The 239757-nt window shown below is 44.1% G+C and overlaps 9 protein-coding genes and 1 long non-coding RNA gene across 26 annotated transcripts; 5 read left to right on the top strand and 5 right to left on the bottom strand.

The window, feature by feature from the left end:
- Positions 1-2966: 2966 nt before the first annotated feature.
- Positions 2967-30583, bottom strand: PAFAH1B1 (platelet activating factor acetylhydrolase 1b regulatory subunit 1). 3 transcript variants are annotated; one of them, XM_031591411.2, is made up of 11 exons: positions 30440-30583; positions 15661-15860; positions 13575-13659; positions 11143-11217; positions 9901-10107; positions 8029-8197; positions 6866-6968; positions 5977-6205; positions 4522-4623; positions 3750-3906; positions 2967-3140 (listed from the first exon to the last, which is right to left on the bottom strand). In XM_031591411.2, the coding sequence occupies exons 2-11, from the start codon at positions 15690-15692 to the stop codon at positions 3067-3069; spliced, it is 1233 nt and encodes a 410-aa protein (XP_031447271.1). In that variant the 5' UTR covers positions 15693-15860; positions 30440-30583; the 3' UTR covers positions 2967-3066. The 3 variants fall into 3 exon arrangements, with proteins under 3 accessions (XP_031447271.1, XP_031447272.1, XP_089978770.1); XM_031591412.2 differs by lacking the exon at positions 30440-30583 and adding an exon at positions 30247-30344; XM_090122644.1 differs by lacking the exon at positions 30440-30583 and adding an exon at positions 29904-30011.
- Positions 30584-30684: 101 nt separating this feature from the next.
- LOC116227900 (uncharacterized) lies at positions 30685-66663 on the top strand. 3 transcript variants are annotated; one of them, XR_016459265.1, is made up of 3 exons: positions 30685-31209; positions 35893-36002; positions 66577-66663. It is a non-coding gene; the product is annotated as an uncharacterized LOC116227900 (long non-coding RNA). The 3 variants fall into 3 exon arrangements; XR_016459264.1 differs by lacking the exon at positions 66577-66663 and adding an exon at positions 36434-47021; XR_004166673.2 differs by lacking the exon at positions 66577-66663 and adding an exon at positions 46743-47021 and having other exon boundaries at positions 30689-31209.
- A 1413-nt stretch (positions 66664-68076) lies between these two features.
- Positions 68077-95448, top strand: MNT (MAX network transcriptional repressor). Its single transcript, XM_031591419.2, has 6 exons — positions 68077-68232; positions 74322-74874; positions 76961-77002; positions 77698-77809; positions 89669-89861; positions 91354-95448. Exons 1-6 carry the CDS (start codon positions 68160-68162, stop codon positions 92067-92069), a joined length of 1689 nt encoding a protein of 562 aa, XP_031447279.1. The 5' UTR covers positions 68077-68159; the 3' UTR covers positions 92070-95448.
- A 6745-nt stretch (positions 95449-102193) lies between these two features.
- SGSM2 (small G protein signaling modulator 2) lies at positions 102194-143803 on the bottom strand. 8 transcript variants are annotated; one of them, XM_090122655.1, is made up of 24 exons: positions 143646-143803; positions 138823-138898; positions 127800-127962; positions 125888-126049; positions 123912-123979; positions 123281-123426; positions 122739-122873; positions 121390-121514; positions 119978-120045; positions 118067-118230; positions 117395-117524; positions 115809-115943; positions 112351-112501; positions 111726-111790; positions 111132-111277; positions 110636-110764; positions 108889-109086; positions 107364-107768; positions 106411-106535; positions 104738-104820; positions 104133-104242; positions 103594-103690; positions 102987-103154; positions 102194-102394 (listed from the first exon to the last, which is right to left on the bottom strand). In XM_090122655.1, exons 1-24 carry the CDS (start codon positions 143700-143702, stop codon positions 102306-102308), a joined length of 3195 nt encoding a protein of 1064 aa, XP_089978781.1. In that variant the 5' UTR covers positions 143703-143803; the 3' UTR covers positions 102194-102305. The 8 variants fall into 8 exon arrangements, with proteins under 8 accessions (XP_089978781.1, XP_089978784.1, XP_089978782.1 ...); XM_090122658.1 differs by having other exon boundaries at positions 102987-103061; XM_090122656.1 differs by having other exon boundaries at positions 118067-118227.
- Positions 143701-144948, top strand: LOC116227855 (uncharacterized). Its single transcript, XM_090122779.1, has 4 exons — positions 143701-143793; positions 143880-144163; positions 144344-144515; positions 144612-144948. Exons 1-4 carry the CDS (start codon positions 143701-143703, stop codon positions 144825-144827), a joined length of 765 nt encoding a protein of 254 aa, XP_089978905.1. The 3' UTR covers positions 144828-144948.
- Positions 144948-157943, bottom strand: TNFAIP1 (TNF alpha induced protein 1). Of its 4 annotated transcripts, none has more exons than XM_031591433.2 (8): positions 157821-157943; positions 156270-156472; positions 155772-156068; positions 154270-154439; positions 152994-153083; positions 152845-152897; positions 149712-149907; positions 144948-149142 (listed from the first exon to the last, which is right to left on the bottom strand). In XM_031591433.2, exons 3-8 carry the CDS (start codon positions 155986-155988, stop codon positions 148924-148926), a joined length of 945 nt encoding a protein of 314 aa, XP_031447293.1. In that variant the 5' UTR covers positions 155989-156068; positions 156270-156472; positions 157821-157943; the 3' UTR covers positions 144948-148923. The 4 variants fall into 4 exon arrangements, with proteins under 4 accessions (XP_031447293.1, XP_031447294.1, XP_031447295.1 ...); XM_031591434.2 differs by lacking the exon at positions 157821-157943 and adding an exon at positions 157657-157795; XM_031591435.2 differs by lacking the exon at positions 156270-156472 and having other exon boundaries at positions 157821-157935.
- Positions 157906-159855, top strand: IFT20 (intraflagellar transport 20). Its single transcript, XM_031591438.2, has 4 exons — positions 157906-158113; positions 158288-158373; positions 159166-159269; positions 159596-159855. The coding sequence occupies exons 1-4, from the start codon at positions 157987-157989 to the stop codon at positions 159675-159677; spliced, it is 399 nt and encodes a 132-aa protein (XP_031447298.1). The 5' UTR covers positions 157906-157986; the 3' UTR covers positions 159678-159855.
- A 271-nt stretch (positions 159856-160126) lies between these two features.
- Positions 160127-162887, bottom strand: TMEM97 (transmembrane protein 97). The gene is made up of 3 exons (XM_031591436.2): positions 162705-162887; positions 161942-162086; positions 160127-161442 (listed from the first exon to the last, which is right to left on the bottom strand). The coding sequence occupies exons 1-3, from the start codon at positions 162822-162824 to the stop codon at positions 161192-161194; spliced, it is 516 nt and encodes a 171-aa protein (XP_031447296.2). The 5' UTR covers positions 162825-162887; the 3' UTR covers positions 160127-161191.
- Positions 162888-162997: 110 nt separating this feature from the next.
- Positions 162998-203053, bottom strand: NLK (nemo like kinase). Of its 3 annotated transcripts, none has more exons than XM_090122274.1 (12): positions 202639-203053; positions 200949-201886; positions 182398-182527; positions 180811-180866; positions 173038-173144; positions 172178-172263; positions 171112-171321; positions 170197-170298; positions 167659-167745; positions 166464-166662; positions 165259-165352; positions 162998-164688 (listed from the first exon to the last, which is right to left on the bottom strand). In XM_090122274.1, exons 2-12 carry the CDS (start codon positions 201404-201406, stop codon positions 164634-164636), a joined length of 1584 nt encoding a protein of 527 aa, XP_089978400.1. In that variant the 5' UTR covers positions 201407-201886; positions 202639-203053; the 3' UTR covers positions 162998-164633. The 3 variants fall into 3 exon arrangements, with proteins under 3 accessions (XP_089978400.1, XP_031447292.1, XP_031447290.1); XM_031591432.2 differs by lacking the exon at positions 202639-203053 and adding an exon at positions 202314-202409 and having other exon boundaries at positions 165253-165352; XM_031591430.2 differs by lacking the exon at positions 202639-203053 and adding an exon at positions 202314-202409.
- Positions 203053-233516, top strand: LYRM9 (LYR motif containing 9). The gene is made up of 7 exons (XM_090122276.1): positions 203053-203164; positions 212923-213081; positions 213850-213920; positions 230425-230565; positions 231356-231448; positions 232632-232677; positions 233421-233516. Exons 2-6 carry the CDS (start codon positions 213003-213005, stop codon positions 232647-232649), a joined length of 402 nt encoding a protein of 133 aa, XP_089978402.1. The 5' UTR covers positions 203053-203164; positions 212923-213002; the 3' UTR covers positions 232650-232677; positions 233421-233516.
- Positions 233517-239757: the final 6241 nt, after the last annotated feature.

Here is a 239757-nt window from a genome sequence, read left to right as displayed (position 1 = left end):
GCAAATAACTCATTCTAAGTGCGTTTTTCCTTCACTCAACTTAGTATCTGTTCTTTATATTCAAATCATTAAAAGGATTATCAAGCCACCACTGTCTACAGAAAAGGAAAAAAAACGAACAAAGTCTCTTTCTCTTTTAAATAGCTTTCATGCGAGCCAAAAGCTATTTAAGAGTGCTAGTGTCAGGCAGCTCACGTAAAGACAGGAGGAGCGCAGAGGAGCAGCAGTGCTGATGGAAGGGGACGCGCGGTGTGACGGCAGCCCCAGCTCCCACCCAGCACCACGCAGCCAGCACAGCTCACTGCAGCTCCGGCTCTCTCTTTACTCGGTGCCCGGGCACACCATTGGTCACACCACACACAAAAGCAGGACGGTTTTCTTAAGTCTTCTAAAGTGCAAGATGCGATAAAACATCACCTCCAGATTACGTCTGAACCACAATAAATGTTGCACTTTCAAGAATACATCTAAGACTTCCTGGGCACATTACACGAGTGTGGCACTGGAATGTCTGTCTGTTAAGCCAAGCAGCAGTCTGTATGGTCTGTGTGTAGCATGGTTTAGATGCAGGCATTTTTTAAGCAATGCCGATTTTAGTACGAAAAGTGACAAAGCAGCAGTGAACCTCTTCAACCCCCAACAGTTTGCAAACCAAACCAGTAGCCTCGGCGTATCACAGGAAAGGCACAGCATCAGGCAGCTGACAGAACATTGCAAACAGTGAAAAAGTTCAACACAGTGTAACACCACAGAGCAACACTGCAGAAGAGCCTCACAACTCCACCTCCTGCCTTGTGGGTTCAGGTTTTGTCTTTTGTCTAAACAGGGCTTTCGCTTTTGATCCGTTCAGGACCATCCCTGAGATTATTCACTGCTCATTAAAGAAGGCTGCAAATTGCATTGCAGAAGTACTCGGCAGGGCGCTTCGCACAAGCAATTAAATGCTGCTTACGTTTGTTAGCTGTTTCCTCCTGCAAACAGCCCTATGCTACAGCGAAAAACGCAGCAGACAGTTTCCACTTAATAGGTACCTTTAGTTTCTCATCATGTTTATGAACTATGTACACAAGTGTGGTTTTCATACTTAAATCAAGTTTCTGGGCTCTATCGGGAGCTGAACTGACCGCCTCCTTTACCACTGCAGTGCACTGAGGAACTTTAAGATGCGCTATTGTGTATCTGAGTTCCTGAATAGCACAGAGCAGCAAATTCTTCCAGTCCACGCAGCTAATGAAGATAAAAATACTTTATTTCTGCGTGCCTAAGTGCAGAAACACACACTGGAAATGACATAAGCCACTGGATTTGAGAGGACTGCCTGAACCTTGCACTGGCTCCAAACCCCACACCCCAGAACCCCATTTCCTCACCGCTTCCAGGGGCAGCTCTGCACAGCAGCAAACTGAGCTCTGCCTGCACACAACGGGTCCTCCTGGGGCAACTGTAGGAAATCAGCACCGCATCCCGCACACCTCGCAGCGTTACTTTTAAAAGGGACAGTTTTAAAAGCCATGTATTAAACAAAATGAGTAAAAAAGCACAACTTCACCTGTTAAAATGTCAGACCAGTATTTCATCATAGTGGAAATTTTAAAGGGGATTTTTTAAAAGACATGGTTAGTTCAGTAAGTACGGGAATTCTTAGTTCTCTATAATGGAATTTGTCACAAAATGCTAATTAAAATATTAACTTATTTTCTTCCACTTCAGACCAAAGTATGTAACTCCAGGGATATGCAAATTAAAAACTGACTCTACCAGACAAGGCAAAACACCAATAACCAAAAGCTGGGCTGCTTTTGTGGATAGGATTTGGTTTGTAGTTGTTCACTTGACAGTATAATTCCCCCAGCTGGGTTCTTTTTGCTGATGGCATTTTGCTTTTCTTTTAGAAGCCTGTATCAATTTGTACCTGCCATTATAATCCAATGCTCAAGGTATTTAGTGCTTTCTTTAAAGCATTTAAATACTATATCCAGAGATATTTCTTCATACGCAAGCCACAGAAAGTTTTTATTTAAGCCACGCTGCCTTGTCAAGTTGAATATAACCTCATATTCAAAAGGGTTCCCAAGGAGGCATTAAAGAAACCGGGACAGCTTCGTATAACCCAACCTCCTGCATGTGAACGTAAGGGAAGTGTACTTTGATACTGTTGTGTAATAGGAATTGCACATCTCTAACAAACATTGAAAGCAAACAGCAAGTTGTACCATGGCAGTCATTTGGGAGATTAAGCTCTACTGGAAATCAGATCACTAAATTCTAGTGGGATGGACAACTCCTCCTGGAAGTTCGTCTAGCATTAAAAAAAAAAACTGAAAAAAACCCCACATTTAAACTTAGTTTAACAGCACAGTTTAACCACTGAATGACCAAATAAAAAATAAATACATTTATCACATCAGCTGCTACTAGGATTTGTTGTCTTATTTCAGGTTTACAGTTAGTCATATAAATATACCAACCCTTGCGTGATAGGAGGCCAAAACAAAGTGTATTCTGTTGATTTGGCAAATGTTTCATGACAAATATTCCAAAGTTTAATTAATTTCCATTAATTACATATAAGGTTCAGAAGATTCTGACTTGCAGCCTTATTATCTAGTACTCTTAGAGAAGATTTATTAAGCACACTTAAGTGATGTTACATAGATACACATTTCTGAAAGAGCCCTACAAAACCTTTCCCAAATGAGGTCACCAATTCAGGCACCAACAGACAGCAGAAAGAAAAACAGGTATAATTATCCGACACAGAACGACACTGTCAACTATTCAGTTAAGTGCCCTATTTCAATCATCAAACTTCTGCCTTCTTAGGTCTGATGTGACCAATGCCAGCCCATGTTCTTAAACCTATGGTACTTCTAGACAACGTATGTAAATTTACAGTATACAATTTGGATTCACCATGCATGAATACTTTGTGTGTAACATTTAATAAGCTCAATCTACATCCAGAATAATTTACATGAAAGGACAATATTTATTTAAACAGAGCTCAATGGGTAACCATGGTATCTGAGTGCATCCAGAGGAGAAAGGGGTCAAATGTGAAATCAATCAACGGCACTCCCACACTTTTACTGTTTGATCTACACTTCCAGTAACCACATATGGTGCCGTCTTGTGGAAATCTGCGAGGAAAGAAAAGGGTACATTAAGAATGAGTGGAACAGTCTCACACTCTCTCAGTGAATGCCATTACTTCTTCCCCAAAAGCAATACCAGCTCAAAGATTAAATCTCAAAGCTCTGCAAGTTTGTTGTTCTGAAGGCAAATTCGCTGATGTGTATAAAAAAACTCTTTAGTTTGGATATAAAAAGTTTTGTAGAAAGGGGGGAGCTAACAGCTATCACAATCTGGTAATGCCAACCTACAATGCCCAGGAATTCAAGTTAAACACTTTTTCCTGGCTTTTACTTTTCCCCCCCTTTCTCACAACCCTCCTCCTTTTGACTAACAAGTGTTTGTAATGCAACACTCCCTAAATCCCTGCAACTCAAGCAGTGAAAGCTTCCAGAACACTCTGACAGTTAGCATCTTTATCTCATACAACAGTGGCAACAGAAAATTCCAGAACGCCTGAAATTCTTATCTATCCCTATTTGATTAAAATACAGCACAAAACATCATGGGAATCCCAGAACGTGAATGCCCAGCTTGGTCCTCAGCTGGTAAAGATGCAGAAGAACTTGTCTCTCTGGTTCTGTATTTTGAATCTAGTACTGGGGAACAATACATACCCAAAGAGGTAACAAAGTGTTCGTGCGCATTGAGGGTTTTCATGCATCGTTTGTTCTTGAAGTCCCAGACACGTAGAGTCTTGTCATCAGCACAGCTCAAAATAAACTTTCCCCCAGAATGGAACAGAACGCCACGTACCCAGTTATCGTGGCCCACCTTGTGCACAAGGAGACATCAGTGAGCAGATGCATGTTTTAAGGTCAAACAGACTACAGTTTATGCTATGGCAAGCCGAGTAACTCTGTGCCCTTTGCCTGTAGTGACAGCATTTAGCATTCCAAAACTACTGGAATTCAACGTTTATCTTCAGTTTCTATTATTACATGTTTATCAACACCACCAACAATGTGAGTTCCTGTCCTTGAAGGCAAGCAAACAGGAGTTCCCATGTGATCTGCACTGATTCTCTTTCTCACCCCCTGCAATAACAGCTAGTTCAGTCTGAGCACAGGCTGTAGGACAACCACACTGAAAGAACAACATTTTACTGAAGACAATATTCAGCTGATTATCAGCAATTCCATGGGAAAGGCAAGTTCCTTTCCAAGAAGTACACCACTGTACTCCTGCATTTATACTACATATTTTGAGACTTATTATTTCTTAGCAACAAAAGCTGAAATACAGAAGCCATTAAAACTGTATTTCCAGCGCATGTCTCATTTCAACAACTCTAACTTCTCTTGAAAACAAACATGTAAGATGGTTCACTCCATGAAAGCTGGTGTTATACATGCAGCTATCACCAAAGAAAAACACCACCACACTTACAAGTGTCATAAGGCACATGCCAGTGCTGATGTCCCACATCTTTATGGTCTTGTCTCTGGATCCAGACAGCAGAAAAGGCCCAGGCTTACCACTCTTCTTAGTCTACAGAAAATTATGTTTTCATTATGGCACATAAAGGAAGGGGAGAAAGCAGATCTTAAGTGCTGCTATTACTTAGATTGTATGATAATTAACAGCACATAAACACACAATACCAAAGCTGGGATTCACAGGCATTCTGTTACTAGTAGTATGGAAAAAAAAAAAGAAAGGAATTAAAATTATGTACACAGATTATTTATGTCCCGCTGATATACCAAGACAAATGAAATACTCTTAATCCAAGCTTTCCACCTGCAAGACATCTGCTTCAAATATACCAGTAGATACAGTCCAAGTAGAGTCTAACACCTCAGAACAAAAGCATATGAAGTTCAGACATACCTTTGGGTTGTCATCCTTTACATAAAGTAATGAAGTTCAACAGTTTCGGTAAGTCCCTACTCTGAAATTATTTCCATTTGTAACCATGCCAAGTAGGAACGAGAGACTCAGTTCCCAGAACCTGAAATCTTTCAACTGTGACGTTAACTTTAGCTTGCTCCTTCCCTTAAGCTAAGAATTACAGTGTGATGTATACAGCCATCAGACCAGCAGAGGGCAGGAGACACACCACTCCAGGTAATTACCACTGCATGAGGAAGGAAACATTTCGAATTTACATGTCATTGTTTTTAATAAAAAGACTGTAAGGATCTTTTAAGGATGCAAGCAAAATTTAACTGAAATAATCTGGTCAGTCCATGAACAGACAAGTTCCTGCCTCTTTGTTATGGTTTTTATAAGCTTGACATTACTTTCTTCTACACAGTCATCCTTAAAAGGAAACCCATGTGAACCTCTGGTAAGCCTTTCTTCAGGATTTGGTAACCAAGCCAAAGAATGTACATCCATGACCATACACATGGAGACTTTTAAGAATGCTTCCTCATATCATTCACTTTGTACACTACGAAGCTGAGGTCAAAGCTTAATTTAATTTCAACAGCAGTTTGAATTACACCCAAGGTAGCTTCATTTCTGCATTTTTAACTTGCTATTCCCCTCCCCACGTCTTTCATTGCCAGGTAACATGAACATTATGAGGATACATTAGCTAAGCTGCCTTTCACATTGCTTCATGGAAGTATGTAGTGCGGTTCAACTCTCAACCTTCTCAGAAACAGAGCCTCTCTCTAAATGTCCCTTTAGACATACCCCTGCATAGGTAGGGCCTTACTGTTAAAACACAAAAGCACACAGTGCCTACAAAGCCAAGCTAGGGATTAATGGTACAACAAGTATAAGCAGCAAAAAGGAAAAAACCACCACCAACTCAAAACACCTGCTATGCCTGCCAAGTGCTTTGAGAACAAAACTTAGAAGTTATATATTTATTAGCACTAGAAACATTACCTCTGATCCTGTAGCTTCTGATATGGTGGAGTATGAGCTCTCAGGAGCCCAGGAAATGCATTCTACCACATGCTCATGTTCTCGGAGCTCAGCTTTGCATTCCTTTGTTGCTACCACCCAAACACGCACTGTCTGGTCATTAGAACAACTGGCAATTAAGGTGCCATCCTGGTTAGGCCGCACCATGCGCACCCATTCTCTGTGACCCGTGAAAGTCTTCACACAGTAACTATTCAAAACAGAGAAATACAGAATGATACATAAGCACTGCAATAAAGCCACTACACACACCTCTGATATTTAAGGACACTTGATCTCCCCTCAGAAGCTTTAGCAGGCATATCAGTCCTGACTGATGTACAAGGCCATAAAGCAGTTCATGGGGAGGAAGCTTGTATGAAAAAAGAACAGTTAAGAGCCACCAAATACTTTTTAAGGGAGAAAATAGGAGGCTGCTGACATTCCAACTTGTGTTAAATAGGTATTTTAAGAACATAGAGATTTACAAATCATTCAGATAACGTTTACACTCAACCTGGAGTAAATGGATGCATCAGAGAGACTACTGAATAATGAAACAGACAAAACAAGTCTTCCCAGGTCAAGAAAGATAGCAGATTCCCCCTTCCACTTGTCACAATCCCTTCAAATTTGCAATTAGTCACTAAATTCCTACCTGGTCTTGAGTTACAGTGTTATACCTCCATAACTCCCAGAAAGATAAAATCAGATACTTTTAACGGGTGGCTACTAAAACCCTGCACTTAATAACTTAATGCAGAACCCTGCCATTGACAACTGTGTCAAGGTGCACGTGGTACATTTCCTATTACAAGTATTTTTTGCAGGTTTTCTTTAGGCAGTGATGTTTGCCCAGAACTGCACTCACCCTGTCTGGACTTCCCACATTTTGATAGTTCTATCCCTTGAGGCAGAAACTATATGATCTCCATTGGGCATGATGGCTACCGAAGAAACATTATGATCATGACCTAAAAAGAAAAGCAAACTTTTATTAAGTGGTATTGTAATACTGTAATACTGCATACAGGATCTGCTATTCATTCTTCTTGATCAAGTAGCTACAGCAGAAGCCTTCAGCGTGCTTTATGGAATAATCACTGAATATAAGCATGAAGTTTTACATAAGTCATTTATATTTTTAGAAACCATGCAGTCCAGCCATTGAGCAGCTTCTAGGATTGTTTCAAAAAACATCTTTCAGGTGTTTTAAAAACAGACAATCAGCTCTGCAAGCACCGCTTTGTAACAGTTGCCAAACCCAGCAGCTACTATGACTGTATTTGAAATTACCAGGTAAGTCTGATTACAGTGTTATGATGCACCACTCAGATGTTTCAAAGGAAAAGAGGTCTTTTTCTTTGGTCTGTGTGTGTGCTTGTTCTTACAAAAATTCTCAAACATTATTACTGCTCATCACTTCTACAAGATGATATTAAAGTGAGATAAGCAGTATAAAAACGTTCTTATATCAAGACCATAAAACAAGTTGCTGTCGATAACTGAATCCATGTGGTGGTTGTTTTACTTCCCCATTTTTTCCCCCATGGCTTTTGATTCTAATGCAATGGGTACACTCATTTGATATCAGACAAGTCTGAAGCAAAAGATTGTACAGAATACAAAGAACACTTTCCATACTGCTTCATTCCTGAGTCAGCACATTCTGGAAACAGAGCGGTGCAGATGAAGACAGCTTTCTAGTGATTTGACAGTACAGTTTTTGTTATCTAGTAAGCATTTAATTTTTTAGTGCTCCTCTATATTTACCATTTCATTTCAGTATCATCATGGGGTGCTTCTCCACAGCATTGTGTATAGCAGATCTGAGATGCTATTTCATTCCAGAGACACAGAACATTCACTCCATTTTACAGAACACTTTAAGCATTAAAAATAACCCCTTTCGAGTAGAACTCTGATTTATTTCCCTTTCCACATCTGCAGTTTTTCTCATTCATAAAAACCAAAACACCACAAAACAAAGCCACACCTCTACTTTACAGACTGTTAATTTCCTTTAAACCTTACCATGCATAGTTCGGATGCACTCAAAGCCCTGGAAATCCCATAGCTTAATGGTCATATCAGCAGAACAGGAGGCCAACAGTTTGCCAGTGTGGTCAAAAGAAATATCTTGCACGGAGTCTGTATGCCCCTTAAGGGTTCGTTCGAAGTCTCCTGTCTCATAATCCCACACCTGACAAGCAAACAGAAAACCCATTAACAGTAACATATTATTACTCCCTGTATTCTCCAGCCTTACATTTGCACTCTAAAAACCAGTCTGGCATCTTATTCAATAATTAAACGAGCAAGAAACAAAGACAGACAGACCTAAAAAAGCCTAATGTTGTAAAAAAAAGCACTGTTTTAAGATGATCATTAACTATATATCCTACACATCTTTCTATATTGTTCCCTCAACTGTGGTACATAGCCTGTTTTCAGTTAGTGGGAGAAGCTCCTTCAATAACTCCCCCTGCTCCTTTTTTGTGGTTTCAGAAACTACTCACTGCTTCAGAATCAAACAGCAAACACTTGGTCTGCTGCAGGGCAATAACCAGAATATATTGGTTTAGGGATGAGACCCCAAATCACAACTAGGAGTCTGACATACACATATTAGCAAGATTACAGAATTTGGAAAAGGTTAAACAACTGTCTGCAGTTAATAGCTGCAAGATAGCATGAAGTCCCATTCCCACCTCCTAATTAAGTTAGTCTTCTACCATCTAACCATAAACAAAAGCCTTTGAAACAAAACAAACTTCTACAGATTGTATTGTGGGTCTCCAAACACAAAATTAGGCATTTCATTTTTAATTATATCCTGAATAAAACAAAAAAGCCCATCATCAACAGTGAAAGAATTCATAATCCCCAGCAGATTTCAATCTCTGGGAATGGAACAGTCAAATTATGCTATGCAGCTATATTTCAATACTACAGATATTCATTCACAGTATCCATAAAAGTTAAGAAACAACCAGGCTAGTCAAGCTCCTCTGAACCATCCAACAAGCAGAGAGCTGTCACTGCTGCAGAGGACTCAGTCTGCTTGAGGAAGAAGATAAGATTATGCTTCCTATCTGCCACAGAAACAATGGCATGAGGGTTTCTCCTTAACTGTGTCTGACTGCCACTTTCTAAACCTTCTCCAGCAGGTAGTTACTGTCAGAACAACTCACATTTCTAAGCATGTTACTTTCAATACTTTTCAACCTTTGTCAGGACAACATTTTTCCAAAACGTTTTCAAAGAAGCACAGATGGCAATTTCCCTTAAACAGTGACATTCAGAGAGCAAAAAAGTGCACAATTACATCTTTACTTGGTGCTAAAATGAGAAACCACTTGCCTACCACAATAAATCTGTTCTTGTCATTTGTACACTGTAATAAAGGTGCATGAAGATCATTTAGAATAACTGAAAGTCTCTCCTAAAACTCACAGCAATTTCACAAGACCTGCATGTGCCACTTAAAAAAAATGGGAAGAACCACTCTTCAGTTAAGGATACAGCTGCACAACCTCTCTACCTAAGCCTTAGATGACTTCAGGAAACTCTTCCTCCCTCTCATCTCTGTATGCTCTCTATGCCACTTTCTCTTACTGAGCAGTCAAAATGCATTCCCCCCACCATTCATTGTTTCAGTCCCTAATCCACAGTAGCTCAAGTATTTCTTTTCAAGTCTAGTAAAACATACTTCCAGATAGTAACTGAACCACCATAAAACCAAAATTCATATATCACACCAGGAATCATATTTGAAATAACTGTCCCTAATGAAGCTAAAGCAGAATCCGAAGCAATCTTTCATCAGTACAACACATATTCACCATGAAATAGTGGTGCTACATACTGATCTGCTTCATTTAATTTTCTCCAGCAAGCACATACCTTTATTGTGGCATCCTCTGAAGCAGAAACCATTACACTGAAAACCGGATGGAAAATTACTCGAGTGACAGGACTCCTATGTCCACTCAAAGCATACTTCTCTGGAGGACGAGGGATCCACTCCTTAGGGTCTCGTTTCTGACCAAGAGGTCCACCTGATGTAAATTCTTCCTTAGCTTCATTCAGCTTCGATTCTAATTCCATTACCTAAGTTTATGGATTTTAAAGAGACCATTTATGTATAGCCTTATAGCAAGACATAAGCCATCTATAGTCATTAGTACCCCAAACACTAACAGGCTTCCAAATTCACAATTTAGCCCAGACTGCACAGATCCAAAACAACTAACAACAAGCTATAGAGCTGATATTTCTGAATTAAAAAAAAACCCATACCTAAATTAAGCACTTATTCTCCTCCAACTTCCCAAACACATCTGGCAAGAAAATAAAGTTCCACCAAAACATATCACCTAAATACTGTGCAAAGATGTACGAGCAACTGACTCAAAAGGGACAGGGCTTTTGTGTACGTTGTGTACGTTGTGTAAGTTTTCTCACTTATTTGGTACTTCTGACGAACTACTGAGGGAATTTTTGTTAACAAAAACATATCCTACTACTGCAATTTGCTTTTTGTATGTGTATGAGATGGTGTGTGTGTGTTAACAGCAGACAAACTGAACGTGTGATACAATCTTATGTATACTGACCTCTATAATAGACAGGCCATTACTGTTGGTACACTTTGATTTTTAAGGCTTTTAATGCCCTCCAGACCCACTGAAGCATTACTAAAAAGAGTTTTGTACCATCCATTCGCAGAAGAATCACATGCTGTAGTGCACTGGAGTTAATGGTTTCTTCCCTTTAATGTAATGGCCAAAAACATCATCCCGGGTTACTTCTAACTGAGTTAAGCCTTCTGGAGACAGTTATTCAGTCTTTCCATTCACAGACTGCCTTAGGGCACATCTTTCCTTTTCCGCCTCAAATTGTACATACAACCCATAAACTGAAGTAAATAAATGTTCTTAAAGAAATTGAGAGGATGTTTCTGCTAGCGCTAAGATGGACAAAGACTTTCTACAACAGGGACATAGCTATTTTCCCCTGCTCAAGTCATGCAAATTAATCTTCTCCTGCCTCAGAAGGAAAAAAATGTAACACTCTGTTCACTGATGAATGTTCACTCTTGGTTATAACTTTTGATACAAGTGAATCTATCAGATCTCTACATACCTTCTTTTGTAGTCTTATAACCGATGTCCATTTTTTCTCCAGAAGTCCGGCATACTTCTTATCTAACTCTTCATTCTGGGCAGGAGGGTTTAAAGAAGTCAGTAAGTTATACATCCAAAGCCTCTACAGGTTTCTCCAAAAACAACATAGACAGCTCATTTCACAGAAAAATCAAACAGAAGATTATGATCAGTTTTACTAACAAAAGGGAACAATTGTACTTAAATTTTAATAAACCACAGTTTGTACACAGGGAAAAGAAGAAACATTAAAATATATATATTTTAATTAAAGATACTGCAGTAATACAGATTAACGATGAAAGATTCTGCAAAGACAATCCCAAAAACTAGAACTAGCCATCAGTGTCTGAAAGCTTTTAATTCTTATGTGCTCTGCATATCTGAGAAAATTGTGTCCCATTTTACTTTTTTTTCCTCCTGCACACATTGACAGCAAGGACTGAGGCTTTCAGGACTGGGTATCAGTTTCTCCAATAGTCGTCTTTTCCACACCCACCAACTAGAGCATTAGGAACTAGTGAACAACCTACACAGCCCAGACTGAGCTCACACAGTACTGTTCGCAAAGCACCCTTTTTTCCTCGGAGAAACGCATCCTGCTTGAGAGCAGCAGCCAACATCCAGAGGACAATTCAGCCTAAACTAATTTAGAACTATTTTTGAAAACATGATCATAGTTAACTTCAAATAACAGCCGTGACATTGCACAGTTTTGTGCAAAACCCTCAGCCAATCCTGAAGTTTGCTCCGCAGCATCTCTACACCCCAGGAGCCACAGCAGCCACACTGACCCAGCCCAGGACCAGCCTACATCTTGGGAAGATCAACGCTACTTTTCTATCTCTAATGAACCACTAACGATGCATAATTTTCATCCTCTGAATATATTTTTCTCCTTTGGGCTTCAGGCAGAGACTGAAGAGCAAAGCGAGCAACCAATGTTCCAGCACAAGCCTGCTTCTCTTTGCTTCTTGCCATTTTAGTATCATCTCATCTAATTCAGATTTTTCTTCTGAAAATGTCACACAGAACTTTAAGCAACTGCATTATTTTTTTTTTTTTAATCAAAATAGGACAACCTAGCCTATTTAGATTGCCTTTTTAACCACTGGGAAGAGAAGATTTAATTAGGTTGATAGATATGAGCAAATATGGGAATGGTATTAGGAATTTCGATGTTAAGTATCCCAATTTGTAATCTCTACTTATTTATTACATACTTAGAAGCAGATTTTGCTGCTATAAGATGTTATACTTCAACAAAGGATTTTGGGAAAAGTACTCCACAGTAATTCTCCACAGTAATTCCAACAAAGAGAAGGCTCTATTAAGGATCATCTCATCAAGCTTACTACTCAACCCAACTATCTCCAGAGAAGCTACAATGAAATACAAGCCTCTAGTAAATGACAAGTTTAAAAATTAAACTGTAAGAAGTGACTGGTCCATGTCACCAGCATCTCTTTGGCCTGACAGAGAACTGCTTAACAGAAACTGGTCAGCTCCGCTAACTGTTTAGCCACATCCTCCTACTACATCGTTAACCAACCAGTATGCATGCAGCACTCACAGGTAATGGTTTAACTACTGACCCAAATGCAGTCACAAAACAGACAACGTCTTTTCCACCTTCAATGAAGTACAAACCCTCTCACTCAAAGCAAGATCAGCTGGAACTGCTCAGGACACATCCACACACTTACTGAATATTTCTATGGACTGGCTCCACAACATCTGAGCCTGTTCCAGTGTTCAGTCAAAAGGTTTCGTTTTTAAAGTTTCATGCTAAATTCAGATGGAACTGCTATATTTCAATTTCTGCCCATTGGCTCTTGTTCTGTCACTGAGCAGAGGCAGAGCCTAGTTCTGTTTTCTTTACACCCTCTTATCAGGTATTTACAAACATAAGATATCCCTTGAGCCTCCTCTTCTCTAGGCTAAACAGCCCCAGCTCTTACAGCCAGCATCTTCCTTGTCTTTTACTGGACTCACTTCAGTAACTCCAGATCTTTTTTTTTTTTTTTTTTTAAATACAGTCTCTATCATCTTCCTTATACCTTCACATTGCCTTTCATTAACTTTGCTTTCCAGCAGCTTTTATCTTGAAAGATCCAGGCCCTCCCAGGATCACTGTACAAACCAGTGGTAGCTAGGGAGAAAGTAAGATTAAGTCTATGCCTCAGTCACAAGTAGAAGATAAAGAGTTTTACTCAAAACTCATTAAGCCATCTGATAATTGCATTTTAATTGTATTGTAAGACAATAAGCTATGCAGGTGTACCACCTCCAGTACTAACTGCATGTGCTAATAGGTAGATAACAGGCATACATATTCACAACAAATGCAAATACTATAAAATTATGAACTCTTTACTTAAAATATACACATAGAATTTTGTTTGAACTCACCACATCTAACTCAGCTTCCTTTTTAAAAACTGAATATGCCTCTTCATAGCCATTAGAGCGAAGGTAATCTGCTATTGCTCGATTTCTAAAAAAAACACAGAACCAAAAACACAATCTTTAGCCTGTTAGCTCTGAATAAGAGTACAGGGATCTGTTCAGGGCTTCTCCTTGAATTGTACCACCTTGTATCAACACCCAGGATGATCAGGCTTGTTATAAGCCCAGGCAAACTCTAAGAATACATTTGGTAAACATTTTGTATCAAGACACAAATAGCAACATGCTCACTTCTTAGAATACATACTCCTTATTTTAGATTTGAGAAAGTAAAAGGAAAAGATTATTTCTTTTGTTACCAAACATTGGAGTAGCATGAATATACTTATCAATCTGTATGGCATAAAAACCAACAGGAGACACAAAAAATGATAACTACATGCACATATTAGATTGGGGCTTTATCTCTGAAAGACGACTACATTGAGAAGAACAGTCTGCAGTACTTAAAAGCATTCACTGAGTTCTACACTTCAGAGAAATGTGAACGCTCTGCTTAAGAGAACAAGCCTTAGCTTTGTTTATCAGAATGATGCAGTAATTTTAGTTAGATTACAGGGAAGGATACTCCATGTGACCAAAACATACAGTGCTTCCAATTTTACGTTTTTGTTCAAAACACTCTTCTGTGACAAAAGATTACTACTGAACTGATCTGTCTTGGACCTTTCCTTCGAGATAACATGCATTTGGTTTAAAACTACTCATAACATGAAAGAACAGCTTCAATACTGCTTGTTGAAGTCTTAGAGTAGTCATCTTCCAGTTTGTTTTTTTACAGTAAGACTGAAGGAAAGGCTGCAGGCATTGAGCAGACGGACGAGGTCCCATCCACTCTCAGCTATTCTGTGCGTGGGTACATACATGTACAGTCAGCACATGCAGTGACTACAGGATTTACATAAACCAAAAAACAAACTTCTTAAATACAAAAATCAGGATGTCATCTATGTAAGGCATTCAATAAAAAAAAAAAATAAACCTCTTTGGTAGCTTAAGTAAAAAGTAATAATGGCAGTGCTTCTACAGGAATAAAAAGGCTACTTCTAATTCCAAATCAAGATGTATTCCATTTCATGCAACTATGCCATCTGCTTCTGAATTACAGAAAGCAATCAAGCTATGGTGAAAGAGACAGGCCAGGTCCTCAGTGACTGAAATGCAACATCCCTTCACAGCTTCCCAGCAACCCCACCACCGCTCAGCCCTTCACATGACGACTTGTCACTTGCACTTTATTAACAGTGTGGGACATGTTTCAGAGGCACTGCTCTGCTCCTGGTTCTCAGCACTACACTCCCCATAACACATCACATGGGGAGGAAGGCCCTTGCACAGCAGGCAGACGAGGGCACAGGTGCTGGCAGACATCTAAAAATAGGTATTTTACATCTATGTTGAAGCACACAGCAAAGAGCATCTGGAAAAGTAGAACATGTTAAATATTTGGTACACATTGTGGTCAATGCTGCATTGCAATTGATTTTATTCTGAGAAGAATTGCTTTTCACTGGAAAACTCTTTCCATAGCTTTAATCACATTCTTCTTTCTTATCTCCTACACAAATCCAGCCTCCCCTCAGACATTCAGCCCTGTGACCTCAAGTAAAAGTTTCCCATATATTTATTCCCATATACAAAATACATGAAAACAACGTTGCCTTCTTCTACAGAAGCAATCACAGTCTCTATCATTCCCCATTTCTATTTACAAAGGGGACAACCTCCCCATTTATGTTTGTACTCTTTGAAGTGTTGCACAAGAACTTCAGGTAATTGATAAATAATTGTAATCATGAATGTGTTTAAATCCCAGGGCTTATTCAAATAAAAAATTTTGAAGATAACTTGTAACTAACTTAAGAAGCTGTATTCAGACACCACAGGAGACACCAAAGCTAAATGATACAGGTCCATATGTTTATGAATAAAGTCAAACCACAATCTCTAAGTGAATACAGTTGAAAATGAAAACTATTAGTTCAAGCTTAATGAAAATAAGATAAACATAGAAATAACTCTTCCTTACAGTTCATCTCGTTGCCTTTGCGAGAGCACCATTGTGGCTGTGATGTCAGATTAAAGTGTGTCAGGTTAATGTCTCCCCAAGATCTGAAGCCTTAGGATCCACAATTCAGTCTGCCACAGTGGCTCAGAGCACAACTGTTTCTCCAGATGGGAAATCCAACAGAAAATCTGGAGGCATTCAACACAGAAGATTCAATCCATCTAGAAGAAAGAAAAAGAGATACTGTTAATTTATTTTAAATAAGCATTCAGTCACTCCGAGCTGATGAGCAGATTTATGTACCCAGATCACACCACCACTCTGGACAGAATAGAACAACTTTATCTGCAATCACAATTTTACTTTGGAAGCCTGGATTCTGCCCTCACAGCACATTTCCAGTCTGGAGACACTTGTACACATTCTCTATTCCTCCTCTTTCTCCCACTGCTGCTTCAAGAAACAGGGAGCTAAAGGAGTTACTTTCACACACAGCCCAGTCCCAGGTGTCTACCTTAAATAACAGGCTTGTTGATCTCACTAGTCCTATCGAAGAGCTACCACCACAAATCCTCTATCCTCGCGCAAGATTTTTATTGTTTGAAGATCTATAGCTTCACCAAAATGTGCTCAGCAAGGTTTATTTCAGTTAAGTTTCAACACGCTCTCATATCTTCCAGCTTAGTGGTAGAGTTTAAGCAGAAAGGAGCATGTTCCCACAAGGGACGAAGGGAAGCACTACGGCACACTTAGCTCACAACCAGCACTGTCAGCACGCCCTGCTCACTGCTGCATCTCAGCTGTGGCATTATGTTAGGCACTTCTCTGGACTCACCCAAACAGTGCCCTTAAAGAATACACATACAATTCAGCACCTGAACTTTCCAGGGAGACTATTACACTTATTAAACAAATTACTTTTTCTGTCCTATCAGCACCACCTGAATAAATTCCAAATAATACCATTCTGAAGAAACAATACCTGCCTTCTTCTCAGTCATGCGCTGACAGAGTTTAACTCTACACGTTAAATCTAACCCTTATTTGGGGTACATCACATCTGTAAACGGATCTTCAGCGTTAACAGAGCAGTGCAATTTTTACAACACCAAGTTCAGAACCAGTCAAAAATCAGCCTCTTTAATTACCTATTTCTCCCCCACACTACATACTATCTTATTCAGTAATAAACATAATCTTAACAAGAGCTATTACTAAGGACATTAACTATTCTCAGTGTGCAAATGGCCTCCGTTGGACAGCTGTACCTTAGTCCAGAAGACAGCAATAAAAGCACTCGAGCAGCTCTGCCTCCTGGCTGCTGCACTGCAGGTACTCTTTCGTAAGAAGCACCATTATGAAAAATGCTGAAGCGGGCACTTCCTGCACACTGGACAAGAAGCTGCATATAACATTTACCAAAGCTGCTAAGCAAGTTTCACCAACCAACTTCTAGCAACGAGACAGAGTGAAAGCAACAGCATACAAAGACTTCAGGAAGAAGTTGGTGGGTCTGTAACCTTCCTGCCAAAAAACACATTCCCACTTTCTCTCCCTTGCTGTTTCCCATACAGGTAAGAGGCCTACTTTAAACTTCAAACTCTTAAATAATACACAAAATACTCAGCTTATTCATGTCTACTTATCCACTGCAGCAGATCAGCAGTTGCTTTCTAAACCTATCCGGGCTCCATGGTCTGTTTCAAAAGCGCAGTGTAGGTGCTGCACCTTGCTGCTGGATTCCCCACACCAGGTGCTGTCCATCACAGAAATGCACCAGGAGCTGTTAGGGCAGCAGCACTCCCTAATTAGCTTTACACCTTCCCTAATAGCTACTTCAGAAACAATTCACCTGAAAGCCAATAGCACACATTCCATCCTTTCAGACAAGGGAAGCAAACAGTTCTCATTTTCCTATCCCACCTCCTGATAGGTAAGAGACAACTGCTCTTCACAGATGCATCAAGGCAGGAGTGCAGAATATGAAGTAAGGGAAATTTAGTTTATATATATGAAATAATATATTGACATGATCAGAAAAAGTGCCCTCTAGAGGGCAATGCTGCAATAAATTTAAGTGCTAGGAAAAAAAAAGGCTCATAATGGCTGATCTCTGCACTTCAGTACAAACATAGCAACGCTGTGACAAACACTGCCAGGGAGAGCAGCGCAGGCAACCGCCTCCCCAGAAGCACACAGATCACAAGCTGTGAACTTCCAGAAACTGCTCGTAATATTCAACTGCAGTAAAATCACAGCATTAAAAACAAAGGGTTTTTGTATCGTTAACTGTCTCAGCGTCAAATGTAGTAACAGTGGCACAATAACTCTGGTAAAAATAATACACCAGTATTCCGTCAGTGCCTCGAGGAGACACACCTATAGCTTACACCTAGCAATGCCAACTAGGCTAAACAGTGGTCCTTGATCCACCATCCAGCTAACAAATGTGTTTCTGTCCTTCAGTAAAGGAACCCTAAACTCTCCCTCCTACATCCCCTACCGCTGTCCCACTCCTACTCCTTCTGACAGCAGTCCCCATGTGCTCCCAACACGTGCTGTGCTGCAGCTTTATGGGCTGCTGACAGTGACAGCTCTGCCCACCTTCCTCTGCTCACTGTCACTCTGGATGCTGAGTGAGAAGCAGCTTCCTAAGACCCGGGCACACTTTCCTCTGCCCACAGCTGCTACAATTGCACAAGAACTGCAGTGATCACACACATTCCCGCAGCAGCAAAGTGAAGGTATGCTAACATCATCCCACATTTCAGCAGTCAGTCCAGACATAGACTGGCAACCACATTCCCATGCCTGTTCAAAATAATTCAAACACAGGCTGAGGAATTAATGGCAGTATGTAGAGGTTGGATCCTTGCTCCTCAACTTGCACCCTGCCCCATTCACTCATGGGGCCACTTGAAACCCCCAACTCCCCACATACACACACTTTGCTGCCCCCCCAAGAAAAAGGCAAAGTTTGAGTGCTTCACCAACACCTGCACTTCTACGGGCCTTGTGGAGCGGTGGAGAAGCATTACCAAAAGCTTCCAGAAGCAGGATCCTCTCATTCTATCTGAGCTACAGATAGCCAATACTTGCAGGAAAACCACCATGAGGTGGCTGCTGTTTTTATTCCATCAGTGGCACTGTAAGGTCACAGCACTCAAGGTTTGAGTCCTATAAAATGCCAATGGACCACTGTGCACATCTTTTACCATTTGAAGCAGACAAGGAATTCAAAGGAGGAAACTTTCTGCAATGTAAGAAAAGCTGCTTTTATTCCCCACTAGTGAACAACATGAACTACCAGCCATGGGAAACCAAGCTGACACCTGGCTTTCTTTGGAAGCTGAACTGCAGCGACAGCACTTCAACTCTTCATAGCAGCTGCCTTGTGAAGGGCTTGTCCTCTGGGGAGTACTGGAACTGACCCTCACACTGAAAGGGAAATCATCTGGCAATCAATGCAGCTGAATATTAATACATGCAAAATCCTTTCATGAAAAGTAAGTTCCAATCTCCAGCATGATGTGAAATGCAGCAACATGGCCTAGTCACAAGTTTGCCAAAGTAACAGAGGTAAAAATCACAGCTTGTTTACCTCCAGGTGAGTTTTATTACCAGCTGGGGCAAACACTTGAAGAGTTCCTGTCCTCCACCCCCAGGTTCAGCCCCCTACAGCTTCCAAGTGATGGCTGCTTCATCTGCTCAATCTCATAATCCAGAAGATATCTTGAATGCAGCATTAATTCACTTTGTTCACACCAATGCTGCTCAATCACAGCATTTCTCTGTAAATTCAAGAGCCTAGAGAAAAAGCAAACTGCAAGTCTGTTGAACACAATGACTATTCAGAATGCAATGAATCCTCAGACTTTTTCATCGGAAGGCAAGCAGCACATCAAGCAACCTTTATGTGGATGCACTTCTTACTTGCCTCAGCTGAGCCCTCAGCATGACACGGCTCTGTAGCAGTGTGATGATGCAGTCTTCATATAAAAATAGATGATGGTGCAGGCATCTGCAAGTACCAGGAGTACACCACACAAGGAAAGAGGTCATACTTATTTGTTCAGAAGTTACCACCTTGATGGAAATGCACTTCTTTTGGAAACAGCAGAGGATGGACAAATGTTGTCCACATGCACTGCCTCTTCACTCGGCCAGCGAGGGCTCTGTGACACACACAGTTCGGTGGAGCAAGACTAACCAGTCCTCCCCCACCTATCGAGGTTTGCAGTCACTGCTGCATCACACACATGCCTGCAAACAGCCCTGGTAATGAGAAACAAATGCTCAGAGAAGTCTTGGGAAAAACCTATTCCTTGCATCTCACCTGACATCACCAATCTGTGGTACCAATAATTTGCTGTGAATGAGGTGGTGTCAAGACAGAGCCAGATCTTTCTCAAAAGAAAAGCTTTCTTTTTAATTTGTTCTGTATTATTCAGTACAGGAAAAAGAAGCCTGAGCCTAATATAGCGATCCATGGAGTAATAACTACTAATTAAATGCAAAACAGGATGTGCCTCATATTAATAACCCCACCTATACTGCAAAAAAGTTTTAATTCCTAACTTAAGAACCTTCTGATTCCATATTGACAGTCTGCATATAAAAAAAAAAGCACTGAGAAAAAAAATCACTTTCAGGCAAAGGATTGTCACAAAGCCCTCACTTTGTGATAAATCCTGTCATTAAATAACAAATCATGGCCTGTGATATGATCTACTTCAAAAAGCCACAAAGACTAAACAAAACTGTTGAAGCACGCTTGAATACTTTGTTTTTTAAATGAAAACCAGTCTGTTCTCTTATATCCAATTACTGAAACAGTGTTTCTAGACTTTTATTGACCCCTGCCATTAAATACTGCATAGATTAGTTACTTCCCAAGCTTTGTTATTTTCCCTGTTTCACCTAAATGATTGGTTTTATTGTTGTTACACATCTTTGCTTAGCTATCCTAATAACTCAGCACTCCATCTTTTATCTGAAGGTTCTCTCAGTGTGGCAGGGCACCATTCAGCCTCCCAAAGTAACACACGTGTTTTGTACTATGACAAAACTGGAGTTGCAGACACAGAGGTCAAGGAAGTCACAGACAGGAGCTTCTCTGCTGCTGTGTGCAGGGGGAGGGCTCAGGAAGCCTTTCCAATGCATGCAATTCAGGAATGCATCGCAAGACATTTATGTACAGATATCAAACTGAAACTACAACCAACCTTATCATCCTCCTCTGTTATTGCATCAGCAAGGTCAGTTCAAAGCTCTCCACTGCCTTTCCTTCCAGTAAGCACAACAAAGCAGTGCAATGCCTCAACTGACTAACAATACCCATTTCTGCTCTTCAGAACAGTTTATAGTAAAAGTTACTCCAGATTGAGATATGATCCACCTACGCTACAGGTTAGCAATAAGGAAAAACAAATGTTTAACTTAGAAGCAACATATATAGCCATATAAATAAGAAATACACAAATAGCAAATAACTGCTCTCCAACTCATCTTCTACTCTGGGCATACGCTTGCTTTGCTACACACAGTGGAGCCTCTGAGGTACAAGCAAGACCCAAACCCCCAGGGCAGGCCCAGCCATCCCAGCAGGCAGCGCAGCTCCCGCACAGCACCCAGCTCTGTGAGCTCCAACACAGACCTTAACTGGTGCAGGCGGGCAGGCAGCAGGAAAGTTAACCCAAGTTCATCCCAAACCAGTATTCCTTGCATACATTTGCAGGATGTAACCAGGTTTGTTAAGACTCCTCAGCACAGCAGCAAAGAGTAACACAGAGAGAAACCTATTACAAGGCGTTTTAGACATGCAGAAGGGCAATTTCATAGGCTTCTGCCACAGCCCAAGTCCCTCTGAGCCACCCAGTTCCCATCGTCAGAGTCCCACTCCCACAACAGCAGCCAGCCGCAACCCCTGAACTCCAGGCTCAATGTCCTTACCAGGCTGGTAATTTAACTGCTGGAGCCCACAGAAACATTGCTTATTAGCTACAAAAAACAATCAGCCTTAACACGTTCATGAACACTTCCATTTCCTGTAATTCCCACGTGCACATTCATCCCTCCTGTATTTTATGGATTCTCTCCCATCCACTTCTGATCCTGTCCAAGTCAAACCACACTGCTGCTCTCTGCTCTAGCAGCGTGCCCCAGCTGCCCTTACTGCGTTCTGCACCACACCAACAGCTGCCGCTGCCCGCCTGGGACTGCACTGCACAGCCTGGGACGTGCCCGGGGCTCCCCAGGAAACTTCAAAATAAATGAAGTTTTTGTGGTTTTAATGACCATTGCTTAGGCTCTGTGAACAGACTCCCCCACAAAAACACAAGCTATATATACCAAACACATAACTGTAGCTCATTATCTGAAATTAAAAGAGCAAGATGACAAATCATAGACAGAACGTAACATCAGATACAAAGCAGGCCAACACTTTTCCAACTCACAGAAGTGGCACTGGGCCTCAGAAACAGGATTTCATTTTCCCTGCAGTTTGCAGAACCCAAACATCCTAACAAACTTAAAGACTTTTATATATATATCAATATTTAAGTAATCTACACAGATTTCCTTGAGGAAGACAGATCTGCAGTCACGCTCTCTGTGCCAGGCTAAGCATGCCACACGGTAAGCAGGGCTGGGCAGCGAGGGCACACAAGTCACTGTGAACAACCATGTGGGATCATGGTTACACTATGAAATCAATTACAGAGTTTCAGATTATTCCTATTTAAATGATTGCACATTACAACTTAAACATGAAGCAGAAGTTCCAACACTGTAAAACTTCGACCAGCCCTGATGCCCAGCTCTCATGCTGTCCTCAGAAGGTCTTCTACTCTGCCTGGGAGGAAACGCCTCTCCTTTTCTCCTCAGTTTCTTACCGTATCTGAACTCTGCTTTGTGCGGTTCGCTTCCTCTTTTTGGGTAATCCTTCAACCCCAGTGAAAGGCAAATCCCTTACGGAGGAGTAGTGGAGATCAGAACCACCAGAAGACTAATTTACTTGGTATCATCCGATACAAGTTTGATTATTCTTCCAAGCTGGGACCACTCCTCTGTCCATGAATGCAGCAGCCACTCTCCTTGCAGTGTCACTTGTTATAGGTGCCACATCAGATCCCAGTAAACTTTTTCAACAGTGTATCTTGTTTCAAAACATATTAACAAGGGGTGTTAAGTAGTTATTTGTATTTGCTGGCCATTAGTTACAATCCTTCCAGGGAGAACTAGATTAACAGTAGTTGGTTGCCTCTGAACTACACTGCTGGACTCCATGAAGCACACAGCACTTTTTTAATCTAGATTAATTCTGACTAATTTTTTCTTCTAAAACCAAAAAGCTGCTTTATGAACTCCAGCCAGAGAATACTTCTCATGATAAACTCTAGAAACAGATTCCACAGAAGCTGCCATTTAAAGCTGATATAACTAAAAGTGAAGTAATATCCATACTTCTTGGGCACAATAATTATGACCTAAAAAAGGTTGCTTAGAAGTCTGTCCCCATCTCTTGATAGGAAAGGAAAACATAACGTAACATACCAAGCATCCTGTTCCCTCTTCGCCCGTAACTCTCATTCCACCAGCTAGAGCAGAACAGCACACACGCAGTGCTATCACAACAGCCACAGAGCTGCTCTTCCAGTGTGGCAAACACACCTTACTGTACGAAACGTTAGAAGCCAGCAGGGATGAGCACAGGAATACAAAAAAGCAGCTCAGTTATGAACTGGCCTCATCTTTTCTCTACTTTTCACCCTACATCTGCATAGCCAGCTCAGCATGCCATGACAGTAATTGCAAGGAATTATTTCACAAAGTGAGATTTAAACCCATATTATCCCTCCAATGCAAACCTGGCAGGCTGGGAGGTCGGACAGGGTGGTGACATCGCAGTATGGGGGGGGGTGAGGGCACAAAGTATTCCAACGGGCATTTCAAGCTGCTATCCTATCCCAAACTTTTTTGGAGAAACTCACAGCTGCTATTATGGCTTATCTGGATGACTCCAGCAAAAAGTATTTTTCAAAATGATTTTTGTTTGGTCAAGTGATGCAGACACTCTTTGGGTAACAGTACCAGAACGCTCTACTTAAGCTATTCTGTCTTAGCTGCTGAGAGAAGGCTCTACGTGCTTTGTACCATTTTCAAAGCTGGCCAATCGTGCACTGGATATGAATTCTGTTCTTTTCAGTTCTCTCCCTCCCATTTCCCTGAGTTACAGAATGAAGTGGCAAACAGATAGTTCACAAGACCATTCCCACATTTATCAGCCCACTGGTAACCTGCCTCTGATGCTGTAAATCATTAATAAACATCAAATAAATTTAATCAGTTTACAAGATGAAGAACAACTGGAAGGAAACCTGAAGACATACTTATGTTGAAGCTTCAGAAACAGCAAGCCACAAAATGACAAAAAAATCCAAACGCTCCACAAATCACAACAATGCTCATCCTTCAGCTGTGCTGGACAAGAGAAACAAGGCTCAAACATCACCGTCATACGTACATCTTATCTATTACATGGAAGAGCTCAATCTGTCACGATGCTGGTGCCAAACACGATGAAAGCAGGGTTCTTCTGGGAAGCGCCCAATCCATCTCAGGGCCCATCTCCACCACGTGCTGCTGCCTCCCCCCACCGGCCACAGCTGCACACTGGGAGCCCCCATCACCACGGCCAGGAGCCCCCTGGGGCGGTGCTGCCCCACATCGGCCACCACAGCCAGGCTCTGCACAGCTCTTTTCCTGCTGCGGCTGATCCCTGTCACCACACTGAAGCAAGGGCAGATGGGCCACAACTGGGCAGCAGACCACAGGCACTCGCACCCATCCCAGCTGCCATTTTGTTCATGTATTCTTCCATAATTGTGATACGCTGTGGTACTGGCAAATTATCCATCATTACTGCTCAAAGTCTTATTAGTGAAACAAAATAGAAGAACAATTCCAAGGTTACAAACATGGCCTGCACGATGTCAGAGCTCTGACCCCAGCCCCACAGCTGAGGTGGATCCCAGGCTCACAGCCCCTCTCCACAGCTCTACTGCTCCAGGTTCTGCTTGCTGCCTACAAACCCAGTGCGTGAGAGCCCAGAACTTCCACCACTGCTGATTTAATAGACGCCATCTGCTTCAAAACACATGCACTCATGCTAATGACATCATCCTCTTAATACAGTGCAAAGAGGTTAGCATTTAAATAAACAAATAGTTTATCAGATAATTTCTTCAGCCCCCCAAAAACCCCATAGGTGGATTAGGAACAAGACCAACTGCCAACACTTTCTGTAAGGAAGAAACATTCATTTATCTATGAACAGCCTTTATCATGTGAACAGCCTAGATGTTTCCAGCCAACCTTTCTCTAGACCTGAAGAGGCATACACCTCTGTTTTAGCATTAAACTACTTCCATGCAGAAAAACGAGGCGTCCGATGAAAGCAGAAGCATCCAGGTGGTGGGGGAGGTTAGATTTGTCTAATTAAGCCAAGAGAACCACCTTCCAGAGGGAAGGTGTCAGAGACTTCAGTCACGAAGGCCACGGCTATCTCAGATGTGAACCAGCACAGCATCACACCATAAAACCTGTTACCTTTAGCCCTGCCTCGAAGCAGGCATGCCAGCTGACTCACCAAGCAATGGAGAAGAGGTGCTTCGGAAAAGCCTACCTACAAACTCACTGAACAGGGACCTACTTAACAACAGATCTGAGAAAATTACAGGACAGACTTTGCTGCAGCACCACCTACAAACCACAAGCACAATGGGCTGTCCTGTAACTGAAAATATCTTCTCAACACTGCAGCAGCTAGTTACTGGTAACAAATACCAGGTGGCTCTTCCAAAACCATTGGAATCACAACCCCAAAGAGGTATTTATCATGCCTATTTTAACACAGTTCTAACCCAGAGGTCCATAAGCAGTCAAATTGAACTACTGAGCTTTCTAAGAAGCACTATTAATAAGAAGTGGCTAAAATACTTCTCAATCTATTCACAAGTATCTTGAAATCATAACATTATATATATATATATATATATATATGCCTATATATACACATATATATATCTAACTGTGCATCATAAGTGCACTCACTACTGCTTAGCATGACCATGCTGAGCATATGCTTCACTTTGAAGAGGGCTGTACCCTCACAGCCCTGATGAAAAGGACAAGAGCTCCATACCAACACACTTTGTAGAGAAATGTTTCCTTGAAATTTCTGACACAGTCCATGGCAGCACTACGTGATACCACAGTCCACCCTCAGGGAAAACAGCTGGAAGCAAGACTAAGTCACATCTATTTAATTCCCCAAAGAGAGTACATGAGGTGAAGCTGTACAGGCTCAGAGCCTGCCTCAATGAGCATTAAGAGAAAGCCCTTTTTTGAACAGCTAAACTAGATGTACACACCTGCAGGAGGTAAGCTTGCAGTATTTAGCAAGTACCAGAATAAAACTAGATCTAAGTTATTCCTTTCACACTGAAAGCAAGTGGTTTTGTTTGTTTGTTTTTGCAGGCTTTTTAGCCTTGTTCAGATAAACAGATGAAATAACACAATCTGCCTATAGCAGAAGGCCAAGAAATTCCACGTCTTTCAAATGCTTCTGGTGCATGATACTCATCAATGGGTCACTCCACATTGCAGGAACGAAGGAGAACAGGGTTCTAAGATAGTTATAACACTTGTAAAACAGACACATAACTTAAGCTATGGGCACCACAGTAAAGCTGACACAACACAGCTACAGTTCCAGTTGGGCCACTGCATTTTCAGTAACGGCACAAACCTTCCAGGGACACCTGCTGGTTCACACAGCAACTACTGTAAGAATTTCAAAGAAATAACTTGATGCACTTGAATCTAGTCAAGTTCCTACTAGCCAACTAGTCAAGACTACCTGTTAGTGTAAATGCCCGTTTTTAGAAGCATGAACTGAGGCATAACCTACTCTGCCAAGCACAGCTCAAAAGTAACATCAGTCCTTAATAAATGTCTCTGCTCGTAACACCCAGAAGCCACTAGGTAAGTTCTTCTGTGAGTTACAATTTTTTTTTTTTTTAAATGAGAAACAGGAGAATTAAGAGAATAAATCTGCCTTTTTAGATAGGACAGAACTCACCATGTCTCTATAATAAACACGAGAGAAGAAATCCAGGAGCATTTTGACTAATACACATGGCTCTGACACATGGAAAGACCTTCAGTTGCCATCACAAGTTACGTACTAGGCTGAGAAGCAAAAAAAAACACCAAACCACTTTATGTGAAATCCAAAATTATTATTTGTTACTAATAACAACTGGCTGTTATTGTCTCTTGGTTTCACGTATTTAGGCATAAGCAGCTTTTATTTGCAGGCTAACAACCACTCCAGTGTTCACTTAGAAGAAATTCTAACAGCCCTCCCACAGCCTCTGCCATCCATTTGGGAGGCTGCCCAGGGGGCCACAAGAGCAGGGGAACCCGAATGAAGCAGAACTGTTTGAGAGGGGCTCTCTATTTGTGCTACCAAGGAAGTTCCAACCTTCCTTGGTCATTGACCACCGGAATGAGCCTCAGAGGGCTGTGTACAAACTTTGTAATATATACATACAGCATTGCTCAGAGCTACAGTGAAGCAGGGGTTCTCCAGCTGTTTTCCCATAATACTTTACAAGAGGATACCCATTACAATTAACCGCAGTGGGAGCTGGCTACAGAGGTCTTGAACAAAGACAGTTTGGGTAAAGACAGTCAGCAGAATAACCCAATAGTAGCCCCACTGCTGGCAAGGTGGATAGGTAAAGAACACAACCCAAGCACACAAGGTTGGGTGGAGCATAGGAAGCAGCACGGGGAATAGACTCAGGCATCCAAGACAGACCTTGGTATGCATTAATGTCTTTTTCTTTTGTAGAAGAGAAATTAACACGTTACTGCCATACAAGAAAGTAGCTTCAATCATTTCAAGGACAAAAATCAGCCAAAGTTATAAGAAGGTAAGAGTTCTATTGGATTCTTTATTATTCTTACCTTGGCTTCATTCGTAGGCACAGGCATTTAATGAATACAGCCATTAACTCCTGTAACATCTACTCCTCTAAGTAAATGAACTTTAAAAAGCCACTATCCTTTAATTTAATTTCGGGCAAATTAACGCCAAGGAGCAGTCTCATCTGTAGCCACCTACCATCAAGAACTGGACTCCAGAACTGAGAGACCCAAGAAAAACAAACCGTCAACTTGCTTCATAATTGTTTGTTTTCAGTGCTGTACTTGCTCCAAACAGCACTGAATTCAGGAGCAAACACCATTAGCTACATCTCGAATAGCAGGGCACTCAGAAAGCAGGCCTTTCTAGGTGCTTCATCTGATCCCTTTTGTATTCCCCAAATCCTTTGTTCTAATGCCTTTCCTACACAACTTTAAGTCTCGGCATTAGCTCTGCCCTCATGATGCAGAAGTATGCACACACTAAGGCTCTTATAGAGCCATCCCACTGAAAAGGGCTTCCAAAATCTTGAGACGTTATTTTGTATGAACTTGGAACATGACAAAGGGGAGGGCAGCATAATTAAATCTGCATGCTAATGGGAGTTGCCTGCCCTACTACGGGCACCAAAGCAAGCAGGGATGCTTCATCTCTGCATCCACCCAAAACCCAACCCAACCAAGAAGTTATATGAACAAATAATAACGCTAAGCAACAATACAGGGGTTCTCCATAACTCCTGGAATCTTGTGTGTAAAACACCCATACCAAACATATAACTCTTATTTAAAGTGAAATGAAATAAATTCAACAAGTGAATATCTAAATTGATATATTGAAATGGGTAACAGACAAAACAACTGGCTTTGCAACGGTGACTGGTCACTTCTCACTACCACGTACATCAAGATCCACCCTGCAGAAAAATCAGCCTCAAAACAGTGAGGTTTGTGTTGCTGCATCCTTAGCTTCTTCCCTAAAGAAGAGACCTCATTGTTACATCAATTAGTATTCCTCCACCCCAGCAAAACGCAAGAAAAGGGGGGAAAAAAAAAAGCCATGAAAGGGTAATCTAGCCATTTCGCAGCTCTGCCTCCTTACTCCACCCAGTCTCTCCTCTGCTCAATGGCTGCACACAGCATCCATAAACACACTCAAATCAAAAGAAACACACAAAAACGAGAACCCTGAGAACAAGAAAGATTTGCAATACATCTATTAGAAATATTTTCTTTGTTTAGTTCCCTAACATGATTTCTCTCTTTAATAAAACGACTCGAAGGACAGACAGCGTTGTGATAGCAGACCCTCCCTCTTCCAAAAACCAGCTGAATGCTGCACAGTCATTTATGAAACGATTATCACTGAACATAGGCTCTTTAGCCCCCCACCTCCTAATACCGTATAAACAATATTGTCACGCAAATACATCCGTAAAGAGGTCTCCACATAAAAACAGAATTCAGCCAGGTCCACACACACAAACATTTACTCAGAATAAAACAGTGCTTATTCAAGATTTTTTATATAGCTTCAGTAACCTTCCCCCATCCCTGCTTGGGGATTCATTGTGAATTGACCTGCAAGGACCAAGCCCTCTGCTGCAGCACTACCGGCAGGGAAACGTTACCGGCGAGACTATGGCAAAGAAAGGGGAGGCAAGGCACCGCTACCGCTATTAAAGGTCAAGCCAAAATGCACCCACCTTAAAAAAAAAAAAACCGTCAGAATTAAAAATCTCACCCCTCCACCCCAGAACGGAGTAACCCCGAACTTCGTAAGGGAGGCACCACTCCCACCCAGAGCCAGCAGCAGCCTGCCGCGTAACCTCCTGCCCAACAAAAACTGGAAAGCAGCGATAAACGGAGCGACGGAGCAGAGCCGACCGCCAGCAAAAGGCTTCGGAGGAACCGCGCGCCTGCGGGCAGCGGAGCGACCCCAGGAAGGAGCGACCGGCCCTCCCTGCCCCCGCGCCGCTGCGGCTGCCACCGAAGGGCCGCGCCTCCTCCCGCCCGCTCCGCGCTCCGCCGCCGCAGGGAAACGGTGCGAGCGAAGGATCCTACGGCAGCGCTCCGGCCCTGTTTTGTCCCCGTGCCGCAGCGGGCCCCGGCCGCCTCCCGGGCAGCGCCCGCTTCGCCCTCCGCAGGGCCGGCGGCCAGAACGGGACGAAAGCCGCCGGGAGCGGCGGAGAGAGCGCTCCGCATCCCCCCGGCAGGCGCGGACACGCCGGGCACACGGACACACGCACACAGACGCGCACACGCACCGGGCTCCTCGCCCCGCAGCGGCCACCCGCAATCCCGCCGCCCGCGGATCCTGCCAAGTCACCGAGCGCAGCGGAGCGGCCTGCAGGCGGACACAGCGCCGGGCCCGCCGCCCCGCTCCGCTCCGCTCCCCCGCCCCACCCGCGCCGCGGTGCGGCCCTCCCGCCCCTCCCCGCGTTCCTGCTAAGTCACCGGCGGAGGGGAGCGCCGGGCCGGGCGGCGGAGGGCGGCGGGGCGGGAGGCGGCGAACAAGCGGACGAGCCGCGCCCGGCCCCGGCACCCAACGCGGGGAGCGGCCGCCGCCCGCCGCCCCCCGGCCCGCCGCCTCCCCCGGTCCCTCCTCACCAACGGGCGCGGCCGCCATTTTGAGAGCGAGCTGGAGAGAAGGAGGGAGGGGGCGGCGAGGGAGCGGAGGGCGGGGAGGAGGGGAGCGGCCGCCGGGCCTGCACCGCTAGGGACGGCCTCCGCGGGGCGGCAGCGACGGGCGGGCGGGGGTTGGGAGGGGGAGAAGGGAGAAGAGCCGCGGCCCCGGCCTTACCCGAGCCGCCGCCGCTTCGCTGCGCACTGCGAGGCCGGCGCCGCCCGCCTCTCCCGTCCACGGGCGCGGCGGGGTGCGGGGGGTCCCGGAGGCGCTGGGCGCTGCTCCGCTCCGCGCTCTGTCAGCGGCGCCCCGGCCGCCAGGAGGGAGGGAGGGAGCGGCGCGGCCCGCCGGACCACTGCGCATGTGCGGGGCGGGGGCGGGGACAGCCGCCCGCCGCCATCTTGGAAAGCTGAGGTGCGGGGCGCGATTCCCGGCGTGCCCCGCGCGTACCGGCTCCCGGCGTGCCCCGCGCCCGGAATGGCCTCCGGTAGCGCCGGCCCGGCCCCATCCTATCCCGGCCTCATCCCGTCCCGGTCCCCGCAGGCGCTGCGGTTCCTCTGAGCGCTCGCTGTCGCGCCTCCCGCGCTCTGGCTGCCCGTCAGCCCGCCGTCCCCTCACACCTCTCGCCACTGATACCGCAGATCTTCGTCTGTATCTGAACGAAGGGTGAAAACATGTTAACGTTCAAAGCAGCGCCACAGATGTCAGTGAAGAGAGTGAGGTGCTGGCAGGGCCAGGAGGGGAAGGGCCTCGTGGAGAAGATTGCACGTCGGCTGTCGTGCGATGGCACAGCAGGGCCGTGCTGACCTCCCTGTGAGGCTGCTGAGGAGAGGCCTGCGCTGAGCCCGCCGCTGCTTTCTGTGGGCTGTGTTACCGCGCTGGCAGGAGCACGGCCATGGCGTGTCCTGGCCTGTGTGGAATCTGCTCCTGAGACAGCGATATTTTCAGTGAGTAACCCTGCCCTGCAGGCCTGGAGTTCCATGCTGGAAGGAAGCGTGTTGTTGGTGGCCTTCACCGCACTGTGAGCGCAGATCTAGCTGCGTGCCGTGCAGCTGGCTGCTGTACATTCAAACAATTGGTTCAAAAAAGTGCTTTGCGCTTGGAACAGGAGGTTTTTATAATCTTCTACAAAAATAGGGGTTTGTAATCTCAAAATATCCTTGGTTAAATTTGTCAGTGTTCACAACAGTAAACTGAGGCCCAGACCACGGATGATTTAACCCGTGTGCTCCCAAGAAATGACCAACAGAAGAGGGTGCAGAACCCCAGAGGAATTGCCTGCCGCCTCCCTCAATTGCCACTTAACAGTACGCAGTTAAGCAGCTGTGTGTATCAGAAGCCAAATTCTACCCCCAGTTTCTGATTATGTGGTCCTTATGTTCTTCAGTGATTTGTCTTTGTGACAGTGAGAACTGTCCTTCACCAGGTGCTTTGCAAAATGTTCTGTGTTTGGCAAATGAGAGATGAGCTGGCAATAGACCCAACCAGTATAACTGCTTAATCGCAGTAAATCCAGGTGCAAAACAAAAAGAGCTCTGCTGTTGCAGGAAACAGTTACACGTGTGTCACTATCACAGGTCAGTGACCAAAGTCACCTCTAACATGGTTCAGCCATTTTTCCCCTCCAGTCTGCCAGCAGTTTGGCTATCATAACATGCTGGGAGGCCACGCAGAAGCCTTGCTGCAGTCAAAGGAAGCATCATGCAGGGCTCTTGCCATGTCCATAGAGCTGGTTGTCCTGCTGCAAAGCACTGGGCTGTGCGTTAAGCACACTGTGCCCGAGGTAAAGCATGCTGGCTGCTCCCAGCCATCTCCTTGTTCTGTGTGCCTGAGTGTGGCCTCCAGGAGTCTTTGTTCCACAGCCTTCCAGGAACTGAGATCAGCCCAGCCAGTTTGTAGCTCTCTAGAAGCAGCCATCAACTGCAGCCAGTGAGCAGGATATCTGCAAAAACAGCCTGACATTTAGGATAAGACTTTGAAATAGTATGCCAAAATTATATTTTCATTATTTCAGTCTGTTTGCAAAGCAGGCTAAACTGCCTTGAAATTTCTCAAAATTATAACGTATCAAGTATTTTGGGATGCATATTCTAAGTGATAATTAGTATTTACTCATGAAATTCAATTAATTTTACAGAGACTGAATTTTCCCAGTGCTTTTATGAAATAGATATTTTATTCTCCTTCTACAGCTGCCCTTCCTTGTACTACCATCACTTGATACTGGGATGAAAAAAAATCCCAGCTCTCAAGACAGCTAAAATATACAGTCTCAGAGCAGAAATGTTCTTGACAATTTCCTTGATTTCCTTGAGTGTCTTGGTGATGGAAAGAATGCACTCCCAGATCCCTCATCAGGGATGTGTAGATCCGAATTGTGTAGCTCATTCTGATGCCTGCTTCAAATTTTCCTGCACGATGTTCCTAAAATAAATCTTGTGCAGAGACACTTTGGAGCAAGCCTGCTTTCTGCAGTAGATGTTTTGCTGTGAGGACTGTGGTGATTACATATTTCAAAAAGGTACATCAAACCTCAGAGAGGCATTATTTTACTAACCACAGAATCATTCATTGATAATCCACGTTGTCTATGAGTGAAAGCTGTGATTAACATTCCACCTGGGTAGGTACTCGTGTAGCAAAACATCTGTAGTGATTATATTGCTGTAATGAACTAATTTACACGTTGCAAGTTCTTCTCTGTGCCTGACCTACAAAAGATGTGATCTGTTACAGCTACAGAGCTTTGGAAAAAAGTTGGCCAAAATGTCTGCACAGATTTGAACAGAAAGTTGGTCTCAGTTTTAGGTTGGGAACAAAATCTGGTGACACGAATCTGGTCGTGACTGTGTGTGTAAGCATACACCAAAGGAAAATTAACTTTGAGTTATGTCTTGCCATTCCACTTAATGATTCAGCAGGCATGTCTACCCGTGTAGTTAACCCCATACAAGAAGTGAGTATTTTTTCATCTTTTTGTTCATTAGTAAACAGTGACTTTTTTGTGGCTCAAATTTTTCCACTTTCTTATTTCTATAGGTAGAACAATGTGCAGAAGTTCGAGGCATTGTATTATTTAAATATAACACTTCTTGGGAAACAAGAGAAGATACTGAGAAAAATTGTTATTTTTGCAACTATTTTTTAATTTTATTTTGCAAATAGAGAGAAAATACCTACGTATGGGAAAGTGTTTATGTTCCCAATGTAAAGCATCGTATAGAAGCATTCAGATTCATTTCTAATGTATATCCAGATTTTAGGAAACATTTTTCCAGCACTCCTGTTACCTTATCTATATATTATTAACATAAAGAAGAGGGCAGTCTATAATGGCGTTCCTCTCTACCTGACCTTATGATAGCATTAAAAACAAGATAAGCAAATCCAGGCTCTAACGTGTTTCAGTACTGAGAACCTTGGTCTGTTGCAAAGTCTGCACCCATCATAGCAGATTTTTTTTGCTGAAGCTGAGCCTCTTTTCACATTTATTCCAAAGAGTGTAAAGTGATGAATTTTCTGTTTCTTCGGCTAGATGTTTACATGTCTGTATTTATTCTGTTTTGCTTATTAACTGGTCATCACACACAGGTTATACAGCATTCATGCTACTATCCATGACAGTGTTATCTTTCTGCACTTCGATTCATGAATCTCTATTTCTGTGGATATTATTTTCATGCTTACTTTTTGTATACTCACACGTTAGTTCACCATCTCCTTTGCCTAGAGCCTAGGGGTGAAGGTCCAAGCACAAGCAGGACGTCATCAGCATATCGGTTTTATTTTCCCTGCTGTGCCACAGCAGAGGACCTTGCATAAACTTTATTGTTTACCTTTGAAGTGTGGCTTTATCTAACATGTAAGCCTGGCTCATTTGTTAAGTCACAATTTATTTGTGGCTCTTTGGTTTTAATGACTGTGTGATCCATTTCTGCTGTGCCCAACATTTCAACCACATCCACTGCGACACAGCGTGGTATCATTTTGTGAGAACAAGTACTGTATAGAATAACCCTGACAAAGTTTTTATCATTATAGCAATAATTGAATGTATTTCTTGTCATACATAGAGATGTTTTCTGTTTCCAATTTTTTAAATAAATATATAGAAATTACACTTATTCAAAGGATAAATATACTTAATTTTTATACTTTTATTTAATACTTTTTAGCAAATGATTCCTTATCTCTTCAAAATATTTTCTGAATTAAAGTGAAGGCTTTATCAATAACTTGTAAATTCCAATTAAAAGTATTGTAAAGCAATGCAGGATAATAACAGATCTGCTTCTCAGTCTAGTTGGGTGTGCACTTTTTATGCAAAAGATGTGCACAGTTACCATGCAGATGCAGAGGTGCACTGCAGCTGAATGTGTAGATCAGGCCATCGTAGGTTCCTGTAGCTAACTAGAATAATTTGGGTGCATAAGTACCTGATTTGCATAGGAAACTGCTGCAAAAGCACACAAAGATATTTTAAATCAGATAAATCATTTGTTAATCTTACAGATATGTTTCTAAGCAAATTGCAGATGGAAGTAAGCTAAATTTGACATTCTCTTTGCAAGCCTTTGTTGTACTCCAGCATCCCTTTTTTATTCATACCTACAGCCTTCACAAATTACACTTTAAAATAAAATGAAAGAAAGAAAGTTGAGAAAAACAGTCCCAGGCTTATTAGTGTGAGGTAGCAGTATTAAAGGAGGGGAGCACAAACTAACATTGATGTATTCTTAATCCATAGTTATCCAAGATTTGGATTAAACTGCCTTCTGGAGGTTTTTAAGGCCCTTTTTATATTTGAGAATTTACCTTTGGTCACGGTGATTCTACTTTTAATGAGTTCATATTTGAAAAGAGACCAAGACAACCTTTCTGGTGAGGATATCAGTGGAACTGCTGCTGAGTCAAAAACACAGTTAAAGCAAAGCAAATTGTTGGTTTTATAATTCTTTAAATTCCTTTGCTAATTATAGTAATGTGTAAACATGCATGCTATTACTGCTGACACTATCCAATACCCCTTCTAAGTTCTCTTCACTTTGTTTCTTTTCACTTAAAATAATAAAGAACTGCTAACAACACTGTGTGACATTGCTTGCATTTTTTGTGATCATATCCAGTGAAGGCTGGTTTCACTGCATTCAGCCTAATATTAACGGATGTCCTTGTTATTTCTCATGCTTTTGTAATTTTAGTGTTAATATATAGCCCACAGAAACCTAGCATTTGCTTCTAAGTTAAGAGTTTCTTTCCTCTAAATCACCTTCTTCCATACGTATTTGTTGTCTATTGTAGAATCACCAAAAGTTCTTTAAAGTTCAGTGTTTACAGCAGAAATCTGTTGCTCAAGATATGTAAAACACTAGGGAAATATTCCCTCTGTCCTGTCTATGCTGCAGCATTCTAAACAGCTTGAATGTTAAATAAGATACGAGTACCTTCATGTTCCGTTTTCATGGTTCCATGAAAATTCAAGTCCCTGCATAGTTTTCATTAGAGATAAAGGAAAAGAAAATCATGTACAAAGTATGGCTTGTGGCTCTAACAAGGAAAACTTATCAGCAGTTACTGATTCTGTAATCATTGCATATACTGTTGATATAACATGTTTTTGTTCCCGACAGGTGCAGCAGTAAGCTGTCAAAGACTGCCTTGCTTCTTCTCCAGAACGATCGTAAACTTTACAACTGAAATTACTGGGAAGCTGATGGGGATTTGTAATGCATATGCTAAGGTATGTGAGAATCCTGGCTACGTGAAAGACGATTTTTAGTGTTTTCTAAGCAAAAATATCTTCCCAAACAAATATTTATCTCTTAACAAGAAAATGAATGCCCCTGTCCTGACTGTCTATTTAACTAACAGATCTGCTCCAGTCTTTAATAAACTGACCATCTATTACCCTATTAAAATCAGCTATTGCTTTGGCAAAACATAATTGTAAATGCCACAGAGATGCCATATTTTTTTAAGTTTAGAATATTTATTATTACTGGAAAATTCCAATTCTATTTTAGATTAGGAAAGTTTTAACTATTATTCTTCAGTAACATCATTAATGTTACTGGTCTAACTAGAGGGCTTAGGAATTAAAATGGATGTGCGCTGGGATTGCTGGCAGCTTATCAGAAAGTGGTCCAGATGGACAATTTTTCTTTCTCATAGGAAGGAATATGGAAGCTTCCCAATGGGCAGGAGGTAGGTCATTCATAATGCCTTATGACTCACGTGCAAAAGAATGTGCCATAATCAATCCATGCACAGATACTCACACACCCTAATGAAATTATATGTTTGACGTATTCTTAAAATGAAACTTTCTGAATACAATTATACTTATTAGTTGTGCTGTGATTCAGTTTTATGCTACTTAGTAATGAAATGCTTCAGTGGAATTTGACTATTCTTCATAGCTTATCTCATGAGGAAACAGTGACCTTAGCTTGCCTTTTTACCACCTTTTTTCCTCTGGAAAAAATCAGCCATAATTAATACAATGTTACATAGAAGGGATGGTAAAGAAAGACCAGTTAGAGACATTGCCTATCATAGTAAGTATTTTCCAGTAAATGCACTGAAAATTATAAGTGGAAAGGAAAAAAAATAAATTTCAGTGAAGAGCAAACAGAGAGAGAGAAGACAGTGTGGTGGGATGCTGTTAGTGCTGGGATGGTACACTACTTAGATGAGAAAGAAGATGCTTAGCAAAAAAATAAAGGGCTGCAGAGGCAAATAAAGTTGGCTGCCTGGGAGAAGGTGGGATAAAGATAGAGCAATACTTCAGCGTATTGGAGAGGGGAAATTCTTAGCTTATGTTTACTGTAATTCCATTGTCTTCCAGAAATATTTCCCAGCATTCTTCTCAAAGAACAAACTAGGGTAGAAGAACAACAAAAAAGGTTTTGTGATTGCATTCATGTGAATTTGAAAATCTAGATAAAGGAGAAACATTTTTCTAATAGTGTAAATTGTCTGAAATGTTATTGAAAATGGGACCGTAATTTGATAGCACTGTGAAGAAAGTGAGGTTTATTCCCTCAGTGCATGACTGCATTTTTATAGTTAACATAATTTTACTAGACTATTTAGAGATAATTACATGGAGTGTAAAACAACACATACTGTGCCCATGTGGACATTCAACACTGAAATCTCCAAATGACAGAGGCGGTAAAACATTTCATTCTGTAGTATTTCATTCTGAAATTCTTTAGTTAATCTTTTCTAGTCAGACCGGTAATTATCAACAGTGAAGAAAATAGCAGAAAGAGAGAACGTCTATTCATTTTTGGAAAAGTCACAAATGGTTAACACTGAGCTGCAGTGATGTGTCCTATGCTGTGTTCTGTCAGTAATGCATCTTCTTATGGGCAAACCATTTACCCTCTTCTGGAAATTTTTTCAAACATTTACAGCAGCTGCATTATTAACTCCCATTTTTGAAGTTTGTTTATATTTATTCTTTAGTAGATGTCACAACAAAAATAATAACAAATACTGGAAAAATTAGAAAATCAGTAGTGAAGTTCTAGGTGACTGTGACAGAATAATCTAATTGGTCTGTAATTTTTATGAAGTTAATGTTCACTCATACTCTACTGGCTCAAGTGCTTTCTCAGACCTTGGTTTTAGTCCTGTTGTTTGTTCAGAGAATTTAGTGCCCTCAGAAACTGTATTGTGTTCATATATATCACTAGAAAAAGGTAGATTTCAGCTTGTGGCATTTCTTGGCCAGATTAGGGAAAAAAAATGTTTTGGAAAGTGAGCATTTTCTGCATCTCTCTGCTGTATTTTCTGCATCCATTCTGAATAGGAAATTAAGCAAATTTTGTTAAATTAATGTATGTTACCTAAAAATGTATGAGGACTGAGTCTGATTGTTTTCAGAGCTGTCTTTGAAAAAAGGAGGTAGAATTTTACCAACGACAAAAAAGTAGCATTTAGCACTGATATATTTCATGCAGGGAAAACTTATTTTGGCTTCAGGTAGAGCTGCTCTACAGTAAGGTTCCAGTTAGGTAGTAGCATGCTTTATTTTGCATGATTGAAGGAACATGGAGCATAGTGGTCTCAGGAGGTGACAAATCATTATTTCCATAGTCTTTGCCCTTTATTTTACATAAGTGCTCACCTTGGCTCATCCAGTAATGACATGCAAGTTGAATTGGGAACAAAGTGTGAGACTAGTTACAAAAATTGTGAGATTCCATTTTTTACTATTGTAATGTATGATAAGAAATTGATAATCCTTATCTGGGATTGGGAAGAATTTCTAATTGAGTCTGATTTACTAAATCTTAAAAAATGGGAATGAACATCTCTTTGATTCATTTACAGAAGCCCAGTAGATTTCCATTTGGCCTGGAGAGTTTTCTGTCCCCGTTTTCAGCCTTCATTGTGTTATCTGTATTCACTTCTTTATCTTATATGGCAGCCTTTTCATTATTAAGCAGGCTCAGTGAAGGATACACTAAATTAGAATATTTCTGTCCTTGTACAGCGTAAGACAGCACAAAGTCTCTCCTAAGCTTTCTGGTGTACCGATACAGCAGAAGAGTTATGTGAGCTGTATCTAACATCTAATCTGTAGTTATCTTTTGAAATTCTACATTTTCAGGAACAAACAAGACTTAGAATTTGTCAGGCTAGTGGTATGCAGCACAGATAAAAGAAACACCTATTTTTGGTACTAATTTGGCAATGTAACCTTAATTAAAAAAAAAAAAAAAAAATCAAAAATGGGGAGAGTAGAGGGATGGGCAACTGACTGGCATGTTATGCCGGAGTAATTAACTTAGATACGGCTGCTAAAAATTGAATCATGGTAAGGCAGAAATAACTAGTATGGGAGTCTGGACTTTCCAACAGCTGTAGCAGATCAATACTTTTTTCTGTAAAACTTACCTTTCTGTAGGCAACTGCATATCTGCATGAACAGGCATTTGCAGCTGATAAATACCCGACTAAGAGCTCAATTCTGAAGCTCAAATAAATATAGTTGGCATCAAGCACTTGTCACAGAGGCCATTGCAACAGCAAACAGGAAAAAGTTAAGCACCGCAGAGACTACCAAGAATTACTTCAGTGAGTTGGGAAGTAAAATTAAGAACGAGGAAAAACATGAATCAGTTGGGAGAAGTGATTTGATTTTTGGAGGGCCTGATGTCCTTGCACAGACTTCTACTCTCTCCATCTCTACTTTCTCTGTCACCTGATGCAGTGGATATTTTCACCTTTTATTTTAATGTGTACAGAACTGGGCTTTATGTACTAGCATAGCTTTCAGAAACATTCTTTGAATGTAGAGAAAGATCCTTAGGCAATTCCAGCAACATAGATTTTATTTTCATTTTCTGGAGAGAAAAAGAGAAAGCACTGAAAGCAACGATGATAACATTTCATATTAAAAAAAGAAAGAAAGTAAAAAAAAGTCATGTAATATATTTTAAATGGCTAAGAACAAATATTCAAGGAAAACCAAAAATCTTTTCACCTTGAATCTCAGACACCACTCTTTGGATCTGTGACCTGCCAGTTTCTTTTGTGTTCAGAAGCAGGTGCCTTTTCCAAACTGCCATTTTTAGTTTGGGTTGTTTTTCTCACTAGGGAATCCTTCCACGCTCCAGGTTAATTATGTTTCTCTCCTCTCAAGTTTCTTTACTACCTAGAAATTTAAGCTAATGCAGTCTATTTTAGGTTTTTGGAAGTGCTCAGTGCTATGATATCTGTGCACTAATCTACACAGATTATACAAATCAGGGGAGACAAGAGGACAGCCAGGGATCATCCTAGAACATAGTATCTTTTGGCTGGCTTGAACAGTTGTCTTGAAGTAGTACTGCATTGTGTTATGCAGAATGTGTACATTTTAATGAGATGAGTTAATCCCTATATTCTTGGAAAATACCTTGATAGTATTATCTGACTATATTTACAATACTGTTTGTATTAGAGTGCACAGAACTATTCCTGGTCTGCCAGATCAGTTAAAGAAAAGCAGCCTCTTACAGACAACTAAAATTTAATTCTTTACAAGCTACTAATCAGTCACTGCAGTGAGTGTCAGAAACAAGAAATGACTGCTGCATTTGCTGAAGGCACTGAAGCAAAGAGCAATGGTAACATTGGTGAGGTCCTAAGAAAGAACTCGCTGGCGTTTTCAAGTTGCAGAGTCTCAGTAGCACTCAGCTCCAGCTTGGGTCAGTATTAGCAATGACAGCCAAGAAACTGAGCTGCACTGATTATTAAGATAATGCCAAATGTCAGAGTTTTCTAAAGAATCCCTTGCCCTGCAGTTGCTATCATCCTTGTCCATAGTGCAGGTCTTCAAAGTTCTTTAGCTGACAGCAACAAGTATTTCACTGACTCCTAGGAAAACAACTCCTCGTTGTAGTTGTTCAGCAGCCCTTTTTCCAGTTGAACTCCCTCAGATTTCATTTTCAAAATAATTAACTGGGATTCACAGGGAAAGTCTGTAGCCTGGATTTGTACTTGGGAGCAACAGGAACTCCTGCCTGAATCTAGACATATAGTAACTGCAGGTTATCAGTATTCCTGCTGGAAGACAGACAGAGATTTGGACATTAGAAGAGCACTATAGCTAGCTTTGTCACCAGAGGAATCATCAAGCACTTGCTAGATTTTATTTATTTGTATTTTCAGTATAAAGTTTAAAAAGGAACCACAAAAGTAACTTTCATTGCCCTGTAGAACATTTCCCAGTATTTGGAATAGGAGAGCATTTACCTACACATCTTTGGTAAGAAAGCTGGAAAGTATGAGCAGAATGTATCTAAGGAGCTTAACATTTCAGTACTTGTATGCTTTTAAGATTTTGAAATAATTAGTTTTCATGGCTTAGCTTGCAGTGCTTTGCTGTTTGACACTGACAGTACTTAGAACCCTGTATTGATGTATTTTTGTTCACTTCAGATTTCTTTTCCATTACTGCTTGTGGAGTAATTTACATACATGCAAAATGAATGGAAAAAAGTCAAAATTGTGGCCTTTCTCACTGAAGTTTTGCAAGTGCTAATAATAACACAGAACGCATGGCAACTGTGGAATCTAGCCTTCAGGCAAGAATCCAATTTCACACAATTCTTGTCCTGTCCTTGTTTTGATAGTATCCTTAAATTATATCAGAACTTTTTTCACGAATTAAAAATTAGGCAGCAAGCTACCATTCAAAAATCATTGTGAAAGTCACTGACTAATATAACTATTTATCCATAGTATTGATAATGGTAGTGAGAAGCAAGACAGGATGGAATGGGAGTAAGGAGCTTGGAATATCGTAAAGGAATTGGAGGAGGAGGATAGAAGCTCATTTCCATTTAGCAATTAAGGAAGGGGTCTGTCTTTATCTGTTGCATCAGACGGAGGAAAGAAAAGAGAGAAGGGGCCGTGAGCTGGGTGTTTCTTTGTGAGCATCCAAGTTGTGGGGAGAAGGATCAGTGGAGGAATAGTGAGAAATAACTGTTGATATCCACAATAAAAAATGTCTTAGCAGGCTGGCAATCGGCTCGTCAGAGATTCTGTAGCCCTCGTATTAGCCAGGTGGCCAGTTCCCCACTTAGCCTGCCAAGTGAGTTGATCATCATCTAGGAGCCAGACAGTGCCAGGTGGCCAGATCCATCACTCAGCATCCAATTAACAATGACACTGGTTCCAAGCCAAATGGAAAGGCAGCTCTGAGACGGATAGGGAGCATCGCTGCACCACCAGTGCAGACCCTATGTCAGGTCCAGCTGCCTTGAATTTTTACAGAAAGCTTTTTTTTTTCTTTTTCTTTTTTTGATTCTTTAAGGGTTTTGTGGTTGTTTTTTGTTGGTGGAGGTTGTTTGGGCTTTTTTGCTTGTCTTTGAGCAATAAAGCTGTCTAAATCTTCTCAATTTCACCACTATTTTCTTTTAAGGCATATCCGTGTCTAATAGCAGATGTGCCACACTATACATGATCTGTCCATACTAGAAAGAAACTACCAGGTCATTTACCTTCTGAGCAACGTTGGAGTTCTAACTCCATTAAGCGAATGCTAACGCATGTCTGATGCTGGATGTCATGGCACAGGTGGATCTTGCCTGATTTATTTCTAATTACTTAGCAAGAAAGGATCCTTCACTCTTATTTCACCACGAACCTTAGATATAGGGGTAGTTTTTGAACTCTGTCTTTCATACTGTTCGAACCTTTGATAAAGGCAAGTGTATTTCAAAGGCTTTTTCATTTCATTAGATTTTCTAAGAGAGATCCCTTCCATATGTTTAAATGGAAATATGGAATTTATTTTTATTTTATGATGATGTGGGTACAATCAGAGCTTACTAGAAAGCTCTGGAGAAGAGTCAGAATTTGGGAGATAGCCCAATGAATGTGACAGTTTAAATAATCCTGTGTTTATTAGGATTCGTTGTTATCCACACTGGTGACCGTCCTGCTTGAAGCAGTCTTCTATTAGGCCTTTGCCACCAGAGTGAAGCAAAAACTGAAGATGTTTCCAGTGTTCTCCACTCCCTAGAAATCAGATTGAGGCATGTGAATTGAGAACATTTTGGCAGTTTTGTGAGCATGTTGTGAATAAATAGAGGTCTTCAGTTTGTAATACCTTGCATGATGTGTAAAAAACGGAGGAAGGAGAATACTCAAAAATGCAGCTCTGTTTAGGCCCCTCTCACGGTCTGAAAATAGTGTTCCACCTTTGGGCTGGCAGTTAGGGCAAGATAAACAGTTATGAATGAAGCGTGCCGAGTGGTGAGAAGTGAGATAATAGTTCATAGGAATAGAGCCATATATGGCTTGAAGGAAGCAGCGATTTCAGCTGCAGCATCCAGTGACTCATGAGCCACTCAGGGAAGGTGCACTCAGCCTTGTGTGAAATCTCTGTGCTGCCACTGTACCTAGCATCAACATAAAACTCTGATGGAGAACACATATTGGGAGTTTGTGATTGTACCTGGGCAGCTACAGTTAATAACATTTCAAACAGTTTAACAGGCCAGGGAGTGGGTTTGTCATATCTGACTGCTTCGTTGTGTATTAGTACAAGAGTCTGTGTGTAAGAACAATTGGCTGCATGGAATGGAGATACCACCTTGTTTAAAGAGTGGGTGGTTACCTCACCTGGCGATGAAATAGAAACGATCAGCATTCGCTGAAAGCTCTCCAAGACTCCATTCAGTTAAATCGTGTAATACTTCTCTGCAGCAGATCTCTCAGTGATAAGTCAGGAGTTGTGGTTTTGATGCATAACTCCTTGAAATTAACAAAACCTCCCAACATTTTGGGGTGAAAGAGTCCATGACTGGCACGTTGCTATCTGGAGTTGGCTCAGAGTAGGGGATGCATTAGTCTCTCACCAGTTTCCATAGATGCAAAATGGAGCTAACAATGCTTAATTATCCACTTTATCTACTAAGTAGGGTTAAGGCTGGGGACATGGTGGCCATTTAATTACTCTTTGTAATGAGCTCTGAAAATAAGTGACTTACAGCCAGTATCGGCATGAATCGGGCTGCAGCCGGGCGCTGGGCCGAAGGGCGCAGCCCTGCCGTGCTGCGGTGCCAAACGCCTTGCATCATCCGCTCGCCGCCCCCTTGCCGCACACAGCTGTGACAGTAACAATTATGCTGGGAGGAGCGCGTCTATCTGTGGCATTTCCACCCATTTGATCCCTTTCAGACAATCACAAGGAGGTGGGGTTTCCGTCTTGCTTACGTGTCTGTGTTTTCAAATGAGCCTCTCGTGTTGCCGCTCTGCAGTCAGCATACCGCCAGGCTGCTCTGTGCTGCGTACAGCCCGTGTCTCCACCAGCTGACAGCAACCTGTGGCTTGCCAGCTGCAGGCAGCTCCGTGCCAACACCGCCCACCAGGATGGGACGAGGCACCCTGCTCACCCCCTGCTCACCCCAGGGCACCCCACTGCCCTCCGGCTGTGCACAGCAAGGGAAGCGTGCTTTCTATGTGAGGAGAGAGATGAGGCTTCACTGGATCAAGCTGTTGCTGATCAGGGGTGGGATGCAGCCTCTTCGAGGGCTTGATAATTACTGCACCGATGCTACTTGCCTCCGCCACCAAAAGTGCAGAGCCCACAGTGTGCGTCAGATTTGCCCCTGCCCAGTGCGTCCTTACACAGCCTGGTCAGCAGACCGCCGGCAGCTCTTATTATAGTTCCTGAAATGTATTTATTTCGAAAAACAGAATAACAAGCATTTCATGCTGTCTAGGTCCAGAAATCCCTCGCTGTCTTTGCCTTTTCTTCATTTTTTTTTTTAAATTTTATTTTTTGTGAAACATAAAGAAATGAGCATTCTGACCCTTTATATCGCATTTTGATGTAACTGCTTTTAGACTGCTTCCATCAGAAGGTGTTTTCCTGACAGCTTCCTAAGGGCAGTTAATGCAGCAGTGTGCATTGATGAAGGCAGAGAAAGGAGTGGTCAACTTTATGATCTCAAGTGAAAAGCCCAGGAGAGGTTCTCCCCCAGAGATTTTTTTTTGCCATTTTAGTTAAGCATTGAATCTCTACTGATGGCTTATACCAGCATGTCACATTGTTTATCCAGGCAGCATTTACATTCTAGAGTGTTGATGAGCAACACAGGAAAGACCAGGAAATGAGTTCAAAGATACTATTGCTTTGACATTAACTTAGTTTGAGGCTTTTTTATCAACAATCTCACATTCTGAAATGCCAGTAGCAAAGCTGTTGAGGGAACGAACATGCAATGGGAATGGGCCATCTGTACTGGAGCCCAGTCAGCTGCCATCACAGGGGAGCACCTAGCCCTGTTCCTCAACGTCTGTAACGCCCTAGGTTTGTTTTGTTCTGTTAGCAGAAGATGATAGTTTTCTCCAGGTTGGAAAAGCCTCACCCAAACCTCTCTCATCCGGTTGTCAGAAACGCTGACTGCAGACAGGTAACTCCTGCATGGGCAGTAGGGAGTGTTTTTCAAGACATTGAAGGGCAAAGCTATTTGTTTCAATTAGAGTGGCTTTCACTGGCAGCAGTACTAAATTCATGTTAATTTCAGTGTATGTCACATGCCGTGCCCTGTATCTTTCTCAACATGTAGGCAGCGATTTCGTCAGTCCCTCCGCTTCCCCCTTGGAGCACCCATCCGTTATCTGCCGGCACGGCCGTACTGGAGCATGTGTGATCAGCAGTGCAATGAGTGCAGCTCTGCTGGGCTGGCAGCGCTCGTAAAGGCCTGATGAAATGCAGAAAGCCTCTGCCAGTCACCATAAACAGTGCTGCCCCAAGGAAATGAAAAATTGCCTGCCTGTTTTACACCCATGTGCTTTACAGATTAGAAGGTGGCTTTAGGTATTTAGGTGCTGTAAGCTTGAATGTAAAATTTCTTTTGCCCATAATGATGAAGTGGAACTAAATGATCTATTTCCCAGTATGCCACAAGGCTGATTAAATAGGAGACTGGAAAAGGAGTTTTAGAGACAACATTTAGCTTTAGGTCTTCTTTTGTTTGTTATTTTTTAACAACGAATTGGAGGAGATTACAAAGCCTGAAATTAATATAAACAGTTTTCTGATTTAAAAAAATAAAGAAATATAAAACAGAAGAGGTCTTAATTCAAACCTTGCCCCAAGGAGCAGGTGGCTCAGAGGTGCACTGTGGACCCATGTAGGAGAACTGCAATGAGTATTCCTTACCAAAAGAAAATGAAACTCTGGCTTTGTTTCAAGATGTTCTTCTAGCCCAGCTGTTTGTTATGCTGTTACTAACATATTCATCTTAGGAATTAGGAAACTATTATTTACAATAGTAGTGCCTTCATGGCTCGTCTCAGCTTCGGAACACTTTGTTAGCATCAGGTAAATTATTTTAGCAGCACTCCTGAAATGGAAGAGTAATCCTTATAATCCTAGCAGCCTTCTGGGAAATGTGAGCAAATGCTTCAGCCCATCACACCTGGGACATGGCAGCCTCACTGCCCAGTCAAGAGCATCGTGCAGCAGCACACAGCAGTGTGTAGACTGCTCTCATCTCCAGGTCCTTGCGGCACAGAGCCTTGGTCCTGTGACAGTTCTTCAGCACTCCCACATCCTCCAGGATTCCCATTGGCTTTGCTTAGGTCTCCACTGAGTTGCATGACAGGAGTCAACTATGAAATTGTGTGCCAGGAAGTTACATAGAGAATGCATTAGGAGAGAGAAAAAAATAAAAAAAAAAAAGAAAAATGAAGGTATGTGAGAATACAGCTGCTAGCAGGGTAAGCCAGCCTGCTGCTGCCCAGCTCCCACGGCGTAACCTCTGGGAAGTGCTTTCCATTCTTTCTAACTCACAGTTTTTTTCTGAAGAAATCTGACAAGGGATCAGGCAAAGCATAATGGAAAAGCTGTTGCATGCTGCAAGTGACAAACCCCAAAGCAGTTTGCATTTATTTTTGCTGCATTTGAAGGCATAGGCTGCATAATCTAATATGTCTTTTATGTCTTATCTTGTATTGTTTCTAGATTGTTTAGCGAGCGTGTCAGCTTTAGGCATTACTAATGAAAAACATTTGAAAATGGAACCTCAGCAGGCTGCTTCTTAGAAACAGAGAAGCCCAAACAATGCTCACGGGGAACGCAGAGCTCCGTTCCCAGCTCACACCATGGCTGGGCCGTGCTGCCTGCTGAGCAACGCGCGCTGAGGGCGCAGCCCACTGAAGGTGTGCTGTGTGTCAACTGCCTTCATGTGAGGTTTCACGCTGGAACACAGATGGTGTGAAATACAATAAAGCTGTTTGGAAATACGGATGGAAAGTAGTATACCTTTGCTTATCTCTATTTGGTTATTTGGTTTTATTTACATCTGCATTGCATCTGACATTTGTTAACACGAAGCAAGAAATATTCCATGTTTCTGCCTAATGCATTAGGAATTATTGAGGTTTTCTGGAACCACTAATTAATATAGATTCTTTATCTATTGAGAACGAGGATGAAAGTGGTCTTAACAAAAAATGCCCTGAGGTTAGTGGTTTTGCTTCGGCTCTGTAGTGACTGCCACACAAAAAGCTTTCAACTCTTACTCTTTGCCAACTCTGCTAAGAAGAATATGAAATTATATATGAGTGTATATTAATTTAAATATATATACACTTAAATCTAGTTTTAGAGCACTTAGGGGAAGATGGGGATAACTCTGACCTAATTTCTCACTGAATTGATTAGTAGTTCTGTACGCCTCAAAGTGAAACACATTAAAAGGTGCCATCTTGTTAAAGTTTCATCTCTGGTGGTCAAGTTTCCTTGAGAAGGCTGTAGTTAACCACTCAAAAATAGACGTGGTAGCAGTCACTAAGTAATTTCTGAATATTTAGGTCAGTCATTCTCTTTTCCAGTTTTCACTGTTGAGACAGGACCTGGTGCAGGTAGTTATCTTGTTTGAAGTCACCTCAGCTTCCACTAAAGTGTGAACTTTGCCATGAAACTCCATGGACAGAACTTTTCTTAAAGGCTTTCTCTATGGTTATTGTACAAAACAGTCAGCTTCCCCCGGCCTGGGGGCAGTGTCTGCAGGACGGGGAGTTTGCTGTGTGGAGGCATTCTGAGCTGCAGCTCGCACTCGGGTTGGTGTCCAGGCTCACAGCCTCGCTGTGCCCACAGGTACCTGTGAGAGCGGAGTGTCAGCAAGGGGCAGCTGAGTGAAGCGTGCTGTGATTCCTACAGAGAGGTCAGTGCAGGATTTTGAGCACCTAGCTGTCCCGTGAAGCTCTTGCATTGCCATGGCGTACCGTGCAAGCACTAGTTTGCTTTTTGTTTTTCACTTGCACTAGGACATAGAGAGGAGCAAATACAGACACTGGATTGACAGGCTAGAGGTGACTGTAGGTTTCCTTTCTGAAGTGAAATATCCCTATTGGTTTTACAAGCTGCTGCTACCCACTGTTCAGTGGGAGAACCCCGCAGCAGGGCTGGGAACCCCACGGTGGGGCTGGAAATGGTTATGATTTCGTTTGTCCAGAATAACCACGTCCACGTAAACCCAGCATCTTCCTACTGTAATTCCTACTGTAACTTCTCTCCCTCCCTTTTTTGCTATGTTAACTGTGCTTGAGTTGGGGATTTGCTCAGCTTCAACTACCCCATTATAATTAAAGCAATACAATTTGCCTGAGACAAGCTCTTAATGTCATTTGCAGTGATTATACCTGTATTAAAATTACAGCACTTGTTTCAAAATAATTGTGAAACAAATGAGTCGTCCTTTTTAAGAATACTGTTTCAAATATCTTTTCTTCAGATACTTTCCTTCTTCTCTCGGTTGTACTGATATTACAGGACCTCTGTTCTGCCTCACTGATGGTCAGGGCTGGGATTCCAAGGCTGTGCTCTGAGCATGCTTCACCTGGGCGTGAGGAGCACCCCGAGGGGCAGCACGCCGGCTGCTGTGGGTGTAAGCCCAGTCTGTCACTGCAATGAGGTCTGAAAGGTGACCTTGTGGGCACCCTGCTCTGGAGTCCCTTTTAGGAATGCTACTCTTAAAGGATCTCGTTATTTGAGATAAAGAGTTTCTAATGAAAGGCAATTGGATAATTAAACCGTTTTGTATTTTAGGATGAAGAAGCACTGAAAAATCGTTCTATTACTTTTACAGTAGGAAGTCCCACAAGTACAGACTGTTGGGACAGTCAGTCTGATCTTCATGTTATTTATTCTAAGTGTGTACCACTGACTTAAAGGCAGTGACCACAAATTATTAATTGTTGTTAATATTTAGTTATGATGGCCAGTGAGAGTCAGGTTTGGTGTTCTCAAGTGCGAAGTATTTTTCTAATGTTCATGTTCATTTCCAAAGCAAACTCTAATTTATGTGTTGAAAAGCTTTGTTTAGATTGTTTTTGCGTTCAGTAGGAAGAGAACATTCCAAAAGAGTTGTTGTACTGACCATCAATACAGAATGTTTTGGTATTTCCAAACAGCAGATTTCCACCCCATGCAAAATGAATTACTGTCTGTCCCTTTCAGGAAGGCTGAGGGGCTGCCAGTTCAGGTTTCTGTTTGGTTTCTGTTTGGTTTCTGTCTGGCCTTGCCTGAGACGGGCCATCTTTGAGTGATAGTGAGGACTCCAAAATGGAGTTCTGTAAAAGTCAGATTCCAATCATCTAACCAGGAGAGCTGGAGGATGGAGTTGCAGCCGCTGGTGGAAGTGCTGGGAGCTCAGCAGCGCTTTGCAGGATGCCAGATTCTGCGTGCTGGTTCTCCATAGAAATGACACAGCACAGGACATGAACTCATTGTCAGGAGAGCAGTGAAATCCGAGTCGCTATCAGATTTGTATGTGAATAACCCCAAATAGGAATATTGAATCAGGCACTTATACCATATGCTTGCACAAGCGCAAGATGTGAGCAAATGCTTTCAGCATCTTATGAGTATTGTTGCTATTTATTGTGCTCAGATTCATCCTGTCCTTAAACATTTTCTAATGACAAACAAATGCTATTTGAGTTTATGTATTTAGACTGATAGTGACATCCAGTGGTTGATCAATCCAACCACAGGAGTAATAACAGTCATATCAAATGGAGCATCTAAAAATGATGAGGCGATGTTGATTTAGACCAGGTGGAGTCTGTAGCAGATATTTGTCACGTGCAGCCTTCTAGACTTCTGTGACCAGGAGAAATTTGGCAGCTTTGTGCTTGTTCTTCGAGGATTATGGCAATGAAATTGCACAGTATTGGGGGAGGAACTGCTTTATATTCACATGTGGTGGTGGGCAGCTTTTGGCACAAATCAACAGCTGGTTTAAAATCTTATTGTGTTTTCTGTTAAGTTACTTGAGAGCTGAATGGTATTTTCTGCTAGTTAAAGGAGATTTTAATGATGTACCATTCACAGGGACAATAATTCTAATAGCAGTACTGCATTCCAGGACCTAATCAGGATATTGCAGAGAAACCTCTCACAAACAGCGCAGTGTCTCCCAGAAGTCTTCTGATTTTGAGCGTACAAAGAGTGCAATAGAATAAATGGTTGCTTCCAGCATGAACAGAACTAATTTTAGACGGCAGTGCTTAATGTGCCTGTCAGTACTTCAGAATGAATGATTAAAGATAAAAATAGATTTATTATATTGTCGCTTGTGTCCAGCCTCAGATCTGCAGGAAATACAGTATCTACCGCTGAAAACAGCCATGCAGGACTGCCCTAATGTATTCTGTTTAGCACGGCTAATTGCATTGTCACAGCTGTGAATGTTCCCAGTCCTCGTTACAATTACAAGAAGCACTGGGTAAATTTATTTTGACTTCAGTGTCTCCGGGTTAACTTAGCAGTGCCTGCTGATGTAAGTCACGCTTTGTGGCGTGACTTCTTTTCTTCTAAGAGACTGCAGCAGGCTGCGCGCACAGTGGGAAATCTGTGTCGTAGGGCGCGGATGTGGGTTCTCCCCTTGCTGGATGCAGTGTGCCCACACTGACAGCCCCACATCCGCCCCAGCTCTGAGCCCCTGCTGCCCTCAGCTCGCTGTAGTAATTCCGCAGCGCTGGCGGCGTGTCGTGGAATCCCACGCGGGGAGGTGGCACGAGGCCGCAGTGTGCGCTGTGTGCGGGCTGCAGTGGGCGCCCAGCTGGCTGCAGGCACGGCTTGCATCTGCCGGGCATCAGCATCTCAGCAGCGCAGGCCTGCACTCCTCTGGTGAGTGAAACTTGGTTAGAGAAGGATGCATGAGGTGCAAGTTTCAGAAGTACCTGTCAATGAATGTAAAAGAAGGAAATTGATTTTTTTTTGCAGTATCATAGAATTGTAGGATGACTTGTGTTGGAAGAGGCCTGATGGACCATTGAGGTCCAACCCCCTGGCACAGGAGGGCTGCCAACCTCTACATCAAGTGCTAGGTCAGATCAGATTAGATTTTTTCTCCTCAAATCTACTCCTTTTTAGAATTTTTTTTTAATTTGCTGTATATATGAATTCATGATGGCTGTTCATTTAGTAAACAAATTTCCTCTAACGTAACAATTTCACTTGCCTCTGTCTCATGCTTTAATTTCTAAAATAGATTACCAGAAATAGAAAGACTTTTTTCATAGTAGCAGTAATACAGAAATATTGCCAGAATAAGCCCTAAACGTGAGTTTGTAAATGCAGTACTCTTCCCAAGGCCGGAGCATGCCTGCAGAAACTCCACCGTGAGCATCCCACAGCTTAGCAAAAGTCTCTTGTAAAGATCCTGGGGATGGGGTACGTCCATCACATATACTTAAATGATTTCACTCAATTTATAGACATGTAATTTATCCAAAGAGCACCGAAGAGTTAACAGATCTTGTAGTTAAGTGCTTAATTAGCAACTGAAGAGTAAAGTCAGAAAAATTTAGTTCATTATTTGTCATGGATAGAGTACTTTTCACTTTGCCATGTAGAGTAATACACTGATATTAAGACTGTACACATTGGCAGTTCACAGGTCAAGATTAATCAGTTGTGACCTTGGAACACAACTCTTCATGAAGTAAAAGCTGAGTAAGGGAATCTGAAACAAGAGTTCATGCTTTTATATAGAGCTCAGTCTGATCAAATGGTGAAAATGTAATTGAATGACAAAAATAACATTCCTTTTCAGAGGAAGAATTAGAGCCCGTCGGGAAAAGAGAAGTGAAAAACGAGTAATTTTTCAGTGCAAATAACAGTAAGAATTTATCTGTAGTGTCACTGAGGTTGTTACCATTTTCCTTCTACTACAGCAGTTTCTCCTGTTTCAGATGTTCAGTATTTTATTTGAGAAAGATACAAATGGCAAAATCTAAAATTGCTAGTTTATTTACTGCCAAACAGAACACAACATTTGTTTCTGCACAACATCTTTGTTTACAGAAACTTTATTTTTTTTATCTACTTCATATGGTTTTTAGTAGCAAAATAGAGCATAGCTTGATAATGGGTTGCTGCAGTCACCCTCGCAGTGTTAATCAGCAAATAAAGGAGCCTAAAGGTAAGGATTGGGTTCTCTGTGTCTGAATTGAGATCTCTTTGGACTTCACAGGACAAGCAAGGTCATTAGAAAGCTGTCTGAGCTTCGTGGCTCTTAGTTCACAGATGTATGTGCTAAAACTGAAGAGGAACAGCTTCAGTTTATATGCTGACAGTGGCTGTTCGGTATTTTATTTATGTAAACGAGCTCTCTTTCAGGCTCACATTTTCTTTATACCCATCAGAGCATCCCGTGCCTCTGCCCTCCTGCTCCAATACAGCTTCCCTTCACAAGGGGAATTCCTCACTTACTACTTCTGGCTGATTTAAGGTTATTTCATGCTGCTTGTCAGGCCTGGCACACCAGAGATTCTTAACCTGATAGTTCAGGTGGTTTCTAGTTGTGAATCTGGAAACAATTACCTTTTACAGTTCCATGCATAATACTGGCATGACTGTGTTCTCTTTGTGTCCCTAGTGATGCTATTCTCTAGTGATGCTATTCACATTGTTGCACTCAGTTTTTATAATCATTTCAAAATTCTCCACAGTTTAGCCAAAATTCACCTATATCTGCAGGTGTAGAAGCAATTAAAAAAAAATATAGCATTTTTGCTTACTTATTTTCCCTGCTCTGCTCTGTTCTGGACATTATCCATTAAAGCTTACACATGCCTGCATAGAAAACACACGACTGCTACCATAAAGAATAATTCTTTTGAGCCATAACTTTTTCCCTATTACCTTCTGTTTTTATGAGCAATGCCAAGACAAGTCAGTATGTAAACCTCAGCACATTTGTAGTCTCTCCTTTTTGCATTTTAAGTTGTATTTCATAGTGTTGAGGTCTCATCATTTCATCACAGCTTTCATCATGTTCACCTTTTCCTTAATTCCTGCAGGCAACTGTTTTGTTATTTTAAATATTGTCTTTGCTTTTGCAGTTATGACCCTACAGGTTCAAAGATTTGTAGGGACATTACAAAATGCAGAAGCATAACTATTTAAAATGAGTTGTTATTTCAAAACTTAGCTTAAGAGTGTCTTCATCCTGATTCATGGCTTTGGAATTGCAAGACTGTATCTAAGCTACTTCTCATTCTCTCATTTATTTTATATTGATGCTCCAGCCCAGAGAAGGGAGCTGGGAGGAGATGTGCTCTCCTGGTTGCTGGCAGCGCTGGAGCATCCCAGCTGTGCACCTTCCAGCAGCAGGCAGGATTTGCTCGCAGGTCCCCAAGCTGCCCCAGCACGTGGTGGAGCTGGCAGCACCTGCACTGCCAAGGATGATGGTCAGAGAAGTCTCAAGCACAGCTGCATCAATTTCAATTTCATTTCTTATACCTAGAACCATGCTTTACAGCTTGCTTTGCAGTTTTTACCCTGGTGAGTACTGCTTGAACCCAAACTAGTATTCCTGTCATCCTTGTGTAAATCCACTTGATCATTTCTGTTTGTATTAAGGCTTGTAATCTTGTGTTTGGAAAAGGAGCACTGACCTTTGGCCAATGTCATTTGCTAGGCTTCCTCTAAGTTATGCCTCAAGGTATTACAGGGATAATGAGGTGGAACAATTTATTAATCTGTCATCTCTGAGCAAATGAGTTGCATTTGTTTTGAAGGCATAATGTAGTGGTCATAGGTTAACCATCCTAGAAAGTCCCTTAGGCTTTTCTTTTCAGGTATGAATAAACTATAGGGTCTTGCAGACTTACCATATATCAAGGAAAAGAATGGGTAAAATCTATAATTAGTTTCAAAACTTTGTGAATTTTCCATAGGGTCAACAATTTACTGATGTTTTCTGTGCTGCAATGCATTGCACCTGCAGAGCTCTGTACAGACTTTAGAGTAGATTCATCCAATGCCACAGTCAGTAGGTCGATGGTAGATAGAGAAAATAGCTCCAGCAGTTGTGGCAGTCAGTATTTTCAAACTTTGGACCTTAAGACAATTATTGAGCTGCTTTTTTTTTTACTGTATTTTTATATCCTTATGTTTCCTTAACTGCAAATGTATTGTAATTCACATACAGGTACCTGCAGCATTGACTTGCAGCTGCTTAGTGTTAATCACCTGTTTGTAAATTATCTCAAAAAGCACAGTTTGATTCTAACATGGAGTCAATGAATACAAAACAATACAACTCACCCTAATGTACATTTAAATATTTATGCTGTGCTCACAAGGATAATAGTTATGTGGTGGTGACTTGCAAGCTCTGGAAGGCATCGTTTGATTCAACCTTACAGCAAATTTGTTCAAATTACATTTTCAGTGTTTGATATCTTTTTATAAAAGAGTGTCCATTTCCCAGTTTTTGAAATTAGCTGTCTTATGTGACATTGCACTTTGTTTCTGAACTTCCAATCTTCTCTTTCATTGTCCACCACACACTTGTTTCCATTTAACATTTTCAGTTAGTATGTGCGTAAAGAAAATGTTCTGAAAATACCTGTGTTCTGTTGCTCTCTACCATGTGCTATTTGAACAATATGCCATAATCCTGGATTAGTTTTCCTCCCAGCAGATGCTCTCTAAACTGCTGTGTCCAGTCTAGAGCTCGTGTCCCACATGTTCTTGGCTTGCTGAATCTGCAGAGAAGTGTTGTCTGGCTGGCTTGGGGCCCCTCATCGTACACTCCAGTTGCAAACCAAGTGTCAGATACTGCTCTTGGCAGGGAGATCTGCACAGTCTGCTTACTTAGGCACTATCAGTAGTCTTTACTTTCTAAACCTTTCATAATAGGTAATGAATATGCTCATAATATTTCAAAACTGTGCACCCCAGAGGATGAACTGTAGACTCATTGTTTTCTGCAAAATGCTAGCAGTAGAGAACACTAGCAAATTGAGATAATAATGGTCCAGATAGCAGAAAGCTTAATGTAGATCTTTCTTTCATTTGTCTTGTGTTTCCAAAAATCAGCTAAGATTTTGTCTTCTGACCTTCTGCCTGACTTAGCTTTCTTTTAATCTAGAACTGCTCCTTTCCTGTTGCCTTTTGGTAGGTCTTTGCAGAGGACCACTTGGCCAGCTTTTACCTCCTGTTGTAGTGAGGTGCTGTGAGGCAGCAGCCTGCCTAGAAGAGTGAATTCCATAGGGAATTATGCTCCCTAATGTCTGCAGATATTCTCATTTGGAGAGGTGATTATCCTGTAATAGCCTCTGACGACTCGACATTTGCCATCCCGTGGTGGTGCTGTAGGAATCACACTTAACGGCACAGCAAATTATATGGCAGAATTTTACAATCTCACTCACTCCTTTAAAACCAAATGCCTCGTGCAGCTGGAGGCTGACACACAGCCACACGCTCATTTGTCACGTAGAGCAGTGTAATTCCTGCTTTCAGATTTGCATTTTGGAAAATAAATGTAAGGATCTCCACATTGACTTGATATGTAAACCTGCCTGGCTCTCACAGAGCAGCTGTAGCAAGTCAGTAACATGCCTACAGTATTGCTTACTCTTTTTCCATTTGTTCTCTCTGCTGTGCCGTCAGTTTTGGTGGTTGACTTCAGTGCTAGAGTTAAATGACAAAAGGTGGAATAATAAAAGCCAAAGTTTTACCTGGAATTGAAGGGGGGGGGGGGGGGGGGGGAAGTAACAAGCCTCCAACTTCGGCCTGTAGGTAAAAGATGTCTGAGGACTCAATGCAATGCAAATAGATTGATACAGATCCTGTATACTGTTGCCTGAATAGCATTTAAGATATATAATGCAAATAAGTGTATCTTAAATTAAGAGTACTCCCTATCGCACTTAGAGCAGAGAAGAAGTCTTAAGTTATTGCAGACACCACTACTGTACTGTGGTTAAAATATGGCTTTTGATTAGTAAACAGATGGATTTTGATCTGCATCGTGAGCCTGAATGAATTGGCAATTCTTGAAGCAATTTGTGTTCTCAGAATCAAACTACCAAACGGTAACAGATGTGAGCACATTGAGCTGTCAGGAGCTTAATGAGGTAAAACTGAGATCACTAACCAGTTTTAGAGAAGGGTTAAGGGGATCCCTTTTTGAAAGCTAATTATTTAGGACAGCACACCTGCCATTAGGCAGAGAAGATACCAAAAATTAGCCATTGTCTCGCATGAATTCTCACTCTGCCACATGTGGCTGAAGTGATAGACAGAGCTACAGCACAAAATTAATTGAGCTTTCAAATCTGGAGAAGTTGAGAGAAAAAAAGTTGATTTAGGGTTATTACAAACAGTTGAAATCACTAGCACAGCATGCCTCCCATTGCTACAAAGCATTTATTTTTAATTCTTAAAATTATAAAGACATTTGGAAATTGCCTTTCCTGAGTCCTTCACCACGAGGCACTTTGTGTGGCTGCACGGGAGGATGCACAGTTCCAGCTCTGAGCTCCTGGGCGGTGTGGCGTTGGGCACGGAGCCGTCTAGAGAGGCATGTGGCTGTGGGAAGATCTGTCCACGTGAGTCAGAACTCTCCCGACAGAAAAATGGAGTTAAAAGTTGTTCCTAAGAAAACCTTGTTTCTGGTCAGTTTGCCTCCATCAGAGCCCATCAGACCTGCATGTCCCCAGCACCGCACTGTGCCAGCCACTGCCGATGCACCCTCAGCATTTCTGTGTGCACACAGTGTTATTCCTGTCGTTCTCACCACTCTCGATCCCCCGCTGCTGACACGTGGACTTTTTAAAACACGGGTGCCTAAAGCGGCACCATGGCTGGCTGCCAGCGACCGCATGGAGAGCAAAACCTTCCCCAGTGCCCTGCGGTGGCCACAAAGGATTCGCATTCCTGACACCAGGGCTCCTTCCCAGGAGGAGAGATTTATGTCACGCTGCATTTTTACAGAAGATGTGACTGGATGTAAGTCCGCCTCCTTAGGGGCTTTTTATCATTTAGCATCCTACTGATATCTGGTTTTCCTCTCCGCAGGAAGCCTGCCCCAAACTGACTGTAAATTACCAGGCAGAAGTCTTTGATTACTCACCAATTATCTCTTTTCCTTTCAACACATAAAACTCTCTATATGAAATAACTCCTGGAAATTCAGTGTAAATAGGAACATTTAAATTAGCATGCTGGAAAGTTGGTTGCCTGTTACTTACCTTGAACAGAAAATTTCCCCTGTGATTCTTCTCTGTTCTGTTGTTTTCCATGTAAACACAAACCTGGTGTGAGTGCTTGAACACATGGCTTGCTTTGTACTTCTGCTGTTACAATGACGAAAACATTCTCGCTAAGCTTCTTCTTTGGGCTTTATTGATTATTTTGGTAAAAAGAAAACTCATCGTTGCAGAGAGCTTGAGATGGAGAGAGAGATCTCATTTCTTACCTTAATCTCAGTGAAACAAACTTTTCAGTGCTTTTCTTGTTTTGGTTTTTCTTCTTGGAAAATGCTGGGAAGCAATACAATAATTGAGATCCACTTGAGCATGGTGCCCAGCATTGGCAGTGCTGCTGACCCCTGGCCCTGTGCCCTACATGATGGCACCTGGCTCAGCTGGGTGACGATATCACAGAGATCACATTTCTCCAATATTTTTCAGTATCGGAGCAAACAGTAAACAGCTCTGCACCTCTACGCTTCTACAGAACGTTCCTCCAAAAACTGTTGCTGAGTTTTTTAATGTATCCTGAAGTTCCCATCTTGTAGTGAATAGAGGACTTTTTGGATTTTAACTCTACATTATTGCACTTGTTCCTTCCCAGAGGGAAATGTCCCACATATGGAGTCAAACACAGAATTAGACTCTACCTTCCCCTGTGAAAACACTGCAAAGTTTCTCTTTTATTTTGTTCTACTTTTGTTAAACCTACACAGGGAATTTTAACTCTCAAATAAGTTTTACTGACTTTCACTCCCAAAGAAGATACGTGTATATATGTATATACACACATATATAAGCAATCATCAGCTACTTCTATTACAGTAACTGTGAAAGAGCTGGAGTGCATTCCTCTGGGTGCAGCTGGATGGGCTGATCTTGTAATAGACAACAAGCAGTGCTATGCTGTGCCATACTGTGCCATACTGTGCCATACTGTGCCATACTGTGCCATACTGCACCATGCAGCACCATGCTGTGCCGTGCTGTGCTGTGCCGTGCTGTGCTGTGCCATACTGCACCATGCAGCACCATGCAGTGCCGTGCTGTGCCATGCTGTGCCATGCTGTGTCTGTGGTTAGTCTGTGGATAGTTAGAATTCCACACGTGTGTTGTTAGCAGTTGCTGTTATAGTTGCAATGTTTGCACCTGAATTGCGCTTTTACATTTTAAACTTAATATTACAATTTGTATAGTGGGATGAGTATTCAGACTGCATCAGTTACAGAGCATGAGCAAAGTATATTTGGGAGTGGGAATCACTGCATTCTTTCCAAAGCAGTGACACCAGTGCTGTTGTGAGAATGTTGCTTTGGTTCACGCTGTCACCATGAGTCCAGTCTGTGCTTTACACAGCATCACTTTACACAGCAATCACTGCAGTATGGTGGCTCTGTGCCATTGCAGACCACAGTTCTCAAAAGAGTTCTGTTAGTTCTTTATTCTTCTTTCATTTGTTATTTCACAACAAAATGAAAATTTTTCCTGCAAGAATCTCTTGAAGTAAATGTGTTATAAGAATTGTTAATAATGGATACTTATTAATTCAGTCAGTAGATAATTGCATTAAGCTGTCTTTACTTGATCTGAGAATTATATTAAACCCAACAGTCACATCACTGCCCAAATGGCATAAATCACTTATGGACTAAGATGTTGTCCTCCTCCCCCAAACCTGAAACCCCCTGGAAGGGGAGGTGTTACCCCCACCACCTGTCCCTCCAACTGTCAGCAGCCCGAGTCCATTCATCACAAACATGCAGCTCTTTGAATTAGGCACTGCACAGTGTGTTTGGTGGAGACTATGAAATAGAACAGCAAAATGCCCTCTGTGCTGCTGGTGGCTGGGCAGTGTGTCCTGCTGGTCCCTGCCCTGTCTGGGTGGACACTGGGCTGTGCACAAAGGCAAAAGCTTGAATGTTTCAGCTAGGTTTTGTTTTTCCTTAGAAATAAGTCACAAAAGATTACAGGTGAAAACAAGGGAAAGTGGATTCCTTCTCTTTGATGTGTTGTTTTTATTTACAGGGCAGTTAAAGTGTAACAGTGCACTGAATGGTTAGTAGATCATTTGTCTTTTATGTAATCTGCAAGAGAAGTAAAGCAATTTGCCTGTGTGTGAAAAGTAAAGAGTAATGCTAGTTTGCACCATGAGGACAGACCAAACCAAAGGACAGTCCAGCAGTTCCCATTTTGGTGCATGAGAGCCTCTTGCTGGGACACGTATTCTGCAGGCGATGGCAGCTGCTCACCATGGGCCTTGGGCTCCCCAGCAGGCAGTGGGAGGCTCGGGCTGCAGCTCTGTGCCTGTCCCCTTCGTGCAGTGCTTACAGCACGGCAGGGAGCTTCATGGACGTGGCTGTCCCTGCGTGTAGCCATCCCTTGGTTTGCAGATGACAAAACTATGGAATGCAGGAGAGGTGTTTATTTAAATGAAAAGCAGCTGCAGTAATCCAACACAAATGTCATTTGTCACCATCTGTCAGTCGTTTGCACGCTCACAGTGTGACCATAGCACGGGGACCTGCACACCTCAGTTCCCTGGGCTCCAGATCCGCAGTAACCCAGCATCAACCCTGAGCAGCCTCAGAGCTGTGTCTGTGCGTCCGTGTGTGTGTCTTTGTGTCCATATGCATGTTAGTGTGCTTACACGTGTGCACATGCTCTCACCGGGCAGCTGCTTTCCACAGCAGTGAGGGCAAGGGCTTTGCTCAGCTGGGGGCAAAGCAAACCGCGGTGCACTGCAGCCCTGGGATCCAGGCGGGCCGAGCAGCAGAGCAGGAGCAGGAGCCAGCTAAGCAGAAATATTGGCCTACATTTTTTTCTCCTCCTGGTGGAAGGCATGTGAGTTTCTATGGCAACTTGTGTTTTCTGTTCTGTCAGGCCTACTGACTCATTTCTGGGGGAGCTGTGCAGCTAAGGAAGATTTTTTCTATCTTTGCCAAGCCAAGTGGCTTCTTTTCTGCAGCCCATTGCTCTCACCCATCTGATTGGCATTTGAGTCTGGCACGGCTTTTCACAATCACTTTAGGGCAACAACAAATGACAATGAAACGCTACAGCATCTTCCTGCCCTTGGAGATCCGTTGCAAAGCCCCAGGGGCAGGCCTGCAGGGGCCGGCTGCGAGGCATGAGCTGGTGGCAGCTCTTTGAAGGGGCACAGCTGTGCCCCAGCTGCTGCCCCCAGCCCTCCTCCAGCCTCAGCATGCCACATCGCTGTAGCCAGAGGCTTCTTTTTGAACCTGCCAGTCCATTTCACCTTTGACTGACGCATTCGGCCAGGAGCCTTGCTCTAACAGCTGCATCCCAAAGGGTTTTCCCTCATGTGGACCAGCATCCAGTGCTAAAATAATAAGTTTGTGGCATTGTGGTGACATCTTAATTGCCCTGGATCAAATGTTCCGTGGGAACGTATCTCCCATGATCTCACCTGATCACCCTGGTTTTTGTGATTGGGAAACTGCCATGGATGCCCAGGCTGGATTTTTCAGGAGTATCCAGGGATGCTGAGTAACCACTTTTCCTTGAAATAGTGGGATGGGGTTTGCAGGTTTGCATCTGCTTCTCCAGGCTCTGCAGAAAATTGCAGCCCTGACATCTCAGAGAACCTGGTGAACTCTCTCACAACCAGCAATTCTTTTGAAGCTTTTTCTTTTGCCTAATCACAAACATATGGTACACGTTAAGGGAGATTATCTTCACAAAATGCAGCCTTCCTCTAGCTTTGCAAGGTCACAACAGCTCTGCAGTTAAGCGGTGAGCCGAAAGAAAACGTTCAGGCAGCATGACCTTGGTCAATCAGTTAATCTTTCTGTATTCTATTTTCTCCAGCAAAATAAAAAGCTATCTCTACACGCTGCAAAGTGCTTGGAGATCCTGGGGCGAAAGGTGCATCATAAGCCCAGAGTATTAATTATTTAAGCCCTGATTGTCTGCTTGGTACGGGAGGGAATACAGATGAATTTACTATCTGTTATTGTCTGTTTGTTTATATATAGCTGCTGTTTGTGTTGATTGCAGCCCTGTGGCTTGCAGAACACCGGGCAAGTTGGAGGCTGCAGGCACTGTATGTTGCTTCTCCTTTTGGTTCATGACACTGAGATTTAGAAGCAACAGTGAGGCGAGCAGCAACAGAATTACTACTACAGGGAGTACGAACATTGTAAAAGGCTCATGTTAGCGTTTTATGCAGAGCTTCTTATTAATTACACTGCAAGGGGGAGGAGGACTAGGATGCAGTCAGCACTGAGCGTCATTGTGCATTGCCATCCTGATGTGTGTCCTGGGAAATGGTACCTGCATGTGACAGGGAGAGGAAAAGGGCTCACTTCTCTTGTTCTGTCTTGTAATGTCAGTTCTTGAGGTTTTGTGGGGAAACCTCCTCTGAAATTGCTCACAAATTGGCTTTTGGTTGCTAGATTAAGCTGTGTTGCACAGTGTAAAACATTGATTTTTAGACTTTAGAATGCTGAATAATGTATGTGCCCATGGCCTGCTGAACTGGATTGTGGCAGTGGGAGAGCTTTGGCCCTTCTCAGAGCAGCCCCAGACAATGACTGCTTAAATACAGAGGCAAACTTCGAGTTCTCTAGCTGTCTAGTGTGATTTTAAAAGGGAAATCTTTTCTTACATTGTTTTATGTTACTGAGATTTCATTTTATAGTGTCTCACAATGCGATCCTACCATAAGCACAAAGGATGCTTTCTAGAGCTGTTGTTCCTTAAAACCTGCTTTTACCATCACTCTCTTTTCACATGGCTACATATTATGGGTATACAAATGTTCAGTGCAAGCATGAGTACATGTAGACAGAAAGGGAAAATTGTATTTTTATGAACCGTGCAGATGTTATCATAAATCTAAATAAAATCCTTTTTCAGAACTCTAGTCAAATTGGATTGGCTTGAGCCCTTCAGAAACTTCTATTTTCAGACACAGATGTTGCAGAATGTATTTAAAAATAAAATAGCATGCTGGTACGTCAGTAGCAGTGTTGGCAGTGTTGTTGTGCAGACTGTCTCTGAGGAGCTCAGTGCACTCCTGTATGGGTTTGAGCCACGTGCAGACCCTGATGCTGGGTCTGTGATTTCTGTAACAACTTCACCACATTTCTCAGACTCTTCCCCTTCACCAACTGCTGCAGAGGGCCAGGCCGTGTTGATTCTCCTCCCGTTCTGGGTCAGGTTTGGTTAAATCATCAAAAGCACAAAACACCTATTAAGTGCTATTTGCTGAGTCCTCCGTTTAAATGAATTTGCAGGGAGCAGCAGATATTTTCCTCCCGCTTTCTCCAGGCTGGTTCCTGCTTCCCCCAGAGGTCACCGCCTCCCCAGGGGCCCAGGGCTGTCTGCGCAGCGCTGCACTGAGCAGCTCCCCATGCTGCTATTCAGCACCACTATAATAATCTCACCTAAATACGGCAGCCTCCATCCATCAAATGATTGACCCTAGATAGGAAAAAACCCTGTAATTGTCATCGCACAATGCTGGCGAGCAAACCGGTCTTTACACTGGCCTTTTCCAAGGCGATGCATTATGCTCACACAATAAGTTATTGACACGGTGTCAGGGCTGACATTTATGGTGGGGTTATTGACAATGACTGTTTGGGGCTGGAGATGGATGGCTGCTGCTGTGCCCCCCCGCCGCGGTGCCGCGCGCCCCGGCAGGCACAGCACCTCGGGCTGTGAGTGGGGCTGGGCCGTGCTGGGGGGAGCAGCGCTGCCCTGTGAGCAGCACGTGCTGCACGGGGACGGGGTCACCGAGCCTGGGGGTGTTCAGGAGCCGTGCAGATGTGGCACTGAGGGACACGGTCAGCAGCCATGGTGGGATGGGTTGGGCTTGGTGATCCTAGAAGGCTTTTCCAGCTTGAATGATTCTGTGATTCTGCGACTTTGGATCGGCTGGTTTTATTTTAGTTGCAGCCCCACGACTGTGTTTGCCGTTAAGGGACCAATGGGATGTATGCAGATCTCTCCAGTGCTGCATATAAGTCTCAGACAGAAACAGTTCATCTCCATCAGCGTTCACAAGCATCACTGAATGTCAGTGGGTGCCTCTTTCTCTGCATGGAGGAATTCAGTTCCACGGCTTTGCTCCATGTGCACTTCCACGTCACACGCCCCTGTGTCAGCCCCTCTGCAGCCGTCTGTCGCACGGCAACAAAATGTAACGGGATATCGGTGGGAAGGTTCGGCTCTGCTTCCATCGCACCGACATCCGCCCACCGACAGCGCGGGGCAACGGGGTGAAACGGGAGGCGTTACTTTCGGAGCAGCCCTCGCAACATCCGCCGCAGCGCCGCTGCTTTACAGCACGCGCCCCGCCCGTTCTCACCGCGCCGCGCGGCTGCGGCGCCCCCGAGCGGCGGGAGGCGGCACTGCGCCGGGGTCAGCGCGGACAGCGGGAGCCGCGGCGCTGCGGCGGGAGCGGGGAGATGCCGCGGGTCGGGGCGGGAGGGCGCGCGGTTCTCCGCTCCGGGATGCGGAGCTCCGGGAGTGCGGCAGTCGATGGCGGCCGTCCTCGTGCTGACAGACGGGGACTGCCCGGATCCGGCGTCATTAACGCCGTAGATGGAATGATGGCAAAGAAAGTCGGCGTGTTTCTGTCGAGAAGGAGGACTCATTATTTCCACCCGAGCCGTTGGTTTTTGTTTTGTTTTGTTTTTAATTCAACACAAACCTCAGAGTGAAAATACTGAGGTAAGCTCCACCTTCCATGTGAGTACCGTGTAATTTTTTATCCACCGCATATTCTGAAAAAGAAGATGACAGAATCGCACCATCACTTCTGCTCGGCCCCAGCCCAGGCCCTGAGCAGCACTTCCAGCACTTCCAGCACTTCCAGCCCCGCGTTCCCCAGCCCGCGGTGCTGCGCCTCCTGCTCCGCGCCGGGCTGCTGCGTGCTGCACGTGGGGCTGTGCTGAGCTGGGGCTGAGGAGTGGGGCCTGGAGCGCCAGGAGAGCGGCTGAGCCCCGTGGGCAGTGCTGTGCATGGTTGGACAGCCAGCAGCCACCAAAAGCAGCATTGTTACAGCGGTGAGAGCGGAGAACCTGAGGTTGTGAGTGCTCAGCTGATGTGGCACAAAGCCGTATCTGAGCTGCTCAGCTAATTTTGTTCACAGTTCATAAAGGGTAGGAATAGTGAAAATTACTTAACTTTGGAAAGTGATTTAGCTGGGGCTTTAAAAGACACAGAATGAGCTTACATTATCTAAGTTGCTCTAAAATCAGCTGCATTTCAGCTTAAGTAAAAGTCTTTTTGGCTGGGATGTGACTTAGCATCTTTGTAGTAAAAAGCTCCCATTTAGGCATTGCTTTTTCTTCTAAAAAGAACAGCGTCGACACAGTATTCTACAAAGCTTCTGTCTGATGTGAATCCCATGACACAGCCACGAGGCCCGGCAGCAGGCAGCGCTCTGCCCGTGGCTGCAGCAGGCAGCGGTGTCGGGGCAGGCGCTGGCAGCAGAGTGGGGCCCAGCGGCCGCTCCCCACCTGCAGCACCCGGTGCCAGCACTGCAGGCCCCACAGCTGCTCCCGCAGCCCCACGCTGCTCCGGGCTCCTCACTGCAGGAAGTGCAGCAGGGGGTCCTGAGCGGGGGAAAGGCTGCGTGAGCACTGCGAGGAGTGAGCATATCAAAGCTCACATGATGCACGGCTCAGGAGATGGTCTGTGGAAGGAGCTGTTTGCTGCATAGATGGGAAGGACATAGGCAGAGTCATGGGAGAAAGGAGGCTGTCAGGACTTAAGCTGTGCTGCAGTTGCTCCCCCAGATTTGCACAGCATGTCCCTGGTACGAGGTGTGATGTCCAGGTTATGAGGTGGTTGGATATATATAAAGAAATCTAAAGCCATTGAACTATATAATGCCAATCCTGGTGTGCCGCAGGTCTCGCTGTACGAGCCTCAGTTCTCCCTGTGGGAAGCTCTGGCAGCCTGCAGGTGCTCCCTAGAGCCGAGCAGCCCAGGCTGGCACCCAGGGGGCCGTTCTGCCTGTGGGGAGAAACTGGTCTGACTTCAGAGCAAACTGTCATCCTCAGCCCTGACAGTCTGACTGCTCTGCAGCACTGCGTGTACAGCCCCGCATCCTCTCTGTGTGTGCGTGGGGCGTAATGGGGGAGAAATTCGTCCTCCTGTTGCTTTTAGCACATGCACAAGGTTTTAAGTTCCCCAAGTGTTCACAAAGTCGGTCCAAATAATCCACATGTTCTGGTTTACTGCTGTCCCTAATAACAGGGTCAAATGATTCACTGAAAACCTTTCAGTGCAGTCCTGCAGCAGCAGATGAATACCCAGCTGATGGGGTTTGGCTGTGCTCCCACTGCTCCATCGGGCAGTTCCGAAAGTTTGCAGTGAGCGACTTCAATCAGGAAACGTCACCACATTATGAATGCTTAATGGTGCTGATTTGTGCCTTCAGCTGCCAAAGCTGGGAGCTGGCTCAGCAGCCAGGAGCCTTCTGAGCTCAAGGTTCAGAACAAACAACTCCTTGGGGTCAGTGTGTTGCAAGAGATGTTCCCAGGCAGCCAGAAAGAAAGTTTGGTTTCCTAAAACAGTTAGCACACGTCTCAGCTATTCAAAAATATCTGGAAGAGTTTCTTATAAAAGCTGCTTTTTAGCAAGTATCCCATTCAGAACATTGGCTGTTGTGTTTTCAGTGAGCTTCTCTGGCATTGGTGGGTTTCTGACTTTTACAGTGTGACCTGCTGGAAAGTTGGTACCATCAGCAGGAGGGCTGCGGTGCCTGGCTGCTGCCTCAGGAGTCAGGGTGAGTTTGGTGGCAGCACTGTGATCCCTTTGGAGAACGGGGGCTTCCAGAAGAACCTTCTGTAAACCCGTGTGGTCTGTAGGGTTACGCATGGTAGGAAAGAAAAGAGAGCAGTGGTTGGAGAAATGTGTGTGCTGTCACACTTATTGCTTACAACTGTGCTGCAGACTGCAGCCCGCACCTCCAGCTAAGCCTGCCACAAATACCCGTCCCAGCTGGGGCTTTCCTCCCAGGCAGCCAGAGGCACCTTTTGCTCTGCTATCTTGTCTGAGCGTGCTGCTCACTCAAGTGCCAGACTGGGGAGGCACTGGCACAGACTGCCCAGGGAGCCGTGGGATCAGCGCCTCTGGAAGTGTTCAGAAGCATGGGGATGTGGCACTGAGGGCATGGTGGGGTGGGCTGGGCTCGATGATCTTAGAGGTCTTTTCTAACCTTAATGACTCTATGATTGTATGACTGTACTGGTGTCACGCCACACTGCTGCAGCTGTGCTCTGAGCTGGGCTGGGGGACGGATACAGCTCCATTCATTGCAGGAGCTGCGGGGTGACTGGAGGAGAGTGGAGGAGTGGAGCTGTGCAGCACCCGTCCCCAGCAGCTGCTGGCACCAGGTGAGCTCCGCCGGCACTGCGGGCATCAGCGCTCACAACAACGGTGTGTCCAAGGGCTCGTGGGCACCACGAGTTCACCTGGGAGAGGTGACCCCCAGCTCCAGGAGCATGGTCAGGGCTCCCTGCACTGAGCTTTGCCTCCTTAGCGTCCTGCAGGACAGCTGTGGGTTGGTAAATTAAAGTTCTTTATACAGAAGGAAAAATATCTCCTGCAAATGGTTGTTTTCCAATCCCATTCCTCCCATTATGTTTGCTGATTCATTTTATTTTCCTTGACTTCGGTACCTTCTCCCAGTTCCAAAATGAAGTCAGTCACAAGCAGATACTCGATATGGAAAGGCTCAAAGCGGATAAAGAAAGTTCAGTTGAGATTTGTAAGGCGCTGAGAAAAGAGCCCCACGAAGGCCGGCGGACATCAGTGGTGACTGCAGTCAGCGCTTCGGAGCTGTCTCCTAGAGGTGCTCCGGAGGAGCGGGCACTGCTCGCTGGGTCTCCCCCCGCGGCCCGCTTCCCGGCGGTGCTCAGGAGGGCTCGGGCTGCCCCCGCACCGGCCGGACGCGGCTCGGGCAGCTCCGCGCAGCGGCGGGAGGAGCGCAGGGCCGGGGCCGGCCCTGACCGAGCTTCTCCTTATAGAAAGCAACCGCAACGAGTCCCAGAGCCGTGGGGGTTGAAAGAGACGTCTGGAGATCCCCGAGTCCGCCCTCCCTCCCCCCAGGCTCCCTGCAGCCGCAGGTTTCACGCTCTCCAGCCGATTCCATCACGAGCGCGTCCAAAAAATAATGGTACATTCTTAACCCTGGGGCAAACCCACGCCGTGGAACCGAGGGAACGCGGGCGGGACGCGCGGCCCCGCGCGCGCAGCGCCTCGCATTGCCGCACCGCGCCCGCAGCGCGCGGCCCCCGCCCGCTCCTTTCGCTTTTGCTTCTGTCCCGCGGGGTCCCGGCCCCGCCCGGCCGCGGCGCGGCGCCTTTAAGGCGGGCGGCGGCGGCGCGGGGCGCCCATGTGGAGGTGCTCCATGCCTTGTTGTCCTCCGCGCCCATTGGCCCGCGCCGCGCTGACAGCTCGCGCGGCGCCGCCAGCGCACTGCGGGGGGAGGGCGGCCCGCAAAGCGCGGCGCGGAGCCCGGCCCGGAGCGGCGCCTCCCGCGGGGCCGCCGGCGCCGCGCCCCGGCCTCGGCGCTCGCCCACGCCGGCCCCCGCCCCGCGCGGCCAACGGGGCCCTCCGCCCGCCCCCGCTCCGCCCCGCTCCGCCCCGGCCCGCCCCGCCGCGCTCCGCCCGCCCCGTCCGCGCGGCGCTCCGCTCCGCGCCGCGTTTTTCCTCCGTCCGCCGCGTAGTAGCGGGGCCGCGCCAGCGCCCGCCTGTTGTGTTTCTGTTGCCGCCCGCCATCTTGTCGCCAGCGCTGCTGCTGCTCCTGCTGCCGCCGCCGCCGCCGTCGGGGCGAGCAGCGGGGCGGGGCGGGGCGGCGCGGGCGGGAGAGGCGGCGGGCGGCAGCCGGGGGCCCCGCGCCATGAGCATCGAGACGCTGCTGGAGGCGGCCCGCTTCCTCGAGTGGCAGGCGCAGCAGCAGCAGAGCGCACGTGGTGAGAGCGGGGGCGACAGCCGGGGGGCGGGCGGGGGTCGAAGCGGCGCGGAACGGGGATGCTGGGGGGGGCACGGTGGGCGCTGGGGGGGAACGCGGGGCCGCCCCCGCCCCGCCGCGCGGGGACACGCAAGGAGCGCGGCGGCGCGCCCCGGTGGGAGGGGCGGGGTGGGTGACGTGATCGGTCCCGCCCTCCTTCCACGTGCGCGGTGCCGCGCCACGCCCCGGTTCCCCGCGGGGAGCGGCGGCCGCCCCGCCCCACCGCGACACGGCCGTTCGGGCGGGGCGGCCGCCGCTTCTCCCCCCGGGGCCCCCGAGCACGGAGCCGCTCTTTGTTCCGGCGTGACTCATCGTCGGCGCGGGGCGATGCGGCAGAAAGGCCGTTCGTGCGTTGTCACCGCGCTGCCCGCAGCCCCGCTGTTCTGCCGCGCGCAGACACGCGCACACACGCGCACATCCAGGGCTCCTTTGTCTGGTATTTGCGAACTCCGGACCCGTGAATTAGCGGGTGTCTCGTGGTTCCCAATTGAGGTTAACATTTTATTATCGAAGAAAAACACATCCCCCCAAAAATGTAACCACAAGCAACTCATATTTATTTTCTTTTTCTTTTTTGCCCATATATACTCCTCTGCTGTGCTCTCTGCTTTGCTCCTGCCCGTGTTGATAAACCTTTCGTTTTCTTCAAACTTTGCAGCGTGGGCAGTGACCCAGAGGTGCACAGGGTTTCTGTCTCATCCCGTGTCACTGCTGCTGGCACACCTGGGTTGGGTGGGATGTCCCCGCCGTGTGTGCTTGGGGGATTTCCCATTGGTGCGGCCCAGAACAGCTCTGGAAGATGCTGAAATATGCACTCAGGGGTGTCTTTTTCTTCTTTCCTGCTCCCTGCACCTGGATTGCTGTCTGATTTGCAGCATTGGCTGTGCTGAAGGTCAGAGGCTGCTCCCTCGGTTGCTGGTGGTAGGGATGGCAGTGGTGCCATAGGGGCTGCAGGCAGGTGCTGGGTTGCCCCGTGCATCTGCAGAGCGCTGGGTAACTCATGAAGTCTCCAGACCAATCCCTGAGTGTTTGTGCAGCTCCAAGTACTCTCACTTCTCTCAGTGCAGCACAAGAAATCCCTGGTTCTGCTGACCCCGCACACTGGTGTGGTCACGTTGCTGCAGAAGAAGTTCTGGGAGGGCTTGGCAGCACAGATCAGTGTTAGTGTTGGTGCTCTGGTCAAGTGTCTTCCTCAGAGAGTCTTGTGCCCAGCAGGAGCACGTCACTGGTGGCAATGTGCTGCAGGCCTGACTGTGATGTGGGATGGCCTCTCATCTATTAGCAGTGAGCCGAGCAAAGCTAGATTGTGCGTTTTGGATGAGGAAGGCGTGCTAGTGCCCATGGGAGAAGCTGTAGGTTCAGAGATTGGTTATGGAGATGGGCAGAGCTGTAGTGATGATGTAACCTGTGGGAGGACATGGCCAGCTTCGGCTCCTCCATAGGGGAAACCACACATGGAACCTGGAAGAAAGCACTGGGGAACTGTGGCACTGCAACTGCAGTGACTTCTGTGCAGCCATGGAGCTGGTGCAGGTAACAGTGCTGGTACTGCTGAGGGGTGATGGGCAAAGGCTTCTGGCTCCTGCACACATGGATCATGACTTGATGAGTAGATACTGTTCAGTTTATCTTTTCTCAATTGGATTTTGAAGGGTAGTTTTCTGTTTTCCTTCATTCCACTGAAGAGAGTGGTGAGTGAGAGCATCCCGTGACAACGGCTCCTGCACAGCCCTGGCACAAAAGCCCGGCACTGTTTTGGTCATGGGAACCCAGAAACGTTACACGAGCTCCGGACCAGTGAGGCCCTGTGGTTAATGCAGGGATCTGGTTCTGCCGTGACTCAGTGCGTGGCACAAAGTCGCCCAGCACGTGTCGGCTTTGGCTCCAGTTGCTGCAGAGTGCCAGCAGTGTTCCACATGGCTCTGAGCTCAGCGCTCCGCTCACACCCACGAGGCTCGGGTCGGGTCCCAGAGCTCTGCTCTATGGGCACAGCAGGCACCTGGGCTCTCAAGAACATGGGTTTACCACTCTTTTCTGACTGGCACACTAAAAGCACACCATTGTTCTGTGTCTCTGCAGACTTTGGAGCCATCCCAGGCTTGGGAAGGGAGGCAGTGGTTCTTCACAGTTTCTTTTGTGCGCCCTGTAGAAGACGGGACCGGGTCCCGGCTGCCCTCAGTGCCATGTCCTACTCTGACCACAGAAGCTGTTCAGCTTGAAAATAACTGCTCATCAGAATACATTACTTACTGCTTCTTAAAAATGCTGATGCCTGGCAGAAAAGCCCTGAGACAGCACCTTGCATCAGCAGAGCTCAGCGACCACGCGTCCAGGTGAAGCTGTGCAGACGGCAGAGCAGCCCAGTTGGCTGCAGAGCTGCCCGTGGAGCTGCACACAGCCCGTGGCAGGGCAGCCTGGCAGGGGGTGCTGGCCAAGGTGGGATTGGTTTTCTGGCAGTCCTGATCCATTTTCGTTTTCCTTGCTAAGTGTGCCTCATTTATTTCTTCTCTCATCTAAGAAATGTCACTGAAGCGCAGCTATGTGGACCCACTGAGACTGAGAGGGTTTTGGTTAAACACAGAATAACAAACGTAGGCATGATACAAACTGTCCGTGGAGGTGTGAGCAGTTGTTGCTTTAAGAACCATCTGTGTTATTTAGGGTTGCTTCTTGTTTGGGGCTTAGGAGGCAAGCCACGAGATTTCTTGAGGCCTTCCCAACCTTCCCATGTTCCTCCATGGCTTTGGTGGAGGGAAAGGCTCTCTCCCAGGCAGGAGCACAGTGTGTCCGTGCCCCGTGTCCCTTACTGGGCAGGAGGGTCGTCTCGTCACTCTGGTTTGTCTCAGGTTTGGATGCTGGGGTCACTGTGGTTTCTGGGAGCTGCAGATAGGCCCATCGCAGTGATGTCAGTGTTGGTTGGTGCTACAGAGGTATAGGTGACGTGAAGGCTGATTTTGCTTTGCTCTTGCTGATAGGACATAAATGTGTCATAGTCATCTGGCTGAGAAAATGGAGATTCGAGGTTGTTCACAGTGAATGGTGACACCTGCAGAGAAGGTGTGGGAAGTGTGCATGACGTTCGCGAGGTGGCTCAGCACGGTCCGGGGTGGGCCTGGAGGTGTTTAATACTGGGACACAGATGGCAGAAGGGGTGGCTCTGCTTCCAGCGGTGTGCCGCCAGCCCTGGGCCCCCATCAGAAAGCATTTCCCATCCTTTGTCCCCAGCACACTCCTAATGTAAGGTTTCACCTTTCCATAAGGATGCAGTGTGTGCGTTAGGGAGGACAGCGGGGCACCGTGACACGGGCTGACGGCCAGGCTCCCAGTGGGCAGCAGCTGGTGGGAGTGGGGAGGGTTTGGGGTGCGGGGCTCCCTGTGCTGGGTGGGGCGGGGGGCTGCGTGCTGCTCGCACAGCCGGGGAGCTGTGTGGGTGCTGCTGACGTCATGTGCAGATGAGAGGCGTGCAGATCAGGGCCCGCCGTGTGCCGGCACTCCGGCTCGTTTCCAGGCACCGGGAAGCGCCGCGGCTGTTCCCTGCCGTATCCTCTTATGTCAGCAACATTTGGATGACTCAGCCCTGATTCAGACTGCGCTTTCCCTGTGCTGTGCCTGGCTTCCCCTTGCAAGTGCAGCCCAGAACAGCCTCTGCTATATGCAGGAATGAGGAAGCGGCGCCTCATTTATTTGATAATGAGCAATCAGAGGCTTTGTGCTGCTCCATGTAGTGATGGGGTGACAGCGGGATGGGGAACAGGAGCTCTCCATCTCCTCTGCCCTCTGCTGCCCATCCCCTGCGTGGCTCGGGAGGCCCCCACAGCAGCACTGGCAGCAGCGCTGTGCAGTGGCTGCTGCCTCCCCCAAGGTGTGCGCTGCAGCTGAGCTGGAGCACTGCCTGGCAAAACTCCGGGACGGGCACTGCCGGACAGCTGGGCTCGGGTCTGCTCTTGACCCTTCTCGGCACAGTCTGTGTGAGCTTTTCCTCCCGACTTCTGCCACTGCTTAGAAGAGAGTGCCGAGGTCCAGACAGCAGCTGTGCCTCATAGAAGCTTAAGTGGGAGTGTTCACTGTTAGAAGTGCAGAGCATCTGCAGCTGATGGCAGAGATAGTCAGGGGCCCAAAGGAGACTTGGGCCTCTCCTAACGGAATCAGCAGGAGTCAGCACTGTGGCTCTGCCTGCATCCAGCTGTTGGTGGGGCTGAGGTGCTCTGAGGACATCTGACCCTCTGAGCAGACTCAGAGGTAAGCTGCTTGATTTTGCAAAGGCATTGCCACTGATAAATCATGAGTATTGATTATGTCCCCAGTGCAAAAAAGGAGCATTAAAGATAGCATTAAAATACCTTTAGAGGAGCGCTCATGGGGTGCGTTTGCAGAAGGCCACAGGTACGAGCTGCTGTACCCTGACCACTGCCAGCCCCAGCATCTCCTCAGTCACCCCAACTCCTGCTGTGGGTGGGAGGTGCTCCCTGTGCAGGCAGAGGGAGGAGATAATTTTAAACCTGGCAGATTACTAGGTAATGAAGTTAAGAGTCCCTGGCACTGTATATTCCTGGACCGCCAGGCCCCAGAATAGCAGCAGCTAGCTGGGGAGGGATTGCTGACCCTGTTTCTGTGCTTTTCTGTGACAAAATTGGCTGTGTCCTCCCCTTGCTGCTGGTGTTGCTGTCACCCACGTTACTTGCGGGTGGTGAGGCTGAGGGCTGAGGTGTGAGCGGTGGGAGCCTTGCAGCCTTGTGAGGGAAAGCTGGGGAACTTAGTTCCTATGAGGAAAGAAAGGGGGCCTTTGTGATGGTGTCTTTACTTTGTTTGCAAAGGAAACAGAAGGCAGAGATTGCTACAGCTTGCACAGCATTGAGGTGTTTGTGTCCCGGACACAGGCTGCTGGCAGGCACCCTGACCGCTGAGCAGGGGCTGGTAGCCCAGAGCCTTGTTGCCAATGAAGTCAGACGCAGAAGGCAGCGGTGTCAGGTTTTGGCTAAAGCTATTCTTGAAATGAACCCTTCAGCTCAAGGGAGCTCAATATTTGCAGCACCAAAGGCGTCTCTGGCAGCTTGTCAGCAGCGCGAGGGCTGCACCTGCTTCGCAGAGACATTTACATAAATATTTCTGATCAGCAGTGCACGCGTGTAACCTTACTTTGCTGCACTCTCAGCTTGCCCAGTGAATGGGAATGATGTGTGGTAGGAGTTTCACTGCTGCTCTGCTGAATTGGGAACACTGCTGGCAGCACGGCTGTCCTGCAGCTCCCGTGCAGTGCTGCAGGGACGGAGCAGTGTGCCCGGATGGCGTTTGGGACGTCACAGCCCTGCAGCAGTGCTGGGGTTTCTGTCCCTCCCTGGGCTGTGCCGCTCCTTGCCCAGCCTGTGCCATCCTGGCTTTTCCCAAAGCATTTCTATGTGGCTGTAAGGAGGTCCCAGCACGAAGCGGCTGCGGGCGTGCTGTTCTTCAGCTCTGTGCCTGGAACAGCACCCAGTGAGTTCCTTGGGCAGCATTGGAGGTGTTTGTTGGAGGCTGTGTCTGGGTGCTGGGGCCCCTGGCGCCATGGAACTTGGATAAATAAATGTAATTGGTGCTGTGTTCAGATGATTAGGGCCGGAGACCTGGGTCAAGTTTAATGAGGTTTATTTTGCTAGTCCGGCCACACATTGCATTTGATTTGGTGTTCTAAAAACATACAGGAACACATCAGGGTGAGTTTTAGGAGCTTGAGTAAAGTCACAGCAGAAGCGTGAGGTCAGTGTGAAGCCAGCTGGGCTGGGACTTGGCAGCACCAAACAGGGCTGCTTAACCCCAGGAGCGCCGTCTGGAATGGCTGCGGTCCCACAGCCGCTGTGTTTGCCCTGGCTGCTGCGTGTGGCAGAGCACGGGCAGCACGTGCTGCACGCTGGGATGGCCGGGCAGAGCGAAGGGCTGGGCTTTGGACACGGCGTCACCTTGGCTTTGGTCCTACGGCCTCTGGAAGCGCAGGCTGTGCCGTGCTGGCTTCGCAAGGGCTGTGGGTGGGAGACACGGGGGAGCCCATCAGTGACTGTCTTCTGGTCTGTCTTTCAGAAGAGGATGAGAAGCACGAGAAGCTCCGCCTGGAGCGGGAGCAGGAGCAGCGGAAGGCCAGCGTGCCGCGGGCCAACCATGCCGTGCCTCCGGAGGAGCCGCGCGGTGAGCTGCTGGTGCCCGTCTCGCCGCCTGCCCCGGCCCCTCCGCCGCCCCCGCCGCTGGCGGCCCCCATCTCCGTCATCCCCATCCCCGTGGTCACCAGCCCGCCGCAGCCCGCCGCCCAGGCCGCCCTGTCCCCGCCGCTGGCTCAGCGCCACCCGCCCCTCGTGAGCACTCCGGGCATCACCAAGGAGCCGCCCTCCGTGGCCCCGGTCATCCAGCGGCCGCCGGGCGCGCTGCTGCCGGACGGGAAGGCGGGCACGCCGCCGGCGGGCAGCCCGAAGCAGCTGCAGCACTACGCGGCGCCCGTCCTGGCCATCTCGCAGCACCACGTGGTCCCGCAGCCCATCCAGCCCCAGCCCGTGCCGCACCCGGCCCCGCCGCTCGGCGCCCTGAAGCTGGCTCCGGCGGAGGACGTGAAACCCAGCGAGCAGAAGAAGAGGCCCGGAGGGTGAGTGAGCGCGGGTCCTGGACGCTGCGTCGGCCCTGAGCAGCCCTGCTTTGTAGAGTTTCGGATCAGAAATGCCGAGATCAGTGGACGTTTGAATGCCTGGGTCGGTTTGTTTTTGATAGTAGGATTTCTCAGCTTGATGTTTTTAATTTTTGCCCCTGACCACGGTATACAGGTTTGTTTTTCCAAGCCAGAGCAGCGTTAGGAAGCAGGTCCCACAGGCAGCACCCGGTGTTACGTCTTGGCAGAAGATCTCTGCTTACAGTGTTCGGGGGGATCGTGCGGCATCCCCGGTGCCTGGGAGCGGTGTTGAGTTGTGGGCAATTCTGTCTCCCAGGGCAGGGTTCCCTGTGGCTGCTATGTGCTGTTGGGACTGAGGGCCTCCAGGGCATCTGGGGCCACGGGGGATGCACGGCTGCTGAATGTGTCCCTGCCTGGGATGGGCCTCGTGGCTGGACCGCTCGTGGTCAGTGTTTGTCTCATTGTTCTTACGGACTTGGGTCGGCCAATGCTCCTTAGGGGATCCAGAGTACAGTGTCCCAGTACATAACCCGCTATTATTTCTTGTGCTCTTTCTTATGGACTGTGAGAACGAGTGGTTCCCTTTGCCTTTGCAGCAGCCTCTCACCTGTTCCCGTGTCCTGCAGCCCTCCTTTCTGTAGGACAGCTGATAGGGCTCTGCTCAGTCCTTCTGTCCATCCCTGTTACCACTTCCATGACCATTCCACCGCTTCCTGCACTGAGGGATGTCTCTGTGAGGCCGTGCCCAGAAGGACCGTGCCCACTGTGTGGTCTCAGGCTGCCATGCATCCTTGGAGTCAGCCTGCAGAGCAGGCTGGGCAGCAAAGCAGAGGTGCTGGGGCCACGTGCTGCTGGTGCTGCCTCCTGGCTCACAGCGCTGCTCTGTTCCTCCACACCCCAGCTGGTGGCAGTGGGAGCTGTGTGGGAGCAGCACAGAGCCACAGATGTCCCACTGCCCCGAGCAGCAGTGCTGGGCTCAGGAGGTGGGCGATGCTGTGGACAAGGACAGGGTTCATGGTGTCCTCTGGAGCACAGAGATCCCGGTGTGCATAGAGGGAATGGTGGAAATCATGTAGTTTAGAGTTTGTAAGGATGAAAACCTTTGCAAAGTGCTGACACAATTCCTCATAGAAAGACTGTGATCTTAGAGCTCGCTCTGTTGCAGATGGGTGTGTGGGCCCGGGGCAGGTTCTGGTGGCACAGGGGTGCGTTGCTGATGTTTGGTGGATGTAAGAACAGAAAGGATGTTTTTTCCAGCTTGTAAATGTTTCTTGGGAAAAGGCTGTCGAGTATTTATTTTTAAACACCTGGATGTTTATTGAATATTTATCAACCTCCTTCAGTGCTCACCTCACTGTTGGTGTATTGTCGACCACTTGCACTGGGTATGGAAGATATTCAATGCCTGTTGCTTTATCACCATTGTTGCTGAAAACCTATGGTTGCAGGAATTCATTTGGCTTTTCCTAAAAGTTTTCCTGTGGTCTGTGAGGTGGGGGCAACCCAGATCCCCCCCAGAGGCTGACCCTGGCTTTCCCTTGAGCGGTGGCTGCAGGATTCCTGGATTACTTCACTCCATATTTATGTTGGGCTGTGTTATTTCAGGCACAGCAGAAATGAAAGAGGTTTGAAGTATGTCTGCCAAGTCCTGTAAACTTTAATTTGCGACTGCATAAATCTCACCCCGCTGGAGTGTAGGCGTGGATCAGAAATGGGTCAGAATCTGGGCTGCCAGTGCTGTGTGAATGCACCATGCACACCCGTTGTCCCCTCCTGGTGCTGGGAGCTTATGTGGGCACGTCATGCTGTTAGCTGTTGGATCCAGTGTGCAGTATGTGGGTGATGCTCATCCCATCACAAGTGTGTGAAGTATGGATTTCACCTTAATACAGCGTAGGGAGGAATATATACGCAAGTAGTTCCAAACCAGTGGTATCTCAACAATGCTATTGTTCTCTCATATTTACCTCTATGTCCTAGACACACACACTGCTGAAAGTACAGGCTGAATGGCAATAGTTTTAAACCTGACACTGAGTTTATCTTTGTTCTGTTTGGGTTACAGGGTTGGGACCAGGGAAGTACATAATAAATTGGAGAAAAACAGGTGCGTAGAAAGCCAGGGTTTTGCTTTTTTTTCCCCAATTTCGTTTCATATTTTGGTTTTTATTTTTTGGCCTGTAGTCTGTCAATATTTGTTTGCCTTGGGCTTGTTTTTTGTTTTTTTTTAACAAATGACTTGGACAAAATTCTTAGTTACATTTAACGAACCTTGCAATATTGCTTTGCTTTCTTATGGCTCGATTCTGCATCTCTTGCTTCTCAGTACGTTTTATTTATCTGCATAACTGCGTTACAATAACCTTGCAAAGCCCTGATCCTGCAAAGTAAATCCCCACGTGCATAACGGCGTAACTTCTCTTTGATTTGAAGCAGTAAAGGAACCAAGAGCAGAGCCCAGCGTGCACTGAGAGTACAGAGTGGAGGTTCCTGATCTGACACTTGTAGCCCAAATAGCCAAATCAGAAACAGGATGAAACCAACAGTGCAGGGAGGTGTGATACGTTTTTACAATAGCACAGCAGTTTCCTACCAAGGTAGGGCTGGAATCGGAGCCGTGTAAGCAGTCTGCCTGCTCGATTGGGATGGTTTGGTTTTAAGCATGCAGGTAGTCCCAGTGACTGCTATGCACACGTGCACGTGCTTTGCTGGATTAAGGCCCAAATTAAGCTTCAGCCCTCTGCTAAATTGATTTCCGGTGTGCGCTAACACGAGCTGACAAACCACCTGTGTTTTCTTTAGACGTGCACATTTGAAAGAATGCTTTGAGACATTAAAACGCAACATCCCCAACGTAGACGACAAGAAGACCTCAAACCTCAGCGTCCTAAGGAGTGCCTTGCGATACATCCAGGTACGGTGGCGGTCGGGTCCCTGCTGGTGGCCGTTGCACGGCGCTGTGTCTGCTGGGACAGGGAGCAGCGCCAGCTTTGCTTAAACCAAGTAAAATTTTGCTCTGGATTGAAAAGGAAAAAAGCCCCATTCGAGTATGGTCACCTCTGAGCTCCAGATTTCCAGGCCTTTTAGATCTTCTAGGAGAGCTTGCCTCGTGCAGCCTCCTCACCCTAGGAATTCCTTAGGTAACTGCAAGCCATCCGTACCAGTGATGGTGATGGACTTCAGGCAGTTTCATCTTAGTGCAACAGATAAGCCAAGTGGTCCGCAAAAGGGGCATCCTGCCTAAATAAATGCATGATATGGTGCTGCTTTTTGGACTAAGGTGAATTTTAATCCGTATGTTTTGGGGAGGTTTTAGTTTGCTTAACCAAGATGGGTAGGCCTTGAATTTCTCAACGTTTTGATGAGAAGATGGGCAGGTCATGCCACGTCAAGATGTGCAGGGGTACCAAGAAAGAGTCTGGGAAAAAAGTAAAGATCAATTTGTATTGTGGTGATTGCAGGTTGAGTGAAATAAGCATCGCTGTTTGCTTATCGTTGTCATGTTTGACACAGTTCTGTCAACTGACACTGCAAGTCGAGTTGTTCTTATGCTGAGGTGTTTTGCACACCTGATGCTTGTAAAAGGTGGTTAATTGTAACACAGAAGTGGTTCTTAAGAAGCGTCCTCTGTGGTGGTGATATCAAGAGTTGCACAAGTAAAATCTGTGTAGAAAATGGAAGCCAAATTCATAGCACCGTCTTGCAAGCGAAGAGAGCCAATAGACCTCATCTGTTTTGGCTGGGATAAACAACGCTGAGTTCTTCATGTGTTGTCAGTTTCCTTCTGTTTCTTTCTGTATTTCTCAGTGTCTCTGAAGGACTGTGTTATTATTCTGTTCAGAACTACTGGACATTCCCTGCCAGCACTGCATTTTCTTACCTTTCAGCATTAGAGCAGCTCAGCTCTCCTGTGTGGCCTTGACCAGTGACATCCCTTGCAGAACCTTTGGCTGGGACCTGGAAACCAGACAAACTCTAATGGTGCCCAGCCACAAGGGAGGGGCAAGTGAAAAAGGAAAAGATGCGTGTTGCTTCAGAAGGTCTCTTGTGGAGTTGTGGTTGTGTTGTAGCTAACAGGCATCAGAAGAAATTGGAGCATTTCATTGGGCTTCAGACTGGTGTCAGCATGGAGCTGGGCTTCTGTTAGCACTGGAGGGAGGCAGTGATCACATCACCTGCTGGTGCACCAGGAGCTGAGTCCGGAGTCCCGGTGTCCCGAGCAGCACTGCTTGCACCCGGCTGTATGAAAACTGATGTGAGTGCTGGTTTGTCTGCCAGCGTGTTGTTCTCTGACGGAATTTGCATTCTGTGCTTCTGGGGGGCAGCTTGCAATTCTCTCTGAGGATGTAGTGGGGAGGCCAACTCTTTGTCCCCTCACTGGACCCGCTGGGAAATGCACTGAGTTGGAGGCGGCTCTGGGTGGGCGGGGGCCGCGGGCCGTGCTGCAGCCACCACGGGCCGTGCTGCAGCCACCACGGGCCGTGCTGCAGCCACCACGGGCCGTGCTGCAGCCACCACGGGCCAGCCGCAGAACCGGGTCAGGGCCGCACAGGGGAGGCGGGCGGCGGAGCGCAGCGGCGGTGGCGAAGGTCGCGGTGACCCCATGCGGCCCGGCCCGGCCTCCTTCCTGCCGGGAGCTCCTGGCCGCGTCCTCGGCCACGTGTGCAGCGAGCACGTGGCGCGGCGGAGGCCTGGCGCGCTGCCGCGGTGCCTCTGGGCACGGCTGTGCTGCGCTGCTGGGAGCGCCGCGCTGGCGGCGGCCCCGTGCGGCCGGGGCGGAGAGCTCGGAGCCCAGCTCTCCTCAGCAGGGTGCTGCTGAAGGCTGCAGGTGTGAGTGCTGCGCCTGTTTGCCTGAAAGAATCAGATTGCTGGGAACCTGACTTGAATTTTCTGACTTGAAAAAAATATATGGCTTTTTTTCTTTGCTTTGAATTTGGCTCGGATTTGTCTCCATTCTGTTTCACCAAACTGAAGTGCACGGAGTTCAGGCTGCAGTTGGGGCCAGGAGGAGCCCCGCAGGTGCTGCCTGCAGAGCATCGGTGGGGCTCATCTGGATCAGCAGGTGGGAGCAGGGGCTGGCTGAAGGGCTGCCTGCAGCTCTGCATCCCAGCTCTCTGCTTGCTGGGTGCTGCTGGGTGCTGCCTCTGCCTTGCGAAGAGAACATGGGAGTACAGAAGAGCTCTAAAATTCAACAGCCCTTCTTTCAGCATGGCAAAGTAATTTCTTACAGAAGGGAAAAAAAAAACAACCACATGAGCCTTGCATGGGAGGAGTGCAGTGCGTGGCCCCGAGGTGCTGCTGGCTGATGCTCTGCCACAGGGAGCACAGCAGTACTGGTTGCTGCAGCCGCACTGCCTGCAAAATCCTTTTTCCCTCTTCCAGCTGGAACTTCTTACAAATGAGGTGCTTGTCTCCTTGGCTGGATTTGAATATTTGTATCTGCATCAAATCAGATAAGTCACAAAGTTGAATTCCAAACTTCCCATGGAGCTGTCATTCTAATTTATCCCTAGAGTCAGGCCTGTGCTCTAAGAGAGTAAATTAGAATCTCTGCAATTAAGCACATTGTTGCACGAAGGAAATCAGGCTGAACGCAGCTGGAAGTTAGTAATCCTTTTAAATGGCGATTTGGCTCCAGGCAGTGTGGGCTGTTGCAGCCCAGCTCTGTGGCCTTTGGGTGAGGGAATCGTCCCCTGTGCGCCGTGATGCCTTGTGCTTCACTCCTTGCCTGTGGTTGCCACCCATTGACCTCCCTGCAGAGCTCAGCGGTGGCACTACAGGGCTACGGGCAGCTTCCTGGGTGTTTCCTGTGACACGGAGAAGTGCAGTGGGATGGAAATGTGAGTATCTGCCTGGGGAAAGTATGCCTGAGTGCCCTGGGCCTGGGCGGCCCTGGCGTGGAGTGGGATGGGTCTGGCACCAACCCGGGCAGCAGGAGCTGTGCCACAGTGCTGGGGAAGGCGCTGCCAGTACCGAGGAGTGGAACGTGGGGCAGTGGGCTGCAGACAGTTCATGTCCAGAACTCGGTGCAGCTGGGTGTTTTGATTTAATTCTCTTTGAAGGGTTCCTTGCCCCCTAGGAAATGCTGTAATCATCTTAGTTGGAAGCTAATTGAAGCCCTTAAGCAAGACTGTTTTCTCTTCTGTGTTCTCAGACTGTGTCTGTCGCTATGGTACCTGAACACTTTCCAGTTTTAGGGGTTATTTCCCATTGCATATTTGGTGTGACACCACATCCAGGCAATGAGCTCACTGGGTGACACCAGGACAGCCAAAGCAAGCAGCTTGCAAGCGTGGAGCTGCAGCTGACAGACCAGGGTCACTGCAGGGCCCGGCTGGCAGAGCTTCCCACTAAGAGCAGAGCCAAGTGCTGATTGAACAGTAATGTGCTTAGAAAATACTGGTCAGAACCGAGCTGCCCAGACCTTGTGAGGGGCAAAGAGCAGAATCCTTTGAAGTCTGCAGAGTGGGACACGCTGTGATCCATGCTGCTGTGCACTGCTCAGCACAGCGTTTGGAAAGGTATTGGGAGGAGGAAGGTGCTGTGATAACCGTGCATGGCTTGAGTTGTGCCAGAGGAGCATTTGCTGTGCATAAGAAATGCACTTGGCTCACAAGTTCATACAGCTCATCTGGCAGTTGTATTTGCTGCTTGTAGGATTAGAGATAGAAAATAGCTATGAGATGAATTTGGGATTTATATCATGTCCGCTGTGTCATCTGTTCCCAGGGGAAGAGGCAGGAGGGATGTGGTTCTGCCTACCTCAGGAGCTGGGGTTTACATTCTACCCTGCACCCACTGACTGAACAGCACTGCAGCAAAGCCACTGACACCAGCAGGGACCTCAGCTCGTGGTGCCTCAGTCCTCCTGTAATCACCTAGAGGAACCTTTGTTGCAAAACAATCCATTTTTTTCTGTTTATGTGCATTAAAAAAGATCTGTAAATGAGTGGCAAAGTCGCACAGGTGCTGTGTGACCAGGTGGCAGCCCCTTGCTGTCTCGAGATGCAGACCCTCCAGCTGCAGGAGCTACCAAAACTCAACTTCACAGTGGTCATCTGTCCTTGTCCAGCTGCTGGGAGTAAAGTACTGCAGCAGAGCAGTGTGTGTGCTGTTAGAGAGGTGATGCCTTTCTCAGGGACTGAATTCGAGCTAAAAGAAATGAAGTGGTGGTGCACTGGGCTCAAGGTAATTGACATCTCTTTGGATTCCCAGATAAATTGCTGTATCGCTCACGTTGAGGGAACCAATTTCCTGAGTACAAAGGCAGGCCTCCTTAGCTGGCCTCGCATCACATCCTCACTGTGTCCTTAGCTGTCTGCTGCCCAGAACACTGCCTTCCCCTCTGTCAGGTGTAACTGCTTTGGGCTGAGGTTCAAACAAGAGCAGTGTCATTGGTCTCAGATAGCTGTTTGTGCAAAGGAAAGGAGCTGTTTATAGCTCAGACCAGTGGGCATGGCTGTGAAATGGGAATAAAGTGATTATCCCAGGCAGGAAAAGGGCTTCTGTCCATTCCTAAACAAAACCCCATAATGCGCTGACGCAGGGAGGTGCTGTGCCACAGGCAGAACTGATGTATCTGGTGCTGGAGTGTCTCTCTGCTCTTGTGTGAGAACCAGAGCTCATCTGCACTCAGGCAGCACAGCCTGGAGTTCTGATCAAAATTCATAAAGCTGAGCTGCAGTGCTGAATCTGATTAAGTTCCTCACCTTGAAAATATGACTGTAACTGGTGGTTCTGGTTGGTTGGATGTTTTTTTTTTTGTTAATTCAGTGCTAGCTACCAGCAGAGAGATGTATCTTCTGTGAATCTTGTCCGGTAAGAGCCTGAGTCAGTCTGCAGTTTCAGTGCCTGCCTCATGTGAGCAGCCCTCACATGCAGCATCCCTCCTTTGTGTTGTTTACCTGACCTGATCAATTGATTCTATCTCGTCTAATTAGCTTGAATTTCATTGCAATAATGGCTTCCAGCAACAATAGGCTGTGGCCGTGCCACAAGGGTATGGTATCATCTGTAAATTTCAGAAAGAGGCGAGAAATATGATCTTAAAAACTGATGCTTAGTGAAATACAGAGGTTGGAGCCTGCATTAAGAGTGAAACGTAAGAATTAGGGCATGGGAGTGCTGTGCCATGGGAGTCAGCAGGTGTCACACCTACACCCTGAGCACAGGTCAGGTTCCTGTTCCTCGTGGAGCTGTGGGAGCGTTGATTCGGCCCCAGGGGTTTGGTGTTGGGTCCCATCCCTCTGGGGGCTCCAGGCCTGGGGAGCACCTTCTGAAGCACTGAAGGTTGTAAGGCCAAAACAGCCCATGAGTGCTGCACAGCCTGGGGCCAGGAAGGGACGGCGTGCTGCAGCCCATGGGAGCTGTGTGATGTCAGTGTGGTGGGAACAGAGGCAGCACACGTGGTGTGGTGAGAGCAGCAGATCACAGCCTGGTGGCAGGGCTGTTTTGAGGTGTAGTACTACACAAGTCACCTGCCTTTAAAATAAGGCCAAAACCCCCAAATAAAACAACAAAAAGTCAGTCCACAAAGTTGACTGTTGGGTTTGGTCTGCAGTTCTGCTTTTTATGGAGGCAGTTGAGGGTTCTGTGGCCTGGGGACAGAGAGCACGAGTTCCCATTTTTGTCACAGATAGCAGCGTATGTGCTGATCCTCTAAAATTATTGTGATGTAGTTGGTGACCTAATAAAATTACAGACCAGCGGTTACAAGAAAACAGTAATCAGTGTGCTCGGTCCATGTTGTGCAGTGCCTGCAGTCACACTGGCAGCAGCTGTCTTGCCAGACACTGTCAACTGCAAAGCAGCAAATGAGGGGAATTTTGAAACCATAACCCAGCAGCTGAAAGGTGGTATCAGCCCAATCTCCTGTTGCCATTTTGGTGTCACAGCGCTGTGATAGGAATGCTGATAAAACTTATGCTGGAGAATGTGGAAATAAGGGTACAGTTCTACAGTCTCCCAGGCTCACTGTTATCTGTCAGTGCTGAGCGGTGCTGCTGGCCCTGCCCATGCCCTGGGCTGGTCACCAGCCCTGCTTGGGTGCTGCTGTGAGCACAGGATTCCTTCCTCTTCCCCAGTGCTGCCAGGAATTGCTGTGCAGGCGCAGGCAGCACTGCTCCTAGCAGCGGATGGGCACACACGTCAAACCAGAAAGAATGGATTTCTTTTTCCAACCGCTGTCACTGTGAGCTATCTGTCTTGCCTTTAGTGTCATAAGCAGTTAAAAATGCTGTAGGATGTTCTCTCTGTATTTGGCTTCTTTTTGCTCTGTTTCAGCCAGTCGTGGTGCTGTCGCGTTGGCTGGGACGCAGCAGTCAGCCTGCAGCGTGGTGCGCAGTGTTGGGGTGGGCTGCCGTACTGCTGCACCGGGGTGTCCTGGGGCTTTTCCAACAGGAGAAGGAGAAACGTTCAGTGAGGAGTGCAAGAGCAGGAGGGGTGCCTGGCCCAGGGCCATCCTCACAGCCCCAAACGCTTGCATGAAGGCAGTTTTCCATTTGCACGCACGGCTTTGGCTTGGGGCCTTATGCAGGCACAGTTGTTTGCAGGAACCCCTGGGCTCTGCTTGCTGCCCTGAGCCCTCCTCCTGCTCCCTCTGTGGCCGTGGTGGCGAGGGCAGGAGGTGGACAGAAATCTGCCGGTGACCCAGACCTGATCTGTAGGCTGTAGGTGGGGCTGCTTGGATACCGCAGTGGGGAAACCATGAGGGAGAAGTGGTGTGGGAGAATGGGGCACTGGGAGCTGTTCTGAGCCTTGCAGGTTCGGGCTGGAAGTGTCTTGCTTTGCATTTGCCTCAGGACACATCCAGCCCCTGCTTTGTCTCCCACAGCACCGTGGTGAGATGCCTCCAAGAAAAATACCAGAGCCCTGCAGCAAGTCGATGCAGTGTGTCCCCACGCTGATCCCTTCCCATCTCTAGGGAACGTGGCTGTGCTGGAGCGTGGCTGCATGCTGCCTCCTGCAGCTGCCAGCTGTGTGTCCGTGCACAGGCTCAGACAGGCTTAGGAGTCCCCAGTCCAGTGAGTTTGTCATAGTGACAATCGCTGCCTGAAATGCAGTGCTGTTTGTTTTAGCTTGCAGGTTATTGTTAGAATTACACCACTGACATATTTGCCGCAAGAGCCAAATTAAAGCAGTTTGTTTAGGATAGTCTTCTAAATAACAACCAGCACAGCATCTTGAGGTATTTCAGGCATCCGTATCTATTAGCATCATTGAAAATGTCTTGTAATTCCTGAATCACAGAGATTATAAAAACAAAAACAAAACCCACAACCAAACTTAATGCCGTGTCATTGCAAACAATACTTCAGTATTTTTTTTAATGCTGGATTTCTCTTAGTCTTGAAAGTGCTGTCCAGGAGCAGGGTGGATCTGCTGAGCTGGTAGAGGCCAGCACAGTCCTGGTGGTTGGTGCTGGGAGCAGCTGTGCCTCTGCCTGGGTTGTGTCTGTGCTGTGTGTTCCAGCTGCTTGCTGCGGGTTTTGGCTTGTTGGTTGGTTTTTATCCTCTCTGAATTTATTCTTTGTCTTCCTGATTTGGATCCTCCCTACCTTCTGCCCCAGTAACTCTCTGGGCCTCGCTTCAAGCTGTGCTTGCAGGAGCTGGATCCCTCTGGCTTGTAGATAGCCTTGTTTCAAGTACAGTTGTGTTCCAGAGGTTGTGGCCCAACACGATTTTTTATCAGGAGTCCCAAGTGCTAATTATGTGCAAACACTGCATGTTTTCATTTCTCACGATTCTCTGCTCCAGACAGATTTCTGGTTCTGTGAAGTATTTCTGTGTGGATGTTTCTCTCTTCTGTGAACTGGAGGGAGCAGCGTAGGGTACCCAGCACCGCCGTGGGCACCGACCCATTGCCAGCACAGTTCTCGTCCTTTGCAGATGAGCCAAGGCAGCTCTTGCAGCAAACAATGTGCTCGTTTCCTGAAATCACGGCGCTCACTGCACGCATGTGAGGGTGAAATCACATCTGAGAATATAACAGCGCTCTTTGGCTGCCTTCCTTGTCCAGGGTTAAACAAATGGAAAAGCTGGGCCACGAGCTGCTGGCGAATGGCCCATCAGGTCCTGCGGTCTGAGGACTGAGCACACTGTGCTGCAGCTGGCAGGAGGTGTCTGTGGGGCAGGGCTGCGTGTGGGGCCGGGCTGGGAGTGAAGCAGCGTGCAGCGCTCGTCTCCTGAGCGTGATTGTGGTCTTGGTGCTTGTGTGAAGCATTAGTTTTGATTGCTCAGGAGGCTGAAAATAATGCAGCACCAGAGTTAAGCGGCCTGAAATTCTGCACCTCGTTCCTCTCCCACAAACAGGATTCCTTGTAGGGTGCTAGCAGACAGCGGCTCTTGATAGCCATGAATGCAGATGTTATTTTTGCATGAACTGAGGTGTCACATGAGTGCTGTCAGTGCTTCAAGAGATGCTGGATTGCTGTTGCAGCTGCAGGCCACGTGTTCCTTAGGAGCGATGCTGTGTGCAACCTGGCCCAGAGCAGTGGACCCATGTGGTAACAGCCAGGAGCTCTGCGTGGAGCGTGTCACAGTGCCACCAAGCCTGGGGCGTTGGGACCATAGCCCTGTGCCATACAGGAGAAGCCATGGAGCACACCGCAGCCTGCAAGGCCACATCTGTAAGAGCCAGCCAGTGCTGCAGCTGCCATGGAAACAGAGGATTTTGTTCCCGTGGCAACCAGCTGGGGCTTTCCCAAGAGCAGAGTGAGAGCTCTTGGAGAAGGAGCAGGATGGTGCCCTGCTGTAGGGCCTGGTCCTGCTTGGTGCTGCTCCCCACAGCGGGGCTGTGGTGCTCCAGGGCTCTGCGTGTGGCTCCGGCTGCGCTGCTGCTGTTGCTGCCTGGGGCAGCCAGTGCTGAGGTGCATGCAGGGGTGGGCGCTGGTGTTCAGGTGTGTTTGGGCTCTGCTCCGTTGCTGCAGGTTGTGCTTTGTTGGCCAAGGAATCGCTTCGGTGCTGGGTTTTAAAGAAACTGCTTGTTGCACCTAAAGCACTGCATAGGAGACGTAGCAGGATTCAAAGAAGGAATGTCTGGAATTGATTTGATGGGTGCAGAGCCCCAGAAGTACAGGTGAGCACAGCACAGAGGTGTGTAACAACAGGGCAGTCCCTGTGGAGGGAGATCCTTTCCGTAGGTTTGAGTGCATTCATTGCATACAGCAGTCAAAGCACTGCATGCCATGGGCAGCCGTGCTGCCCAGCGCTGGGCAGTGCTGTGTGGAAGCTGCACTGGGGCAGCACTGCAGGGAGCTCCCACAGCTGCTGCTCCAATGGCTGCAGAGAATTAGGGAATCTGGTTCAGAATTACAAATCACTTTCATGATTGCACATTGATGGGGAATTTTTAATCAGTGGATGCCGTGTAGTAGAGCACAACAGCTGAAATATGCTTTTGGAAAAGCTCATAATTGAAAGTGAGTTTTTAAATTGCTAATGTAATGCCTATAAGGGGAGCTTTTTAATAAGGCCTCTTAAACCTCCCTGATTCCGGCACAGGGTTAGCATTATTCCTGAGGCAGGCATAGAGAAAGCAGTGGGAGCATTATTCTCAATCTTGACATAAGAATAAGCAATTTAATTACAGCCAGCTATAAAATGGAAAATTCTTTACAGTGACAAATGGCCACTGCGGCGGGGTGACAGCAGCACTTTGTTCCTGGTTTGTTTACCAAGCAGTGGCAGTGGGATGCAGGCGAGGACCACGGAACGGCTCCGAAGCGGGGAGAAGAGTGGGCACAAAGCGCCCAGCACTGCAGCTCCTACTGCGGCTGCTGGCTGCCGCTGCTGCGTTGGGCTTACTGTAATAATCCGTGTGGGAAAAGGCTGCTCTGAAGCTGAGAGCTACGTGCAAAGGAGGAAAATCCCATTCCATGCGTAGCAAAGGCAAACGCAGCTTCCAGGCAGGCGCGTCTCCCCCGGACTGCTCTGTGCTCTGCACAAAGCCCTGCTGGCCCGCATGGCTGAGTCACTCGCGGGCACGGCCTCGCTTTCAGAATTGTCCTTCCCTTCTGGGAAATGGAAACGAAAGGGATACTCACGTCTGCAGCAGACTGTTCCTGCGTGCCCTGCGTGGACTCTGCTCCTGATTTCAAACAGTTTGGAGTAAAATCATCAGCTCCTTTTTACTAGAGCTTGCAGCTTTGTGCAACTTCGCAACTCCCAGCAGCCAACCCCAGCCTGTGCTGCAGGATGCAGCCCTGCTGCAGGAGCACAGCCCTAGCAGGGAGGTGGACCGGCGAGAGCAGCACCACCTTGGCAGCAGTCAGGAGTTGGGTTGGAGGCCCAGGGCCGGGGTGCACCTCCTGCTTCACAGCAGCTTCATCCCTTTCTGGTGGTGAGGCTTCATCAGAGCCCTCAGCACAGCCATTGCTGGTGCTCCCACTGGGAGCAGTGGCTCAGATGGCAGCTGCAGATCCTCAGCTGTCCTGGACGCAGGTGCCTCTGCTTAGTGACATTTCAGACCTGCAGAGACAGGTGGTCGGCCACTTGTATGAATTCCTTTATTGAAGTTTTGTTCCTTACTTTGTTTCATGTAGTTCTGGTGATCATCTTTGCCCATTTCAGCTCCAGCTGTAGGTGCCAATTCTATTGGCAGATCCCGAAGATTTGGCTTCGGTGCAAGGAGTGTCAGTATGATTGCTGCTTAGTTTAAAAATAAACGTAACTGCTGTGACTGTGGGGTTTTTCTTGTTTGTTTGTTTTTTGCATAGAGTTGTTCTATTGTGATACTACTGCTGTTGTAAGAAATTGCTGTGCTTTGCAGTGTAACAGCCCTTGGAACAAGTGTGTGGGTCTGGCTTCAGCTGTGAGTGGATCCAAAAGCCTTCATCACCACTTACACATGTGGAACGATCATGTCCTGTACAAATGTGTTTTAGCATTTAAAAAATGCTTTTTCTTGGCCGTGTCAAAGTTCCCTCTTCCTGATTTAAGTGCTGACCAACTTGAGGTTACAGAAATGCACTGTCATCATGTGTAGACCTATTTGAGTTTGTGTCCCAGAAGCTTGTCATTTTTTCATAACTGCTGTTAGTTGGTTTAGTAAAAGATGCTATCTGTTTTTCTGTGCCTCATCTTTGAAATACTTCAATTTGTCTGTGGTTTTATCGTCCCACATAAGAGCTGAGTTTTCTGCACGGAGCTTCTTTCTCACTGCAAGGATGTGGGGGGTTTTCACCCTTCTCAAGCAGCGGCCAGCAGTTAGTTGCTCTGCAGGAGCACTGCTCTGTGTACATGCTTGCTTTCCTTAGGTGTGCTTGGAAATAAATGTAGTAGAAGCATGTTCTCCTACCTGATAATAAGGAGAAAGCTGCACCCATTGTGCTTCCTTCACGCCTTTCCAGCAGTCTGCAATAAGCCTTAATTCCCTTTACATTTCATGAGACAGGTGAGGTCAGACTGATGTTGAGAACTGAGTGCTGACCGCTGGTGGTGAAGTTCTACAGCTTTTCCTATGGAGTTGTAGACTGCTCCCCCTGGAGCTGAAGTGACTCACACCTGGCCTGGTTAACCATTTCAGTTTTGGAGACTCATTAGTTTCCCTTTAGAAAGCAGAAAGTGGTTGGCCAAGGCAACCCTATAGGTTTTTGTGGCCAGGTTCTTCCCCTTCTGTGTGAACTTGGAAGAGATAACTGTACCTGAATGCAGCTATGCCAGCATCACTAATAATAAAAGAGAACCAGCAATGAATGTGGCAACGACCAAGTTGGCATAGATTTCATTTGTTTTTTTTCTTCTTAGATTTTTTCTTTGCTTTGTTCCGTCTTTAGACTTTAAAGAGAAAGGAAAAAGAATACGAGCATGAGATGGAGCGGCTGGCAAGAGAGAAGATCGCCACCCAGCAGCGGCTGGCAGAACTGAAGAACGAGTTGAGCCAGTGGATGGACATCATGGAGATTGACAGAATTGTTCGACAGACAGTTCAGCCAGAGGATGACCAGGCATCTACCTCCACAGCGTCAGGTACCCACAGTTTCTCTCTTCTTGTAACCATCATTGTACACCACTGTTGTAGAGGTGTGTGGCGGGGATCTTCATTTAGCACCATCACAGTTGCTCTGCATTCAGAATTAAGTAAAAGGATTTCCAGTGTTTTGTAGTCAGTGATGGTGGCCTAATAATATACTTGTGTAAAGTACACTGAAAATCATGCATCCACTGTGTTACATAAACCCAAGGTACAGGTTTGCACATTCATTCTGCTGGTGTCTCGCATGGAGCTCCTTGCTTTCAGAATGTACAGCTATGCAGTCCTGCTCATTAAAACTGCTTGGTGTATAAGTCCTGATGTATTTGTGCACGGGGGTAGGAAGGTATTCAGCCACACGGAGAAGAAGGAATTGGTACAGGACAGGTCACTGTAGCATTTGACCAACTTAGCGAGCCTTTACATTGCATGAGAAAGATTCACAGTGAAGATAAATGATGCTAATGAAAATCAAGCATGCTATTCCAGTGAGAAGTTTTGTGAGGTAGCAGAGCACGTACATTCCTCCACACCAGTGACCTGCAGCAGGAAGAACAGGCAGTCATGGATGGACAGCGCTTTGCTTTCCAGAGATCAGAAGGCTGTAGCAGTTCCTAACTATTTGCAGCAATTCCTTAAATCTGCAGCGGCGTTTGCTCGTGGTGCTCCAGGCAGATGGCACTGCAGGTACCCAGAAAGGGAAAACCTGAGCTTTCTGGTTCATTCAGATTCCTGTACGAGGCTCATCACCTTTGAACATGCTCCAGACCATCTCTAAGCGTAAGCTTGGTGGAAGCTGAGAGTTGGAGAGCTTTGTAAATTGAGGCATCAGCTGTTCACTTCTCCAGCTGGCCTCTGCAGAAAATGATCTCTTCAAGCTACTACTGACCATGGGGCTTGCAAAAGGGAAGTGTTTTCCCTAGTTATCCTGCTGCTTCTGTATCTTCTGAGATTTTTAATCTCTACTGCGTGACTGGCTTTAGAGCAGGCAGTGCAGAATGCCCTGCTGATGATCCTAATCTCCTTAAGGTCAGCATTGCCTCATTAATTTGTAGGATCAATGGAGACTTCTTTTTCCAGAACCAGACCAGTAAAGTTGCTGCCACGATTCTTCATCACTGTTTCCTTCCTGCTCTGGGAGCAGGAGGAGTAGTTACAACTGATAGAACAACATACTAGGAAAAGAAATCCTTTTCCTCTTTGTGCAGAGAGCTCCTCAGTCCAGCTTCTGTCCGTCTGCCTCAGCTCAAGTTGCTTCTCTTGCCTGCCAAGTGGGATCTCCCAGCCTTTTGTGAGCACCTCTGTAGCTGAGCTGAGTGGAGCCTGCTGCGCTGCGCTGCGCTGCTCTCCCTCAGCTCAGTGACTCCTCCTGCTGTCCTCCCTGCCGCTTGTCCTGCCCTGTAGGAGAGGCTGGTTAGCCCAGTTCATGCTCTGCTTATTTTTTTTTTTTTCCGTAATGGGAGTTTCTTCACTTCATTCTTTCTCCAGAGGGTGAAGACAACATGGATGAAGACATGGAAGATGACCGGCCTGTGAACTCATTACCAAAACTAGCCCAGCGCCAGCACCCAGAGCTCCTGAAAGCCGTCCCTTCAAACGCTGCTTCCCATCACCTGGCGGTTTTGCCTCAGCACCTGTCTATCCAGCAGAAACAGCCCCCAGCCCACGCACAGCCTTCCATCCAGACACAAGCACTGGTCCAGCCGCAGGCGATCGTCCCAGCACAGACTCACATCGTGGCGGCTTCAACAGTGCAATCGACTGTTATTGCCCACACCGCCACTACCCACGCTTCGGTCATTCAGACTGTCAACCACGTCATTCAGGGTCCACAGACCAAGCACATTGCTCACATTGCACCTTCCACGTCCAGCCCTGTGCAACTTACCACTGCTGCTCAGCCTATCGGCCACATCACTGTGCACCCAGCCACCATCAACCACATGGCCCACCTCGGCCAGCAGCTGCCCATCTACCCTCAGCCCGTGGCCGTCAGCCAGCCCGTGGTGAGCCACATCGCTCACACGATCTCTCACCAGCAAGTGAATGGAACCACGAGTCTGGGCCAGCAAGCGGTGATGGCCAAGCCGGCCGTAGGAACCCAAGTTGTCCATCACCCACAGTTAGTTGGGCAAACGGTCCTAAATCCAGTAACTATGGTAACCATGCCGTCATTCCCAGTGAGCACACTGAAGCTGGCCTAGAGAGAATCGTCTGCAGGTGAAGTCTTTGTTGGGAACCTTTCCTAAACTCCGTACATTCCAACCACGTCCGACTCCGCGGGTTGAGGTGCAGAGCGGCGGGGCACAGCGTGGGCCTGTGCTCACTGCCCAGCAGCCAGCCTGGCATGGCCAGAGGGGCCTCTCTGCACTTGAGTTTTGTTAATCTGAGAAAACTAAAAGGACAGTTGTTCATGGTGATTTTTTTTCCTTTTATGTGTAATCGGTGAAATATGGTTATGATGTTCTTAAGACTTTAATTTTCCCCTTTTATGTGTTGCTTCTTTGTAGAATAAATCTGCTGATCTCTTTATTGAGGCGTTGCGTAGAATGGGAAAAAATCATAAAAGTCTATATTTATATATATGTGTGTATGTGTGTGTATATATATGTATATACATATATATATAAATATAACATTTGAAGAAGGCCTTTTGTAAGGTTGATTATTTTGCAGGATTATTAGTCAAAATTCAGTTTTGGAGGAAGAAGACACAGTGTCCTCTCTAAACAAGAAACTTTACGTTAGATGGTTTGGTGGACCAGGGTACACAGACAGTGACAAAAACAGAGCAAATTGAACGTTCGAGATATTTCCCATCAGTATATTACATTTCAAAAAACCATCTAAAATCACTGTGACTTGTTATGGCATTTTAAGGAAGTTCTCTGTCCTGTTTAATAAAAGGAAAAAGAATACACAACCGGACTTCATTTGTTGCAGTTTCATAAATGACTTGATTTTTATAGCTATGTCAAAAAGAAAAAAAGAAGTATTGTTTTTTATTATTTTAATTGATGACAGTGTTCTGTTTGGATGTTTTTGGGGGGGTTATTGTTTGGTTTGGTTTTGCTGATGCAATAATCGATTTTACAGAACTGTTTCAGGATTCCTCGTGCCAGTCCCAAGCCTTAGATTCTCTGGGTTGGTTTTTGTGTTTGCAGAGGCGGACACTTTGTGCTGGCGACTTACGGTGTGTTTATCTGGCCTGATAACAGTGGAACTTGGGGCAAGAAGACCAACAGAGATTAAGTTGATTTGCTGCATGGTTTACTTTTCTTTGTTAGTTTGTTCCTGAACAGACCAGGTTTTAGTGTGGAAGTCAAAGGATTAGAGAAGTGATGAACGTGCATGTGGTATTTTCCAAAGTGCAAGCAATTTTTATACCTTTTTTTTTCTTTTTTGGGGAAAAAAAAAACCTAGTCTTTTGTAGGAGAACAGTACGAGCTCAGTATGCATAACCTGACAGTGTGTCTTACAGGCTGCAGTGGGACGTGCACCAAAGAAACTCCGCATCCTAAGTAACTCTTATTCCATCTCTTCTGGTAGTGAGGTTAATGGCAGTTAATGGCAGACTCCCACTGAGTCACAAGGTGAGAATACTGACTGTGTGCTGGTCCCTGCTGGGGAGTTTGCTTTGGATGTGTTTTATTGCTGACGGCATATTCTGCTCCGAGCACCGTTTTGTCTATAGCACTACTGTTAATGGTCTGTCTGTTCCTTGCACCATTTTGCATGTAGTACTGCTCTAATGGTCTCTTTTCCATCTTCCTCTTTCTAAAAACAAAAGCCCTGCAGTCACTGATGCAGGCAAAATCCCCGCTGTAGCCAGTGGACGTTCTTCAGGCAGGATGAGAGGACGCTCCCTGCCAGCATCCAACCCGTGTTGGAAATGACACCCGTTCAGAGGAGGAGGTAAGACAGGCTTTGGCAGCCATGAGACCACTTGGGTGTGCTAGCCAGCTCACTGGTTCTGCGTCGAGATCTTCCACAGATCTTGGAAAGCTTGGTCTGTAGTGCCCAGGGCGCCCGCAGGCTCCAGCAGGACTTTTGCCTGCCTGTGGATTGCTGTACCAGGAGTATAATGGAAAAAGCTTGCCAGTTCTGTACTGTCCACGCTATCACTGAAACTGTGCTGGAGGCAGCAGTAATTACTACATACAGAAAGTGTAATTGTGCCTTCTGAGTAGACATGGCTAGAGTTGCATCAAATCTGTATTTATTAAGCCCTGAGTTGCTCAGTAGTTAATATTCTTTGTTGTTTTCTTGCATCCTCAAGTTGAGGAAGATCTTGCCTGTGCTGTTAGCACAGTTCCTACAGCAGAATCTCTACAGTTTCCTTATCTCAATCACGTTTCAGTAGGTTGTTCTTTCTCACTTCAGAGCACCATGAATCTGTGTGGAAATGAGGGTCTGTACTGTCTCTGTACGTTCAGGTGCTTGGCCACAGGAGCTGTGTTCTGTGTGCCCGTGGACTTCAGCTGGTGTTTCCAGAGATGGTCATTAGATTCTGGGACAGTCGCTCTTCATCAGAGAATACTGAAAAATGAATGCTTACAGCAGGGTCGCCTCCTTAGGCATGGCTTTGTCTTCTGCAGCTGTTTGGAGGAGGAGGAAGCGGCCTCTGCCATTCTTTGCTGTTCCAACTCACAGAGCCATGCGAAATAACAAAATGGAGGCAGGAAGCCTCAATTCTGGCCAAGAATGGCTGAGTTTTTGAAGGAGAAAAAGCCCAGATTGGGAACTCAGCAGCGCGTGGCTGCTGTGTGCACAACAGCAAAGGAGCACCAGACGCCCCTTCAGCGCCTGGACATGGATCTGTTCTGCAGGGAGGCACAGGAGCAGCACGCACCGTTCTGCTCTTGTTACGTGCAGTTCTGCATGATGGCTTGCTTCTTGTATTGAAGAACTTTAGTCCCACCTTAATTCCATTGGCTTCTTATCCCAGGAGAGCTGATGCTGGCTCTGGCAGTACACAGCCATACTAAGCTGCGCAGAACGTGTAGATTGAGGGAAGGGTTCCTGTTCTCTGCTGCAGGCGATGAGCTTTCTGGTGGATTATTAATGGCCTTTACCCCGTGGTCGTGGTCCTGCTGCCGTCCTCCCGCCGTGGCGGTGTCACTTTGCCCTGCTCTGCTGTCACCTTCTTCCCCTCAGCACTCCGTCTGTCCCACCGCTCCCCTCGGTGCAGACCCCCCCTCCAAGGCTCGCCCTGCCCAGCAGCCCTCCTGCGCTGATCGCGGTCAGTGCTGCAATTCTTTGCCTTCTCCGTGGCTGCAAGAAGCATTTCTTCGTTTCTGTTTGTGTTTGAAAGCTGGCCAACTTCTGTTCTGTGGGACACAGCGAGGTGCAGCCCTTTCCCACGGCTGTCATTCCTGCTCAGAAACCGCAGATTTGTGCTGATGCTCTTAGAAATGTTCAGTACTGTATAACAAGGGGCACTTTAGAAATGTCTCTCCTCCTTTGATATATGTGTTTTCCCTATGGAGAAAGCTATATATAAATAAATATATGTGTACACTTGGGGATTCAGAAGATCTAATTTGTCCCAAAAAAAAATCAATAAATACAAAGTTTACAAGAAATCTCTTCTGTTGTTGAATAATCTTAGTTACTGGTAACCGTGCCACGTTAAAAAGAGAACGGGGTTTCTCCCGAGCAGCTCTGAGGCTCCGGCCCTCCCCGCGTGGCCGCGTTGCGCTCCCGGGCAGCACCGGGCTCAGAGCACCGCGCGTGCAGCTGCGCTCAGCGCGGCCGTGTCAGCAGGAGGCCCGGCAGCCGCAGGTGTTCTTGCGTCTGCGCTCGGCGCCGCGGGCCGGGCTGCCCTGCGGTGGGAGCTCCTGCGGAGCCCCGGGCGGGGAGCAGCCGGCGGTGCCGCCAGGTGAACGGCAGCGCAGCTGAGCCGCAAAGCAAAGACGGACCGTTTCCGTGCGGGGCCGCGGCGGAGCGCTGCCGCCGGGATCCGAGCGGACGGCGCCGCTTCGCCAAAGGCGGCCGCTCCGGTAACGGCGGCCGCGGGGAGAAACGAATTGCAGGATTCTGCGTTCCATCCTCGCGCTCTGCACGCAGATATTTCGCTTCCCTTGTCACTTTCTAATTACGCAGACTGTTTTCTCTCTGAGTCCTGTCCCAAACGTGCATCAGCCGCCGCCAGGCTGAGCCCAGCGCTGCTCTGTGCTGCGCTCGGCGGGGAGCGACCGCTCCTTTCCGGCCCCAGAATGTATCGAAACTTGGAAAATCGACGTTACTTGAACACTGCAAAGCAGCATTAATTTACTGGCATCCTTTAGAGAAGATTTAAAAACGTAGAAGAAGAAGAAATGTAATGCCTGCTGAATGGGGAAGGTTGGCCAATGATGCCATCGGCGCTGTGACCACGTGTGCCATCCGGCATTGAGGTGAGGCTTTGGCTCCTGGGGACGGTGCCACCCAGCGTTGGGGTGGGGCTGGGGGTGCTCTGGGAGAGGGGATCTGCAGCATCCATGCCTGTGAGATGAGGAACTGGAAACACAGCTTGGCTAAACCTGCTTCACCCGACTCAGATTTGAATGCTCTCTCCTGCAGATCACCAAGTTGGATGTCTCAGGCTTTGAGAAAAGCCTCCTGGGTCCCTTGAGCACGGACTGAGAGCCAGGTAAGCCAGGTCACACCACACTGCTCCAGTTGTGTGCACATGGGGCTCCTAGTGGTACCCAAGTCGATTTCTGAACTGCTCATAAGGGCCTTTTGCTCAAACATCACTGTGCTGTTTTTTAGCCTGCCTGTTAGCTCCAGGAGGTGCCAACGCTGAGTTTGATTAATTAGGTGCTATTAGATAGTCAGGGTATCCCAGTAATTTGCTCCTATGGGTATGAAATGACCTGTCCCCTCTCTTGTCTACACATTTTATGTGCAGAATACTTTTCATCTCAGTGCTTAGAATTGGTTCTCTGGTCAGATCTTAGAGTAGATCCAACTAAAACATTCTGAAAAGGGAAACAGTGGCTTTTTGGTCTGAAAAATCAAATGCAGCAGGACTCAGAGTTGTGCTGGTGATTGTTCAGCTGTGCCATCTGATGCTCCTCAACTGCATCTGTGTGGACAGCAGGCTTGGCTGGGCTCGCAGAAGCCAGCAGCTGCAATTGCTATGACACTTGATTAGCAGCACTTGTAAGGAGATCTTATGTTACCTGCATTTCTCAAAAAGTATTTTGGCTTCTTCATGTCCACCCCCTCCCCACTTTCAGAAGTTGCCAGGAGTACCACCTGATGTTTAACAAGATTAACAAGCTTGGATGAATGAATGAAAGGAGGAGGGGGGTTCAGGGTAAGGTGCAAGAACGTTTCAGTGTGGCTGTTGTGTGGGGGCATAGTGGAAATGCTAAGTCACAGCCTGAAGCAGTGATGGAGCACCTGGTGGGAAGGCAAGGCCAGCCCAGGGGATCTCAGCTGCATGCAATGTACTGAATGAGCAGGAGGGCTGGAGCCAGGATCCACCCCTTCCCAGACTTCATTTAAGGGTTGGCAGTGGAGGTGAGGGTATCTTGCTAGAGATCCTTGCCTACTTGAGACCTTCCAAAGGTAAGCAGCTCTTTTCCTTTGTTTCTGTGTCTGTGGCTGCTGCATTTGGGCTTGTTCTCATTTGCTGCAGCCAAAGACTTTACAACCATGCTGTTATCGCTGTAGTTTCCATCACATTGTGGTGTTATGGGGTTGTAGGGAGGTGGCACCTGTGTCTGGTGGGGATGGGGAGGGGAGGGGAAAGCACAGTGCAGGGCTTGTAAGTTATAAGTCACAGAGAGGTAGCAACTGTTATGTGCAAGCATACATTGGAAGCAAATGAAAAAGTTGAAGCTTAAAAATAATGCAAAACTCCATTATATCAAAAGTGGTATTGCTAAGGTGTGCTGGGAACTGCCTGGGCTTGCTTGCTTCCATGTCGCAGTGCCATGGCTGCACTGCTGTGATGCCAGGTGAGGCAGAGCTCTTCCACCATTGCTGATTTCATTGCTTGTTTTCTCCCTCCTGGGAATTTTTAAAAGATGTGGAGGGGAGCTGTTAATGGTAGCAGTGCGTGGCTGAGGCCTGAGGCTCAGAGCATTATCTCTTGCTTGCTTGTTTCCTCTGAATTGCGTGGGTACGTGCTGGGCTGCTGCTCCGGGTGCTGTCAGGTCCAGAGGTGCCTGGGCACTGGGTGGTGCTGGGGGGGTTTGTGGAGCAGGAATAGTCACAAAGCCTCTGAACACCCCCAGTGTCAGCCTCCTCAGAGTCATCTTTTGGGGCTGTTTGGGGGGGCAGGGAGATCTTCCCGGAGCCCTTAGGAAGGAAGTGGACCTGCGGGGGCCCAGCTGTGCCGGGCTGCTCATCCGAAGGCGGCTGCGGTGCTGAGGGCTGGTGCTGGGGAGCTGCTCCTGCTGAAGGCAGCGGTGTCAGAAGGCCTTGGGAGTGGAGGAAGTTCTGCTGTTTTATTGCTTTAGGTTTTTTGCTTGTTTTTTAATTTCGCTTGTGAAACTGCATTGCACTTCTAGATGGGGTAGAGCTTCTGAAGGTGGAAGGCAGAGCTGGGGCTGACTTAATGGGGTGCTGTGAGACGTGGCAGTGAACTGTAAGGGCCCAAGTTGCTGTGTTTGGCAAAATGAGTGGTGGAGGCAGTGTGTGAAACCCAACCAAGCGGGCTGCTCGGGCTGAGTCTGGGCTACAGAAAAGAGAGCAGGAAGCAGGGGAGATTTGTGGGCTTTTTTTTTTTTTTTTTTTCTGCTGGCAGTGGGTAGCAGTGAGAATTTCAGTGTGATGAAACTTCTCTGGGATGCTGCATTTTGTGAAATGAATTCCTGTTGCTGCAGGGACTCTGCAGCTTTGGGGGACAGCTTTCTAAGTCGGAATATCTAGCTCAAAAGCTTCCGAGAGCTTGCAGAAGAGTGCTTGGGGTGCATGAGGGGGGCGTTGGTACTAAGAAGGCCCTGTAGAAAAGAAAGTGAAGTGACAAGATGAAGGTGAAGGACACAAGCATTGGAAGATCGTTTAAGCCAACATGTCCCCAGATACATTTCATGGAGGGCTTACGTCCTTGTGTGAGGATGAATAACGACTGGCAGCTCTAACAGCCACGAGTGGTGGCTGAGGCACTGCTGTGTGCACTGCAGCACGGAGGGGCGCTGGGACTTCTGGCTTCTGACTGCCAGTGGGTTGGGGAAACTCTCCTTTGCTCTGTGGGAACCACCTCTGGGCAGAGCTCCCAGCAGAAACACAGACGAGGGTTGCCTGAAAACGTGGAGGAGCGATCTCTGCAAAACCTGGCTGCAGCAGACGAGCAGCAGGGCAGCAAGCTTGGGGAGAGGGACGGGAACTGCAGGAGTCTTTTGGGGGCTCTGGAGGACAAACGGAGCGTTGGAGGAGGATCTATCCTGGAGGCCCGGCAGTGCTGTTAGATTTTTTTAACGTTAGCTGCAGCACGATCAGGCCTGAGACTGTTATTTTTTAGCACTTGTCACAGGCCCACTTCTGCTCGCACTCCTCCAGGGCTGCGCCAGCTGCGGGCTCAGCGCTGCTGGGCGCTGCGGGGCTCCGTGCAACCCATGTCTGTGCTGGAGGTCTGTCAGGGCCGTGAGCAGCCTGGTGGCAGCGACCTTCAGAAGTACTGCTTAGTGCAAAGCCTGTGTGCTCATCACAGAAATGGTCGCTGCGTATCCCGCTCTCCTTCCAGACAGCCTGCTCCTCAGGGCTCCCTGTTCTGTCTCTGAAGGTCCCTTCGGGGCTGAGAAATTGTTTCCAAAGATCTCCACAAAATGCCTTGACAGTAAGTATTTATTTATATGTTACATTTAAATATAATTGAGCAATAAAGAGAATAGTCTGCTCCTGACAAAAATAAGTTAATACACAATATTCATAAAATACAACTGGACAGAACATTATAACAAATACAACAAATTCTGCAGATATTTTTTTAAATAGATTTGTATAGTACATTCCCAACAAAGAAAAATAGTGCAGTTTTATTTCTTACATCATTTCCTCAGGCTCTGTATATTGGAGGGCTTTTTTGCTCTTTTTTTTTTTTTTAACACTTCACTCTTCAGACACCAGGCAGGCACAAACCCAAGCGTTTTCAGACCTTTCAGCAGCCATGCTCTGCCCTATGAGAAGTGTGATGCAGCTGTAAGTAATGGTGAGGTCAGGCTGTGAGCGTGCCTGCAGTACAACTTCTTGGCTTCTCATCCTGAGCGCGCTCTAACAGTTGGCCGTGTGGGGGGTGAGGAGTACAGCTCATCACTCACAGCCTTCCTCCTCCTGTCATTCCCACTGTTGTTATTTTAGCACTGCTATGCACAGAGAGGGGGTTTCCTTCTAACCTTCCTCCTCTGCACCTTTTTTCAGAGTTCTGTAGGCTCGTCTGTTCTCGCTTCTGCTTTGTGACCGTGTTGCTACCGAGTGTGCGGTGCTGCAGGTGGGCTCTGCTGCAGTGAGGGGGGGCCCTGCCTGCGCTGCTGTGTCACAGTCTGGCCTTGGGACAGCGCCTGAGTGACAGCTGTGTGTGGAAATGAGGGCAGGGACAAACTGCTGTTTTACTTTACCCTCCCATCAAATGTGCAGGGACCACTGTAAGCGCTTGATGATTAGTTAAAAAGCATGCTGCCTGCTTTTTTATACCCCTTTTGGAATATCATTTATTATTTTTATTTTACTTCAGTCATAAAAAGAGAACTAAGCACAGATGACACTTGTAGAATCAAATCTTCCTCTTGCTTGTGCAAGCAATGTTCAGCTCATTAGGACCTGAAGGCATTACACATCTATTGCAAAAGCAAGAGAAACTGCTCGCTACTTGTGTGGTAATAGGAGGGGAGTTACCAGCCAGGGCTGAGGTCTTTGGACAGAGTAATTTGATTCCCTATGCCTGTTTTGCTAAAATCTGATTTTAGAAGCTCATCTGAGTTGACAGCTGCTTTTGTTGACAACCTGGGAGGCTCAGTGGAAACAGAGCTGTGTAACCCAGCCTGCTCTGAATGTTTTAAAAAGGAAAAAAATTCAAACTTTATCACTGAGCTTCAGTAGCAAAGGGAGGAATGCTTAAAATGGAGACACTGAGTTTTCTGGGAGCACAGGTCACATCAGCCCATGAAATCTACAGTTAATCCCATTAGTAAAAAGCTGCTCCTTTCCTCTCTCTGGCTGACACAGAGACACACTTAAATACAACACATGCTGGGAAAGCAGTAAGAGTACAGATGATAAATTTTATATAGAGTGATGAAGTGCTAGGATAGCAACAGGCAGCTCCATGGCTGAGCCCCAGCGAAGTCACTTTTGCTCTCTATAGAAGATGGGTTAAAATACACACTGCTACTGGAAGCATGCAGCCAAGCACAGGAAGAGGAGGCACAGAACTGCCATGGCATGTGCAAGGGTGGCTCTACAAACCAGCACAGCATGACAGCAAAATGGATCCTGTGCAACAATTTAAACTGCTTAATCTGGCAAGTACCAAGACTTGCTTGAGTTAACAAATGCCTGGTTTGTGTTGCAGGATCCCAAGGGAAGTCCTCCCAGAGCAGGGGGGGAGGAGGAGGAGGTTAGCAGTCTGCAGTAAATGAACTGGAGGAGGTGAGGCTGTGCAGTGTCTGCTCTGTAAGTAGGATTTGAACTTTATGAGATTCTGCACAGATGCAAAGAGTGTGGGATTTGCTAACATGAGCAAGGAAACTGTTTCTATGTGCTTAAGCTGTGTTAACCTGAACTATATTAGGCAGATCTGTCATCTGGGAATACTTGCAAAGTAAAACAAGGGCAAGTTTGTGGCATATGTAGGCCATGAACACTCAACAGCATGAGCTAGGCAGCAAAGGCTAACCATTGTTTCTAGCCAGCATTGCCAGGTCTTCACTGCTCATCTTAACCCTGTTACTTACTGTAAGGCTATTCTCCCAGTTGTTAATCTTATTTTACTTGCTAAGTATTCTGAATGTAAGTATGAATATTTTAGCAACAGGATCTGCATATGCATTTCTCTTCTGTGTTCAAGGTATAGTCTGTGAACTGAGCCCACAAATTGCTCTTCCATGGACCCAGACCAGTGCTTGCCCCACTTCAATATCAGATCAGGCCTCACCTCTTCAAAAAATCCTGGCAGAGCACAAAATGTGCTACTGAAGGTGCAGTAAGTCAAAATATAAATGTTGTAATGTCAAATACCCCCTTTTTAGTATCTCAGTTATGTAAGCAGACAGTCTTCTAGAGAGAGAAATAAGAGAATGCAAAAAGATTCTGTTCTGAAATACAAAGTTGAGTGTAACAAGGACTATCAAACACAAACCCTCTCTGGTGAAGGAAAAGTTCATTTTTAAAAGTATTACAAATCTGGTTATTTATTACATTACATGGAAGATGCAATTAAAACACCATTTTGAAGTTACAGTGCAAGAAATGCTCCATCCAGTAGCTCACAGCAAGGCCCACAATGATCACTTGTTTTCAATCAATGTCTGCACTTTGTAGACAAGGTCTCTTGCTATCCTCAGTATTTCCTGGGCATTGTGATGTTCTGCCATTTCTAAAAGACACAGACAAGCATTTTTAACTGTCCATGGCAGGAACACTTCTAGTATTGATATTGCTGTCATGTTAGCATTGATCAATTAGTGTTACAAGAGCACCAGAACAAAAGTATTGGCAGTGATTTAGGTTTTTGGAATTAAAGATGAATAAGTGAATTAATCCCTTAGTGCCATAGGCCCTGGCACCCACAGCTAATCCTTCAGGTGTCAGTTCTCTTGCTGCAAAAAGTCACAGTCCCTTACGACCACAAAACAGGAATGGGAGGTCAGTACTTGGGCACTAGAGCCCTCTTGGACTCTAAAAACAAAGATGCAGAACCTTTTCCTCATTTGTTTTTAGGAAAACAGGCACTGCTGTTTGTGGGGCAGGTTGGATCTTCAGCAAGTACGTGAAAATCTGAGCTCTTCATGCACATGGAAAGCAACGTGACTGAAGCGGTAAGGGATTCTCAACTTAAAATGAACAGGGGCTTTCACAACAGCAGGGACACTGAACAACTGCAGATGGTTTGTGAGAGTAAGGGAGAAGCAGCAGAGTGTGGATACTTGCTGTTTATCACAATGTCTTTCTTAAAATACGTCTCTTACCATTAAAAAACTTGATGATATCAGTGAAGTCCATGTTGTTATCACGGATAATCTCTCGGTAAACTTCCACAAGTGCTAAGGCAATGAAAAGGACAAAATGTTCTGAAGAGATGTGCTTTGCAGCCCAAATTACTTCCCACACTGTAAATACATCCTCGTACAACAATTCTGAATGGGAATAAACATTACAAGAGCATCTGATTATTCAAATTGACCATTTCAGCCCACCCCTCACTATGATGTATTTCAGGCCTGATGCAGAAAATAATTGTATGTGATTGACTCCTCCTTTTCCCTCTCCCTTTCTCCTCCAGCCAACTCCTGTCATTTATTAGTGCAACTATGGCAACTGAGAATTAAGAAAGAGCATAGGTGTAAGTGGTGTGACTTAACCCCCAAAAGATGCCCAGGTGGGCCCACTTGCTGTAGTTAGGGCTACAGGACAGGCTGCGAGTCTGAATGCATAGCAGAGGTCCTCCTTGTATAGAAAGTACATCACTCAGCAGATCCAACAGCTACTGAGCTGTCCCTCATAAAAACATTTTGCTACAGCCAGACATAGGTATGTTCAATTTTGCATAACTCCACAGGCATAAAACATTATTACCTCTTTTAAAGTCAAGCAGGAACCAGCGATAGCAGAAGTAAAAGTGAGTGTAATCTCCATTCTGATGCATCAGTTCAAAAAGCTCTGAGTCTAGAATCTAAAATGTAAAACAGCAGATGTTGGTATCTTGTCTGAAAGTAGCCAGGATCAGAGGTGTTAGGGGCTGGTGAAGTCTTGTGCTGCTCTTTATCAGCTGATCCTATAGTTATTCTGAGCAGCTGCCTTTACTATGCATCTGTAAAATGCCAGTGGTGTAGCTGCCCCAAACTTGCTGGTGGAATGGAGGTAGAAGTCTGAGGGGTTCTGTCAAGCTAACCTGAACTGACCTGCTGTAATACGTCCTCTTTATTGTGACAGCAACTGCTGCCCCCTGAAAAGCAGGAAATCAGTTTAGGGGTGCATCAGTTTTCCCCACCTCCGAAGTACCAGATGCCTAGGAGCCCATCAGTGGAGGTCCTGCCTTTCACTATGGCATCATGGCAGCTCTCAACCTCTGAAACAATCTCAACTTCATTTAAATAGGATTCAGAAAGACTCACTTGGATTAGAGACCGCATGTTGGCGAAGTGTGTGTCCATAGCACCTCCATTGGGGAAGTTCTGGCTCATCCTCTTCATCAGGTGGCTGAAGCAGCTGTAAGCCAGTTGATCTGCAGATAGATACAGTACATATAATGCAGAACACTTAATTGTTGCAAGTCTTCTGACTTCCTTGATCCAAACTAATGTACAGCAGGGCAAAAAAAAAAAAAAAAAAAAGGTTTCCACTTTTCTGTCCCCTAGCTCCATCATCAGTACTTAGATGAAATGGAAGACAGTAGCTGAATCTGGACCACTTTTCTTAGTTATGCTTCAAAACAACGCAGCTTGGGGTTAAGTTTCCATCTTCAGCAGCTGCAGGAACACAGCTGCTTTGAAAATCTAGTGAGATTTAATCTGGAAGTTGGTCATTAAGCAGGGAATCCCTGATATATTCAGGATTGTCATTTCAGCAACAACCTCACCTAGAGAAAACGCAGGTAAGAGCTTTGGGTGTGTTCTTCCTAATGAGCTAGCCTTACTTAAAACATGCAACCTTGAAAACAGCAATTATAAAGAGGTGTCCCAACAGATACTGATACGTTCCAAAAGAAAACCCTTCCTACCATTGTCAAGTATAACCATCAAAGGAGCCAGGAGGTCACACATGCCTTGGACATAACCAACTTCTAGGTGCTCCCAAACATAACTGTAGAAAGAAGAAAGCACAAGAGATAGTAGGATTACAAAATCCTCTTGTTGTGCCTACAGCTCAAGGCTTTGTCTTGCATGTAAGATCCAACTCCTCTTGGAAGTGTGATGTCCTATAAAAATCATGTTAAGGTTTAGAGATTTTCTGACAATTCAGTTTTTCCAACTCATTAGTACAAAATGGCAGTACTTCTGTCTCCTGCAGTAGGCTCCTGGTTTGCTATGGAAAACTAGAAGGATCTTATCAGTTTTCTACATATGGGATGAATTAACCAATAGCAAACTTCTATTTCCCGTTCCTCAAAACCTAAATATAGTATTGAAGTCTAATTTGATTATGCAAGTTCAAACCTTAAGCAGCTACTGAATGCCTCTGAACTTTCTGTTGCTTCACAGTCCTGAGTGAAAAGCTCATAAAATCATTATCTATGGAAAAAAAGTCCCAAAACGTTAAAAGTTACCTATTGTCAGTGGTTTATGGGCTGGTTTGTCCTGGTTCTGTGACGACAGGGGAGGGGGACCCAAGACCCACAGCCCAGGAAAGGGGGAAAAAAAAAAGGGGGAGAAAGGGTGGAGAGATGGGACTAAAAATAAAGCAGTGTCAACAATCTGAGGATAAACAAACCGACTTACTAAATGAGATATTGGAATGCAAGATAACACACTATAATACAATATAATGCAATAGAATTGGAATTGAAGCTAATAATGCAAATGTAACGAGTGTCCAAAAGCTGAAGGCCTCACTGCCCTGCTGGGGCATGATGACCTGGGGAGCTCACAGTGCTGAAATCAAAAAGGGGAGGGAAAGTGCTCTGTGGACAGTATTTATGTTTCCCTGAGTGGAAAACGGAGACAAATAATGCAGACTCCTCTGGGTATGGAGTACGGAGTTGTTCTTGTCTTCTGAGAACCAGGTACCCATTTCTGGGGCATTAACTCTTTAACTCCCAGTGCACTACATGATGGCATGCTGTGGAATACCGATAGCCAAAAATAATAAAACCACAACACCTATTTTTGTGTTGGTTTTCTGTATCCTAAGTGGATTCTGTGGTAAGTGGAATCTTTATCTTTTCCAGGAGTTAAAGTCTATGACCCATTCTGCTTTAAGCTGTTCAGTTGAACAGCCTTCATGGTAATTTGCATTCCTATTAGTGAAACTAGTTTTCTATTAATTCCTGCTGGCCTTAGTGGTCAAATACATTGGTACAGTTTGATCTGAAGATCTCCTCCCTGTCTGTCTACTCCAGCAGCTATCCCTCAACACTGCATCTGTTCATCTTCATAGGACCCCAGTACAGTACAGATGCATCATCTGCACGAGTAGGAAACCAAAGCTAGTGGTACGTGAAGGGAACAGCCCAAAGTGGCCGATGGGCTCTGGGGTGGTCTCATAAGATAGAAACAAGATTTCTCAAGTCTGCATTCCCAATCTGAGCCATCTGTTGTATTTATACTTTCTAACTTACCATTCTTTCTTTTTTCGTGTTCTTTTAAATTAGTAAATAAGACTTTTTTTACACGTTATTATATTTTATTGTTTATGAGAGACATGAAAAGTCATTCACTTTACGAGCTGTCCTACCTGCACATAACATTGCGGAGTTTTTCCAGATTATCAGCAGTAAAATACCAGTAATTCCGGTCACACCTCTGGACATCTTTATCAATTCTGTGCAAATTTAAGGCAACAGTGTCCAGTAATTCTATCTGTAAGAGAAAAGTCTAAGTTAGATCTGCTGTTCAGTCAGATGCAGGCTGTTGTATCACTTTTAGACAGATTTCATTTAGATAGTGATGAGAAGCAGGGAGCATGGAGCTGTAGAAGAGTCCATGTCTTTCCTCTCCTCTCCACAACTCAGGGTTGACTCCAACTGATCACTGCCTTAGTGGCACTAAGGAGGAGAATATCCATCAGCAGTGGCTATAACAGACCCTAGAAGTTCTAGGCACAGATTCACTCTAGGAATCAACAAAGCAGAAAAAGTAAAATTATACTTAGGATTTCGGAGAGCACTGAACTACTCAATTACCATCAAAAACTAAAAATCTGAAATACAGTGCACATAAGTTCACTGGTAAGTGGCCCAAGCCTGTGCTCTTTACGAAGGTTAATGTCTAGTTCAACAGCTGCAAGAACAAAACAGAAACAGAACCTCAACTACTCATCTGTCAACAGTGATACCAATACAGATGTTGGAGTCTTCAGATGTAGGTTGTTTAGTTGATTAAATGGGGATTTTCCTTTGAGTTCAAGGACAGGTGACACTGAAATCTTATAATTGGTGTCCTATCCTCCATCAAAATGTTTAGCTACTAGATCTGCACCACATTCCTTCCTTGCTATTCCACTCAAAGACAAGTTTTTTAACTGTCCACCTCAAAATCTAGACAAAAATATCAGGATGCAAAGATCCTCCATTACCCTCCCACCACAAGCAGTTCTAGTTTGAGACTGTTACTATTAAATCCTATCTGAAATCTAATATAAGTGCTTGCCATAAAACGAGAGGTGATGGTACATAAGTTGTGACTTACTGTGTAAGATGCAGCACAGACAGAAGCAACATCCATTAAATAATCCACCTGGGAACACAGCTGCTCTTCTGCTACTGGGTCCTGAGGCTGCTGTACAGCTGACTTGGCTTTCTGCATAGGTGCTACGTCTGGATCAGTCCTTTCCATGTCAGTGCTGGTTTCTTCTTCAGCCCCATCTTCAAAGGAGACACTCTGCCCATCATCAATACTGGACAGGATGCCTGAGGCCACAGAGTAATTCCGTGAGGATGGCAACCCAGAGTCAGGGGAGTCGAACTCCACAGACTGCTGCTCTACAGCAGCTACTGCTGCTGGCGTGTCGGCAGATACCACAGTGAAAGTAGGGTCATCCTGACATTTTGAGTCTCGTTCTGCTGAATCTGTTTCATCTACAGATATAAAGACCTTAAGGTGGATGAGGAAAGAGGAAAAAAAAAATAATCAGGTAAAGCAAAGGAGAAGAGAGAAGCAGTAAACATTAATGTAGCAAATGAATCTCCAACCACAAGGTGAAATAACTCCATTACTTTAGTGAACGAGATCAAAAATTAATAGAGCTTCCATGCATGCAAAAATTCAGAACTCTTCATTCTTTATACTGAAACCGTACGTCTAAAAATAATACTGATTTATGATTTTGTGTCTGTCTCCTACAGTGATGTCTCCCCTTTCACAGCCTTCAATTAGAAAAACCTCTTAAAGCAGTAAAGCTTCACTACTTGCAACACCAACTCTAAAAGCTTGTGGCCATTCTAAGTTATCCTTGAGGGGGACCAACGTACCTCAGACCTCAGTTCAGTTTACGTACTGTTGAAGTCAAGATTGGCCTGCAGATTACTTTAACAATGCAAATACTTGACCTCACAGCCTATTTCCTCTTGCCTTAGTGAGATCAGTTAACTATCAGGTTACTATTTCAATATATAAGTAGCAGTTAACTATTTCAAGTCTGTTTAAGTAGCAAATGCCCAGAGATGCTTTTGGCACAGGGACCACAGGAAAGCTCTCCTTTCCAGCAATGTGCCTGTAATCAAGAAACCCCTTTCTTGCTTATTCACCAAGGTGTAAACTCAAGTCTGCCTTTTCACTGCTTAGCATCTTAGCCTACATTGACAAAGATCCCCTCTCCCAAAATAAATTACACTCAACTTCTCAATCAGGTACAGGACAGAATCGAAAATATGCTTTAATAGCAGCAGTCTTCTGCTCCTATGCTGAATTTGAAAAAGGGCCCACAGATAAGAGATCTAGAAGGCCGTTCCACTACTGAGAGAAGGACCTGTAGCAGGTGAACCTTAAAGCCCCTCAGGGAGGCTCTGCTTAAGAACAGCAGTAGATTACCCAACATACAAACCTGCTCTTTGCTGTATCATGGGGAGGCTACTGCTTTAAGTTCCATATAGGATTTAAGCAGCTCCAGACTGACAACCTGTGTGCTGTTAACCTGTGCGCATGTTAGCTCCCACCACACACACACACCACACACACACACACACACACCTGCATCATACGAGTGGACACTTACATCATTGCTGATGGTGGAGTCCCTGTGAATCAGCCGCTGGACATGGCTGTCAATGCTGCTGCCTGAAGAAAACTTGGCCAACGTGGCAGAATGCGATTCCTTCTCTCGCTGCTTTACGATGACCTCACAAGCCTTCCACTCAGCCATAACCTTCTGATATCGGAGAGCAATCTCTTCATCCACCTGTGGACAGACAGACTGACAGATACTGAAATGCTGGTCCTCCTGGAAAGACAGCATTAAAAACAAACAGAAGCCAGAAGGGGAGAACTAAAGCAAATGTAATATCTCAAACAGCCTGAAGGGTCCTGAAGCCCTCTTGCTAGAGCACAAATCACTTGAAAACACAATGACAGGAACAGTAAGTTGTTGCAAAGGAAAGACAGTTGGATATTTACTGCAGGGAATAAACTACCACTGAAAATGCCAGAAAAGATTAATATAAATACCTGTATCTGATATCAACAGCACTCCAGTATTCAGGGAAGAGCTAAAGATGTCACTGTGAAACCTTACACACAAGTCAAATGCAATCTGATGGAGCAGTATCTGGCTTTAGTTGGATTATTCCTAACATTTCTGTTTCTTTCTTTTTTTTCTCCTCTATTCCACCTCTAACACAGCTCTTGCAATGAATTCCAGGTCACACGTTTGTTGACATCTGCTTGTACAGAATTACATGCTGGAACAGAGTCCTGAATAGCAGAGATCCCTGCTCACATAGCATAGTACACTGCACGTGGTCAGACCCAACCACTGTAGTAATAAAACTGTTATTTTGCCACTGCTGGCTTCTGTTGAAAAACAAGGACAAAACCCCCCTTGAGCTGTTAAAGGACACGTAGTAATTTCACTACTCTGTCACTTGTCAAGAGCTGAAAACACTGCTGTGAGTTGGCTCCGGGGCTCTGCTGGTTGGAGTGGCCACCAGAGCATTCGTGCCAAGAGCTGCAGGCTTCCTGTCACCTCAGGTAGCTGCAGAGTCATACATCAACAAAACACAACTGTGAGTGGAAGGCTGGAAGACAGCCATGCTTTGGAGTCCCTCAGATGCTGATGGACTGCAAAAATACCATCAGAAGGCAAAGGTGATAAATCACCCATCATGACTTCAATTAAGGACGTGAAAAGATTCCCATATGTGCTGATGTTATGACTGTTCCCTTCTTTTTCATCTAATAGGCGCTCAGATTCAATTGTATGCTTTACTTAGCGTCCAGTAGTACTTCTCTGAGGTGTCAGTCATTGCTATTACTTATTACTGGTGTTGAGTAGCTCAGAAGAGCTCCAGATAAGGTCTGAACCACTGCTGTACTAGTATGGAACAAATTCAGGGAAAATAACTGCCTGTAGGAGCCCATATTCTGCAGTTCAATTATTTACGCCTTGCAACACGTCTTTCTAAATTTACTGTAATTCCTTTTTTACAAACTGACTCGGGTATTTAGCTCTTCCTGTTAAATCTCTCCTGTTCTAGCTGTATAAATGCATGTGCTCTACGAAGCTGGGGCTGGAATCCATGAGTTGTGGCTTGACTTCCATCTGAGCTATTCAGACAGCTCCATCTGAGGTTCACACAGACAGACACAGTACCATGCAGACAGAGCAGTTATTTCAAATTAACCTGTCACTCAGTAGCGTTTTGCCTTTGGAATATTAAACCGTAACAAAAGCTAACACTTTAGCTATTAAGAAAACAAAACTTGTTATGCAGATATAATTCTTATCCCCAGAAATTTGTACTTACCTGGTCCATTTCTTTTTTGGCCATGCCAAATTTGTAATGACCTAACAAGAATGGCCATACTTCCTTTCGAATCTCATGCTGTACTCCACCATAATAAACTTTTCTTAGCAGTTCCAGCTCCTTGTAATTCTGCAGCAGTTAGGGGAAAAAGAATACATCTTTATTTTCCTCAGGCGTGCTCATATATAGTCAATTCCAACTACAGAGACTAATAAATCCAGTCCAATAAAGTTGTGTCTTTCATGAAAATAATCTAATTTTAATAGATTAGAGTTACCATGAGATCAGTTGCTTTGGATTTCATTGATATCTTTGCTGTCATCAGAGAAGCAAAAGATAAAAGAGTGTAAAAATCAACTTCCTTCCATGAGAAGTCATCCTGGGAAGACCAGGAGGCACCTTTAGTATTTCCTGCAAACAATTCCAAGGGATGCCATGCTACCACACCAGCACATTGGAGCCAGTTTAGTCATCATAAAGGTATTCTGTGACTTACTTTTCTGTCCTTCTGGTACTTGCTCCAGACCTCTTTGGTCAGGCCTCCTGCAGCACTGGATGGCTTGTCAGCTGGGATAATTGTGTGGTTCACTAGGGCAGACAGATGCGTTCGCACTGTTGATAAGTGACGGCAGTAGGCAAGCCCTGCGTTTGGAGAGGAGGGGAACTGTTATAAATGGATCTGTATAATATCAGCAGCCTCTTCAGGATCAAGCTGTGACATTTTAAAATTGCCACTAATACTCTTACCTGAAATAAACTTGCATTTGTACTGTATAAAACTGAAGAATTGTAATGGAGCCAAAGATTAAATCAGTGTTACACAGACAAGTAAAACCCAAGCAGAGTATTATACAGCAATATAAAGTTACACTCTGTCTTCACTAAGCATGGCTCCTCCCATTGCTATATTAAAACCTACAAATAACTGAGTTACCAAGCCATGATACTTGTGTCACAACCAATGAAGTGTCCTGAGCTGATCTGACTCACAATAAATTTGAGTTTGGACTCCTTTTTAAAACATGTATTTTATGTTTTCTAGGTAAGCATACGGGTCTCACAGGGACTGGATCTGAGAAGCTTTGCTTACATCCATAAAAGGCTCTGGAAACGATTTGCCTCTTCATGCTTTCACATAGCATCTTTAATGGAGTCCTGTGGAGACAATTATGGGAACATGTTAGGTCACAGGGACACAAATCACTGTGAACTTTATGCTGATCCCCATGATCTTCACATAGGGATTCTCTCACTGCGCTAAGATTTATTTAGCTAAGGAACAACAACTAGAAATAAAACTTTAAAAAGCAGATTCCCACTAGAATTTTGGCTCCAAACAGATTAATCTGGTGCCTTTAGCTACAACTGCTTCAGAGCATTGTAAAGGTCTTTGTCAAACTAGATGAGTTGCTGCCCTTTGTTACAGTTGCTAATTACTTGTTAAAGATCATGCTTTTAGAGTTGAATTACATAAAAACTACACAAAAGATTAAAAAAAAAATTTTTAAATTGCAATTTTTCTATCAAAATACGAGCCTAACTTAATAGGTTAGTTTCAACAAACTAAGTTTCTTGCTATATAACTTCATCTTTTTGGGTCAGAAATTGTTTGAAAACTGTTATCCTTCATCTCTGTTGCAGAAACCAATAAAACACTGCTGCTTGTAACTGTGGCACAAGTTTTCCCAGTTGAGCTCTCTGCACAGCTTGCTTACCTGTCATGGATGCAATTGCAACAGCTGGGTATATCGTAGGGAGAGCTGCCTGTTGAACAGGAGATGCATGAGGAGCCTTGGCTGCAGTGCTCCAGCTGCCACGAAAGTAAGTTTGCCCCAAAACCTTGCATCTCTATCATATCGCTGGTGTCTAGGGAAAAAAAAAGAAACAGAAGAGCAGGCCATCAACTCTTACTCGTCTTTCCACCTTCTGTGCATCCTGACGGCTTCATGCTTTACTTCCCAGCAGGCTTTGAACCTTGATTCCAAAAAGGGGAGAGCACCACCTTAGTTACCTCAGAAATGCTGCTCTCACTTTAACCTGAAACCAGCAGCATGCTGTGCATGTTCACTTGAGGCCAGTCCCTTCACCACTGCCCTTTTGATGCCCATGCACACATCCCAGTCCATATTTCAAGAGAGCAGAAGCAAGTGCTGCATTAACAACTAAAACTGGTTCCTGTGCAATGCTGTTACTTATAGCTAGAAGAGATGGTCTAGCCTGACCTCCTATTTAACTCGGGCCTTAGAATTTCATTTTGTAATTCCTCAAATCAGCCATGCAACTGCTAGTCCAGCTAGAGTGGAAGTTTGAGCATAAGAAGAAATAAAAATTGATTGACTCGGTTATTTTCAGAAGATGCTTCTTCCCCCTGACTTAGAACCAGATCCTATAATATCCAGCACAGGATAGTTCAAGCCCTACCAGAATCAACAACATGGTTTAAAAGTAGGATATTCTGCAGGAAAACACACAACGGTACCGTGCGGCTTCTCGAGTCATCACCAAATCTATTAGCTTTCTAAACCACCTTCAGTAAGGCAACACTAAAAAAATCACCAGTTGCCTTCATAAAGCTTGGCTTCAGCTCTTTCCCTTTTCCAGCTGGCATTTGAACTTGTGGGCTTTTTGTATTGTGATAAATAAATAAATAACTGGCCTTTCAGCTCACCCGTGATTAAAATTAAGGCAAATGCCATAGTACTGTATGCCACTGAATTAACATTTGTAAGCAAATTCCAGTCCCCTGGGCCGTGCTTTTAAGACATACATTTGTTGGGAAGTAGTAGGGGCAAATCCAAACCATCTCATGCATTTTACATCAAGGTAGCAGAAAGCATTTTAGTGGTGCCTATTAAAAAATGGGCATAGGTGAGGAAGAAGTGGGAGTAAAACCATTTGTTAACAGAAAAAGCACAGGCTCATGCGGAAGCAGTCACGTGTAATTTCACTTCACAAAACAAAGTGTGATGAAAAAATGCTCTTCACCTTAATTCTTCAGGAAGGAGCTGAATGACCCAGTATTTATTGCAGCTTCTCATTTGGTTCAAATGAAAACAATTGGGCAAACATTTTTAGATCTTATTTTTTGCATCCCCTCTACAGACAAAAAAAAGTGGATTTTTCCAGCTTTAATTTATAGATATCTATATTTTAGAGAACAAAGAAAAGAACCCCACAGAACCTAAAGATTCAGATGAAAGGTACCAGAATTAATGAAGAATTACAGTGAACAGCATCTTTTACTTAACTGTTGTGGCGTTATCTGTAACTTCAGCTACATGCAAAAGTTGAGCATGTTGCAAAATGTAAAAGCAAATGGCCAGCAAACCTGCTACAACAGCGTTGTCATTATTTAAAAGGATCTTGCTGGGCAGACAACAGTCATTCCAGTCTATTTCAGCAAGAGTCACTACTCAGATAGCAGACACAATCCTAGCTATACTCTTAAGATTATAAACAAAAAAAAACAGTTATCTGACAGCCATTCAAGCTGGATGACTTAAAATTGCCTGACTAAATTGTGCTCCTCATGTCTTAGGTCACAGCATTAGCCTCTCGTCGGTGTATGTGGCAGCGTTAGACCTCCTTCCTTTCTGTCATCACCAACATCCAGAAGTGATCAGTTAAGATACAGAGGAACTTTCCAAAACAGCACCTTTCTTCAAGGGGAACAACGTATTTTGGAGTTTCTTCCCACCCACACCTCCTGGAAAATCTCTGTTAACTTGGGCTGGGCTTTATTGGCTGCCAAGCGTTTCTCTCTTGGGATACACACGGGGGTGACATACCAAGAGAATCTCTCTGCATACACACATCCCAGCTAAAACTTGAACGCTGTACAGATGCAAGCAGTTACAGTCTCCTAACAGTGGTTCCACCAGACCAGGGCAACCATTTAGAACTAAACTCACTGCTATTTAACAGCGTGTCTTATCTTGACTCCAGATATACTGTGGTTTCGTGAGGGAACAAACACCAGAAAAAAAAACAAACACACGCTAACAATGAATGAAAAATATAGAAAAGAATCAAATTTGCAAACAGTTGCTCTCCTTCCTACTTCTGCATTTGTCCAACTTCTGACAGCTACTTTACAGCCTGATATCAGAGAACTTTCTGTTCTTGCTGATAAATTCCAGTAAACAGCAAGAGGTAGCAGCTTTTGTTCTGATTATAACAGGAGCATGCCAGATTTGGCACGCACACTCAAGAGGTACCAAGGCCAGAAGTCTGGTGGCACTGAAGCTGTGCAGTAACTAGTAAGCCTAGAGGAGGGAAAGGATTTCACGTGAACTAGCGGACTGGCCTGGATGACATTTGAACAATTGCTCTTTGAACAAATACAAGGTTTAGAATTGTAGCAATGTGGGAGGCCTTTGGCCTTGGGAATAGATTACACTATTCAGCTCCCTCCTTTGAAGAAGCAAGGCTTTTTAAGTCTCCAGAACCACACTGCTACATCGTGGATGCTTGTTAATGCCTACACTTCTTGTGAATGTCAACTCAATAGGTCTTACAAACAGCTTTAGGAAAAGAATGAGATGACAAAGTTTTGGAGGGCAGAGTCTTGCAGCTGATCACCTGAAACCACCTAGCCTACAAATGGAAGAAATGGGATGAAAGCACCCAACCACAAACAAGCATCCATCTCCAATCTCCTCTGCATGCTCTTATACCTTGCAGAATTAACCACGCTTGTTCCATCCTGGGGCTCACACTGTAACTCCCTACACTTCTGCTCTCCTTATTCTGTCTGCAGAGGCACTCTCCATTTCTGACTCAGCCCAGCCATACTATTGTAATGGTGTGTCTCTGATCCTGTGTATGAGGCTGCCCTCCCCAGTTTGTTATACTGTACAGGAGTAATGATCCCTCCTCCCATGAGAACATGCTCTAGCATCCAGCTTTTATGAAGGTGGGGCAGGAAGCCTCTGGAAAAAAAAAAGATCAGTTTGTTCTGCAGCACAAATGCTCATACCAGAGGGAAGATGCTGAGTTTCCACTTCCCAGAGGTTCTGAGCACATTTGCAGCCTCTCTGCAGACACAACTTAATCTCTAGATCTCAAGGCATGAGCGAAACGTTTTGCCCAGTAATAATGCCAACACTGTTGTATGCATCAGTGGAACGAGCTGCAATAGAGCTCTGGGACACAGAGGGAGGAGGATAAAAACCTTTCATCCTATTAGGAGCTGTGAGGTTCCGAGAGCAGATCATTGATAGCATTGCGTGCAGCTTATCTTCCTCCTCCTCATCATCGTCAACAGAGGCAGAGCGGCTGGCAGCTAAGTGGTGGTAGTTAATAGTTACTGCTCAAAGAAAATAGTGAAAGAGGAGCATAAGAAGAGAGAACTTGATTCTGCGGGAAAGCTCAAAAGGACATGTTCAGCAAAGACAAAGGGTTTGAATCCTGCCCTCTCTTGAGGGCACAAGCTCCTGTGTGGGTGGGTTTGAAAAATGAGGTTCTTACAGAAAAACAGCATGCTCCACCAAACACAGGCTAGCTTCTGATTGTGCACAGGCTGTTCCCAGGGCACATACGTCAGATCATGGCAGTGGAGGAAGGTCCCAGTGCCAGCCTGCAGTAGGCAAGTATGCTCTTTAGCAGAACGCCATGGGAATTCAAGGCTCCTGCTAGCTCCCCTCCACCGCACCACACCTATGCTATGGCCTCCTCTTTTCCACTCTGATACTCATGCCAGATGCATCTGGGCAGGACACGGTCTGCTCCCAGCTCCATCCAGCACTGCAGACATGCAGGGTACAGGCCTACCTCCACAGAAGCCTGTGGCAGGAGCTAGCTCTGTCCTGCACTCAGCAGGCAGGTCTGTGCTGAACGTGCCCACAGAATCTGCAATCCCCTCGATTCAGGCAAAGGAAGAAGATGCTTTTGCTAGTGTGTGAGCACATGAACTTACCTGTGTCAAGTCAGAAACCCTAATAAAGCATAGTTACCATTGTGGTTCAGCCCTATGGGGTGAGGAGGGTTCACAGTTGAGACTTCTGCTTTCTTAGCTGCAGTAAGTCTCAGTATGAACAGTAAATCTAAATTCCTTGCAAAATTTTAGGGCTTTATCTTCCTGGGAAATTGGTTTTTTTGTTTTGTTTTGGTTTGGGTTTTTGTTTGTTTGTTTTTTGCTAAGAGGAGTGAGAGCTGTTAGAGAACTAGCTCCAATGCCTTCTTGCATGTAAGGAATTTGTATTCTCTGATGACATGAGGTGGTTTGGTGCTTGGGAATTCATTGTTTCCTCAGAAGGGCATTTATTTATCCACTGTTAAGTTCTTGCTTCCAAGCCAGGTAAACTCAGCCCAGGGAATTGTTTGGGGTATTTTAAGATGAATTTATGGTGTTTTTGCTTTGTTTCGGTTTATTTTTTTCCTAACAGAAACATTATGAGCAAGCAGCATGGCCAATTAAAATATCCTCACTTCAAAACCAAAAATTCTCCTAGATAGTAAAACAGCATTTCGGTCTCAGTTTGCAAGCCCAGGGGAGTATTTTGAAAACTTCCTCTGCAAAACACAGAGTAAATGTTACATTTCCCACCTCCACTCCATTTCCTTGAAGAAAACAAGTTTAACTTTGTTAAGGAGACCTACAGTCAGCTGTACCTGTAAGATTTTGGTTATCAGTCAGTATAACTTTGTGGCAGATTTTCCCATTACCACTCCCTGTCCCCTAAAAAGGTTTTCTTAGCTGTGTTTTTTTTTGTTGTTTGTTTGTTTGTTTTTTAAACAAAGCAGAACAAAGGCACTTACTGTTATCATGCTTGTGTCCTGGGTAGATAATTCTGAACACATAGTCTGTGGAAGTGTCTTCAGCTGGCATTTCCTCCAAGTCCACTGATTTGTTGCTGTTCCGTTTTCGAAGCTTTGGAAATACCTTACCCTGGAGAAAATAATGATCTCATCTATTAATTCAGCTACCAAATACGAACAGAGCACAACAAACTAACTGCTTTGGATCTTTGGCATCTGAAGTCCTAAAACTAAGCTTTCTATGTTGGGAGAAAACAACACTAGAGTCATAGACAGAAGGTGGCTTTATGAGTACTAAATGCAGCTTTCCTCTGTGCTTACAACACAACTTTTCTTGCAACCCATAGAAGGTGAGCACCAGCTTTTTCAGTCCCTGACAGCAGGTATACCCCAGACCATCAGAGACTCAGTCCCTATGGCCTGCAATGCTGACCTTTCATATTTTAATAAGACAGCAGATTCCAGTTCAGTGCTCAATGTGGCAATGAAGGTATAAACAAACTTTAAGGACAATCTTCATGCGAATGAACTGGACTAAATAGAGTTTTTTTGCCTTCCACTTTGATTTCCATCTGCTTTATAATAATGCCTGGCCTCTGTAGGGCAGGGTGCTGTTGCACACAGACCATAAGATCAGCCCTACCACAAGCAGTTCATCAGAAAAGGCAGTACCTTGCCCTGTTGGGACCAAAGTGGTGGTTCCAGCTGACCACGAGGCAGAAGACCATTTTCCAGACAGGAAAGAAATGCAAGGAGGTGACCTCCCTGAGGGAAGTGCAGTGGAGGTTTCTGAGTCCCATCCTGACTCACCAAGACTAATGTCCATCTGCTTTCTGCTGCAAAGGAGGACAAGGGGAGTCCACACTGTTACATCAAAATCTCTATTTGTTGCTCTTACCTTCTAAGTTAGTTTTATTTTTGACCACCTCTAAGTAGATAAGTAAACTTCTAAGTCACAGTATAACATAGGTGACCTCAGTCCCTTCGACCTAAAGAAGTTCAGGATACAACAAACTGTGATGGGCCTCATGCAGAAACATTAAAGTGATTCTGAACATTAATAAAATAAATAATAAAGGAATAAGTAAGTATCCGGACATTGGCATAAGCTGACAAAATACACACAATTTAGAATGAAAATTAGCCTAATGTATATAACAAGAAGCTTTTTTCTTGTGAGAATTAGCAAGTCATATTCGCTGTTGTAAATTCTTCCTGTCCATTTCATTGTCACTATAAACTTATCACAAATAATGAAACCTACCCTGGGCCATTCTACGATTCTATGATTCTCTGGGTATTCTTTTAAGTGTAATCATCTGAATTTTGAGTTCAATTTTCAAAAGCACATAAGTGAATTAGATTCTTAATTTCATTTTCCAAAATATAATGAATGAGGAACATAACTCAGCAGAGTGCTTTTGAAACTTTTACCTCTGGTATTTCTCCCTCTATGGCATCTAGAGGCACCTGGTAAAGGGGAGATGTCTCAAGAGCAGGAGGTGTTCCATAGCATGGCTGTGCAAGTTCCAGTCTGGAAGGTAGGTGCTGTGGCAGGACCACCAAGTGTCTGTCATCTTATGCAAACAACAAAAATCATGTTGTGTATACACCTGGCACCTGTTACTGAAACAGCCTTCTCAATGAACAAAACCGAAGGACGTTGTATTTCATGTCTGCCACCTGATTCCCTCTTCTCTAAGAAACTGCTGCAAAGCAGTGAGGCATCTGATCGGCCACTGAGATCCTGGGCAGGCACAAAGCGTTCTGGAAAGGGTCATTCAAGTGAGGCAAACAGACCTGAGCAAGAGTTGCAACTGTCCTCTAGCTAGGACTCCAGGTTTTAACACCCATATGCCTGGCCTGGCATAACTGGTTGTGTTAATGGCACAGAGGGAAAGGGATCATTCAGGTGGCTTTCCCATTCACGTATTGTAAAGCAGCATATACAAACTGTCTTTTAAAATAGGCTTGCAGTTCTAAAGGTCCTTTAGCTCACACACAATTCAAATCTGAGTCCAAATAAAATTTCTGTATGTTCATTCTTTGCTCTGTGATTTTGACTTAAAGCTCATGGTAAGGAAAGCAATGGGAAAGAGGTTTTCTTCAGACGCTCTCTCTAAAACAAGAGGATGGGCTAGTCAGAATTCTATGGGCAGATGGTGGCTTGGTGTTACAAGCACTCCATTTCTACAGAGGCTGACAATCCCACTGACAGAAGTTGCTTTTTTCCCCCTATCATTTTGTAACAGTCCATGGATTGAGGCTCATGCTTACAGAACCAACACATCCACATTTAATACCTGAAGCTGACGGTTTCCCAGAAGTAACTGTTCTGCACAGATGACTCAGAAAAAAACAAAGGGCATAGAAAAAACAACAAAGAAAGCAAGTGACAACTGGAGCACTCTTAGGCAGAGAAGATCTTACCAGGTTTTCACTGAAGACATCTGAAGAAGAAAAACGGTCTGCCTCCTTTTGCATTAACTCCCTAACAAGCACCGTATAAAATGGTAGCAGCATTAACATGAATCTGGCAGACAGGGGCTTTGAGGGTACCCCCACGAGAGGTTTTATGCTTACGTTGTTGATGGCAGTGAATGCAGACGATCTGGCTGAGCGGCACTATTAACGCGTAGTCCCAGTAAACGCTGATAGAAAAGGAAAAAGCGCAAGACAATTTTTTTTTCTACATTCAGGAGTCCTTGTGGTTCCAAGCATGCAATAAAAAGAATTTGCTGAGTTAAAAACTGCTGCTAAATGCGACCAGTTGAGGTAAATCAATAGTCAAGAGAAAAACCCAAAGAACTAGCACTCCATAGTAGGTACAGCTGGCACAGCCTTTTCAGAATGGCCTTTTTTTGGCCCCCTTCCCACTCCCACCTCCCAGGTCAGAACATGTTCTGGTGAACATTAAAATGCACAGGGTGCAGACTTTATGGTAGGCTTGTAGCTGGGTTTCGGGGCAGCAAGTTCACTTATTCTTGCACACATCATTGCTGGGGCTCAAGCTTACAGATTAAACACTAGAAACAGCTCTGAACCTTTCTGAGAACAACCTCTACAACTCAGCATCAAAAGCAACAGCAGAGGGCTTCAGTAACGCTCTATTAAAAATATACATTATGTTTTAGAAAAAAAGAAAAAAGAATGGGGTGGATCAGGCATAAGAGAGCACTGTTCTGAGGCTGAAGGAATTCCCTGAGGAGACATACCTACCTGGTTCAAGGCTTCACCTGTCCTTCAACTGAAGTAGAATGCCATAATAGAGGAATAACTAATGAAAGGCATTATAATAACTAATGAAATGGCATTACAGATCTCTCTTTTGAGGCTGACAGTAGCCATTTGCTTGTCAAGTGATTTATGACTCTCTGAAGGAAGAACTGTAATGATGGAAGGTAGCAGTGAGTCCCTTCTCCAAAATACCTGGAGAAGCAGGCTTTTGTTTTCCACCTAAAAAGGCCTTACATCCAACTTACTTTGTGTGGTATACCCCATTTGTGATGTGTATTATTACTGCATCACTCGGTAATCTGGGGAACTCTCGAATAAATATTCTGGAATCAATTAATGATTATTGCTGCTATTGTTTAACAACCACCCTAAGTGATTTTTTTGAAGCTCATTTGACAATCAGTCACTTAATCTCGAGTTTTATCACATACAAAGTGACATATAAACATTAAGAGATCCCCTGCAGGGTCCCAATTCATTCCAGCAGTTATGTATTTAGACTCCATTGAGGGCTTTTATATGAGCCTTGTCTGCACCTCTGTTTCTTTCCTGTTTTGTTATTTTAAGACCAATTGCACTACAGAACATCCAGAAAGTCACTTATCTGTAGCAAAACAGAACCCAAGCTACCTCAACATGTGCACTGTTTTGAAGCCCTTCAATTACATCAATTTTGTTATACTTATGCCATTATTGCCAATATGCAAGGAAATAAACACCACAAATGCTTCCAATCTTTTTCTGAATGCAGTGACTACCTTTTCTCCAGCTCTGAATCTCCAAGGGTTCCATTCATTAGCTGATTTGGAGTCCATTTTAATGTCAAACTGTCTGCTGACTGGTGAAGTGAGAGATACCCAGGAATCGCCTCCAAATCATCCTTCTGTTTGCAGAAATAAACAGAAAAAGATGATTCAAGTTTAGACAGAGTTTTTTCTTTTCCTCCTCTTGTTTGTTCACCCCTTCACAATTCTGAGATTTTAATTCCAACCCTCAGCCCACTTGGTTTGGCCACATTCTGTACATGCCAGACTATTTTCATTTGGCCTAATTACACTTCAACATCCAAACCCTTCACAACTCTGTCATCCATGCATTTAAATCTTGAGTGCAACAAACATTTTTCTGAATGAACACAAGCAATAAGATTTAGCATGACACAGTGATGGAGCACTGAAGTATCCCCCTTAGAGGCATGAAGACACTGAAGTAAGAGCTATCAGCCTTGTTCTCAATGGATATTACATTATGATATTTGTATCTTTTTGTCAGTGATAATGAAGCCAATTTCACAAATTCAGTAACAAGGATCATACCGAATCACATATAAAAACAGTACAGAAAGATGGAAAATTTGGCATCACTGCATAAATATCCTTTGTTTCTCGAGTTGCCAGATGACAGAAGTTTCCCTATCAGTTCAGCTCCCTTCAGTTTTGCAAAATGCTTTCCTTGCAGACAAGACACAACTTTAGGCTCTCATAAATGCACAGCTCATTCTGTTTCTCCTTCCATTATGAAATGAGGATCACAGATATCTAGACTTCACATCTGGGCTTGCTGCACTTGACAGGTTATTGTGACAGTCAATCCTCCAAAGTATCTTTAAAGCTTACTAAGTTTCAAGTCTGAATTCACTTATATAAAGATGAAAACCCCATTCACCAAATCCTTTCAAGCTGCTTATTTAATGCAAATTAATCTTCCAAGTCAACTATGAAAATTGTTTTGTTCTTCAATTGCCTTCAGTGTCCCCCAGGAAAATCTCCATAACTTCTCCAGGGACTGAGGTTAAACCAAGAGGTCTGTAGTTTTCCAGGTCCTCCTCTTGTGCCCTCCTTGTAGATGGGTATAACACTGACTGTAGTTTCCAGTCAGCAGGAACTTTCCCTGACTCCCACGACTTTTGGTAAACAGTTGAGGAGTCCACATATAACATCTGCTAATTCCCTCTGTAGCTCGAAGAGAATCCCATCAGGTCCCCTGATCTTACAGAACTGGTCCCTTACAATTTCTGTGACCACACATGGAAAGTCACAGCTCCCAACTTGCGAAGTCAGAGATACACAGCAGCTGTGTGTATTGGCCCAAAACTCAGCGTACTTACAGGTTGGACTAAGACATTGTTTTTTCCATATAGGAGATGTGTTCTGGAATTCTGGTGCAAAGACTCCACATACTCTCTTGCTGAAGCAGCAAAGCGATCTTCTGATGTGCTCCCACTTGAATGTCGTTTCCGGATCTAGCACACACACACACACACACACACAGTCAGGGCAGATCAGGCAGAATGGGAACAGCTCTACTGACAGCTCCATTCAGAGCAGTTTCTGTACTGGAATTTCTGGAGCCAAGAAACCTTGCAGAAATTATGCAGGCTCTTCCTCATCCCTGGCTAAGACAGCTCACTGCTTGTGAACCATCTGGTCAAATAACACACATTAAAGGCCATGTAATTTACTCTTGGATCTCAAACTTTTCTTAATAGTGTATTTGGGTTCCAAATGGACTTTTAATCTGTGATAAAGGCTCCATTACAGAAGAAAAAAAAAGACAAATTGTTTTAAATTCACAAATCTTCCTTCCGGGATGTTTTTATTGCCAATTTGTGCCTTGTAACTCTGACACAGCTGCACAGAAAATACCTACTCCTAGTGCTGGGCGCTTTGAAGGCGAATCTTGGCGGCCATGGACTCCATGAATCCGATGTCGCTGAACAAGCTCATCTGCTGAAGGGTCTGTCCAGTAGTGATCAGCTGTTTTTAGCTTGGTGTACTCCAGTGCACACGGTCCAACTAAGAAAAGAGCCCAGGAGAGAAACATGAGTCTGCCTGCAAATCTACTGAATCTTACACTGCTGGCCAAGTACTGGGATTTTCTTCTCAAAACAGATGAACTATTAATCATCACTTAATGATCCTACAGGATCAGCCAGCCCACTATATAGATAATATGTATAATAACATATCAGGTCCTATTATCTATGGCTGCACGAAAATATTCCTTTGGTACACAATACCCTGCCACAGAAGCATTTATAGTTCCAATCTGCGCTCTGTAAAAAGCCATTTCCATTCTGACCTCTGATCTAACCAATAATTAACAGTACTGGTCTCTACTGGTCTTGAATGCAACAAACACCATCTCCTCTACTCCTCCATTATAGTTAGTCAAACCACGTGCTAGAGATAAGAATCACCTTTTGTACAGTTATAATGTAAAATGGTTTAAGAAGCAATTTATTTTCTTTAGAATAAGAAGTAACTTTGCAAGAACTCACCCAGAAGAGAGGCAAGTATTGGGCCACAAACAGGATCTGCTAGTAAAGCTTCTTTTTCATAATATTTACTGGGAATAAAAGATTAGAGTCCAGTTAAAAACACTGGCTGTTACTATACCAGTAGTATACCTTAACCGGTTTTAAAACTATCACACCACTGCTTATCAGAAAATAAGCCAAAGAAAGCAAGATAGAGAACAGAGAAGCTGGATATGCTGCTTTCTTTGTTAAACTGACAACAATTTCTTCAACATTTGGTGCAAGCCCCCTTGGAGTCCAGTGGGCACTGACTGTGTGAGCGGGCAGAAAGCAAAACTACTAAAGTCATCTATAAGGTCAACGTAATAAAAAATAAAAACTGAGGCAAAATGCTCATTTCAAGAGTGAATTCAAACAATTAAATTATCTACATAAAGGGAAGCTTTTAGAGTTTAGAGTTCTAAGAGCTTTACCAAGACTGAAAATGGAATCTAGGCTGTGCATCTACAATGCTGCACACATACTGAATCAGAACACGCTTTCCAAGCTTGATTTTAATCACAGTTCTAATGCAGAACAAATTCCAACAAGAGAATTTAGCTGTGATTATCAAATGCACGTTCTCCACAATGGGCAAATAAGCAAACCATCTAGCTAAACTACCAGAAATGGGACCAAAGGGATCCCAAACCCATCCTTTCCTGAACTAGACAGGTAGAGAAAAAGCAGTTGCTAATTGCTGATGTATGCATCTCCTCTAAAAGCTGTAATACAGCTTGACTGGCTCACATACTGATCTCCAAAAAAGAATTGTTGTACTAGGCTTGCAAGTATTTAGAAGGCTTTTACTACATGGCACATCCTAAACTCAGGTGCTAAGGGACCTGGTTTAATGATGAAACTTGGTAGGTCAGGGTGATGGTTGGACTTTGTCATCCTGAAGGACTTTTCAATCTACACTATTCTCTAACTATTCTTTAAGTACATTGAAATATGTTGCAAGGAAGTTATAAAGAAATTAATTTGGTCTATTTTAGACACTTCCTTTAGTATTAATTTCCTAAACACAATCAATAACATTGACTAGATCTCCATGGAGCATAAAGGAAGTCTAGAACAATGAGTTCAATTATAATACCCTCCAAACTTTTATATTTAATAACATTACCACCATCCCTACTTTTGATCCATATTCTTCCATTCATCAGCTGTATAATCTCAAATAAGTCACTTCCTCTCAGTATGAACATTCTGCCTCATCTATTTTTGACACTGAGCTCGAGAGGAAGGAGCTTGCCTTTTGCTAGATGTGCTTACCCAGTATATTGATTTGAGGCTTTAGACACTAATGCAATATGGAGACAAATAACAATTCTCTGCAAGCAGTGCTGCCAGTTTTCCACAGAGAGAGATTCACACATTCTTAAAACATATTGTTTATCTGTGAGGAATGTTCTTGAAACACGGTCAAGAAGAATGAACTACTACAAACAGCAGTTCTTGCAGTGACCAAAAGTATTCCCACCACAGCAGCAAAGCTTAACTTTAAAACACACAGCCCAAAAATCCAAACACCCAAATTTCTCAAAATGTCATTATCCTCTGCTGCCTCTCCCACTAGATGGGGCTGAAACTCTAAATCATCTTCCTCGAGACCAGAAGAGCTGAAGAACTTAAACATGCTGTGTTGTGACATACATTTGCCATAAAAATGCATAAGAACAAATGTTATGCTTTATTCACTGCAGTTGAGGTTCTCAAAAATCACTTACATTTAAGGACCTAACTCCCTAGCACGGATGGAGAAGCCAGTAAGGTGAATATCCACAATACATGGAACAACTGTGATAAATTCTCTGTCATATATGGTAAGTCATGCGGAAGTAAAAAATAAAATAAAAAACCACCTTGAAAGTATTCAAGTATCAGCAGATACACCGATACGGAGGATACAAAATACTTCCAACAAATATCCACACTTTTGATTCTTGTTTTACCTGCAGTTATCAACAATATACTGCACAATCTTGTCGAGCACTTTCTCAATCAATGCTGTCCGAACCCATATATGTTTGATGGCCTGAGGAGTCAGTGCAGGCGTTTTGTTTGTGGTTGACCCTTGTCTCTTGAGGGCTTCCTGCACGTTTGGCTGATTTTTCCTGAAAAAGGACATAAGATAAAAGTTGCCAAAGTTCACAATCTCTTCTCACTGGAATCCCTCCAGTGACAAATCTACACAGAGAGGTGCTGGAAAACATAGCACGTGTCTGACAAATGCATACCTGCATACTAGCTACGTTAGCACTCACCAGCTCTGGTTTCAGGACTTTAGTCAGGGATTTTGTGAAAATAGCTGTAATGAGTGATTTAGGACACTTCAGTTTTGGACTGAAATCAGATACCAAGCAATCCCTAAATATAGCCCCAAAAGGCCTGTATTAGGTATACTGGGTGAGGTAGTCCACCAGCAAAAATATCCTTTGCTTTTGGTGCTTTAGAAAAATCCCAACATCCGAACTTCCACATGCTATATAGGCTGAAATGAGCAAGCAAATCTATAGCAGACTGTAGCTGTCAAAAGAATGAAAACACAACAAAATGCCAAGTGTAACATAAAGTTGCATTTGATTAACAGAATTTAGCTTCTTATCAAATAAATCTTCATAGTTCAGGAAAGCTACATTGAGGATGGTAAAATAAAAAAATAGACTCTTGTCTTCAGATTCTACCATCAAACTCAAGCTAGCCACGATCCCCAGAGGGCACAGAGCTGTTTCAGCATGAAATATTCCTACTGAGACCAGAAGCATGGAGTAGGGTTCGAGATTAACAGAGGCAGAGCAGTTCTACAGAGCACCTGCCACACCACTGTCAGGCAGTCCTTGGACACAGGCCCATCTTTCCATTCTCTGTGTAGCACCACGTACAGCTACAGCACCAGCTGTGCTGGAGCCTTGGCAGGAGATCCTCTCTCTTACTTCCTACAGAAAGACAGCAAGACAACTAAAAGATAAGCAACATCAAACTGAGAAGCCAGAACTAAAGCAGACGAGCATCCATAGCCAGCTGGCAGCTTGCTTACAGCCACGACTCCCTGCTGCTTCTTATAGTATTAGCCAGCGCTTCAGAAGGGCCAGTGCAGAAATGGGGTGCTTAATGCTGTGTTTTAGTGAGTGACAGGATGGTGAGCTGGTTGTACAAAGCAGATTCACTTCCCAAGTGCAGATGTAAACAACAATGCAGGGAGTGGTCATCAGGGTGGTCTCTCAGCCATTCCATTTGTGGAGTTACTTGCTGCCCAACAAATCTATCTGACTCCAATCAGAAGAGGCTCTGTTGCACACTGTGCCTCAGGCATGCTGTGGGGATGGTGTTTAGATGCAGGAGCAGGATGGGACTGTTCTCTGGAGATCCCAGTGTGCTATGCTTTCTGTCATAGCACTGCATAGCTTCATGTGGTAGAAATACAATTTTGAAAAAAAATTCCCAGCAGAACACATTTTTATTTATGTTGGATATTCCCACATGGTGAACGTTCACTTCTTGACCATTCAATTACAGGTGTCCAAAATACATTTGCATACTGCCAGTGCTCCCTTCCCTTCTTTGGTGGTCCACCATACCCAGACTGTGAGCACTCTGTCAGCAACTTTTGTTGCTTTGCATGGACTTGACATCTTAATCCTCTGCACTGTAAGAAGCTAAACAAAACATTAAAGACTCACTTCCCAACTTCTGTCCTTCTGCTGTCAGCCTGATGAAACTAAAACATTTGTCTCATTTGACACTCAAGATTCAAAGCTTCCGCAAATTTGGCCAAGAAAAAGCCCTCTGTGTTTACCAAGTGATCTCTGTATCCTCTTCATAAATACTGTGTGAATTTTGCTAGGGAACAGACATCATCCTCACCTGCTCTCCACCTGCTGCTGCAGCTCCTGCACTTTCTTGCATATGTCTCCTGCGACCGCATACGTCTTGCCAACTTTGGTGAACAGCGCAGCCACCTTGTCGGTTCGCAGGAAGCCAGCAGCCCTGCGCTTCAGCATGTGCAGGAGACATGCTTCCACAACACCTGCAAGGAAGGGAGGGAGATAATTCATGGGTTCTCCTGCCTTCAGCCTTCTCTTTGGTGAGTGCTACCTGCTCACACAAACCAGTCAGGTGCAGAGACATGAGAACAGAGAGCTGCGGAAAGACAGACAGACTAGATCTCAAAATCAGATGATGCAAGTATGTAAATAATCTGCAATTATAAGCACCTTGTAAGTTACTGACAGTGAAAAAGAATTCCAGATTCTACTGAAAATGAAACCAAATGCAAAAACTCCAATGAAATCCTCACGGCAGAACCAATTCAATTCATTTCAGCCTGCCAAGAAACCTAACCTGATCTCATTTAAACTGCAGCAGGAGAAATAAAAGATGACGACAAATTAAACAAAATAAAAAACAAAAACAAAAACAAAGAAAAAAAAAAAACAGCAAGAAAACCCAACCAAACAAAAAGAAACAAAAAAAGCTTCCCATCTACAAGCTTTTAAAACTTCACTGCAGATGAGTTGTCCAGTCAACATCGTCCATAAAAAGGCATGAGGAAGAGATCAATTCATTCACAGGGAGGAAAAAACCCCAACTAAATGACATCCTGAAGGTGTGCACTCTCACTGAAACCCAAGAGTCCTGCCAGCCCTTATAGAAGAGCCTGTGTTCTGCACCTGTGTTCTGCACCTGAGCAATGCTCTCCTCAACAGAATCTTCAGTTTCATCTGCAAGTGAAACAAGAGACATGCATTACCTCAGTACTGTCTCATGTGAGAGATGTCACATAAATGCTGCTGCTAAGCGTGTCAAAACCAGAGGATCGTGATGCACTGTGCTGTGATCAGCTTCAACAGCTGAACAACAGGGACAACTCAAACACAGGAAAGCCCCATATGTGTGCAGCCATCCTCAGTGAGTGGGTAAGCCAGGAGATGGGCAAGCCCAGGGCAAGCAGTGCAGCTGGTATAAATGAAATAGCATGTCTCATGTACTTACTGAGAATGAAGGACTTTTTTCTTTTGTTTTGTTACTGGACTCAATAAATAAAAGCATTCAAACATTCACAGTATTCAACTGATATCTTCAGTATCCAGTATCAATGCTTCTGCTATTCAAATCCACACCTCCTTTATCCCCAGGACAAATAGACAAAGTTTCTATTGAGCTAGAAAGTACACAAAGGAAATACTGACCCACCTATGGTGCTTCCAAATCACTGCAGTCCAAACAAAACCTCACTGAGTGGCACAAGGTATTTGTATGCTTTAATACTCACTATCTATCTGAAGAAATGGGGATGCACCTTCTGCTGTGATCACTCCATTGGTTATTACCTCCAGTTTCACTTCAAACTGCACCAACAGAACAGAAAATCCGACATTTTTAAAAAGTGGTTATTACTTTCTCTATTTCACTAAGGTCTCACTGCCTCAAGCACTGTATAAACACATACTGGGACACAAATCACATCTCAGAGTAGGGAACACCAATAACTTCTCCATACTTAGGGCACTACCACAGCTGGCCCCAAACTACTGTGCAATAACTGCCATAGCACCACTTACTGCTGCTTGCAGGAGGGCTGAGGCTGAACCCAGAGGCGCACTAGTCCAAGAAAAGCAACAACCAAATACTCACAGAGAAGACTACTGCCTCAGAACTACCTTGCTTTTTCACCCACATCATGTGCAAAAGCCAAAGAGAGCACCATTCCATGAAAGAAAGACCAGGAGACACAGGCACATCCCTGCCTGCCCTCTCAGCAGTCAGCTCAAACTGGCAAACATCCGCTGCAATCAAAGGACATCTGTAGGTGGCAGAGGCAATGCCTGTTTGCCTGCAGCCTTACAAGTGGGAGCCCAGTGCTGATGACATCTCTGCAAGCACGGCTGTTTCTACTCAAAGGAAGAGGGAGCATCTGTGCCTCTGACAGAAGCAGGAACGGGGGCGGGCACCATTTGGTTGCACACAGGGTTGTGCAAGGCCAGGCAGAGTGGGATGGGAACAACAGTGATGATACCAGGGGATGCTCTTCACAGCACAGCCCCAAATCCTGTCTCGCAGTCATCGCAAAGAATCCTAACTCAGCTGCTGTTTAGCTCTGCCTTTCAATTAGAAATAAAGAAAATGAAAAAAAGGCAGCTTTCCAGATGCTTAAAGCAATGCAGCAATAACTGATACCAGATCTTAAATGAAGCAACCTGCCTTTAAAAATAACTGCAAATAAGTGCACTGCTGTTGCTTAGGAAACAGGCTCTCTTCCCACCTTCACTGTATTTTGTTGTTGTTGTTATTTCTTTAGAACAATAAAATATTGATGAAGCAAATTTAGTGAAAAGCATAGCAGGCACAGCTTTAATTACTAATAAACGTTGCAGCTGCCATGGAGGGCAATTTCCACAGTGACTGCCCCTGAAGCTCCAGTATTTAATTATTCCACTGTGACATTTCTCATCACAAGGACCTGGCATAGCATCAGTACCCAACTGACTGCAATGCACACAGAGCAGTTATTTGCAAGGGCAGGCATGCTGGAGTTAGCTCCCGGATTGCCTCACAGTGTGTGTACCACAGGACGAGATTAATGCACCACATCCAGCTTTATGTGCACAGCACCCCGAGGTCTGGGTTTCGGTTTCAGTCCCAGGCACAACGTGTGTCACCTCCACGTCGCTTCCTTCGCCTCCACCACCAGACTGAGGCCAGCAGTACTTGCTTTCTTCAGCTCTTCTCTCAGGGCTCCTTTATACAAGAGCATTACTCCACAACAGCCAATTGACTTTAAATTCACACCTGACTTAATCTGAATTAAGTTTCAAACACACAGTGGCTTATATCCAGCTAAACTGAGAAGCATTCAAGGAAGGGAGTACATCTTTCATCAGACACGTTCCTACTCCAACACGTGGGACAGGACATGGTCACCTCCTCAGAGCAGCCCTCCAACACAGCAAGCTGCACAAGAGCTTCACAGCACATTGGTTAAAGAGGTCAGCAGCCTGGAAGATGCACGGAGGCCTTTTTGCTTACTGCGTGCCCAGAGGCAGGCACTCATCTCATGGCACCTCCTCAGCATCACCCATGGCCACACTCTCCTGCACGCACACACACAGCCAAGCTCAGACAGAAAGGAATCTTCAGCACAAACTGATAAACATGCAAAAGAATCATCTCAAGCTTCAGAATCTTTTTAAAGACAAGAAAGGACACCAACACCAAATGTCTTTGCAGAGGGAAGCAAACTGCAGTCTGGAAACTACAAACAGATCACCTCATCCTACAGGTAAGGTGCATATTTTTATCCACAGAAAAGGGGGATTCTCCACATCTTTCAGTTTTGGAATCCAGGCCAGGTATCTTTTTTGGAATAGAAGTCATTGGTCTACGCCAGTTACTGAGCTCAATATATACAGACAACACGATGAACTCTTCAGCCAACATTATTTGCACAAAGTAAATGCAGCTTTGCCAGCAGATCCACAGATGTGCCCAGATTCTGCAGCAGACATCCCACAACTACCTCGATTATATCCCTTGAGCTCCACTTAGTGCAGCCCGTACACACATACATTTGCCTTTATTTATACGTTTACATGCACACAGGTAAAAACTACGCTATGCTCAGAAAGCCTGAGCTTCCTACTGTCACCACAGCTACATCATGCATGAAAAAGAGAAACACAGATCCCCGTTATGGGCGCCCTGGAGGAGCAGCGCCGTGCTTGGAAGAAAACCTACACAGCTCAGATAATTCTTCTGCATCATCCAGCTGACAGCAGCCATCTAAAAGTTCATCAACTCCAGCCAATTATAAGAAACATCCCCTGCAGTATCCACCACTGAATTTAATTAAGTGCAGATATATTATTGATTTACAGAAAAAATAATCCCCGTCTCCAGCAAGTTTTAAAGAATGTCACATTTTTATGATTTCAAGGATATGTCTTGCAATATCAGATAAACAGCTCCCTTTTTTTCCCCCTTTATTAAGATCTTGACAAGAATTAACAGACTATGAAATAAAAGAGCTCCAGTGATGAGTTTGGAAGAGTGGCAAGCAGAGAAAAGAAGGCCTGGGGAAGGATTATTTACGGGATTTGTTTAGGTGAGACTTTCCTTAGCTGAATACCTCGTTTTCATGGAAACTGTGCACTGGGAATAGGATTCACGATGCTTGAAGAAAATAAGAACAAGCAAGAGGAGGAAGATGACAAAGAAGCAGTAAGATGCTCTTGCTGCACCCAAGTAATCACAGATCTGCCCAGTTTGAAACCAGTCTTATCACCAAGTTACAGCATGCCATGTCATTGAGGAACACTCTGTACCTGCACTCTCCCCAAGAAGTAAATGAGTGTAGAGCATGTATCCCAATATGCTCCTCTGTCTAAAGAGTGCTGCTTTGGGCATTCTATACAAGAGAGCAAAACAGAATATCAAGTATGTGCTTAGGTCTCAATCCCACTTAACGTCCTGTCTTCAAACACCGAGGACCACAGACTGTCCAGACTTCACAGGACAAATCCACGCAGGCTCGTGGGGCAGCAGACAAAGATAACAAGGAAAGAGCCAAACTCCCTCCGCCCTCACCTGATCTTCAGTGCATCATTCATCAAAACCCAAGTCTGCAGCAATCACTGCAACTGAGACTGAAGGATTCCCTTAGACACCAGGAAAAAAAAAGCACCAAAAACAAGTGGGCCATTTGAAACAAACATTTTCCTCAGCCATTTGCTGCTGTGATTTAAGCATCATAATACGGGTTATGAATGACATAAGAATACCTGCAATTGTTTCTTTTCAGGGTTGCAATAATTTTCAAGGTTAAGCACATAAACCCCTGGAATTAAAGAGCTCATAGGTTACCTAGTAACCTCCCTTGGCTGCTGGTGATGTTTCTTCAATACAGGTCATTATTTCATTTCCTCCCTGGAAGCACAGCAAAAGCAGCAGCTAGCTGGAACTCAACACCTAAGGCTGTGCAGTTTCATAGTTAAGTTGACCTAGAACTCACTACCTGCATTTTGCTCTACCACACAAACAGAACACAGACATCACTTTCACAGTAAGTCCCTGCAGAAGGCAGAGAGGGAATAAAAAGGTATCTAAATGCACAGCCCTCAGTTCTAAAGATAGGTCTGGCTGGGACACATCAGGGATGGAAGTTGGTGACCACATCTCTTTAAAATCTTGACCATTAAGCTTCAAGGACCCTTCAGAAAATGGAAGTGTTTCCATTAAACACTGTTATGGTGAATCGAAATAACTGAGGTTTCTCTAAATAACTGGATGCAATCTAATTTGATAGCCCAGAGCTAACATAACATGTTTAGCAGAGTGCTCTAAAAAGCATGAGAAATTGTATTTCACTTCTCAAGCTAAAAGCATGTGCAGTTCAAAGTCTGATTTCACAGCAAAGCTAATATTCACTCTTTTATTTCCCCCCCCCAGCACTCTGCTCATTACTTAAAAGTGGTCAACTTTGGGGCACAATCAAAAAGCTTTTAAATTTGTGTGAAAAAATATTTGCCTCCCCTCAATTGTGATAATCTCTCTTAGGGCTAATGTGTTTATGAAATGATGTGGAATCTCTGTAAACTACTTTCAAGACATTACTCATCACTGAAAACGTTCCATTTGTTTCCAAACAGGGATAGGAACACAGACTCAATTTTTTTTTAACTATTATTTATTTATTTATTTATTTATTTATTTACAACAGACCTGCATTTACATAAATGATTAACTGTGTTTTTAAAAATGTTCATGCCAAAATAATTAAAACTATAAAACATCTGTTTGGACAATGGTTATTTACACCTGTTTCTATGTAAAATACATTTCTGCAAGCTAAGAAAAAAAAGAAAGAGCGACAACAGATTTCTTACTTCTCTATTCAGAAGCTTCCAAGTACTTTCCTACAAAAGCAGGTGTAAGCAAGAGCATCTGTTCCCAATGGGGCTGATTTCCAGAAGAACTACAAATGTGTGACTCCAGCTGAACTGCCTGGGAACAGCTTGTTGTGCATCTTAAAAACAAACAAGAGTTTCACACATTGCCATCTTCCAAGATTTTACTGCACGTCTCTGCATATTTGATACTCTTGATAGCTTTACCATCTTGAAGTGTGTCACTGGATAAAAATCTCTGGATATGAAATGTATTTCTATTCCTCAGTTGATTTTATTTTCCTGTCATGAACTTTAATCTAGTCTTGTAATTTAGAGCCATGAAGGAAAATATTTCTGACTCGTGATTTCTCGCTGCCTGGAGCTGGCAGCCATGGCTTTTGGCGACTGATAACTGCTCATATTTCAAGTCTTGAATGAGAAAAAACAGAACACAAGCTCCAACATCACAACAGTCACTGGTTCCTAATTACATATTCTCTTTCAAACACAATTAGCTTTGTGCAAAATGGGATAACAAGTCATCATAAAACTAATGAAGAAAACAATCCCACAACTAAGCTCCTTTTTGCTGTTATCCCTTTCATACGACAGCAGCCTAGATTCCTACCTCGCACCACCAGGCACTCCTGCACTCAGACATCACCTGTCCCTGAAGCTCCCCAGGTACCTGGCCTTGACTCACCAGCCACACTCACGTTCAAACGCTTCCTGCTCTTCCACTCGCAGTTTTGACAAGCAGAAAATACACTGCTAACTTCACTGAGCAAAATACTGTCTGGGCAAAGTTTGTTTCCAGCTGGAGTATTTATCAATTTACCTTTAAAAACAAGGCACATCTGCTACATTTAATTACTATTATTACAGAAGCAATATAATTTCTGGCTACATAACCTGTTCGCAAGGCGCCCAGTGTGCACCAAGTTCATGGAGTGCTTTAAGTTCCTTTTCCAGCAGAAGGCTCCCCCACACACATTTTCTTTTCCTCCTTCAGCGAATAACACACACAAATGCAGCACAGTGTCTGAGCAGTGAGGAAAGTTATTACAGCTCTGCAGTACGCAAGCAAAACATGAAGTGCATTAAACAAACACCACAATGATAATGGAGCAGAGAACAGGGAAATAAATCCCCCTTACCCTTAGCCAAATAGTGATGTAGCTGCAATGCTGCTGGCTGTCACCCCACCTCACTGCCTGCCCTCCTGCACAGGCAGACCTGGCATTTCCCTAGAGCAGCCACACCATGACAGAGCTGGACTGGACACAGCATAAGAGACCTCATGGAGGAAACCAGTCCTAAGAGATCCAGACGTGAGCTACGCACCCTGGACAACAGCAAGAGCAACATTCAGGTGAGCTTGTCTTTGGATTTGGTCACAATCAAGGCATTATGCTTGCTGCATTAAGTTGATTTAAACAGATTTTAATTTCTTTGCTTACAGCGTCGCATTACTGTCAGACCCAAAGATGGGCAACCACACACAACGAGACTTGGAGCTTCATGCAGCTGGTGGACAAGCATAGGCAATGCAACGTGCTGAACCAGAAAGCCCTGCTTGCCGATTACTGATAAAACCACATCAGATAACTACAGAGACAGACAAGAAAAATTTCCTTTTTCTTCCCTTTTTCCTCAGAAGCATAAAAGCTGGGAAGGACAGGTATTTCTGGTGGGAACACCACCACCCCAGAACCTGCAGGGGAGTTTGCTGGCAGGCAGGATGCAGGAGGACAGCACTCACTGAACACACACAGCATGGCCCGCCTGTAACGTGATGTCAGCTGCTGTTACTAAGGCAACGGCACAAGATAACCTGGGCTGAAAACATCCACATCCAGTTCCTAACAGAAATGCCTGCCCACTAAAGATGTAAAAATTTAAACACAGCCTGCATCATTTCATTATACTTTTCATTATACTTCTGATTAACACCACATGGGTGAAATCCACCCTAGAGCAACCCACCGTCCTTGGTAACGAATAGACTAAGCTGGGGAAACGGTGAGATAGAAAGTGCAAGTACTGCTTTGTTCTCTCACACAGGGCAGTCGCTGACAGCCTGAGCAACATACGAATGGCACAGCAACAGGCAAGAACTTCCACAGCAACCTTCTCCAAAGGGAGCGGGCTCCTCCCTGCAAAGAACCATTCACATCCTCCTGGTTCCAGAGTTTGGTTAAGTCTCATGCGTAGGCTTGTGCACAATTTCTACTCAACTATTTCAGCCCCAGATCACTAAAAAGAAACAGGCTTGACAACACTTGGACATAACAGCACTTCGTTATTCCATCCATAAGCAGGCTCCTCTCCGTTCCAGACCTGCAAAGCCCATTTCAATACGCTCTTACCCACAGCACCACCACCTAAAATCCTGACGCTGTGCTCATTTTCCCCTCATGATAGCTATTGGGAATTCTGCTTGAGCAAGGCTCTCAAAACCTGTCTGCATAAATCTCCACATGCGCTGTAAATCACACATGGCAGTGTGGTTACTCAGCAGCTCAGTTGGTTTCCCCCTGCCAAAATACAAGTGGTTGCTGTAACAGAGGAATATCTCAAGTGGCTGAGCAATAAACTGCCCACTTAGCTCACTGTGCCACTGACACAGACTGAGCCCCAGCCTCCAAGTGTGTTAAAGAAGTTCTGGAAATGAAAATCTGTGCAAGGTCATCTGTTCCCCAGCTGACCTCGTCAGACTAGAGCATATCTGCTACAGAAGGATTAGAGAGTTCTTGTCTTTACAAAGCCCCATGTACTGTAACAGAAACACATTTAAGATCATGGGAAAAGCAGCAGATACTACGTAAGACCTAGTGGTACCTTAGCCATTTAGCATCTAAGAGAGCTAGGAAATTTTCAGTTTCTAGTGCAAGCTGGCATCAAAAATCAACTACCATGTATTTAACAGACTCTTGCTAAGCTCAGCCTTGCAGAGAGTAAAATGATTCACAAGAATTCTATATTTATAATGAAGACTCACTGAAAATGACTCATATACTGAGCCAATCTAAATTTAAACAGAAGGAAAAAACTTGAAAGCACATGAAACAGAAATTGGAGAGGACAGAGAACTGCACACACGAGAGAACCCCAGCCAGGAGCAGTTAATCTGCTGCCAAATCGGCTGGAAACAGCTTCTTCATTCAATTAGTTGATAGTGGAAGTTTCACCTACATCTGTTTTAGAGATGATTAAGTCCTGCGTTCAAAGCAGCAACCTTTATGCAGGTAAGAATATCTCCTTAGAACAGGCAAGATTGCTGAGTAGATAATAAGGCACAGATTGTTATCAGTTCTTCAGACCCTGCTAAATTCTCAGCACAAACCCAAACGAAGGCACAGCAGGAGGAAGAGATGCTTATTAAGATCTTCCAGTAGTCCTAATGCACAGATCCAAGCAGAAACAGCTGCTGCCCCACCAGCCCTTACATCAACAACGCAGCCCAAAGACAGAGAGCTGACACACTCGGAACAATCCAGACTCAAGAGGCAGCAAGGACACAATGAAAGTTTCTTCATTCGCTCCAATCTCAGGGCCATTTTCCTGATTTACTCTTTCCTCTGTGTAAGGACATAGCAGAGTAAAGGGGAATACGAAACACGATGACAACATAAATGCAGAACTCAGTGCAGGCTGCTATTCTCAGGATTCTGTGAACACATGCTGATACTTGTTTCTCTAAACAGCCTTACGCCTATCACACTTATCTTCAAAAGCAAATTCAAGGCTTCTTAACCTCTCTGCTTAGATGATGGCTATTCTCCAGTCATTCTCAAGCACTGCTCTGAATTAAATCTTCAGTTTGAAGCACGACAAGAAAGCAGCCAGGAGTTCACAGACCAACACGCCGTTACCTTTGTATGCAGCTTTAATTCTCACTAATACCTTGCTGTGATGTTTTCCACACACCGAAGTCTGACGAATAGTGCTAAATTCTTATTGGCCCCAGTAAATGATGGCTGGACCACAGAATCAATATTCAAGAGTTCCTTTTCAAGCACGTGAACGAAGAGGCTGTGCCTCCATAGGAGCATTTGGTACAAACTCCTGGGGGCTGCCCCCTACTGAGGCTCCTGCAAACGGGCCATTCTTTATCCACCAGTCCACACAGGGTGAAGTTCTGCTTCACTCTGCACCATGACACATGTTCACAGCAGCCTACAAAGGCCAGGCAAACAACAGTCAAACTCTATAATTTATTCAGACTTTGATCTTGAGAGTTCTGAAACGTCAGCTGTCTTTGATGCACTCTGTGATATTACCTCCAAAGGAGTTTTATTTTCTTATTTTCTTGGTAACACAAGTTCCAGAATACATGACTGTATTTAAAAATACATGAGGATGTCCACAGTGTGGAAGTCTAGATCCTCAATCTCTCAAATGCACCACTGATGCAAAGCAGCATTTAGTTCACAGCAGAGAGCAGAGAATTGTTGTGAAGATCTACAATGTGCCAAGTCTTGTAATGCCAGCTAGAAAAGTCACTGAGACTTCTACTATCGTTTCCCTTCTTCTAAAAAAAAAAGTAACAGCTTTTTCAATGACTTTTTGGGCTGAACTCTGTCAGCTTCATTCAGAATGAGACATTTTATTCTACAAATACATTGATAGAGTTTACAGAACTGCCTTAACCTGGAAGATAGCTGCCAGAATTTAACCCATGACTGGAAACTTCAACTTTTGCCAGTTATTCTCTGGGTTGTAGCTTAACAGTCACTTACCTCTTAATACATACCTTTAAACTATTAATGCTTCCTAGAAAATCACCTTGTTTTGGCTTGGTATTGCATAATGCTATTTAAATAACTTGCTTTATTATTCATAATGTACCAATGGATGTAGCAAATACAAAGAAATGGTAGCACGAGCCTGCATTCCATGTTTTTCTGATACTGAAACCCCAGTATTTTCCTCTTACAGCAGAATAAATAAATCCCTACAAAGTAAGGTATGCAGCATTAATTTTTTTGCGTGCCATTTACCACATAAGGCGATGATATGACTGCTGTCTTCATGTACAAATTTCCTGGTGACTGCTTCTTCCATGATCTGCTTTACCTACAAGAGAGAAGTAAAAAGAAGTGATTTTAAAATCCCAACACAAACAAGGACAGCGCTTGGGAGTTTCAGCTCGTTTCAACCTTTGCTTGGCATTTCCCCGTCGCTAGAAGATGAATCGCTCGTGAAAGTTACTCTCTGCTTAGAGGAAACGGTAAAAGGATGCAAGAAGAGAAAGGAAGAACGAAATGAAACACCTTTTTATAGGCTGGGGTAAACCACAGGGAGAACACAGACAAGTCTACCTGCAGCAGGCCCCTCTAAAAGGCTGAGTTATTTCAGAGCACTCAGAGTTCCCCCTGGAGAACTTCCTCAGCAGCAGTCAGCTAGCAAGCTTTTTGTATGGCGCATCCCTGCCTTTCTGTGTGTATTACTTCTGCTCACTAAATCGAGATCATGTATTCCTACATGTTTTTTTCCCCCACACAGGGCATTCTGCTCTTTTTTAAACACAAGGAACTCCTGAGCTGCAAAGACATGCATCCTAAGCAAGCCCCGGGGTCCATCAAATACTGAATTATCAAGCAGGTAACCATGTGTCCCCATTGGCAACTCTATCAGCAGACTCAGCATACTGCCTGTGTATCAGCTCTGTCTGTCAGTGCAAGTGGCACAGCAATGGCCACCACAAATGCCACTGGGGCTGCATTCTCATGTCTGGGAGACCTCAACTCCTGCTTATGAGCAGGTCTGTGCTGAGCTCTCATCAAGCAGCACCTGGTACCTGAGATAACCAGTTTAAAGCTAGCTGGGTTACCGCTCCTTTGCAGTGCTGATAGGTCCAAAGGTTGCAATTCTTCCCTCTTAGTGCCCGAGCCCAGAGGAGCTGCAGATGCATTGCTGGGCAGCATCTGGGCTGCGTATTTGAGGTGGCAGCTGCCTACAAAGATGTTCTCTTCAGTTTGGAGTAATTATTCCTCCAGTGAGACCATCTGTGGAGCCATCACACCTACCTCCTTCCAACTGACAGCCTGAGGCCCATACCCACTTCCCCCCCCCACCCCAACCTGCGAGCAGCTGCACAGAGCCCCAGCCCTGACCCTCGCCGTATGGACACTTCAGCACCTGACGTCCTCTTCAGAGCCCAACATATTTAAGCTACTAAATGAATGGCTCGATTTGCTGCAGGGGAAAAGTACGCAAGAGCCACCAGCATTAAGGTGGTTAGAAGAGGGAGCACCGGAGAGCAGCTCCACAATAAGTCATGCATGTGTGACTGATGTTTATAGACTTGAATTTAGGCACCATTAATTCCTTAAGACTGCACCTAAGATTTCAGTTCCAGCTCCCCAGAGAGCAGTAACTGGAATCCTGCCTCTGACTGCAGGGAGGAAGACGAGTAGTTTAATAGGAGTTAGAGCTCAGGAGTAGAAGGCAGCTCCTGCTGTCACACACTTCCCAGGCATCCCCTGCACGTTAGTGTTTATTAGCTCAGTAGCTGATGTAGCCCCCACTGTGTGGACTCAGGAAGAGAGGAAAAAAAAACCCAAACAACTGTAGCCACAATTAGAAAGAACAAGGTTACGAATGCAATAAATCAACACCACTTTTGTGCAGCAGTGCCACGTGGTCAGGCCATTGTTGGGTCTTAAATTTAGGACCCCCAACTAAGCAGTACAGACCAACTGAACAATTAACATCTGTTCACAGCTGCCAGCAAATACAGAGCAAACCTTTGCAAATTTTCAGGAGAGTTACTGCATGTTATTAAAACAGACTTTGAGGGCACTGCCAGAAGATTCAAATGCTGGAATGCACTGTTCTTCAGTTGCACGTCATTGCTCAGTGCCACGCAATTCAGGGATGCCCTAGGCAAGGAGTTCAGTCAAATTTTTTCTGATTAAGTGGAACACAGAATCACAGAATGGAACACAAGCTCTCTGCCCTCCCCTCAAACTCCGCTCATTTTCTTTGTAGAGAACTATGCTGTTGCGGCTCTAATGCCTGTTCTGGGAAGGCCCTTGTCAAGGAAGCGTTCTGAGCCTCCAAAGGCATCCACCTTATCAAGTGCAACCTATTCTCATTAAAATAAACACAAGCATCCCCTCCTCCCTTCACTCATCCACCTGCACAGCTGAGAAATCTGTTAGAACTTTTGTTCTGCTGTGTGCTGGATTTGCTGCACGGAGGAGGCAGCAGCATGGACAGAACAGAACCTGGAGAGAAAACCCCTCAGGTGGCTCCAAGGGACAGAGGCTCACCCAGCTGCCACGGGCTTCTTCCACCCCATGTCTCCTCTGTAAGGTCAGTACACTGCCTATGCAATCAGTCGGCCTTCTGCTCCTCCAGGTGGCACAATCACAGAGAAGTTGATGCACTTGCTGTTTTCATTTCAGTCCCTCCGTTCATGAACCGCAAGCGGCCACAAAGCAAGAGAACTGCAGAAAGCTTCATTTTAACAGACCACAGCGACAGTCTCCAAAGACATTCTGTTCACGTGCACCAAGTTTACCAACTTTAAGCATAGAAAAGATATCCAAGCAAAAATCCTGGCATCTGAGGAGCAAGCATATCCTGATGGTAGCTCTGCCCACACACTAAGGCAGTGCAAGCTCCTTCAACAGACACTGCACATTATAATGGGTTTTGGCCAGTGCTTTCAGAGGCAAACACCAAACTTAGGTCACAACATACAACTTATTAAGCTGAGAAATGTTTGGGTTTATTTCAGTTTTTGTTATATTGTTATCATTTTTGTTAATTTTTACTTTTTCGCACCGTGCATCATGATGGGATGCTGGAGATGCACCACAGGGACAGTACAGTGTCAGAGGCAAAGAACAGTGCCCACAAAGCACTGGAATAACCAGAAACACAGTTCACACCCATCCCATTTTTTCCTCAAGGAAGAAAACCTCATCTCCCACATCCCTACATCCCTGCCTTCTTCAGCTCCTGCTACTACCACTCATTTATTGATGCTTCTGCTGCACTGACGTTTGTTATCTGGAAGAACTGGGCGGTGTAAATGAAAGCAGTTAAACAATCTCTGTTTAGAAGTCATTGCATTTGAGTTGTAAGACGAGCAATTGCACTTCTAAAGTGCTCTGATTTTTTTTTATTTATGGTGGAACTTCTAAGGTAATTGTTACTCTGTTTGTTTCACAGGTAGAAAGAGTATTTACATCCATAAACGGCAAAAAGCTTCACTGGAAAAGGTAGAAGGAAATGGCTAGAGAAATCTTGTTTTATGAGCCTACTCATCACAACAGATTATCCTGCAGAGAGAGATGTTTAAAATGTGAACTTATAAGCAGCCTCAGCACGAATCCCAGCAGAGTGTAATTTTCAAAACACATTACATGTCCTCCTTTCTATCAGAGTCAACAAAATACATTCTTTACCAGTGGGAAATGAAAAGTCCATTTGAGAAAAGCAAAAAGCATCAAGTTTTCCCAAAGGAACAATACAGCAGTTTTTGCTGTGGGGAAAAAGAATAAAAAATAATAAAAAAACCCACTTTGAACCAAGTGACTTCAGAGACTCCCCTCTTACATTTTGCAAACTCACTGAATCTTAATAGGATTGGTGTAAACACCATACAGAAAAAAAATAACATTACTCTGAACTCCATTAGACACTGAGCTAACGTGGAAGTAATGCAACAGGGCGAGCAGCCCGGCTTTAAAGGACTAAAATTGGAACGACAGCTTTCAGAATGTACGTGGAACAGTTCAACTTTCAAACAAAACAGAAGCGAGGCAGGTAAAAAACATCTGTGTGAGAAACCATGCAGAAAAAAGGAGGTTGAAAACCTCTCCAGAAGTCTGTCGGCTGGGATGGCAGGGCTTCGTGTTCAATTCCTGCCTGCGTTGACACACCGCCTGAAAAGAGCCTCCCCCTCAGACCTCCCGATGCCGTTTCCTTCACCCAGCGCAGAACGGCTGGGTTCCTCCCCCCAGTGCAGCACAGCCGGAACCGCACGCACCGCGCTGCTCAAGCCGGCCGGGACCACGAAAATCCCCTTCACCCATCAGGACAGCACCGCAGTGACAAAACGCATCTCAGACTTATTTATCTACGTAAACATTCACCCACGAGAGAAGCGCACCCGACGCCCGTCCCGCTGCGTCCCAGAGGCGCAGTTCCGTACCGAAGCAGCACACCTGTGGCTGCGCCGACCCGCACCGCCCCACCGCGTCCCACCTCCCCAGCTGTGCGCGGGTAGGAGAAGCTGTCAGAAAAACTTCGTCCTGCTGTGAGGGACAAGCATTAATGACACCCTCGCCCCGCTCTTATGTAAGAACAGCCGCGCACAGCTGCGGCGGCCGGAACGCCGCACGAAAGCCCGGCGCAGCCCCGGCTGTTACCACCAACGCTACCAGCGCTGCTCGGGGGCAGCGGCCCGAGGGACGGAGCTCAGCTCGGCGGGGCAGCGCCAAGCGACCCGCGGGCGCACAGCCGCCATCCCGGGGCAGCGCCGCGCCTCCGCTCCTCCCCGGAGCGCCGATGCATCGCCGCGGGACGCGTCCGCTCCGCCCGCCAGCGGCACCGGGAGTCAAACAGTGGGACGAACCCCGCACTTCAATCCCTCCCGAAGGGGAATCAGATTTTAACGCGATCCGCCCGCAGCTTCGTTTCGTTTGCTCTGGGTGGGCAGTCGGCCCTGCCGCCAGAGAGATTAAACGCCTTCGTCACGCGGATCGCTCCGGGCGCCGCTACCGGACCGCAGCCGCCCCACAGGGAACCGCCGCGACGCGGCCCCGCGCAGCAGCGGCTCCCGCGGGGAGGCTCAGCCCGCGCTCACCTCCTTCTTCACGTTCCACAGCAGCTTCTCCTTCGCGGCGTCCGCCGAGCAGCTCATGGCGGAGCGGGGAGCGGGGCCGCCCGCCGCGCCGAGCCCCGCGCTCAGAGCCGCCGTCCGGCTCCGCTGCGGGAGCGGCCGCGGGGCGAAGGCGCGGCGCCGCCCGGCCCGGCGCGGAGGGGCTGCTGCGCACCGCGCGGCTCCGCGGCCATCTTCCGCGGCTCCCGCTGACGTCAGGCGGCTCGGCCCGCCCGCGGGCGGCGACGCCGGGAGTCGGGGCGGAACCGCACCTGCCTGCCGCCGCCGCCGGGGAGCCCGCGGCGACCGCTCCGCTTCGCGGCGGCTGCGCCGACAGACGGGCGGGCCGAGCGGGGCGCCGCGCTGACGGAGCTCTGGGGGCCCGGGGCCGCGCTGCTCCATCGGCAGCCCGCCGTGAAACCGCCCGGCGGGGAGCCCCGGGATCGCGGTACTCGTGGGAGCCTGCGGCAGCGCGCCGAGAAGGGAAGGGGCTGGAGCAGCAGGTTAGTTACGCGCGTTTAAGCCGCCTTTTGCTAGGCATCGTTTCCTTGTACTCCTTTATTGTCTGTAAAAGAGCAAACGGCACGCTCGGTCCGTGTTTCTCATGTTTAATCTTAGCAAAAGGACAGAACTTTGCAAAACCACATGGAAATGTCGTTTTTTTTTGGCAATTAATTCCTCAGTCCACCCCCACAGCAGACACCGCTACACTACAGACGTGGCGAATCCAGGGCAGCAAGGACCGTCACTGCTCCAACCACGGATCTTGGCTCACGAGGTGAGGAAGCCCAACAGGACAGACAGCAGATGCCGTCTGCCCAGAGCTCCCGTCCTCCTCGAGTGCAGCCTGGACAGGTTCGGGACCTCCATAACAGGAGCTGAGTTACTTCTGTGGTAGAGGTTGCACGCGGCCTTAAATGTCAGATCAGGATGCTGTGTGATTCTTTTTAGGAAGTTATTGTCAAGAACACAAAACTCAACATTGCCACAACTAAAGGAAAATCCCAGAGAAAGAACCAGCTGCCTGCAGCACGCTCTCAGCACGCTGATGCCTCCTACAAAACGAGCCTGCAGGGCTCATGTGACAGGCAGGGACACATCGTACAGCAAACAGACCCTGAGCCACTATCTCTGCATCCTGGGAACCCACATGGCAAAAAATTCTGATGCTGGAGAAAAATCAACGGCAATGTAAAATAATGCTTTATTAAAAACCTGCATTCCATTTCCATGTCGTCGTTGATAACAGAGAAAACACCTTATTCAGTAGTTAATATGGTTAACTGCATTCATTACTTTATTCGTAAGACTGACCTTTAAAAGTTAGACAAAAAGAAAACTAAGCCTGATGCCATAAGAAAACAGCTTGATTGCAGAACGTCAGTTTCAAGAGCAATCACATTTACTATCCTCCAGATACAAAATGTAGAAATCCAAAGTGCTGTATTGTTATGAAACAAACTAAGCTTCAACATCCCTCTGAAGTAGGGGAGAGTCTTACCCCCATTTTATTACAGATGAGGAAAAATTCACATGCAGAAAAATTGACTTGCTGTCTGTGTCACCAAGTTAGTGGCAAAGCTGGAAACAGAGGTCATGTTCTCTCATCTCTTAACAGGACTTCAGTCGTCCTAACAGAATGCACAATGTGAATATGGCCATAAAGGTCTAACATCAAGGATTGTCACAGGTTATAATCTAAATTATACTTCACCAGCATTTCTAAAAGTGAATTATGTCTGAAAATTTAAAATACAAAAAATAAAAGCATTGCCTGCTTCAGGCTGAAGGCAGCAAAATACCACACTATCAGTCTTCTCAATGCCCTCCAAGCTTGGGTCAGCTTTTTTTTTTTTTAATTTTTAACTAAAAATTGTAAGAGATGTGAAGTCACTGGAATGTTACAGTAGGATAGATGTTTCCTGTTCCAAAAACTAAATGTCAAAGTGAAGGTTAAGCATTTCATTTTGCCTTGGCATTTATCAAGCAGTTGGAGGCTGCTGCCCTGCAGAGCTCTCTGTTTTGGCATTACTGCCTAATTAACACCAATATTGAAGAACTGTTTAACATAAGACATTCACTCAAGGCACCAAGGCTCCTTCTCTGCAGAAAAGCTGAGGTTGTTTTTCATTATGTTAGGACCCCATTAGAGAATCATGTAAGACTTTATTACATTGCTTGTGTATAAATGTCAGTTAATGTTTTCCATTCATTCTTTCAGCCTGCTAACAATGTTTGAATGCACAAAAGTTCACTTAAATTCAGAAGTGAAGAAAGTAAGGTTACAAATGAGGCTAAGAGGTACCTCCTCCTAATGGCAACTTTAAATTCAGTCACATCAGTAAACACATCCAATGCTGATATTCTGTGTAGGAAGCCATTGCTCTTAATTAGCAGACGCAAATGCATATAATTAGAAATCTGTATCATCTTAGCAGGGATGATAATGTGATGCTTAAAGCCAGCAGAGAAGATTCTTAGGAAGCACAGCTCTAGAAGGGGTCAGCTTACTGCAAACAAGTGAATGTTGCATCACCCTTTTCAGTGCTGCTTTTTTTTCCATTATACCTAGGATGGGAATCTCTAATAGTACTATACCATTTAGTGGTGTGCAGACATCCCAGAACACACCTAACAGTGAATTTCCTGATGTCTTCCAATTCAGGATCTGTCCACCAGTGGAGGGAACTGTTGGACTGTTAGTGAAATCCAACAGCTATTCACCTAGGATCTTCTCAGCCACATCCTGAAAACCTTATCAGGATAAACACCAAGACCGTGGTTTTAAAACTGTCTTTTAAATAGACAAAACTAGTTGTTGCTATGGGATACAAGGAAAAGAAAACTAGCTAAATCAATGCAGAAGCTTTTTTTCCCCCCCTACAGCATCGTAAGAACTCCACAACATGAATCAATCGCCTTAAGGAATACTGTGAGCACAGATGTGAACCATCAATTGAAGTATCTGAACCAGCAGGCTGATCTGACGCTCTCTTTCACATTTTGTCATTCTTCTGCTTATAACTTCTCTGAACAGTTGTGCAAGGCTACCCACGTCACTTACTTAATCTGCTAACATCCACTGTGATAGTAGTAACATGAAAAAAACTCATTTGCCAAGAAATACGAATGCCATACTTATTAATTTTTAAATGGCAGACTTATTTGTTGCACAATGGAAAAACAAAAAAGTACGAGACTAAACTCAAACTATCAAGTAAAGCAAAAAGAACATTTCACTACAGTCTTCACTGGTGGCTTCAAAGCACCCACCATGATTTAATTTAAATATTATCAGTGAAGAAAAATCAACTGAAAAAGAGAAGAAAGAAATAAAATCCACATCACACTTCATCACAATTAAAAACAAAAGTTTTAGTCAAAACTAATCTCAGCAAATGTATTTTTCCTCACAAGAGAAAAAAACAGCTGAGAAACAACTAGAAGAAAGCAATATAGAAAGAAAAGAAGTTGTTAGAGTTTTAAAGAAGCCTTTCAGAAAAAGGCAGGTCCATTACTGTGGCAACTTACTTCCTGAATGTGAGGAAAGTAGGTGCCTTTCATGTAGAGGCCCAGTTAGGCAATAAACCTCCCACGTTTTGCAGCCATTAGTGTCTTCTTACAAAGCCTCAACAGTTAGATTTTCAGAAGCCTAACTGAGTGGAAATCACTGTTTCGTTCCCCCCCCCCTTTTTTTTTTTTAATAATCTTCTATCTTGATTTTAGTTATGACTTTACTTCATCAATTTGGCTTTTGCACTTATTTGCTTTAAAACTTACATGTAATTTTGGCACTGGTCAAAGGAGTTCACAACTAACCATCATGGAATCTGAGGCTTCCACCTTCACATAAAATATAAGGAAATAAAAGCAGTGGTGGAGCACACTAAGCCACTGACACACGTCCATACGTGTCAATGAGCAACCTTCAAGTAATAACCTTTTCTAACAGTGGTAAAATTTGAATCTGCAACCTACATTTGAAACATACAATCAAACAGTTAAAAAGAAATCAGCAACTTTTCATACTAAAAGTTTTTCTAGAGACCCACTGTGCAAACCAGCTGGCACTCCAGTCTTCTGAGTAGTCCTCCGAAATTAGCATCCAATCAAGCACTCAGAATAAAGCTGATATTTCAGCTTACTATCTCTTTTCTCTGTCCAAGGCCTCCTGCATGCCTTGGAACATGTTTTTATGATTATTCTTCAACTTCTATGCTCTAGAAGTAATTCAGAACACAAAATTTAAACTCACTCTTCACTATATTATCTAGCATTAAAACTGTATAGTCTGCACTTCCCCAGCCACTGTGTTTTTTTCCCCTGTTGCTGGAGAAATTTAACATCAAATAACACTTTTGGGCCACGGGGAGAAACTAATGTAAAATTACATAATTCTACAGGTTGCCATTGTTTAGATGAACAGGATCACACTATCAAAGCCCTGAACAATGCCATCCCTACCACAGTCTATTCTTTAAGTTTTCTTATTTGATAAACTTTACTCCTTCACCATATCTATTTTTTCCAGTTCCCATGACATGTCATTCTATGTGTATTTAAATTTTCAGATATTTCTTATTTTTCACAGGAGGAGATTTTTTTGATGATTTGACTTCTCAGAAAAGCATGCCTTAGAATTAATGAGTTTTAAATACAACTAAACTGGAACACAAATTGCTGTATGCGTATAAGGAAAAAATAGGTGGAAGAAATCACATTGCAGTGCATCTTACTAGTGGATAACTAACTGTTTCCTCCAGGGGTTATCAGCTGTAGTGTTTCATAGAAGTAGTCATGTTTGAGTTCTTTCCACCCCCTCTTCAGTATTTTGATTTAAGAACCAGAAGTTCCATTACACCAAACCCTAAAAGGACAAGTAACTGAAAAAAATACTTTCAAATCATTCCATCTCATTCAGAAAAGCAGTACTTCCCACAGGAAGTAAGATATGTACACATCGTTAGATATAAAAGAGCAACCACAAATGGTCACAGTGTTTTGGAATCCATTTCTCATGTTGCATGAAAAAGGGGCCAGTCTGTGTTTAAAGCACATGGTGCAAAACAAACATCTTAGTTCTTAAAGCCCTTGGCCTTTAGTGTTGTTTTGTGTGCATAAATGCCCATTTGCTTCTCTGGAGAGACGAGAAGCCAAATGAAAATCAGTCCAGAGTCCAACTGACCCCTCCCTACTTCCTGATCTCCATCAAAGAATATTGATACAAGCCTTGAAACCAACCCCTCTCTCCTCAACTGACATGCTAGTGGCCAAGCTGACGGTCATCATAGGTGCTGTATCTCTTCACATGGATTCGGCGCACTCGGTCACGAAGTTCAAAACCATCATCATCCTCGCTATGAGAGGCCTGGCTTCGGCTCCTGCTGGTTGCTTCCAGCAGAGAGTTATCAGGAACTCGCGGCGTTTCATACAGTAAGACGTTTAGAGTTTCCTCATAAATACGTGCCTCAGGGAATTCAACCTACAAAGAACAGCAGATGTCATTTTCCTGATCTAAGCAGGGTAACCTGTCTGGAGCACCTGCTCAGAAATAACAGACACAACCATTTAGTCAAATTACATACGACATCTACATCAGCACAACAGAAACAAAGTTGGTAAGTCTAAGTAACTGCAGTGAAGTAAACTTAAGTAGGTATAATAAAATTAAAATCCTTACTTAAAGTTTATAGGCATTTACATGGTTTTGGGACACAAATTCCATCAACTTTACAGATCAGCGCTAAGAAGACCACGCTTTCAGAATTACCATTTGCAGTCCTTCAGCCTTCTTTGAATTCTACCTAGTATGTGCCATCTTTTACCAAGTACCAGCTAATGCTGCAGCACTGTAAGTAGTGAACCACCCAAGTAACATGGAGGTCACTGACCATCAATTCCAGTCAATATTCATGACTGCCAGTATCAAAATCTCCCCAAGAAATGACATTGCTTCCCCCAAGCAATTTGGTATATCTACATCTTTCCACTATGCATTATTCAACTGCTTTATTACAAACTATAATAAACAAGTGGGTAGAACTCCTGTACCTTGGTTTGCTTCTTCTCTGTGGCATACACTATAGAGGTACAACAGACTTCAGCAAGTTTCCGACCCTGTCCATAGAAAGACCAGCAGCAGATTTCATCCCCTATAACATCCTTAATGAAAAGAACTCTGCCATTGAATCGGAGAGAAAGTTTGTCAAACAGTTCTATGTTCTTCAGTAAGTTGTCATCTGAATTACTGTAACAAACAAACAAACAAAAAAATTATTTTTTCCTCTGGCTATCTCTACAGAGTTTCTATGCCTATTCCACCACAGTTTTAAGCACTGATATAACTGCAGAATACAAGTAAGTAGTGACTCATTGCCATATGCTGCCAAGGAAAGAGAGGATAATAGCAAACTTAGATACAAATAAGATGCTCTGATTTTCATGAACAAACACACCAGCCTTCAGAAGTTACATAATTAATAACGACAGCATAATTTCCCAAATAATTACATTAACTATCTGCAATTATTTCTTTACTTACGCTCAAGACAATTAAATCATACGCTAACCACTGTTCTGTTTAGCTCAGTAACAGCCAAGTCTAGAGTCAACATGTCTTCAAAGGCTAGCTGAAAATCATAGAATCATACAATCACAAGGTTGGAAACGACCTACAAGATCATCCAGTCCAACCGTCCTCCCATCACCACTGCTACCACAAGCACTAGACCACATCTCACAGCTCCTCGTCCAGGCGCCTCTTGAACACTGCAGGGACGGCGACTCCACCACCTCCCTGTGCAGCCATTGCAGTGCCTGACCACTGAGAGAAAAAGTTCTTCCTTATGTCCTACCTAAACCTCCTCTGGTACAACTTGTGGCCATTTCCTCAGGTCCTGTTCGTTGCCTGGGAGAAGAGGCCAAACCCCTCCTCACCACAACCTCCCTTCAGGAAGTTGTAGAGAGCAATGAGGTCTCCCCTGAGCCTCCTCTTCTCCAGACTGAACAATCCCAGCTCCCTCAGCCGCTCCTCATAAGACTTGTGTTCCAGATCCCTCACCAGTTTCGTTGCCCTTCTCTGGACACGCTCCAGGGCCTCAATGTCTTTCCTGCAGTGAGGGACTGAACTGAACACAGCACTCGAGGTGCGGCCTCACCAGTGCTGAGTACAGGGGATGATCACCTCCCTGCTCCTGCTGGCCACGCTATTTCTAATGCAGGCAACATGATGGTGTTCTGCATGTAAAACTAGCCATACTTCATACAAATTTCTAGGGTGGATACACTATTTTGTAAATTATGTTTTACTGACAGGCAGTACAATTTAGGATTTTGATTAATTTTCCAAGCAAGATATAAGTATTCTGGAGAAAAAAATAAGTATCATATCATAGTTTTAAAATCAAGTAGAACCATCAGAATTAGTCTTAAAATTTAAAATATTCTTTAAATAAAAACATGATGACCAACAAATATCCAATTTGAAATTAAAAAAAGTACAACTTAAAAGCATTATTCTTCTGATATTAACTTGAATGCCACTCTATCTAAAGCTTGTACTCTGTGCACGTTTTTATCTCATTTTATAGCTGGCTAGGAAATTGTGTGCAGATATGTGGAAGATAGCGAGCACATTACTGACACAACAACAAAACTAACCTCACCAGCTTTAACAGTAAAATTCCTTACTCAGTGGACCCAAAAGCTGAAGGTTTGCACTTTGCTGCCATGAACCTACCCAGAGGAATGAAATTATACTTGTATGCAGTACCTTAATTTTTGGAAGTAGTCCCAGAAGGCTGTGAATATTGTTAATCAAGACACTGCTGCTAAGAACAACCAACTAGGCTTCACATAAAATATTTAGTCCAAGATGTACTTCTGTTCAGATCTAAATCAAAAAAGCATGATGTGCAACCCAACAAAACCTTCAGCGCTTAAAATATCGTGTGATGAAATCAATTTGGGACTCAGCCAGTAACAAATCCCAGGCATTATCAAATGCAGAGCTGCAAAAAGAATTTAGAAGTCTTCATCCATTTCTGATAAACATGACCACAATGACTACGTAACTAGAACTCCTTTCATAATGTTGATTAGGAATAAGAGAAGGAAATAGCCTTTGGTTGCTACTAGCCAGCACGGAATTTTAAATAAAGATTCCTCATTTAAACACCATCAAGGCATGAAGATTTGTGTGCAAGGAATAATTAGAATCCTACAGCTAGTTGAGATACCAGCACCTTCTGGTATCTAGGATTCTGTTGCTCTCATTGCTAGCATGTTTACATTTCCAGAGCCATGACGACTAATATGCTATTCTGCACTTGCTTTAGCATCACTGCCATAAACTAACGGATAACACCAGGAGGAGTGCAGAGTGACTGGCAGATACAAAATGCAGTTTGCTGAAAAATGGGCTGCTCTTCAGCACTCCCTCAGGTAGTTTTTCCCGACTACGTGAAATTTCATGATTGTTAGAATCCATCTCTCTGACAGAAAGACAGTCAGTTTGCCTAGAGAAAAAACTTCCAAGACTGCATGTTAGACAAAAGGCTAAAACTGAGAATTCTGCCTAGCATAAAGGATTACTCACATCACTTCAGTGACTGGCTTGGGAAAATCCAGAGCAATTCTGATAGCATCATAATGAATGGATCCTGATAGTTAAACCATAAAGCTAAATGAAAAACTAGTGAATTCTTGCACTGGCCCTGTCAGGGTTGTTCCTGAGCAGAACAGATTCTTTCCTTTGTAGCGAAATAATTAATTCATCTAGAGTCACTGGAAGAGACAGAACATCAAGAATTTCTGTAGGTCAGGGTAAACAGAGTGAAAAACTGAGGAGGAAGGAATCATGGCTGCATTGGCTTTGCACCAAGAAGCTAAGACTCTGTTAATAGTTTGCCTTCTATTCTGTTTCAGTCAGTAGCCTCATCATTCATATTTCTCGTCCCTTATCTGTTCATCTTTCTCAGGCACACACCTCCAGCACAGCATTTCAGGAAGTTTGGAGGAGGTGACAAACTATATTTGTATTCATATCGACCAAAAATAACTTTACTCAGATCCACATTACAGCACTGTTGTAAGCTAAATAACAAAATACAAGTTAGGCTGTACCACACTTTCCTCCGCCCCCAAAGTTAAACTTTCCCAGTGGGGGAAATACTTGATGACATACCTGGTGTAAGAATATTTGTTGTTGCTTCTATTATACAGCAGCTTAACAACGGGCTAACAGAAGGGGGAAAAAAAATAATTAAGCTTTGTCTTTGAATACATTTAGCAAAAATTCAGTTTCTCACTGAATAGATGGAGAAAAGCAGTTACTTTTATTGAAGATTCTATCAGTCTTTCTTCTTCTTTAGGAGATGTAATAATAGGGATGTTACAGACAGGTTCATACAAGTCTTTCTTGTCCTGTTTTGAAAAAAAAGGAGAAGAAATGGAAATAAACCTCAAGAGACATAAATGCTAAAACTAACATCTGCTGCTGCTTGCTCTTCCAGACCCTCCAGCCATGTTTCCAAACCCTGTGATGCAATGGAAAAGCTCTGTGTTGCTATAGCAACCACAGAGCATTACCTTGATCTGCAACCCAGAAATACAGCAGAGAGATTTCTTATTCCCAGAAGGCAGCGATAATTGAAATACTGGGATGCAGGTGAACGTCCTTCTTAGCTATAGCAAAGACTCTGAGCTCAAGTCATATCTGCTTTAAGTGGGTTTATTATTCTGTCCTTTTTTGAAGAAAAGGATAGTATGAGTTTTAATCAAATCAAAAGACTAAGTATAGAAGAATATCAGTCATTATGAACTGAACATTTGGCAAGAACAGTACGTCACCAAAATGGACTTTAGCCCCTTGCGATACAAAAGCAGCAATCAAGAGTGTGTGGTACAGTCTGTGAATCCAGATTCCTTGCGTAGCAAATTAAAAAGAGCTCAATAGCTAATAGGAAAGCCTTGGAACATTTTGTTTTTAGAAGAGGTGTTTTGAATTCCAAACCAGGAAGAGAACTGTCAGTGTACCTTTATGGTTTTTTTTTTTTTCAGTGAATATAAGAAGCGTATTAAGCCTAGTGCATGAGGTATTTGTTAAGTATTCAATTTTGTCCTACAAGAAATATTACTAATCATATATAAAGTATCTGGGCTAGCCTCATTAAAAAGCTTACCAAACAAGCTGATTTAAATCAGCTGAACTTGAACCCATAGGAACTGGGTGAATTAATAATGCTAACTAAGGTTTACATATTTGCAATGTATAGCAATAAAATTATAGAAAAGTCCTTAAAATCAATAGTGCTTACCATGCCAGGTTTTTTTAACCATTAAAATTCAAATGTAATAACTTTTTCGACATTTTCAAAAATTTGAAAATGAGCTCAGGCATAAGAAGTCTGGAAGGCTGTGCTTTGACACCACATAGGTCTGAGAACCTCCAGGGAGATCATAAACCAAATTTTATCTCTATTCAAAGCACTGCAGAATGTTAGGTATGCATACAGAACAAGGAAAACCATGGATTTGATAAATGGACTGGACAAGATCTTAAAGTGCTGTCTAATTTTGGCTATGTTACTTTGGTATTTCCATTTCTTACCTGCAGAGCTGCTTGGCACATATCAACTAAGCCCTGAATGAGATAATACTTGGCTTCTGCCATCAACTCTTTGATCTCCTGTCTGTGTTTTGGAAGTGCAATTGTGTCATCTCGGAGATAGTTTAAAATGGTTCCAAAGTGCTTCCCACAACGGTCTATAAGGATCCAGCCTGAAAAATAATGACAACATTTCAATGACCTTGGCACTAGGAGGCAAAAAAAAAAAAAAAAAACCACCACCAACCCTCCTCAGAGAGGTTCACTAAGCCAACTGTTGCCTGATACTACACAATGTTCTTCCAGTTCCATTCAGGGGGAAGACTTGACTGACTTTCAACAAATTAGTATTTGTTACAGAACAGAAACTAACAGTGGAACCACTCCCTTGGAACCTTGTCTGTATTCTCACCACTTTCCAGCACCCCAGAAGAGAAGCCTTAAGCTTCCTATCACTGGACATTTAAAAAACTGCAGCAAGAACCTGACTGCACTGTATCTAATGATCACTCATTGTACCACTGTACCAAAGTTATTTTCTGTGCTTCATTGTTTCTGTATTACGTTTCAGTTAAAGTAATAAGCCTTTTTAATTACTACAGGAAGTCACCAGTTTATATCTATTTAAAAGGACAGACCCAGTGAGGAAAAAATGCTGTTCCAGCCTCCAAACAGGAGGAAGAAACAGGACAAGGATGATCAGGAAGGAGTAGAGGAGGGGATACAGCACAGGAAACAGCAGTAGACAGTTTTTGCAATTCTGGAACTTCCTGCAGTCACATTCACTAGGAAACAGGATATCTGACTTACGGGCAAACAATAGCAAAGGACACACACAGACATAGGGCTTAATAAAGTGCCCAATCATTGTTCACAAGGTGGAAGGCAGACAAAAATAAAAAGTTATTTTATTTTAGGACCTAGGTATATAAGGTGGCATAGGAAAGAGGGTTAAAATACTGCCAGATTCTCCACCTAAGGCTGCCTGAAGACAAATCTTGTCCTCCATTCTGGTAGAGGCTCTTACACAGAACTGCTGGGCCAAATAGATTTAGTCTTACGTGACGTTCAACAGGATTCAGCCTACCTGAAAATACTCAGCTCAGCAATTGAGGCTGAGTTGAGTTTTAAAACTGAAAACTGAATCTCCCCTCCCTAAAGACATTTTGATTAATGCCATTACATAACTCCATAGATATGACAGCCCACATACTGTCTGTTCAGTCTTCATAAAAACATCAACGATCTGCATACCAACTGTGACTGCAGGAAAGAGAACCAGTCCTTCCACTGTTCATTTTAGTAACAAAAATACACATTTATATAAAGCACAGAGGACTGGTAGAGCCAATGGGATTTGGCAGCATAATGTTCCCCGTTATTTTTGGAATACAGCTTTCTCCATGCCTTTCACTGAGCACAGCTTTAATATATTCTAAAAACAAACAAAAAATACCCCAGCAGTTACTTTACAATATTCTCAACAACAAAAGATGCTCACTTACCTTCCTTATCTGTGAGAACTTCCATTCTACCACTGAACATGGCCTTCAACATTGTGTCGTGCCTGGTCAGGACTTGAACTGTAGTGTAATACAAGGAGCCCCCAACATTCAGTCGCACATACTTGTTACCAAGGCTGCCGACTTTGAAGCTACAAGTTTTAGGCTTGGGTCCCACAGCTGGGCAAAGGGTGGTGGTCAGACACGTGTCCCCCGACATCTCTTTCTGTAGGTAGATGACAACCCTGCAGAGCGTGGGCTTGATGGATCCCGCCGTGGTTGGCGATGAGTCACGAAGCACTAGAAGAAGGTGGGAAGGCAAAAATGGTCATAGCCTCCAGACTCTTGAAATGGAAATGTTTAAGATCAACACAGAAGCCTAGAATTTTCACAAAGACACAAAGCCACGAAGCCCACAATGAAGAGACAAATTCAGTATATTCCTAAGGACACATCTACGCGTTCGGACAACACAAAACTTAGGCATATTTTCAAACTTACACAGCAATACAGAAGCTGTTCAGCATCACACAGTCATATTATAACTGCATTACTGTGAGTGAGGCAAGCTGAACTCTTCTGGACTTCCTGTTATTCAGCCTTCAGCCAACACTACAATCAACATACAGCACTGCAGCCCAAGGTTAAGTGCTAGATGGAATTCAGCTCCCTTTCAACTTCCTGAAAGAACATAACTTTTTTGCCTGCAGGAAGGAAACAAACAGAACAGAAGAGTTTTTTTCCAATTCTTTCATCTGGGGATTACATTAAAAAAATGTTTTAACGCGATACTCTTATAGCAGCTGCAACTTCTTCAAATGACTTGGTACTGAAGTGCTGGAACATTACATTCTATTTCCTGGAAACTCCTTTTATTCAATTTTTTCCCCTCACTCCTAGAAAAATCAACAGGAAAGGTAACGTAGCTTTTACTGCTGTTGTTGAGGAAAGGTAAGCCTAACAAATGTCCAGTCTTTGGAATATCTGTCTCAGTTAAAAAGCCAGCACGATATTGGCCAGAAGAGTAATTCCCCACCAGTAACCAAGCAACAGCAACTAAAAATTGCTTATTACAGTTGTGTTCTATGAGAAGTTAATTACTCAAATAAAGCAGCTAAGGGTAACAGAGGAATCCATTGAATATGTTGCCAGTAACAAAGTTACTTCTTATTAACCATGGGTTATATTATCACACACAGAAGTCAACCAGAAGTACAAGCAATGGCACACTGTCCTTCACCTAAAATCTCTGGTGAAAACAGAAACACGACTCAGGTCTGCAGGTTTGTCCTCAATGTCCTGTCTCACTTTAGACAACAAGAACCCTTCCTCCAAAATAAAAGTCTGTTTTTAAGGACAGCCAGAGTCTGTAATGAGCCACAGCTCTGGGCGTGCGTGGAGCTTTCCAACCTCAACAGCAATCTCTCTAGACACGCGCACTAGCGTGAACAACTTCTGCTGGTTGCCTCACGTCTGGCGCGTCGTTAGAATCCAACGCAGAGCGCGACCAAGCAGGAGACAAAGCCGTCACTGAGGCCGTGTTAAGGGCTCACGTAGGAGGCTTCCGCAATAAACAACGACGGAACCTTTAATTACCCCCGTTAACGCAAGATAAAGCGTTCCCCGTGTCTTCCTTCCGCCGGAGGGCTGCACAACAACGGCACGGCCGCTGAGGGAGCGCCCTGCTCAGCGCCGCCACGAAACGGAGCGGCGGTAACAGCTCAAGCGAAGAAAACAAGGAAAGAAAAAACAAAGGAAAAAAGACGCACAAAGCGGAGAAAGCAACCAGAAGAAAACGAGAACTGCGCGCCGAGCGCCCCGAGCAGAACCGCTCGTGCCCAGACGCGCGCTCCGCCCCGCTCCGCCGCGGCCCTTCAGCTGCCCGTACCGGCTGTGCGGGCCGCTCCGGCCCCGTCCGGGCAGCGCCAGGCCCGGTGATGCGGGGCGTCGGGCGGCGCGCGTCCCAGGCCACAGCAGCGCCTCGGGCCAAACGCGGCGGCCCGGAGCTCCGCGTCCGCAACCCGACGGTGCCCGGCCCCGGCGCTCGCTCACCGCCTGCAGCCACTCCACCGCCGCGGCCCGCGGAGCACCTCACTTCCTGCGCGCCCCGCCGCAGCCCGGAAGTGCTTCCTGACGCGCGCCGCGGCCCGGAAGTGCTTTCCTTGGGCCGCTGTGGCAGCCGTTAGGGGCGGTAGGTCCCGTCCCGTCCCGCCGGGCGATGGCGCAGGCGGCGCTGGGCTCGGCGGGGCTGCACTTCGATGAGCTGAACAAGCTGCGCGTCCTCGATCCTGACGTAGCCCAGCAAACGGCGCAGCTCCGCGAGGAGTGCAAGGCCTTCGTGGACAGTGAGTGCTGCGCGCCGGGCCGAGGGGCGCTCCGCTGCCATCTGCGCGGCGCTGACGGCCCCGAACGCGCGTGCGCACTGCGCGGCCCGGGGGCAGAGCGGCGCCTCGCTGTCGCTGTGGCAGCGTTCGTCTCCCGCGGTGTTTTGGGTGCTACGTGACTGTTTTTCTTTTCAGAAATAGTAGAATTTCAAAAAACAGTGGGTAGCTTAATCGAGCTCGTTGACCAGCTGGCCAAAGCTGCTGAGAGCGAGAAGATGAAGGTACCGTGCCGTTACGGGCTGTCTTGTCTGCCGCCCCGCGCTGTGTGTGTGTGAAAAGCCTCCCGTCCCGTTCTGTCACAGCGCGGCGGCCCTGTCAGCGTCTTAGGGGCATTTCTGCGGCCCCACGTGCATGCACTGTGGGAGCACGAGGCTCTGCATAACTGATCCTAACAGCTGGGATATTTTGAGCACTCAGTGCCGTACATCTCCTGCATTTAACAACCCTGCTGCTGTCGCTTATCTGTCTTGCTCCGCTTGCTCGTGGAGAGAAAACATCTCTCCAGTCACACCTTGTCCTAGCAGGGCGTAGTTCTCAAGAGACACGATGGGCTCTGTGAGGAGGAGAGGGCTATCCAATAAAAACCTCTGTAACTACCTCTGAAACGCGTACTTCTGCATGTCACCAAGCGTTCTTTATTTTCTCACTTTATTATGGAATTGGAAATGAATTTTCAGCACAATTGTTGCTGATTGCTTTTTCCTTATTTGTTCTGTGGGAGAAATTCCGGAGCCTGTCTGTTGGTAGCCAGTCACCAGGGGTCAGGCTGCATTTCCAAAGAAGCTGGTGACTTTTATTTCAGGCTGTTAGGAATGTCTCAGGTTGGAAGGAAGCCTCAAATGCCTTAATCTGCCCAGCTTCTACAGGGTTTGTGCTTGCTCCACAGCCCATTCGGCAGGACGGTACCCCTTTTGCTGTTAGCATGGCTGAAACGTTCTAATCGTGACCTGCTGGTAGTGAAAGGGATTAAAAATTCCCTGTATGGCTCCATCACCAAACGTCTGTTTTGACAGGCCATTGGTGCACGGAATTTGCTGAAGTCTATAGCAAAGCAAAGAGAAGCACAGGAACAGCAACTTCAGGCTTTAATAGCTGAGAAAAAGATGCAACTAGAAAGGTGAGCTTTCTATTAAATACTTTTGGGGCGCTGATGTAATGGTTGGAAAAGGAAGCCGTGTAGCATATGAGAAACAGCCACTTTCTGAGAAGGATCATTTCTAATAGCTTTGTGGCTAACTGAATAGAGGTGATGTGAGATCAGGCAGTTGTGGAAATTAAAACTGTAACAGTGCCAGGTAGACTTTTAAAGGCATTGTAGAACTGCAAAGTCTAATTCATGTAACTTGCTTTAAAAAGGACACACACATAGCATAGGCTTCCTTCTCAGACCAGTGAGCACTGTACTAAGTCATCAGCTGGTAACCTATTTTCTTTGTCTTTCAGATACCGAATAGAATATGAGACTCTGTGTAAAATTGAAGCGGACCAGAACGAATTCATTGACCAATTCATTTTTCAGAAATAGAAGACTTTAAGATAAAGGCTAACTTGGAAATGTGAGCATTCCAGAATCTTGAGAATTCCAGAAATATGCAATTTTTCACTGTGTACGAATGAATATAGATGGTTTGTGCAAATAAAAGTGTATTTTAATGCAGTGTGAATTACACTAAAAGTGGCAATAAGGAGGGCTTTCTAACAGATGTAAGACTGTTCTGTCCTTTGATTTTTATAAAAGCTTTGTACAGTCAGTAGTTCAAATTCAAATTGTAGTTGAATTAATACTACTGTTCCTATGCTAATGCCTCTCACTTTTTGAAATGTGCAGCTCTTTCAAAGAAATAAGGAAATAAACTATTGTTTTTCACCTTCTTGGATATATCAGAATTAGTTTCTTCCGTTGGGTTACTGGGAAGCTTGTAAGTTTGTGACTCCCTGAAACTGAATGCCTGTGGTCTAAAATCAAGGCTTGTGTTGGAATGGCAATAGATGCATTTTATGTCTGTCCTTAGGCAACCAAATATGAAAATGTTGCCTTTTTAAAGCTTGTGGAAGGTTTAAATTATACACCAGTAAAGTCCTAAAATAATAAGGCAGCGACAGAAAAAGCCAGCTCAGTGGCCTATCATTTTACACAAGTCTTCATGTTTTATTCTTACAGATCAAACTGAGGAAAAGAAAGTCTACCAGCAGTTGGTTTTATTTTCTATGACTTCAAAGTATAACACAATTATTTTTCTTTACCTAAGTTCCCATAGATTATGTTGGTTTTAATTATTCATTTCAGAAATTAAATGCAATTTGGATGCAGTTATTTATTTCCACACTAGAAGTTATTTCATGGAAGAGAAAAGTTTACAAATCCTTGTTTACAGCTACTGCAGTTTTTGAAGAAGTCCAGGAGGAATTGCCAAACAAAAGAAAGCATTCAGAAATCCAGATTTTGGCACATTTATCACTGACCAGGCATTTGCAAGTAATCAAAATTGGAGCAGAGGAAAATAAGGTGAAAATTTAGATGAAAAGATGAGGAAGTTAAGGATTGTTACATGATATGAAATGCTTCAAAAGTAGCTGAGAAAAAGATTTTAGCTTTGCAAATTTGTATGTAATCAGTTAAGGATTTTGTAGAATATGTTATTGGAAGACAAATTTCAACCTGAAGTAACCTTGGAGAAAGGAAAGTTGAAGGAAAAGAATGGGCTGCAGTTTCCAGCCTCCATCACACGGTTATGCATTTAATGGTTGGAAGTTCATTGTCCTAACACAGAAGTACCAGACAAAATTAACAATGGGAAGGGAACTGCTGGGTCCCTTAAGCTACAAATACCCAGGTACCACCTGGAACTGCCAACACAGGCTTCTGCCAAACCTATTTCTGATGGAAAGGCTGTGAACAAAAGCAATTCAAACTTTCCTTGCAGGAATCTGACGCTTTGGTAATAGGAACTGCAGCCAGCATCACTGCTTGTGTTTGTCACAGAGGACTGGGGTCTGGATCAAAACTAATGGGGAAGTTGTGCTTACACCTTTTACAGACTACTTCCTTTTCCTTTTCTCCACCTGGTTGTACTGAGGGCTATACAGCATGGTAAAAAGAATCAGAAGTGGTATCAGCAAGTATGGTGCATATACAGATAACAGAATGAGGCGCTCACGCAGTGTCTGAGGACCCGGATGCTCTGACGTTGAGAAATCATGGAACAGGATGTGAGCCAGGATAGCAAACAACGTTGTAGCTACATGGGTGGAGTATATAATTGCAGGAGTCCTTATCCATTTGCAGCCACCTGGGTAGAAGCAGCAAGGAGGCAATAATCAGGCAGTTGGAATCAAACAGAATAAATTAACAGAACATCAGCTGTGTGTCTATCACAGCAGGAGCCATAAGGCATCACAGGTAGCAGAAATGTAGAGCTTATAGCAACCCATGGAATAATCCAGCTTTGTGGAAACTTGGAACGATGCTGCGATTGTTCAGGGTTTTAAAGCGATAAAATAAGTGCACAGCTTAACCCAGAGCTTCATCAATGCTGGAGCTTACCAGGTGTCGGTCACTGATGCTGGTTACACATAAGTGAGCGCAGCTGAAGAGGGTGCACGAGTCACCATTTCAATTTCTGACCGGGCTCACTCTATGCTGCGTTCTCAGGCAAAACTCGCCATGAAAACAGCACTCTGTGCTGTGACCCTTCGCTGCTCAGGGCTGATAGATAAACCACCTCTGTACAGAACGTGCCGTGCAGAAACGCTGCACAGGACGCGTTCTCACACGTCGCTCATACCAACCTTTTAAGAAGGCGTAGGCTGCGACGGGAAAGAATGGCAGCTGTAAGAAGGCTTCGCAATATACGAATGCCTTGAACCACTCCGGGGGGTGCAGCATCAGGGGGTCCCGGAAGGCGGTGGCGTACCAGTGCAGCAGCTCCGTCAGCTGCGGAGAAACAGCGAAACCGCGCATTAACGGACCGAGCACCGCCTGCAGAGCGGCAGAGCGAGCCTCTGCGTGCCGCGGGGATGGAGCCGGCATTGCAGCGAGAAACGCGATTTCAGCTTAGCGAGTTGCAATGAGTTTCCGTGACAGAAATGTAAATTCCAGCACGGCTGCAAGCTGGACTTTGAACAGAGATACGCGTTGAGATTTGCAAGTTAACTATTAATTAAAAATGGCCTCCCTAATGGAACGGTTTTGCAGGCGGCAGAAAACGCGCTCGTCAGACGCAAAGCCCAGCGCCGGATCTCAGCCCGGCGGCCAGAGCCGAGCTCTCCATTCCCGCCCTCCTTCCGCCGGTCTCGCTAAGCCGGCCGCCCTCCCGGGTCTCATTGCGGACGCTGCCGCCGGAGCCGCGCACCACCCGCCCGGCTCCCCGCACCGCCCGGCGCCGCCCCCGTTCCCGCACGACGCGCGGACTCGAAGCGCGGCGCCGCCGTTCGGCGTCATTTCGCTTAAGGGCCGCCGCAGCGGATCCGCCGCGCCCGCCGCATCGCCCGCTACGTACGGAGACCGAACCGCGGGGTCGGCGGCACCCGGCGGCACCCGCCCGGCCCTCACTTGCTGCGGGTGCAGCCCGGCGGGCAGCAGCGCCTGCAGGTCGAGCAGCAGCGTGATGGGGACGTGCGAGACGAAGTAGAACGCGAAGGCGGCCTCCAGGCAGCGCAGCGCCCGCGCCATGGCAGCGGCTCCGGCCCTCGGCCCCGCCCACCGCGCGCCTGCAAGGAGGCGGCGGCCGAGGCGAGGCGCCGCGAGGCCTTTTCGCTGGCGTCGCCTCGGACGGCCGTAAGCGCGATCCTCAGAGCTGGGGCTTAAGTGAGGGGGAGGCGAGACAGGAAACGAAGATAGCGCGCTTCTTTTTCAAATGTCACATTTAATGTTTTCACCACTGTACTTCAAATCTACATTTTACAAAGTGACCAGCAAGTGTGCCACATAACTGACCAACCTCTGAGATTTTACCTTTCATACCAGTGTCTTCTCGGGCTCTCCTAATTACACACGTTTCTCATTCAAGTGAATTGAAATGCTTCAGTTGGTTCTATTCTCAGGAGCCTCACAAAAAACAAAGATATTGCACCATCTTTGTTCAGGAATTCAACGTTTGTCTCTTTCACAGCAAATAATTACTTCATTGAAGTTAAAACTTCCGAACATAACTTACTGATAGTTTCCAATTTCAGCTCAGATCACCCTTGTTGAAAATACTCTGCTAAATACAGATAACTTACAATAACTTTAACAGTTAATTGTCCATAACAAACACCACGGTTTTTCTCCAGACCAATGCTCAAATTTTAAGACCACCCTTTAATATTTCTTTGTACAGGTGAAAAACAGTCTTCAATTTTCTAGTCTTGTTTTAAATACAAAAGTTGGAAGGGACATTCAAGTTTCAAGTCTCCACACTGAACTTAAAAAAAAAAAATCATGTGGAGGTAAACAAACCAAGTTGTATACTCCAGGAGGTAGAGGCCTTCAATTTGTGTTCATATATACATATGCACAGAATTCAGTGTTCCAACAGAAAAAGAATTCGCCAAAAAGTAATAAAAGTTATTTACTACTGTGACATCTCAAGACTTCCACAGCTTTGCCTAAAGACACGAACACAATTAACGTAACTCCCTATGTGCTTTTTTTTCCTTTTCTTTTTTTTTCTTCTCTCTCTCTCTCAACTGTCCAGTGCAGGAAAAAGTTCTCACAAAATTTCACAGACCTAGAATGTGCAAGCTAGTTTCTCTCTATACAGCAATGATGTCAGGGATCTCTGAAATTAGCCCATAAATGGAATTATTTACACACATAGAAGATGCATGCTGGGGGGTTTTATGTAAGAAAGAGCAGAAAAAACTTCTAATAAAAATAGATTAAATATATATATATATTTATACTGGGTAAGGAAACAGAAGTTTAGTCTCTCCTAGTCACAAACTCATTCTCTCTACTCACAACATCTGATTTTAGAACAGCACACATCACCATCACAGCTCTAGTGAGAAGCTATTTATAGGGTTGGATCATCGGGTGCGGTGCCACCTCCCGTGGTCACTGCCACCCAACGTGACTTCATCATTGGTCGCAGTCAAGTTTTCTGTATTCCTTAGTTTTAGAAAACCCAAAATCTCCAGGAATGGCTCAATATCAAAATGTATGTCTGTCTTTGCGTACAATCTCACTTCATTAAAAAAATCCTCCCCAAATTTGGTTCGATTCTGTTTGTTCCGAGCTGAGCCATCACAGCTGCACTATAATTCATAAAACACGTGCAACTCTGGGTAAAATATTTTCTTCTAAAAGCACAACCACTTTACAAGATTAAAAGTCTAGTACATTTCTAAATATTATTCATATTGTACAAGTAGTGGTTGTTAATTTAAAACTTCATTAGTAAAATTACAGTACAAGCATGATTAACCTCCAGAATTGCAAATCCCAGACTCCAGTGGAAAGCTACATTACATCTTCAGTAGTACATTATCTTCCACTTCACTCCCAAACCAGTGGAGATGGTGGCATCTCAGAGGGTTGAGCAACTGTGGAACTAGAATGGAAGTGACACAGAAAATCAGTGTTCATTTGCAAAACCTAATGGACAACAAAGTTAATGCTTGACCAGAAAGCAAATGTTTCATGTATGCAAACATTTCAGCATCCCTTCCCCTCAAAAGTGCAAGAAAACAAAGCAGCCTCAAGCCCAGCAGTTAGCAACACCAACGCCAAGTACCGAACCACAGTTATCTATGTATTTCCTTAATGATTCTTTCCCTACAGCTGTCACTCGTCATCATTTTGCAGTGCATTTTTGCAGTCAGAATTTAACCCATCAATTTTTCAAGTCTAATTTCAATAACTTTTTTTTTTTTTTTTTACAAAGATATTACTTGAAACTTCTACACATTTTACTTAAATTTTAGGCATTTGTATTATAAGTATGCATAAAATCTACGTCTCTATAACATGATTTTTTAACGTAACTACACATATACTTAAGGGATTTTTTCCAGAAGTTATCTATGGACTCCTCAGAAATTCAAAATAAAAACACTGGATGTGTGAATTCTGTACTACTAATAAATGTGAATTAATATCAGATGTGATTACATACAGTTACCTAATAAAGCTCTTAAAAGCAGCAGACTGAGGGTTGATGCAGAGAGGTACTCTGTTTCCTTTCTGCTGTTCCAAAATGAACTGGTGAATTATTTCTGTATGTAAGAGAAAAATAAGACACACCACGCCATGAGATTAACATTTGTGCTGCAGTGGTACCTGTGCTGCTGCCAGCAAGCTTTAAAAACAGCATTTACAACAACAGATGACAGAGGAGACAGCAGAGCTACATGCAGCACTGAAAAGTGATGGACAAAGAAAGGGAATGGAAGGAATAATGGGATAAAAATAGAACAATTTTTTTGTGAACTCTTAGGAACTATCAGTGTGAATTTCAGAATTCCAAGTTCAAGATATCCAAAACAAGTCGCATTATCACAGCAAAATGGTGTCTTTTTCCTGAATGGTTGAATCATTTGTTAAAAACTGTGGAGGTAATGCATTTCTCCTCCCTGTCCTCTTCGTATCTTATTTGAGCTGCCACCAAATAGAAACAGAATCCCCACTAGTATCTCTCATACTGTATTGCTCTCATAAAATGAATGCTTTCCTGGCTGGATCTGATTTCCAGAGAAATAATGTTTCTTATGGCTTGTTGGTCATCATGGAATCAGACTTCAGATCTCCACTGCCACAACGTTCCACTGCCAAACGATTCTGTTCCAGGCAGAGATGGGTTTTCCTCACTACAGCACCCTGAGCACACCTCTGCTTTGCTGCCAGAGCAGCACAGATGGCAGCAGCTGCTGCACAGACACCAGGCACGGCTGCTTCAGAGTAAGCTAAGAGGAAATGCAGCTGAACTGAGACCACTGAGCTTCTGTTACTTATTGCTGGTGCTGACCCTTCTGCAGCACAGCCATCAAGAGAACATCTCGCACCTGGAAACACAATGGTGGCAACTTCCATTTTTGCTCTGGTACAGCCTCAAAAAGAGCAAACAGCAAAGGGAACAACTTCACTGCAGGCAGCTGCCTGGGTCAAAGCAACACCTCCACATGTCAGCTAGTGTGTGCGACACTGCAGCACATCAGAACCACCAGAAACATTTTTATTGTTTTAGTGAAAAGGAAGCATTTCCAGTATTTACCTTGGAACATTACCTTAAAGGAAAAAAAACAAAGTAGGGCCAGGTGTCCTAGCTGTGCACTGCTAAAGGACGCAGCAGGAAGATACAAGCATACACAAAGGCTGATGATGACTCACCTTTAACCTGCCGAACAGAACTGAGGTTCTTTTCAAAAGTGTCATCAAATTTGGGATTAGTGATGGGTTCAAAATCACTAGTATAAACTCTTCCAGTGGATGTGGAAAAACAGCATTTACACATACAGGTGTGGTATCGCAACCGCCCTTCATCAAGGTATGGGTGAGCTAAGGCATCCTTAGCAGATATTCTTTTGGACTGAAACATTGCATTTAAAGAAAAAATAAAGAGTCAGGATATTTTCAGAGTTACTGAAACAGCCTTAGGAAAACCTACTCATCCATTTCAACCAACTGTTCCATAAAACCCCCAGTCCTATTACAGGTTTTGGCTTTGCAAACACGCTGCCACTAGGGGGAACGTTTCACTTAAAAAAGCACCACTGCTAGGATGACACTGACCTTTCTGTATGTGGCCAATGATAGAAATACTGCTGACGTGACTTTTACAAATTTGTTTTTCAAAAATTACTTTTTCCCAATAAGCTTCAAGCGATGACCTTCACAATAAATCAAAATAAACACCAGGAATTTAAATGTGAGCAAATACAGTACTTCATAAATCCATGTTCTGCAAAATGATTTCATGTGTCCCTAAGTACATATTTAAAGTAAAACACAAATTCCAGCATTACTTGAGGATGGAATAATTTGGCATATGCTTCCAGAGTTCTTAGAAATATCTTATATGCCAAGTTTCAGAAAGCAAGTGAAGGTGAAGGAAGAACAGGGCAGAAGGTGCTCACAATAAGGGATTTAATTATAGCCTATTTTCACATTAATGTGACTTTTTTGTGCCTAATCCAAGTGTCCCATCAAGTCATCCCATCAAAAAGGAGACTATTACCCAGATCCACATATTATTTATGTATGCAGAAGGAATTTTTTGTGCCTTGCAAGACCACAAACACCCACACATCTTTAATTAGAACTGCATAAAAGTATCTGGTGTTCTGCTACCTACACCTAGCTAGGAAAAGACAGCATGATTCACGAACACCCTCATCCCCCTGACTACCACAGCTTTCTGCAAAAGGCCAGCAGAGTTGTTTCAGGAGGAAATTAATTGGCCAAGTGTAAGGTGATACCTTACAGAGAAAAGTTCCAATATGCAATCTAGAAAATTGGTTCAAGCAGTTCTTTACTCACAATATTCTTAAACAAAAGGTATTAGCTATATTTGAAATATACTTACTGGATCAAAGACCAACATTCTGCAAAGGAGATGAACTGCTTCATGAGTAGCTTGACTGGAAAGTGTATATAGGACAGGAAGGGATGGCTGTAAGGGAACAGGAAAGAAAAGCACAGGTAGTGCTCCTGTCAGATCAATCAGCCAGAAAATCCTGCTACAGCATGCACTGCCTTCCAGTTACCAAGGACAAACTTCTTGCTAAGGACACACGCTACTTCATGCTTCCCTACAAGATTGTATCACTAGCTCAGCTACTGTAACAGAAATCTAATTGATCCTTCTTTCCTTGGTTGAGACGTCATCCCCAGGTGCATCGGTATTCCCAACCCAATATCTGATGGTGAATGGCCTCTGCTCTGACTGCAGTACAAACCAGTACAGTACAAGGTCTTTCTTCTCACTCAAATTAATTCTCAGAGCTGCCAACGTCTGCAATTATTCCCCAGCTGGAAAACCAACAATTTTTAATTCTTGGCAAACTATGGATATATCTGATGCTGAAGAAGATTTACACCATTTCCTAAGATCATTATAAAGAAAAAAACAACTATTCTGCAGTGCTTTAATTACAGTCATAAAGTCAAGGCTGGATCACAAGTCATCTATGCATAGTGCTACCCCCTAACCAGTACAATGCAGGCATTTACCAGGAAAGTTGCTACCACTTCCATCTCACTTCCAAGGCACGTGGCAGAGCAGTGACAGAACCCAGCACTCCCAGTCCCCAGATATTCCCTGCACAAGTCCACGTCGTTCCGTTCTGATGCCCCTGGCAGCTTCTGCAACTCTCACTTTCTATAAAACGACTTTCTGCTTGGCTCTTACGTGTTTATTTTCTAGGGGATGCATTTATATTTTCTCCACAGACACTCCATGAAGCAGTGCTGCTCAGAGGTAACAGAAGACAGACTATAGCTTACAGTTCAGCTCCTATGGCTAATGCACCATTCTGTCCATATCAGAAACATGTCATAGCATTTCACCTCACTTGCTTTTTGGCATTCCCATAATTCAATGGGTAAAAAGACAGTTTCAGTGGCTTGTAGAGAACCACCTCAGCACTGGGATTAGAAAAAAAATCAGAAGATACTTCTGTTCCCTTTTCAATTCTTAATAAAGCATGTAGGCTTAACAAACAGAACAGGTCTAACAAATAAATAGTACAGTTCTTGCTGAGCACAAGTTCTGCACTGCGGGAACGCCAAGCGATTATCAAACCATCAGAATTTAAAACCAACACATTTCATAAAGCATCTGGATGCAGTTCAACTGCATTATACATTTGTATACATAAAGTGTAGTGGATCTATTTCTCCCAGCTCTGGGCACTACAAAACAATTATTATTTTTGTTAACAACTCAAATCTTGGGAGTGCAAGACTACAGGCTTAAAATATACAACTCTTAGTGTGTGATAACAAATACAATTAGACTTAATTTGTTTGAGAACTGGTAGAGAAAGTCTTAAGGAAATCCTCCTATTATTAACATGAAAGAAAAAAAGTCATAAAACAGAGCACATACCACCACAGTGTAGGGAATCAAGGCTGCCTAGGAGATAGAACTCCCACCTCAGTAATATAGCAGAATATATATTCAGTGCTCATTTCTATGGTAACTACTATTGTGGTGAGTTGACATTTGAGAAATTGCTTCTATATGGAGAAAATAAATACGTAAACTCTATTGGAAAGACCTGATGTATTAACACGTACTGGTTAGTCATCTTGTTTATTTTTACTATCCAACAATCATAAAATTGGCTACATTGGGTGGGCATACTGCTTTACCACTGTGTTAAGGACTCCTGCCTCAGTATCTCTTTATATCTGTATCTTTCATTTGCTATTTCTGTTGTTCAGTTGGCATAAGGATATCATCTCATCTCTTTTCCCTGGTTTGTTTTTTCATTAACTTTTACACCAGTTATGTTGAACACTGCACCTCAGTTTTCTGTGTCATCTTAAACGTTTCACAACCAGCTCAGGTCATTGCACAGGTGTCTGAGGGGACCTTTGCTGAGGACCTGCTTGACTATTCTGTTTACTGATCTTGATAATAGGCAATTTCCTCTTCTAACACTCTCAATCCTGTCTGTAAAGGAGTCCCTCTGGGGCTTTCTGAACTATATTGCTAATTTTAATTTGTCTCTTCTCAAACATTATCGCTCAAATTAACAACTTCATTCAGAATAGCTATCAAAACACCATCTCAAAAATAGGAGCAATGTTCACCTGTATCAGCAATTTGAACAATATACATGAGATAAGTCAGAAATGCACTTGACAAGTGAGAAAACATCAGCACAGGAGTTTGAATAACTGCACAATTAACTATAACCACCTTCTTCAGTGAACTTATCTCAGTTCACGAGCAGAGACAACTCTGAAATTAGATATCCAACAAAATATTTATGAACGTGCGTGCCCTGACCTGAGAGTTAGAATTCAACTGAGATGTAAAACAGAGGAATGAGACAGCAGAAGCATCTGCACAGAGGAAATGCTATGCCATGAAGGCAAGTGGAGCCACCGGTACCTGTTTGTGAGGACCCCTGAGTATGTGTGCCTTGGCGCCTTCGCACGCTGTCCTCATTGCTTCCAGTGAGGGCGTTCCCAGCAGGTCTGTGATCAGATCCAGCTGCAGGCACAGAACATAAGCACTTGTGATTTCAGGCATATATTAGTATATTTAACTATGATAGCAGACTCTGAAGCTAAAGTAAATTAACATATGAACCAGTGCTTTCACTGTATTTCTGCAGAAGTGAACGCGTGTGCTCCTATCGTGAATGAAAACAAAACCATCCTGCAGGAGTCAAAGTTAAAGAAACACGAATCCTGCCAGCAGTGAGCTCAGCTCCCTGGCTCCAAGGGTTCCCTCATGACCACCATCCGCTCACGCTAACGAGCGATTGCCCAGCTCCCCCCTGAGAATAAACCCATTACCATCATTACAGGCCTCGCACGCATGAAAATCACTCATCGACTGTTGGCATCAAATTGAGAATTGTGATTATTGTCTGTACACCGAATGTATCACTACATTTGGTGGCTCCACTCCCAGGCAGAAGCACTGCTCTGTGAGGCACTGCCAGGTCCATCAGCTTCACAGCTCAAATGCAATACTGCAACGCCAATTACACACTGATGGAAACATTACTTTCTTATTCGTAGTCAGAAAAAGATTGATCCCAGTTATATCACTTTAAAATGCCACAGTATATGTTAGCACTGCAGCAGATCAAAGGGGAATACAAAATACACAAGTTTCAAAAGCTAATGGCAATTATTACTACTTTTAACAGCACCTGGAAGCTATCACTTCAGTGTTACAAAGAGTTTGGTTTTCTGCCCACGAGTAAACTAAGCAAAACAAAAGCAAGTTTGAGGTTCAAAATGCATCGGTATAATTAACTCCATCAAGTTATTTTAGAGGGAAATTTAATGATACCTGCTGAATGGGACTCTGTGCCTGAAACAAGATTCTTCGCCCGAGCAATTCTGCAAAGATGCAGCCTACAGACCAGATGTCAATAGCATTGCTGTAGTGGCGGCTGCCCATCAGGATTTCTGGAGCTCGATAATACTGAGTGACAACTTCCTGAGTCATGTGACGAGATTCATCTAATTCTTCCACCCTGGCCAATCCAAAATCACAAATCTAAATTGAGAAGGTAAATAAAAAAATTAAAATAACCAAAACACTTAATGCACTTCAAATAGGTAACCTGGTGGTACTGGAGCATGTAATTCCAAGCCAGCATTTAAATAAATTAGATAATCCATAATTGCACAAGCCAAGGGAAGTGAATAGGTAGAAATTATGTTACTTTGTTCCATATCCATTTAAGCTTTCCACCACTTTATTTGAAATCGCAGTCTATCTTTAGTTGGCATTGCAATATTCAGTCTCAAAGCACAAAAAAAGCACTAAAAGTAATATTTATTGAAAACCCCCGGCTTCAATAACTCCCAAGAATCCCAAGACAGATTTCATTTGTTCATGGGATGCCTCACAATGTTACAGATTCAGCCTTCTCTCACTTTGGTTTTAAGGATTTTTTAGAAGTTTCCTTAACCAGAAGGGTTAAGAAAGCAGACTGATTTTTTTCACAATTGGATGCACAGCAAATCAGCATAAAGAAAGCTTTCTTGGCATTCAGCATTGCTATACAGCACACCTCCAAAATTCCACATGCCTAAGAAGTCCCCCTGAGCACAGCACTGCCTCAGTGCGCCTGACCCCTGGCTGCCAGCACAGCAGCACTGCAGGGCAGCCCCACGAGTCAAACAGAGCCAGGATGGCCAACGTGGGCGCAGATGGGACGATGCCCCAGCATGGAACACCTTGGTTTCATTTATAATTTTTAAAGAACGTGTGTGACTTTTTTCCCTCTTTTAAAATGACTTTACAGAAAAAGAAAAGTGTGAATATTAAATGCTTTCACAACAAAACACATCTGATTTATGACAAACAGCACACACACACGGACATTTTCAATAAATTTAAGGAGCACCTTAAGAACACAGTTGCTGTTCACAAGTAGGTTCCCTGGTTTGATGTCTCGATGCAAAATGCCAGCAGAATGTAGATATTTCAGACCTGAAATATTAAACAAAACTAAAGTAAGCATCTCTTCTTTCCTTTTAAACAGCAGTTCAAGGCTGACAGCACTCTGCAGGGCAGCCCTGCACACAGAGTCGTTTCCACACAGCTCTACCTGCCCGTCTCTGCAGGCACAACCAATCGCCCCATTCTGAATATCATTTAGATTCCTTTGCTCTACTTTTTACAGATTTGCTATTTATTTACTACCAGAAAAAGCTGACAGTTTACTGCAGTGAAACTATCCCAGTAAAACCAATGGAAAAGCAAATGGACTAATACTGATCAAAATAATCTAAATTTCTTAGATAGAACTTCCCAAATAGATTTAAAACCCCAAACAATCGTATCTAAAATCACTGTCACAGCAATTTGCTTTCGCTAAAACTCACGATCAATAAATTAGAGTTCTGCACAGCTGTGTCCGTGTGTCAGCCGTCCTGTGCCCGGGTTCACCACATACCAGAGGGGCTCTGGAACACCAACATCGCCCCCCAAATTCAGCCTCTCAGAGGCCACTGAGAAATCTCCTGCAGCCAAGTGTGCTTTGTCATCTTTACCCACACATGTAACAGAAGGCAGCAAGGCTGCATATTCTTGTAACTGATTGAATTCTTGCTATTCATTCATACTGTGAAATAAGAAGACCAAGTTCCCAGAGGAAACTTACTCAAGACGAGGATGCCTTGATAATAAATATTAAGAAACAGAGAAAGAAAAATTACAGCAGTACACAGCTTTCGTTAATTTTACAAGAAAAAAGAAAATTACCTCTTAAAATCTGGTAAAGAAAAACTTTGACGTGATCCGAGCTGAGCGGCTGAGGAGAGACGATAATCTTATGGAGGTCGCTCTGCATCAGTTCAGTGACAACGTATCTGCAGTTCATTAGTTAAGGCAAAAGCACAAAGCGCAGCACGTGGTGCCCTGAAACATTAACTGCTGGGAACTGGAGCTCTCACAGATCACAGCCCAACAGTAACAGAACACAGCTTCCTCACAGGACAGAGGTCAAGTCCCCACGCTCACAGCAATGACAGCAAAAAATGAGTAGAGAGGATTGTTCAGCAGAAACCACTTGTAGCAAGGCAGCTGTTACTCAGTTATTGCAAATTAAGTTAGGACTCAAAGAAAATAAAATTCTCAATATAATTAATGAGACACTGAAATCTCCGAATTATTCCTTACAATCTGTAAGCCCCAAATTACAAGTACCAGAGTCGTGCTGTCAGAGGGGATATACATCAACAAGAGCAAATCTGTGACCATCTGTCGTCAGAAGTGTCTCACAGGTTGCTCTGTGCCCGGCAGTGCAGACTTCCCCAGCACACACACTTCCCCAAACCTCCCCATCTCTGCTGCTGTAGCTGGTCAAGCAGCACACACAGATCCCAGCTACAAAACTCTTCCGAGTTATAACATGAGAAGAGAAACTAAAGGAACCCATCTGCTACCTGAAGGAAAGGTGAAAAACAGAGAGCAAACAGACCCCGGTGGCGATGTATTCGTGGATGCACAGAACACAAACACAGCCACGTCCACCGACAACAGAACACAAGGGAGCATCTGAAGATACAAAGAGATCCAAAACGCTCTGGTTACCCCGACGTAAGGTGTTATAAGAAAAGCATTGTGCTCATTCAGAAAGCACTGGAAGTCCTGAAAGTTTCAGAAAACAGAAGAATGCAGGGGACAGCAGCAGCACGCCTGAACCCACACTGAGCAGCAGTGTTGGTTTCCTGAACACATTACAGTGATAAAACACACTGAAGCATAAAGCAAAACTACACATCTCATGTGTGAGGTGGGATTGAACCTGTAATACTGACACGTCTCACTTCAGTTGTAACAACTAAGAAATAATACTGCTTTAAAAACTTTTCTTCAGCAGTCATATTGGAAACAACAACAAAAAAAGGAAAAACTCTGATATCAGTACGCTCATGGCTGAAGAAGGTAAAATGCTGCCACCACACGTCAACTGAACTTCTGCTGCTCAGCAGCACAGGGAACATCTCACACTGGGTGCTGCGAGAGGCAAAACAAAGCTGTGTGCTGGGCCCATCTCCCAGGAGCGCATCACAGCCTGCGGTGTCAGCTGCCCTGCAGGAGCTCTGGGCACCTCCCAGCACAGCAGGGCTCTGTGCGAGGGCCCGACCTTCCCCCGGAGCTAACTAGGTCAGCCCAGAGGGCTCTGATCAGCTTTGAAGTCTCACCATTATCCGCAGGAGCCCACCGGCAGCAGCGCTCTGCATAACCCGCGTTACAGAGCGAGCCTGAAATACAGCAGCACAGCCCCACTTCAGGCTGGATATCCGCCTCTGGGTTCCTCTGTGAGCAAGTCAGCTCCAGTGCAGACCTACCTGTTCTTACCGTTATCAGCAATTAATCAGCACAGGTTAAGCTGCACTCACAACAATCTCAAAAAAAACATAAATGTTCTCTCATCTCCACCTAATGGATGTTCCTCCATCTGTTGCTCTGCAAATCCTATCTCATCTTAATAAAAAAAAATCAGTAAAATTGTTCATCTGCCATCATCACCATAAAAAAAAAATCATTTTAGGGAATAACTGTTGCCAACTTTGACCAAAAGCACCCCAAATTACAATTGCTTTCATTAAAAATATAATAACAATTCTTCATAAAGAAAAAGCCCAACCCTTTAGCTCCATAATTTCTTGTCCTCTGATTTTTATTCTCCTTTTGCAAAGGCCCTCTTAAATATTTATACCAGCCTTTTTAATTTTTTTTTTTTTTTTTTTTTTTTTACCTTATGGCTGCAATACATCTTTGTATTTCATTTTTAATGTAAAATATTTTAAAAATCTGAAAGCATTACTCTGCACTTTATTATGATAAGATTTCTGTTTTGCTACGCCGCAAATCCTCCTAAATCTCAATCCCAAGCATAATGTCTCCCAGATGTCTCAACTAGTTGCCATGCCAACTAAAGCAGCTTAAATTAAATGAGGGCCTGAAATGGCACCTGCACCACTCCAGGTCTGCTGCACATTAAATAAAGCTCTCTTGACGGGGCTCAGAGGTGCCATTAAGTTGAACGGCAGCTCTCTGATTATTGTCTCTCGATAATTTAATGAGGGTCTCTAAACACGAGCAAAAGCAGCACCGGCTGATGTTCCTGCCTTCTGCAAACAGCTGGTGCCCCAGTGGGTCAGTGACTTCACCCTGCCCAGCAGCAAGAGCTGCTAAACAAAACAAACCACGAAACCCTGCGGGACTGCGGTCAGCGATCCCAACAAGTGCCAGAGTCCCTCCTTGCAGTCAGCCCACGCCGCGCTGGCGGAGAGGCGGTCACTGGAGCTGTAACACTAAGCTGAGCACCACCACCAGATAAAAATTGCTACTGACAGAAGTAATTAGTTAAGTAGTGTATAAAATTAGAACTACAAACGTACCAATTTGCTCCAGACCAATTACCAGGGGAAACGCGCGGCACAGAAAAACTTCACTTGCTCTGACAGGGAGACTTGCTGAGCTGGTACGTTTTACAAGCAAATTTTAGAAAAGAACAAAGTATTGTGATGCAAGATTCTCACAGTGACTCAGAACCTTCCTCACTACAGCTCTGCACACCTCAAAGCAGCGCTACAGATACTTTTCTCCAGGAAGCAGCAGCGCTTTGTGGCTGAGCTGTGTGTGCAGGGCAGTGAGCCGCTGCCAGCCATGGGTGCTGCTGCAAGGGCTCCCCGTGCACCCAGCCCCACCCCGCATCACCAACCCACTCATTAAGTAGTGCTGGGCCCAGTAAAGGCCCCCAAAAGCCCCATGTCTCAATCATGTAAGTGGCATTGCTCTTGGTCACCTGCAGTTTAGCAGCACCAGTATCATACAATAAAATTGCTTTAGTTTCATATCTAAATACTTGCATCTACTATTTGTAAAACAAAGCTTGAATCCTGTGGAAGCTCCGTTCAGGGAAAGACAAACTAAATCAGGCATTTCACTCCTACACGACTGCCTATGGGTTTGCTGTGACACATCTTCCTGGCTGTACACTGCCATCAGCCAGACGAGGACACACAGACTCTCTGGTGTCAGCAAAAACTGCCCCTGAAGTCTCTTTCTTATGCAGTGGGATGGCAGACCATTCCCCAGGGAGTGGCAGCACACAGCCTGCAGGGTAAAGAAATAAACACTGCACTTCAGCATTAGTTCCAAAATTCCCTTAGTTATCTAATTGCTTGGTCACAAGGTTACCTGAATTTAACATTCGGACGGGAAATACGTTTGTCAGGTGTTTGTGCTACTGAATACTCCTTGCAGATCGCAATTCTGAAACGCCGCAGTGCTTGTGGGCACGTGGTAAAATTAGCAAATATTTCCATGGGTAGAAAAAGAGCAAAACAGTGCAAAGGGCTGCGTGAATTAATCAGCAGATAGAGCTGTGCAGATTAATCAGATCTGTGGATAGAGGACAAATTAATATTGATAATTTATTCTACAAATAGCTTTTAAATGGATTGAAAAGATGCAATGCCAAATATCAACGCACGGCAGAGCGCTCCTCCTCAAAGTTAAGTGTAGAACTTTCTCACATAGCATCCTTTCAGCTTCTACAAAAATCAGGCTGTAACTTTAAATTAGAAATTAAGACAATTCACTGAGCACTCACAAAAGGTTCAAAATTAGAAGGAGAGAAGGGAAAAAACACCAGTCTGTTGTTACTGACTCACTGACAGCCAGGCACACACCACAGCAGCACTGACTTGAGAGGAAACTGCTAACAATACATGATATTCAACTTCAAAACCTCCCTGGCGTTTTCCCACGAGGACACAATCTTCTCAATAGAAATAATTTCACATTGATACATACCAGGGAAAAAAAAAATCACTGTAATACTGGTATACTTAGATATAGTAAATTAAATTCCATGAGTAGCTCATTCTCTTATTAAATGAAAATTACATGGAGCAGACAGCTCTGTGTTGAACTAGCAGCCTATTCTTTAAACAACTGCAGACTGTTAGCTGGGAATGCTGTACAGCTTGCAAGGCTCACATCCAGGTAAGTTTTTGCTGTAAGAAGGAACTCTGAACAAACATCACCCTGCAGAGATGGATTTGCATCAGTTAAACCCCTTCTGTATCAGTCTGCATGGGGCCCAGGCATACTCTTGGCTAACTGAAAACAAAACGTTGGGGCTGGGGGACATATTTGCACCCAGACAGAGCTGGCTCCTGAAGCTACCTTTTCAGTTGCAGACAATATTATCAAACTAGATATTGCAGGTACTGCAATAAGGGTACTCAGCAGTCAAGTTCCAATAAGGTAAAATTTAACCCTCCTACAAAAGCTCCTCGTGTTACAGTGACTCTTTGTCATACAGTTCATTCGAGCAGACATTTGGGCCTTTTTCAGATAGAGTTTTACTACTTTGAGACCACCACCATTTTTTCATTATCTTTATATGACATCTGTCAAACCTGCCCAGAACACAAACTGTTACCAGCCGCAGAAGGGCAACCCTCAGCCTTCTGCAGAACAGCCTGCTCTGCTCAGTGCAAGTCCTGCTCGGTTCGTTGGAGCGTTGGCCCAAAGCAATGTGCTGTGCCAGCAGCAGCCCGGCTGCAGGGCACGGAGCAGCAGACGTGGCACACAGCACACTGCCTGCTGTCCTGGTGGGGCCACATCGCCCCTTCTGCTGCCTGAGGAACAGCTTTTGCTCCCCGATGGTCAGAAAACAGTTCTGCCCCCCCTTAACAGACGGGGGGAGGAGATGCTACACACCTTTTCTTTTACTAGCCTTAAAATCTTTCCCCGTCAACAAACAATACTGACAGAATATTGTCTTCTCAACTGCTTCTAACATTCCCTTTAATGGAAAAAGTGTCCCAAAAGTTACTACAGCACCAGCTTACGACAGTTCCCAGCTTAAGAGGAAACATCTGCGTATTTCCAGTTGCAGATTTCAGTATTACAGTCGATTAAAGACTCTGTAAATCTGACTACTGATTGGCTGCAGAACAAAAAGAGCTGTATGGCAGATCAACCAAGAATTACCACAAACACTAATGCACACTGAGGTGCACTTTAGTCACAGCATCAGTGGTCACTGATCTCCTTTATAACCAACACACTCGGGTGCTGTCAGCCCAGCACAGAACCACACAGCAGCCCTGTGTGCATCCCCACAAATACTGCTCAGCATGACTTAACACTGGTTAACCACAAAGGAAGCTAACATTGCTGCTTTTCCATATGAAACTTGGCAGCAGCTAAGCTTATCCCACTTAAAGATTCCTGGTTGTACAATTACACAGAAGGAATAATCCTTAGCCTAGATCTGATCTACAACTCACATGACTTGTTATAAAAGGAGAGAACTGAACTACTGCAAATGACCAAAATCCAGTTTGTCAAGACTCAGATGTTTTTTGTATGAAGGAAATATTAAAGCAAAATTGCAAGAGTTTTATCTAATGATTATGTACAAAGCCTGAGTACACAATGGCAAAATTTTCATCCAACAAATCTTTTATCAGCCAATAAATCGTGTCATGCTTTAGTTACAACCGCTGGGTTCAAAATAATTTTCCTGAAGACTTTTCTTCACCAGAGGTTTCAAGGTACTACAAATAGATCAAATTCAATTCATGCAACTCAGTTCATATCAAAGAAAGAATGACAGTTTTCATTATTTTTTTCATTATTCTAAGGAGGGTCATACAAAAACAAACAACAAAGACCCACCAGTAATTGAGAAAATAACCCTCCCAATTCTGACCATCACCATAAGCTGACACGCTCAGTCCCACTGAGGACTGACACCAATACCCCAAAGCTGCTTGTAGGATAAGTAGGACACGTGATGGACATCCACAGGATTGTGCAGTTGTTTTAAACATAACTGCTAGCTGCCAACAGAAGAGAAGTTCTCAGGTCTCAGTTACGATGGTATGGAACTTTAATTTTGGAAAATAAATCTAAATCCTGCATCAGAACCTTCATACACTCCTGAATGTACACACGTGTTTTCAGATGGAAGGTGGCTGGCAGGTGTGCCTCAGGAGCTCATAACTGGTAGTTCTTCACGGCCTGCCTGCTTTACAACAAGATCTGGGTAACAGTTTTGGCTTTGGCAGGGAGTTATTGTGTGAACAACCGGGTTGTGGATTATGAACTCAAAAGACAGTGCAACCAAAGCTGTAAAAAGAACAGCAGTCAATGAGACAACATACCTGAGTGTGCTACAGTTCAAGTGCTCCACCTCAGCATTCGTTTGTGGCATTTTCCATAGAAAAGACACAGGTCTGTCAGCTTACCTCAGTGTGGCACAGCCCCCAAAATGCTCATTTGGTAACAGAAATGCCAACGTGTTAGGACATTTGATTACCAGCTCTTAAACATTCTTTTCACTAGTAAAAGTCTACAAAGATTATTATTATACTAATAACTTATGTAAAAATATCTGAACAGTTTATAAAACTGTGAATAATCTTCAGACTCTTGAGGGAATAGAAATAAACGATCCATTCAGTGCTATTTATCATGGTTATGTTTTACCAGTTAAAAACTTCCCCCAAACTGATCTTAGCATGACAAATTTTTAAATTAGCTTACAGAAGAGAACAGCCAATGGGGTTAACCAGGCAGAAAAACCTCGCTACAATTCTGGGTCTGCAGCTGGTAAAGTCTGCAGAGATCAGAATTACTCTGATTTTCTTTGTTCCAAGCCAATCTCATTTTATTCCTATGTTCTGTACTGCACATCTACAAATCTGTAGTTAACTCACCACATTAATTTCCAGTGACATGAGCAGACCAAGCGCCCATATCTCTGCTCTGAACCCCAGAGCTCCTCCTGCAGCTGCTCCATAGAAGCACAACCCTGCATGAATCACTTCACTTTTCAGTATTTCACAAAGCAGAAATTCCCAACCCCAAAACAGTACCCAAACAAAGACCGAAAAATGAAACAAAATGACATGCCTGTGTCAAGTTATGATGAATAAAAGAAATGTAAATTTTAATATGGTTACCTGTAGACAGCATGTACCTTTGCATCAGTGACACATCCAACACAACACTCTGAAATCTGTCATCTTGATCAAGACAGGAGCTGAACAAAGAGAGCCAGCACCCAGCCAGGCTGCTGCAGTATCCCCAAAAAGTCATGATTTCAAAGCAGGTGACAGTCACTGGCACTTTCTGAGAGCACCAGGAAGCATTTGAAGGCACTAATCACTGACAGGACGATAATTGCTACGTAGAGTTTTCAAAGAAACATTTTGGAGGATTCACCATCAGTAGCAGCACTACATGCTGGTCCGAATCGCAGCGCACTGCACTTACAGCCCTACACATCCTTAGTTCCACACTGCATTGCTCAGCATCAGCACTAACAGTAACAACAGCTTCATGAAAGTACAGCTTCCCTTCTTCACATCCAACTGTTCAGATACAGGCTCAGGGTGTTTGTAGTTCTATTACACAGATCCCACCAACTGCTTGTAGCTTCTAAGCTAATGAAAATTACACCTACCTCAATTAAGCAGCTCTATTTTATTTTTAGGATACATTTCTTCAAAATAGTCGATGTGCGGAGGCTGGAGTATGTCAAGGGCAGAGAGTACCTAGGAAACACCACACAAGATCAAGACCTATCCCAGTCAGACAGAACAAATTCCCTTCACAAAGACAGCCAGACTGCACTTCCTTTTGGAACTTAGTTTTACGTAATCCTCTACAGACAGACCAATATTCTAGCTCACTGGTACGTGCATTTAACAGCCCCAGGTCAGATATGGCACACTCGGGGTCTCTTTTCTTTTTTTCTTTCAAGAAAAAAAATCCACTGCTCAAGTACTGGCCTGAGAGCATAAATTTATCTACTACAGTATTTTATAGATCTCAAAAATAAGTAACAACAAAATAATTCTAACAAAAACACAATAGCAAAAGAAAGTACATTTTTAAGCCATTTGTCTCCAACAGTGCTATAATATAATGTTTCCATGTAGGAATTACAAAAAGCAAAGCAGTTTACACCCTGAATCAGGAGGGCAGACAGTTACCCAAATTTTCTTTGCAGAGCAAAAAGGCAGAAAAGCAGCAGTGCAGAATTTACATCTATCCTCACATATTCTTCTAGATCCTGCCCCAAGCATTTGGGAGAAGCTTCAGTGTCTTTCAAGAATAATATGTGACTGCTTACAGAGACAACTTCATTTCATTTCAGTCCTCAATAAAATCCCCCCAAAGACAAGATCCTGGTGGGAAGCAGTTAAGACATCAGCTCAAAAGATGTTGTGTCCCAGAGCTCTCCTCCCAGGGACCAGCAGCAGTGCATGGAGCTCTGTGGTCTGGCACTAATTCACACACTGGTCCCTTTCTTTTTTATCCCCACTGATAATTCAGTGCTGAGCCACAAATAAAATGTTTCTTGGAACATGATAATCCCAGATTTAAAAAAAAAGAAATTTTTAAGAAAGAAGGAAAAGCACTGATACCCAGTCTGAAAGACACAAACTTCCTGATCCAGTTGCACTGGAAGGAAGCACAATGCTTGCTGCTGCTCACCAATGAGAGGTTATCACACCACAGCTGCATTTGTGGAAGTTTCAGTGAGTACATTTTTATTCACTGCACACAGAACCACATGGGTCAATTCAAATCATTTTTAAGTGATTTAACTTCACCCAGCTGATCTCACTGAAAGCAGACTCAGGAGTACTTGCACAGCTGCTCTGCTACAGAACTGAGAGCAATGAATCCAACAAAGGGGAGCCAAAGCTGGAGTAAGAAACAGTGTGAAAGCAAAAGCAGCTCCAGCTGCCATCACTTTGTGCTGATTGAAATTTACCTAAAGCCCAAAATAAGATTAGGCTGAAGGGCACTGCCTGTCTAACTGTAACCATTTTGGAAGGGGAAGTATGAATGCCTTTGGATTCCAGGTAATCGAGTACTCAACTTTTTACAGTGCTTTCCACACAAATACCTGAGTTTCCAGGAAATCTGATAAATGTAGAATTACAGAGCGTTTAAAGCACTTTAAATATTCTATAACTTAAAAGGAAAAAAAATTATTCACATAGAGCTAGCATTTTATAATCAGGCTTTAAGAAGTACTTTGAAGTTAGTTTGAAATACTTTAAAGTTACTTACATTGTCATGCTTAAAAAAACACAACATCTTCAACTCCCGGAAGACCCTTTTACAAGAGACCAGATTTTGGAAGACGTTGGGCATCTTTTTGAGTGCAACTCTCTTTCCATCTCGCGGATCTGTGACTGACCTGCAGAACAGAAGATGCAGAACATCACACTACCACCAGCCCATGTTTTACTTAAGAGTTCTTATCATTCTCAACTTAAATGCTGAGTCAAAACAATGCAAATACATCGCATGGGGACAGAAGCATTATGCAAAGCGTGTCATACACTGCACTCCAGAGTCTGCATAAAACGAGCGTGATCTGTGTGATCACTCTGCTTACAGCACACACACAGGTGAGCTCAGTGGCTCAGCACACATACATCCATGCACACACTGCTGGCCACTGGCATACACTCAGAGATCAACACCCCAGCTAAGGAACAAATGTGACCACAAACATCTTCACATCCCAAGAAAGACTTTACTACAAATAAAATGCCTCTTCAGCTACATAGACTTGATTTTCCCAAGAGGACAAACACTGTAATAATCCCACTCAGACAGCACCATGTCAAACCCAGGGCCGTCACTCCATCACTGAATCGTTTTGCATCTGCAGAAGTAAAGGCACACAGCATCTAAGCTTCTACAAAGTTAAAATGGGAATGACACTGGGCTTCCTCTCAAAGTGCTTATGTGATGCAGGTATAGTAGTGCAGAAATTCTAAGGTGCCTTGCAGATGGCGAGCATTTTAATTTAAGTAATTAGATTCTGAAAATAGAATTTTATAATGAGAAACCACAAAATTAGAGCAAGGAGATTCTGGCACCTCAATTCCCAATCACAATTTTTAAGGTGAGGTTTCTCAAACCTCCCTGTGAAACAGGGTTTCTGGATCTCCAGTCGTGAGGAAGCCTTTGCTTTTGTTGGCATACTTTCGTTGGGGTGGTCAAAATAACTTTCTTCTGTAGGAACGCACGTAAGAATCTACAGCCAGCTATATATCCTGATGGAACAGTTCCAATTTAAGGCAGAATAAACCAATGCTTGAGATCCAGTGAGCAGATCCACTGCCACATTTCCATTAGTTGCAAGAAATGAACACAGCAGAAAAGTGCTGTCCTTAAGGATCGAGCCAACACTTCACCAGGGACCCCATCCCGGGGCTGTACTGCTGTACCCAAAAGGAGCAGAGAGTAAAAACCATCAGCAATTTGTCTGCAGGTTTGTTCCACTGAAGAAAACTAAGTTGCTTCTGAAATCCAACCTGCCGGTGGGCAGGACGAAACCGATCTGCTGGAAGAGGAACAAACACCAAAACAAGTTTCCACTTGCAGGCTCAGATCTAACTGAGCGCAGGCGAACGCTCTGCTTGGTGCCATGGGATTTGCATCCCGCAGCACAGCTCCGCAGCAGCGCAGCTCTGGGAGGGGCTGTGTTTAACAGCCACCTCTGAACCACATCCCTCCCAGCAACGTGCCGCCTGCCTCCTTCCCGGGAGCTCTGAGCACAAGCTACCGAAGCACTTGGCCGGAACGCTGTGACACCCGCAGGTGGAGGAATAACACACCTGGTTTCAAAGCCGCACTGTATCCTGTTCGTGGCTTAAGGCAAAACTCAAAGTAGCACTTCACGTTATTATTCATGCAAAGACCAGTCATGCTCAGAGCTGGTAACAATATAACTAATGAATGTGAATGGCAGCGCAGTAATTTCACGCCATGTTGAGTTTGTTCTCCCTTAACTCGGGCAGCAGCTGCTTTGGCTCAGCACAAGCAGTGCCAGAGAACAGAGATAAGTGCTGCAGCCATTCAGAGGAATGCTCCTACTCCTTTGCTGAGCCCATCGGTAGCACTGGGTCAGCTCCCTTCCTGCCATCACACCTCTTCCAAACATCCGCACCAACGGCCAGCTGCTTTTCAGACCAAACCTCCCGTGAATTAATTATGCATGTGGTAGATGGTGCTCTAAATGCATACACTGTGAAAAATCAGATGTTCATCAAGTAACAAATCAATTCACATAGTCCTATCTTGTGAAATGAAATTTAAAGTTAAGAAAAAACAACCTCTACCTCTGCCTAAATTAAAGTTCTCGTAAATCAATTTTAATTACACATAAACAACGATACAAAGCATTTTTCCCTCTTGGTATTAAGCCAATAATTGTCTAAGTTTTTTCCTTAATCCTTTATAAAAAAACAATAAAAACAACGTTTTACAATCAAAATGATTACCTTAGAAAGATGACTGGGGTAAGGAGGGCAGCTGCTGAATGCCTGGAAATCCCGACAGCTACCACAGACTCACTGATGCCCCTTTCTCAAGGACCAAAACCTATCTAAAAACCAGGAAGTGTTGAACATCTGCAGAACTGCTGAACTTCGTCAGAGCCATGTAAGCAAGTGTTTGTCTGCTGCCCTCTGATGTGTCATCAAACGCTTTCATACTGCAAGAATTGGTGCACGCAAATCCCTGTCCTAGAGGTCCTTTGTAGGCTGTGATAGGAGCTGGAAGGTGTTGCTGCTGCAGGTGAATTTAAGGCATTTTTTGTGTGTTAATAATGATCACCTGCAATGCCCCGCTCTGAGAGCAGCTCCTCAGCCCTTCCCCTCCTCACTGCAGTGCTCCCCTGCCCATGGCCCCGCTGGGCACCCCGTGCTGCTCCCAGGGCTCTTCACTACCAGGGACAGCAAAAACTGACAGAGCGATGGAGATCAGCAGTGCCAGGACGGCTCTCCAGAACAGGAAAGGGAAAAGAAGCTGTCTGAGATACTGCTATTACATCCAACAAAGATTCTGAAAGTGTGGCTTGGCACTTGTATACTTTGATACTACTAAAATAATTATTTATAGCAATAAGGCATCAGGTCACATAGCCCCAAGAGGAACAAGGAAAGCATGAAAGTCTCCCAGGAGCTTATTGCGAGAACAACCAGAAAGGCAGCTTTGCTTACTGCTGCTGTTCTCAGAAGAACCCATTTCAATTCCCTCCTTTGCTTTGTTAGGATATTGTTCCCTGGGTGAATCCAGCAGCAAAGTGAACAGCAGGCAGGAACCCGTCCATCACCCAGCACAGTCAGTGGGGTGCTCCTGCCAGGGACTATGAAGTTTGCAAAGGCTTCGCTTATGAAACATGAGCTGTAGCTGAGGATAGAGATGAGAGACCACGACTTAATCCAACAATAAGAAAGTGCTACACAGGAGTGGGGCAAAAACTGAAGTCATAAATAAAATCTGGAGGGGAAGAAAAACAATCAAGGAAGATCTAGCTTAGCCTTAATTGTGCCTTTAAGAATTCTGGCTGCAGACGTTACTGTGAACATCCAGCCACATCAGTCTTTTTTATTATTATTCAGTGCAAAACACGTCAAAAGCTACTGGTAATGCCATTAAACAGGGCCCAACATTTTGCTTCCAAGGCAGCCCGAGTCCTTCCGCAGCACCGTGAGCCGCGGGGCAGGAAGCTGCAAGGGCTGCCAAACCACACAGCTGGGAAAGCAAAGCAGCTTCTTGTGAGATGTGCTCCCTTTGTTACCTCACCAGTCTTCCAGCACATAACTACTACTGTTCCCCAGTGAGAATATTTATATTAATTTCCACTTCAACTAATTGGCTTCATGGTTCAGCCACTTAAAAAATGGTGAGCGGCTGCAACAGCAACTTGTCATCTGTCACCTACTGCTACAGGTAATACCAACAGAAGTACAGCCAAAATATCACAAAGTTGTTTCTCTTTCTTGTTTTCTCCATGTATTTGAAAACATGCAGTCATTCTTAACAGCCAGTTTCCTCCAGAACAGCAGCCTGATCAGCTCTCCCTTACCGTGCTTGTAAACAGGACAAAGAATATCCTGCTAGGAAACACAAACAAAAGCAGTAAAAAGATTATAGTTCAGGTAAAGATAAAGATACCAAGGAATGCAAAACTCTTTGTCTTATTTCTGGAAACATCCAGATAAAATCCTGGTCCCTCCGAGTACGTATTTACCTTATGTCATATGCAACCTGGCATATTTATGTAACAGAACAGCTGATTGCAAACATTTGCCAAGAAATCATCACTAACTTCGCTGAGTTCAGCAAAATAAGGTCTTATCAAACAGAACACACAGCCTAAGAACTGCAAAACAGATATACTCCATCCAGCTACACTTTGCAGACCCACTGAAATACGCAACCTCTGAATTCTAACGCTCAGCATCTACTACTCGTCTTTATTTTTAAACAGAAATAAACACCTTCTAATTGAGATGCAAACAAATCTCTGACAGAAGAACTTTGGCTGTTGTCAGGAAGTTATCAAATACACATCTGGATGCTCAATGTTTCTCTTCAGATATCACCTATTTCTTTCAGACACCAAATTTCTGCATCTCTCATTGTGGCAAGAGTTGATCTTTCTGTACTTGAACATGTTCCACGTGCTCTGGACTTAGGGCTGCACCTTGCTTAGCTCTTCTGTATCTGCCCTGCATTTGCTCACAAACCTGAGACCAGGTGCACAGCGCAGGCACAGCACACAGTGAAGTCATGCAAGGCCTCCCAGCCCTCGTGTGACAGGAGAGCTGTGGCACTGTGAGCTCCGGAGCACAGCAGCACAGCAGGCTGAGCCGCTGCGGGCTGGAGGGAGCGCGCAGGGCAGGGCAGAGCTGTCTGTAAGAAAACTACAATCCTACAGATACTACATCCTACTGTACTGAAGTACTGCACAAAAATAAGTCTGATATGAAATGTATTAAGAAAGATAATTTACACAAACTAGCTTTTCTTTACAGTATCGGCTAATCACTCCAGAAGTAACAAATTCTTATTGGTACTGCAGCTGCAGAAAGGATTAATGGCACCATCCAGACCTCCAGCTTTCAAAGACATTGCTTATCAAACTGAATTCTCACAGGCATTTCGCCTTCCAATTCTGTCTGTAAGTCTTTAGCAACTCCCCACCATGCTGATGGCAAATGTTCAAGGCAGACATCATGCCAAGGGTAACTTCTCTCTGAATCCAGGTCAATGCATACACACTGTTCTGTAGTTTCAACTGGCAGAAAAACAAGTTTGTGACTACTCCATGGCAATTATTACACAAAATAAGATAATGAAAGAATGTTCTCAGAGGGTGGTGTGGGAAAATGCTGATTGAGTTTGTTCTAAGAGGGAAGCAAACCTTCCCTTCTGCTTACAGGCAATACCTATGAGGGCAGGTCAAGGCTGACCAGACAGCAGGGGGCTGAATGCTGCTTAGCATTTCTCCCAAGTTTTCTCGACTAGTCCAAGAACTTCCTTCTTCCATTGCTCGACTCTATCAATCATGAATACTTTTTCCAGAAAGCTCTATCCTAAGATATGTAACAAACACGGTCCCACGAGCATTTCAGCTGCTCACCTGCACACATTTGATACAGCACTTCTAAACAAACAACGCAGCTTGTATTCAAAGGCACACGATACCCGAGGTGCTGCTTTTGGAGTACACAGCATTACAGCAAATCCATGGTGTTACAAAGCAGAGTTCTATTCTCAGCTACTCAGGTTAAGAGTTCTGCTTTAGTCTGAATGCTTAGAGGCATTTTGTATCTTTTATAACAAAGACTCTCAGAACATTCGGAAGTGAAACAGAACAAAAAATACTTTAGAAATGCTCACAGAACCAATATGATTCCCAGGACCAGTTAAAGGACAGGTAAGGGTGTGTGGTCATCACCTCACCTGCCGGGGGAACGCTCACTGGGTCCGATGGCCCAGCACGTACATCTGGTCTCTGCGTAGAATTACTGACAGATAAGCCCACACATTTTGAAGGTTTTTTTCGGCAGTTCCTAATGGCAGTGAAATCATTGAAATACTAAGCACAAATGCTAAAGTAGGAATAAATTTAGCCAAACGTTAGAAAGTGGACACATGGCTGCTAACACGAAGCTCTCGTGTGTGCCTCCCCGACCTGCCTCACTGCACAGAGACAGCATCAAAACAGAGCGGAGACTAAGAGAAGACACACTGCTTTGTCTCTGCCACGGACAGCTTGGGCAGTGTCAAACATGGTCGGTGACCAGACGGTCACACAGGCTCTGAATAGTCAGTAAGGAGAAAGATAGGTGGGATTATTCATTATGGAGTGCCTGTCTTGGGTAACACATGAAATGCTCCTCTGGAAATGCCCCTCTGGAAATGCCTTCCTCTACCAGCGAGCTGCAGAGGGAGGTAGGAGACCCAGCTTAAAATGGAGGCTCACCTGCAGATAAGCAGGGCTTGCTGACTTGAGAATTCTCATTTCTAAATTCTGCTCGAGTCTCCCCTTTCCCTGTGTGCCAAACCTGAATTCAAAGTCAGTGCTATCAGTTACAATACAGGTTAATTCCTGTCCTATTAGTGGAGTGGCTTTCTCTGCAAGGGCGAATGGGAGTGGTGGCTAATTGCATGGCACCATTACAGGAGAGGGTTTGTTTTTGTTGGATTTTCACAACAGGAGAAACTTAGCATACACACTCACACAATTAGCGTGGCATTATAATGTGCTTTACCCTCTGGCTCTACACACATTGTTTAAGAGATGCAAAAGCTGATAGATTGTGGTTTAAAGGAAATATTCATAATCATTTTAATTATTCTGTTTGAAAGAAAAGCCACACACAGATAAGTTAGGAGAAAGAGAAAAACATTACAGTTGTGCTGTCTTCACTTTGCTGTACCAACCACAACTCTGAGGAAAGCTTTGTAAAACTTCCAGCATGAGGCCCATTGCCACTAAGGAAGAATGAACAGATGGAAATCTACTCATCCGTCACAGCATCGTAAGTGAGGAAGAAGAAACTGAAGTCAGAGAAGTACACAGAACTGAAGTACATCTGTCCACTGGGGCGACAAGGGCACGGGCCAGAGGTGGAAGCCGAGATGAACGCCTGGGGACAAAGCGAGTTCTTCCCATCCTACCAGCACAATATGTTAGCTGTCTGCTCAGGGCACACAAGACAGGCACATGTAAGACAAACGCTGACACGATGCATGCCCACATTTTCACCAGTTCATGGACAAAGTGGCCACAAAATCTGCTGATGCTTCTGATGCAAACCGCTGCCTACCAAGAGTTGCCAGCAGCCACACTTCTAAAGCGTTTGAAACAGAACACTGAGCACGAGTCAGTGCTGATAGCAGCACATGGGCATGGGAAACAGACAGGGTTGCACTGTTAAAAGACTTATTACCAGAAAGAACAGCTGTTATTTTTGGAGATATTTAAGAAATTGATGTGCTGATAAGATTTTCGGGTCACAATTGCTGTGCAGCAGTTTCCAGTTGGCAATACTTCAAAGATGCAGAAATGAAATATGAACAGTCATTCTTTATTTTAAAAGATATGATACAAAAGCAAACTGAAAAAGATAGCTGAGATGATACCATTGAGCAAAGCTTTTTTATGCTCACCTTTACTTCTGAGGTACAGACAAACAAGACCAGTTGCTGTGCGAGCAGTGAGGGCCCATGCAGACACTGCAGTGACAGCCAGAGGTAAGAGCTCAAGAGATCTATTGGAGGATGTAAGGGCAGAGCCTCCCCCCAGCAGATACGACACCTGTTGCTCTCTCCTGGATGCATAACTGCAACATAAAGAAGCAGCCTGCTTCACTGTCTTTTGCTAACAGCAAATGCTGTCAACGAGAGCCTTGTTTGAGATTTAGGATCCATTCAAGGAAGAAAAAGGATGAACACAAGCTAATAGATTTAATGGATAACTTTAAGATGAGTCCAAAGAAAACACCTGGACTTAACTTTCACCAAAAGGTATTTCATGTGAAAGGGTTAAGCAACTTGTTCTTCATATCACACTTCAAAGGTGTTCTTTATTCCATCTTGCTCAGCTGCCAAATGCAGACCTCTCCAGAGCTCCTTTTTCAACTGTAGATGTCCTAAAAAGCCTTTTAATGCTGTGTTCTAATCACACCCTCGAGCATGTGTGCCATTATCACTTATTCTTTAAAAATCAGAGCTAAAAGCAAAACTGATTACTGCAAGAAATCTGTCTCCTTGAAGAAAAATTGATTCAGAGTATCTTACTTAAAAGAAAAGGATAGAAAATTAAAGGGATACTGTTATGGTTAATATCTTTAAAAATGTTTAATTTGGCTTCCTTCATGGAAGCTTAAAACTGAAACTGCTTTTCAAATCAAACTTGTTTCCCCATTTACAGTACATTTTCTGGCTATGCTTAAGACCTCTTTTAGTTATTTTCCAACTGCCTATATATGAAACACTGCTACAGTTACTCACTGCACTGCACAGGACGTTCATTCTGTGCCACCTTCTGATTCCGTACAAGCAAGTCTTCTTTTCAGTCAATGCCACAGTAGCTCTGTAAGGTCTGCGATACTGACAAACATGATAAACGTGCACATCTCCATGCACTTCTGTTTTTTTAAACACACACCATCACTACAGGAACTACTACATTCCTGGCGCAATTTGCTGACCTCCATCCCTGTTGGCCAACCAAAGAAAATCCAAACGTGAAACCTCCTTCTCCATGTCCAACAAACCTCTAGGCTTTGGCATAGTTCCTAGAATATTTTTGTACCACCACAGGAAAGTAGGTTAATAAAACTGTTGGCCATATCCTCTAGATGGATATCTAGTTTCCAGCAGTAGTCATGTACACTGTCTTAAATTTCACTATAAGCTGCTGCTGCTAGCTCTCATCCTCCTACTGTCCTCTCCTGGGGGCAGGGGAACCAAAGCAACAGGGAAACCCAATGATTAAACTCCTCTTTGCTCATTACTTCTACCAGGCTAAACATAATCACTGAGAACCAGTACCTCATCATTTCAGTGCTTCATCTCCCAGGTTAAACCCTTTGCATTTCAGCCACTCCACTGTCTCAGTACTACCACACTTGGCTGTTAGACAGCATATGAAAAAAATCTTATTTACTGACCTTCAAGTTTCAGTCTTTTTTCCTGTCCATTACTATGATACAGAATATTTGTTATAATAATGCAGAATCCCATATTAGAACACAGAATATTTATTACTTGCCATTCTCCCTTTCCATCCCTCTTGTCAGGAATTATTTTAGACAACAGCATTCACATTTATCTGTTTTGCATGGCAGTGGACATCACAACCATAGAACTTCACATTCAAGCATTGCTTGTTAAATTCACTCAGAATTGCAGTTCCCAACACCAACATTTAACAACTGACAAAGTAAGCACATACCAGAGATTGCTCACTTCTTTCTCTGCTGAATAAACCAAAACCAAGAGCTGAGAAACAAAAGGAGCAGTTCTGTCTATTTTGTCAGAAGCAGCAGCTAACAAAAGCTCTTTTCGTGCTACCTCTTTCAGAGACAATGCAGTGTCTTTTCATGATGGCAACTCAAACTGAAGATAATTCTTTATATATTTTGACAGTAGTGGTAAAGAGCACAACTACATTAATGGCAGCTTCCTTGTTTCTGTACAAAAGGCAATAGGGCATCAGTTTTTTTGAAGCTTCCTCTGTATGTTTTACTCATGTTAAATATTGATAATTTGCTGCCTTTTAACCCACCTTCCCATGTAGTGACCAGAACTGCACATCCACTCTTTGAATTACTGCAGGAGCAGAAGAGATGCATCAGAACACAAGGAAAAAAATAATCTTACTGCCAGCACAGTCCAAGAGCCTGGAAATGCTTTGGAGTTGTGGATATTTTTCAAATATATATGACTTTTTTTTTTTTCCTCTGTTTTAAAGAGATGTATTAACAAAGATTTAAGAAAAATCTACAGCCTTTCAACTATTTTAAATGTCAAGGAAACAGCATTTCTTCATTCTCAACAAAACCCAAAGCCCCACATCACAAAAAACACCCTGAACTGCTATAAACCCAACTAATTTCCCTCCTACACAGCAGCAATTTCAGTTTCATAATTTCATGTGAAGAAACACCGAAGTCAGACCTGCAGGGCCCTTGTCTAACCTACCCGCTTCAAAGCTGCATTTAGATTTAAATGATCTCCATGAACTGACCTGAAAACCCTAATACGGGTTTCTCTATTCTGAGTCAGCCAAAAGCCTTGTGATAACACAAATCACCGCCGTGGGTGTAATTCCAGCCTTCTCAGGACTTTCTAAAGCAAAATATAGAGCCTTGGGGAAAAAAAAAAAAAAGAAAATTCAAAGGGGAATTTGTTACTGGCTCTAAAACACCTTTAACCCAAAGTTTAAAGAGCAGTTCCAGATGAAATAAGAATTGTTACAGAAGGGTTCCTGTCACCTGATTGTATGATAGGCGACAAAATCTGCTTGGGAAGAACTGTGGGAGCAGTAATGCTACCTACATTTAATGTCCAAATTACCAAATGTATCTTAAAATTTTAGATGAGTCTTCAGATGAGTAAACAGTAGTGCAGCAATGGCAATGTGACGTGCCTGAGACACATCAGAGAAAGCCACAAGTAGGTCAGGGCTGGTCCCCATTCTGTCAACATTCACCTACTTTCCACCTCCTTCAGAAAACAAAAAGCAAAGCAGGTCTCAGTTACCTCTCCTCTTCTCCACTTGGGCAGCAGGAAAGGTGCAATTCAGGTTCTGGGCTCAGGAGGGGACGTCAGTGCCTCACGAGTGCAGTGCAGGACCTTAATCCTCACTTTTTCAAATAACATCAATGAGAAAATCTGAAACCCACCAGAAAAGCACTCTGATATCTATCTATCTTCAATAACTTAAAAAAGTACTTTCCGCTTCAGACTAAAGCCTGCTTTTAGTGAAGCTGTTCGTTAGACAGCACTCTGACTTCATCATCGGAATTAAATCAGGTGACTCACAGCAAACTACTCCACGAGGACCCGTGCTGCCCTGCTGCCAGCTGCTGGCACGGAGCTGCTCCAGAGAACGCGCACTGATGCACAGCGCGGGCAGCACTCCGGACCTGCAGGAGCAGACATCCCTCACTCCATCAAATACCAAAATGTGACTGACAACAGCTTCAAGATTCAAACCTGAACATCATTCTGCCAGGTCACAGCCTTGCATTCTTTCATTCCAATTCGTAATCTGAATATTCACTTCTGAAGCAGCACTAAGCACAAGACTAACGATCTAGGACACTGTCACAAATGCTAGCTCAGGCACAGCAATGGGCTGCCACAAACGCGGCTGTGAAGCCACATCCTTAACCAAATGCAGCTCCCAAATTAAACCTGAGTCTTTCAGCTCACATATTTACTCTACTTGTCAAAAAAGATGAGGCACTATCAAAGAAGAAAAGAGAAAGTGTCATGACAGTCACAGTTAATTCATTAGGCCAATTCAGAAGGAACATGGGATAAGGAAAAAAAGCAGGGTTCTCCCTACTTTTGTAAGGGCTTAAATTAACAGCAATTATTACACAGAACTTCTGCTCCCAACAATAAACAATAAATATTAAGGTAGGTGCTAGGTGTGATTCCATTTACTTCAGAGCAGGTTACTTTTTCAAATACAACCTTGAGTGCCAAACCCTTTTTTCTACTTAAATACCAACAAACTACAGATCACCATGAAGGTCTGCTTCCAGCACTTCAAAGGATCACGGGAGATTCAGAATACTCTCTGCTGGTCTTACCCAAAGGTACCAGCCAAGGAATTAGGAGACAAGAAAAGGTAGATTGCAGGCAGTCTGGGGATAACCACGGCATTCTGACCACACTGCTGTAAATGCTCACCTGCAAGACAACCTGCCTCCAAATCAGAGACACGCAGTGAGCAAGTGTAACAATCAGAAAGATCAAGGAGATGGAGGGCTGCTACAAGAGGTGCAATGACAAAGGAACCAACGCAATAGAAAGGTGTAATAAGAGAAGGAAAAAAGGACTGCTCAGCCATCCCCCAAAGAGCTAGGCTCACAGGGGAAAACTCCATCAAAAAGGGATCCCCAGGACAAGAACCATTCTCAGTGGCAGTCAGCCCTTAAATGAGCTATAAGAGGAGACAGGCTCCACCCCTTCCTGCCATACAGGTGAACTGCCTTCACCTGTGCTGCCAGGGCTGACCTGGTCCTTTCCCCAGTTACTCCATCAGTGGTTCAGGCCCTGACTCAGCAGTTCCCATACAGCAAGCCAACAGGAATTTACAGAAACACCCAAAGAAAAGTTACTGTCATACTAGAAAACCCTTTTACCAGTGCTTTTGTTCTGCTTACTGTATGATCTATGGGTTGCTGAACTCTCATTTAGTGCTCACACAGCCTCACACACAGGTGGGAATGCAGCCACTGAGGCACCCTGCAGGCCAGCCAGCCTCAGCTGCTCACATCGCCCTGAATGATAAGCAGTGAAAACAGACCCGGGCACACCTCCTCCTGCTTTTCTTGAGACTGTAACAAACCTTAACGTATTCATGAGTAACCAAAACAGTTAAAAGAAACATAAAATGGTTTTCAGTGTAACAGTCCACCCAGGGCCTGCTGGACTCTTTCCTTCCTGACCTCAGTGGGGAGCTCAACAAGTGCACATCCCAGCAGTTACTTCACATGACAAAGATCACCCATTCCTGCAAGCTGCTATTAAGTTTATGGAATAAGTTTTTTTTTTTATTCATAGACAGGTATTCTTCAATGGTCGCATGTATTTATGTTAAATAATAAAATGTATTAACTGGAATAATAAAAATCCCTATACGCGCTTCCATGAGAGGAGGAATGGGCAGCAGCTTCTCAGAAAAAAGTGAAAAATGTAGGACTTAAGCCAAAATAACTACCTGACTCCAATCATTCAACACTGCACTCTGCGTCCCTTCCGCCATTAAGCAAAGGTTCTGTTTTGACACCACAGGGAGCCAACAAAATGGAGACAGCAGTGAGAGCAGGGCCTGGTGCCACCTGAGTAACAAAGCAAAGCCACGCACCAAGCCCACAGAGTCATTTCCCCATACCTTTTAATTTTCCATCAAACTTCCCGCAACTGTTCTTGAACACGATGCTTAGAATTACCATTTCTGTAATTGACACAAATACCAACATACAGTGCTCTACAAAAACTGAAGAAGTAAGAGGATGATTTATCAATGCACACATGCTACAAAACGATCCTGCCATCACATTTCGCTGTCAGAAACATCATAAGCAGTGTAAGAATTCCACTCACACACGGACGTTTCCAAGCCTTGATAGAGAAGAATCACATCAGGAAATTAAAAAAAGATACTGCTAAGACACACCGGTTCTGCTACCGCCTTGTGATTAAAGCTCAAGTTCTTGCTAAGCACTCCCAGACGTGGTACATGGCCGCATTCCATAGCCGTGGAAGTTAGCTAATACCGAGGCTGACACGAGACTACCTTTATTTATCCATCAATCTCGTGTACCAACGAGAACCAACACAATTTTAAACGTTATAATGAAGTTCAGGTCGTTCTAACATGCTCTGACTGAAGCAATGTAAAGGGGTGGAAGAGAGCTAGAACAAAGGAAGAAAATGCATCCTAAGAATGGGCTGCTGACATTACCTTTTAGAAAGCCTGGCTTACTGGTACAACACCAATTTTTACAGCCTCTCCATCACCAGATGGCAGATAATTGCTGTGGTCTGTACCACCTCTGGCTACCCATCCCATGCTCCACTACTTGCATTCACTTTTTCCTTGTTACAGCTTATTACAGTTAAATACTATTATTAATAAATAAATGCATTAACCACATAAGCCTCCATCCTTTACATACATATTTGTACTGCCTGTCATAAGCCACTTTCATTTAGGCATCTACTACCTCACTCAGGGGTCTACTTTACAAGATTGGACGTAATAGTCAGTTTGACTCACAACAAAGCAAAATTTCCAGCCCTGCTACGTGACGTACTCCAAATTACAACTGTCTACACCAACTGCACTGAAAGGCTGCAGAACAGCGGAGGACCTCTGTGTTGGCCTGCTGCTAGAGGCAGCCTGGATGAGGCCTGTCACCACGGGCAATGCCACAGCCAAGGGCTGCGCCGTGCCGCCCACTGCCCCCAGCAGCCACACGTAGCACAGGCTGCTTCCTGCTGCTATTTACCACCTCTTGAATCACGTGCTGAGAGCACTGACGCCTCGGCCCACATACAAACACGAGAGGCTTCTGCTTTAGTTGATAGGGACAAGATAAACTCTCCTTTTAGAAGAAGTGAAAACGCATGGTGAGGAGAGGGAAAAGAACATCCGAAGTGAAATGTCTTCTGAGAAACAAACATGAGGTTGCAGGTCCAGTTACAAGCTACTCTGCTGCAACATTTGCAGAACTGAGGGTGATGAGTGCTCAAGTGACCTGCGCACTGCCGACCTTGGCATAAACTACAGTGAGCTGATTTATTCAAAATAGTCCTCGCCCAACGCTGAGAAAAAAATATTATCCACATTCCTTCCCTCTTGCATCATCTCATGAGACAATAACGAACAATCCAGTAGATTACGTGGAGAGGACGCCGCTTAGCCCCAGAGCCTGATTTAAGGACAAGAAGTTGCTATACGCATTTGATTTCCTTCTGCACATTTGGGGAACTGCCATTTACATGTTAACAGAATCCTTCTTTTCATGAAATCTGAAAACAGCCCCAGCAACTTAACCATAGCAGCTTTGCAAGGTGTCTTGTAACACAACTGGGTGCCACTCTTCCACTCTACTTCTTCGCAAACCGAGCCAGAATTCAACATAAATAAAGTGACCCTTTAAAAGACACTGACACGATCACCTGCAGATGCTTAAGCTGTGGCATTAGGTGTGAAACACAGCACACGTTATCTCCTCCAAGAGGTAACTGGATAAAAACGACTCGTTCTTGCTCTGCCACACCTCAGCCAGCTGCAACAGCAGCTCATGAAGGCTCTTCCCATTTTTCTGCTGCTTGCTGAGCTCGAAAGCTGTGTCGAGATCCTCTCTCTGTTGCTCATGGTGGGCCAGGCCGACTCCTGCCAGAGGCTCTCATCCAACTGCTGGTGGATGTTCTGTGCCTCCCACAGGAGGGCCCACTTCCACTCTCTGTTCTGTTAGTCTGGTTCACAACGAAAATTCTAGGGTTAACTTTAGACAGCTTTTCCAGTTCTTTTTTGATCAATGATAATAAAAAAGTAATTTTAGATGAATATAAAATGGCAAGTGAGATGGTTTAAAGCAAAACAGTGCCCATCTAAATGCTAATGCTAAAATCAGATATTTTTGCTGTTCACAAACGCTCCACTAAAGGTACGTTTTCAGGGACAGGAAAAAGACCATCATGCAAAGAGCTTTAGCTTAGAAAAGGACATCTCACACCCACAAATCCAAAAAGGTTTCACAAAGCAGATTTTACTCATTGAACTTTCTCTAAACTTTGCACATACCAGACTGAACTTTTGCATTCCCATTTGCATTAACCATGCAAAACATCTCCTGGTTTGGCTCAGAGGGGAGCTTATCCTGCAGTTATTCATAAGGGTTTTGAAGCTGTAACCTCCTTTATTTCCTAACACATATTCCAGCAATTTGTCCAAAATAAATGATCTGCACTGCATCCCTGCTGCACACAAGTTGATCCTTCGCAGTACTGCTGGGGGGTTCCTGCTTACCCACAGACATCTGCTCTGTAAGACACTGCTCTGACCAGCGCCAGCGCGGGGATAAAATGCTTAACATTGCTTTAGGGTCTACACAGTGATCAATTCTATGCAATACTCCTTTCAATGTTTAACTTAGCACTGGCTACAGTGATTTCAGGCCTTTGAAGGCTGGGAACTAAGTATAAATTTAGGCTAAATTATTTCTGCTTTGACAAAGTTGTGGCAGCCCGAGCACAACATCTATCCCAAAATCAGCCAAACCGTCACAGCACCACACGGCTATCAAACATCCTGAATAAAAACTATCAGAAACAAATACATTGAAAGCCACACAGCAACATAAAGTTGCATAAATCGTGCCTTTAAAAATAATTTAAAAAGAATGTGCAGCCTTTTTTCGTGTGCCATTTGTGGCACATTTCCCACAGAAACGCCTCTCACCGCAGTTTTTATAGTAATAACAGTGGTTGCCTGGTTCCATCCTCTCTGACGAACTACACCTTTCTGAACCCCACGGCGCACAGAAGGCTGACACGACCCGCACACAGCTGGCAGAGTCCCAACCCAACCAACACAGCACTCAGTTCCACTCCGGCCACCCCCACAGCCGCTGCTGCTCTCTGCTCTGGGAATTTCAGTCCTGCAGAGGCATCAGCCCTCGGCCCCTCGCTCCCCAATCAGGCTCACTGCCTTCTTCTTATTACTGTCGTTATTTTTACGAACCCCACCAGATGGCAGCAGCACGTCTCCCCAGCAGAACAGCGCTTTGCGAAGGACAGCTCCTCATCCCCAAAACACTCACAACACTTCCAAACATCTGATGCGCGTTTTGAAACGTGGGGCACGGACTTTTTGCTGAAACTAAAATCTGGTTGATTTTTTTCCCAGCACGTCAAGAATGTGCTGGCAGGGAGCAGGTGAAGGACAAAGTGTCCCGCTGGCAGCAGGACGGGTGCGCGGTGCGGGCAGCACCTGGGGAGCAGCACAGACCTGCAGGAGCTGCTTCCCAACTGCGGGACAAGCTGCAGCTTCTGGACAACACAACACATCTCAGAGGTACGATGGACTCCTTCAGGTACGTCAACCGTCTGCAGAGCAGCACTTCTCACCAATGTACAGATATGAGCCCTTTGGTTATTCGTCAGCGCCAACCGATGCTCAGACAGAGATACAGATATGCAATAGAACCCTCACACACAATTAGCCTGGGCCTTGTGTTACTGAATTTTTCATGTTACACTTGTACCAAAGGATGCATTTTTCATGCCTAACTTGAACTGTAAATACCCAAATCGATGTTCGTGTCGGGTTCTGTTATCCCATATAGCCAGAACTGAGTTATACAGGCACTCCTGTTTGGAACGAAACCTAAAATTCAGCTTACCTCTGCTTACAAGGCCTGCTCAGCTCAGCACTGCCCCACCCACAAAAGTGAACGTGAAACACCAAAGGCTGCACAGTGAGCACAGAGTTCAGCTACACGTGAGCAAAGAGGAACTGAATTCCACCCATCACGTTCTCAGTCTGCACACCCTTACAGCTTTAGCACAGCAGCTCTGCAAGTTCCATCCCACGGCCGTGGGGTAGCAGAGGAGCCTGGTGCTGCTCTGCCGCCCTCCGCCCGGGGCAGACCCTCATCCTACACTTCTCTTCCCCCAGTGCTCTCAGTACTGAATATGCAAATGTAACCTTTTATTCCACTGAATGTTATGAACGCAGATCACTCTTTGTACCTTTTTTTTTTTTGGCAGATAAAACTGGGAAAAATAAAGACCGGAAAATTACACGCAGGTAAACAAAGTGTTTGAGCCAACTGCTAACAGGGTCTGATCTTACATAATGCTCCCAATTTAAGCAAGCTAGCAACAACTGAGATGAAAAACCACACTTTAACAAGAAAAAATACAACAACAGATGAAAATAATCTTTAAAGTTTTCTTTGCAGCTTTTACTCTTTCCTGGACTTTTTTTGAACACTTCAGCACAGCAGAACTGGAGCAATGCTGCCTGTGCAGCAGCACCCCCAGCTCCCTGCTGCCAGCACTAAACTCCTGCATTAAGGGACACAGAGCAGTCACTGCATTCAGCTACGCCTCTCCTGCGCAGCAATCCCAGCCGACGCGGTGTGACAAACACCGGCCTGCTCTAAAGGCAGGGCCACCAGCTATCGATGCGGGCCGTCCCGTTCTGCCCCGCAGCCCCGCTGCTCTCGGTGACAGCGCAGCGCCCACAGCCAAGCAGGAGCTGCGCGGGGCCGCACCGCTGACCTGCTGCAAACTTGGTGCCGGCGAGGCAGGAAGTGCGCGGCGACGCGCCTGCTCTCACAACAAAACCCCGGCGTCCCTTCTGCTGCTCCCAGACGGCCACAGAGCACTGGGAACCTGGCAGCAGCTCATCCGAAAAACAATCAAAAACCACGCTAGCTTCGCTCCAGTGATCCTGACGGGCAGTTATGACATGCGTGAAGCGGTCACAAAATATATTAGAAGAGATTATGACCCACTGAGAAAATCCTGCGACATAGCAGCTGAGAGAGTCGAGGTACTGCAGCACAGTACAGGACAGAAAATCCCATTTGCATTTACGAGAGGAGAGCAAAGTTCAGGCGCTCTGTTTCAGGCAGCCTCCCAGGCACGGCTCCCGGCAGGTGACGGGGGCAGGAAGACATTTTCAGCCGCTTTCAATTCTAGCTCTTAAGTCAGGTCAGAATACATCTTCTAATGTTTGTAAACCTGAAATCTTAGCAGGTGCGGCTCAGCCACACAGCACGTACGTTCTAAGGAAACGTGCAGGAGGTGCACAAACACGCTGCTTTTGTCCTAATCAAGACTGATGGTGCGGCCTGATAACAAGGGGTTGTTCTTCACCTCGCCCTGCCAAGAGAAACAAGAGAACCCAACTTTCTAAGAAAGGAGAAGAGCCAGCAAAGAACTGGGCAGCTTTCTTCTATTCTGGATCAAATGAGAAAAAACAAGAATGAACTATGATTTGGTAGAAAAGAATGTAAACTCGGTTCAGTTTTTTCTCTACTCACCAGACGACACCAAAGGCTCCGTATCCAATAGGTCTGTCCGGCTCAATATCCAGCTGCTGCTGTGGATGTTGTGAGTGCTGATGATGGTGCGCTTTGACCGCAGCCGCGGCTGCAGCTTGTACCTGAGCTGGGGCGGCCGCCGCTGGTCCAGGGGCCTGGCCCGGTGCCGGCGATGGGAAATATGGCTGCTGCTGCCCGGGGTTCAACATCGCTGCCGCCGCCGCCGCCGCCGCCGCGGCCGCAGCTGCCGAGGAAGCGTGCTGCTGCACGGGATGGACCGCGGGCGCGGAGCTGGGGTGCAGGTGGTGCTGAGGGTGGTGGTGGTGATGGAGGTGAGGAGGAGGGAGGTGAGGGAGGTGGTGGTGATGGTGGTGGTGGTGACCTGCCGCTGCCGCAGACGTACCGCCATTGTAAGCCGCCATCATTTTTGCGTTGGCCGTCGCGCCACAAAGAGACATTCAAAAAAATGCCCCTTGACCGGCAAACGACTGGGTCAAGCTGTCATTTGGCCATCAAAAAATGAGATTTGCTACACTTTAAAGGAAGTCGGGTTCCATCATACGCGGCCCACCTGCGAGAACATCGAGCTCAGCGGGCCTGATCTCTTGGCGAAGCCACACGGCGTGGAGACTCTTCATGTGCACGAGCCCGAGCGCCGACCCACCGCCCGCGGCGCTCACTGGGGCTCCATCCCGGGCAGGGCCGCGGCGCGCCGGGCTCTCCGCGCTTCGCTTCCGAGGAAGGGGCGCTCAGTGCCCCGCGCCCGGGGGATGAGGGGCCGCCGCCCGGGGACGCCCTGCGCGGGCCGAGCCTAGCCCTGCCATGCCCACATCCCCTCGGAGCGCCCCGCGCCTCCTACATCGCTCCCTCCGCTCGCACACCTGCTCCCTCCGCCACAGCCAACAACTCGGGGAGTTCGCAACTTTTCCTCGCAGGCCCTGAAACATACACAGCAGCCGGGGAGAGTGAGGGGCGCGCGGGCGGCGGGGCGGGCGGGGCGGGGGGAGCCGACGGGACCGGCGGGGGAAAGAGAGGGCCGGGGGGGGGCGGGGGGGGGCGCGGGCACGGCGGGAGCAGGGGCGGGTGACAAATGGATGACAGGGGCGGGAGCGGGGCCGCGGGGCGGGGGGCGGCGCGCTGACAGCGGAGCGGCGGCGGCGGCGCCGGAGGGGCGCGGCGGGGCGGCCCCCCCGCGGCGGGGCGGGGAAGGAGCGGGGCCGGGTGGGGGGAGGGGGTCTCCGCTGCGTGCGTGCGACGGGCAGGGGTGGGGGCGGCGGGCTCTCAGGGCCCCGCCGCGCGGCGCCGCTCCGCCCCCCGGCCGCCGCCTCGGCCGCCCGACCCTCCGCCGCCGCCGCCGCCACTCACCTCCTCGCGGAGCCCCAGCGCGGAGCGCACAGCGGGCACGCGCACCCGGCCTGCCCTCCCCCCGCCGGCCCCCCCCGCCCCCATGCGGGGCGCGCGCCCGACACCCGCCCGCAGCCAATCGGACCCGGCCCACCAGGCTCCGCGAGAGCCGCCCCCACCCAATCACCGAGCGGGACCCAGCTCGGCCGGCCCATAGGACTCGGCCGCTGCAGAGACTCCCTGACTCAGTCCCGCCCCCTTGACCCCCGCCGCCCAATCACCGCGCGCCTCCGCGCCCAGAGCTAGCGAGACCCCGCGAGATTCCCTCACCTCACACAACCCTCACCTCGGGCGGCCCCGCCTTCTTCACCTTTCCTGCCAATCACGCGGTGCCGCTCCGGCCTGCCGGCCAATCGAGTCTCCCCCCGGGTCGATTCCCGCCCCCGAGACCCGCTTTTTGCCCAATCGCGGCGCCCTATCCGATCCAATTAGCCAATGGGGGAAAACGAAAGCCCGAAAAGGGGTTACTGGGCCAATGGTGCTCGGAGCCCGGGCGGCGGCCTGATTGGCAGCTCTCCTCACGAGTGAGGGGCGGCGGCGGCCGTTTTTCTTCGAATCGCTGCGCGAGGCTCCGCGTGACGGCTGAGGAAGTCTCTGGTGCGCCCGTCCGCGGGTGGGCAGCCGGCCAATGGGAGGCGGGAAGCGGGTGACGAGCGGCGGGAGGTGCCAATGGCGCTGCCGGGGCGGGGTGAGGTGAGGACGCGGAGGTCGCTGCGGCGGGCGGTCGGTCGGTCGGTGCGCGGCTGGCTGAGGGCGGGGAGCTCTGAGGCGGCGGCGGCCTTCGAGCTGCGCGGGAGCACCGCTGCTCTGAGGTGATTCCCGCCTCGCCCCGCCGCCAAAGGGACTCGCTGAACTCAGCGGGAACGCGGCCGTGCGTTTGGAACGAGGGCCGGCCTCGAGGCGTGCGGGGCGGCGCTGCCTCAGGTGCGGCTGGCTGAGGCGGGCGGGCTCGTGCAGAGCCGAGCTGAGCTGAGCCGCCCCGCCCGCTGAGGTGCGGCGCTGTGGGCGCTGCTCGGGACGCACCGCCTGCCGCTCCTCGCAGCCGTCTGCCCTCAAGCGGTCTGCCGGCGGTTAGGGCGCCCTGTTAACTCTGCTGCGTTTCCCAGGTGCTACTGGGCCGTGTTCTACTCTGGAATTACCGTGTAGCTTTGCTGTCACGTTTGTTTTTAAAGCACTTCGGTTATAAATTTATTTGGGAAAAAACCACGGAAGGGCTCGTTTACGGCTGGTTTATGGTCGCAGGGTGCGGGCGGAGGAAATGCCGGGTGAAGCTCGTGCTCTCGTGCTGTGTCTTTGTTCAAATTACTTTGAAAGGCTCCTTTAAAAAGCGACACACGGGATATTAAAAAGTAATGGCACGGGAAGACTCCTGAGAATCGTGTGGTTCGTCTACGGCTCATTCGACGAACTGCGGTTTTTGCGTGGCTGGTAGCTCTCAGATGGGGGAGCAGCACCCAGCCGTGCCAGCAGGCAGCCTGCAGTGCCAGCGGGCGGAGCGAGATTGCTCTGTCCCGCATAGAGACCTTCCTCTACGCCTCGAGCTCCTTAGCGAGCCGAAGCTGTGCTGAGTTTTCAGGTGGATGTCAGCAAATGGTTGTCTTGCCCATGGAATACTTAAAAACTGGTGTTGGGCACTGTTTTGTAGACAAATTTTTATCAGAGCAGAAGTGAGCTGGGTTGCAGTCCTGGCATTGTTAGTGGTTCTTCCGGCAGCTTTGCTGGGTTACTACAAGCCATCTTTTCTGTTTTCCATGTGCCCAATGAAGTGTAACTAAAATGTGGGATGTCCTTTCTTTTTTGTTCAATTATTTGCCACAACTACGTTGTCCTTTTTGTTTGCCCTTTGAATTGAACCAGCTCTTCTCAATGAGGTAGAAGACTGGTGAGATAGCAGCTGAAGGGATGCACTTATCTTGCATGTCCATATGGAGTCAAGTCAGATGCCAGTGTTGAAGTACCCACCCTAATGGTATATCATCCTTCTGTGCTGAGCTTATAAACCCTTTTATTGGTATTCTTGGCCTCTGCCTTACTGTACAAAGCAAGGGGGAACAAGATTGAAGCTGGCTTAGGCTGAAATATATTTAAGGAAGCATGGAATTTGCAGGTATACTAAATGCTCAATTTCTAATAGATCTCTTGTTTCCTCAGTGCAGTCCTGAGATAGAAACCTGTTGCCTGAAATAGTGTTGCATGTTAGCTGTATAAATCACACCTCCTTCGAACAGAGCTGCAGAAGGAACACGTGGTGCACTGCTATGAGTTGGTGCTTCCTTGTTCCTGCATGCCTATGGACAAGAAGTGTTAAGTCTACCGAGAGGAGCTTGCTAGAGCTGGCACACAGCTTTGAGCAAGAGTGCTTTGCAGGTAGACTAGTGAGTGTGAGCTGGTGAAATCTAATAGCAGGTACTTGAACTGGGCAGGTAGAAACACTGTTCTTGATCCTGCCAGAACCCAGTTTGATGGCAACTAATTTGTCATCCCCAGTGATGCATGGAGATATGCGTTTGGTGACTGCTGCTGATGAAACATGACAGATCAGTTCTAATTTTTTACTGGTGAAGACAGTTATTCATGGGGACATGCATCTGTCTCTTGCTATTTTCTTCACAGTAAGAGGACTGTAAAGCAGATACAAATCTGCATTTTGAGTATCAAATACCAAACGGTAGTGTATCTGAATTTGTCAGACATCTAGCTAAGCCTGTTTAAACAGCATGTAAAAGTAAATACTGTCGTCTAGGAGCACAGAGGACAGTCTTGTCTCTTCCTGAAAACCTATTGTATCAAGTTCAGTATTTCCTTCTGACTCTTGGGAGATTTACTCTCCCCTCGAATTTGCCACTTGCCTTGCAGAGGTATAATCTTTTTGACAGCACTCTGCATAAGGCTAAGTGGTGGAAGGCAATGTGTAATCATCCCTGTTCTATTTCTTTGATGTTCCTCAACAGTGTGTTAACCTTAAAATTCTCCATGAGCGATGGTATTGCTTTGTATAAAATGCTATAATCCAGCTTCAGACGTAGGCTTTGGTGGTTTTTTGTGTCATGGGAACTAGCTATGAAAATAGGCCTTTAAATGTTAGAAAAGTTCTTTTTGATTTCGTGGCTCAGTATTGTACATAAATGTCCTTTAGCATGTGTGTGCAGGTTTTGTTTTTTTTTTTGTGACAATTTAATGCAGGAGAAGTAATATTAAAGAGAACAAAGCATAATTAAATGTTTGCATAGATTTCTGTGATGCACGAAAGGGCTGCACTATTGATAATTTGTTGTGTGGGTGTTTGACAAGCCCACATGTACCTCAGTATACAACTCTGCAGATGCGTTCCTCAGCATTCTGCAGCACTGCTAATATTTTATTCATAAATCTTACTACTGAAACCATAAAGTGTCATAAACAGTGTTAGTGCTCGGGAATTTGATGGGTTTTGGCTAGTTATATTTTGCTGTAAATTAATTATGGTTCTAACATATAAAGGGATAATTAATATGTGCGAGTCATCTATAGCTTTAAAATTTGTTGTCTATTACTCTTTTCCTTTGAAAAATAATTTTCCAAAATTTTCATCTTTAAAACCTTTTATATCTTTATAAAACAGAAAACAAAACTTGCCTATTAATAAGGCACTATGGGGAAAAGAATATTTTGTTGTGACTTTGGCTAGGTTTGCCTTACTTTATGAAATCATTACCTTTATCTAGAAGGTAACAAAGTTCTGCTTGTGTTGTCAAATGGGGAGCGAATTCTTGGTCTGTTCTAGGTACCACATAATAATGAAGAGTCTGGGGGGAAAAAAAATCAATCAAAACAAGTGGATGTCCTAGCATAGGTTAGTCAGTCAGAAAGGCACATGGATCCAAATGAGCATCACCTTCATCCTGAAAGCAGCAATGGCCCATCAGCCCCACTCCTGGCTCTTGCAGCTTAGTTCTTGCAGTGGTCGTATTTTGTTCCTTTTGTTCCAGGTTTGTACAGTATGCAGTATATGCAAGTATGGTAGTCACCATTTGGTGCTGGGGTTTGTATTCCTCCCAAAGACTGTCAGATCCAAAGCACTGAACTCCATACCATCCAGAAAACTATTTTTGTTTCACTTTTCTGGAGGAGTAACTGAATCCTCTGCTAAGCCACAGAGCTTAAGCATGATCTTGGCTTTAACTGGAAGTGCTCAGGTGCTTAAAGTCAGTATATAATAATTTGCTATTTAACGATACAGGTCTGATTGTTTATTGTTCTGTCTCATTTCCCTTCTTGCTGCTGAATACCAGTTGTTGGTGGAAGAGGGGAGATCTTTAATCCTCAGTAGATTTTTTGAGAAATTGACAGTTCTACAGTTCTGTTCTCTATTTCTTTGCACCAGAAATGACCCTGCTGCTCTTTGTCACCAGTGTTTCCTTTTATCACTCTCCTGGCAGCTGCTCTTGCTCCATTTTGATGTCGGAACAACAAATGAACTCCCTCTGAAGCTAATGTCATGCCAGCAGATTTTGAAGCAGCAAGAAAATCATCTCTGTCTCTGAAGACAGAATTGGAGACCTTTGTGAATGAGCTGTGTTCTTAAAATAACTCCGCAGCATGTTATCCCCAGAAGGTGGAGAAGTTAAAACATCGTGACATACCACTTGTATTTGTGTGAGCAGGATCCCTAAATAGTGAAGTGAGGAGAGAAGCAGGTTTCTTCCTTCTCCAAATTGAGTATAGTATCTAAGCTCTTTGTTTCTGCAATCTCTTTTCCGGAGGGAGAGTAGAGGAAGAAGAGGCTAAGACTCCAGTAATTAAAAGAAATTGAATTATTTAGGTTGTAGGTTTAATCAGTGGAGAGAATAACACTGCTCTGGTGGTGTTTTTAGGAATACCATCTTTCAGAGACCCAGCTAGCTTTTGTTCTGTCACTGATTCCAGTGACAACGAATTGAATGAACCAGTTGAATTGTTCCATATTGAAGACATGCCTCTTGTTAAGCATTTTGTTCACAGCATCATGGCTAACAGGTATGATTGTTTCTCATCCTTCATTCAATCGCACTGAAGCAAAGCATGTGCTAAAACTTGCTTTGTCAGAATTACTGTGTTTTGACCCAATACTCTGCAGACCAGATTCAGTGAAGTTGTGGGTAGGAGATAAAAACCTTTAGGCTGTTAAGTTCTTGCAGGTGATACATCAGTTAGTTTTATTTCCTTAGCTTTGTAATGATAACACAAAGTCCAGCCTGTTCTGTTTCTTTATTTTTTTTCCTCATTTCAAGTCTGGCTAGCTTCTTAGAACTTGTTCGTATAATGACTAATCTTTTCTAGCGCAATAGCTCATAAATCAATCCTTCACCATGTCAGGGTGCCTTGAGTGTTGTAATAGACCACGTTCATTCAGTATCAGGAAGGAACAATGCATTATGGAAACACTCATAAACAGTAATTTTTAAATTGAGGTCTTTGCAGCAGGCACACCTATCCATTACAGCAGGGCAGTTTTGAGAATGCATCTTAAACACTGTTTTTCACTAAGGTATGGAGAAGTGGTTATTCCCTGTGGTCTTGCCAGTTTTACTGTATTTCTCTGTCATATGCAGTCAAGATGGGAATACATAAAAAGCCAAAACATCTGGAAACTAATAGGAAACAAACTTGCAGTCTTGTTCATGACAGCATCTCACTTCAGCATTGTCTTCAGAGTTTGACTCCTGTAAACTGGGATAACGTAATGCTAATTAAACTTGTTTGCATAGGAGATGTTGTAATTGGTGCAACTTGAAGCCTCTGCTTTTATTTGGTCATCACAGGTATGGAAGAAGAAATTTCAGGTTGACTCCAAACTTGCCTACATATATGACAGTAGACTTTGGCCCATGACGCAATTTAGAATGGACTGTGGGAAGTCAAATCCTCAGTTCATAAAATCAAAGGATTTATACAGCATCAGAATTTTCACATCTCCCTCATGCAAAGCTTTTCTGAATCGCTTCTGTTAAGTAAGTTGGTCATTGGGTTCCTGTGCTATGGTACCCGAGCACTTGGGTGCTATCAGTGACAACTCTGCTCGCTAAATGACTGCTGAGCCTTCACACACTGAACTTCTGCCCTTGCCTGGAAGCCTTGGCAGAGGGTTTCACCATGTACATTTGTGCAGACATATTTCTGGGTTTTTCTGTGTCTACTGTATATGAAGAGGGCAAGAGCTAAGTATGCATCAGTTGGTTGCATTTTGTGTTCTACAGCTACAGCACTGGCATCACTCACATCCCTGATGCCTTTCCAACTCCTCAACATCATTGACTAGGTTTAAGAAAGTGGAAAGAAGCTAAATGCTGTAAGGTCCCAAGATGGCCTGTGGTTTGGGCTTCAATCAGTCTCTCCCTTACACAGAGGAAAGTGATTTAAAATTAGCGTGCATTTATTTCTGTTGTTGTTTGTTTTTATTAGCACCAATCTTTGTAGCACTGTTACAGCCTTCTGCCAGCCATTTGCCATTGAGCTATTGCACAGGACGTGAAGCTTTTCATAGCTTCATTCCAAGTTGGGCTGTAGGATCTTGTGAATTGCTCTGGGTTTATACCTACTTGCAGACTAAATGACAGTATAATACATCATCTAGAAGAATCTGCAAGCAGCCGTCTCAGACATCTTGAGTTTCTCCACACTGTTGCTTAAGACAAAATGAATTTAATATAATTATTAGTGAAGGCAAATTGTAAGGACAGAATGCAGGAAGCCCATTAAAATGTGAACACTGAAATAACCCAGTGATTGGGCTTTGGTTCTGTCCTCGCCCCTTCACTCATCTTAGGAGCTGCTTTGTATTAAAAGTAATATATCTGCAGGATGGTGTTCCAACGTGAAACAAAATGAATTGCTTGTTTTCTTTTCTGCATTCTTCCAACCTCTGCATGTGCAGATCTCCTGTGTATTAACAACTTCTATCAATTGCTTATATGCAGGAAAAAAAATAGATATTAATGAAATATCTAATGAAACTTAGATACTAAATGACTGTTCACCATTAAAAGGAATACTCTTGAAGTTTATGGACCTGTCTTCTGAAATGTTGGTGTCATCTTACATCACTAAAACTATGCAAATACTTGCCTGATTTCCTACTCCTGGAGTGTTTGCATGCAAATAATCACTTTATTAAGAAGTATTCCATATGAAAAATGCTCTGCTTTTGTTGGGACTTTGAATTTTGACTTTGTAGATTGATCCAAGAAATGAGTTGTAGGTGTATCTTACAGACTGCTTGCTTTTTCAATCACTCTAGCTGTGGTTGTTCTGCTAAGCTGGTATTTCTTTGTTTTGTTTTCTGTTTTAGATGGCTGCTCAAGTGTTCATAGTTGCAATAACTGTTTTTAGAATATAATGATTGTATGAATATGACCTGAAGTATCGCTGTGTCGGTATTTGTACTAGAAAATTACCACAGCACAAAGGTTCATCATCGGCAAGTAGAAAATACTGCAGATTTAAGGATACTTAAAAATCTTCGATCCTTAGTTATCACGTGGTTAATTCTTTCTTCTGGTCTAAAAACTAAATTGTAGCTGGGGAGGCGCATGTTTAAATCATATCCTGGAGAACGCTTGAGCTTACTTCTAAGCATGTACATAAGTTACATAGGTTCAGTGACTCAGAACTGCTTGAATCTCATGCAGTGTCAGACTGACTGCATAAACAAGAGTTGTAATGTAAATACTGCAGTAAATAAGATAAATATGGGTCTGGTTTTCTGTGAATTTATCACTGATTTTGACTTCTGCAGGCACTTCCTGGTATGAAAAGTAATTTTTTTTTTTCAAGGAAACATTCAACTAATTTTATAATATACTGAAATGTATTAAGTTACACGAAAGAATCCATATTATAGTAATCCCACATATATATGGGAAAGGAGCATGGAACGTGCATGGCAGATGGTTTCAAAGGAAATCCTCGAGAGCTGGGATTAAAAAGCAATTTTCAGCAAGTTTAAAATGGGTCTCCATATTTGGGTCACAGATATTAACTCCTTCATTGCAAACAAATGAGAGAGGAGTCTTGTAGGGCTGTTATGGAAATGTTTCTCTCAACTAGAGCTGACCAGTATTGCAGTGCCAAAGGAAGAAATGAGATGTTGATTCTGGTTACAGTCCTGCTGCTCTGGCCGTTGCAGGAAGTGGAGCTGCAGTGTGCAGAGACAAGGTCTGCTGCCAGTTAATGGGTGTCGTTGTTTGGCTAAGGATCACTGGTAACCTCATTGGTAACCTGATTGAAAACAATTTATTTGTGGCTTCTTCAGTTTTTGGCTTCCCACCCACACAGATTTAAACAAAGTCAAATGTTGCAGAATAAAATGCTCTTATGGAGTGGTATTTTTGTTGTTCAGAAGCTGGAATTTTCAAGGACACCTGAGGTATAAAGCTTATGGTACCTAAATGCTACTTTGCTTCAGGTTTCTGAGCTCTGTTCCTTGCACTGATTTTATTCATCTTTAGGTCAGAATTCTGCATTTTTCTATGCCTCAGACACGTGTGGATAATCCCCTTCCTTCTCCAGCTACCTGTCACTTTTCTTCAAAACTTTCTGGTGTGTTGCTTTTGGTGTGTTTAAAAAATACCAGTTTCCATGCAACAAATTTGTTTTTTGTTTGACCTAATGATAAATAAGAAATTGAACAGCTATGCAAGAATGTCTTATTCAGTCCTAAATACCAGTGAACGTGGGCTATGAGTTTTGCTTGAAGTATGTATGCTTACAAATGGCAAACAAGCCCGTGTGTTCTCTGACATTGTTTTAGGAGGGCACTTTATTTACTTTTAAAATTAAGCAGTAACCTTGGTTATATTCTAATGTAAACAGTACCATGCAAACATTGTTCCAGGCTGCAGCTCTTCACATCAGTGTTTGAATATCCAGGAATATCATCAATATCATGCATAAAATTGAGTGCAGTTTGACTTAGGTTTCTGAGGTCCAGAGAAGCCACTGGGTCTGTAGCTGGTATAAATAGCACAGCAAGTTGGGGATTATTGGCTTTAGCCAACTTACACCAGCTAGTAAACATGTTAGGAATGTAATTCACACATCAGTGCTCCTTTATCCGCTTCTCACAGTGTGAAGGGGAGTTATCTGACATGGGCTGAATTCTTTTAAAGGCTCCTATAATTCTGAGGCAGAAATTCAAGTTGAACTCTGAGTAATGTTTATCACTATATAGTGATATGCAGGAACTACTATTAGTTTGTGTTCACAAAATTGAGTTCTGAGTACTTTGAATAGATTTGCTCAGCTTTCTCAGCAGAGGTGTCTGATGTTCTGCTAAGTGAATTATAGAATTAATTGCTGGTTTAAATTTCAGCCCATGGGGAAGTTAATTGGGTTGCTCTTTGGCTATTATATTAGCTGTATGTTAACAGCGAAGGACAATATACTTGTGAAAGGGCATCATAAATGTCCTACTGGGATAACTAACTACAGATATATCTATGGACTGTTAATTAATGCTTGCTAAATAATAGGCATTTTCTTCAGGACTGATCAGCTCTATCAGAGGTCCTATCTGCTCTTTAGAAAATAAAATTCTAATGGATGAAAATGATAATATGAAATACTAGCTAGTGTTCAGCTCTTCCACCAAAACCAGAAAGCTTCAGTTGTCTCATGATTGTTTCTTAACTGAATTTGAATCTGCTCTCCAGCATTTCCTGTAAGAACTTTCTGTATGCATCTTGATACAGTGAGACTTAGCTTCATGTAACCTTACTAGGTGCTTTTATTTTAGTATAATTAGTGTTTCAGATGATTATTCCTGCACAAAATAAATTTAGTCTTTCTTTATAAGTTGCCCCAGACTACATGGAGGCAATAGGTTTAAAAAAAAAAACAAACAGAAAAACAAAAAAAACCACCAACCAACCAAAGAAAACCAACAGACAGACTGAAGGCTGTGTGAGCTGGTACAACTGATTACTTTCCACCCACCCCCAGTTCTTTGAGACCTACTAACATCCTTGCAAAGAATGGAGTTTGTTGATGCCTGATGAGATGAGGTCTGAGCATAAAGATGTGTATTATAGGCCTTAGCTGCCAACAGAGCATCTCCTATAGTCATAACTCAAATGCAACTTTTAATGCTGTTATTCTTGGAACCAGCGTTTCCAATTTGTGCCTAAATTCAGTATCCCAAGCTGTTGCCAGCCGTTATGTGGCCAAGTTATGATATTAATTGAAACAATTCTAGATTTTTTTTCCCCGATGCCAAAAGTCCCTTTGATCATAATTCTATAAATGCAGTTCAGAATTTTGACTTAGATTTTTCAAAACCTGTCCTTCAAATGAAGTCATGTAGATCAGTTCAGGTTCTGCTGTTGCTGGTACCTTCCAGGACTTTGCTTTCAAGTTGCTTTTTGCATGTTTGTTGAAGTAGCAGATGATCTGAGCCATTTGTCTTTAGATGCATGTTAGAATCCTTTCTCTTCAACAAACTTGCATCAACTTCTAAATAAAGGAATCAGTGTTGATTTTTAGAGAACTAGTCTACCTGATTCACTTTGCTCACTGTGCAATCAAGTATTTGATAAAGCAGGATTTTCTCATACAGAGTTGAATGTCCATCCACGATGGAAGGAGGAGTAAGCTGATGCACACAACCAGAATTTATAAGTTTCGTGGGGGGAGGAGATGAGAAAGAGTCCTGAATTCTCCCAGGCTAAATGTGAGTCATTGGATCTACAGCGAGGTGCAACTCTAAAGCAATATGGTATGCTGTTAGAATGTTTAAAAATAGTATAAAAGGGAAAATTCTCAGATGCTGTTTGAATGTTCTACGTTATCTTTGTTGTGAATCACATTTTCAATTAAAATAGTAACTGTTGGGGAAGATAATTCTAGTTCTTTGCAGCCTTCTGGAAGCTAATTCCTAACAGCAGAGGTTGGTCATGCAAGCAGGGTATTTGATAACTTGTTCCTGTGCCTCTTCCTTCAGAAGGGTATTTGAGCATTTTGGAGGGGACTGCAGCACTATGGTGACAGCAATGGAAAGCCAGCTAACCCAGTAGTAGTTCTTCAGTTTTAATCAGAGGATGCTAGGGTGTTATAATGTTGTTAAATGCGCTTTTCCAAAGCAGAATTGTGCTGTTACAAATATGTAATTCTCTATGAAATTGTCTTTTTTTCAGAGTTTTGAGTACTGGAGATTATAGTTCTTAAGTTAGTTAAATTCTTTCTTATGTGCAGAAATAGGAAATAATGAAGGTTTGGTTTCACTGAGTGCTTTGGAATTACTCTATGTATTTTTGGTAGTGTATACTTATTAAAAATGCTTTTAGTAGATTACTGAAAGCAATGAAACCTATTCATCTCAAGGCTGTGAATTCACTTTTAATGTAACTAGTTGATGAAAGTGAAATCTTACATGCTGATAAATATGAAATTTGTGCTGTAGATGGATTTGTGCTCTTCTTATTGGTGGTACTTTAAGTAGTGAGTTGGGGAAAACCAGATAATGGAAATTGATTCTTCTCTGCAGGTCTCACTTACTGTTGGACTTCAGCAGACCTGATCTGTGAAGATAATCAAGGTTCTTTTGCTCTGAGTGCTGTAAGTGATTATTTTCTTTGGTTTTATGGCAATCACTAGGAGCCCATTTGTCCCATGTAGAGAAAAAGGTGAAAATGCCGAATCACAAATAAATGATGAAAATGAAGTTGTTGCAGATTAGTTATGACTGTACGTGTAGTCTGGAAGTCATTCCTGCAAACATTTTATGGTTAGGAGTACTCCTCTTTTCCCCTCTAGCTGTGCTGACAAAGGCAGTAACAGAATCCTAATTTCGAATTGTCACTGAAGATACCAACATAAACAATATTTTGATAGGTTCTCAGGATAACAGATGGATTAGCAATTTGAGTATGGTGCAGGGAATGTGCTGTTTCTGTGTATGTTGTATTTGACTGAGTGTGAACACCTGAAGAATTGGTAGTGTCTTAGCCAGAAAATTCTTGTTGGGAAGTCAGAGGGGTGATAAAGCTTGAATGGAAGAACAGTGATGTTGGGTGATGGTCCTAGCTGTTATTTAGTATAAGTTGGGTGATGTGATAACATAATAGGAGACATTTAAAATGTCTTTGTTTCGAGCTTCTTGCAGTAGCAGACTTGCTTGCTTTAAATCCTGCAAATCTGGAAGAATGTCTTCTGGAGCATCTGGGAAATGGCCCCTGTAGTAGAGGGAATCCAGCAATTGTCTGGTGCGTTCCTGCAGGGAGACTGGAAACAATGTTATGTTTTTGACCTTGTTTCAGCATTGCTTTTGTATTTTTTAACACAGTTGCTATTCTCAGAGGGGAGAAAACATACAAAATTCTCTTCTTACCCCCCATTTTTTTCACCCCGATTCTGTAAGAATTTCCAGACTTGCAGAACAAAGAGGTTGGAACTAATTACATAGCCAACATCTGCACTGGGCTTAGTTATTAAGAGAATATTTAACATAGATGCTAAACTATTTTCTGAAAAGAGAGCCTTGCCTATACACTTCTTCAGGGATGAGGGTAGTCTCTTCATTTTTGGTTCATTAAAGACATTTCCTTGATCAGTTAGTCAGAGTCTTGTTGGAAAGGAAAATAATTTTGCTTTTTAAATATCAAAATTTAGTTAATGGCTCATCAGGCTATTTGTAACCAGCTACATTGGAGGTTATGATAGTGTATCACTTCAGTTCCAATGGCAGACACATCACATATGGATTGCCATTTTGATGACTTTGAATGATAATCTGACCCATAAAAACTGAAGCATAATATGCAAACCGATTTTTTTGGACTGCCTTATTCTTGATGCCATCTGTGTTGGGATGGAGATAAGCCTGCTCAAAATGTGGCTTGCCAGTTTTAAGCAGAGTGGTAGTGCCAATCACAGATGGAATTAAAAGAATAGCCACATGTAAACAAGGAAAGAAGGATGATTCTCCTGAAAGCAGGAAGTGTCACTTTAAAGCATACTGTGTCTGTTAAATCCTGTGGCCTATGGAACATCTATCAGACTTTTCTGCAAGTTCTTCATAGGGACAAAGTAACCTCAAGTGTCTTTCTAAAATAAAAAATGAACCCTTAGCTTCCAAATGTTGCTCTTTCACTAGTGTTGCCTTCTATCCCTGTCAAGTATATGCAGGATATCCATGCAACAAAATCAATTACAATATATTATTTTGTAAGATTTGCGTTCTAAACTTGTTGTGTGAATCCTGCTGAAGTCATTGTATTTGGTGTGCTGGGCCACTATTTCTGAGTTCTTGTCCTTGACAATTAACAAAGATCTATCTTGCAGCTGAAGGTGAGTATTTGTCTTTCTGCAGTATCTATACTCAAAACATAAGGTGTTAAGCTCCCAGTTTTCACTGTAGTCCATGAGGTCTATCTTCTGCTCAGTTTGAGAGCCTGAGCTTTGAAGTTTAATGACCTTGTCTTAGGTGAAACCACAAGTGTATCTTGTATTGTTTATAATACAAAAATACATGAAATGATTTTCGCTGGTTACAAATATAGTCTACAGAAATCTCCTTTTTTTATCCTTTCTTAAATAGATTACATTGTTTGAGCTACCATACCCTTTTGCAGCAGGGAAGCGTGTAAAAGAAGCCACTCATCAATGATGCCATGTTCTTGACACTTGAACATCCCTTCAGAGCTCTTTCAGTCTTTTATTTCCAGGCTAAATAAGCACCAATTTCAGTGGTATTTTATCTACTCCCTTTAATTACTGCTGTGGAGAGAGTTTCTGCTGATGCAAATGTGTTATTTTGTCATGTCACATCAAATTGCATCAGCCTTATATTTAGGAACAGAAAGAGGGGGAGGCAGAGACAGGATGTGGCTACAAATTGAACTAAAGGGTTTTCTTCAATACAGGCTGAAAATAGACAATTGAGGCAGCGATGCTTTTTCAAGCAGTAATCCATGAAAGGGAAAATCAAATCTGTGACGGCAGAAGTGAAAAGCAGGCTGAGGGTGTGAGAAGGAGGAGTTGTAGATGGAGGTGTGGGCTGGTGTCATGGACAAGCAGATGAACTAATTTATGCTAACACCCCTTACACTGGCTGGTTGGTGAGAAGTAGCTTTAGAATGTCAGACCACATACAGTTATTCTATTTCCTTGTGTGCAGGCTAAAACGTTCTAGCCCTGTTTCTTTTCTCTTTGTTGCTGGGCATGCCACTTGCCCTTTCCTTTGTAATTATTTCACCTTTAGAGATAATTTGGTAGATAAGCATCCATAGATGCTTATTTTCACCAACCAAAATTTTAGCTAGTGACTTTAATGTAGTTTTTAGTGCTACAACCAGTGTTTTCCTGCAGAAATTCTGGTAGAAGAATGAAATCCTCCAAATACAATTCTAATACTGGTACAATACTGATATTCCAAGTTATGCTGGGCAGAAATTCTTTTATGGCAATATATAGTATTTCAGTTTGCTTCTGTTAACTACCTCCAGTAATAACTCTCAGTTCACATTTCTTTTATTGTTTTTCCTTCTCAAGGAGCTTTGGATCAGATCTTTGGTAATTATTCTTCTACCTTTGCCCTACCTCTACTGTACTTCTGAAGCTCTACTGATGGATGAGAAAACTGGGCATGGATTTTTCAGTCCTGGTCCAGCAACAGGACAAAATAAAAGCAAGCCCCTACAGATAGAATAAGTAGAACAAATTTTGTCACTGTATGATCGGTATCAAGCCAGTATCAGCTGGGCAAGCTGTTAACAAAAATGCCAAATTAAAACTAAATTGTGATACATAGAGAAAAATTTACAGTAACTATTCAAGTGAATATTCAAGTGCTTTTTCCCAAATAATATTTATATTCTTGAAGCAAGTAATTCTGGTTCTTCAAAAAATACAATAGTATATTGCCCATGGAAAATGTCTTTTGCCCTCTCAGAACTGGATGGAAAATGAAAATAAAAATCAAATTAATCAAATTAATTAAAATCAAATGCATAAGTTATACATGTGATGCAGTGTGCCTTGAAATGTTGAGGCTGATTGGAAGCTGGCAATTAAATTCTGAAAAAATGTCTGTTTGAGAAGCATCAGATCTCCGGGTGTGGATGTGGGCTGGAGGCGTAGTGGTGGCACTTATTTCCCAAATTAGAAAAAGTAATATTCATTTCTTACAGCTAGGTGCTTGGATTTTCTTCTTGGAAACAATTGGTGACTTCTAGAGATATTTTTATTCTTGTCACCAAGGATAATAAAAATGCATTAGAAGTGTAGAAGCTTGTTTATTTACAACATTGACAGATGTAAAAACAAAGCAGTATTTCACACTGAAACTAGACAGGCTGAGGTACCCAGCTCTTCATAACCAAGTATTATCAGTCCTCCCAAACTGTAAGATATCAAAGTGATGCTGTCATATGATCTCATAATTTTTGAATTCTTTATAACTGGAAAACAAACACCCATGGTGCTACATCCATATACCTAGTGAAGCCTGATGAAGGCAAGGTTTGCCTTGGGCTTTAAGTACAAAACTGGTTCATAGGTGCGTGGTAGTCTGTGCTCACCGTGAGCAGGTTCACAACTGGGAAAAGGGGCACAGTGCTGACTTACAGTGTGAGGAGGCTTATGGCTTAGACACAGTTGCAGTATTTGGTGTTCTGCCGTGTGTGACTCTTATATTTGGTAAATGCATCTCTTCTCCATGGCATCTGGCGAGGCCATGAAGAAGCATTCCCAGTAGTGAAGGGAGGAGGTGAGAGAATCCTGTATGGATTCTAGTAATACTTCAGGAATTTTATGTGAATGAATGCTTTGTTGTTTCACTTCCAGGTTCACGTACTTCCCAGCATTTAAGACAATCACATCAAATTTTTCTTCCTTATGATTTTTTTAAGCTCATGAGAAAATTAAAAATGTCTCAGTAAACTATATTTTCTTAGGAAAGAATGCAGTACTATTGTACTTCTTTCAAAGTAAATCACAGAAATATTAAATAAAGAAACAGCTGCTTTATAGTTGGCACATTTGTTTTGAATTGAGTAAGTCTGGAAAATATTAGATTAAAACTGCAGATCAAATAAAGAGTCTGCAAGCTTTCTCCAGATTGTTCATCAAAAAAAAAAACACCAACAACCCAATTGACAACACTGCATCAAGAAAATGTTTTTAATTAATGTCTTTAGTTAAAAGAAAAGCATTGTGGCTCTCAAACATATTATTAAATCTGTATTGTGTAGTTGATAGGATGGGAGAAGACGCTTGCAGAGTGCTGCGTCAGATTTATCAGGGCATGTTTTAATTCTAGATCACTTGCTGGATTTCGCAGCTATTTGTCTGTTGTTGGGATAATTTGGAGGGCTGAGTAAAGCCAGATGACTGTAATGAACTCATTTTGTCTTTTTCTTATTCTGGAAAGAAAAAAGAATCTATTTATAGGGTATTGTGTATGGTTAGGACTTCTGTTCTTCTTGTTTCTCCAACTTTCTCTGGGCCATTGTCTTTGTGCCATCACCAATAATTACATCAAATTAATTCAACATAATTGAGTTAATTATTAGATATGAAAGTTAGCACTGTGACTTCCATTGAACCAAAGCTTTTATCCCCATTTTACTGAGGTTTCATGAAATGTAAGCAAATCTGAGTCATGGGTGAAGCCTAAGGCACCTCCCTTCCCATAAAATGCTGATGTTGCTCTGAAGAACTATCCTGCCACATTCATTTGTTCATGGGTGATAATGCCCTGTCTGTGAGGGGGATGCTCTGGAGTTCTGTGTGAGTACCCAAATACTGCAGGAAAAAAAAAAAATTTTGAATTGCCCCCAGAGCCATTCAGTCAAAATTCAAATAGTTGGAGTGATCACTAGTAGAAATTTAGATACATAGGGGATATTGAACCTGGTTTAGCTGATGCGTATAGAAGAGAATTAGGACATAAGTTCCTAATGAGACTCAGAGGGTGATTTCTAGTCTAAGCTCTGCTGTTGACTTGCTGTGAGATTTTGTGCAAGCTACTTCATTTTCTGGAAGCACGCTTAATTTTCTTGGGAGTTTTTGCTTCAGAGAGATCTGATGCTTGTATTGTCTATTTGTACATCCATGGTTTAGGTGTAATGGGATGTTTGAATTCTCAGCATTTGTCTTCAAGACTTGTTCCTATTCTCATTTAAACAAAGATGCTGACTTTGAAAATGGCTGATGGACAGCTTTCTTTCACACAGGGCAGGCAGATGGTTTTTTTTCTTAGTGCCGTGGAGAACTATGTTCCCAGTGGGGCCAGATCCTATAAAGCATGGTTGTTAAAGCCAATGGAGCTGTGCCAGCCTGTTGATATCACTGCTGGTCTGATCTGTGGACAGTGGAGCTTATTTAGAATTAACGAAACTGGCCTCTTCCAGCATACGTCTGTTTTCCTTTTGAAAGCTTATCTTAAAGCAGAATCGGAGAGAAACAGTGAGGACTAAGCTAATGTAAGCAATATCTCATCTAATCCTCTGCTTGAGCAATGTTTAGACCCCTACAATTCAAATGCATTACAGTAGCTAACATCTGCCATTGCTGTCAGTTGTGGATTTTCATTGCTTCTGTCTTAGTAGTGTCAAGTCATGAATCACTGGAAACAATTATCACATAGTCCTTTCTGGAGTCAGATACTGATTTCTTGAATGAGGAGCTTCCTTCAGAATTTCTCTTTTTATTTCAAAAGAATACCTTGTAACTTTCTAAAATGAAACCCTTATGTATAGAGATGAATGGTCCCCCAAGGAGTAGGAAATCTGTAGGTCTTTTGTAGAACCATAGAGCCATTTCAGTTGGAAGGGACCCTTAAAGGTCATCTAGTCCAACCCCTGCAGCAAGCAGGGTCATCTACTAGACCAGGTTGCTCAGAGCCCGGTCCAGCCTGACCTGGAAAAGCATCTATCAAAGCATGGAGATTGTGTAAGACTCGCTCAGCAGCTGGCTTTGTGAGGAGCTCTCTTGTGGAATCCCACTGCAGCCAGCAGTTTGAGAATGAGCCCTTGTCTCTGAATGAAAAGCCGGTTGCTGGACTGTACTTTTTCTTTGCAACAAGCTTATTGCAAGCCTTGTTTTTCTTATAAAACAATTTCTCTTTGGGCTAGACTAGGCCATGGAGAGTGACAGTGAAGTTTCTGGGAGAACCTGAAATATGGCTTTAAGAACTCACAGATGCTCTTAAGATATGGTGGGGCATCTGGCCATGTGATTGACTGTTGGTATGGTAACAATCCCTGATTAGTGAACTGTACAAATTAAAATCCTTCTTAAGAGGTTAAACACTCTTAGACTTGAATGTTCTGTAATACTGCTGCTTATAAACATTTCTCCCATCAGCAGGCAGGTATTTTGCTCATGTTGCAGTGGGCCTAGAATTGTAGCCAGAAAGTTATTGTACTACCTGTCATGCTGTAATAGGGAGAACCACTGTTGCTAATCCAGAGCACTTCAAAATGCAGTATTTACAAGAAAGGGAGGAATGAGCAGGCAGCTTTGTTTTAACACTGATAGCAAAAAGATAAAACTCACTTCATATTGGGCATGATTGCAAATATAAATACTGACAAGCTTAATCAGTAAAAACTGAATTCATGTTGGCTGAATTTGTACTGAGTGGTTTATAGCTGGGAAGATGAAGTCCTTATAAGACTGTGGCTTTCAGAATTTTCTTAGTGAGCTGGAAGTAGACACTGGGAAAAAAAAATAGATTGAGTTGCACCTAAACCAGGGAGACTTTTGTCTGTGCCCCCATTGCTGCCTGAATTTGGTGTTTGGTGAGCATGCTGTGAAGCATATTTGTTTGATTAGTCTAAGCATGTTCATTAATAACCCCAAACTGGATAATCTGGCCTAAATGTAGGAAGTGTGTTGTCTCACTGGTGTTAGGTGGTAAGCTTCCATGTTTTGCTGTGTTAGATGTATGGCATGTCTGTGCTTTGTGATACTAAATGATTGTAATGGTTTTATGTTTTTTGGTTTTCAGTATTCCACATCAAAACATCATGTACTGGAGTTAAAGTATTAATGCTCCAATTTGGTGGCCCATACAGGGAGGCTGACAGTGGACTACCGTGGCCTGAATGAAGTCACACCCCACTGAGTGCTGCTGTGCTGGACATGTTAGAACTCCAGTATGAACTGGAATCACAAGCAGCCAAATGGTATGCCACCATTGACATTGCTAATGCTTTTTTTCTATTCCTTTGGCCAAAGAACGTAGGCCACAGTTTGCTTTCACCTGGAGGGGCATTCAGTGTACTTGGAATTGGAGCATTAACACACTGATGCTGTAAGGTAAAAACTCTTGTCCTGCAGCTTTGTTTGCTTGATTCACATAAGCAGTTTTCTGACCTGCGCTCTGAAGTGTTTGATATTTAGGCGCATCACAGCACAACTTTTGAGTGGAACCAGTTTATCCAACAATATACCTTCTTCTTTACCCTGTCGTCATCATTATATACAGCTCTGATGATGAAAAGATTGAAATTTGCACACTTAAATTTTTGCTGGAAGGCAACTTCTGGTAGTGTTCAATAGCATTAATACTAATACTATTAATACTGAGGCTGACAAACTGCCTGAAGCCTGTCTGACTGATGGCAATTCCTTGTCAGGCAGATCTTTGGATTTTGTTGTTTGGCCAGTTTGTAATCTCCTGTATGCTGATACTCTATAATGCTACCTTTACAGAACAGGCCTTTGTTGTCATTTAATTGTTGTTTGACATTGCTTGGTGCATGCAGCAGAGAAGCAAAACACAGAGCAGAGGAGAACAGAAATAGAAGTGAACAGAACAAGAATGTCTGGCTATCATCATTCATGCAATAGGACATTAGAGATCATATTCAGAAAGAACAGAATCCACAATAATGACAGGCCACAGCGTCAGAAATCATCATGTCAAACCAGCAGATCTTAAAAGCTCAGCATGCTGGAGAGATGTGTTTATTACAATGTGATTTCAGCATTGTACATGCTCACCCGTACATGAGAAAGGGTGTATCTACAGGGCAGGCCATTGCCCAGGGCTGCAAAGCATTCAGTAGCTGTGAGTGAATGTGACTTGTAGGGACAGACGTTTGCTGGTTTGCCTAAGGCAGCAGAACCCATGGAGCTGGCCTTGAACACAGTGCACTGTTCATTCTTCTGTGACCTCTAGGAAATAAGGAAAACCTATTACAGTGTACTAACTAGAGAAGAAAGCACTTACTTCACTGAAACAGGACAAGTCTGCTACTCTGCTGCAGGAAGCTGTAAATATATTTAACAACTTTGTCCAAAATCTGAGGCTGTTCCCGCATTCCATGCAGGAAGCTGTGAAACATGAAAGGGAGGACTAATGTAACCATATACAAAGACAAAAGAGTGGGGGTTCTACTGAGAAGCAGCAGTTCACTCGGGTGTTGTCCTGGACTGATATCAGATCTTGAGCCAAGATGTTGTGTGGTTAAAGAGGTTTCAAGAAGCCTCCCATTTTATTCTTATTTTGGCAGCTAGATTATTACTTCTCTGCACAGAAAATGTTACCATCTCATTTTGCAGAAATGCCACTTCTAGTATTTATATTCATACTAATACAAGTAGGCCCAGGAAAGGCATGGCAGGTCAGGTTACACAGCTGAGCTATGAATCTTTAATAGTAAGTTGACTGGTGATTTTTTTTTTAGTCTATTATTGGGCATTTATTTTTCTTATTTTCAAGGCAGACAATTTTGGCACATTAGGTAACTGTAGAGATATCTTGAGGCTTCAGTGTTTATGTTGGAATACCTGAAATAATATATAGTAATTTTTGGAGGGGAAGGAACATCCCAAGATAGGCTATTTCTGTGCTGTTTTATGAATACGTGCGTAGCTGTGAATATTCTGAAGTATCTTCCTAATTGAAACTGCACTAATGCTGCTCAACAGATACTTTACATTATTTTTTCCTTTTTTTTTAGGAGGTTTGATCACTCAATCCTAATTTGCCAAATCCACCATGTGTTTCTCAACAATTCTTGATTGAGTCCAAAAGAGCCTACTGACACCCAGGGAGGCAGTATGGTTTTCTTGAATATGTGCTGTGATGAGCACATAAGAGAATATGGGGCAAGAACTTCAAGCTCTGGTACCAGCTTTTGTGTCCACATGTACCTTCAGTGAAACAGCCAACTGTGAGAAATAATATCCAGTGGTTCTCTATTCCCAGTAGTTGTTTCTCTCCAACTTCTGTTTTGTGTGCTTGGATTTGTGTGAGATGGCAGCAGTCAGCAGCAATGTGTTCCCCATCAAAGATCCTGAGGTGGGTTGGTGGTCAGAGCACTGGGTTGGCTGTGGGAACCCCCATAGTCCTGCTGAATAGCATTCAGCACTGGGGACCCTTGCTGCCTGGGGATATGGGGATGTCTTTGAGCTGTCAAGGCAGTGTTTCAGACTAGCTTTGTGTCAATTAGGTGACCAAATTAAGTGGGGGCCTCAGCTCCTCGTTGGAGTCTCTGAAGCCCAGCTTTGGTGGCCGTTTAACTAGTCTGAAGGGAGTGAGATTCAGGCTTTGAGCCATAGGGATTTTTTTTGAAAAACACACTACTGGGGGAGGAAAAAACACCAAACCACCTGAGTAGTGGTATAGTGCTGATAGTGTTGTATCGGTATCGTGGGTTCAGGTATACACAGGGTCAACTTACGGGCTCGCTAGTACAGAGTGCAAGATTAATTGGCTTTGGTCAGCTTTTGCTTCACTATTTGAATATCATTATCAGGAATGTAAATGATTATGCTATGCAGAGAAATACCACAATAGTCTCAGTGTCTCCTTTTATACTTGTCTCTTTTTAAACAGAGCTTTATCTAAATGCAAATCTGATTTCAGCCTTCTGATTAGGACATTATACAGTCATCCATTCCAGAAAAGCATAATTAGTGTATTATTTTATTTCTGACTCAACAGTTCTTGGTTTAGATAGTTTGTCTGTTGTACTGTGCATAAAATTTAAGTTATCAGAAGAAAATTTACATTATTATTCACGATTATAGCCAGACTTTGTGAGGTTGAAGGCTTTTTTTCTTGGCAGATAAAAATGGTAACATTTGTAGGATGTTTTTAGAACAAAGACAGTAGTGCAGATTCTTACTATACTTCATTGTCCTTATGCAAAATGGGCAAATTACTTCAAGTTCTGATGCAAATGCTCTAATATGGTGTGGTGTACAAGTACAAAGTTAAATACTGGGAAGAGGCAAGTCTACGCTATTGCTATATGCTAAGGAGCTGTAGAAATTCACTAGGTTAGTCTGATTAAATAGCTATTCTGCCAAATAGCCATTAGGTTTTCTGTATCCTGGGGTAGACTTACAGTGAAGTCCAATAAGAAAGATAACAGTTGCTTTCAGGAAGAATTTTGGCAAACTTGGGAATTCTTGTAGGAAGAATAGTTTTCTACACAGTGGAAGACAGTTAATGTGAGTTGTGCTGTCATTATAGCAGTTGAGGGAAATTGCTACGAGGCAGTTTCTCCCTTCTACTGTAAGCATGGAGACTTTCTCATATTAAAGTCTTTCCAGTGGCTGGTGGTTGTGACTTCAGCAAGCTGTACAGTGCCTTCTCAGCACTCTTTTCCTTCCAGTCCTGCTGGTGACGTTGCCCAGTCCCAAAAAAAGCAAGAACAAATTGGTTCTTCTCTTCTGTACTTCTACTGCTTTTGCTGCTGGTGGGTATTATTCATCCTTCTTCCCATCTCGGTTTTTATAACCATTACAAGTTTAAAAGAAGATTAAGAGAATGTCAAAGGCAGGCAAGTCTTTTTATAATAAACAATGAAAGTGTTTTAAAGCTTTGTTTTGCACTGGGAGAGGCCTGCTGTTATGACCTGTAAGTGAAAACTGCTGATACTGAAGAAACATGAGACCCCTAACCTTCCCTGTCATACCCTGCTGTTTATGTGAACATCTTCTGTCACTGTAGTTGATTATCTTAACCAGCACTGTAGAATTCTATGAATGAGATGCCCAGAGTGCCCAAACAAAACTGAGGCCTGCTCTGGTTAAGTTCTTTTATTATATTTCTTTTTTCATGGTAGGTCACAGACTTGGAATCGTCCTAATTAATTTAGGCTTGCAACTGCAGGATCTGTATTAAAACCCTTGTTTTGCTACTCCTGCATTCAATGGAGAGAAAATTAGGGAGCAATTGAGTCTCTGTGTTACCTGAGCTACATTTTGGAGTTTCTTCATTGTTGTGCTTGTTGGAGAGGTGGCACGTGGATCTCTTACTGACCTCCAAGGATATCACCTTTTTTCTCAAATGCCAAAGTGGAATGAATGCAAACCAAAAAAATGCACAGAACTGATGTTCAGCATAGGTTTCGTTGTAAAGATTGAAAATGTTTTAGCAAAAAGATTGGAAGTGAATGAGAGATGAACTGCATTCTGGGAGTGTTCAGATCAGTATTTTAAGCTGAATGTTTCAGTGCAAATCCATAATTAGCAAATTTGATGAGCTGACAGATTGAGTACACATCAGTGATGGAATTGAGTGCACCCTCAGCAAGTTTGCTGACAACACCAAGCTGAGTGGTGCGGTCAACACGGTTGAAGGACGGGATGCCATTCAGAGGGACCTCAAGAGGCTGGAAAGGTGGGTCTGGATGAACCTGATGAGGTTCAACACAGCAAAGTGCAGAGTTTTGCACTTGGGCCGGAGGAATCCCAGGCATCCCTACAGACTGGAAGGAGCAGTCCTTGAGAGCACTCTTGTGGAGAGGGATCAGGGGGTCTTGATGGATGAAAAACTGAACATGAGCCAGCAGTGTGCCCTTGTGGCTCGGAAGGCAAATGGTGTCCTGGGCTCCATCAAAAGAGGGGTGGCAGCAGGGACAGGGAGGTGATTGTTCCCCTCTACTCTGCTCTTGTGAGGCCCCATCTGGAATACTGCGTCCAAGTCTGGAGCCCCCAGTACAAAAAGACAGGGAGCTGTTGGAGAGGGTCCAGAGGAGGGCCATGAAGATGATCAGGGGACTGGAGCACCTCCCCTATGAAGACAGGCTGAGGGAGCTGGGCTTGTTCGGGCTGTAGGGTGACCTCATTACAGCATTTCAGTACCTAAAGGAAGCCTCCAGAGAGGAGGGGAATCAACTCTTTGAAAGGGTAGATAACTGCAGGATGAGGGGGAAATGGTTTTAAGTTGAGGGAGGGGAGATTTAGGTTGGACATCAGGGGGAAATTCTTTACAGAGAGAGTGGTGAGGTGCTGGAACAGCTGCCCAGAGAGCTGTGTGGATGCACTGTCCCTGGGAGTGTTCAAGGCCAGGTTGGATGAGGCCCTGGGCAGCCTGGTCTAGCATTAAATGGGGAGGTTGGTGGCCCTGCATGTGGCAGGGGGGTTGGAGATTCATGATCCTTGAGGTCCCTCCCAACCCTGGCCATTCTGTAATTCTGAGTAGTTGGGCTTGAATCATTTTGAAAAGTCAGCTCTTAGTCTGTGTTTCTGAATTTTTGTTACATCTTTTTGCCCAGTATTTAAGCCCTTGTGTATTAAGTGGGTGAAGGTGAATGACTTCTATTGAACAAATATGAGTGAACAGAACTGGAATCAAACAAGCATAATGAAAAGATTACTGTAGCATTGAAGGACCAACTTAATGTCCTCATGGTGGAAGAATGGTTTTCTAATTGTTCTTGAAACCCAATGGAAGCCATATTTTGGCTGTGAATAATTCCCAGGAGGTATTATTTGAAGTCTTACCTCATCTCTCTTACTTTACTAACAGAACATATCAAATATTCAAAACCAGGCACACCCTAAGAAGCTCAGAGTGCACTGAACAACTCATCTGTTTTAGATAGATAAAGATGGGACTGTTCAGTGATGGGTGAGGCTTTCTGACCTCAGTGACCTGCCAGGACCAGTTCAGTTTTGTCTTTGTTACTTCTCAGTTCTGAGAGGAGGGAATGACTGGCAGAAGGGAAAACTTATGAGGATGGGAGCCAGATAATGAAAGTTTTCATACCAAGACATTGTGATTTCATCACCTACTACATCTACTTCTGAGTTGCCTGTAAATAATTAAAGAAACAAAACTTCCTGCATCTTGTCCATGGAATCTTTCTTTAAAATGTTATACTATTTGTGTCCTGAAGATGTTTATTTTAGAATTCAGTAATAATAACCAAATGAAAATTAACCACTTTTTGTTTCTGATGTGTATTAGGCTTCCTTGCGCTGCGTGCGAAACCACAGAACTGCCACTGTCATATTTGATATTGGCACTGCCCATCTATCCATCTTAGGAATGTTCCTTATCTACTTTAAGATCCCCTGAATGTCAGTACTTTCCCGAGGACTATGTAAGTCCTAAGCTAGTTCTAATGGTCTTTTCTTCATCAGTTCATGAGATAGCACTTAACGGTTACTCCCTTAAAACTCATCTTTTTCTCTTAAGGGCTAGAAAAAGATTTTCCTTGTGAAGTGTCGTCATAGCTTTTCTTAAGGACTTCCATGGCACCCCTCACTCATTAGCTGTGACCCTTTATTTTCTAAGGACCTGCAGAAAGAGACTGTTACAGAACTTGCCTGTTGATAGCAGCTAAGCAGCTGGTGAGCTATATTGTGTGCTCTATTAGTCTGCACAAAAACATGTTCGGATTGCTGTCACCTCCTCCCCATTCCCATCCCACCTGTTTGGCTCATCTGCCTCATCTTGTGACTTGTCATTAGTCTGCCTTGTAAATAGTTTGTGGCAGAAACTTTTTCATGAGATATGTGTATAGGTATACACAGAAATAGGAAGTTCCTACCAGTACAGATACCTTCAGCTCTTGGCTGAAGACTATGGGCACAATTCCAATGCAGATAATAATGCTAATAGTGCAAAACTTTTTCTCACATGTCTTCTGCAGACGAAGAGCTGTACTGGAGCAAACACTTTACAGGATGTTACGTTTTTGAATCCAGCTACCTGTTGTTGAATTGCTTTAGTATAAATTTCACCCAGTCTTCAAACCTTTGCTATGGCTTAAGCTTTAAAGATATTGCTGTAAATCAGCAGAGCTCTTGTTCCTGTTGTAGAGAGATGCTCGTTTGTACCTACTTGATTTCACCACAGTCTGTTTTGTTTTACTGAAAGTAGAGATCACAGCAGTAGATATCTCATTCTGATGGACATTTTGTAGATACTCAATGAACAGCTTTTTGCCACTGTGAGAAGTACCAGTGTCTGCAAGTGTTCATATTGCAGGTGCTTAGAAAGATGATTTTTAAATGTTCCAGCATTATTTTCCTATGGTATTTATTCTGTTGTGCTTCAAAATTCTTGAGAGATACTAAATTCCATAGCAGATGGGAACAAATCTGTATCACGTTCAACAGAAAATTTCCACTATCCTAGTCACTTTTTACCCTCTTATAGATATTTTTTAAAATGTAAATGTAATTGTCTATGCGTGGGGTTTTATTTTAAGCCGACAAACCCTGTCCTCCTGTAGTTATAAAACATTGCTCAATTGGAGCAGTTTTTTTGTTAATGTCAGGAACTGTAGCTGCTTGGCAACTGAATGGATGTTAGGAACTCTAAGGTATGACCCTTTCAAATCTATGAGGGAGTTAATGTGAATTCTGAATGAATATTTCATGAAATCTGGAGAGATTAGAACACAGTGTCTGATTCAAGGGTGCAGTGTTCCTGCAGCAAATGTTGGAAGGAACTTTATTCTCTGTTTCTGTCAGAACATCAAAGAAATTTAAAAAGTCGTATGGATGATGAAATGTAAACCTCCATAACCTACTCCTTCCTAATGGGGGTCGCTTAAGTAATTCTTCCAGTTTTTAGTACGTTTGTGATAGAGCCTGCATGGATTGTGTTATACTGTGAGATCAGCTCCAAGCTGCCTGAAAGCAACTGCTTACAGCAGGCTTTAATTTGGACTACACAAAGTTCTGAGATGTTGCACATACTGTGCTATTTCTTAAAGGGTTGTCGTGAAATACGTTTGGATCCAAAGTACTTAGAAATGATACAGTTTGGATTTAAATTGCAGCCTTTGCTTTTTTTCTGTGCATCTTGCAAACTGTTGGAGAAGTATTGCAGCCTATTAGAAATAATCAGTATGATCCCTAGCAGCCCATGCATGGGGTGGTTACTGTGGTACTGTACTCAGAAATTGGCCAAAGGTATTGCTTAAGAGAAGCAAAATGTAAATAAATCCAAGTGATGGGTAAGTATTGTAACGGGTGCTACAGTACTGACGTACACCTTCATTATTCAGATACGGATGTATTATCTTTATTCTTAAAAGAGTAATGATGTAGAAGTGCTATTTTCCAAATGTTAATTTAGTTCTCTGCAGATGGTAACCATCTGTTAAATGACAAGTCCTTTACCATATTTGAGTAGCACTTTATATAGCTTGGATGGACGTATTGGTGCAATCCATAAATGGAGTTACTGAGGTGACACTTGCTAGATTTGTTCGTTTGCTGTTGCTGTTCCAAAAAGCAGAAGATTTCAAAGCGCAGTATTTTTTTGCATATCTTCTGTATTTTGAGTTAAAGCTTGACATTCACAAGCCAGTCCACAACATACTCTTGAGAGAGTCACAATGCTAGGAAATATTTTTAAATTACAACATAACTCATAGCAATTATCAAGGCCCTAATTCTGAAGTGGCACCATGTGGATGAGGTCTTACAGATACTCACAGGAAACACTGTAAGCTTTTATGAGCCTCAGGATCATTATGGTTTAACAAGCAAACATCTCTTGGAGCTGCCAGTACTCCTTTATTTTCTGTCATTGTTTTTTTTTTGTTGTTTGTTTTTTTGGGGGGGAGGGTGGTTGTTCCTGTTTTCTTTTTTACTAGGAAAATACTAGCACTGTATTACAATATAGCTTAGTGTTACAGTAGTAAGGCGATCTTTTCTGCATACTTGTTTGTAAGCCAAGCAAGTTCTGATCCATTTCATATTGTTTTCTTCTAAAGATTTTTTCAAGTTATAGTGCTAAGTTTTAATTTACATGCCTTGCTTTTGTTGTTGTAAAATTGCCTTATGCTTTTATTACTGTGTTTTTGATAAAATTCAGTGAGTATCCTGACTTGTGTTCTTGATTTTTCTACAGCTGAAAAGCTTGATAATGGCTCCGCTACCCAATGCTGGATTAGTTCGGAACGCTTTGCAGTTGTACCGTTATTTGCTCCGATGCTGTGAGCAGCTTCCTGAAGAGAATATTCGTCAGCATTACAGACATGCAATCAGGCAGGTGAGAAGAGTAATTCTTTTCTGTTATTGAGTTCAGAGTTGTGTTGTAGGTCACTTATTTGTTTTTTTTTTTTTATCCTACAGTTTGGACCAATTTCTTATAACTCCTGGAATTTTAAAACAAGTTCTTCTGTAGGCTTGAAACCTCTGTGGATAGAGGGATTATGTGAAGGAGCATTTGATTTTGTTTGCTTTCCTTTGCTTTCTTGTCAGCTCCTGTGTTAGTCAAGATAGTGAACAACAATTGTTTGTTTACGTAGCCACATCCTTTTGGTAATACTTGCTAGTTCCCCATCTGGGATTGTTTTCCACAACAGGTGTTCATATGGAGGTTATTTAATGCCTTTGATTATACCTGTTGTGCTGTGTCTCTTGTAGTTTTACTATAACTGACAACTTCAAGGAAACTTCACTATGCAGTGTTTTACTTAGGTATTGTCAAATTTACTGAGATGTTACATGCTTTCTAAACCAGAGCTTGTACTTTTATGCATTTCTACATTAAAATACCTTGATTGTTGTCCCGAATTGAAGTTTTCATAGTCTGCGATCATCTTTTGGTATTTTTTTGATGATAATGTGTGAAAAGAGTAAAACATTTTATATGGAAAATACATTTGATAAGCCTTGTTATGGAAATAGTGTGGGCAGATGCTGTGATGTATATTTTTACATCTTCAAATCAAAAGTTTGGCATTAAATTTTCTTTGGGGTTTAAAAGTGATCCTTATTTAAACAACAGGTGCATTGAGTTGATTAGTCTGTGTAACACTTGAGATTAAATGTTGCAGAGTTTCAAAGTTCATGCTGATGAAGATGATCCTGATAGAATACAGCAAATTATTAAGAGAGCCATTGAAGATGCTGACTGGATCATGAACAAAGTAAGTGCATCAGATTGTCTAAGCTTTTCTCTTACTCAGTTCAAAATGAAGAAAACATTGCAAAGCAAATTATGAACAGTAAACTGTTGGACAAACTGAAGTATCCAAGTGAAAGGAAATAACCTGTCTGCTAGGTTTATGATTGCGGTGGTTCCTGTTTAAAAATTCATCTTTGCCAATGTAAAATCAAGTGTATTATTTAGAACCATCGATGTTTTAAGTTAGTCTACGTGTAACTTGTATTATATTAAATTATATTAAATTTCCACAGTGGTGGCTAATATAAATCTATCACAGAGGAAAGATGTGAAATTTTTGCAAGTCACAGTTTGCAGATACTCACTTGCTGCATTCCTAACAGGAATCTATCCCCTCTTAGTCATTTTGTTTAAATTTGCAGAATGTTTTTTTCTCAAGTCTTGTCCCTGGCTGTACAGGTCAGGGTTAGACAGCACAGTGGCAAAATTGTGGTAATTCATTTAGTCATAGTTATCACCTAGTGGAAATGCATCTTTATTATCATAGTTTGAGTGATATTTTAAGGTACTGTCAGTTCTGCAAGGTCCACATCAATGTATCCTAGCTTAAAAATTGTGGAATGACAGATCAGATACTTAAATAAAAGAATATACATTGTATGGCTGTAGACAGCTGAGAGTACATGGACTTCCTTGGATTAAAAGCTGTGTGGTGAGCATGACATGTTAACATGGATTTCTGAGTATAATGAAACAAGTCAAAAATTCCACTTGCTCTAAGTATCTGTGATTTAATCTACTAAATGACTGTTAAGTCCTTATCTCTGCCAGTCCATGAAATCCAAATAAGAATTGTTACAGGAGCAAGCACAGATTAGTCATAGATTACAAAATTATAGTAGTAGCTAAATCCCAGCAGTCTAGTAAATAACTGTCTGTGCATGAATCAGATTTTGTTCGCCATACAACTATGAAAAGCATCATTCAGATTCTGCAGCTGAGAGGAAGATCAGATTCACAGTGTTCATGAGAAAGCAAATGTCTCCATTATTTTATATTGTAGACAGAAAGCCCATCATATCTCCGAACTGAAAGGAAACTGAGACAATTTTGTGTAGATGAGTAGACTTGTAAATCCTTGACAGTAAGAATCGTTGCTTTTAGTAATGCATTTTTCTCTAAAAATAACTTTTTTTTTCCTTCAGTACAAAAAGCAGAAGTAGAAGAAGGATGAAGACAAGAATGTCATTGGTAAACATCTTTAGATGGCATCAGTCAAATAAGTCCAGTACTATGGTATAGTTGTTGCTTGCAATTTTACCTTATGCAAATACAGTAATATTTCTGAAGCCATTTGAGATAATAGATAACTGACACAGCCTAGGTTCAAAGCATTAGCATGTATAATTACAAACCTTAGCTTGAAGCTAAACTTCCCTAAAGTTTGCATAGGCCAGAACATTTCTCAGGAAAAATAAGTGAGCATGAAAATGTAATGCAGTACAAGTAATTAATAAATAAATATTGCTCTATTAGTTGTTCATGTCTGAGTTATTCCCACGTGAAAAAACCTAACTGCTATCTGTGTGTAAAGGTCTGTACTGAGAGCCTGCAAATTTGGGAAGTGCTCATTCAGGATGAGAGCAAATTTCTCTTCACTTGATTATGCATTAAATTACATTGTTCGATCTCTAACACTAAGCACATCAAATAGAAATTTTTTTGTGTGGTAGCAGCATTCTTCTGTTAAAGTACCAGTGGGTTTAGGCTTATGTTTATGCAATGTTCATATCTAGTAGCAGAACAAAATGTGTAGGTTACTGAGTGGAGAACATTGCCATGAGGGCTTTAAGCCCATCTGAAGCTTGAACTACAGTATCCTGTTGATAGCCAGATTGATTAGTCTTACCTCTTGTCCCTTCATACAGACATCTTCATTCTGCTCTGTAGGTTTACACTTGAACTAATGTTTGTCTTTTCTTATTTTAATACAGTTGCATGTTCCCTGTGACCCTAATTTCTAAACTCTCCAGAAAAGACTCCATTCAGCTGAGTTCTGTGCACTCAATGGCATGATCACTGAAACGTGCAACCTTATACAGGTATAAAGGCTTTCACATCTTTTTGAATTGTGTAATAAACATCCTTTAAAAATGGGGAGTCTATGTTCTCTTTAAAAAGACGACCATAATTTCACTGCCCTAATAAATTTTCATTGGTTAAAAACTCAAAAGAAACACCTCCCTAAATTTGATTAAGATAGCTAGTATGGATTTCCTTCCATTGCTTCTTTGTAGCTGTACTTGAAACTTTCTGCCTCGAGATGGCAGCACGCGCTGCTGTAAATGCATGAAGTCCTAAGTATTTGAGGGTTAGATCTGTTTGTTTTTACTGTTTCCAAATTGCTGAGCTTATTCACTTGCGAAAATAGAACTCAAGTGCTAAATGAGATCTCTTCTGGGCTCCAGATTTTTTTCATCTTTTTTTTTTTACTAGTTCCAAGTAATCAAACAATTTCAAACAAGTGCTGTAAAAGAAATTAGGGCCATAATGTGCAAGTTTATACCACAGTGTTGTATCAAAATTTTTTGTTCATACTTGCTCCTTTTATACCCTACTCATCAAGCAATCCTTCACTCTGTTATTGTAGTCTACCATCTTCATTAGTGTCTTCTCTCTGGCCCTTCATCTTTCACATCATCTTATACATCTTCCATTTTTGGTCTCTCTCATCTTGTCCCTCAACCTCAGTTCTTTCTCCTTCCCAGATATTTTTCTGATATTTGTAGATAAATCAGAAGGTACTAAGGTATTACATAGAGGACACCCTACTGCTTAATTTCAAAGAATAAAGAATGAAGCTAGTAGAATGGATGCAAATTTTTTTTTCATATGGGGAAAACTACTTAAATACATTTTTAGAAAGTGCAGCTGTTTTGGTTTGTCTTTCCAATATAGTTTGATGCAAGGTGGAACACTGAATATTTCAGCCCTGACGTTTGACAAGGGGTATTCAGTATGAAACCAAACACAAATAGTAAAGCTAAAACAGGTTTGAAGATAGACATAGGAATGTGTTATCTTTTAATCAAGAGCAAAAAAACAGCTGACTAGTATGTAGGTGCAGTGACAGCTTTATTTCAGTACAATATCGAAAACATTGAGACTCAGTAGCAGTAACAGTGTATGGAAACATACTGGTTTACCAAAATGTAGGTGTATCTTGCTCAGTAACCCTCCATTGCTTTAGTTGTCCAACTTTGTATAGTAAAAAAAATGTTGTTTTGCTCAGTTAATAATTTGATGTTTATATTATTCTTTCATACATAGTATTTAATTTGTGAACAGCTCAACAGTATACAGCAAGGAGCTGTAAGATGTAACCATGGCATGTGTGCAGCTCCAAATGTCTGAGGTGCCAGCTGAGATCTGAAATCATCAGACCAGAGGTATGAGAGTTAATTGTTATGGCAGACCAGGGACTGTGAATTTTAGTCTTTGGAAGCTGGGAGAATATGTACTTCTTTGTAGGGTGCAGAGAGGGAACACAGTTGAGGCAGGAGACGATATGACTAATATTTTAATAATTTTAAAATATTTTAAAAAATAAAGTAATAACTTTAATGTGGTGGCTCACTGTTATGGGATGTCTGAGTCATTTTTTTTCATACAAAACATAATTTCATTTTCAAAATAACAAACCTGTGAAGATACCTGTTCCCTAACAGTGTAAATAAAGTTAACTTTTTTGATAGTGGGGAGAGAATGCAAACAACTGTTTACTTCCTTGTAATAGCGAAAGTGACCTCAGTGTCTAAGACAGAAGTGTTTCTCTAATGACTGGACATCCAAATCTATTGAGGCTTTCTTGCTTTCAAGACATAAAACATTTTCTTCAGTAGCATAATTTGAGGTGAAATGCATTGTTTTACTCAAAATGTAGATGAGAACTTGAACTCTGAAAGAAAATTTGAGAAGAGATCAATACTTCAGACTAAAATTATTATCCAGAAAAATTCCTTATCAGAAGTCCCTTGATTGTGGAGGTGCCCTCATTTGGACCTGTTGCTCTCCCTGTTTGACCTGAGAGTTCATGAAGTAAACTGAATTTTCTTCAGCTCTGTGTTTTTCTGCTTTCTGCAGTCCTGCCTGTTTCCTCAGTTATTCCCTTTTTCACCAGTCTCTTGATGAGGTGTTCATGTGCTGTGCTAAGGATTCTGTCAATTGCTGTGAGCAGCCCCATTGTGGGAAGGACTTGTACAGTTATATGCATATACCTTGATTTCTGCTGCTCATGTGGGGAAATTTAATTGTTAAGTCTCAGTCAGGATTCTCTGCTGGTCATTGCAAAGAAAAGCTCAGCACCAAATAGATCTGTGCATTTGTGTTTCCATATTCAGCCACGTCGAATCTTTGAAAATAGAGATGTTGGGTGCAAGTTAATATATTGGATCAACAGTTCAATGAGAAGTTGGAGCTGTTTTTCTTGTTGACTTTGCAAATAGGGCCAAGCCTATTCTGGTTATTGGTTCCTTATTTCAGTAAAAAAGAAACCCAAACCTATTTCTGTACTTCTATATCATGCCAGTTCTGGTAAATAATGGACTGTTGATAGGTGTTATATGCAATAACTGAACTTCAAAGCCCCATGTTTTGCTGGGCCCAATTATTGGCGTTACCAAAGTAAACATTCAGTTACCGATGCTGCTTTCATCAGTTTGCAACTGTTAATTTATAAACACAATGAATTCTGGAAACAACAGTTCTGCAGCTGGTTTCTGTAAGACCTTAAGTCAATAACTTCTAAGTAGTCCTATACTGCTGGGGGGTGGCCTTGTCTCTAATAGCCTTTGAACAGTTAGCTCTGTCAGTTACGCTACCGACAGGATTTCATAGGAGGATTGTGCAAAGCAAACATTAGAACAAAGGAAAAGACAGTTGTGAGATTTCTGCTTTATAGATTAGGTAAATTAGTTTTAATTTTTGAAGTATGGAGAAGGAGATTGTTTGGATCACATTTCAGCTGTGGAGATTGAGAAACAAGTTCTTAGTAATTAGTTCCAGGTTATAGACTTATCAATATTGAGTCTATAGCTAAAACCAAACTTGATGCTTCGCATTGTCTCTCTCTGAAATACTGGCTGCAAATTCATGGAAAACTTCTGTACAATGTAAATATGGAAACTACATATCTCCAAAGACTGTAGCAATGACAATTGATTAGTGAGTTAGTTGAAACATCTTGTTTAGTCTGAAAATTCTTATGCCCAGGGATATGTATCAAAGGATCTACTTTTAATTACCAGTCTCAGAGCTTCACGAAGAAGCTTTCTGTTTAGTCTTTCCTTTTTTTAATTTCTTGATATCAGATTTTTGTACTTATAATTAGATTGTAAATGTGTGGTCTATTTAAAGTAAAAGAAAATATCCTACACTTTCCTTTTAAAAAGGTGTGTCTTTCTGATCACATTTTTGTGCCTGAGATACTGATCTCAGCTCATTCTTGTTGCTGAAAGTTATTTGAGCCTTCTGTATACTGAATAAATATTTCCATCTCAAGACAGGTTTTTTGTAACACCATTTGTCAATAACTGAATATTCTTTAAATCATTCTTTGTACTCTAGCACTTTGTGAACTTTTTCACATGATTTATTATGTCACAGACATATGTCACAGCTTTTTGTGTAGAGACATGTGAGCTTAAGAATTTGATGCTAAATACAGACATCTCTTGTGGGGCATTTGGCTTATTTTCAGGTGTCATACAGAAAAGTTGTTTACTGCTATACTATAAAGAGCAAGGGTACACACTGTTTCTGAGAAAAACATTCAGAGTGATGTTTCTTATGGGAAACAGTTCCTTATTTGTGGGTAGCTTTCAACTTGGCATTACAAAGAGTGCCCTCATATAAAGCTTGATAAGGTGCAAACTGAACAAATAGCACTGTGCCTCTGAGTCGTAAATGCTCAGTATCATAACATTCATCATCTAGTTCTTACAGCTTATGGTCAAGAACTTTGTCTTCAAGGCTATATGCTTCACAATGTAGTATCCTTTGGTGTTATCCAGTATAGCATATGTTTGTTTGCAAAGTGAATGTTTTTTTTGCCACAACTGTGTTCTAAGGGAAGTGAATAACTCATGAAGATAGCTTTAAAAATTTGCTTGCTGCTTGCTTGGTCAGTTGCTTTGCTGTGGTCTTTCCTAGTGCTCAGGGATTGGGTGTTTCTTCTTGAGTGCAAGTCAGCTGGCACATCTTTCAACCTTTCTATTATTTGATTTAATTTATCTTATACTTCTGTTAAGCCAGGTTTTATGAAATAGTGTTAACTGAAATATGCACCAGACATCAAGTATTCTTTTCAGCTTGTGATTAATCAGGGCAGGCATTAGGGAAAAAGTCTGTTCTTTGAAGAATGTTTTGTTTTCCTCATAGCTGTTTGCTGATATTTAAAATAATTTTGAGTAGTTCAGAAATAGAGGAGACGTCTCTCACTCACAGCTAAGAACTTAGCAATATTTGTATTTATCATTAATTGAAGAGAGCCCTGGCACCGTACACTTTGAAAGAAACCTTGTGTACTTAAGTAACTTCTAGAGTATGAGGAGGAGAATTCTGGACCTACTGTTTATTGTCCTGATGGGGGAACTGGGAGGCCTAATGGGTTAATTGCTTATCCTATTGCTATTGACCTGGATGCCTTTTTTTCCTAGACTAATTGTATTCAGCATTACTCCATTTAGAAAGGATTAATTTGAATTTTGAATTAGTTACTTCTGAGCAAACTTTATTTGTATGTCTAACAGCTTCGTATAAAATAGTCTTTCCTTTGCTGCCCCACAGCATTGAACCATTTCATTACATTTGTTCTTTCTTCTGCTGGCATTAAACTTCAAGTATTTAAAAACTAGTGTACTCTGTGTCCTTATATTATTATAGCTTATTTTTTGCACAGTTTTTTCATATCCTTCCATGTTTCTTAAAAGAAGCTTTAAAATAGTTTTTCTTTATTTCCTGCTGTTCCACAGAACACATTCTAAAAGTGAATATTAAGAGTTATAAAATTAACAATTCTTGCAACTGATTGATTTCCATTCTTTATTAGGTAATATGACACAGGAGTCTTACTTTCATTTTCTTGGTGTCATTTCATTGACAGAAAGTCAGCTGGTATGAAACAAGGAACAAGGAAAACAGTTCTGTTTCAAAACATCAAACATAGGGGGCCACAAAAATGATCCCGGGGGTGGAACACCTCCCTATGAGGACAGGCTGAGTTGGTCTGTTCAGCCTGGAGAAGAGAAGGCTCCAAGTAGACCTGAGAGTGGCCTTCCAGAATCTAAAGTGAGGTTATAAAAAGGAAGGGGACAGACTCTTTGGCAGGGTCTGTTGTGATAGGCCATGAGGATACAGTTTCAAACTAAGAAAGGGGAGATTTAGTTTGGATATAAGGAGAAACGATGATGAGGCACTGGAACAGATTGCCCAGAGAGATGGTGGTGCCCCATCCCTTGAGACACTCAGGGTCAGGCTGGACCAGACTCTGAGCATCTGATTGAGCTGTGAATGTCTGTTCACTGCAGGGGAGTTGGACTAGATGACTTTTAAGGGTCCCTTCCAACTCAATTCTTTGATTTTTGGATCAAAGTTAGTAGACTGGAAAACATGATGACAGCAGACACAGGCATAGGCAGTGTTTCCTGGTGACTCCTCCAGGATACTCATTAATCTCAGGACTGAGTTTTCTTCCTATAAATAACATCTTTGATTTTCCACAGTTGTGTAACTGCAAGAGCTTGTTTTATTTTCTGTTTTTAACTCCCTTTAGAGATCACAAAGCAGTGTGTTTAATTGTTTATAGTGGAGAATGCAGACAGCTATTGAGTCGCAGGCTCTACCTGAAGAGCTCTGCAGAAGTTATCCTCTGTTAGCTGGAAGTACATCAAGGAATAGGTTGTAGCTTTTAAAGCCAAGATTTTCAAAAGTAATTCTCACATTGCTTGTAGGCACTTAGGAGACCTTAAGAATTTAGTTAGTCTTGTCTGTTTCCCTGTATTACCATATTGCCTCAGAACAATAAGATCACTTTTCTGGACAGCTGTTTCATATTCTATCTTATCCTTCTGGATTACATACAAGGGTCTCTGGCTTACTCTCTGTATAGTAAGGAATCATTTATAGTAAGGCATCATTGCAACTATAATTAACAACTAGGTTGAAAGGTGCAAGATGGAGTAAACAACAATGCAGAGTGGATCTGGATACTGTGTGGTGGCGGTTTTTTTGTTTTGTTTTTAAGAACCAAGGCAATTAAAACTTTTACCCTGT

Source organism: Phasianus colchicus, chromosome 21 (genome assembly GCF_987193195.1).
Source record: "Phasianus colchicus chromosome 21, bPhaCol1.hap1.1, whole genome shotgun sequence".
NCBI classification, from domain to species: Eukaryota; Metazoa; Chordata; class Aves; order Galliformes; family Phasianidae; genus Phasianus; species Phasianus colchicus.
This window is presented reverse-complemented; position numbering and strand designations above follow the sequence as displayed.

What these genes read in the sequence shown, in the direction of transcription:
- TNFAIP1 (XM_031591433.2), bottom strand. Translation starts at nt 155,988, where the DNA reads ATGTCGGGGGACACGTGTCTGACCACCACCCTTTGCCCAGCTGTGGGA. An exon ending in TGATAGAATCTTCAATAAAA is followed by an intron (nt 152,898 to 152,993) that starts GTAACTGCTTTT and finishes CCCTTCTGTTAG; the next exon opens with CCCGTTGTTAAGCTGCTGTA. An exon ending in AACAAATATTCTTACACCAG is followed by an intron (nt 149,908 to 152,844) that starts GTATGTCATCAA and finishes TGTTTGTTACAG; the next exon opens with TAATTCAGATGACAACTTAC.
- MNT (XM_031591419.2), top strand. Translation starts at nt 68,160, where the DNA reads ATGAGCATCGAGACGCTGCTGGAGGCGGCCCGCTTCCTCGAGTGGCAG. An exon ending in CAGAAGAAGAGGCCCGGAGG is followed by an intron (nt 74,875 to 76,960) that starts GTGAGTGAGCGC and finishes TTTGGGTTACAG; the next exon opens with GGTTGGGACCAGGGAAGTAC. An exon ending in GTGCCTTGCGATACATCCAG is followed by an intron (nt 77,810 to 89,668) that starts GTACGGTGGCGG and finishes TTCCGTCTTTAG; the next exon opens with ACTTTAAAGAGAAAGGAAAA.
- TMEM97 (XM_031591436.2), bottom strand. Translation starts at nt 162,824, where the DNA reads ATGGCGCGGGCGCTGCGCTGCCTGGAGGCCGCCTTCGCGTTCTACTTC. An exon ending in CCGGGCTGCACCCGCAGCAA is followed by an intron (nt 162,087 to 162,704) that starts GTGAGGGCCGGG and finishes GTTTCTCCGCAG; the next exon opens with CTGACGGAGCTGCTGCACTG. An exon ending in AGCCTACGCCTTCTTAAAAG is followed by an intron (nt 161,443 to 161,941) that starts GTTGGTATGAGC and finishes GCTTCTACCCAG; the next exon opens with GTGGCTGCAAATGGATAAGG.
- NLK (XM_090122274.1), bottom strand. Translation starts at nt 201,406, where the DNA reads ATGTCTCTTTGTGGCGCGACGGCCAACGCAAAAATGATGGCGGCTTAC. An exon ending in TCTTTACCAGATTTTAAGAG is followed by an intron (nt 172,264 to 173,037) that starts GTAATTTTCTTT and finishes TTAATATTTCAG; the next exon opens with GTCTGAAATATCTACATTCT. An exon ending in TTCTGTTCGGCAGGTTAAAG is followed by an intron (nt 165,353 to 166,463) that starts GTGAGTCATCAT and finishes TCTTACATACAG; the next exon opens with AAATAATTCACCAGTTCATT.
- SGSM2 (XM_090122655.1), bottom strand. Translation starts at nt 143,702, where the DNA reads ATGAGCTGCTCGGCGGACGCCGCGAAGGAGAAGCTGCTGTGGAACGTG. An exon ending in TCATATCATCGCCTTATGTG is followed by an intron (nt 127,963 to 138,822) that starts GTAAATGGCACG and finishes CCTTCCTTGCAG; the next exon opens with GTGTTGTGGAAGCATGTCTC. An exon ending in AGGACACAAGCATGATAACA is followed by an intron (nt 115,944 to 117,394) that starts GTAAGTGCCTTT and finishes TTCTTTGAGCAG; the next exon opens with TAACTATTAACTACCACCAC.
- LOC116227855 (XM_090122779.1), top strand. Translation starts at nt 143,701, where the DNA reads ATGGCGGAGCGGGGAGCGGGGCCGCCCGCCGCGCCGAGCCCCGCGCTC. An exon ending in GGAAGGGGCTGGAGCAGCAG is followed by an intron (nt 144,164 to 144,343) that starts GTTAGTTACGCG and finishes TTAATTCCTCAG; the next exon opens with TCCACCCCCACAGCAGACAC. An exon ending in CTCGAGTGCAGCCTGGACAG is followed by an intron (nt 144,516 to 144,611) that starts GTTCGGGACCTC and finishes GATTCTTTTTAG; the next exon opens with GAAGTTATTGTCAAGAACAC.
- LYRM9 (XM_090122276.1), top strand. Translation starts at nt 213,003, where the DNA reads ATGAGAAAGAGTCCTGAATTCTCCCAGGCTAAATGTGAGTCATTGGAT. An exon ending in TGCAACTCTAAAGCAATATG is followed by an intron (nt 213,082 to 213,849) that starts GTATGCTGTTAG and finishes TCTTCTCTGCAG; the next exon opens with GTCTCACTTACTGTTGGACT. An exon ending in ACAGACATGCAATCAGGCAG is followed by an intron (nt 230,566 to 231,355) that starts GTGAGAAGAGTA and finishes TAAATGTTGCAG; the next exon opens with AGTTTCAAAGTTCATGCTGA.
- IFT20 (XM_031591438.2), top strand. Translation starts at nt 157,987, where the DNA reads ATGGCGCAGGCGGCGCTGGGCTCGGCGGGGCTGCACTTCGATGAGCTG. An exon ending in CTGAGAGCGAGAAGATGAAG is followed by an intron (nt 158,374 to 159,165) that starts GTACCGTGCCGT and finishes CTGTTTTGACAG; the next exon opens with GCCATTGGTGCACGGAATTT. An exon ending in AAAAAGATGCAACTAGAAAG is followed by an intron (nt 159,270 to 159,595) that starts GTGAGCTTTCTA and finishes TTTGTCTTTCAG; the next exon opens with ATACCGAATAGAATATGAGA.
- PAFAH1B1 (XM_031591411.2), bottom strand. Translation starts at nt 15,692, where the DNA reads ATGGTGCTCTCGCAAAGGCAACGAGATGAACT. An exon ending in CAGAGGATGCCACAATAAAG is followed by an intron (nt 8,198 to 9,900) that starts GTATGTGCTTGC and finishes TTTGCTTGTCAG; the next exon opens with GTGTGGGATTATGAGACAGG. An exon ending in GCATGTGCCTTATGACACTT is followed by an intron (nt 3,907 to 4,521) that starts GTAAGTGTGGTG and finishes CTTGTGCACAAG; the next exon opens with GTGGGCCACGATAACTGGGT.